This window comes from Pezoporus occidentalis, unplaced genomic scaffold, assembly GCF_034315485.1.
Source record: "Pezoporus occidentalis ecotype Australia unplaced genomic scaffold, CSIRO_AGI_Poc_V1 ctg2, whole genome shotgun sequence".
NCBI lineage: Eukaryota > Metazoa > Chordata > Aves > Psittaciformes > Psittacidae > Pezoporus > Pezoporus occidentalis.
This window is the reverse complement of record NW_026913855.1, coordinates 7,902,082-8,190,439: the sequence shown is the minus strand read 5'-3', so window position 1 is coordinate 8,190,439 and position 288,358 is coordinate 7,902,082. Positions and strand designations below refer to the sequence as shown.

At 40.9% G+C, this 288,358-nt stretch overlaps 3 protein-coding genes and 1 long non-coding RNA gene across 20 annotated transcripts; 2 read left to right on the top strand and 2 right to left on the bottom strand.

Annotated features, from left to right (window-relative positions):
- Positions 1-23,476: 23,476 nt before the first annotated feature.
- TNFRSF11A (TNF receptor superfamily member 11a) lies at positions 23,477-52,787 on the bottom strand. 2 transcript variants are annotated; one of them, XM_062617725.1, is made up of 11 exons: positions 52,591-52,787; positions 51,276-51,485; positions 38,463-38,544; positions 37,876-38,001; positions 37,170-37,313; positions 36,093-36,186; positions 35,632-35,726; positions 34,950-35,057; positions 33,233-33,285; positions 30,743-31,601; positions 23,477-26,552 (listed from the first exon to the last, which is right to left on the bottom strand). In XM_062617725.1, exons 2-11 carry the CDS (start codon positions 51,333-51,335, stop codon positions 26,173-26,175), a joined length of 2,001 nt encoding a protein of 666 aa, XP_062473709.1. In that variant the 5' UTR covers positions 51,336-51,485; positions 52,591-52,787; the 3' UTR covers positions 23,477-26,172. The 2 variants fall into 2 exon arrangements, with proteins under 2 accessions (XP_062473709.1, XP_062473708.1); XM_062617724.1 differs by lacking the exon at positions 52,591-52,787 and having other exon boundaries at positions 51,276-51,605.
- Positions 26,349-34,010, top strand: LOC134163141 (uncharacterized). Its single transcript, XR_009964590.1, has 3 exons — positions 26,349-26,469; positions 32,334-32,479; positions 33,880-34,010. It is a non-coding gene; the product is annotated as an uncharacterized LOC134163141 (long non-coding RNA).
- A 6,765-nt stretch (positions 52,788-59,552) lies between the features above and the next one.
- RELCH (RAB11 binding and LisH domain, coiled-coil and HEAT repeat containing) lies at positions 59,553-134,191 on the bottom strand. 7 transcript variants are annotated; one of them, XM_062617710.1, is made up of 29 exons: positions 133,505-134,190; positions 117,409-117,498; positions 109,817-109,888; positions 109,652-109,707; positions 109,423-109,536; positions 107,373-107,576; positions 107,190-107,281; positions 105,880-106,188; positions 101,762-101,837; positions 101,256-101,351; positions 93,177-93,289; positions 88,873-88,963; positions 84,091-84,162; positions 83,161-83,301; positions 82,351-82,515; positions 81,319-81,466; positions 79,690-79,846; positions 79,009-79,132; positions 77,888-77,936; positions 77,342-77,421; positions 76,429-76,535; positions 75,710-75,809; positions 70,836-70,918; positions 70,573-70,636; positions 68,898-69,036; positions 67,856-67,972; positions 66,762-66,850; positions 64,943-65,013; positions 59,553-61,392 (listed from the first exon to the last, which is right to left on the bottom strand). In XM_062617710.1, the coding sequence occupies exons 1-29, from the start codon at positions 134,004-134,006 to the stop codon at positions 61,272-61,274; spliced, it is 3,642 nt and encodes a 1,213-aa protein (XP_062473694.1). In that variant the 5' UTR covers positions 134,007-134,190; the 3' UTR covers positions 59,553-61,271. The 7 variants fall into 7 exon arrangements, 6 of the variants coding, with proteins under 6 accessions (XP_062473694.1, XP_062473693.1, XP_062473695.1 ...); XM_062617709.1 differs by lacking the exon at positions 70,836-70,918 and adding an exon at positions 71,569-71,651 and having other exon boundaries at positions 133,505-134,189; XM_062617711.1 differs by lacking the exons at positions 70,836-70,918; positions 109,817-109,888 and adding an exon at positions 71,569-71,651 and having other exon boundaries at positions 133,505-134,189.
- A 232-nt stretch (positions 134,192-134,423) lies between these two features.
- On the top strand, positions 134,424-236,006 carry PIGN (phosphatidylinositol glycan anchor biosynthesis class N). 10 transcript variants are annotated; one of them, XM_062617718.1, is made up of 29 exons: positions 134,424-134,446; positions 147,098-147,357; positions 150,642-150,763; positions 151,917-152,015; positions 156,570-156,676; positions 163,200-163,324; positions 167,170-167,300; positions 170,371-170,487; positions 174,035-174,075; positions 175,907-175,966; positions 177,038-177,130; positions 178,970-179,025; positions 193,512-193,590; positions 195,810-195,992; positions 199,279-199,415; positions 200,424-200,523; positions 200,654-200,746; positions 202,187-202,278; positions 205,378-205,489; positions 209,115-209,223; positions 213,026-213,128; positions 216,097-216,199; positions 218,544-218,630; positions 220,856-220,911; positions 221,393-221,468; positions 222,801-222,874; positions 225,834-225,876; positions 227,612-227,664; positions 235,614-236,006. In XM_062617718.1, the coding sequence occupies exons 1-29, from the start codon at positions 134,429-134,431 to the stop codon at positions 235,735-235,737; spliced, it is 2,853 nt and encodes a 950-aa protein (XP_062473702.1). In that variant the 5' UTR covers positions 134,424-134,428; the 3' UTR covers positions 235,738-236,006. The 10 variants fall into 10 exon arrangements, 8 of the variants coding, with proteins under 8 accessions (XP_062473702.1, XP_062473703.1, XP_062473700.1 ...); XM_062617719.1 differs by lacking the exon at positions 134,424-134,446 and adding an exon at positions 142,346-142,367; XM_062617716.1 differs by lacking the exon at positions 134,424-134,446 and adding an exon at positions 146,597-146,799.
- The last annotated feature ends 52,352 nt before the right edge of the window (positions 236,007-288,358 follow it).

The following is a 288,358-nucleotide window of genomic DNA, read 5'->3' as shown; positions in this document are numbered from 1 at the left end:
GGCAATATGGTAAAGCTCAGAACACCTAAGCTAGGTGAGCTTTTTTTTTTCATCTCATGTTGCAGATAGCATCTCTCAGCACCTCCACTTGCCAAGTACTTGGTTTAAAACAAAGGGGCTTGAGCACAACTCAGACCAGTAACTCCCAACTTGGAATTAGCTCAGCCAAATAGAAAGCCTTCCTTCCTGGCATAAGAGCTGGAAGCAGGAAGCAAGAAAAGAAAGCTGCTTTGACAAAATTTTAAGCTTAGCTTGAATTTAAAGTGAGTAGGTAATGGGAATATGAAGAACTGGCTAAGGGGGGGGGGGGGGAACAGTGAAGGAAGGTAGACTCAGAAGAGGTGGTGGGATGAGACTGATGAGATGTTTTTCTACTAGCCATAATGATAAACTGTTCAGCAAAAGGATAAAGGAAACATGGTGCAACTGAAGTGTGTGCATACACAGGCTAGCTCTAATCCTGCTGCACCACGTAATGAGAGAGCAACAAAACCACAGCAGTGCAGATTAACAGAACCAGATAACTGATGGAGACTTGTTGCCTCCCAGTACATCCAGTACTGCTTGGTATCTTGAGGGGATACCACCACAATAGGTCTGGGTTGCAAAGTCAGCTGATGCATAGCTACTGTGTGGGTCTCTGCATGACACTTCATCACATGGCCATGATGTGCTCCAGAAATAGGCCCAGGCATTGATTTGGCTGGAGGAATATTTCACTGGGTCATGCTGATGAGAAAATCCAGACTTGCCAACCAACTATTAAGAGAAATGAGTGGGTTTTTCCTGTCTTTGAGGAAGAGTCCTTGCCTGTCGCTTTTAATTAGCCAAATTATAGCTGTCATTGTGTTCTGCAGCTCATTAAATACCAGGAGTCTACTTCAAATATTATAGGGAAATTAAAGAGACAGTCTTGATGGGATTCCTTCTTTCAACCAGCAAAAAATATGTCTTTTCTTCTATCATGACACTTCACTGAATTAACCTTTGTTTCATCCAAGCTCATTTCTCCCCTGCATTACACCTTTCTAGTAATATCTGAGGTTTTTAATAGACTGGTGCTGTTTTCAGGAAAAAAAAAATAAGAAAAAATTAAAAAGACAATAAAACTGATAGCTGGACATGCCTCTGCTACATGCATGCTGACCTCTCACTCTTACAACCAGATGGTCGAGTACTACATAGCTTTGCATCAAGTCATCTTTCATCAAGTACACAAAACCATGTGTCCTGAACTGGAATTTCCCCTCTCTTGATGGAGTTTATGGAGTTTTGATTATAAATATGTCACACTCAACAGCTGTCATTTTTTCTCTGCATAATGATTTATCTATCTACTGGAGGCAGTTGTGGTACAGGCTCTAGTGCAAATACAGTGTATTCCAGAAAAAGACTACCTTTCCACATGGATCATACCTTTGCTTGCTTTGCTGTTGTTCTAATGAAAATATAGACCCAAACCTATCTAGATTATAAACAGTTCATACTAAAGCATACATTTATATACAAAAGCACAGGAATAACCAGTGAATAAAAGACTTGCATGTTTGAATTGTATATTAAAGTCTTACTCCAGCCATAACAAGAATTGGTAATGCAGATTCAACTCCTTTTCTTAAATATTTAATTACAGAAAGCCTTTGGAATCTTAGTCAAGAGTGTGGACCCTGTTGTACTCAGCACAAATTCAGAACAGAAGGATGGTGCATTTACAGCACAGATGTAAGGCCAGATGCAGTGGACAATAAATGGTGAAACACATGAAACCAATGAAATTATATTGATCTGTGTGCGATGCCCTGGCCTCTGGACCCTGGTGGCTTAACCCTTGTCTTTTTATCAGCACCATAAAAAATCAGGGTGCTTTAAGGGAGCTTAGTGAAAGCAGTTAGTAAAATAGCCTTCTGCGTGCCTTCAGTAAAGTCCATTGAAGTAAGGAAAGTGGCATCAGGGAAAACCTGGTGGTGTTCATTTCGTGAACTGTTCAGAAAGTGGAGATGGCAGTGTCTAGGGGAGACCAGCTCAAGGGGCTGGCCTTTTTGGTGGGGACAGGGATGGTCTTGCTCAGAGCCCAGGCCCAGGAGGAGGCAGAGAGAAGCAAAAGGAGCCCAGGATCAAAATCAGGGAGGAAGGCCAAGTGGGAGCAGTTAGAGAAACGGAAGATGGACAACATATGGCAATAATATTAAAGGGGATGGAAATAAAATGCTGTCCTGTTTAATATAGAAAAACTGTACAGAGGAGAGAAGCTCAACTCTTCCAGTACATTTGAATCTAAAGAAAGGAAGACACACAAGATGATGCCTGCAAGGACAAAGGACACTAATCACGGATGCTTCTACACTGCATGAGATCGTGGGAGCAATGTAGCTATGTCTTCATGGGGCACTCTTGCCTCCTGTATCTCTGAAGCTTTGCCTACATTCCAAGTACATTTCCAGGGCCTGGTATTAAACATACTGCTTATTCTCTTTCCCTTAGAAAATACCAAGTCACCTCAGGAAAACACAGTTAACTTCTACAAAGTTGTTATCATGCTGCTTGGCAACTCTAGTCCCATCTAAGTCCTTCTGTGTGGTTAAAAACAGGGCCATGTGCTTCCTGTTGAAGCAGAACATTGTGTCCCACCTTGAGAGGCACCATGTTCAAGTGTCCGCATTCACTAGTCCGCCAAACTAATAGCTCTGGCAGGGCAGCACATCTGAGACCTATACAACATTAGCCACTCATTTATCAGTCGTGCAAATGTGCAAATAAGATACAGGCTTGTCAATAAAACACATTTCAATTTCATTTTCTCTGAAGCAGAAAAATAAGAGACCCAGACAAAAAAAAAAAGGAAAAAAAAAATTTTTGGTGCCTACATGTCTATCCGTTCATTTTCAAAATCTGTTTTTATTTATCCTCTGGTTTTCATTGATCTCTGGTGATAAATGTGCCAGCTGAGAGAACTTAGTTCTAACAGACAGTTTTTCTTCCCTCTGCCAAAAATGATCAGGTTTCCTCTGTGAGCCGTGCTCAAGAGTCTTCAGACAGCTTGAAATATATCTCAATTCAGTGGATTATAACCAAATTAAATACAGCTTTACTCCAAAAAAATAGTTCTTTTTTTTTTTTTTTTTTTTTTTGGTGGGGGGTGGTGGTGTCTTCATAATGAAGTTTCATTCTTTTGCTCTCTAAAACACCCAGGTTTATTGACAGCACCTGTTGGTCTCTGAAATCCAACATAAGGTTCTTACTGCACATGACTATGAATTCCTCCTCTTCTCTTTCTCAGACAAGCATGTCCCTACCTGCCTGCTCTCTCCTTCCCCTCCCGTTTCCAGACCCAAACTCTCCTCCACCATGCTGCTGGCATGGTCACTCCTACATGTCCCCAAGTGTAGGGCAGGACCGCCCTGAACAAGCCCTTGACGCACTGACCAGTGCCTCACCCCACAGGGGTTTTCAGCTGGACTTTGCAGGCTCCTGGGCCCTCCCCCGGCTTTGCTGCTCAGGGGCCTCCCAGCCCACTGGCAGGAGGGGAAAATCAGCTACTTGCTAATGTCTGCAAATGGAAAGAGGTGGAAAAACTGCTGCTTAAAACCAGTCCACTTTCTCCTTGCTGCTGCTGGCGAGTCCCTTCTCCTGGGCTGTTTGACTCCATTGATTCCCTCCTGAGCCTTTCTGCATGCATTTGAGCATTTGCTGACCACAAGCATCTTGGAGTCAGCTCTGCCCCATCCTGAAAAGCTGAAAATTCCTTTTACAACACAGGAGTTCATTCAGTAGCAAATTGCAAGGAGCAACCAATTTAAACATTCTTTAATTAAGGGAAAAGGCTTCTTTTAGCCTAGATTTGAGGCTTTGAAGCATCCCTACACCCCAAACATACAGTCAGTGGTTGAAATGGCTTGATGTGACACACAATAGCGTGCCACATCTGCAGTGTGAGTACTGCCACTGCTCATGTATTGAGCTGTTCATATAATTTGCATACCAATACTTGTGAGTTTTCATACAGGGACTTCTGGACTTCCCCTGTGACTGATGTATATGCCAGAAAGCAAATACATGTCAAAAACGTATTTCTGCATGTGCCTTCTCCACTTGGTCTCTGTTTGCTCCTCTATGAAGAAACTTTCTAACCCCTTTAAAACAGGAGGGTTGCATTTTAATGGTTCAAATCATCTAACATATAAAGCAATGGGTAAAATGAACATTGTTTGTGGTTCAGTAAATCAGGAGTTACTCAGAGGTAATTCTAAGTCGCTAACTATGACCTAGCCTTTACCACAAAGAAGGTGGTAGTTCAGACCACAGGTGGTAGTCCTCATACCACAGAGGGGATGAGTACTTGTAGAGAACTGGTTGCATTTGCAGCTCTGTTACCATTATCGTCTGATGGTTAATATTATTAGCAGCATTAATCAAATTAATTGCATTTGGTAATGGTGAAATAATGCTCCACACGTTATGCAAAAAATATTTTAAATTTAAAAATGGTCTGACATTTTACCTTTCCTGAAATTAAACTTCCTGCCATTATAGAAATTCAATTTTATCGTACTGGTGAAAACCCAGCAAGAAAATCACTACAATTATTATTATCAGGTCAGTAAAAAAACTCCTACGACACCACCAAACGTTTCACTTTTACGTGGGAAACACGTTCAACTCACAAGTTGACTGTCCGCTTCCGGCTGTTTAACACCAGCAATCTAAATCTCCTTTGATAGGGGCTAATGGGGCTTTTTGTATGCAAATCCCACGGCTCAGGCAAGAAAGTGAAAGTGATTTATGGTACTCGCAGCCAGGCGCACTTGAGCATCACACATCCTTGCAGCGCGTGGAAGCCCGAAGCCCCGGCACCGGCAGAGCGGGTTACGGAAGGGGTGCCTCGGCCCTTGGCTGGCGGGGCCAGCGGGCAGCGCACCCCGATCCCGGCCTCATGGCGAGCTGTGGGAGGGCTGCTGCTCCCGGGGAGGAGGAGGACGTGGGACCAGACGGTGGTTGTTTAGCTTGGCCGTCCTCGCCTCCCGCGGCGGCTGCTCCCTCTGGCAGCGTCCAGTCGTTCCCGCAGTAACCCTGATCTTAGCCTGGGATCCTTGCGTTCAGTTACTACTTTGGATGTAGCTGAAGTTCTCCGAGGAGCTCGGGCCACGGCACTGGAAGCACATATTTCAGTTTGCAGCCTGGGCGAGAGAGGAGCAGATTTCTCTGGTAGGAGGAGTAAGGCTGTTTTGTCTCAGGCCTGTCTCCTGGCTGGATGGCGAGGGGCAGTGGCCAGGGATGTGAGAGAGCGCTATACAGGAACCCACAGGAATCTCCTCATGGAAAGCCTTCTGCTGCCAGAGACACTGGGCTTGAGCCAGGTCTCCTGGAAGTGAAACCAACTACTTAACAATTTCATAGCCTGCTTTATATTTGTTTGTAAAGTTCTTTGAGACAGGTGAGTTAACATTATGCCTGTTCCATGGAAAGCAGGAACAGAGGATGTGTCCAAAAGCACCTAGCAAATTAGTGGCAAAAATGTAAGAGAAACCAGGGCTTCTCACTTAAGAGGCCGTGTTTGGAAAAATAAAATCAATGAAATCCATGGAAGGTAAGAAAAGCACATTTGTCTGTAAAAATGTGTTCATGTTTGAGCTGCGACTCCAGCTGATACGTAATTCTGTGAGCAGACAGCTGCTTTGCAGTGAGCTCCTCCTTCCTTGAAAGACCATTTTGGACAGAAGGCAACATGGCTTGGATGCTGACAACCTGACTTTATTGCTTATTTCAGGGTGACTTAAGCCTTCAGAGGTCTAACCAATTAGCTCATGACTTGTTAATGATGTGGTAAGTCACCACATCTTCATTTTGTTTAAGAAGACAACTTAATGGTCTGCTTTATTGTTCCTTGAAGAAGAAGAAAAGAGTTGCATTTAACAAATGCAGCCTCTTACATAATATTTTATAAATTAAATCATGAGTAGACTTATGTCCTTGGTCGAAGACCCACAACAAACAAGCAGTATATACACACATACACACACCAAAAAGACCCCTGCAAAATGAGGCAGCAACCAATCCAACACACGCTATCATCAGCTATGGCTCTGAATCATCAAGCACAAGGGGAGTGCTTGTCAGAATCATTCCTAGAGCAAGAGTCTGTGGCTGTAGAGTGAACCATGCTTTTATTGTTTGTTGCACAGTTCCCCTGTGAGACTGCTTTATGCAGACACCCTTGTTAATTTACATGTGGAGATACCACATTGCTCCATCTAACTGCACCCCAGCACTATCAAAAACACGCCTGTAGAACAGGAGGAATTATTTCACCAGCTCAGCCAGCAGAGGGAACTGCTAATCAGCACTAACTTCTCACGCAAGCCTAGGGTATAACCTTACCAACTACAGTAAATACCCACCAAGTTACACTACTTTGTTTTTTCTACTTGGTATCAAACTACAAATCACTTGGCTTATTCCCGCACCATGACCTCCCTCCACAACATCCCCAGGCCTCCATCTCCTCTCACCTTGGCCTCTAAAGCAGGTTTTGCACAACGGCATTTTTGTGTCTTTCTGATAGCTAAGTTCAAATACTGGCTAAAACACACGAAGTCTTCTTCCCCTTCATGTCTCTTCTTATTCCCCTCTAGTTCTGCTCATGTCCCAGTTATACCTGACCAAATAGAGGTTGTTCAAAGCAATGGTTAAATCACAGAACGGTTTGTGTTGGAAAGGACCTTAAAAGATCATCCAGTTACAACCTCCCCTGCTGTGGGCAGGGACACCTCCCACTAGATTAGGTTGCTCAAATCAGGCAGCCCATATTTAGCCACAACTCAGCAAAACTAGAGGTGGGTTTGACCCACACTGGCTGGCTTTGGAATTGGTCTGTGAGCTCATACCACAGTGTCACAGCCACAACCAGTGCCCCTGCAGGTACTGGTCCTCTGGAGCCTCCCTTGCAATTCCACCCAGCTTCCCATGGAGGAAGCACATACACAGGATGCAAAATACTCTTTGCTGTGACTGTTAATAAGCAACGCTAACTTCAGAAGCACTGTGGTTATTAACAGCTAGTCAAGGTACAGTTTGTTTGCACCCTGTTCCCTGCCTCACGCCAGGCTGAGCCCAGTACCCTTCACATCTTCCAACATAAAATACTTCCCAGTGACATCAATTTGTTTCCAAGAGGGCAGGGCAAATCAAAGCAATTCCTTATGCCATTTATGGTAACAGTCCAGCTTGTTTCATCCAATGCACATCCTAGTGTTTATTTCCCTGTAACAGGTAAAATAAAAGGTGCTTGGAATACCTCCTCCCTGCTGGCAGCTGTGGCTCCCATTCTGTCAGGAGCAGCCCCACCAGCATGATAGAGAAATGAAGAATACTCCATAATTCTCAGACAGTCCAGAAGGGATCCACCAGCTCGAGATGCACCAGAAACCTCATTGAACAACTTCTGATGATTCCAGATCTTGCAGTTCACCGAGCAATAAGAGAAGATAAAGGCAGCTCCCTTATACTAGTCACCTGCAGGCCAACATCTCTGTCATGGTGAAGGAGCAGCTGGAGTGCCAGCCACACCTCAGTTACAGAGGCCATTTCCTGTCCCCCATCCCCAACCGTAACAGAGGCTGGGGTAGCTGGAGACCTGGCCTGCCACATTCACAGACAGTCAGCAGGGGAGCCTCGTTTGGAGCAGTATAATGAATGAAACTGGAAGAGGTCCAGGATTCAAGTTATGCTAATTATGGGTTTAAAATTAATGTAACACTAAACACCTGCTTCCTTTGCTCCTGAGGAAGCTGCCTTAGAAGGGTGTTACGTCTAATTTGTGCTTTTACAACCTTGAGAGAAAGGTGCTTTTACCATATGAATTAATTGCTTAGGAGCCCTTCCTGGCCCTCACATGGAAACTGGAGCCTTTGGAAAAAGGAAGGAGTGAAAAGACAACAGCTGTAAGATGAAACTCATGAAGGAATAAAGGCAGCACCTTACAGAATTAATTTTACTTTTCCCTCTAATATATCCATGGTTAGTTTCATAGTTTTCCATCTGCTTAACTCTTCTTTTCCCATTACAATTTATTAAAAAAAAAACCAAAACAAACAAACCCAAAACTTCTGCATCCTGGATTATTTTTCTTTTCTGTATTTACAACAAACCCAATTCAGGCACACAAAAAGCTGTCAAAGCTCATAGCCCACGAACCTCAAGAAGCCTGCCCCATCTTGCACTCTTCAGGGCAGTCTCTCTCTTTCAGGGTACCTGTGTGGCACAGTAGCCACCCTCTACCTTCTCCAGGTACCCTCTGGCCAGGCACAGCTGGCATCAGCTAAGCAGCAGCCCTGCATGCTGCCTGGGAGCAGAAGCAGAGCTGCCTGTATAGCACTGCTGCTAGGGGGACATTGTTTAGGGGTCTCCAAAAAGCCCTTTGAGGGTTTCTGGGGACACCTCCAAGCACATCCTGGTGACACAGCTCCCACCCATTGTGTGGCAAAGCCTCTCCTATGTGACCCTATGCGATCCATATGGGATATGGGTGCCCCTCCATCATCGCATGGCCTCATGGCAGGGAGGGGAGGCTTCACATCCCTGCATGCCCATCTTTACAAGTTGTGTGACCCATCTTTAACGCCTGGGAAATCAATTCCCTTTGGGACTGGCTTGTAAACATTACTCACTCAGAGCAGTTATCCCAGAAGTTATTTTGGGACATGTGTACTCACTATCATTCTTATTTCTTGCAGCAGCTTGTGCTTCCCACATTTCTGATGCCTTCCATGTGCTGTACCACACCCATGGGGAGTCTCATCCTGGTCTTCCAACTTTTTTGGCAGCTGCCATTTTGTCAAGGAAAATAATGAAACATAAGAAACATTTTACTTTTCTCTTTGCCAGCTCAGCAGGATCCTTAATCAGGTGGGGACATGGGTTAGTTGCCTGTGTATTTTGAGTTTCACAAACTCACTGCTGAAAACAGCAACACTGTTGATGTCTTAGAAGTTGCCAGGCACTCCATGGCACAGTACTTAAAAAGTAGAAACCATCTGACTGCTTGCAAGTATTTTCTTACTCCGAAAAAAACAGATAAGGAGATAAGTCATTCTCATTCTGTGAGTGGCTTTTTCCCAAACTGAATGAAATTAGGTCATTGCTTCAAGCTTTCTGCTAACTGTAAACAGCCCTTGCTGCATCCTCAATATGTTGTGGCCCCAGAAGTACACCCTTGATAAAAAGGTCAAACAGTCCCACAGCCGTTGCTCCAGGGGAAAGGGAATGGGGAATGGCTTCCTCCCACCCTGGTTGCACCCCCAAAGGCTGAGGGAGGAAGATGGGAACAAGCCAGTAGGTTTGATCAGAGGAGGTGGCAAATTACAGAGCCAAGAGGGAAACAGCCCTGAGTGACTTAACTCAGGCGAAGTAGCTAAAACACTTAATTTTTTGCACTTGTTGATGCTATTTCAGTGCCTCCGTCTGTAACATCTGGTTGCCTTAGATACATGAGGTAACTACGGCAACTAGATATTACAGGGAGAGGGATAAGAAATACATCAACATTACTGAATTTGGCAGGCTCTAAAATAGCTTTTACATAAAGTAGAGGCAGGTGCAGAAGGTACCACAGCATTGCAGGGCAGTGAATGGCAAAGGTGGCCATGGCAGGAGGATGCCCCAGCATTAGGCTGTGTAAGCATCTCGGTGCAGTACAGCTTTACATCTGCTTGTAGCAGGATTACTGGCCAGAGAGTACTAACTGGATGCCCAGGATTTGTATGGGAGCTATTTTTACAGTAACCCATCCCATCGTCTACTCCCTTTCATCCCACCCAAAAAAAAAAAACAAGGAAGGAGTTGGGAGCTGCAATCTAGTTCTTCCCTAGATTTCTAACTAAAGGGGGCATACATGAGGTGGAAAGATTGCGGTGACCGGGATCACTATGAGCCTGAAGACACATCCTAAACATCACCACTTTAATGGCATAAGTGCCACTATGCCTTGGTGATGTAATGTACTGTAGTGCCACAAAAGAGATCAGGAAATGATGCACACTTGTCATTCAGTGGTTATTTAGGTGCTTTACAGAGTAATTAGTTAATCCCTTAGAAGGCAAGCAGCTTTCAGGCTGTGTGTGGTGGGCTGTCTTCCCTGTAGAGTCACTGAAGTGCACTGAAACATCCTGGTGACCTCTTTGCTCCAGACAGCAGGGAGAGTGGGTGTTCCCGGATTTGAAAGTGAACCATCCGAGACTGCCAGAAAGACATATTTATGCCCAAAATGTCTGTCTGACTTTTTTTCTGGCTTGCGGGAAAAGCTCTGTTAATAAATCCACATGAAAAGCTGGATCTGGATGCTATCTGAATAACCTCCACCAGGATTATTTCCCCACAGAAATCTTCTCTACATAGCTATGACAAAGCCTTCATTTCTTGTTTGACTCAAAACTACAGGCATTTACAGGAGAAAGCCAGCTCCATCTGATGTGTGTTGTTAAGAATACCTGGAAGATCAGGGTATTAGAATTGCTAAACCAGCCCCAGTTCTGCAGACGAAAGGCATCATTCATTAATCCCGGCAACATTGTTTTCCTATCCACAAAGGGCACTGCCTTATTCTATTGCTTATATATGAAATCTGAGAGTCTAAAGCAGGTGTCCACCTTTTCACCTCAGCATGCTCCTCCAGTGAAATCTGCACAGAGTTTTGTTTTCCTTAGGACATTCTCCTCATTAAACAAGCTAGTTTGTAAGTAATGCATGGCCATATTTTTCCCAGCAAGTTGCCTTCTTGGAATTCCTTGCTATTTACCTTCAGAGATGTGAACTTGTTTGATGAACAGAAATGAAATTCAGTCTCTGTAAATATAAAGTAATGCACACTGAAGGAGTAGTGAGAGTATTTTCAAGCACTTTAAGGGCTCTAAATTAACTACCTCAATTTTGTAAAGCGACCCAGGTGGCAGTGCACAGCTCAGTGAAAATCATTGCTCAATATGCAATCAAAAATGCTGATGAGATATTAGGAAGTTTAAAGGATGGGCTGCAAAATTAAAAAAAAACAACAACAGAAACAACCCCTCAAAAGAGCACACCCCCCCCCCCCCCCAAGAACCCCAGAAAAGAAAAAAGCCCACAAAAAATCTTCAAAACCCCAAACCCCATATTTTAAGACCATTTTGAATGATCAAGCAGTGAGCACACTCAGGTATAAATATTGGATATTCACTGGTCAGAAGATTTCAGAAAAGGTATCACAAGGGTTTGGAGCAATGTCATAACAAATAGCAAGTAAGAAACATTTCCAAAGAGAGATCTGATGGAGTGAGACTGTATTCTTTAGGAAGCAGAAAACTAAGAGGGGACTTGAGGGCAAGCATGGGAAATGGGAAGTGGTCTGGAGAAGACAGATCAGGAACCTATCCTTTTCCTTCTTTGTGTTACAAATATGGAATATTCAGCAATTTAGAAGATGGGAAGTGCAGAGCATAGAAAAGGACATACTTTTACACAAAGTGTGCAAGATAAATCCCTGGAGATTGCTGCAAAAGCAGGCGGGGAGGTTACTTCCTGGACACCTTTTCTGATTTTGTACCTGCACTGAAGGATCATGTGCTGGCTCCTTGGTTACCCCACATCACTGGCTGAAACCTCAGCTTGAAACCTGAATGGAAGTGGCCATGTAGCAAGATGTATGTGGTCTGGCATCTATGAGCTGGCGTACATACTCCACTCTGCTTCGTTACACGGCTGAAAGCCACCAATAGAGCAGTAGTAAAGGTATGCGACGATAAAGAGCTGCAGCTGCTGGCTCAGTGAATATAGGTCAGAGCTGCAAAACCTTAATCTACAGAGGAAGTATGAATGTCAAAAACATAATCAGATTCAAGCAGCATTGCAAGTTGTGTGGGTAACCAGAGCCCTCAGAGTTCACCTAAATTAACTGATTAGAGAATCAATCTCTTCCTGTGTAGATGCAGATGGGATTAAGCAGCAAGACCTTCTGAAAACACGGTCACCTTTGTTGGATGCTTTAGAAAAATTACAATCTTTTTCCACCTGCTGGGGAACACACATCCAGGACCTTTCAGCAGTGGTGCAGCAAGCTCACCTCCACTGACTGCTGTTCAGACACTATTAGATGGGCAGTGTTTGAAATGAGAGGGCAGGTAAGGAAAGGGGTCACATCACATCCTCTCAGCATAGAAGAGCAAAGTCATTGTTTTTTGGGGACACAATCCACCAGAGCACCGGTGCATCACTGTATGTTAAACAGTGATATACATATGTGAAATATCACTGTGTGTTAAACAGTCGTGTATATGTGTTAAACAGTCGTGTATATGTGTTAAACAGTGAGCATCACTATGTGTTAAACAGAAAACAGAGAAGCAGTCTTAAGCCAGACAGAAATTTCTCAGAAGTCAATCAGCTTTTTACCTGTGAAGAAGTTCCCTTTTGACAATTCAGACCTATCTTCAAGTCTTTTTTCTCTATAAAACTGCTGATGGTGATTCTCTTACCATTACCAAATTACCATATTAATGCTGTAGCCACTGAAGCAGTTACAGAGGACAGGTGAGTGCATGGTTCCTGCCATAGGCCAGAGGGGTAGAAGGGCTGCTAGCAAAGCAGGTGTTTGGTGGAGATGCAACAATTTCAGGTGAGGGAACATTATGACTTTTACTCAGAAAGCAAAATGCAGGCTTCACTTTTGTGAGGCCTTTACAGGAGCATTTTTTTTGACATGTGCCAAAATTCATATATGATCCAGTCACATATACACGTAAGATATTCTGCTAGGTGCAGAATACCTAATGATTTCAGTGCGAGCATTGTATATGGGCTGCTTGCAGAGCGCAGGAGCTCTGGGTTGCACATAACATCTTTGGTACTGTGTCAGGCTTAATAGGGGATAAGGTGCTCTAATCAGACATCCGTTTAGAGAAGGGCAAAGAGAGCCTTCATGTCCTGCTCTTTGCAGACACGTCTTTCTCACTGTTAATCTGAAAAGTGACATTGATTCTTTTATCTGTGGTGGAGCCATGATTACTTCATTTATATCTACTGAGGTCTAGGGTAAATAAAAACTTTAGTGAAAAGGACCATAAATTTTCACAGCCGACTTGAAAACTAGCATGGGGACAGAGAGAAGACCCAAGTCTACTCAAAACTCAGGGAACAAGGTCATATCCTACCGGGATAAGAGTTTAAGCCCTCTGTATGAGCTTTTTCTCAAGAAGCAGCATGAAATAAGGCTATACCCCTGAGATTAGGCGTTTTACCATACACAATAGTTTGAACACTGTACCCACCTTTGGTTATTCCCTGATACTGGGGACATTAAGTGATGCTTTAACCTACAGAGTTGAAAGAGCAGCCTGGGCTGTGTGTGTTGGGACATGGTTTTTATAGAACTGGATCACTGAGACTGGTTTGAACACAAAGAAGCCAACTGATTTATTTATTGTGTTTTTAAACCTACTAGGCATCAGCAAAATAGCTGAAAAAGACCCTTTTTAACCATCTCTTCTTATACAAGAAGTGTGTTGGTCTGTGGTGATAGCGGCATGGGCTCTGAACTCTGTCAGAGGAGGAGCATGGCAGTATCTCAGGCAGAGGCCCATGTGGGCATGCCCCATCCTCCTCTGCCAGAGCAAGGGAGCCCCTAAATACTGCAAGGTTGTAGTGAGTGATTTATATGCAGTTGGTTGGCTTAAAGGTGGCTTGCTGCATAGAAAATAAAACAAAGAGATAGTGTGCTCTGAAAACAAGTGGTGTAACCAGGTTGCACCTTTGTGAATGCTGCCCAGTGTGCTTCTGTCTTGGAGGACACACCTGGAGACCTGCTGCAGGACACAGCCATGCAACTGAGGGGATGTGCTGCTACTGCTCTCTCCAGTGAGGTTTCTTCTTTTTTGGCAGACAGACTCCAGAACTCCTGCTGGTCTTTCTCTAAGAGCACTGATCCTGAGGGGCATGTCAAACAGGGGGCTGAACAACCACCAAAGTCTGTGACAGCTTTGCTGGGATCAGAGAAGCCCTTCTGGCCATCCCCCTGGCTCTCCACCTTCCTGAGCTAGAGACCTCATTGCCTGTTTTGACTATGAGGCATGCTGATACACATAACTTGGTCACCTCATCTGCTGCATTTGGGTTGACTTTCTTCCCTGTTTGCTGCTTTTTGCTCCCAAACACTAATTCCTTGTCCTTTGTAGCTGCTGCTCCTCAGCCATTCATCTCCTCGTCTGTTAGTCACTTCACCTTTTCCTCTGCTTCGCTGGGGGTACCTGATGCCTCTCCTTCTGTCTCAGCACTTCTCCATTTTTGCCAGACTCCTCTGTGACCACTAAGCAACTGAAGCCCACTGGCCTCCTATGAGACACCAAATGCCTCACCCCAGGGTGTCAAGGAGTTAGGAAATGAGAAAATATCCTCATCAAGGAAATATTTCTGTGTCTCTGTCTTGAAATGTATACACATGTAACTTCGAGGAAAACAAAGAAAAAATTGTTTCGGAATGAATGAATTTCCTTTACAGTTTAGTACTGTGTGTTTACTAGATACTATTAATATTACTTATCAGCACTGCATCACAACATCCACTCTTTAACCAACAGTATGTAAAGCCTCTGCTTTGGTAAAAGTTATCACTGGCAAAACCAAGTCCTGTTTGTGTTGTTTTCAGTGAAATTTGAATCTGAACACAACTATTCTACTATTTTTTAACACTGTGTGTACGGCTACACACAGTGCAATGGAAGTCTATCAGGATATTACTAGGCTGCCAATATATTTGCTTTAAAAATGTAACTTTTTATAGTAGGTGTGTTACATTTTCATGCTATTTTTTTGCCTTAACATATAGTCTTTGTTCATAAATCATCAAATTTATATTAATGCTTTCCTTTTAGGGTATATGTTTACTCTTCACACAAGCTAAAATTTGTTCATACATCTGTATGTATTTTACAGAAATGGAAATGGGAAAATACACACAACCATATTCCACCCTTAATACTGTGTCATCATTCGGAGTCAAAAGTATAGAGGTTATAGTAGTTACAAATGGAATAGCTTTCTTCCCGTTGAGTTTATTATACAGAACACAGTTCTCACTTCAGGGAAGTATGTCCAGGTTAGACTTACCCAGCAAAAACTACTTCCATATTGTAATTCTCAGTTCAGTAAATTTCTAGGATTCTTTTTCTCTATTAAGAAAAGGTTGTTGTTTTTTTTTTTTTTTTCCATAATTTTTACTCTCAAAGGCACCTCAGAAATGAAAAGACTTGTAGGAAAGGATTTCAAATGGAGACAGCTCTTGGCCTACTACAAGAGTCAGATAAGAAAGCTTTAATACTAGCACAAAACAGTCTGTGACTTCAAAGGTTTAATTTCTGGCTGGCACAGGACTGATAAACCCCATCATTTCTTCTTTAGATTTTGTTTTCTACTAATTGAATGTCTGTTCTTGTAAAGCGTGTTAGTGAGTGGCACACAGTGCTGGCTGCGGCCCAGCTCGCCCAGCTCCTGAGCTTGCCCGTTTGACAAAGTACATAATTATGCACATTGTGTGCGTGCAGCCTGAAGTCCCACTGGCTTTGACAGCTGATACAGTCTCATTTTATGACCACCAGTGTCTGTGTATAAGCTATCATTCGTCCCATTCCGATTTCAGTTATGTTATTTGTTGCTGCTGTTTGTTCTCATTGGCTAAGGATTCCGAAGCAGCTTCAGGATTTTAGGTATATTTTCCATTTTGTGTCCATAATCTTTACATTGCCCTGAAGAATCCCAGTTACCCTGTTTATAAACCTTTGTTAAGCTTCATGACAGCAACCTCTTGGACTTTTGGTACAAAATTTATACATTTCACTTAAGGATTGGTCAACGGGTGAACCTGATTAGAAGATGTATTTGAAGAGCACAGGAATAATACATTCTCTGTGCATGTAGTTGACAGAAAACAGGAACTGAGCTGTGTCAGGCGTGGCTTGATTTAGATATTAGGAAGAATTATTTAATGCTATAGTGACACGTAGGCCTATGTTGTTCAAGGCCAGGTTGGATGGCACTTGGAGCAACCTGCTCTAGTGGAAGGTGCCCCTGCTCATGGCAGGGGGCTGCAACCAGATGATCTTTAAGGTCCCTTCCAACCTAAACCATTCTATGACTCTATGCTGTCATAGGATGCTGCTGTATTTTCGTGTTCAGGTTATTTGTAGGGGCCGGTGAGGTTATGCACTATTTTATATCTAGCTGGTTGATGTCTCTTTTCCTCAGGAACTCCCTAGTCTGGGGCGCTGCCTTCCCACGGAGCTTGCAGAGACAGCGCTGTCTGGCGGTGAGGTGGTGGCTGCCGAAGGTAGGAGGGGAGGAGGAGGCACAGTTTCAGGGCGGAGGCTGTTGGGGTCAGCTGGGGGGCCTCGCTTCTTCGCTCGCTACACAACGTCAATCTCCCCCTCTTCGCCCGCGTACCCAGGCGATATTGAAAGTGCTGTTCGGAGGCAAGGACAAACGGCTTCGCGTGAGGACGGGGGTCTGTGGGGAGAGGTGCGGGCTACCTTCCCCCCCTTCGTCCCTTCCCCCCTTCCCCAGGCAGCCGCCGTCACCTCAGTGCGCGCCCTGCCCTCTGGCGACACCTAGCGGTGCCGCGCTGCCAAACGGGCAGTGTCCAAGGCCACGTTGGAAGGGGCTTCGAGCAACCTGGTCCAGTGGAAGGGGTCGCAGCCCATGGCAGGGGGTTGGAACTGGGTGAGTTTTAAGGTTTCTTCCAGCCCAAACCAGCCTGCGGTTCTCTGCAGCGCTGTCAGGTTAACAGAATTTTCTTTGATCTCGCACACAGTCCGAAGTCCATCATAGGTGACAGTGGCATGGCTCAGGACAGCCAGCACCCCCTGAGGCGTTTCTCACGCACCATGTGGCTGCACGGTGCGTGAGAAATAACAATACATACCGCACCGGGACTTCTAAGTTTCCCTCTTGATCACATTGCTCAAACATGAGAATGAGTCACCCACTGTACTGAAAACCATGACCTTTGTATTTACACCAAAAAAAGGAATGATAAGCTCGGGAGGGGGAAAGAAAACTAAAGGGGGGAAAAAAAACAACCCCAAACCTGAGCATGTCTTTGCTGTTTGAAACAGCTGCTGTTACTCAGATGCGACCTAAAGAAGCTGTTGCTGTGGCTTGTTTAGTTTATCTGCATGAACTCCAAGGCGCTCGTGTCAGTGGCACTCTAGTCCTTGCAGTGGGCATATTCTGGTCAAAGCAAAGCAGGGCAAAGCTTTGTGTGTCCATCCATCCATCCAGTAAAGGAATCACATGAGATTTTTATTTAGAACTCGACGCAATCTTTAATTTAGGGCATACCTGCCCTTCAGCCATCTTCTGCAAAATCATAATGCTGTGAAAGAACAAAATGGTTGCATGGAAGAGTGCTTACTTGTCAAAGTAACCAAAACATGGTGATCCCAAAGCAAACAAGTCTTCAAGACTTCTAAAAATGGTTAATGGGACAGGATTCTTGAGTCTGTTTTTCCTCATGTTCCATCTCCTCCTAAAGAAGAACAAAAATACTTCACTAATTTCTAGTGGTTTTCATCAACAAAGCACCAGCTGTAGAATTTATGATATAGTGCGATAGACCCAAATGGGACCTGAGAAGGAACATGACTTTGAAGAGAGCAGGCTTAAAGTGCATCAACGTTTGAATACAGTAGGCCAGCCGGACTGAAAAAACCCAGGCATTGAAGTGGATTTATTTTTATGTGCCTCTATTTATCATACTTGGAGCATCCTTTCAGACAAAGGGGACAAAACCCTTGCAATGATTGCTTGTGTAAGTGAACACGATGAAGTGGACAGGCTTCTGACATAGCCACAAACTGTTGCCCACCCAGCAGACAAGCTGGGGTAGGGATAAAAAGACGAGGGGTTGCAGGAAACATTTATAAGCAGCCTGGTGAGATGATCATTAGAACCATGTGCATCCATCCCATTCTCTGATACATTCAAAGGGTGTTCTCAGAAGGAAATCTGGCAGTGCACCAGCAGGCAGCTGCATTTTTAAGTGGACACCCTGTTAAAGAAAAATTTTCTGCGTTGTAGCATGAGCTCTACCATCTGTTGTCTAGCTCATTTATCTCCAGCTAAGCTTACAAAAAACCCAATAAGGAACTTGAAATGATGCAAAAAGAAAATGTCCTTGAGGAAACAGTGTTTTATGTTTCCCACAGGGAGCAAGAACCTCTGTGCTTTAGAAGCACATACAACACTAAAAGAGAGAGAAAAAGAAATGTTAGAACTGATCAAAACCAGAGAGAATGAATAAAATAAGCTGCTTCATAAAAGCTAAGTAAGCAAGATTTGTAATGGCAGGCCTGCATGCTGAAAAACACCTTCTAAATCCTCATTTAAGGTTTTCAAACAATCAAAACTTTGTTTAAATAACCTGCCATTGTAATAACGTGAAGATCATAGGAGCAGCCTATTAGGGCAGCAGTTTTGGCATTTGGTTTGTTCTCATGTATTGCCTATGGCCAATTTCACTTCATTTTCTATACACCGATTTTTTTGAGACACAAACACAGAGGTCTGATTTCACGTGATGGAAACCCTGGATCACTTGCCAGCTGCTTCTTCCCCTGCAGAAGAGGGGGTATCCAGGTCTCACTAGCAAAGTCTCCAGGATGCTGTTGCCCAGCTTGCCTCCACCAGAGGGGCAAGGGTTTTCTCCCTCCACCCCCACAGGGCAGTGGTAAGAGCAGCTCTTTCAGCATTTCCTCCTTGTACCAGCTCCAACCCTTGCCTCTCACCTTCTCCTTCCTACAGGTAAGAAATTTGAAAGCCCATCCTATGCCCAAGATAGAGGTTTCAGACCTATAACCAAAGGCTCAACAGTGGGAACTCACTGAAATGTTGGGGTTTTTCTGTAGTTTTAGAAACCAGCTGAGGAAATAGCTGTTAGAACAAAAGCAACAGCTTCCATGCTTTTGAGGAAAGACAAAATAGGTGGAAGAGGAGGAAGGGTTATGCTCTCTGTAAAAGTGTGATTTGAGGACATGGGCAAGAGGACAGGCCAGCTGAGTACCTTCAGGTCAAAGTCAGAGATGTCACCAATCAGAGGACATGGGAGTGCTTGTGGTGTGGGTGTCTGCTATGGACAACCTGACAGGGAAAGAAAAACAGATGACATTTTCTTCAGACAACTCAAAGACTGAGAATGACATCCTTGGCTGCAGTGCTAAGATCATAGAGTTGAACATCCTAAGGAGTGTGAAGAAGATAAGTAGTAGAATAAAGCCCCAGAACTTTGTAAGAGAAGATTTTATCTTGCTCAGGGAGCTGTTTAAAGGTATCCAAGAAGTCTACTTTGGAAGCTAAAGGTATTCAGTAGTACTGGGAGGCTTTCAGAGACAGCCTTCTTCAAGCACAAGAGCAGTCCATCCACCTAAGCAGGAAAAGCAGCCAGCACAGCAAGATATCAGCCTGTGAGCTACTGAGAGAACTGAGATGCAAAAAAGGAACATGAGAGATAGAAAAGGGAACAAGCTTCCACAGCAAAATATAGAAATACCACTCTGGCATGCAGAGATGAAGAGCAAAAGCCCAGCTAAATATGTCAAGAGTAGTAAGTAAGTACTAATATACTGTATGCATGTTAGCAAGCAGAAGGAAAAAACGTCCACTGCTGAGTGGGGTTGGCCCGTTAGTTACAAATGCCAGAGGAAAACGTGAAGGTTTTCCTTCATGCCTTCTTTGCCTTGATCTTTATAAGTAAGGTCAGCCTCCCAAGTTTCTACAGAAGCAGTAACAAAGCAAACAATGAATTGCTGACAGTGGGACAGGGTTGAGTTAGCTGAGGTGTGTTGGTTTCTCCTAGTTGCATTCTTGTCTTTCATGCCTGGAAATAGCTTTCATGAGGACCTGTTCCGCCATTTTTCAAGGGACTCAAGTAAGGCTGATTCACTGGTAATTTCCCAAATCTTCTTTTTTTTTCCCCTTTTTGTAGATGGGTGTAATATTTGCCCTTTTCCAGTCAGCTGGGACTTCCCCTCAACTCCATGGCCTGTCAAAGACGTTAAAGTGTGGTTTTGCAGTGATGTGGCAGCCTTGGATGCATTCTGCCAAGTCCCATTGTCTTGCATATGTACAGCTTGTCCAAGTGGTCCCCAGTACTCCTGAGCACCTTTTTCCTCCTTGGAAACCTTTCTAACGGTTTTCTAGGAAGTTGAAATCAGGAGCAATTTTGTGTATGATCATCTGTATATAATGTATAGAAATCTGGGACTCCCAATAGCAACATTATGCCACAAATCTGTCAACTTTGATGCAAGTTAAAGTGAGTACAACACCTAAGGACTGATCAAGTGATCAGGCATGTTAAAGAATGAGCCAGAAGGGCTTTGGTTATCCTCAGTCAAAAAAACAAAGAAACCATAGATAGCTAGACAAAAGAAGGAAAAAAGCAGTGTTAAAACACATCCAATCGGACACTGTGGCTTACATTAAAAAAAGAAAAAAACAGCAACCAAAAATCAAACCCAAAACCAAAACCATAACAAGTATATGACAATGCAACAAGAATACTGGAGGACCTGAAGGCAAGAGCAGAGGGCTAGCAAACCTTGCTGCGGGGATGACACAATTACTTGTTGGCCACAAGAAGCTTTGGTGCCTTGTAGAAAGAAAAGGCAGGCAATCACACTTACTGAAGTGAGAGCAATGAGAAATACAAGCTAGGGTCTGTCAAGGGTGAGTCCTCATGGGGACCCCTTAGGGTACAAATACTGGATGACAACAGAGGCCTTTGAAGGTACATGCAAAAACTGCACATTGCCCATCAAGGAGTGCAGCCCTGGTTGCTGGATAGAATGGGTTTGAAGGCCTAACAATGGTTGAAAATAACATATATTCAGCTCAGGAAAATTGTCCCATACTTGGTGAAAGTAGGGAAAGAAATAAGAAGGTATAAAACCCTCTACAAGAACAGGAAAAAAAGAAGGGCAAGGAATTTCTCCTGCACCATCTCCTCAGGTAAAGACACTGTGTGATCAGCAACACCACTTAAACAACAGCAGTTCCTCCTCTGAATTTGGGGCAGGAGAGGGGGGAAATGCTCTTCTTTGCTTGCCCCTTACAACATTTGTTAATGTGGACTTAGCAATCGTATGTAATGTAGTACCTTTTACTATGGAATCAAGTTCAAGAAACTGGGATGTGAAGGAGCTGTTTGCATTTCGTTTTCTGCTTCAGCCTTCCCACTCAACAAGGTGATTGACACTGTAACACAAAGGCACAGTAAAATTTCCTATGGCAGAGCTCTGTGAGAAATCATTTATTGTATAGCAACAATTCACTCTTCATTCTGGAAATAAGGATAATGCCAGGCAAGAAGAGACAATCTTTCTGTCTGAAATAGGACTTGCTTCCATCAACACCTGGAATCACATGTCCCTTGCTTCAGCAGTGATTGTGACTGCTGTAAAATTACCAATTTGGCTTTTTCAGAGATATCATTACAACCCAGCCAAGGTGAATGCCAACTATTGGCATTTAACATTGTGAGGAACAGGGGGTGGGAAACCTCAAAGGTCAAATGCTGCCAGGCAGAGCTTTCTGGTGCCAGCATGTCCCAGCAAGTGTGCTGTAAAGCAGCGCTGTGGGCAGGTTTCCCTACCATGTGCCTTTCAGGTCAACATCAAATTACTCCTGGTAGACTGAAAACAGCAACAGCCATTTGGAAGGAGGTTTGGAAAACTAGCTTATAAAGTTTGGAGTGGTTCAGCATCACAAAGTTCAATGAGGCCAAGTGCAAGGGCCTCCATTTGAGTTGGGGCAACCCCAAGCAAAAAGCCAGACTGGGTGGAAAATGGATTGAGAGCCATCCTGAGGAGAAAGACTTGATGGTGTTGGTTGAGGAGAAACTTAACATAAGCTAGTCAACAGGTCAAGGGAGGTGATCCTGACCCTCTGCTCTGGTGAGACCCCACCTGGAGTACTGTGTCCAGCTCTGGGGTCCCCAACACAAGAAGGACGTGGAACTGTTGGAGCAAGTCCAGAGGAGGCCATGAAGATGATCAGAGGGCTGGAGCACCTCTCCTGTGAAGATAGGCTGAGAGAGTTGGGGTTGTTCACCCTGGAGAACAGAAGGCTCTGTGAGACCTTATAGAAGCCTTCCAGTACCTAAAGAAATCTGGAGAGGGAATTTTTACAACGGTGTGTAGGGATAAGGTAAGATAAGGGGGGAATAGCTTTAAACTGACAAAAGGTAGATTTAGATGAGGTATAAGGAAGAGATTCTTCACTATGAGGGTGGTGAGGCACTGGCACAGGTTGCCCAGAGAAGCTGTGGCTGCCTCATCCCTGGCAGTGTTCAAGGCCAGGTTGGACAGGGCTTTGAGCAACCTGGTATAGTGGGAGGTGTCCCTGCCCATGGCAGGTGGCTTGGAACTAGATTGTCTTGAAGGTCCCTTCCAACCCAAACCAGTCAATGATTCCTTGCAAGAAACCTCAGGCAACTTGATCAAGTACACTGCAAATTTTCAGTGACTATTATTAAGTATCTATTAATAATATATGCTACATATTCCAGAAATAACTTTTTCACATGAAGAGTTTGCAGCCATTTTACCATGTCTAGTATCATGCACTGGCAGAAGTGAATTCTCCAGTTGCTGCAGATGGTTTTTAAGGGTGCTAGTGAGGGTGCACTGCTGCCTAAGTTGAATAGAGGTATCTGATAAAACTACAGCTTTATTAAATACCTGATTAGCACAGACATGCTTCAGCAGAGTTCTGTTTTCTAATAGGCACAGGAGTGTAATTGCTCAGACACCATCAGTATGATAAAATGAAGGGAACTTGAATGAACAAGTAAAAATTATATGACATTTTAGTGATACTACTCCCAGATATGCTGTAAGCCTCTTAAAGTGATTTCCAATCTCTATGTGAACATGTAGCAGAGTACACAGATTAACAGCAGTTACTGCTTATACTGATCTTTGCCATCTTGTTTTCCATGTGGATAAGAATGGCTGTTCCGGTGCCCTTGAGCAATAGATTGCTCCTCATTTTTCCATGGTTATATGCAGAAGTACTGCTGCCCTGCCAGGCCTGAAGTAGCTGAGTTTCAAGAGCACCTAGTATATTCATCATTAATAATGCATGTTGTGGCTTCTCAGACTGAAAGACTTGTAAAAATGCATGCTGTGCAGGAGGACACTTCAGGAATGAGCTGGAATAGGTGACCAGTTCTCAGCAGTAAGGCATTACTACACCAGATCTATGAGAGTTCCTGTTTGGTTCTGTGTATGAGCATGGGTTTCTGTTCTGTTAAAACAATTCTACATGCAAAAGATACTAAAAAGACTTGACTGGGAAAGTTTTTATGTTCACATTAAATTCTTCTTTTTTTTTGGTCAAAATAGGCATATAAAAATGTATTTGCTTTTGTCCATTACTTTAAAGAAAATCTTCACTTTTTCTCAAGTAGATCTTTAAGATTTTTATTATCATTAATTATGTGTATTACAATAGCAGCCAGAAGCCTCCAAATTAGTGCCCAATGCATAGGGCCCCATTGTACAAACAGATGTTAAAAACCAGCCCCAGCTCCAAACTGATGGCAAATGAAATCATGAGGATAAAAAGTCCCTTTGGATCCTTGTCTAAGCAGCCAGACAGAGACCCAGGGAACATGCAGCACAATGATGAGTGTGATATGGTTTCTTCACTTTTGGGTAGACTTTATAGGAAATATGGATCTGTTGGAACATCACGTTTCCCATAAGGAAGTGGACAAAATGCCAAGTTTGTTATGATCCATTTCTTCACGCTTGATGATCTTAGTTTCAGTCCTTGCTCAGGAGGATCCTGAAATTCAGAGGACTGAGGACACCTAGTAAACTTGCCATTGTCTTCTCTGAAATCAGGATTTTGAGCCTGCTTTCTGGTGGCAGATACAAACTAATGGAAGAAAAAAGCTGCAGAGGGAGAAGGAGTAGAAGATGGACTTGCGGCCAGGTAGTTTAGCCAGAGCCAAGCACAAGAATTCTGCCCTGTAAGTGGTGCTGATATCCTGGATTAATGCTTTCCAGGAAAACATGACTGAAAATATGAAGTGGGGAAGTATCTGCACCACCTTGCATCAAGGTGTTGATGGCTCTGTGTCTTTGTCCCTACTCCACCAGTGCCTAGGGTATAGTGAATTAGGCCAGCAGAGGCTAGAAGTAGGTTGTAAAGGATCCAGCAAGAAGGACAAAAGAATACCACAGATAAAAGAGCCTCAGTTACACACCTTCAAAGAGGCAGACCTAGCCATCACTGAATGGGACAACCTACCTGCCTGGCTGAGTCTAGGCTAGGAGGGCCATGCAGAGGTGAGACTGGTTGTTCAGTGCCCTTTTTGACAGCCACCCAAGAGAGACTTGAAATTTTGTACTGAACTTTATATCCCAGATATATAAATAATGCAGAACTGTTCTCCTGAGAGGTGAAGTTGGCTAAGCCCATCCTTTTGTATTATGGGTGACACATCCATTATCATGACACAGTGGTCACCTTGTCAGCTTTATAGGTGCTCTTCACCTGCAGAGAAATACTACTGCAAACAGAGCAGCTACACAGTGAACCCCTCAGCTTTAAAACTTCCTCAGGGAGGAGCCCTCCCTACCAGAGACCTCTTCCATCACACTAGGTAAGAGATCCCTTTACTGTCTGGCAAGAAACACAGCACTGACCCTCCTGAAGGCTCAGACTGAAGATAGCCTCCTGCAGTGCTCACTTGCACAGGAGAATGTCAGAGAATTACCCCTTGTCAGGAAATCATTAAAAATATTATCTTTTCCTCTTGTGAGTTCCTTGAGACTCTGTTCCCTTCACCTTTCTTTCCACAGTGGCTGCTGGAGGAGGCTGCAGGATACAGGACCTGAACCAAAGCCAATCCAGTAGCTAAGACTCCCTTCTAACTACAACTACTATTATTCTTTAAATCTGAACCTTTGGTCCCATTGCTTATCGGCTCTCATCGTGACGGTGGCTACAGTTTGATTTCAGCTCAGGCAGGCTGAGCTCTGGAAATAGCTTCATGCTACCTAAGTAGAGCTGTTTGCTAATGAAAATGTCAGAGGGAATGACAGAAGTATTTGGGCAGATGAAGGCATGTGTGTTTGACCCTGATCAAACTCTCCATTGCTAGGTAATCCCTCCCTCTCCTGTCACTCAGGAAATGACCACAGCTGGTTATCACAGACCCTTCCTCCACCTGCTAGCAGCATTGTGTCTTAAACTTCAGTGACATTATTCATGCAGCAGCATGCCAGGCACTTGTCACTCTCATCTTCAGGGGTGTAGATTCCTCTGGCGAGGTGCAATATGGCAGAGGTGAATCAGGCTCCAAAACTATAAATGATCTTTGCTCAGGATTTATCTAATATGCTTCTAAGGCATACCAGCTGTTTTGCCTGTCACAGTGCTCGTGGGGCAGCATTACACCTATGCTTACCCACACGGTAATAAGAGGCAGGCCAGGATCTTGGCTCTGGCCCTGTTTGGAGACTGGAACATCTGCTTCCTTGGGGACAGATGGGAAAGGATGACAGCGCCTGCCTGATCTCTGCAGGGAGGCAAAGGTTGCCAGTGTCACTACGCTGAGCAGCAGAGGTGGCTGCCACTTCCTTCCACCACAGAGGCATGGAGGAGGCCCAGGACCCAGCAGAATGGGCGCAGCTTAGTTACAAAAAGAAACACCCACGGCAGAGCTCAGGGCCCCTTTCAGTGCATCCTCCACCATGTTATCCTCTTTCTGGGAGTGCCCCACATGCCCGGCCAGCAACGTTTTCCTCCTCACCACGCCCTGGGCTACAAGGATCAACCCTCCTTTGCTGCTTGCTGTGGAGAGGTGCCAGGGAGTGGGGTCCAGTCGGAGCCAACCACCTTGTGAGGGAGAGGAGAAAGCCCTGCTGCTGCTTCTGCAACGAGGGCAGCGTGCCTGCTTCACGTGTGTGCCTTTCCCTACCAGTAACCTCCTCAGCAAGAGCACCACCGCTGGCACTTGTGCCACAAGCGTCCTTTCCAGCTGTAAGACTTCCTGGGATACCCCACGGGCAGCAACAGTCTCCATACCTGTCGCAACACCCGGGATTTCGGCAGCCCCACGGCAGCCCCACCACCCCTTGCCGGTTGGCCTCAGTTCAACACCTTCTCCGAGAAGTGTCCCAGCTTCCCCTCCTCCTGCACCGGCCGCAAGGCCTGGCTGCGGCAGGATGGGCTGTGCTGGGGCAGGGATCCGGCAGGCCACCGTGGCCCCCCGCTCCCCGCCGCCAGGCAGGAGCCCTGCTGCAGCTCCGCACACTTCTCCTTGTAGTGCTGGGCATTGCCGGCAAACGTCTCGCAGCGGCTGAGGTTTTCCTCCTGCACCGGGCTGCCCACGTTCTCCTCGCTGGGCCCCGAGGCCGCTGCGCCCTCCTGGGAGTTCTGGCTAAGGTAGACTACAATGATGTCGCCCTTGAAATTCATTACTTGTCCGCTTGAGATAAAGGTGGAGTTACTGTTTCCAGTCACATTTCCTGGGGAAGGAGGGGGAGAGAAGAAGACATATGTGATTAGTGTTTTCCCCTCACAAGATGGACACTCAGCACTGTGAATTTAATCCGCAGTGGTGGCTTTACTCTTGTTCCACTGTTTTTTCCCCGTGACACAAGGATGCTCTTTTAATCTATGCCTTCCACTGTACCTTCTCATTATTTCCATTTTTGCCTCCTTAGGATGAAGTCAGTCACCCACAGGGATCCTGACTGGAAGGCCTGGAAACATTTTCTCTCTCAGCTGTGCTCTTGGAAGCAAAAGTGAGAGCATCAATCTCATGCCCTCCGTGCTGCCCGATGCACAAGCTGCATCCAAAGTGCCTCTGCCCATGATTTGTGAGGAAATGGTCATTATTTCTAATTATGAGATAATTTTTTTAGAGTCCCAAGCAATACATTGGGGTTCTTTTCCCCTTTGGTAAACAATCAATCGCACCGTATGAGCTAGGTAGCAAGCTTCTTGAATACATACTGAAAGACTTAACGTCAGACCATACAGTCACACAGTGTCCTAATGACAGAGGCAGTTATCTGATATTGTCCTGATCCTCCCTGTAGGTACACTCTGGTACTCATCTAGTGCTCTCATGGATTTTCTTGGATATATGCTGACTCCAGCGAAGAGGCAGTCTATATTATAGCAACATAACATAGTTACTTTTTCAGTCTATCTGCCCGTGGTTAGGGATTTGTCAGTATAAATTCAATCTTTCTACCATTCAGGGACTAAGTTGCTGACACAAGTGACAGTACGACCAGGCTTGGGAATTAATAGACTACCCTCAGAGCAGAAAGAAAATAACTCAGAGCAAACTTTCAACCACAAACTAACAAACTTGTTCAAGTTTCAAAATCAAACCGAAGCAACCAAGTTAAAAAGAGAAAAATCTTCCTAGCCTATGAACACTCTTCCTAAGGAATGTTCTTCCTGCTGTGCTTCACTTAATCATTTCTTGCGGGCTGATCTGACAGCTCTTAGATGTTTTGTGCCTTTCCTCATTATGATCCTCAACACTTGAGACACTCTTTCACTGCAGCTAAGCATGGCCTAGCGCAGAGAAATCCTGTTTTCCTAGCAGTCACAGGTGATGTTTGCACATCAGCATAGGACACTGGGCTCCAGCTGTGTTGAGTTCAGACCCATATGTGCTCATAGCCGAGTCTGAATATCACTCAAATGTCCCTCTAAATAGCCCCCCTCAAGCAATCCTATTTATTTCTGCTAAACCACTGCATTGCTAGCTCTTTGCTTTCTTTCCAAGTGTTGTTGATTAACATGAGGTGTCAATAGGAGTTTTCTCTGCAGGAGTTTTTTCCCTGCCAGTTGCATCCCCTGTGTTCGATTTGTTTCAGCTGTTTGCCATCAACAAAACTATTAGGCATAATGGGAATACAGAAACAACTGTTTGCCTTCATTCAGGTGTCCTATCACTTGCGAAAGGTACTGCAGAGATGTTTTACCAGTGCTCAGTACGAGGTCAAGAATTTAGAAATATATGTGACAGTGGGGATGAGGGGCAGATTAACACATTTATAATGTCTAGCTGAATGTGGCTGCCAAATCTTCATTGCTTTCTGAAGGCACTGTGATGGAACAAAAGGGTATTTGAGGCCCAAAACCACGGAAAATGGACACAAGAGCTTCCTGGACTGTACTAAGACATGTGCTTCCAACCTGAAAAGTATAATGGACGCGTTCAGGGGATAAGTGAAGGCATCGTTCTCTGCAAGGTTTCAGCCTTTTGATCTCTTCATACTACCTGACGATAGTAATTACAATAACAGGTTAATTTTTGCACTAATTATTCACTATGAACTGGAACAATGCAGGTGATTAATTTTCTCTAAGCCATCTGATGGCCTCTGGGTGGTAAGAACTGTTGCTGCCAAACTGGGCTGGTTTGGAATCTGGAAGAGAAAGGCATTCGGAGAAAACCATTCCAAGTTGCAAGTCACCTAAGTCTTCCTGCACCCATGCTTTATATTGTAGCCCTACACATGATTTGGGGTGGTCATGAACTGATGCTTCATGTTCAGACTGCCTTCAGGCTTGGGGGTTTTGAAAGCGCACTTAAAGGCTCACTCCGTCACTGGCAGTGATCCCTCTAAGTGGTACCTGTCTAGAGGTTTACTTTGGTCTTCTAGGATTATTTCACAGAAGGAACAGAGTTTGCAATTTCTATTGTCATTTTGAGTGTTATGAAACTAAAACCAAAACTTCATGGAATTACCCATAGCCTTTTTCTTCCCATTTTTTAAGCCGTCCTCTTTTGAACTGTTCTGTCTTAGCATGACTGTGCGAAGCCTGGTGGCTTCAGTTGCTTTAAGAAGCTTTACAGAAAGTTATTTTGCATGCATGTTTATTCCATCTGGTCACTGCAGAAGGCCCAGCAAAATGACTGATGCCGCTGCAGCTCCACGTGCAGCCCCAGCGTGGCCAGGGTGCTTCAGTGTGGAAACTATAGCTAAGCCCTGTCCCACTCCTTGTGCAACCAGGCATTGCCAGCAGGGCATGGCCGTTCTGCGGACAGAAGAAACCCTTTGCCAGCAAGCCACCTGACCTGCAGATTAACTAACCCACACTCCCATGCTGCCCACAGCTCAGTCAGTACCTTCCAGCATTCATGCCTAAAAAATGGCACATTAGGAAGACAGCATCTGTGCTTGTTTCACCAGATGGCACTGTAGCATCTACATACCTGAAGGCACAGGCACAATAAAAATCCCATAGAAATTATTATGCTGCAGATCCAAGATGGCACTTTCTAGCATGTCACTTAAATCCAAACTCTCTTGTTTGCCCTACTGTTCCTTAATATTTTCTCTTCCTCTTCCTGTCAGATTTAGAAAGAAAAGCAATACTTCTGCAGTGCCAAATATGATGTCACTTTCAGTTGTACCTCAGAGTCACCTTCCAACAACAACAACAAAAGATAATTTTGTGTTCTCTTTACCAGTGCTGAATTTTGTATGGACCAGGCAGTGAAACTGTGTCAGGATTTCAGGAAACTGAAACGGCATAAGGAGTATCTGCTCTCAGAAAGATTGAGACACACATTTTCAGATTCCCACATGGCATGTGCATTGAGAGAAGGGCCTTCCAAAGTGCTGCTTGTGGGCTTTGGCAGACTGACAAGAATGTCTCCGTAAGAAACTTTAAAGCATAACATGGTTTTAAAGAAGAGCAACTGCTTACAACTGTTATGTGTATTACAGTAATCCTTAGACGGCCCAGTCAAAACCAAGGTCTCATTATGCTTGGCAATGTGTTGACATAAATAAAAATAAAGCATTGGACCTTAAGAGATTATAATCTAAAGTGACTGGTAACACATGACAGGCAGATTGCAGACTTTTATAGCAAAAAGAGAGGAAGGTTTCATCCAGAAAAGGCTCATAACTTCCCTTCCACCAGTTTTGCTTCAGTGATATTTCACCTGCTTTCATTTGACAATTTTGATACAGTTACACAATTAGTAAATTGGCAACAGTGTTCCAGTACTGTTTAGGAGACAGAGCATAGAGAAACAATGTCTGCATGAAATTATTTTTAGGTGAATGCTTATATCATCGCAAATTAAAACAGAGAGCTAGAAGCACAAAACCGAGCAGAATCTTTCAGACTCAGTCATGGCCACCACATTAACAGCTCAAGCCTGGAATTTCACTGACCACCACATAAATGTAACTGGACTTAAACCTAATGGCAAAAATGTGAGTGCAGACTGTTGAATGGAAAATTGCCCTTCTGAGTGCTATGCATCCTTTCTTAACTCAGTCTCTAGGATCCTATACTCTCCTCCTTCTCAGTTTTCTCCAATACACACATCTGCTATCACTAAAACAGTTCAGTAACAGAGTTGCCTGGCCTCTGCAGTGACAACCAGAAGATGGGCTCGGCATTGCTGGTTAGATCAGGGCAGGACAATGGTCCCTCACAGTGCTCATACTTGTCGCAGAAATCATTACAAACCAAATGGCTTTACTATTTCAGGATTCAGTTTGTTGTTTTTTTTTTTTTCCGTTTAGCTTCAGGGCAATTAAGTGAAAAGTCATAATTTCATTCTTCTCCCCCCCCCCCCCTTTTCCTAAATCAGACCTCCGAATAATACTGAGCTAGCAGAGAGAATAATCCTATATGACTGTGTACGGGTCAAGCCTAGTGGGCTTACCAGATGCTGGAGGGAGGTCTGAAGTGCTGCTGTTTGTCCCTGAAGTGCTTTTGTTTGTCCCTGAAGTGCTTCTGCTTGTGTTCTGGTACTTCATGTTGGTACTATCTGAAGATGCATCTTCCATACCATGGTCACTTGCTAGTGTGCTCTGACCAGCAGAGAGAAAATTCAAGCCACAGGTGCACTGTGCATAGGATCCAGTTTCTGGGGAGGTGGAGTCACTGTCAGCTGCAGCAAAACAGGATTTGCTCCACTTCCTGGGAGATTCCCTGTACAAAATGCCACACCTCACGCAGATCTTCTCTGAGTCAGAGTTTGTTACACAATGATCTGTGTCTTTGTTGCCAATTTCCTTTGGGCAACTGTGGGCATGTTGGCAAGATTTCTGAAGAAGTTTGTCCGTGTCAGTGTGTGCCCCATCCGTGAAAGGGTGAAAGCCTTGAGAGACTGATATGTCCTCTGTGCTCCCAATCCCTGAAAAGTACTGATTTAAACTGTCATTCTCCCCTGCCTCCATCGGTTCAGAAAATGACGACACGGTTTTACTGGCAGTCCTGCTCGGTAAGGACAAATAATCAGCGGTACTGAGATCCTTATCCGTGTATTCATCTTCTGTGGGAACTGGTGGGAAATGGTCATCATCAGTCTCAGTTACCACAGAAAACCCTTGTAGGCTCCCTCCCACCTCGCACGGTGCCATGCTGGGCCTCCCATTCCTGCAAGGAGAATGTCCGCTGATGCAGCATGAGTTTCCAGGGGCAGGAGAGCCAGCAGGATCCAGGAGGCGCATGCCTTCAGAGGTCTGGGGGACAACAACATTCACGATGTTCATGGTAACAGAGGTATCTCTGGGGGTCTCCTGAAAGAAATTCAAAAGAAAAACTTATTTACAAAACAGACCAGCAGAAGGTTATCTTTCTAGACAGAGGAAAAGGCAAATCTCAGTTCCTTCTCGGTGTGGAGCTGCTGAGGTTTAGGAACACCGCTATATTTGACTCTTCAGGGGTAATTCCATTCTGCTGTGAAACTGTGAGCAGTGGGGCTGGGCTCAGTGGGTGTTCAGAAAAATATCTGGAGGCCTCAGGGGCAATAGCATTTAATTTTGGGAGATGATTATTCCTAGTTCTTAAGAAGGCACTTAGGAGTTAATAAATCTAGAAGAGTCACTGCATTCTGTTGTTCCTTACAGACCATCAATAGGAATTACCTAACAGCTTATAAGGGTTTCGAAACTCCCTCTGTGTTTGAAAGGCTGTTGAACTGTGAGGGCCTTACTGGGAGTAAAATCTTTATTATCAGTAATGATGGAAGAAAGAAACTGAGTTGATTCAGAGGGACCAAGACAAGCTAGAAAAAAAGAAGTCACATGGGTAATGTTCCTTGAACCTAGAAAATGTTAGGACAACAAATGCAAAGCCCCACAATGCCATTCATGTTGCCACTACTTGTCAAAGTACAGCTGTATTTTTGGTTGCAGCCTCCCCAAAAAAGGTTGGGAAATACTTTAAGGATTCCCTTCAGTTCATGGAAGTTGTGCTGTAAAAACTGTTACTTGGAAACTGATAACCTTTCATCTGCAATGTTTGTTCAGATCTTCCAGGATAAAAAGGAAAGTGTAAATGCTGCCAGCTACTAATTGCTGTTGATTCACTCCTTTGTCTCAGAGGATCTGAGAAGCTGCCAAGGCAGGTTGCACAAAAAATTATGGGACAAAAGAGGAACTTCCTGATCAGAAAGGTGGGTTTATTTGGTATGGGGTTCTTTTAGTAATGGAATTTGAGTCTTTCAACAGCTAAACTAGACAGAGCTCCAGACGGGGTGGTGAGAGCATGCACCTGAACACCTCAGTCCACGTCCATGGTGTGAAGCAGGCAGTGCACATGCATTTGAATCTGTGTCCCCATCTGGGTGTTTCAAGCATGGGATCTGTTTTTCTTCCAGAGAAAAACCTCATACTTTTTTCACATCTGAATAGATAAGAAGGATTTCTGCAAGCACTAGAATGCAGGTGTCTCCCAGCCAGTTTCTTTAACTGATGGCTCTTGTGCTTACTGCCTTTCATGTCTGGCATTCTTGCCATTGCTGCAAGTCCAGGTTTCTCTCCTGTGAGCACTTTGGTATATAAAAATGTGCAAACTGAGCTGAAGCTTTTCCTGCTCTTAGGATTTAGAAAGGCTTTCTGCTAGGTAGAAAATCAGGTGTTCAGCAACCGGTGGGCTTAACTTTCTCCTCCTAAATATTTAACCATCACAGAGACTTTTCCAACTGTTCAAACTGTCTGAAATAGGAGAGCAGGTTCAGAAGCTCGTTGAGAATGGTGATTTCATATGCCTCACGTTTACAGAAAACCAGATTGAAAAAACCAAAGGAGGAACCCAAAAACTTGATTTTTAGCCAAATGTTAACGTGGAGTCTGTTTCAGGAGGGGTTTAAGGAATGCTGCAAGGAAAACATAAACCAAAGAGAAAATGCTAGTGGCTTTGACTTTACCTTTGTGCCTTTTATTTGGCTGCACACTTCGCTAGCCCAATTCTGTAGATCTGCTGTAGGGAAAACAAAAAGAGTAGCTGTTACATATAGCAGGCACTGCAGTTAGCCACAAACCAAAACACCCACAGTCATGCACAGTCCACAATATCATATTAAATAAAAGCCAGCAAGACTGTTTTTACTGACTGTTCAAGTGTCCCAGCATCACTCTAGCTGAGGATTCATTGTAACTGGAACAGGGATATATTTCTGTGGAACAAATGTTTCCAAGCTCCTAAAATAGACCACAGTTAAACTGTGTTCCACATCAAATGGGGTTTCTTTCCTGGTCATATGTCACACCAGGCTATGACTGGCCCAATACCGACCCACTTGCAGCCGTATGGTCTATTTCAAGAGAAGTCACATGGATGGCCAAAAGGCCATTCTCAGACAGGAGTGAGGAGCCTGGGGAGAAGAGGGTAAGCCACTGAAACCACAGGATGGCAGGCTCAAATGCAGCCTATTCCTTAATCAGGGTGTACTTAATGAGGAAATTCATTTAATTGGAGCATTTTCCAAGGAAAAGCTTTAAGTTCAACATACTTTATGGTAAAGGCTGCCACTTAATAGAGTTATCAATTCCTGTTTTCTGTTTATACTTTCAGAAGATTTCGTAGGGCTCGAGTCTCATGTACACTTGCTGGTTTTGTATGTCTGAAGATAGATCAGCCATGTATCCGCTGCCAGTTCCCAGCAATGACTCTGTTCTTCTGATGTTGAGCCTGCACATTTACCATCAATTCCCTATCTTGTCAGGCAGGCAGAGCTTCTTCCTGAGCCTACAAGCCTCTGGGGCTCTGGTTAGCAGAACAGACCACTCAAAGGCAATGAAGGACTCTCACTGCAGAAGAGCAGGGCAATAGAAATGTCAAATAAAAAGAACTCCCCCCTAACCTGCTTTGCATCGTATTTGGTTTGCAAGAAGAGTCACCATTTCCTCCAGCCCATCCCAGGAATTCCAGATTTAGCTCAACCCATGTTTAGTGTGGCAGAGGCACCCTATTTCTAAAACACAGGCTGAAATATACTTTACAAGACAGGGTTACTGTTCTTCCCTTCCACTGTTCCCAAAACATTTCATACATTGCTAGGGCTTGGGAAAGGAGACAATGGGAAAACTACACAAGGAAAAACATTCCGTATTTCAGGGGAGAAAATAAAATGTGAATGGAACAATATGGGTATGTCCTTAACTAAGGAGATCCAGGGCTTAACAGAGAGTTGAGTAACTGTTGAAGGTAATTCCACTGAATTAATAATATACTGAGAACCCCAATGTCATTCAGCATGTCTTTGCTGAAATTTTTCTGATTTTCTAATTTTACTGTTTTATTCTATTTCCTTCTAGTATTTCCCCCATACCTCATCAGAACTTCAGCTAAAAACACTGCCTCCATCATGTTTTCAAAAGCACAACAGGCCTTTGTCTTGAAATCCATATTTTAACCTGTCCAGATGTCGGTTTCAGGGGAGGAGGGAGAGTGGGACAAAGGAGACAAGAGGTGGTGAAAGCTCCCTGTGTCTGTGTCTGCTTCCCTTTGGCCAAGGGCTCTTCTGTGCCACGTGGTGCAGAGCAGCATGTAGTTAAACATGGTAATGGTAGTTATCCATGAAATCAGAGTGTACAGAGAGCCATGCAGTTGTCACATGCATGAATATCGTTAGCCACACGTACCTGTCAGCTTTTTCCCCTTATTTTTGTAGTATACAATGAAGATGACAATGCCAATTACTGCCACAAAAAATGAGACGACAATCAACACGTATAAGATTTGGTTTGTTCCTGCAGGATGTAAAAAAGATAGTGCCATCAACACACAGCTTGTACTCAGCTGTATGACAACCCTTGCTCATTTCAACTGCTTTTCCACAAGAGATTTTTTTTCCTTCCTATTTGATTTTCAGTTTCTGTAATAAAGACAACAGCTTAGAACTCATGCAGTTCTGTGACAAGCAGCCTTACTGAAGGTACCATCTCTATAAGAATCCAGAGTCATTGTGTCTCAGAGAGGTGTGACCCAGTCATATTCCTCTGGAAGTCCTCTTTCAAGCTGCCAGCAGCCCACGGGCTGTGCTTTCTCCCCTGGAGGTCATGGGTATAACAGCATTGCTGCTTGCCATGCAGTTTCAGTGGGAGATGTAAAGGTCTGCTTAGCAGTAGACATGGGCCCTAGAGCCAGAAGGCTTCAAGCAATCTTTAATGGTGGGATTTTCCAAGAACACGGTCTTGGCCTACAGCAGCTCCCCCTAAAGTCACCCACAATGGGAATGGAGTTAAGCCAGCCAAAACCGCTAGTAAACACATCCCTCCTCCTGCCTGCCACTTTCTAACAGATAACCTGTACAAGGACACGTACCATCTTCCGATGGCTCTGGCACCTTCCATTCTGCACAAACTGCATCTGACTTCTCAGTCCCAGGCATGTCTTCTGTCATTCCTAGGGCTGTACAGCTGAAAAAGAAAGACAAAGAGCCTAGGTTCTCAAAGAGGAAGCTTGTCACAGCTCCTACATTTATGCAGAGTAGCACTTTCTGTTGTAACATACATTTCTCCTGCATTTCTCCACCCATAAGAACCTCAAATACCATCTTTATTTTCAGCGGCATCAGCTCAGCAGTTCTGTTGTTACTGCTCTCTCTTACTCCAAGAGAGAGAACTCAAGCTTCAGTGTGAGAATGCTTTTACCGCTGCACTACCAACAGAGATGCTCTGTGTGCTCTGCAGACAGCCTGAAAAGCCCCACTGAAATATGCTTTTACCCAAGCTTCTCCCAGTCTCCTGGATGTTGTGGTCCTCTTACAAGATACAGGGACTTACTTGGTCCAGGATTTACACTCGTCAGTAGATGAAGCAACCTTTGAGAAGTAACCTCTGGGACATGGTATACACATTGTGTCCTGGTCTTGTTGCACTGTGTGGAGTAAAGAAAGAAAAACTTCATAGCTGAATTTTCTTTCAGGTGAGGAGAAGGTGATTATGCTCCCCATCCTCCTGCTTCACCCCACCAGCCCCCTTGAAAGCTTCCCTGACAAGAGAAGGATCTTAGATTACATTGGAGCAGCAATCACAGTCACATGTAAACAGAAAAAAATATGTTAGTCTCACCTGAGTACTTCTCTACATGATCAAAATGAGAAATGACCAGGAGCCATTTGTAGTTGTTGTGAAATAACACACAGCTATTATATCCTTCCCCTTCCATTAACTTCCTCATGTCAATGCTATGCCACAGACAGTGACACTAACTGGTTTTGTCACTTCTGTGAAGCCACAGTAAACAAAATGCTGTATCATCAGGACTTGCTAGAGTGGAGAAAAAACAGCACTACTGTGCTCCAGTCCATGCAGCATTTCATCCTCCATGACTCTATTACATACTGCTTTTTTGGGGTTCCTCACATGCTTGGCACAGCTTTTCTCAGTGCTCATTACAACTTTCAGCTTGCTTATAACACTATAAAATGCCAATGCAAAGTCGTTGAAACCTGATTTCAAATCCAACCTCAGGAACAATCCCTGAAGATTGCTTCTCTGAATGGACTGCTGTTCTGAACACTGGAACAATTCATGACCTAGTGACTCACAGTCAGACACCTCAGCAAGCACTAGAAATACACTGAACACCTTGCAACTAGTGCCAGGTCCACATGCTATCTTGTAAAAATCACTTGATACAAGATACTACTTTAACTACAAACATAGAAGCCTTCAAAATGCAAATAGTCCAGGAGGATCATATGCAGTAGTAAAGATAACTCAGATATGCATCTTCTGTTGGCAGTCATCTGAGAGTCCAAAGTGTCCTCTCTAACATCACAACGCACATAATGCTGGCCTTACCTTGTAGGCCAAGGCTGGACATTTCACTCTGTATGTCCCCTTTCTGTATCTTACCAGGATGCTTGACTCCAAATCCTGGAGCACATATGGTATTTCGCTGACAGCAGTCACAGTCTTCATTCCAGTGGTAGCCCACTGTACAAGCACACTGCCTCTGGAAAGTGCTGTTCCCTGGGTTCACTTCTCTCAGGGCTTTCCCTGAAAGAGAAAGCAGATGGGAGTAAAAATGTCTTTGGTAATAAGCCTCAAGTTTATGAACCTCCTGTTCTACCTATTGACTTTGCCTAAATGCAGACGCAAACCCACCCATGTTAGAGGAAATGTTATCTTTGAAGAAGCGTAGCAGACCCTTGATCAGTACAGGGAGCTCTTCACTGATTGCACTCCTGAACAATACTTATTTTCCTTGTTGCTGCTGTGGGAAATAAACCTTTTGCAATGGGGAGATGAATGTGTTAAGAGGAAGTGAATGCACGGTGTGCTGGGCAAAAGGACAGCTTTTAAGATCAACTCACAGGAGGTGAATGGCCCCAGTGAAGATAACAATTATCAGTAGCATGGAGACTGTGGTTGCGGTGCTCAGCACAGAAGCTCTGCTGTCTGGGGACCTCCCTCTCCATCAGGCTCTTCTCCAAGCCCAGCCTCCAGTGCTGGGTACCCAAACAAAGCCACTTCCCTAGATCCACTTTCCCAGATCCACTTTCCCATATTTGTGCTTCATTAATTTGGATTGAAAGGTTCTTCAGTATGAACAGCTCACCTTGATCACATATTTTATGTAGTAAGCATTTATCTTCTTCATTCCAGACATCCATGTACTCATTTGGGCCACATGGCTTGCACACACTATCAGAAGTCTCAGTGCATCTGGCAGACATGTACTTTCCTGTGAATGACAGAAGGACAAGTAGGCTGTTTGCAAGTTGCACACTAGCTGTCTAAGGAGCTTAGGGAAAATAACAGGTTGGGCTAACACTGCTGTGGACAATCATTTCTTCCTGCCACCTTTTCACTTCCTCAGTCTGGCCCCCATCTAGTGTGGCACTGAAACATCCACAAAGCCTATGGCCTGGGAGCAGCCCTACCTACGTTCACAAGAATCAAGTTGCTTTCTATCTCCTGCAGTGGTTAAGTGCTATCCCAACAAAATAACTGCTATGGCTTTTGATGAGGTCAGCAGGGCCACTCCTGCACCAGAAGGCACTTGTAAGCCTAAAATCATGTACCTGCAAGAGTATGTGCCAATAGATTAGCAGAGTCGCAAGACTGAGCTGCCTTACTGACTCACAGAGCTGGTTTTAATGAGCTCTTCAGTTCTGAAGCTGCTACAGCCCAGTGCCCACATACCTGGCTCACACTTTGTGCAGCACCGTCCAGAGTATTCATAGTGTTGTTCGCTTTCACACAGCGGGGTAATTTGTAGTGACAGCTGGAATAAGGAAGGAGAGAGAACACATGAGAACCAATATATTCGAATTGCTTCAGACCTGCCTAGTCACAGTGCTGGCAGAGAAGAGGAAAACATTTCTTTTGTATAACATTTTTGATAGCTAAGCAGTAAAAATTACCTAACATTTATGACTTCAAAGGCGCTTTGTAGACATGCTAAGAATATGTACTTGATACTGTACACACAGGGACTTGTAATACAGCCAGGTGGTAAATAAATAACACAATCTGGCAATTGTCATGAACTTTTGGCCTGCTATGTAACCTTTTCTTACAGTACTCTAATATTTGAAATCTATGACTTTAAAACAATTGTAAAGAAAAGAAAATTGGCACAGAGATACTAATTGGCACAGAGATACTTCTGTAGTCTCTTCCACAGATACGACCTCACACCGAGACCTGAGCAACTGACATTTTTAAGGTATAACATTCAGCAAACAAGTAAGGTGAATGATTTATACTGCTGGAAAAGAAGTTCCCAGCTTCCAACTGGGATATACAACACCCCTGGCTAGCTCCAGGAAACACTGGGCTTTAATTTTGCAGTGTTTTCGAGCTCTCACTGTGTCCTGCAGAGATGATACAATTAAGATAACAGCTTTTTGCTTCTCAAAACTCAAAACCAAACCAGCCCCAAAACACCTGAAACTGTTATGTGAGAGAGCATGGGCAAAGCAGGTAGCAGTGTTGCCTCTAGCTCTTATGGGCCTTCATTTGCCCTCCCTGCTCCCTGGTCCTACACACAGCCGGGCACAAGCTCCTCCTCACTGACCCTGCTTCATCTGCCCAGGAGTCCCCCAGTACCAATCCTTCAAGCAAACTCAACACCTTGCAAACAGTTGATCTTTCAATAGATAAGATGATTCAAAATCTGACACATAGCAAGCAGTCCTTCATTATTAGATACAGTTGTTAAAATCCCACTTACCTTGGGTAAACTGCAATACAGCTTCTGCTGCTGGGTAAAGTAAGCTTTTGCCATCTAATAGCATAAGACAGCCATAACACTAACACTGGTTTCTATTTTTCTACTTAGCATTCTCCTCTTGTTTCCTCTGAGTCTTTACTTCCTTTCTTCTCCTTTTCTAGTTTCAGCAACAGCAATCTCTTTAAACAGAAATTCTTTATCCCTAAGCCTCTTGCCCTCTTCTAATGCTGGGAAGGTCTTGTAACTTACAGATGACCAAAAAGGTTGACGTTTTTCTTTAGAATACCACCTTTTGGCTTGGAGTTTGAGCCATGGATTGGTGCATGACTTGTTTTTATCAAAACTGCACTAGATGTGTCTGGAACAGAATAAGTACCTCAAGTCAGAGGTCTTGAGTTTCTATATTTTTGCAGCTTATGAACAACTTTAAGCCATTTTTCTTTATTATTACAACAATCCCAGGTCAAATTAAAAGCCTAGTCTTATAAGAAACTTTCTGTGGTCTCCCCATTTCCTTGTCTCTTTGCATTCATTACAGTACCCATCTTGTGATTAGGTTATATAAGTTTAGGAACAAACATTGCGTTTTGTGTTTGTGCAGCACCTCCCAGGAGGAGCACAGGATAACGATCAGTGCTGGCAAGGCAGGAGGTGATCTAGGAAATGGAAAGCTGGGCCAACCAGGCAGTGGAACAGTGACACCGCTCAGTGTCCCAGGGGAACCACTGAAAACACTCCTGTCATCGAAGGAGCTTGGTTTCTGTAACGCTGTTCAGGCGGTGTCTGCTAAAGCATTAAGCTGTCCAGCACAGGACTGAGGAAATGCTGAGGGACTGAGCAGCAGAGAGAAGAAGGTCTTGAGCAACTGATTCGCTATTCCCAGTCATCTGAAAAGGCAACAAAAGTGATGAGACCAACAACAGGTCCGGGCACTCACTTTTTGTCACAGAATGTCCTCTCCTTCCTTGTTTGCCCCAGTTTGATAGTTCCTCTTCAGAAGAAAGACTAAATTACTGAAGTGTCAAACAAGGGCAAAGTCATCCTTTTTAAGGAAGGATATACAAATAAAGAGCATTCAGCTAGAAGTTCTGGAATAATTACTGAGAATCACAGCTCAGCCTGAGGAGAAGCAGCAATTCCCTGGTGCCAAGGCTAGTGGAGCAGGCGAATTGCTCAGCCACCTTTTGGAAATCATCTCATACCTCTGTGCTTTACCATATAAAAAGGGCTATTGTTATGGTATAACTCACAGCTGCATAAATCTACATTCTATGTCAACAAGTAGTCTCTTCTGTGACTGTGTCCTTCCCCTTTTTACACAAGCCAATGCATTCACAGAGCTACAGTTCTCCCTCCTTTGATTTACGCCCAGCGCTGTAAAGACAAGGCTCTCAGCATCCATGTGCTAACCTCCATGTGAACACAGCCTCCTCCCAAAGGCAAGGGATTTTGCACTGGTATGGACTGACTGGGCCTGCCAAGCATACAGGATGCAGGGGGAGAGAGGACAGGAAAGGAAACAAAAGCCACCTGGGATCTTCTTAGGGTGGGAGCTGAACTTGGGCCCTTTTGCTAACACAGCCCCATTGAAGATGGATTGTCCCTTGTTTATTCTTCTGCAGGGGACCATGCGTGTCCCATTGTCAAACAGTAAATTGGCTTCCCTTGGCAGCTAAGATGCACTTGTGCACGAGGACCTGATGCTTCACCGTCACCAGCACATTCCCGCTACAGTGTCCCTCTGAGACGGGGAAGTGTAATCTGTTTCGCAGATGAGGAACTTGCACCCAGAGGCCAGCTAGCTTCACAGAGGTGACAGGAAACCAAACCAAGTCTCCCAAGTCTCAAGTTCGCCTCATAACCCCTGGAACATCCTGCCTCTCATCGGGTGCTGGCCTGTGGGTCAGAGTGATTTGGACAATACTGAGAGAGAAGGGGCCTCGATGAATGAGGTGGCATCAACCTCCTCTGAAGTGGTAAGACAAAACCCAACCTGGCTGTTCCTTTAACTGTCTCACTATCAGCGAAGCTGCCCATTAAATCCAACCACCATGTGCAAATGAGTGCTTCAAAGCACTCTAGGTAGGTATCATATGTAAATATAATTTGCCACTTTTAAAGTGTGCAAAGCACACAGGTTTGCACCACTTCCTAACTCCAGTCAGCTTGTCTTCTAATTACCTTCAGGTAATTAACATTACCTCAGAACAAGTATACCTGACAGAGGAAAGACAAACCTCCTCCAGGCCTTGCGGATCCAGTTTGGTAAAGCATGCCAATACCTGCTTACCCTTTGAGCACGTGAGTAGCACCACTGACTTCTCTGGGAAAGCAGGCATGCTCATGTCAAAGTTTGCAGCAGGACTCTGTTTTGGTGTCAAGCTGCAGGCAGACCTTCAGCCCTTTGTTGGTTTTTGTTTATTTGCCTATTTGTTAAAAAGGACGCCAAGCAAGAGTATGTTTGTGCTTGTACGGTTGGAAAGCTGCGATGACTCAGAGCTACAAAGCACCACTCTGTTACTCGGGCCTTGAAAAAACACACACACAGGTGCTTCTGAAGGGGGAACCAGCAGCATTCTGATTCCTGTCCTCAGGCTTAAGGAAATATTTATTCTTTGTGCCGTTGAGCAATCGGATGGCTGCAGAAGCTGTGTGTCATGGATGCTAAAATTACTTTCTCGCTCAGATGAACGTCCAGACAGACATTTCAGAGACGATAGAGTTGCATGGGCCTCTTTCCTTTAAAAGAAAAAATCTGGAAGAACAAGCTCGGGGGTTTCCACAGTCTTTTTCCCATGTCACTTCTGAACAAGACCCTGAGGCCTCAATGAGGATTGCTCATTAGCGATAATCGTAGTTTTACAAAAAACCTGAGATGTAGAGGGACACACCAAGGGGTAACTACCTTGAAATGACACCTTCCTGATCACTGTAGCTGCTGCTGGACACTATTCAAGTCATCTGTCATCATTTCACACGGCAAAGCACATTTTTTTTTTCTCCATTTAGTATTATAGAACCAAAGCACCTATGGGAGAAACAACTACAGTCTGTCCTGTCCTACACAACACTTCTTTGTACTTTGGAGCCTGAGTTTATTCAAACCACTTGCCTTTGAGATCCTTAGACATGCCTGCTGTAGAACTATAATACTTCTGTGGATTTGGGGCTTTATTCACCTTTGTCAAGGGGACTGAGCTTTGACCAGCATTCCTTGGTCCAAAGCAGCTCTGCAACCACAGCACCTTGGTATTCAGCTAGGATGGCCTCTGCAGTTGCCTGCTGCTTTTTCTGCTTCAAATACAAGAAGCAGGTACTGGTTGTGTGCCCGCAGCCTTCCAGCTTCCTACCTGAGGAACTGGGTCTTCAGTATCGCTAAGCAGACCCCAGATTGCTGTGGTTTGTTGCCAGTTTCAGAGGCTTGCATGGAAAATTACTGAAGAATAAAACTAGAATGTAGCTTTCGATGGGTGCTGCTCTGCGGCTGGTGCTCCCTGGCGCTCTGCTGAGGTGCATAACAGAAACATGCACAGTGAATGATGCTGGAAATTTTTACAGTTCTGGGTTTGCAAGGGGAAAGAAGAGTCTTATGTTAAAGGCTTAATCATAATCACATGGACGCTGAATGCAACAGTTCCTTCATAGACAGTCTCCACTGTCTATAAAAACTGGATCAAAGCAGCACAGAAGTCTCAGCTTTGCAATTCCAGTTATTTGCTTGCAGGTCTGTAATTCATCATAAAAATCTTAGATTGTGAATGAGATACCTTTGGTGATGTCAATTTTCCAGTGACCAGTAAACCACATCACAGAAATACCACCATGTGGTAAAATATATCCGGGAAATGGTAACAGCTAAATCCTAAATATTATTTCACTCTTAAAAAATAGGTCCTTGAAACCCTACTAGAGCCTGAATACCTAAAGTGGCCAGAAAGACCACGAGGGATAAAACCAATAGTAAAAGAGGTCAAGAGAAAACAGTAACTTGCAGCCAGAAAGCAGGCAAACGGTGCCCCATCCTGACTATTCCCCTTGCCCCCCTGTTTTAGTGCACAACAAAAAGCAAATACCTGAGCACAGGTGCTGCTCCATCAGCGGGAAGGACCACTCACCAATCTCAAACCCACCAGAGTTATTTCTAGCCAGTAGACTGTGTGAAGGAGAAGTTCTGCACTGACCACTTTTCAAGCAGCACGGTGTGGGTAAGGCAGACAGAAACCTCAGGTGTATCAGACGGGAGATGACAGAAGTGATAAATGGCAAGGGTGAAATGGCTACTGACTGAACCTGTAAATGAGCCAGCTTTCTTCTGTGGGCTGAAAGCTCACTATCACTTGCACAGCATTCATTATTCAGAGAAAATCATCTGCATACAACAGCCAGAAGGGTACACCTTACATTTTCATCAGCTCAGTGGTTGGTAGCAGCTGCACATTGTGCTCTGGTGCAAAACCTCATGTTTTAAACCTACATGTCCTCACTGCCACAGCAATTGAAAGACTAACAGCCACTAGGTAGAATATTTTAAAGACGAATCAGAAAGCACAAACCCAAAGGCTAACAAAACCAAAACATGTAACAAAAAGGCCTGGCAGCAAGACAACGGCCTGTAGCAAACAGAAATAAACCCAGCAGAACAGTGACATTAACAAAGGTAATACCCAGACGTTCTTGAGAAAAGGCCTGCAAAGGCAAATCTCTTCTGGATTAAACAGGTGCAACAGCAGCGCTCAGCAGATTAGTTCTGCAGATTATTTTTCCATGCCTGATTGACTGAAGTTGAATCTTAATGAATAAATGACCATGAGAGATTTCTTGGGTTGGGCTATTTCTGGATGTCAGATTGGAAGTTCAATGGGGACTTTCTATGCTTAAAAATCTGTTTATGTACCTTTCCTTCCAGCCTGCATGTGGGTCAGGGCAATTCCAAGCACAGCTACAGGCTGAGCAGAGATCAAATTGAGAAATGCTCTGCAGAGAAGGACTTGGGGGTGTTGGTTGATGAGAAAATGAACATGAGCCAGCTTCAGTGTGTGCTCGCAGCCCAGAAAGCCAACCGTATCCTGGGGTGCATCAAAAGGAGCATGACCAGGAGGTCGAAGGAGGTGATCCTGCCCCTCGACTCTGCTCTCGTGAGACCCCACCTGGAGTACTGTGTGCAGTTCTGGGACCCCCAACACAAGAGCAAGTTGTTGGAGCAAATCCAGAGAAGGGCCACGAGGATGATCAGGGGACTGGAGCACCTCCTGTATGAAGAGAGGCTGAGGAAGTTGGGGCTGTTCAGCCTGGAGAAGAGAAGGCTGCGTGGAGACCTCATAGCAGCCTTCCAGTATCTGAAGGGAGCCTACAAGGATGCTGGAGAGGGACAGGGGCATGTAGGGATCAGAAAACGGGGAACAGCTTTAAAATGAAAGAGGGTAGGTTTAGATTAGGCAATAGGAAGAAGTTCTTTACAGTGACGGTGGCGAGTCACTTGCACAGGTTTCCCAGGGAAGCTGTGAATGTTCCATCCCTGGTGGTGTTCAAGGTCAGGCTGGACAGGACTTGGAGTAACCTGTCTAGTGGAAGGGGCCCCTGCCCATGGCAGGGGCTGGAACTGGGTGAGCTTTAGGGTCTCTTCCAACCCAAACCAGTCTGTGATTCCATGATTAATCTCTTACACTGTGAGGCAAGATACTGCAATCCTAGCTGAGATGCCAGAGAGAATAAAAAGAGGGGAAGCCTGCTTTCACCACCTGATTCTCTGCTTTGGCATCCTTCTCTTGGATTTTAGCATACCACATGGAACAAATGCTGAATATTTTGCAGGCAGAATTACAAAGAGTAGTGGTAGGGCCATAGCCCTTAGTCTGGACAGTAGCTGTATAATAAGGATACATATAATACCCACAGACCCTTCTGCCTTGGTGTGAATTACAGTAAGTATTGCTTGATCAGATCTGCACCTTCTCCATCGTGAAGGAATTGCTGCCTTTATTAGAGGACTCAGGACTTGGTTCATTTACTCTTCAGGTGTCACCATGGGGACCATGGACCAGTCAAGTAGGTGGAAATACTCCTCCCTGATTTGGATGGGCTCTGGCTCATTTCCGTGAGCAGCCTGGTTTGCTACATGTGGTATTGCAGGGGAGAATATTTCTTCTGTGAGAGCAAATTCAAGGAATCATCACATCCTTGCTCCTGACCAATGAAAGAACATGAAGAAGAACACGGTGCTCATAAGGCAAAGCTATTTGCTGGAGCAAAATAACATGCTGAAAATAGATTCCTTTGCGTGCTACATAAGCAACTTTTAGGACTTTACATGAACCTAGTAGCACATTTTCCCCTATCTGCATCCCAGATTAATGGGTTGCCTAACAAAACTTCACAGTATTTTTTTTTCCATGCGAGATCTTTTCTTTTCCCTCCACTTTGACCACTGACTAAATATATCCTGCACCCATCTGCAGTCACACATGTTGTTCTTTGTCATTCTTGAACAGATCCTACATACTTCTTTTTCTTTTGGAGTAGCCACAAAGTGGTGAGGGTGAATGACCTCATTTTTTTTTCCCTCCTTGGCTTGTCGGCTCTTGCAGAGTGGATTAAACCGGCCAGCTTGGCTCTTCTACACAACACTGCCTTGCCTGGGCTCCTTACTGGGATTTTAAGAGGGAAGAAGCAGCCAGCGAGTTCTGCAGAATTGAGAGATGGCTCTGGGTCTCAGCTCTCTGCCTGCCTACTGAGCTGTGATCCTCTGCAGCAGCCCCTGCTCCAGCCTCTCCTTCGGGAATATTGCAGGGAAGAGGCTGGGAAGCACCACGAACACATTTGGCCAAATGGTGCAGGGTACATGCCTCCACTGCAGGCAGAAGGATACCCAGAGAATAAGGGTGAGGGTTGGTTTGATGCTGCAGCCTGGGTGATGGCAGTCAGCCGGGGGGATGTATCCACTCGCTTCCTGGCTCCGCATGGGCAGAATTCCCTGTGACTTTGGTGGGAAATGGACATGGCTCTATCCTGTGGTGATTAATGATTCCTCAGCTTTGTTTGCAGCCATGACATCCTAAGTGCTGTACAAACACTGAAGAAAGCCCAGCCCTCAGCCCAGGTAACTCACGCCCTGGAAAGGCAAACAGAAAAGGTAAACATGGGAAGCACTGTGAAGAGCAGCTGGGGAAGCTGCATAGGAATGGGACAAAGACCAGGATGTCCCAGAGCACCAGGCCTAAGTCAGTGTTGTTCCTCTGGTGCAGTGCTGAGCCCTCACACAGAATCCCATCACAAATATGACCACATGTTGTGGTGACACATGAACAAATCAGGAAACTTGCATTTGCCCCGAGCTGAAGCATCACACCAAACCCTGCTGCCATGGCGCAGATGCAACAGCAGCCTGCCCTGGGTGCAGTGCAGAGCAGGATTCCCTCCTGCAGCCCACCCAGCTACTCCCAGCCACTGCTGCTTGTGGAGGTCCAGCAACATTCTCTCTTCTGCTATATGAACTTTGGACCGTATTCAAAATCATAAAAAGGAGCAAGCTCTTGCAGGCAGGCTATTGTATCATACACACTGAGGCCTAACCAAGTCCATAGTGCAACCTGCTCAAACAGCCCTTATTATACTGCTTTTATAACATACAAATATTTGCCTTTGTGCTTTCCATCAGTAAGAATGATCCATTCTCAGAGCAGCTGCTTTTCTGTGCAGGCAATGCCAACCTTAAACCAGAGGGTGAGCAGCTGCAGCAGAAGTCAGCAGCAGCCAGCAAGTTTCCTTCCATGGAAAGGAAGGGGATAGCCTATGCAAGAAGCACATTTGCAGCGGAGGGCATGATGAACCATCTGCATTTCCCTCTTCTTCCCTCTGTCTGCCTCCAGTAAGCTAAACCAGCCCCTAAAGCAACCCCCTCCTCCAGGCATCCAGCAACCTTCACACTGCAGAGGAGCCCTGCTGGAAGGAGGTCTGGATTCTGTGGTAACAGGATGTGGTGGCAGGAACCCTCCTGACTCTGGTCACTGCAAACACCTCCTGGAAACCCAGTCATACAGACAGATGCAGGACGAGGACATCCTTGCAACAGGGGTTACCTTTCATTGTGTTTACACCTGTACCTCATAGAGCAGGGTTTTCCACCACAAGGGACTGATGGATAAATGAGGCAGAGTGACTCAAATACGATTCCTCTAAATATCATTAAAGTACAAATGCCAGAGGGCACCAATTTGAGGTTTTGTGATTTTCTAGGCAGCAGTTACGCACACATCCCTTTTACGGTCTGCACTGTCTCTTGCAGAGTGGTCAGATCACATCCCACTTTTCTGAGCTTGAGGGTGCTCGGGATGACATCAACAGGCAATAGAAACAGATCCTTTGGGCCACAGTTAAAGCTCTCTGATTGATCTGCTTTTTCTTGTTCTGTTTTCCTTCTGGCACAGTATGAAGAAAGCCCTGCACCATAAATGATGTCAGTGCCCTAGAGATGGATGATGAGCTTTGAATTCTACTGACTTCTGAAATGTGGTGAAGGTTTGTTTTGGTCCCATTTGTGGGAAAGAAGAAATTACATCAGGAAGGTGATACTTAACATGAACAGAGAAGTGTCAGAGGTTTCTTAAGTGTATATATTGCTTTTATATGAGATTTTTTACATGTGCTGAGGAAAACTGCAAAGCAAGGAAAACTTTCGCATTTTGCTTGCAAGAACCATACAAATTCAAGGGCACTTTGACACTTGAACTGGCTGAATTACAGTAACTTTGAAACCCATGCTGTTAACAACAGAGTAAATACAGGAGTTTAGATTAGATATTGTAGAAGTTCTGCTCTACCAAGTAATTCCTTTGGCCTTGATCAGAGCAGGAATACTGGACCAGGAGAGCCCATGATATAAGACAGCATGGACATTTTTAAACTCTTCACCCCCCTCCCTCATCATAAAGAGTGTGTATTTTAGGAAGTTAAAAGTAATCTTCACTTTGGCTAAATCCTTTCTATCTTACAAAGAATTCCAGATGCTTTGAGTGAGCCAACTTGCCCTATAAAGTAAATATTACGGAGTAGTGGAAGAACCCATCCCATTGCCACAGAGGGGAAGAGGAGTCCTTGTCATTAAACCAGATAACTGGTTTATTGCATATTTGCTAATGCGCACTCCCACAGGCTTGAACTCCCATCTGATAGAAACATTTATGCTCTTCACCAGTGCTAAGCAAGGAAAGGGATGTGACTGCTCTGCACAAAGAAGCTGGGCAGATGGTGCCTCAGGAAGCAAACCCCCGTGTCCTCTGACAGGCACCCAAGACAAACCACTTGGAAAGATCATCTTGTGGCTGAAGCACAAGACAAGGAGGGCTGAGCCCTGCTCCCAGCAGAGCTGCTCCACGCTCAGTGTGTGACCCAGAGCAAGTCACGAATTCTCTGTTCCTGTTTCCTCCTTGGTGATATGACGATGATCATGCCTATTCTCAGCAGAACTGTGAGTATTCATTAACTTACATTTCCAAGAGTTTCTCATTCTTTGCAGGAAATATGTTGCAAATATCACTGCCCTACCACTATGCCACCATCTTATCAACTCTAAACTAACAAGTGCATCATACAAACTTCACCCCTTCCACACTTACTCTCACAATATGCTCCATCAGAAAACAGCACTCACAAGAAAGCACTGTTCAGATCAGTCAAACAAAGGAGAACCTGAAAGGCTGGCTGGGAGTAGCATCTCTCCAGGCTTGCCTTGCAGGTTATTAGAATACAGGATATTAGATCAATGGGTTCTTTGACAAAGTACGACTTATCCCCTACTATTTTGTACTGCTGCTTGTCCAAAGTGTTGGCTATGGAAAGTTGCGTCCTGTGCAACCACTTACAGACTCGGAATTAAGCACATGTTGAACGCAGTGGAAAGTCTTTACAGATCAGCCCCAAATAAATACAAGTTCCCTGTTTTGCATCCTCTGAAAAGCTATGAAACAAGAGGTGAGAAATAATGAGGAGCTCCTCCTGATCTCCTGGGTTCTACCTCAGAGTACCCAAAACATGCTGGGAGCTACAGGATGGAAATCTGAATTTCCAAGGTTTGGTCAAGAGTTGAGTAGGTTCCAGGCAGTAAGGAGATTCCAAAGGGAACAACTGCCCAAACCCGAATGGCTCCAGAAGGAAGCAAATTGCAACAGTTAGTGACCTGAAGAAAAGGTATGAAGAACACTGAGGTCTGCTCATCACACTGCACTGATCACAGCTGTGAACACCAGGGCTGTGTATCAGGAAGACCGATACAGCAGATACTGAGGAACAGGACAAACCACCTGAAAGCTATGATGTAACTTCACTTGTGAATCATGTGGGCTCATTCACATACATATGGAGGGCACCTGGAAAGCAGCAATTGAAGAGAAGCCTAAGGAGGGAAGATGGTCAGAACTAAACATATGTTTTAGAGGGGGAAAAAAGGCCTGTGTGGTTTTAGGCAACATATTTAGGAGCAGGGATCCAGAGGAAGGGCTGTCAGGACTATGCGGTCAGACATCAAATTGTAAGCTATAGACACCAAAGGGTTTTTGTTTTGGTTTGTTTCCTTAACTTGTGTTTTCATGAAGCTGCACCTTGTTCTCAGGGAACGCAGCCATGGCCCAGTTATGGCACTGAGCGAGGGAGGCACTTAAAGTGACACAGCTGATCAAGACTAATGAGGCAGACAGAAATACTAGGTGTTCAAATGAAAGACATGCAAATGGTAGCGAGAGTGCCAAACGTTGATTAATGGAGGAAATAAAGTGTCTGCAGGATTTGCAGACAGTCTGCCAGTCTAGAAGGGTCTAAATAACCTGAAGAGAGAGGAGTCACTTTTAAGATGTACAATTAGAAAGAGCAAAGCAAGATTCTGTTTTCAGAATCTAAACTGCTGGAGGAAACCCAGCGTGTGCCACTCATGAGACTCAGCAAGAGCTGGCTGTAGACAGCAGTCTTTCTGAAGACAGGGGAAGACCAGCCATGGTGCCAACCGTAAAGCACGCTGACCATTAGCCACCTGGCACTGTATGAAGCTGCAAAACAAGCACGCTCTGTTTGCAAACAGCCAAAGAGCCAAACCTTGCTTTGTTCTTTCCCCTCCAGAGGAAAGGGCTGTTCCTGTGGGGCCACTGACCTGGGGCTGGGGCTTGGCTCCCAGCTCTGTCCTGAGCGACACGTGAACCTCCAAGAGGGTTACAGAGCAGATCTGGGCCTCAGTGTTTCGGGGGGTCACAACACAGTCCCTGCTCTTGGGGCTGCACAGGGGTGCCTGCACTGGGAATGGCGGGGTGGTCAGAGCACGAGGGACGCTGGAAAGCTGCAGCGCGGCTCATCCTACATCGGAGGAACAAGAGTGCTCACGCTTTCTTGTATACATCTGTTTGGTAGGGTGGAGTCTGCCTTAGTTTTACTCCACATGCAAATTATATCCCTCAGCGACCTCACTGCAAATACTTTCTGGCTTCTCACACCCTTCCCTGGGCAGGAGCGGGCTGCTTTCCCCGCAGATCCTCCGACTTCCTTTGGAACTTTGGGTTTGGGATATTTCGATTTTAGAGAAGGGAGGGAAGGCTGAGACCGGCCAAGCTGCTGGGGAAAACAAAACCAAAACCCAACCAACCAGGAGAAGCCAGGCGAAGCTGCTGCGCTGACACCGCTCTCGCAGTGCCGGAGGGGCCAGATGCCGCGGGATCCGGCTTCGCCACCTCCTCCGAGCGAAGTAACAAACCCCCCGGGCTGTGATGCGACACCCGCCTCCCCCTGCTCCCGCTCACCCTTACCTGCTTGCCAGCAGCAGCGAGGCACAGGAGAAGGAGCCAGCGGCCTGACGGGACGGGCATGTCTGGGTGTCCGTCTCTGCCTCCTTCTGTGGCTCCTTTTCCTGCCACAGAAGAGAAACTAGATCCTTCCAGCCAAGCCCCGGCGCCCCAGCAGCAGAGCGAGGCACATTTGAGCCAGTTACTTCTCTTTCTTCCTTTCCTTCCTCTCAGCTACACGAGGGGAGAAGAGAGAAGAAGAAGGAGGATAAAAAAAGTGCCTGGCTGCAGTTCCCACAGCATTTCCTCAGCCCTGACATGCAGGCTTCCCCCCCGCCTTCTTGTCCCTCCCTTTCCCTTCTCCACCCCCTTTTACAAGAAGTTTAGTCACCATGCCCATGTCCCTCCTCCCGCTGATGGAGACGGCTTTCCCGGTCCTTCTCAGCAGGGATACCCAGCCACCTACCTCCCACCTGCTGTGCCTTCCCATCCCAGCCTTCCTCTTACCTGGCACCATCCCTCACCCTCCATCTGCCTGCAACCACTGCCTTCTCCCCACCACTTCTGGATATTGCCATACGCTGTCAGAGGACATCCCGGGCCTCGGGCAGCTCCCCACCTCACTCTTCAATCCACCCTGGTGCAACCGCCCTCTTGCTGGCTCCTGCCTCTGGCATGGGGAAAACCTCCTATCCTGTCCCATGCTCTATCCCATCCCTGCTCCCATGCAAGAGCCCTGCAAGTGGCAGCCTTGGCATTCTGGCACAGCTCGAGGCCTCCCTGCATCCTGTGCTTCGGCTGATGGCCAGAGCTGGAGGGTGGGATTGCTTCCAGGGAGAAGAAAAGTGGAAGACGAGCTTTGAGAGCTCTTCTCAAACACTACACATGGATGGGCCCAGTCCCTGCAACACAACGTGGGGCAGTGCAGAGCAGCCTCCTGACCCCCAGAACACATTCATCACCAACACCACTGACCCAGCAGCAGCTGCCTGTGCTGTTCAAGCCTGGGCACAGCACACAATGCCCCTTGTCTCGCAAAGGCAGCGGGAACCCTCTGTGGTAGGGCAGCACCGATCTAATGGGGGCTGAGGATCTGGCAGAGCCAGCCATGGCATTACACCATTACACCACCTTCCCTGCCTCCTGTGCTCACATGCCACTGTGAAATGAGCCAGGAGTGTGCTTGACTTCAACAAAAAAGGAAGCTGTTCTTTCACTTGTGTATTTAGATTTAACCCTTGACCAGGAAAAAAACCAGTTACAAGTTGCTCTACACTTGCAAATAAACAAATAAATGTGAAAGATTAAGAGACTATTAAAAACCAATAAAATCCTTTACCTGTGCTGCTGTGGTGGGATTTCTGCACAGAGGAGTGACCCTCAGAGCCTTGGAGCCATGACCTTCACTTCACCTCTACATGGTTTCCAGGTGCCATAGAGCCAGACCCTTTCAATCTTCCTAAATTTCCTTTCAGTAGCTAACACCTGCAAGCGTTGGGCCCTGCAAGCTGCTGAGACCTGTGCTCAGACAGGTCTCAGTGCCCACATTCCCTCATGGTGGTCCCTACATGGGTTTGATGCTCTACAATGGGCTATGGGGCAAAATGTCTCTGATGTGCTGGCTTAGGGCCAGCACCTACTCCTGCTGCACATTCGCCTCAAGAAGAGCTAGGGCCAGTGACATGCTGGTGGGCTTTAGCAAGCCACAGAGCTTGTGATTGCAGTGTCAGAGCCCTGTTGATGTGCCAGATGAGCTGGTGTTCCACCACTCTTGGGCTGGACAGGCTACAGCTTTAGTACTGAACAGAAACATTGTTGGGAATGAGAGGTGGGAGGGATGACCATGGCACCCAGCTTGCCGGCAGGCAACATGTGCACAGACAGCTTCATTGTGGGCTTTGCGAGGTAAGGGTCATGTATGTGCCTTACTCACGGCAGCAGCGGTATTCCCCATCGGTCCTACAAGCACCTTGGCAAGATGTGGGGCAATGCTGGGTGGAGACTTCTGCCAGAGCCACATTCATCCACTGCTGACAACCCACAGCCCTGTGCTGGCCAGGGTGTTACAGAATGTTCGTATTTAAGGTACAAGGAAATGTTTCTTTTCAAACAGAACAGCCTGTTGAGCCTGTTCCCCTTTTCATGTTCAGCACAATACCAAGGCCATAGGCTATGCTTATTTACCAGCTGCTCATTCTAACCACAGATTTACAGGAGCAAACTCACACTGCCATGAGCAGTTAGATGTGTTATTGGCTCGCTCTAAAGGTGTTGAGTAAAGGCTTTGGAGGTGTTGAGTAAAGCCAAGCCCTGATCAGCCCAGGGGAGCTCCGGACGGTTCAGTATTGCATGCTAGCTCCATCACTGTTGCATTCTCACTCCTGATCCTGCCTACAGTATTTCATGTTTAGGCTGAAATCTCTCTCCTTTTCTACCACTATGTGAAAACAGCCTCTTTCTGAAAGCTCAGACATTTCCCTCTCAGCTGAACTTTATGTTTTGAGCCAAACCAGCAAAAGCCACTACTGGGTGCTTTACATTCTTAATTATGTATCTCAGTAGGCTGTTAGAAACTGAAATGTGAATGCTAGAAAATATGAACTAGGGAACGCATAGGAGAAAGTGCTGTCAATGCTCTTGCATTTATCGCATGTATCATTCTATGCAGCACAAGTAAAACCTAAATTACACCAAAACTGCTTTGTCGGCCTTTTGTATAGAGTAGGTTTTTTCCATAATACTTTTCTTCAGCTGCCTTTGCCAAGCACCTATTTTGAATAAAACCAAAATGCTTGAAATCTGAAAGCTCTAAACTTACAGTGGTGTTCAGGTGCCTCCTGTTTCCGTTCACCACTGCGGCACGCAAAGCCTCAATTGCACTGGCCTTCGGGATGCTGTTTCTAAAGAAGAGACATGGAAAACCACGTGCAGCCTCAGAGGTGCCACGTGATGGAAACAGTTCCCTGGGTAACAGCAGGATCCCTTCCTTGGTGAAGCCTGCCACGGGAAGCAAACTGAGCATGGCTGACTGCTTAGTAGGGCTGTGGTCAGTACGGATGTCTTCTTGCCTCCTTCCTGGAGAGAGAAAAATGGACATTACGGACTAAACATCGTACAAGAAGTACGGCAGTGCAAAACTGCAAGTTCTGGAACTGTCTGAAAATAGAACCACTTTGTGCCTCTCTTCTGGAGCCTGAGTAAACAATGACACACTCCTCCCCTGCCCCTAACCTGCACAAAGCCCCTAACCGCTCATGATGCTCCATTTCCCCAGGAGGGAGAACAGGAGGCTGCCTGTTAATCCTGGGTATTCAAAGGATGTGAAGGAAACCTGGGCAGAGAAGCAAAACTGAAAAGGATGTGGTTGCATCCCAGGATGCCTTCCTTTCACACTGTGCAGGAAGGCTGTGATTGGAGCTCCATCCTCCCACCTCTCACGTCCTGTTGAGGGATGGGGGTGAGAGGAGGGGTTTTATTGAATACAGATCAGTATTTTTCTCCTGTTAGATGCTGTAAAGGTTGGTTAAAGTTTTGGACTCTGAACTAAACACAGGCTTTGTAAATATGAGCACCTGTCTCTCAGCAGGTGAGGGAGAAACCCAATGCAAAGTTAGAGCTGCAGGAGGGAGCCCTCTAAAACAGGGAGATCCCTGGGAGGCAGGTGGGTCACAGCAAAGCTCCTGCAGTAGCAGCAACCCAGGCACAGAGCTCTCTGTGGGGGCAAGGAGAAGGGCTGCCTCCAGCTGCTTCATCACTCGCTGTAGGGAGAGGGACCTACTGTATGACCCAGTATGTGGAGCTTTGGGTTAAAGAGAAAAAAGGTAGAAAAGTATCTGCACACTTTTAGTACAGAGGGCTCTAATTTTATTTCTAGCTATTAAAATAATCCATTAAAAAGACATTAAAATCTATTCTTTACAATAAGAAAATCATACACAAAACCATGGCACCAACCTGAAACTGCTTTCTTCCTGTGAAACCCAAGTTTCCATAGCAGACTATTGCCCAATCTCCCCGAGATTCTCAAGCGCACACATTTTTCATGACAGAGCAACTATAACAAAGCTCCTGTCGCACTGGTGTGGCTTACACACCTTTTACAGTCCCACAGAACTGTACCAGTGCTGAACGCCTGTCAAGACCCTGAAGTTTGCAGCATTCAGAAGGTAAAAGCTCACCACCAGCCACCACTAATGTGTCAAATGTTTGAAGTATGTACAAGCGTGCAGTGAACCTACAGGTTATCGCCCGCCGCTGTGGCAGTAACAATGCCTACATGCTTCTGGAAGGAAGTGCAAAATTGTGGTGAGTTTTTAACTTGGAGTATTTGTTCGTGCTTGTAAGAGAGATCAACCCGATGACCTCCAAGACTTACGTTGTATGTTCATCCTTAGGACAAGAGCCATGCTGGCACAAACTGGGGAGCTTGTGCTGCCCAGGACACACCTCAAGCTCTGTCCTGCCTGGAGATGAGTGTTTTAGGCTGGCAAACATCCACCAACCCCTCACTCAGCAGGATAACTGAGACCATAACTCCTCAAGCGCCATTCAACACCCTGTTTCCAGTTCCACAGAACCAGCCTGTCATTTTATCTACAAGCACACTTAATCTTGAGCGCCTTTGAAAACTCACCAGAGTAATGAGATGACTCATACTTAGATCAATAGAGAGCATTCATCCCTCAGCAAAGGATCTAATCTAAACAAAACCTTATTGCCTATTAAACACTGCAGCTGCTTCTTCCCTATCTGCACTTCCCCATCCCTTTACAGCATATTTAAAGGGAAGGTGAACACACCTGGCAGAACAACACAAAGGATCCTACAAGGCACGTACATATTTGCTGCTGCAACTTCAGCAGATCTCCATTGCAGTGCCTCCACCTCAGCTGTAACTGAGGCTGAAGAGGTTTCTCAGGTTTTGGGGAATGGGAAAAATCTCCATTAAAGCACAGGGCAAACAGCAGCAGCACAAGAGTACAATCACTGGTTTTGGAATGGCAATATTAAAATACACTGCAAACAGCCCTATTTGTATACATGCAGTATTTAAATGGTAGAACGAAAAGGTATCTACCTCCGTGGGATACAAAAGTTGACAGTTTGGGTGCAGACCAGCCTGAAATATGATGAATAAGGGATGTGGTGAGGAGCACATGTGATACCAGTGCTGGGAAAGGAACCAGACTGACCAACCACTGTCACGATGTCAGCCCTTTAAGCCAGCTCCCGAGTCACCTTTTCAAGTCACAGACTTCTACAGTAGAACTGCTCATGCTCCAAGTTTCTAGGAACTAGACATCTTCAGTCCAGGAAGTCTTTCACTACCTTGGAAGTAAGCTGGAAGCTCAAGCTCAGCATATAGTGAAGGTCCCCCAAAGATGCAGGCTGTTTGCCACTGACTTGCCCATTACAAACTCTACAAGCAGAACCACCTTTTCTTACAGCTTACCTGTAAGCATGAAACCTAAAGACAAAACTCTTCAGAAACAGCTTCTCTGGACAATGATTACTCATTCATGGTTACTCATCTAGATTAGTAAACACGATATATTAGCATACGGTACTAACATCGGGGACCCGGTTAGCCTACTTATCCAACAGCCTTTGTTGACCAGTTTTATAGTCTAAACCAAATTAGCTACACATCCAAATCTGTTTGCTAGAACCGTTAGCCACATGCACTCAGCAAACCACCAAACGAGTTCCCTTATTGCCCGGCACCATTCTGCAGTCCTGTAATTAATCAGCATTTGCATCTGATGCAAGAAATCCCGTGATTCTACCCAGGATTAATGCCATGCCAATCAGCTCGCTACATCACCATAATCAATGATTTTCTGCTCCATGCTGGTAGTCTCTGGTTTATTTAAATACCAGCATCAGTAAGTTTCACATGGGAAATTACTTAGAACAGCTTAAAGTCCTGACACCTACCTTCAGGAACTGCAGTAAAATGTAGAGCCGCTTACTCCTGGAACAGGAAAATGCCATTAACGCTGTCACAACAGCGACAGAACAGAAATATTCCACACTTCTGCTTTTTTCTGTACCATTTTGAATCATCATCCATATGTAGCAATGAATTCCCATAATATATTACAAAAATTGTTATTCACAACAGATCTTTTTTTATGGGTATTTGTTCATCTTTCAATCTTAACAGTTTAATTTGCAAACGTGAGCTTCCTCAGTTTCCAAATCTGTTCAAACCCTGCCTTTAGCTCCCCTAACGAGAATATACTTTTATGCATAGTGATAGGAGCATTTTTCCTCCTCTTAGTGCGAAAGCAGAGTGGGAAGAGGCTGACAAGAGAAGAATGTGTGGCTTTTCTTAAGGAGCTCCCTTTATTCACCTCAATTAGAAGACTGGAAAAGAGTAATTTGCCACATTTATGCTTTAGAAAACAATCTCTTTCAGAACAAACCATGTCACATCAGTCATCCTTATCTGCAGAATTAAATCATTAACACTCATTCAGGCAGCTGAAGAGCCATTTAGCCCACTGATCATTTTTGCTTAAGAGTGCAAGAGTCAGTCTTTTAAATAAAGATACTAAGACTCTGAAATTTCACCAAGGGCAGCAGGAGACCTTCAACGTACCCTGTATTTACAGCAAACAAGATGCAGAAGTTCAGGCAGAGCTAATGAAGGGGTCATCCTGTTTTTACAGAATCCTTATTTAGGCAAAGTCATAAGCAACTGAAGATAAGACTTCGGGGGTGATTTGCTTTCCATGCGGGATATCCAGCTGTTGTCCTTTAATGATGCATTTTCTCCCAAAAGGTTCACTTATTTTGTATAATAGAAGGGAAAAAAAAACCACCAAACCCAACACTTTTCTCTCCCAACCTTTTCTTTCCCAATTTCACTCTTTTCTCTCCCAATCCTGAATTGGAACAGTGCCATAGCTAGGAGGAGAAAGAACAAAACACACCCTGAACATTCCAGAAAGCCGCACGGAGCAACTTTTTGCAATCTTCCTGAAAATCTGTCAGTACCTGCTAAGTTAACAAACAGAGACCTGAAATGTAGGAGATAAAACTCCTGAAGACAACCTGCACAATTGTTGCCCACACAGAAATTTTTTCGCATCAGCAGTTGCTGTGCTGGTCTTCCTGGGAATCTCACTCAAATTCCTTCTTGGATCAATTGGTATGAAGTAAAATGCAGACTAGAAAAAGCTAAACTATGCAAGGGCTTGGAGAGATTGGACCTACCTGGGCAAAGACACTACATTTATACTGACAAACCAGAGTCTCATCCCACAATTGCCCATAGCTAAATTGCTGTCACAGTTTTTTGGCTGTGACATTACCAGGTTTCCAGGCCCTGGCTGAGGCTCAGTGTGGACTAGGGAGTCACTCTGAGGCAGCCTGCAAGGCAGCTGCCCTGCTTTGGAAAGTAGAAGTTTAACCATAAAGAAATCATTTTGGTCTCATGACTAGAGAGTTCTCTGGCACTGCAGCTACTGCAACAGACACAGAAGAGAGAAGGAAGAGGGGTGGGGTGGGGGGGAACACAGCACAGGAGAGGAGGAGGCCCTGCGCCCTGCATGAAAATGGCAGTAAAGCCACACGACCAGTCTGCCATCTACTACATAAAGAAATTTCAGCCTAAATAATGCTTGCACATTAGAACTCTCTCCTGTAATAGCTGTTTTGCTGTGACAACCGTATCCTGGGTTGCATCAAAAGGAGCATGACCAGCAGGTCAAAGGAGGTGATCCTGCCCCTCTACTCTGCTCTCGTGAGACCTCACCTGGAGTATTGTGTGCAGTTCTGGTGTCCTCAACATAAAAAGGACATGGAACTGTTGGAACAAGTCCAGAGAAGGGCCACGAGGATGATCAGGGGACTGGAGCACCTCCTGTATGAAGACAGGCTGAGGAAGCTGGGGCTGTTCAGCCTGGAGAAGAGAAGGCTGCGTGGAGACCTCCTAGCAGCCTTCCAGTATCTGAAGGGGGCCTATAGGGATGCTGGAGAGAGACTCCTCATTAGGGACTGTAGTGACAGGTTAAAACTTAAACAGGGGAAGTTTAGATTGGATATAAGGAGGAAATTCTTTCCTGTTAGGGTGGTGAGGCACTGGAATGGGTTGCCCAGGGAAGCTGTGAATGCTCCACCCCTGGCAGTGTTCAAGGCCAGGTCAGACAGAACCTTGGGTAGCATGGTTTAGAGTGAGGTGTCCCTGCCCATGGAAGGCAGGTTGGAAATGGATGATCTGGAGGTCCTTTCCAACCCTAACTATTCTATGATTCTATTATCTTTCTTGGAGAAGACTATAAGTAACAAGACAAGGCAGGTATACAAAACTTTTTATTGACAACAGAACAATAGAGAGGAATGTCACCACATCCCATTCCTCAGGAATGTCTCCATTTCACAGTCAGTCTGCTAAAAGTATACTTTCATGGTAACAAGCAATACGAAGGCATGGAGCTGTCTGTAATCTCAAGAACACGTTTCATCAGTGCAGTGTAAAGAGACTGATAGTGTGCAAGTGTGCCCTGTCACAACACAAACATGGCAGGCAACTGTATATGCAGAGCCAACAGGCACAGACATGAAGCAGTTAGAAGAAGACCCAAGTTACTTGTTATTTTTGTCTAAGGGCAATACCTGAAGTGCTACTCCATCCAATTCTGCTTCAGATGCGAGTACTTTCTTCCCTCATGCCTTTTGCTTCCCCTGTCCTCAAAGATGTCAATGCTTCCAACTGAATGGAACCATGTCAGAGAATGCCTGAGCTTTCATATTTTGCAACCTCACACCAGTTCATGCATGCACTTAAGTTTACTTTCAGAAGCTTACATTGACATAAAGAAGGAGAGAAAAAAAGAAAGTGCTGCATAGAATAGAAGGATTTAGTTATTAATGCTTCCTTGCTAACAAAAGTATTTGGTAGTTGTTGAAGATACTCCTTGCAATGTCATTTGTATAAAGTATGTATGCAGCCTACCTAACATTTTAAAGAAACTGCATGTCAAACTTAACAATTTCAAATACTCTGATGTTAAATTTGAACTGAGATTCAACTTAAATGACAACTAAAAGAAAAATCTTAATTTTAGCTTTCATACTACACAGAACTGCACACTGAATGCAAGATGAAAGCACTCTTTCTCCTACTTCCCTCTGCCTGCAGGACTGTTCTGGGACCCTTAGTCCTTAAGTATATTAGCGTATACATTTATTAACTTGTATTAATTTATCATGTGTTTCCTTTACTTAGTGGATGCGCCTCTGGATGTGTAGACTGGCTGTTAAAGTGCTTTAAAATAAACCAAAAAACCCCAACAAAAGAAAAAATCCCTCAAAAAACCACAACAGATGTGAGAATATTATCTGAAGGACTTTGTACAGCATTTACAATGTCAGCGTAAAGCATCTGAAACATGAGCATTCCCTGCAGACTGATGCCAAGTGCAAACAGCTCATACATTAGCTACTGCAATTCCTCTGGATTCAAGATGCACAATACTTACAAAAACAATCCTAGAAGCACAGACAAATGCTGGTGGCTCTTCCTCTTCTTTTTAGAAACATCATAAAAAAATTTGCATTACTCTGTCATAATTTAAATACATAAGTAATCTCCACTTTTATTACTTCATGACAATGACTTCAAATTTACATTATTTTAAGTACCGTCATAATAGCTCCATGTATAATACAGATACTTGCTGATATCCTGTCAGAAAATAAAATAAAATTAAAAAAAAAAACCCAAAACCCAAACAACCTTCCACTATATAAAAAAAAAATTATTCTGGAAAGACAAGAACACAGAACAGGGACTTGGTACAGACTGATTTCAGTTGTATATCAACCACAGGTAACCCAAAATTAACAGATACACAGCGATATTCAAAAGCAGTGCAAATATCTTTGGAGGTTAGAATAAAATTATACTACAAGAACATAAGACAGAAGAAATTAAAAGGCAAGTACTTCAAGTACAGGAACCAGTCTCTGTGAGGTCCATTTTAGTGTTAGCTGGGGGTTCCTTTTCCCACTTTACTTCTTCCTCTGAAACACATTAGCCAACATTGCACCTGATGTTGTCAGCTGGCCCATCTTGTTCAAAAACTTGGTCTTTGTGTCTTCACTCACAAGGCTCGCTGCAATCGACATTGAGCTAGGAAAGTAAAGATGTTAGTGACATAAGACTACAAAGGAGAAAACAACACTGTGCTGTTATTTAATAAGCAGCTGAATTGTCCTTGCATTCTAGAGGTTTCAACATCACAAAAGACCAGTCCATTAAGAACTGAAAAATCATGAGCACCCAGCCCAAATATACACCGTTATATTGATTATTGTGTTCACATAGTCCTAGTGAAACCTGTAGAATATTTTTGTGCACACTACTTTTCACTGCCTTTGGAAGTCACCACATTAGCACTTGTTAGCTATTGGGCGACTGCCCTAGTGACAAATACCTCTGTGGAAGACTAACTTAATCTCCTCATAAGAAATGTCAATCCTTACACTCAACTAGTATAAGAACAGTGGTACTAGGTCAGAGCAAGGACCTGTCTAGCCCACGTATCTTGCTTCCAACAGTGACCATTAGGAGGTACGTAGGGAACAGTAAATAAAAAGTAAGTACAAAACAGTGACCTCTCTGAATTTGCAACTCTCTTATTTTCCAACTATTTCACCATGAGCAAAGGTTAAAATTGGTGTGGATGGTCAACTAGTAACTTCCAATGAATCTTTATTTAACATTACTTGTTTGGCTTTCTCTCAATCCCCTTGTAAACTTGTAAATCCCACCCTGGAGCACCAAGTCCCACTAGGTCATTAGCCCTTGTTGGGTAAAGAGCCTTATCCTGGCTGGCGTGAATGTGACTCCTACAACCTTTCCTTGCATGTTCTTACTTCATATGCACTAGAGAAAACAATGGAGAGTCCAAAATCTCCGCCAGACACTGGACTAGAAGGAGCAACCCAATAAATGCTGAGCCTGTCAGATTATATACCTTAAACGTTACTAAATTATCCAAATGCTGCAATTTATTTTTTTTTAATTTGAAATGTATGAGTGAGCTGTATTTCATATATATGTAACTTCAGCATAGTAGAAGTAATCTGTCTTAAGACAGAGTGTAACAGGCAAAAATATGAGAGCAGGAGTATTAATAAATATTCCATACTTCCTATATTTGTAGTTAAAATGGCAAACATTTTTCAACATTAGACAAGACCAATTTTACAAAACATTCCCAGTGAAATTCTCCCTTGTGAGTCCAGCATGGACTCTGCATTTCAAAATCATACCTAAGAGCAGATCTGTTTTACTGGCACAGGCCAGCTTCCAGAAACTGACTTTTCAGTCTGCAAGGTTATAAACAGTTCTGCAGACACTTCTGCATCAAGGCAGGTCAAATTAACTCCAAACTGCTTTGATAGAATTTGAATGATTTCTTCAAAGGTAGCAGGGATGCAATCAGTAATTTTTTGCCATTTCATACCAAAAAAAAGGTAATGGATACAGGTTCTTTTTAAACAGAGTACTTGAAAAACCAAAAGGGAAGCTTCTCACTGTCTTATGGATTTACAGGTAACTTAATTGTACCACAAATATATCCCCTCAAATGTATCCCACATCCCTTCTACTTTTTAAGCGGAATTCACTCCCTGTCTTCTGCAGGACCTAGATCTTTGAAGAGGCCTTAGGTTCACACAGCACATCTGAAGAGTATCACAAAGCATACAGTTGTTAACTGCTAAAGAAAACGTTTAACAAAAGCAGCTATCCAAGATCTAAAAAGACAAAGTTTAATCTTTTTTTAAAACCCATTTCTGTGACCCTGTATTATTTGATCAACCTTTTCTAACAGTAAGATGACCAGCAGCATCTTACAACTGCTTTTGCATACAATCTTGGGGCTTTTGTGCATTTATTCTCATGTTGTTAAAAATCAGTAATTTATCTCCTAGTTGTACTTAAATCCTTCATCAAAAATATATTTAATACTGAAATTAGGAGCTGAAATTGGCACGGGCTTAGCAAGGAAAAAAAACCCCACATTCATGTATATGAAAAGGTAATTTCTTCAGTGGCAAAATATTTCATGTTAATGTTGTACAGTAAAATATTGCAACCACAGCCTGGCTTTGAATAAGAAAGGTGAAGGCTAATTAAAGAATGAAGCAATGCATTTCAAATACATCCTTTTCAAATCTTGCAGTTTTCAGCAGCTGCATTCTAAAAGAAAACACACTGAATGTTGAATCATGATTGCATTTATCTGTTTCTGCAAGTGCTTAACAGGACTAACTGCCATTTCAAAATATTTTCATAAGAGGGATTTTAAGTAATACAGACCTCTTAAATTTAGGTTGACACATCTTGCACTGATACAAGCTAAAGCCTAAACCCTGCATAAAAAAAAAAGCTGATCACTCAAACTCTAGCCACACAGAGAACAGCTCTGATGAATTAAATAGGTTAACGCATTTGAGGGGCAAAAGCACGCATCAAAAAAGTTAAAACTCTTGTCCAACTGAAGAACATCACTTGAGAACTAGGAAGAGCTCAGCCAAGGAATTTTGTTTTATAACCTTTGGTTTCACAGTTCAGTTAATACAGGTAAGAAAATTAAACTCCCTTCAGGTTAAGATTAATGGTGCTGTTTGAGGAGACCAGCTTGATACCATGTATATTTGCTGCATTCTGGGAATATGTCTTCTTGAGAAGGAATCAATTTCATATTTTCTAATGATCTCTCCTAAATGGCTGTCAAGTAGTTGCTTAAGAAATGATAAACATTTATCAGACATAAAACTTTTATATATTTAGACAGATATATTGCTTTTATTTTTTTCTTTCCATAGTCAAAGTCTGAGGTGGTGGCTCTTTTATTGCACAAAGAATGAAAACAAAAATCAAAGATAAGTATTAGTTAGTCTGTAGAACTTTGAAAAAGAGTCCATAAAACCCCTACAGGGGAAATATTGACAAAGTAATAGATGCCCACGTAGGCAACTGATCCTAATAAATCAATTTGTTAGGCAAAATGTTAAGTCATTGCTTATGTGGAGGGATGTCCTTGCACAGGTTGGTTGGTGAGTCTACAGCAATTGCTTAGCATCAGATCTGCAAAGAGTCTGACTGTTAATTCTGACCTACCACAACTACCTACTGGGTACCTACTACACCAGGTACATAGTACAGGGAAGACCTTGATGAAACTAGCAGACACTATATGAGGTCACTTTATACACTGTAAGAAACTGTTCTTGTGTACACTAGCCACAAGCAAAACCAGCAGCCTGGAGTATGTTATTACCATGACCAGAACAATTCTTTCAGCCTGCAGGCCACCCCGATGAAAGTGAGTTGCAAGGTGTGTGCCACATCCATTTCTCTAAGCATATAGGTCAAGCATTCCCTGCTGTCTTGGATTCAGGACAGAAATTCAACTATTGCTTTAAATGGATAAACAATTAAGAACTAACGAACATGGGAAAACAAGAGTATCGCTGCAATGACAAAAAAATGTCCTGTGTTTTACACTGGAGACAAACAATCACAAACTGAAGTTCCTAAAATCTGCTTTCAAATACAGAGTATGTCAGTGCTGGATTTCTGGTCACAAGCTTCAGACACCATTACGGAATACACTCTGCAGAACATAACTCTGGAGACATAGAAAAAAAAAAAGAGAAGTTGAACTTACCCCTGTGGCTCTTGGACTGTCTTGTTTTCCACTTTCTGTTCACACTCTTTTATCATGGAGCTTAAAATAACCTAAGACACATAAGAGACACACGTGATTTTCTTTTACATTAACACTTTGTACAAAATCTACTCCACAACTAATTCTAACATTAGCAGAATTATTTAAAGAGACTCTGTTGTTTTCCAAGTGCATTTAAATTCCAGCTATCTCCTAACACCTTATGGCTAGAAACAACAAAACCATTCAGAATAGTTAAAGGAAGAAAATGTTTTTGAAATAGTTATGGGAGTCCAAGACTCCCTCCTGTTTCCCCTGGCTTTTTAAAATAGATCCAAAGCAAACTCACTTCTGAGACACACTTCCTTATCTTCTTTTTTTTCAAAGAATACTTTTACTTATTAGCCATTAACTTCAACACACATTCATCTTCCCTCTATTTTCCTTTTGAGAGTTTTCAAGTACCTTTTAAAATTCGTATCTTTACCAGCATTACACATGAAAGAAAAAGCAAGGAAAGAAACCAGTGTGATGGCACCCTGAGACAAGTTTTTAGTGGAAAGGAAGTGCTAAAACCAACTCGGTATCATTTTGCTGTTGTTTTCAAGGGTTTCTGTGAATTATGGCTTTTTTGCTTTACTTAGGCAACTGCAGTGTTAAAGGTTTCTACAGAATGTTTAAGACTAAAAACACACCCACACTGACATTTTACATTTCCCCAGCATACCAAAAATAAAGGAATGATTCCCAACAGCAGGCTTTGAAAGAAATCATACCATTCATTGGACAGATATATAACTCTGCTAACAACAGTACTGCTTTAACACATTAAAACAAAAGCATTTGAAACACACAAAGCAGTTGCAATGCAGAGTGTGAAACTATAAACATATTTAATGAATGGCAGCTTTCTCTACTCACAGCTCAGGAGAAAGCTAAGCACTTTGAGACACTAACCCTTAAATGTCAAAGCTACAAGCAACTAAAATTAGTAGCGTTTTACCAAAACTTGAATGAATACAATGAAGGAAAAAACAATCTCCAAAATACAGATCAGTCACAAATGGTTACTACCAAGTGATAACTATTTAAAAATGGATTTTTATACATAAAAAAGCTGGTTTCTGTCAAATCCTTGTAAGACAGCTGCATCACAAAATATCCTTTGAAACCATTTATTACACTGGTAAGCTGTGGCCTAGTCTGCAGATCAGTGCCACTTGTCACTATATTTTTCCAGAAGTATTACTCTTGACACTTGAAGCAGTTTGGGCAGCAGCTGTTAACACACCCTTGAATGTTTCAGAAAGCAGCATTCAAACATGTGTATGAGTAACAGGACTACAACTCCTACTGCTGAATTTGCTGCCCTTTATTTGCATAAAATATGCAAGTATTGTACAGAGGTACAAGAGAAATGCATTCATAATTCCAGTGAAAAAGCAAGCTTTTCTTCCTGTATCAAAAGAAAGCCAAGATTTCTCAGTACAGCAGCCATAATTTTTGTTACTTAGCAATTCTACCTGCCTGTTGGAACGCTTCTGCATTTCGTACATCTAAGATGTGTGTTTCTACATGCATTTCTGGCAGTTGACTATTTCTCCACAGAGGTCTTCAGCACAGAAATACATTTTAGAAGTTTTTCTGTTTTTTAAATTGTGTGAGCTATTCCTTACAACATCCCCCCCAACCCCCCCATGCTATGTTTTGATACCACTTATAAGTAAGCTCTCCTTAACTTTTGGTTTTAAATACCATTATGCTTCAAATTTTGCTGCCACCTGCATCTCATACTTGGTTAGCAAACATAGCTGCTCACCTCATGCTCTGGAGAGAGATGTTCCATATCAGTTCGTAAACACTTAAGTCCTGGTAAAAAGTGATTGACCATTAGATCCTCTGAAATAACTAAACCCCAGGTGGTTAAGGCATTATAAGGATTGTCTTCTGAAATTATACATTTATTTTATTTTCTCTGTCTTCTGTTAATGTTCTACTGAACACAAGGACAAGCCACAGCAGCAAAACCCAAGAAAATGACAGCATTTAGCACTTCATGACTAGCAAACAGTAAAAATATCTTAAACATATTTAACTTTACATATTTCATATAGCTGTGCTATTTTATTTTTTTTTTAAATTTACTGTTTAAGATCAAGGGCTTTGGTTTTGTAGGGTTCTTTTTGTGGGTTTTTTTTTGCTTTTTGAAGTATCTAGCAGTTCCACTGTGTTGGGTATGACTGAGATGTAGTGAATTTCCTACAAAACAGCCCTGATAGTGCTGTGCTTAGTAGTGGTAGCTAGAAAGGTGCTGGTAACACCCCAGTGTTTGGCTGCTCCCAGGCAGTGCTTGCACACCATCAAGGCTGTCTCTCCAACATTGCCCCCTTACCTCCAGACTGGGGGTAGGAAAGAGCTGGGAGGACACAGCTGGGAAGGCTGACCCAACTGACCAAAGGGACAGTACCTACCATATGATGTCTGCTCAGCGATAAAAGCTAAGAGAAAGGAATAGGAGCAGGGGCATTCATTATTATGACATTTATCTTCTAGAGCAACCACTACCTGAACTTGAGGCCCTGCTTCCTAGGAGTGAATAAATCTTGTTTTCCTTGGCTTCTATGTGCAGCATTTGCTTTTGCTTTATTAAACTGACTTTATCTTGACCCACAAGACTTTTTCCATCTTCTTTTCTCCCCACCCTGTCCTGCTGAGGAAGGGATCGACAGAGCAGCTTGGTGGGCACCTGGCCTCCAGGCTAACCCAGCACACTCAGCTTCTGTGAAAACCTCTTCTTTACACTGATCAGATAGTGTTTTACATGACATATTCAAAGACAAACTTAGTTATTTCTCAAGTATTAATCTTTTCCCCACACCAAACAATTAACAGCTTTGCCTAAAAAAAGGATACAACAACAAGAAAGAGCACTGTAAGCTTCAAACAGGTGAGTAGCGATATCCAGTCTCTTCGAATCCACAGACTGCTGGTTGTTAACCAAGGCTAACTTGAGCAAGTGTGGAATAACAACTGTAAAAGTAAATACTGGAATAAGTATTTCAAATTGCTTTCTAGAGACTTGCTTTGCATGAAACAGTTCCTAAGTGGGAATCACAGGCATCTGAAGCATCACACATAAGTGTGGAATAAAAACTGCAAATAATGGCTTTGGATGGCACTGTCCTTGGAGATTAACTCATCAGCTCAAACTCAAAACAAAACTGTTATAATACGACCTAAAATAAGAGTACCTCAGAGTACATTTGAAATAGTAACAGTTTACATAAAATATTTTGCAACATAACTACTCTCCTGCTGCTAAAACTGTCCAAAATATGCTTCTATTTTACAAATACAGCTGATAAGCTAGTGACAGCAATATGCATGTCATGACAAATCTTCACTGACTACAGAGGAAGCCTAAGGAGTTTATAGCCTGTTAAACTAGACACCTACAGTTGGGAGGTGTGATAGCTCCTCGTGTTTTGTTTATAAGTCTCTTTAAGACAGCGTAACAATCACTTGGCTCTTCCATGTGCTTCACATTTCAGGGCCATGAAAAAGAAGCTTTTTCATGAATTGGTGCTGTGCTTACATTTAAAGCATGTTGAATACTTGAAATTTATATGCCAGCAGGGGGTGAAGCAATGGGGGGTGGGGGAAAGAAGGAATTTTGCATGTCAAGTAATTAAAACCAGGTAACTTCAAACTTGCTCTGCAGCAGTGACCAGTCCCCTCTGGCTTTGAAATCATTCATCATTCTGTGCCAGTGACACAGCAATGTTAGGTAAAATGAAAATTGTATTAGCATAGTCTTAAATATTGCGACAGATCAAACTCTGGAAACAAGTTTTCATCATGCTTTTTTGTAAGTACAAGCAAACAAATCAATATAATCAGCATACTATTAGCTTTTAGAAAGAGGAAGACTGCATCCTCCATGGATGCAACTTACATTCATCTCTAAATCTGGGCTCAGCATTAGGTCCGACTCTTCCAAATGTTTTTATGATTTCTGTATGTAAAGAATGTTGGTCTTGATATTGAGGGTCCTCCAGGAAAGATGCCAGCTGCATTTTTACTCTTTCCAGAAGCTTAAATGTTCCCAGAGAAATAAAAAGTACACAAAAGAATGAAGATACTAGAAACCAGGATGGTTAGTTCAGAGTACATTTATAATCTTCCTTATTTCAGTTGATACACCTTAGACCTTCTGTTAGTTTACTTTTTCTTTTCTAACAGGATGTTCCAAACTCTTCGAAGCAGCTCTAAGTTTTGAAGGCTATTATCAGTGTTTTAGTCTGAGCTATCTTTAACTACAGACAGGTGCTTCCTTATAGCTGGTCTTTACTTCTGAGGCTTCCTGGTTTTGATACTCACATTTTTTACCTGCTATTAATATTTCACTCTTACTATTAATATCTATGGAGTTTTCCTGTTTAATTAGAACTGAATTCACTTTATTTTTTTGGTAATATCTCAATATGCTGAAAAACGTTCTGCAGAGGACAGAGATGCAAGATAAGCATCATAAAACCAATGGAATGAAAAAGATTTGTTCAACTACAGGCGAGAAAACCTGAAAATACAAATATATCTAAGATGACATAAGAATTTATTTGCATTCAAAGTTGTAAAAATAACATTTTCTAATACATTTTCAGAAGCAGTATCACCTCTGTACTCTAAGGCTTATTATAATCAGTGCAATGGATACAGTAATTTTTGTGTGGTAACAAAACAGTATTCTTCCCAAACTGATTATAGGCATGCATTCCAAGCTACAAAATTGTAACTTATCCATCTTCCAAGTACTTATGAGTCATCACTGACTTCTTATTCACATTTCCTCAAACACATTCTTTTAGAAGATGTTGAAATTACAGGAAGAATGCAAGCTCTGCAAAAAGCTGCAAGGACTTTAAGAAGAAATGCGATTGTACAGTTTTCATATAAAACAAAATACAGTATATCTACTGCTTACAGCAGAATCCTGGGTGCCTTTTTCAGGATTCTGAACTATTAATAAAGAATTGCATACCTATAGTACCCTTAAGGATTACTTCAGTTATGTCACTATGATGTCTTTTAATGCCATCTTGAACACAATGGGCTAAATCAGAAGATGACAGGAACTACTTTAGAAGAGACTTGTGCTCTTCTAAAGTAGTTGGAAGCCAAGCAGGATATCGTAAAGCATCTTGGTAGATGAATCCTATCACATCTTTTGGTTAGAATTTTAATGTAAGACTATTCTATTTGGAAATAATGGGCTTGAATTTCTCAACTCTACTGGAAAATGTTTTTAAAAATAATTTGAGCATGGGACTTCCCATCTTCTAGCATAGGCCTCCCCCTCTACATATTTGGGTTAATTTGTTTATACTTGGTTTGGTATTTAGAGGAAATGTTTTTATTAGTTACAAGAGGGTTGGGTTGTTCCTCTCCTCCACGACCACTGAAAAACTGGAAAGCATTTTGGAAGAGAATATAACAGGAAGAAATAATTTATAAGCTGCATTTTTTTCCTTTCTCCAAGTTCGTTAATATATTACTGGATTTATGGATTTCTAAAAAAATCACCCGCTTCTTATGCTACAAAAACAACAGCCTGAGAACAGGTGGCTTACCTCTCTCTGAGTTACAGTTTCCATGATGGTCCCAAAAGCAGGAATTGTTGCAATCCTTACTGAACTACAACAGAAAAATAGAGTCTTTTAATATGTGTGAAACATTAAAAATAAAATCAATAAAAAATAAAGCCAAATTACAAAATTAGTAATTTTAAGTTACATTAGTTTCTAGCAATGACAAAACAAAAAAAAAAAGAAAAAAAGAAAAAGCAGATCAGGAAAAAGACAGGATTAACTCAAGGTCTCAATCTGAAACTCACAATTCAGGATCACTGGACAAGGTAACAAGGGCCGGAGCAACCCGCTTGTCAACTAATGCTTCACTCATGCCTCGAAGAGTCAGCTGTAAACCAGTCAACATGCAATAAAAAATGGTTTGGTAAACTTGAAGAACTAGGTTAGCTGTGACTGAGGATAGGCAGGCAGAGTCTTGGGGTTTTTCTTGGTTTAGTCACCCACACAAGGCATTAAAATGATTAAAACTCTACTCATGCTGTAGCATTTATTAGTAAACCTGTTAGTGAGGTTAGCAAAGCATCCCTCCATAGCTTGAAAGAAATATCACATCAGAATGTCCAGGAAATTAAGTACTATCGTTGCCTATCAGAAATCAGATTCAGCCGAAACTGTTCTGTAATTTTAGTAATGCAGATGACATTTAATTCTGCAGTAGTAAAGCTGATGGCATTACAGAACACATTACTATCCACCTTTCTCCTAAAAAATGATATAAGCAAATTTCCCAACTGAGAATATGATTAAATATAAGAAACCATAAACACTGAATGACATTAAGTTTTCTATTTAGAGTTTATTCAGCAGTTTTACCCAATATCTAGGCTGCAATAAATATTTTAATTTGTGAATTATTTAAAAGTTACATTTGTTTAAAAATATATTTCTGTTCAGCTAACTTAAGAAGCAGAACTGATGGTTATTTCTTCCTCAGTATTAAGAGGGATGCTAGGTATGTAAGGCAGTCAGAAAACTTACATTTCAGGGTCACTGGAGAGAGTAATGAGAGCAGGAACAACTCTCTGAGCTACCAGAGTTTCATGTACCCCCTTCACCAACAGCTGAATGGTCGGAGCAGGGGGGTATCACAGGTGATGCACACGGAAAGAGTGAGCACAGTATCATGGGAAGAAGAACGGCACGACCAAGAGAGAGAGAAAAAACACAAAAAAGCAAACCAAAATTAGAAGCTAAGCAAATACTGCTACACTAGTGCTTCATATATGCAAAGGCATGAAGAAAGCTGAAGTGGTCTAGCAGTCAGCAGAAACCTAACAAATTACACAACGTGATGATGTTTTCTCTATTTTCAGCTGTTTTAAAACTTGAACTCTCAAAAGTTCTGCAAATAATTATGTATTAAAATACTAATATAATTCTATATTATAATTATGCATCATTAAATACTAAAGTGATGCCAATTTGAGTTTGACAGTTTAATTTAAATGCTGCTACTAACTCAAGAGAATTGTATTTATTATAGTAGGTGGCTTTGACATGAAAATAGATGTCTTTAGGCCAAATGCATGTAGTTTTCCCCATCCTCAGTGATACCTTTCAGACCTTGTATAGTGTGACAAACAGCACCTTCCCAGATGCCATTAAGCCTTCCTTAAAGTCATTCAGGGCTGTTTTAGATTGAACCACCATCCAAGTGGTATGTATGCAAAACTTCCCAAGTTTCCCTTGCTGGTCTATGCAAGTAGAAAATGGATAATCTTGTGATTACCCATGATATGTATTTCAACAAGTCTTTCTGCAAACTAAGGAAGGAGATTTATTTGTTGCAATACATCCCAAATGTTAAAATCTGAGATCACAGTGAAATTTATTATCAATAAATACGTGGAAATTGTTTGAATTTAGATGTTCCCAGGTGATTTTTTTTTGCAGTACTTATACAGCTATACATAAGCACACATTTGCTGCATATGTAGCAGATCCCCTTTAAATGCTTTCAACGTATCAAAACCTACAATTTTTCAAAAATTACAAGTTCCAAACTTTCTTATTTTCAAGAAAACAGGGTGAGTTTTTTGTCTGCGTTAATAAAAAATGGAAAGACTTGATATTTCCATTTTGTATCTCATGTAAGGAAGTCTGCATGTATTTGCCAGTTTTAAGAGATAAACATAAAAAGCTTATCTGTAGTTCCTGTGAGAAATCTGAAATGTCATTTGATTATTTAGCTGTAATCTAATTACTCAATTTACATCATAAACACAAATTAAACTATGCTTTTCACCCCAGCAGTGTAACAAAAGAACACATAAGATCCACAGGACATAGGGAAATCAGTAGCTGCCAGTATAGCGTGCAGTACTGAAAGCAAGCAATATTTTCTCTAACTAGAGAGGGTTTTACATTCTGCTTTACATTTGAGTGTTCCTGCTTACAAACTCTGAAATTAAACCAAAGTAAATTGTGAAAGACTGCAAGGAACCTGACTTTCCAGAAGCGTTCTATACAAAGCAGTCATTTTTATTAAGCAATATTTCTGTGTGCTCGTACGAGCATGCATGCATATGTGCACACATGCAGAAAACATATTGTGGCCTTACAGATAGTAACTGGAGGAGGAAGAATGGGGAGAAAATTGTTAAGCTGTGTAAAAGTACTCGGAGGGGGACAGCTGCAACTTCCTACACTATCTACTCAGAAACTATTAGGGATGCCAGTTCAAGTACTACATTTTAACATCAATATATTTCAGGATTATTTGCAGTGGCAAGAATTTTAAGTGCTGATGTGTTGAGCTTATGGGCTAACTCTTCAAACAGCTGTTAAGGACATAGCTCACTGTTTGACTATGATGAACTTACTCTCATATATAGATTTACCAGTCTTCCCATTGCTTAAAATAGAGTATGCTTACTATTTTTAATTTTGAACAAATAGGGAACTGAGTTTTCTTTACTAATCTTAATTTTGAGAAAAGCCTAAAGGTAATACAGTGCTTTGAAATACAAAATGCTTGGGATTTGTAGAATTAGCAAACAATTCAGAATGATCTCGCTACATAACTATGTGGACTGCCACACTTCTAATTACGGTAAAGCACGGTAAATACCATTGTTCTGTTTTATAGAAAATAAAACATGCTTTATAATTCAAGTGTTATTCTGAAGATAAGTGTCCCTAGCCTTGAACCTAAACAAACCAGTGAAATTTATAACTCAATTATGAGCTTCATGTTCAAACCAGCAGCAATAAAATCCATTTGCATCAACATTCAAATGGGAAACTACTGACTGAAAACATTAACACAGAAGCAACAGAAACAGCTGGATGGGCAAAGCTACGTAGCAGCATGTTAAGGTTACAGTGGGACATACAAAGCAAATTTTTACCCTGCTTTGAATTCTCTAGACCAGTGTGTAATAATTACTTATGCACACTACACCTTAAAAATGGTAGCACATAGCTTCCTGCTCCTGAAGGAGAGAAAGGATAGAATGACTCCAAATCACTTCTGTGTCCTTCTTAACAGGTTTGGTAATGCAATCTGGTAGGCCCAAATCATGGCAGTCTCTGTGCTGCTGTACAGACCGACCACTGTGCTGCTTAGAATCTTTATAGCTCCAAGAGCTGTCCTGCAGGTGACAAGCTATTTATTACATTATCTAATTGCTGGGCTTTGCCATTCAGTAGCCTCTGAGGTGTCAAATTCCTTGAATGAAGGAATCTTCCAAAACTGAGGTGACTTCCCAAATTTACGTACTGCCATATATGCGTACCATGGCTACTAAGTAAATGGCACTATAATACTATTTGCAAAAGAGAAAAGGGTCTTCAGCACAGCTGCCTATGCTTTAGTAAAAATTCACCTATACTAGGCAAGAAGCAATCAAATAGTGTGAAGGTCTGCCTAAAAATAATCAACATAAACTTGAATTTGAAAAGAAGCTGCAATCAGGACAACAAACAGCCTGCTGTAACTGAGGTTTTTCACACATTTGGCTAATGCTTATTAAAAAAATAATCATTAAAAAAGTGTGTTATTACAAATATAAAATATAAACACTTTACTTGTTAAATTAAAGGAAAAAAACAAACAAAAACAACAACAAAAAACCCAAAGCCAAACAACAACTCAGAAACAGTCTAAGGGTAACCATGGGCAGGGACACCTCCCACGAGACCAGGTTGCTTAAAGCCCCTTCCAACCTGGCTTTGAACACTTCCAGGAATGGGGCAGCCACAACTTCTCTAGGAAACCCATTCCTGTCACCATTTTTGTAGTGAAGAATTTCTTCCTTTAATCTAAATCTACCCTCTCTCAATTTAAAGCCATTACCCCTTGGCTTAAAGATTGTTTACTGCTTATCTGCAATGACTTGCAGAGCTACAGCAAAGAACACTAATGGTTAAGTGTTTTTTTTTCTAGGCAAATTTGAGATTTGGTTTTGCAGACAGATACAAGGTTGAAGCTTCAGCTAGAGGTTCACTGCAAAGCTATCCAAATCAGTCAAATGTAGAAGAAACACTGAGAACAGAAGAAAAAATAAATGGACAGTGATAGCGTGATTACAAGTATGTCTAACATGCAAAAAAAGTAATCTTTGTTCAGCAAGTGGAGTATGTCCCAGAGTTTTTGTATATGCCCCTTTTAATTAACACTTGATGAAACAAAGGCGTGATATGGAAATAAAAGCAAACTTATTAGTTAAATGAAACAGTTATCCTGAACAAATGTATAGCTATTAAGGGAAAGATGAAGCTGTCACCTAGTGGCAAGTAAAGTAATCATAAAATATTTTAATTCTCACAAAAAATACAAAATTGATTAAATGTTTTTACCACCATATTTGGCAACAATAGAAACTAGTTTGAATTACCATGCAAGTGTATTGTACAAGTATACACAAAAAGGGCGGAAAACTGCTTATTTGTGAATTAGGCTACTGATGTGTTGAATAGCAAAAGCAACAGTTTATCTACAGATATACAAAAAATGTGCTGTTGATACAGAATACAACTGCACCACAGCTTCGTGCTCCATCACACAGCACACAACTTACAGAAGTAATTTTTAATGCAACAGCATTATCTGAATCACTGTTTTTAAAAATAAACTCTAGTTTTAAAATGGTGTAAAAAACGTTTGGATAACACTTACCTCAAACATTCTAGCAGCTGTACATCGAACAAGAGCAGAAGTATGGACAACTCCATACCATAAGACTGTTAATAGCAGCTCATGATAAGCTGGGTTTGCACTAAAAGAAAACAGTTGAGCAATCAAAAAAACCCACCTCAATCCCAAAGAATGAAGCACAACCAACACCTCCCAAACCCTGAATATGTTCTTTGCCTACAAAATGCAGTCTCTAGAATTCATTACTCAAATCTACTCCAACTCCTTTCTGAAGGATACATAACATTTATCTAATTCTGAAGGACATGCAACATGCTGCTGTCTAGAAAATACGCTGCAATTTGAAGTTCATTAAAAAAAAAAATCAATAACTTTAAAGAATATAATTTTCAATACATTATGACATTGAACTCAGTGCAAATACATATTTAGAATATATCTTACTATTACAGAAAATACAAAATTAATTTCCATTTTATTCTCAATGGGTGATTTTTGCAGGTTTGTTGCCTTTGTTCGGCCTTTTGTTTGGTTGCTTTTTGGTTTAAATTTCTGAATTTTTTACAACTACATTTTTAATTTGGAGATTAAAAGTTTTAATTTTGTGAAACACCTAGGAATAAAAGCAAGTATACTCCTTTTTCACCCAAAGCATCACAGTTATTACAGACAGATTAGCAGGTTTTGATAAAAACTTCTGATGTATTTAGATCTAGTCAACTCCAAGGTATACTCTTTACCCCAGTTCCACAAAGGAAGCTTTCAGGCTATCAAGAGGAGCATGGGATAGTGAAAGCATGGTCATTACATCTTCTAAGAATCCAACTAACAGTTTGCGGTCTTCTTCCTGAAAGAAAAGCATACAATGTTTAATGTAGTAGAGGTATTGCTGTGGTTCTGATGACCTACAGCTACAAGAAAGGCAAACTATGAATGAGAACAAACTAGATTTAGCCTTTAACAACCTTTTCATGAACTTCAAAAATGTGGTTTTAACTACAAGAACCTTTCAAAGCAAACACAAAGCAACACTGTATTTCATCAACTAAGCGCATACTCTTGCATAACTTATTTGGTTTACTAAAGAAACTTTAAAGAAGAGGACTTGAGCACTTTCATGGCTCCTGACAGTTTGTGATTGCTCACAGTCCTCTAAACATCTGTGAGATGAAGAAGTATATACTTTTTTCCTATAAGATATATATATATATATGCCAGTCCATAACTGCTGGTCACTGGAGGATTAGGTAGTATTATTTATGGAGCATTTCTTCTAATACTAGGTAACACTGAAATTTTAAGACTCCAACTATGCTGCCCAAAATCATGATTTACCTACTTATCTGTTTTATGTATTTCAGGAAATTTTTCAAATTCACATTTGCAGGGGTCAGAGTTTAATATCCAAGAACCCATTTACGGAATAACATTAATATTCCTGATAGAGGCACACAGCAGCATATCATCTAAATGTAGTGGACAACCTTACAAGAAAACTTGGCTTTTAAATGTGTTTACAGCTGTCTACTTTACCAGGTATCTTCAAAGCACAAGAACACTGTAAGTTTTCAAAGAAAACAGTAAGTGGGTTTTGGCAGAATATTTTTTTCATATTGTTATACATTTAAGAAAGAAATAGAAAAACAAACCTACCTGAATATAACATGTAAGGACCCCTGTTGCATAGATGGGAACTGTGGCTTTTGTTAGCACTCCGTTACCTGCTGTAGAATCTAATGAAACACAATGAAGAAATCAGCTTTTATATATACATATATGTGTATATGTGTGCTTAATAGATACTATGTATTTTTATATATAGAAGGTAGATGTGTGTATTATAATGTGTGGCAAAATTGTACCAGTATTGTAATAATACATGTGTGTCTTATTATAGTCACCTTTTTATATATACATGAAGAATTTATATACATATATATGCGCATATACAGGCGCATACATGCTAAAATAATGTTTATGTGGTATTTGGATTTGAGATTTTATTTGTACTTTACACACACACACAATCCACAGCTTCAGAGCATTCAATTCAGATTAAGATTAGATTTTCAACATTTCAGGATAACTTTTTCAGACTGCAATTCTCGAATTTGTTATCTGAACAGGAGATTGACATGTTTTCTTTTCCAGTTGTGTTTTAAAATCAATTTTTATTCATTTGAGTGAAAAGCTACTTACCTATGTTTTCCTCAGACAGTCTTAAGATTTCCTGGAACTGTGGTTTTACCTATACAAAGGATGATGAATCCCATGTAAGAAAACCTGTTACCAGTGTCAATAAATTTAAGAGCAAATTAAGAGTAAAAAAAACCCCAATCAACCAAAAAAAAACCAACCCCAAAAAAACAAACCAACAGAAAAAAGACATTTTGAAGGTACAGAAAAAAAAAAAAATCTTTTAGAAGCATAGCCAACTTTTATGAAAATTGAAAGTATTACATGAGAGCATGATAATTTCTACTGAGTACCCTCATTGCGGTAGCAGTATTTAGCACTCCTGATACCAAAAGTTGAAGTCCCTTGGCAATATTCTTAGCTGGGCTTTAGAGTATACGGTTTTACATGGGCGTGTGTGTGGGGTGAAAGATTTTTGCTTTGTATTTTTGCTGTCTAGTAAATACTTTCCTCCGAAACATAGCTGTGATAATCAGTATCAGAACAGTTTTATAGAAGGAAGGGTTTTAAAGATAACTTAAAGAAAGGGCTTTCAAAGACCAGAGACTGGTTTAAATCTCTCTGGAGGCAGAACATAATGCTAACTCTGTTTTGTAATTGTAGCTTTAGGTAATCTTGTGTTTTACAGTTTGAAATGTTTGAATTATATCCAAAAGTTATTTTGTTAAGAAACATGACGTATTTCCTTGACAAAAATATTCAGATATCATCTATGTAAATATTTGGGGCAGGGAAAGCATTAATTTTAAATTTCCAATCAAGTGCAGGCTAGAGTACTTATGTACACCACAAATACTAAACAGTGTATTGTTTTGAAGGAAATTTTTAAATCACTAGAACTAGGATGGATCTCTCCCACTGTCTATGCCATTCACAAAGCAGTATGACAAATACAGTTTTGTTGGGCAAGACAAAAAGGCCATTCCAAAATGGTCAAAACCCAGGGCCTTTGTATCAAAAGGATACAAACAGGGATTTAATAATAGCAGGCTTAAATGTACTTATGGAAAAGTATCAGTGTGTCATGCAAATATAAAGTGCAGGTATTCAAACACACCGCAATTATGGAGACTATATACATTATTAGGTGCCCTTTTTGTAGAATATTTAAGATAATATCTTACCTTAGTGTTTGTAAAAATCTTTCCAAATGTCCTACAAAGTCTCCAGAAAAATCTAGAGAACTCATGGACACAGGCAGTTGATGCTACATTGATCTTGCCAACTATTTCTATAAGCTGTGGTAGCCTAAAAATTAGGAAACAAAACCATATTAAACACTACTCCAATCTTTTGTTTCTATCCACTTATATTTGCATAGATTTACTGTTTATATTGATAAATACATACATATACACACACGGAGCACTGTTGCTTTTTATGAAATTATGTACATGTTCTGTACAATTCCTGGCCCTTGAAGAAAGCAAGGGTTTAAGTGCCAAAAAAGTGTGATCTATATTTTCAAACACAGTATTTTTCATGAGATATTCAGAATACAACAATCTTCACTTCAACAGAGAATTGACTACACACTAGTGCAAAGATGAAATAAAACATTTTCTGGAGCAAGAGGTTATTACAAGTTCTGCTAGATAGCTGGTATTTTCTGAATAAAATCAAAGTCAACTCGGTATAAAAATAACACCATCTAAAAAAAGTCAATTTTTTCCTCTCTAGCAATTCTTAAGCACAATCATACTTAAAATTCTGACATTTAATAATTGCTAAAAATAATCATGCTTAAGAACTATTAATTTTGACATATTTTAAAATAAGAAATCATGAGATACAAATGAACTCACAGCTGATTAACTACCCATAGCAAAGTCTCCCAGCCTGTGGTACCCTCATGTTCTAGCTGATAGTCGTACAGTTGCAACAACACTGCTAATTGTTCACGGCTTCCAATGATGATGGCCACATCCTGAAGAGGTGATACGGGTCGGGGAAATCTAGTGACTGTAACAGCAGGGAACAAGCAATCATGAACAAAAGAAGATGAAAATAACTTAAGAGGTGATGTCAGCAAAGATAGCTAAGTGAGTCCGAACCTCTTTACTGCATTCTGTGTAAGGTTATGCAATTGCTTTTTAAAAATCTGTGAGTTAAATCCATCTCTGAAGAGATAAAATAGCCCTCACTTAAAAAGGGAAAATGTTAGTACAGGGAGATTATGGAACTATCATCACCAGCATAGCTTCACTAAGGGCAAATGTTGCCTGACCAACCTGGTGTTCTATGATGACTAAATCAGCGAACAAGGGAAGAACTACAGATGCCACCTTCACTCAAATAGAGAAATATGCATTTGATGGACAGACTTTTTGTTGGATAAGAAATTGGCTCAATGGTTGCATCAAGAGAGTAGTGGTGAGAGGCTCAGTGTTTAGATGGAGACTGGTGATGAGCAGTGTTCTTCAGGGATCTGTGTTGGGACTGGTAGTTTAGTATCTTCATCAACAACAGAGAGCAAGAGTGACTGCACCCCAGCAACTTTGTAGGCAACACCAAGCTGAGTGGTACGGTTGACACGCTTGAGGGATGCGATGCATTCAGAGGAACCTGGGCAAGCTCAAGAGTTGGGCCCATATGAACCTTGTGAGGTCAAATGCAAGGTCTGGCACTTAGGTCAGGGCAAGCCCTCATAACAATACAGGCTGGGGATGAAGAGATTGAGAGCAGCCCTGAGGAGAAAGACTTGAGGGTGTTGGTTGATGAAACTCAACATGAACCCACAAGTGTGCGCTTGCAACCCAAAAAGCCAACCATATGCTGGGTCGTAAAAGGTAGCCAACCTTATGCAGTACCAAAGATGTTGTTGTTGCATAACTTCTTCGCTGAATAATATTAAGTATACTCTACATGAATTGAGCATAATAAAAACAATGCTAGTATAGCAGAACTTCAATGTCCACATATTTTAATGGTCTCGAATGTTTTTTGGGGTCTTGCTTTTTATTTGTAAATTATTCTCTTCTGACAATTCATTTAATTAATGAGGTGGGGAAGGGAGTGAGGACTGGCAAAATTTACTTCGTATATAAAGGTTGAAGCAGTTAACTGATTAAAGTGCTGAATCTATCAAAAAAAATATTCACAATATGACAGAAATTTAGGGAACCTCTTTCTCTGTACTTGTTATATATGAAAATACAACATAAAGAACAGGTGGATTAGAAAAAAGGCTTTGGGGCATAAACAGTAAGGCACAAGTCCTTATTGTACAGTGTGCTATAAAAAAAACCCCAAACCACATAGATTCTACAACTTATGTTTGTGTAGTAACTTTAAATACACACAAACTTGAAGTAAATCTAGACTATGGACTACTTCCTGAAATTGTTTCTTTAGAGTTGATAGTGGTTTGAGGTTTGTTGTTGAATTATACTTTAATTTATAAGAATGCCACATACCAGAAATTAATAATTTACCTTCTATTTGTGGTACTTCTCCCTGAAGTTTAGCCTTGCTTGTGAAAGGCGCATTCTGTAGCACTAGTGCAAACAGTGAAGGAATCAGTGACTGAAGAGCAGACAGATACATGTGGAGCTTATGTTCATCCAAGCCATGCTCTCCTTCCTGAAAGAAACAGGATAGTTAAAGTTTTCAGTTTGCATAATCTGTTGCTTAGGCATGTATTTCCTGGCAAGAGATCAACAAATCTGTGATGAGTTTCTACACAGACACACTAATTATATAGTAATTTATCCCAACCACAAGCTTACTTTGTGTCACCATCCGAATCTCCTTGTCACCCTTCAGTCACTTCCACTCTAAAGATTCAAGCAATACAGGCTCTAGCATTTAGTAGTTCATATCAGTGAACATACTGATATTCTGAAAGAACATTTTCCAGCACATTTTCAAAAAACGAATCCTTGGTCTCAGAGACCAATGCCTTTTAAAACCTGAATAAACTAGTTGCCTGTATTCTGAAAACAAGCATCTTGGTTAAGCGTGTTAGACTGTTGATACCCTATTTTCCAGGCCTTTCCACCTATCTACCAAATCAAGTATGCAGACAAACTAGCTCATAATTGCAAATGATCTAACTAAACCATTCAATTCTATTTTGTTTAATAAATATTGCACTTTATTAAAAACTACACTATGTGACACTTAAACCAAATTTAAATACAGGGCAAATGCACTCAGAATAACACACCATGTAGTCACAACCGCAAGCAAGCGTTTTCTGAACTGCAGTTTGATCATTAGGTTATAAGGCAAAAACACTCTTAAAGAGGAACACGTTTGGTTTGGGCAATTTTGGTGTTAGGTTTATTTCCCTTCTTCCCAAGGACAAGTAATAGTTACAGAGTTACAACAAGAACCTCCAGAAAATTCCCCCCCCCCGCGCCTTGGGTAGCAATTACTTACCTTTTCTGTATATTTTAAAAAGCCTGCTTATATAATAAAGACACAAAGAAAATTCTCCAATGTAGAAACAGCTGAACACATACCCTGAGCAATTTTTCAATTTTGTTAAGCAGTGTAGGTATAAGATGGAATTGTAAATTTCCCAGTTCTGTTGTCCAGGCAGCATAAGCAGGTAAGAATACCTGATGTGTTGCGCTAACTACACGTTCTGAAGGGTCTCCTAAAGCTGAAAGCAGCAGTTCAAAGCCCTGGCAAAAGACAATAAGGAATGTAATTAATTTCCCAACATTTATATTGAAGTTTCTCACACAAAACATGCATGCTAAAAAAGATTATAATCAATTTTTGAAACTTGACACTAATAAAAATAAAACAAGGTAGTACATGAAGCCTTTGAACATGTATTCTCACCTCATCTACAAAGGTAAACAGTAGGTGGTTCAACGATCCTGATAGTACTTTGCAGTCAACTTACCGGAATCAGTACAAACACATTTTATCACTCTGCCTTCAAAAACTCAAGGACAGGATTCAAAGTTCTTTGTTTTCACACTTATCTGAAACATTATTGGGCAGTAATAAGTTGTATTACAACTTAGCAGGCTTTACTGTAGCAGACAAATCTCTGTTAGCAAGTGATGATATCAACCAGCTAATAGCATGTGTGGGCAATTAAGTGGTATGTTCTTGAAGCAAATTATGAACTATTAGAGAAGCTTCTGTATAATGCTTATACCTTAGGTTGTAATGATACTTGTTAGTATGTGTTTTCTTTTTGTTCTTGGTGATACAATAAAAATCAGCATTCATATACACATCAACATCTACTGAAATATTAGGAAAGATATGAAATATAAGACATTTTCTACATACAAATCAAAATCATATTATACCTGTTGATATTTGTCTGGATCATCAATATATCCCATAATGATGCCAAGGCTTTTGATCACAGCTTCTCGTACCAGATCTGCCTTATCTTCCATTAGCATTTGCTGAAGCATGGAAAGTACTAATGAACTACGAATTTCTTTCTGTTTGTAATCAAGAAACATACTTGTTAAATCCAGTGAAACAAGAAATGTGGGTTTATATCAATTTTTGTAAAATCATTTGCACATCTATTAGTGCTCACAAATAAAATCCCTTCCTCCAGTCATCGATCCCTTTATGAATACTACAGTCACAGTAGCCACATCAGAAGATGAATGAATATAAAATGTCAGTAGACTCATTAGAAAGCCTTTTGTCCTACTAAGCACAGAACTCGGGTCCTTTCATTCATATGGAACCAAAAGTAACTAGGAGCAAAACACTACTACAGGCCTAGACTTAAAACAGAATCTTTAATCACTGCACTGGTAAATTGGAGAAGTGCTTGTTTTTTTTTAAAACGTGGCTTATTTTCCCCTTTCTCTGAAGCTTCCAGCTCACCACTGACTTAATTTTGCTGCTGTTTCTGACTGACAGAAGTATTCATGGAACATTCCATGCTGTCTGAAGAACTCTGCTACTGAATGCCAATTTTTTTTGAGAGATTATTTCCTCTGTTGGTCTTAACTATCTTTAATCTTCACTGAAACAAAGATGATTTTTTCAGAACATCCTGTTTTAAAAGACATTTTATAGCTAGATTGACCTGTATTCCTTTATAGTGACTCAATGTGATTTATTGAATCTCACGTGAGATATAAAGTAGAAGACTGACTGCCTATGCATAACATACACACTTGGAAATATTTAAAATTATAAAGGATGTTTTCATCACACAACATCACCTTGCTTTCACTAGCAAAGCATGTAGAGGGAGTATCGATACTTACTGGTAGGTAAGGTGCTAGAGCTCCACAGGATTCTGCTACCAGTAGCCGTCTCTCTGGGTATTTGTGGTTGATCTGGTAAAGAGAAACAGAATGGTTATTTGCTTTGCAGTAACTAGCATTTAAAATGTGGTTAGAATGAACTGCAACAGAGAAATATGTCTGCACCTTTTTGATAAACACTGACTATGCCTGTAAAAGTTGTATATGGGTACTAAGCAGCCTCAAATTGTTGCATTGAGGCACAAAGGCAAGACTTTGTCTTGTCCTATAAAATAGAGTTTCTAGTAAGAGAAGAATCGGAGAAGCATGGATGTATATGCAGTAAAAAGAATGGCAGAAAGCCGCATATGGGCTGCTTTGCTTTAAAGAATATGCGTAACTTCTGAGCTAGCACATCATGAAGTATTTTGTGTTGCGTAGCCCTTCTGGACCATCACTCCTCTAGGAATCACACAAGTGCCCTCTAGTGTTCTAAGCCAAGCAGTGCAGTGTAGCTGCCTACATCTTGCGCAACTGAGGTCAAAATATGACCCACATACTAAGCCAAGAAGTACTTGCACGCTATTGAGGTTCTGCCCAAGTCCAGCATAAATGCGTCACACCCCTAAAATGTGACTGAAAACAGCTCCTATTCCCAAGAACCTCTTGATCCCATGCTACCTCCCCTTTCCACTCAAAAGCTTTTTGAAAACTCTTACAAATTTAATATTGTCACTTTGGAACCAAGTTTGCATCCCCATGGAGTTAGCTTTAACAGGCAGCATAATGGTTGTACAATGAAACATGTGACATGTTTCAATATATTCTGTAACAAAAAAAAAAAAGAAAACAAAAACAAAAATGGTAAGAGGGAAATGTGAATAGTTTGATCCTGTCAGATAAAATAGGATATGCGTGTTGTGAGATTACTTCTCTCTCTTGCTAAGCAGTGCACAGCCTTGATAAGGCAACCACCTTAACACAGAAAAAACAAAGGTGCTCACTACCTTCTTTGTCTCAGCCTTTACTGGGAAGACTTGTCTTCAGTAGTCCAAGATCCCTAAACCCCATGTGAAAGTCTGGAGCAAGGAAGGCTGACTTTGGCAAAGAATTATCAGATTAGGAAACATCTAAACAAATTGGACGTACACTGATCTGTGGGGCATGATGGAGATGCAACCTTAAGTGCTGAGCAAGCTGGCGGATGTCACTGCAAGACCACTCTTGACAATCAACAAAATGCTGTGGCAATGGGGGAGGTTCCTGAGAACTGGAAAAAAGCAAACATCATTGCTATCTTCAGGAAGGGCAAGACAGGATTCAGAGAAACACAGGCCAGTCTATGGCCATTAGTTGCTAGAAAGGTGCTGGAACAATTAATCCTGGAAAGCATTTTCAAACATACAAAGGACAAGAAGTTGGTTGGGAATAGTCAGCATGAATTTATCTAGAAAAAAACATGCATGACCAACCTGATAGCTTTCCAAGATGACTGGCTCAGTGAACAAACCGTGAGGAGCAAATATTTTTATGCTGACCTCAGCAAGACTTGATACCATTTCCCATAACATCCTCATTTGGAGATTGATGAGGTCTGGACTAGGTAAGGACAGTGAGGGAGACAGAAAACTGGCTGAACTAATCACAGATTCAAACAGTTGCAGGTGGGGGCCAGTCCCCAGTGGTGCACCCCCCCAAGGGTTGATTCTGAAGCCAACAACAAAGATGTGTAACATCTTTATTAATGACCTGGATGACAAGATAGAATGTACCTCAACAGGTATGCCGATGACAAAACTGGAAGAAGTGGATAATATGCCCAGACAGGTGTACTGCCTTTCAGAGGTACCTCAACAAGCTGAAGAAATGGGCAGTCACGACCCTTATGAAATTCAAGAAAGGGAAGTGCAAAGTCCTGAACCTCAACAGAAAAAAAAATTTCTGTGCATCAAGACAGACTGGGGGCCAACTGGCTGGAAAGCAGCTTAGGAGAGAAGGACCTGGAGGGCCTGACAGATACCAAGCAGAGTTAGCAATGCACTCCTTGCAGCAAGGAAGACCAATGGACAGCACCAAGATAAACATCACCAGCAGGTAAGCAAAGTGATTATTCCTCTTTACTCAGCACTGGTGGACCCCATCTGGAGTGCTGTGTACACTTCTGGATTTCCCAGCTACAGAAACACATTTTGGTGCAAGTCCAGCAGACAGACATGAAGATGATTAAGAGACAGTGTATATGACATATGGGGGGTAGGCTGAGAGAGTTAGGGTTGTTTGGTCTTGAGAAAAGAGAACTCAAAAGGGATCTTATTTATATGTATAAAATTAATACCTGTACCTATCTGCAGAGATGTAAAGAACACAGAGGTGCCCAAAGAAAGGACGAGAGGAAATGAAATACAAGAATTTCTATTTTACTGGGAGGCTGGCCAAATGGAACATGTTGCCCAGCGATCTTACGGAGCCTCCATCTTTGGACATACTCAAAACCAGACTGGTCTTGAGCAACCTGCTTTAGTTGACCGTTTTAAGTTGACTTGGACAGCAAGATGTTCAAAGGTCCCTTTCAACCTTAGCCATTCTGTGGTTTGCTCAATTCTACCAGCTTAAGAAAAACTATAGGTGAAGATAGAGTAACAAAACAACTTTGGACAACTTCTTGTCTTGACTTTATTTCCACGGCACAATGAGCAATGGTACCTGACCACTGATGTAGTATTAATGTCTTTAACTTTCTCACTGTTCTGATCTGGAATCACTGAAATCACAAGAGCAAAATGTGGCAAAAATAATTTGAAAGAGACTTAAAAGGCAAAAATCATAAGCCTCAGGACTGAAGTCTCAGGCATTGGAGAACAGTCTTTGAGCCTGTCTATTATCGTTTGCCATTCATCAGTAGGCACTTGCAATACCTTTTTTGGAAGAATGGAGATTTCATAGATGAGAAATATTAAAGGCGCACAACAGGCTGCTTTAATACCTGTAGCATCTTTGACTTATGTGCCATCTTCCCAAATGCAAATTCCCTACTGGTAACAGAGACACACTTTGCCTTTTGGTGCTTTGCTTTCCTGATAGAAAGAGCAAAGACCTGTTTTAACTGGTTGAGGTGGACCGGTAAGACAGTATAAATAACACCTCTGATACTGTGAGGACACACTGACATGCCGGAGTGTCAAGACTCAAGTTTCTTCAAGGCTTGTGTTCAGGGAAGATTATTAGCCTTTGGAAACCTAAACAGAACTAATGTTTATTACCATTTCTCTTCCTTTTGTCGTTAAGAAGCAGTAGTGCAATTTTGGAAGCCAATTAACTGGTCACTAGTTCTGAAGGAACTTTCAGCATTGAGAGAGCCTTGATCTAAACTCGGATGAGCCACCTACCAAATTTTAGCTGCAAAGAGCAGGTAGAAAGATTACAAAGACTAGCCGATAACTCTGAATTCCAGAATGTGTGGATGAAAATGCTCAATCTTCTGAGGGTCCAGACCTTTGCATCTGTAAAAAGATTTTCACTGGAAACTAACTGCATGAACGCTTTCATGATTAAGGCATCTACTCAGAAAAGGTAGAAAATTATGTATATTTGAGTTCCTTCTACAAATTCAGTCTTATGACAATGAGATTCAGCTGGTATTTTGCTGGATAAAATAATGACCTGCAAACAAAGTCTGGCAAACTGCATTAAATAAATGAATGGTGACATATGGCTTGGCAGCCTGATACACTCTATTGTTACAGTTGGACTTGTTTCTCTTTTGCATCAATTAGCAAGAAACTGGTATGGTGAAGATGTGCTCTTACTGAGGTGAGACTGTTCTGTTCTTTTTTAAGCACTGCTCAAATTTCATGAGAAGGCCTAAGAAAAAAGTGATTATTTTGTGTTCAACTGCTATTGACGTGAGGACTTCTTTTAATCTACAGATACACCAGGCACACACATACTAAGTATTTCTATTGTCAGAAAGCATTAATACTATTTAAGTTTGGACTTTATTGAGAAACACAGATGGCTGTGTTATGCAAGAAACAGTAGAGAATTATTAGGCCAGAAAGACTGTACCATCAAAGCAAAACCATATCACTCTGTCATATTCACTGTGTTTTAGGCAATGATGAACTCGCTTTTCTTTCTTATGCTAGGAAAATAACATGCATTTTCACCTCAACTCATGTTGTTCTTTTCTTATGCCTCAGATGAAAGAGTAGCAAGAGCATTTCAGTTTGGTTGGTCAGTTATTCCTATTAACTTAGAATATCTGTGAAAAATGTCACTGTGACTCTAGAAGTCACATGTAAACTTCATTCTGATCTTACAGGTGTAAAATCATGCCCATCTACAGGGGACCTATTTCTGACTACTCTGATCTTTAATTTTGTGTGTAAGAATTTAAACTAGCTGAAATGTGGACAGTGCTCCAGGGACATAATACAATATAAAAATCAGCAAATGAAATCTTCAAATGAAAATAGATTTTCAACAGTCTGGAAATTACAGTACAAACTATAAAGGCACCTACCTGGCAACAGGTTAGGCAACAATGATGAACATGTGCATATCTACATTTCAATACAACAAACATGTGCAGGTAACTAGAATCTTCATACATTTTCTGCTTTTGAGTTAATTTTCATGTTATATAAAAGCATATGTATAATGAGGAGAAATAACGTCCAAATAACTTTCTGTAGAATACTCTGAACTGCCATTTGTTGAAAACCAAAACAAGCCACCCTCAAACAAGTAAAACTCAACTTTTATAACTAAATTTTTAGTGTAAAGCACAAAATAGTCAGTTACCTGTTCCCAACACTGTGGTAAAAGCTCAGCTTCTACACGTGTTGGTCCAACGTGTCGGGCAAATGCCACACACCCAGTCAGTATCATCTGCCTGAAAAAATAAATTTAAAGCTTTAATCTGTTCATGAAGTTCTATAATATAGAATATATTCTGTAAACTAGGAAAAGTAGATGCTGTCAGGCAACAGGTAATTGTCTACAGTCAAAATTTCACACCATACACACTGACTTAAAGGCTAAATCTTGAACTAAAAGCCATGATTGCCCCTGCTCATTGGAAGGGGGTTTGGACTAGATGATCAAGGTCCCTTCCAACCCAAACTATTCTATGATTTTATCTTTCTTTCTACTTAATATACCTTTTCCAGAAACTTGCAGATGCCAAACTCCATGAACTAGACCCTGAGAATCTCAGATTTGGAAATCTGATTTCCTCATGTCTGAGATTGGGAAACTAACTAAATCTATCATTTAATTTTCATTACTGAACATTATGATTCATCATGAAGTAAAAGGATCTAAATTACTTAATACTACCATGCTATCAGTATTTTAGTCAAGTACACATACTGCTTTTATTTAGAAGCATTCGTGAGATTTAATAAAGTGTTCAAAACAAGGAAATTTTTTATGACATGGTTTTATAACATTCTAACGTGTAAGTTACTGTCATTTCTCCCAAAATACCGAACTCCACTCTCATCAGAAACCTTCTGAAGCCCATTATGAAGAGGAAGAAATTAATCACAATAGTATCTACAATCACACAAGTTATCTGTATTTATATTCTTGCATTTTTTAACTTTCCTCAAAGTTTGCAAGAAATCACTGTTGTTCCATTTATTTCACAGGCACCATTTTTTTTTATTTTTTTAATAAAATTGTACTTAACTGTAATTTGTGGTATTTTAACTTTTACTTAAGTTTTTACTTCTACTTCTGTTAATGGGATTGGAATGATCTTGACTTCGCATGCAATGCACCAGTTCTATTTACTTTCAGTGTGTACACAAATACTTAATTAGCCAGTTCCAAACAATACCACATGGACATAAGACACTCTTTTATCACCTCCACAGTAAGACTAGGACACCACTGAGAACTTCTTCATTATTCCTTTGTGGAAAGTAAGATAGGATTTGCATCTGGTTTAGTGTCATGTCTAAGCTCCTAAATATCTACTGCAGCTAACAGTGTGCTCTTAAGGTTGAAAGGCAAAGATTCTGCTGGTTGTTAGACAGTTATATAATACCCATTAAAAAAACAACAACAAAAAAAAACTCAATCACTTTCAGAACCTTTTCAAAGAGCAACAGTCAATTAAAAACAGATTCATTTTTTCCAGCATTCTTTAGGCAAACAGTCAGAGCAATCTCTTTGGTGTTGTGTTTGTTGCTCACCCCCCCACCTCTCCACCACATGCAAAGAACTAGACTTTTGATCAAGGTAAAAAGGTTGGGGGAAACAAGAATGCAGTGACTAGATATGACTCAAGAAATCAACAGCTGATGCATGATAGCAGTATGGAGACAAAAGCTTGTGGTAATTTCAAGTTCTGCAACAAACAAAATAGTTACCCAAATGCCTGCCTTTGATTCTACACCCTGCACCTAATCGCAGAACTGGGCAACTGTAACCATCTTGAAAGTATACGGCAACAGCTGGTATTTCAGAGGAAGGGAAGGCTGTAAGGATCTCAACACAGGTCACTGAAACAAAACACATTTAACACTAAGCTGTTGCAAAAATTGCAGTCTAGGCTGGACAAGGGAAAAATATTTTTGTCTTTACTGCCATAATGACCTCGTTTGTTAACAAGATGCTAGGAATGCTTTTCTCAAAAAGCTCTCACCAGGATATGCATTTATGATCACCTAGGCAAGAACATAAAGTAAATCAGTATGATTTAGCAGAATAGTTTGCTTCATCACTACAGAAACTGAAGCAAAATCAAGACTCAGACTACAGGAAGAAGGCAGAAGTCAGAGTAGAACAGATATAATTTAACACTCCTAAACTCTAGAGGTTTTAGAAATTAACTGCAGGCAATTCAGATCTTCCATTACACAGTTCAAGATTCTTTTGCCACCCCTAAAGATTAAATTAAAAACTTACTAGAGTTTTCCTTAAGTCAGCAAGTTATGAGTGTTCTAAAGGAGGCGACATCATACGACTGATGAAAACTCATACTAGATACACTAAGCTGAACACGTTTTAGCTTCTTTTCATCAAGAGTGCTGCTTCAGGGTACATTACTTGGAAATGTTGAAGATTATTCAACAAACAGAACTACGTTTTAACCTTGTCCTAAAAGACTTTTAACATTAATTGGACTGTTTCATAGCTTCTTAGTGTCCAAACCCAACATAATTGTTCCAAAAGATGTTTAAGTAAAGCTAACATGTATTTGTTCCTTTGCTGTATCTGCGTGCATCAAAAAGCCTCCCATGGGCAAGAACTATAATATAGGCTTTCCACATAATTGTTCATATAGTTTACAAAGTTATATATTTAAAGTAAAATACTTACTTTAATGGGTTCATTATTAGAATTGCAATGTCATATTTCAGTCTCTCACATTTAACAAATTAAAAAAGTCAACCTGTTATCCACTGCTACTTTAATGTATCACATAGGCCTGTACAGTATAGCAGAAGGTAAACAAATAACATATGCAATAATTAATACCGTTATTCTGGTGACTGAAGCTGAATGTCTCTGCTTACTTCATATCACACAAGGCTGCTAAAATATTATTTAAACTTATTTAGATAAAAAGCAATCATGCATAATAGACTTCCGTGAAAATATATAAAAAACCCAACTGAAATTCTGAATACGTATTTTCTGTCTAACTTTGTATTCAAGATCCATTTTACTTGATGGAATTTTACTTATTCTTCAGTTAGGTGTTATGTCACCTTTAAAACACATTTTGATTTCTATGTGTGTAAATGGTCGTCCTGCAAAATCTCCTATCCCGGAGATTTTGGCAGAATATTCTTCTCAAATTTCTGATGACAATGAGTTATTTTTAGATATAAATCTAGGTCACGACAAAGCAAGAAGAAGGAAACTTCAAGATAAAATAAGCTTGGCTTTTCTCCTTCATTAGCTGCTGGAAAAGACACACCTAACTGCAGCTAAACAGGGATATGAAAAGTACTTGAAAGGCCACCAATACTGTGACAAATTAACTACAAGAGGCTACAAGGACAGATGTAACTTCCTCCTCCCCTCAACCACAAAATAATTGTAGCTTCTCAATCTGCATGGGACATTTAAAACATTTTAGATAATAGTAGATGCTTCAGAAGCAGATTTCTAATGAGTATGAAGTAAAACGAGGACTATTATCTTTCTGTAATTCCAGTATACATGGCGCCACTGTGCTAACAAGCTGTCTTTATCTATGCATTTTTTTGTCTCCAGAGCCATGTCTTTCAATTGTACCTCATCTCTAAACTTTACAATGGGAACACAATTGATGGATGTAGATACAATAGAATGACACCAGAACACTTCAGAAAATCTTCAAAAGAAATGCTTCCAACCTCTTCCACAATGATTGTTCTGTCTGAAGACAGAACAGAGCAACAATAGATACAGATGCTTGCAAAACACCTCTAATGAAAATAATGGAAGAACCTTAGATCAAATATGAAAAATCCTTCCATAGTTAGAGAAGGAAACATACCAGCTAGGGTACTTACTGTCTTTCAACCTTAAGGATACACTTATCAAGTCAGTACAAAGATGTTAGATTTCCTGAGTACTAAGGAGGAACTATATTTATAAAACAAAAAATATACTTTGTTTCAAAGTCTTAACTAAAACAAAACAAAGCTCTTAACACTTGTCAGAACTAAACCACTGCTTCAGCCTTCTGATTTTTTATTGCCAGCATAGCAGTGAACCACAAGACGAAAGAATACTACTTTCTCATGCTATTTCCCCCAACTGAATATCATAGTTAAGAGAAGCTGTTTTGATTTCTATATCAACCATTGCTAAAACTTATGATCTTAAAGCTCATTTTAACAAAGCATTTCAGTTTAAACAAAAAAAGGAACTGAAATGTTACACTGCAGCTTAGCAAGAGCATTCTTACATTTCGGTAACAGGTCATAGAAATGGTAAGTCCTGAAGTCCACATAAATTTGTCAACACTGTACCAGCAAAATATCAGCTTAAGTGAAACTTGGTTAAAATTGCCCAATAATATCCAGTTCCTATTAGTTCTGCTCCTTTGACAAAGAAAAACAAGTTCCTTCTTATCCCGCAACACACAAACGCAAACACACCTTTGCTCATCATCTGGTCGTTTGATCAAATTGAACAGTATGTGTAGAAGCTGATCTCTCTCTTTGGGTTCAGGATGGAGGCAGGCTGTACACAGTATGAGTGGGATCAATTCCTAAAAAATTGTGGGTAGGGGAGAACCAAACAAAGTAAAAACGCTTTGGGCATATATTCATTAATGGCAAAAGAAACTAAGAAGATAAATGTAGACACATAGTATCAGAACATTAAGAGAAGGTGTTTTTAGAGTCTTGATCTCTTATTAAGTGACCTGAAAAAAGTGAAGGTCTACAAAAGTTAGAATTATTTTCCTGCTAGGAAAGACGAGGGGAGAACCAGCACATAAAAGAAAAGCTCTGCAAAGATCACAATTAACAAATGCAGGTCACCTGTAACCAGAATTAGAGAATAATCATGGTTTAAATTGTCTTCACTACCTACTGAACTAAAGCAAGCTTCACATATATCTATGGAATAAAGTTCCTATGGAAAAAGCTACTTGTGATAGCATGGAGTTAAAGATTAAAATTTCTAATTAAGCATGTACACAGTTTTGTGCACAAGTTTGAATAAGCACTGAGAAACATACACTGGTAAAGGTGGCATTAAATATCCTCTATTTTATGTTGACTCAGAACAATGTGATTTTATTTAAAGATCTGCTGTTGTTGGTTTTGTGCCTTTTTTTTTTTTTTAGAGCAATTCAATTCCCTGAAGGAACAAACTACCAGGAAACTACTATGTAAAACATTAACTGAAAGAAAATACGAGGCTGTTCACAATGATGAAGACCTCCTCTCCTTTCTAAACACACCTTCAAAGCTCATGGTATTCATTCCCAGCAGAAACAAATGTTTCTGGAACATTAACTGGAAGTCCCTTTCCTCAACTTTTTTTGAGGTGAGCCTTTGCTTAGAAATTGTGTAGTTTCCGAATTCAGTTAAATATTTTAGGGACAGAAATGTCACACTGGGAGGTTAGGAGGAAAGAACAAGACAAATCTAGGTGTCTGCAAACAAAACATGGGCAAGTAATTCGGAGACTTCCTCTCCCACCTGCACATGTGGCAAGCTTTTTGTGAATTAATAAACTGTGACAATCAAGTAGATGAAAGTGGGAAACACTCCTGAAGTTACTAGGAAAGATCATATGGAACCTGGAAAAACCTGTAATTATTTGTAATAACTTTGCAGGGAGGTGACAATTTCTTCTTGCAGGTATTCAAAGTGACCTATTCATGATGTTCTTGACAGTAGGCCTATGAAACGAGGTGGACATGTGAAAACAGCATTAAAGACACCCTCACTGCTCAACCTGTAATTTCCTAAACAGCAAGTGCTATTTATGTTAAATATAGAACAACACTCTATTTTAGAGCAGTGCCTAAGCTAGCCAACTCCTGATAAGCTTTATGTTTTCATTTTACAAGGATTCTACTCAGCACACTATTTTTCTCCCCTGTACATCCTAATGTGCATTTTAACATTCTGGGAGATATCTTGGCAATATTTAACCCAATTATGATACAGATTAGGAATTTATGATGAGATGGAGGAATGAATGTGGAAAAACCCTAACTACCACTTAAAAAATCTGAAAGTACAGAAGGAAAAATAATCAATAAATTTCAACAGTTTGGATTTATCTATTTCTCAGTATTTTGAGATCTATCTTTCTGAAATCTCCATTAAGTTTGCATTATCCAACTGCTCTTGCAATTATTCTTACAAAGAGCTTAAAATAAAAAAGAATTACCCCATGAAATTGGACATGTCTATTTTTTATGGTCTGGGTTTTTTGTTTCATCTGTTGAAACCATCACACTGACTTCATTTTCCCAGTATGCTTGAGTACCTAGTCAGAAATCATAACAGCTTACTCAGAATTACTACTAGATTTTTGAAACAGTGCCTTTCAAATTGAAGGAAGTTAAAGTTGTCTTTTCCCAGCTGAGTCTTAATGAAAGGAAAACACCTCTGAATATTCACCTCAGTACTACTGCCTTGTGTGTGAAAGGCTAATGAATAACCTAACACAATTGACAGGGGGCATATACAAGGCTGGTTCTTTACCTTGCAGAAAGCTGGTTATTATAGCTGATGGAATTAGCTGTATTTTCTTCTCCATTGGTCACATTCTTTCATGCATACTATGGGAGAAGTGAATGTTCTCTGCATCGCTGCATCAGTGCTTCTACAGTTCCTTCTATTAAGGGGAGTGGAGAAACAGTGAGAAGTCTTAACAGTGTTTTATGCACTCCCTATAGACTTAATGGACAGGAAGGTAAAAGTGGAGGGAAAAGGGACTTTCTGTGGGACAAGAACGATTATACTGATCTCAGAGATGGAGAAAACAAGTCAACTGAAGTCTCTTAAAGGTGTAAAAGCGGACAGACTTTTCTTGGGATGTTCAGGATTATTAAGAACCAAAAAAAACAACCTACAGGCAGGTTCGAGCTCATTCTTTCCTCTTACCATGCCTTAGGTGTAACTTGTTCAATAAACCTCAGATTTTTTTCAATTCTCAAAACCAGCAGAAAAGTGCTGTAGGAAGTGGTAGTTTTCCAATAAGACACAATAATATTAGCATTTGGCTATTTAAATTCAAGAGGAAAGTAAATAACATTGTTATGGAGACTGTATGTAATTATTAATTATCAAGAAGAGAACTTCCAGTGATATTTGAAACACTGCCTTCCTTGGGAAGGAATACCACTTCTGCTGACAATCGTAAAGCAAGAATGCTAAGTTTTTAAAAAGCCAACAACCCTCCATTTAATTTGAATCCTTCCTAAACGTTCTGTACCACTTTTCCCCTTTTGTTTCTTACTTAGGAAAACTGATTAGTTCATGCTGATGTTAGTCGACACTACCAGGAGGAGTGACTTTCAGAACTGCAACACTGTTTTCCCACTAGATGCCAACCAGACTGCCACTGTAACCTCATTTGCATTTGCAACTTGATTAAATAAAGCACTGTGTGTCAGAGGTCTCACCTCTGCCACTGATAAGGCAAATTAGTATCTAAGGTAGTTTATATCTGTGAGCTGCCCAGATGTAGAACTGGGAGAAGAAATTTGTTTATACTGTGACATAAGCTACATAGAGGTGAGCAATGGACAATCATAGAATCAACTAGGCTGGAAAAGACCTTTAAGATCACCAAGTCCAACCATTACCCCAGGATTGCAAAGTCCACCACTAAACCATATCACTGAAGGCCTCATCTACATGGTTTCTGAACACTTCCAGGGATGGTAATACTACCACTTCCCTCAGAAAACTGATACTACAAAGCTGACCTAATGTATTGCATAGAACTTAAATGGCCCATCTGTTCTACTTCTGTGCAAATGTCCACCTATGTCTCTCCAAAAGAGACAATTTTTTTTCCACCATAGTACCTTTGAACAACTTCTCCCTAACTTAAAAAAAAAAAAAAAACATGTTCTGTTACCTTTGAAAAGGATTCATTATTTGAGTTGATTCAATTCTCAATAAAGACAGTATTTACATGGGCATATGTAAATGAGCAGCTATTCATTATGGTCAAAAGGTGGCTTTGTAATGGTTACTTCAATAGCTTAAGATAGCCATCTTTATCATTATTTCAAATATTAATCTTTATTTCAAATATGGCAAATGGGTGACAATTTAATATATAAACTAGGACACAGTTATGATTGATTTTGTAAACGCATGCCCTTTTAATGTTCTCCATGTAAAAATTATTCTGTAACATAGCTTCTGACAACAAGTAAATTAAATAAATAATCTGCAGCAACTGAAATAGCTGCAGGTATTAACACATTACTGATATGGAGTATCTTGTGCGAGAATGTATCTGAAGTTTAGAATTCATCCTTTTAATTCTAAAATGAAAAAAGTATTTAATCGCAAGATTAACATGACTCAGAACTTTGTGCTACTCAATCATATTAAGATTACAACTCTAATTACATTTCATAGGATCAGCCTACTATTCCAGGATCCAATTAAGCCTTTCATTGATCCCCAAAGGCGTGATTTTACATAAGAATCAATGTAGATATTGGTGCGGAAAAAAAACCTGTACTTCTTTGTTTGTATCTACTATTTATTTGGAAAGCTCCCTATAACAGCACTGTGATAAAACTAGTAACAATTGGCAATACAATTTAAACATTAAACTCCTTGCATCTATAAATCATATTATGCTTAAAGACATGGTGTCGAAGTCAGCTTTCAGGCTAGAAATGGAAAGGATACTCTATGAAGTTAAGCTATTTCATTCTAAGAAAATTACATTAGCCCCTCACATCCAGAGAAGGGAACTAAAGGACCTAAATTAAAAAATGGTTATGCCATTGTTTTGTGTGCCTGGGGCACCTCTACCCCTCCTCCCCCCCAGAAAAAAAGCCCCCTGAGCCAAAACCAACAACCCAACTACATGAGAAAGAGAACCAGCAAACCTGCTGTGGTCAACACTATCCCTGTTTTTCAGAAACACAATCTACAGAAGCCTACCACAACCTAAGTTTTACAGAGCAACACAAAGTATTTTAATTGTTCATTTAAGTTTTTCCATTCTCTCCTATTCTGTGAAATAGAAACAGTCATTTAGAAGATACTGATGGCTGACAATTTTCATGCCCAGAAACTCAAACTTGTAGACCTTTATCCATACACAACCAGAATGACATCTGCTTGACACAGCCACTGGAAACAGCCAATGCCAAGCTCTGATGCAGCATTCTTCTACATTTTTTAACAAAGCCAGTATTTTATGGCTTTTAAAGTATAAGACCGAGATGAAAATCTGCAGTTAGATATTCAGCTGTACCATGCTTTAAGAAATAGCTACCTATGAAAAATGTCAGAGAACAAAAGTGCCTCAGTGATGTCTATGTATAAATAGTACACGTTAACATGAACAAGTTTAAATCTACAGCATTGCTTGCTGTCAAGAATGCCACCCATTCAGAGTTTGTAGATTCAGCATTCTTTGCTTCAGCTTTAAATAGAAATAAAAGCAAACCTCTATTCTTAACATTTTGAGCTCTATGTAAGTTACAGTTTCTCAGTGTGTGTGTGTATATATATATATATATAAATCAGTGGTGTAATTTAGTAAACCATTACTGTTGTGATTTTGCTAAGTTTGCATAACACAAATGAAAGTTACAGAAACTAACTTTGGAATAAAAGGTGGGATGAAAGGCAAGGAAAAGTGTTTCTTGATAAAGAGTAACAAAAACTTGATATTAAACCAGCAAGTTCACTCTAGCCCAAACTCTGCTAAAAGACTACATACTGCAGAGTGTGGAAATTGTACATACAAACATTACTTTGTTACCTGCCAAAAAAGATATTAGTTTTTTACATCTTATACAAGGTGAGAAATCAGTATTGCTAAAATTTTAAAAGACTGATTTCCTCTAATTAGAGTTTAGTTTTAAAGGAATCATTTTATGGTATACATCTTGAGAAATGGAAGGTGGCTGATTTTATTTTTTAAATCTTAAATGTGTTTTAAGTGGTAAAAACACAAATGAGGATCCAGATTCCAATGTAGAAGAAATTCTATGATCAAGCTGCTCATATGCAGGAAGTGTTATCACAGACTGCACACACAACCAAATGGGTGTTGGTTTGTTTTTCTTTTTGAAGAGTCATAGTAAGTTTTTAGCATTTTCTTACTGTTCATTCCAGTTGCTATTTGGCTTGCAGTATCTCCTTTGTTTGCGAGTATATTCACATACCAATCTAAACACTGACACACACATTCTCAAGCAGTTAGAATAATCCAGACACTTAGACAAAACCAAAATTCTATTTATATGTTGATAACTGGAATTTGAATGACTACAAATTGCTTTCAGGCAATTATCCTATATTAGGCATTATCGATTTGACCCAATTGAACTGCCCTGCCAGAAACTACTAAAATGATCTCCTCAGCTGCCCTATTCAATACTGTGGTTTTCCTTCTTTGTTATCTTCCACTGGAACCTAAACTACAGACACTGAAGTACAATGAAAGCTGCAGCAATACATAAAAATAACGGAGAATTTCAGAGATGCATTAGTAATTCTGACAGTAACCGAATCACTCAGGTATCAACTGTAATATTTACCAGACCACTTATAATCAAATCAGGCAGGCTGTTATTAACCTTAAGCAGGTTAAAAGCATTGCTGAAATGGCTTCTGAATCTCTGGTAAAAGACAATACCTACTGAGAGAGCGTCAACCTCCACAAGCCCAGTTTCTCCAAATTGAAAATGTATAGCACAAGTATAGATTTCAGCTTAAGATTTTGCAACTAATTTCAACACAATGAATACTTAAAGAACAAAGACAGGTACTTCAGGGAGTCATCACAAAACTGTGTTTAATTCTCATGTCTAACACTGACAGTGTACAATCTTAAATACTACCACAGTATCTTTTCAGAGCAGATGGGCTATCACTTTGCATTATACAGTGAACCTGTTAGGTATCTTTCTCAAGTCAGTGATCGTTTGTTGTATTTTTACATAACTTCTCTGCAAAATTGTGCCAAGACTCTTTCACAATAAGGTTGGTTTTGGAAGAGACAAGCTCTTAGGCTAGCTTTTGTAATAAGGATATTAATAAATATTAACAGATGGTTTACCCGAGTTTTCCTTCAAATTCCACAACTACATCTGAAAGAACATTACGATAGTTATAGCAATGGATGGGTAACTGAGAAAGTTATTTTTAAAGCAAATTTCAATTCTCAAAACATTAAAAGCATCCCATGAAATCCAGTTACACAATTCTCACTTGTGGCTTTTTCAGTCAAATTGAAACAGATGATTCGTTTAAGGCAAAAATACATGTAATCAAACGCAACTTCAACTGTAAAATAAATTAAGTAGGAAATACTTTTGGTAGCCTAAAAGGTCACAAAAATACTAAATGCATTATATATATTATGCTACAAAGCTGTGAAAAGAAGCCAAAATACCACATCCTGTCAAGCAGAGGGAAAGGAATAAAACAGAAATTAAGCACTGATCCAGAAACATTTACAGAATTATTCTGAGAGACTATTAACAGAATCACTTCCAGAACACCCAGTTCATACTCCCAGCCCCTCAGAAAAATTCCACCTTTTTATAAAGTTTGAGATTTTCAAAATGTGGTACATGTTGAACTCACCATAACGATAATTACTTGCATGCTATAAAATTTTAAATTATTGGATCAGTACAAATTTCTTGAGGATTTTTCAAAGCCTTCAAATGAATTTATGCAAAACACAGTACTAAGTCTACCATACTGTAGGTCCCTTCAACAAGGACTAAAACTTACTCAACAAGCTATGCCACTTCAAACCTTTTATTTCAGTGTCAACTATGAGGCTGCTGAATTTTTGATTGATACATTTTCTAATTTTTAATTTTTACACAGTTGCTAATGTGCAATATTGACAACAAAGCAACACAGAATCAGTCTTTCTTTTTTCCCCCATCTTCAGTCACAGTCTTCCCTTTCTACAGTACATAGTACGAATACACCATCTTCATTTATATCAGAATATACATTTTCATAATTTTACTTAGCTTTGTTACAAATTTAAGGAAAATGTGTAAGCAAGATGGCTAATTTTCTTATGAAGGGGTGTTTTTGATGAATGTGGGGCTTCTAGAAACAGATGGTAAAATAATTTTTTTGTTGAAGTGCCTAGTGCTGCAAAAGAACCTGTAAATTAATCCTTCTTAAAACAAAATTTAATGTTTAAACTTATATTCTCTGCTCTTCGTAACACACATTAACCATGGCTGTCTCTAACAAAATCTCTTGTGCAACCACAAAAAGATGGACCTACAGTAACAGGCTTGCTGAATGCTAATGGGTGCCTTAAGCAAAGGAAGAAAATATTAGGATACCATGCAGGTTTAACTGAACTCACCTGACAGAGATGTAAAACCATTCTCTAGGAGCAGAGATGCATGCACAAAAGTAAGAATATGATTGCAAGTAACAGAGTTCATGAAATTAGACACAAGATCTTCAAAATGAATGAGAAAACATATGGGTAAAAACAAGAAGTAAAATTTCAGGGTTCCTCACCTCTCGCTTTGCAAGCAGCACATTAGGAACAATATGAGGCAGGCAGCGTCCCAACATTAACATGACACTTTTTTCACTGTCTGCAATCCGAGATACCTAGAAAACCAAGTTGTTTTTTGTGTTGTTTTAAATGAAGCACAGGAATAGAAAAACAACATTTCAAAAGAGTAATAGGAATTGCAGCAGGCTGATCACTTACAAGAAAATACTTATTTTACACACATTAAGCCACAAGTTTGACCTGGCAGTACCAACAAAAGCATGAAACCACTCATACATACTCAAAGCTTCCCAGTAATTACACATCACTAGGTTTCATGTTTAATCTAAAATCCAAAAACATATCCTTATTTCTTAAGTTTCATGCACATAAACTAATCTCTCCATCTATGTTAATAGATCTCTCCATCTATGTTAACAGATCCTGTTTCAAAGCAATTACTGCTTAACTATTGCTGCCATGCAGAACAATGCATCTTCCAGTTTATGTCAACTGGGAAATTTACCTCTGATCCCAAACGACTGTCTGCTGACATCCGACAAAACGACAGTAGTGCCTGATGGAAAGCTGGTGACAATTTCCTAAAATATTGTCAAAAAGGGAGGGGAAATCATAAATCAGAGAGGTGATTGAACAACTCCTTTCACTCTGGTTTAACCAGCTAGGTTAAATGACATTCAGAAAACATTTTAAGTGAAGCACACCACAGAAGTTTTTCTTGAAAATTATCTTTAACTTTTAGGATGTTTAGTTTGTAGCAACGAAAGAAGTGGATATCCCAATTAAGAAGTTACTTTCAGTTCCGAAAAATTTAACATCTTTCAAGCCACTGCACAGACATAAATAGGACTAAAGCATGAAGAAGAGGAAGCTTTAGCAGTACAAGAGGAAGTATACAATTATGCAAACAGAGAAGGGGTAGGCAGAAATCACAAGAAACCGTATTCTTGCTTAACGCTCCAATTCCGAACATTGCATAAAACCATCTGAGTAGTCAGTCACTTACAAGCCTCAGGATTAAATAGTGATTGCTCAACTGCCACTCTGGGATATAAATGTTGGATTCAAATATATAGTGATAACCTCAAAACTAAATTGCTACCTGATCCCTGATGTCAATGTGTATCTACGGAACTACTGCCTCACAGCCATGCACAGCACCAGCCAGCACAGCCAAGCTACTCAAAGCCTTAAAGCATACACATAAAACCCTAATAAGTGTTTCAAAACAACCTTGTCACAGGAGGATAACTTGGCAGAAACATACCTCAGAAAGCAATTACTGGATTGACTATTACATAAAACAGGCAAGCAGCAGCACCAGCAGCATTCTATTCTTCCCAGTAATGACAACTCCCTGCGCCTTATCTGAGGCCTGTATATACATGCTAATCTAACACTGTCTCATCCACTATGCTTGAAGAGGAAAAAGAACATGTGTCTTCCAAAACATTCACAGAAAGCATCTAACCCTGTATCATCATGTACTGTTTGAGTCCTCTAATGACACTTTATGAGTTTGAGGACAGGAATAGGCAATTCCTATTTCTCAGGTGTAAAGTGGTTAGCACTTTTCAACTCTTAAAAATGCTATTTTGTACATGTGAGCACACAAAATCCTACACCCATGCAATTATGCATATGGACACATTTTTTATCTAACACACTGTTTATTAGAAATACATCATCATTCACTCTTTTCTAGAAAAAAAAAAGGCAGATTAAGAATCCGTGTTCCTACTTAAAACTGTTTAAACGAATCCACATGGACACAGATACATACAAAGTAATTTTTGTCTTTTATTTACAAAATCTGATATATAAGAATTTATTACTTCCATTCAAGTTTCTTTCTTGACAATACAGGGTTTTAAAACATGTTTTAAATTTTAATGAGTTTGTTTTAATTCCAATCAGATTGGTCTTTTGCTAGGGCTCACTTTTAAAAAGTTACTAAATGACTTAGATGGCAACAAATTGTAGAGGACCTCTGTTTAAGAATGCCCTAGACCTTATTCTGTAACAGTATTCTTGAACGACAGATTTACAGTCTCTATTCAAGGCTTTTAGGTTTATCTACACTGGGAGAACAGGAGCAAGTGCTGCAAAGCAGCAACTTGATGTTAAGAGAGTGGCAAGGCATTGGCCAGTCTTTTGTCGGGGCTCTCCTTCACCTTGGTGTTTGTTCTGCCGAACCTCAGATCCTTCCCCACTTGAAATTTTAATTACATCCTACACAAGCGCAAAGTTCTATCCCCATTTTGCAGAGACTGAAAACTATGACGGTATGTTGCTGTATTTCACTTGGGGCTCATTAACAGCAAGCTCTGGGCAGGATGGATCCCATTCAGTTGCTGGCTATATTTAGAATCAAGAAAGCTTCTCCTCAAAGAAGTCTAGTAAAATCCTTGAGGGCTACACTGGACAGAAATTATGATAAACTCAGGTCTCCTGCACACAAGCCAGGGGAGAGTCTTTTCAAAGGCTAATAGATGCCACTAGTGAAGATTTTAAAGTATAAGAAAATCTGATGAATATGAAATGCAAGCACACTATTCTGTGTAACACTAGAACAAAAGACTCCATTTACTGAAAAAGGTAAAAGTGACTGCTATATACAGAAAACACCTTGTTATTGGTGCAAACCACCAAACACCTTAGATGAGCTGAATAAATACATGTGGTATGGTCTACTTAAACTCCTGCTAGTGCTTCCTACTGCAATCTGTTAGATGGCATTTTTCCAATGATGGCCACATCCTCATTCATGGGCATGCACACACAGCTGCTGAGCGCAGGCACACAAAGCAGGCACACTTGCTCTTCTATCCTCTCCTCCCATCTGGGCAAAATTTCTGCCAAGAATCCACTCCCCAGCTACAGTAGCAACAATCTTGCCTTTTAGATAGAGTCTTAGCTTTTAATGCCTCTCAATACTTTCTGAATAAATTATAGTAATTGTCTTCTATAAATAACCACCCTTGGACTGATATAAATATCCAGCACTTCCAACATGCTACTTCTCCCACAGATCTCAAAATACTTAGACAGCTCTTACTGCAAAAAATGACCACATTGTTAAAAACCAAGTGCATAATTCCAGAAGAAAATGTAGCGATATCTATCTATAAAACACTGTATCAAGTATAGTTTCCATTGACCCTTCACTAACATGTTAAGCCCAAAACTCAGTACAAAAATAGCTACGCATGCATTAATTTATTTCTGAAGTGAACTGCATTTGAGGGGACTTCTGAAGTTAACCCAGTCGTGACTCAAGGATTTATTCGACCACTTTTAAAATAAATCCATGTGCAGTTATATTTGTGAGTGACAAAACAAATTCTGTTTTTCTAGACTACTGTGTTAAATCCCACCAGAGATACTCACAGTTCCTTCCTCACTCAAGTGATCTCATCCTATTTTGATACTCATCCTCACTATCTCTAAACCATCAATCTAACATTCATGTATTTAATGCCTCCCAGAATTCCCAAATACTCTGAGCAAAAAGAAACTTGCTGCAAGCCACAGACGAAAGTAGGCAGACAAGTTTATTTTGCAAGAAAAGTAAATTACTAGCAGGGGTAAGCAATTACTTTGTTTCTTATCCCCCATCTTGCCACTTCTATTGATTTTCCATCTGCACAGAATATCACACAGATTTCTACTCGGTATTTTCAGATAGAAGGTAACTCTAGAAACATATTACTGTACCAACACCTGTAAAAGAACACCAAGGTTAACTGGCAAAATACAAAGCAGAATGGGTACCTGCTCCCCAGGGAACAGCAAAAGACCGACCATGAGGTGAGCTACTTGGGCAACTCTGTCTGCAACAGTAATTTTCGAAGTTCTACATACCCTCACTAGGTTTCTGCTTTGTATTACTCCTGATGGCTATACAATGGTCTATCTATGATTCTACCTATTATTAAATGAACATGTGTCATGGTTCCCCTCTTCACTATAATGCTTGAAAAGACTGTGTAGATTGGAGAGGCTTTCTCAAGAACACTCGAACACACAAACCCAGTCTCCATGTAATAACATGAATACCCTATTTTAACTAAAAGAATCATAGCAGTCCAATGAAGACTTGCCCCAAATTCAAAACTCAGAAAGCAGAATTATTAAAAAAAATACATAATTTTAATAATCTGATTATTAAGAAGTCAAACCATACAGGTCTTCGAGTACCCAAAGAGTTATACAAATCAACATAGGAAAAATAGAAAAAAAAATCCCAACCACTCTTCATGCAGAAAAGAAGAGGTTTCATTATGAAATTAACAGTTAAAAGAGAATGGAGATACCCTGTCTTTCCATTCACCATCTTGAATTTAGGTTTTCTTTTTTGTTGTTGCAAGATACAGGACTGGTTTTAGAAACAAGCAGGAGGTGAAAAGAAACCCTTTAACTTAAAAATACAGGTCTATCAAAGGTACTGCCTCCTAAAAAGATTAGGAATAATATTAAAATATTAGCACTGTACCCTAACAGTAAGTCTTTTACTTTGAAACACAAATGGTCTAAAAATTCTGCAGAATTTTTCTCTCAGAAAAATATCTACTTTACAAGAACTTTTAATTAAAGCATTCCAGTTTAAAACTTATCACTAACCTATTAGGTTTATCAAAGTGGACTGCAGCTTTTGTTGATGAAGCACAAGAGGACAGTTTCTCTGTTTCTTTACAGGGCACAGAATTTAGTGTTTCATCTTTAGAAGTCCTTGAATCCACTGCAGCTGATAAAGAAAGGCTTGTGTCCTCAGTGTTTCCATGCTTACTGTCATTCTCAGAGCTCCTGATATCCAAGTACCGTCCATTGTCCTCTGAGACTGTGAGAGGCACTTGTTTTAAAGAAGGATGGGGAGCTACACCATAAACTGTTGACACCGCATAGTTTTCATTCTTGAGAAAATCTATTTCGCTAAAGAAAGGAAAAGCAAAAAATTAAATGGTTGTGTAGCTTTCACAAGAAGGTTGATAAATCACAAGACTGAAGCACAGAAATCAGGCCAACATAGGGAAGAGCTCTCTCTTCAATTCCATTAAGCTCAGAAATTCCTTTGATACAAATGTTATTATCACACAAGCTGTTCAAATTAGCACCTATTCAACCGAGTTCTTTGGTCAATAATTAGTAGAAGGAATAATGTTGCCCTCTGAGTGGATCAATGAACTAAGCAAATAACAATAGTGTTACCTGCTTCTGACTGAAATCTGAGCACTAAGATACAAGCTGTCACAAGACAGAACTTTGTCTTGGATATAAAACTTAAAATACTACAGTGGTGAATTATCCCACCTGACTTTGATACAAGTCAATAAAGGCACTTAAAAATTATACACTTGCCCACGTGTTGTACTGGTGCATCTCATAAGAGGAATGGTATTTTATAGCTTAGAATCCTATGTTTTGACCAAACTTTTAAAGTCTATTTTGTTGCTGTTAAAGACACTTTCATTGCTACCTTCTTGCTCTGTATGAAGAAAAACTGTGTTGAAAATAAGTCATTAAAACAATACTACAGTGTGTACAGCTCACTAACACTAAGGAGTGAAATAAAGCTAACTTAAGAGTTAAGTGACACAAAACACAACAGAACTGATTCTGTTTTCAAGGAAATCAAGAAGTTGCACTGAAAGAACAAAACTGATTACAAAATTAAATAATGTAGCTAATAAAAGGGAAATAAGTCAGTCTGAAATCTCTTTTTCTAAATCAAATCCCATGTATTTGGAAGAAATATCCCATGTATTTGGAAAAATTTGGAAGAAGGAAAGACTGCCCTGCTTCGAAGAACTCCTAGTAATTTTTTAAGTGTAAATTGTAAGTGTAAATTGTAAGTTTTCATATATGTGCTAGAAAAAAGACCGAGAAGTTATTCCAACATTTTACAGCAGCCGAGCTTATTTATAAATACATACCTCTCAAGTCTTTGGATTTGTTCCATCAAAGACCATTTCTCACTGTTTAACACACTAATTTGATCTTCTAATTTTTGCACTATTAAACATTGCTAAATACAAGATAGAAACAAAAGAGTTTAGTCCAATGAAGCTTAGCAGTACTGCACACAGCTGAAAAATTTCTTCTGTACAATCTCTTACTTCTATGGACTGAGGTGTTGTTTCAAACACAGGGATGCTCCCAAGTACAGGAGTAGCAGCCTCTAACTCATCATCTTCTACACCAACTGATACATCCACCACATCTTTCGCAGTAATATGATGGTTTCCAAAGTCACGATAAAGTTGTAACAGGTCTGGAGGTTTTGGAATGTTCAATCCTACATCATCCCAAAGTTCAAAATCCTTCAAAGGAATAAAAGAAACTAAAGTATACCATACACTTCCTTTTATTTTTGTTTCTTTTCCTCATCACAGTGCAGGTCACACAACAGCAAAATAGTCACTCTGAGATTGCACTGTAGTAAAGCAGATGAAAGCTTAAATCAGACATCAAGTAACAAAAGTAGAAAAAGGAGCCATTTCATGACCCAAGGCAATTTCATCCTAAAGGCAGCTCTAGCCAATGTACTAACGACAGGACCTCTCAAAAACACATAGCTCACAATCTTTTTTTTTTTTTTTTTAATCTAGGATATGAACACTTTTTACAATCAGATATAACATCACCAAATTCTAGCAAAAGCCGGTGCAGCTGTTAAAAGGCTTTCTACAGATAGCAGCATAGTTTTGTTCCCTGTATCATTCACAAGTATAGGTGTATTTTTCCAGAAGCAGACAGTCAAACCACTCTGTAAATAGGGTACATATTCTCAGTGTAATTTAGACATAACTATTAATTGTGTAGAGGTGTAAACAATACTAGGGCCTCCTGTCTCAGACTAGCATTGTATGTCCTTTCTTTTCTCACTGACATGTTACCATCTCATTACTACATGATTATTCCATATCTATTAATAAATAAGCATATGCACTATTATACAGGAGTTACGATGGTCTCTAATGACATTAAATTTCAATTACTTTTTTTTATAACTTTTTCCCTACTGTTTGTAGTTTTCATAGTATTTTTCCATAGACCTATTTGAAGAAAGGTTATTTTCCTGACAGAATTATGTGAATAATCTAGGAAAAAATGTGCATTCTGTATGTTAAGTATGTTTAATATGTAGCTTTCCTAGGTTTTTTCTTGATTTTCTCCCAACATAAACCAGTTTCATCAAGTTTCATTTATCCTTACATAAAAAGGATAAATGATTGATCTTTTATCTTCTTGGGGCTGTATCCTCACAAGTATCTGTGTGAAACCTAGCAGTGTCAAACTCAAATCTTAAGTGGGTGGTCCAGAAATCTTATTTAACAACCCAGTGTCCTTATGGATTAGGATATGAATTGTAGGAAAAATACAGGAGGACCAGTTATATATAGAACTGGTTGAAATTTAGTATTATTGAGTTCAACATTTAATTCTTCTGGCAATATTCCAGTTTTGTGCTGAATATATATTGGGTGTTGATGCTACTGGGTGTTTTGTTCACTCAGTAACAGTCAAGATGTGATCAGAAACTTCCAAACACTTGAAGAATTTCTTCCCCATGAAATGCAAATCAAAGAAGACACATAAAACTCATCATCTTAAGAAAAGCTCATCAAAGCACAGCTATGTTTGGAAATATCTAATATAAAACCTTATTACTGAGAGCTTCCCCAAGATTGTATTCAAAGCCACAGTATGACTAAGTATACACATGCGCATATGTATGCCCAGGAGACAACAATAAGTGAGTATATCGTATATCCTGCACAACTGAGAAAGATTTGAGGAAAAGATTATGTTTAAAATTTTACTACACCCAGATCCCTGAGTTTAACTGAAAGGAAGTCCCCATCAGAATCCAGGAAAGCGTGTAAGTAGCTATAACTCACAGTATTTTTCTTCATGTTTTTCTTCCTTTAAAGAATACATGTATTCTGCCTCCCTCCTATTTGAGAAAATACTCCTCCAAGTTCTGTGTTTTCAAACCAGGCTTCCTACATGAAAATGCTAACTAACTTATTTGAACTTTTTTCATACTTGCATGAATGAAAGGAACTTACATGCACAAGACATATTATTTAACTTCACCTGAGTTTATGGCAAGATCAGAATACGGAAAGCATGCATGTAAAAACACCACAAGAAAATCCTTACCTGGTCATGATTTTCATCTGAAAATGTTATTGATGTAAGCTTGTAACTATTCTTCAATAAAAATTCATTAACTAGGAAGTTTAGAGCTCTTTTCTCAAGAGGTCTGATTGGCTCCTGGAAAAAAACAACAAAACAATACACTACATACTTGGCTCATCTTTCTCCCAACTACATAAGTGTATCTGTCTTGTAAAGTCCATGCAAAGCTCAGTTATCACCAGCCACCTACCTGAATTTCAGGACTTGATTTATAATTTTTTCGTTCCTGCAAAGGAACTTCATTTTCTGGGGAAGAAAAAAAAAGTAACTAGATTTTACTCTTTCACACAGGATAAGCTCAGCTACTTCTACGTTGTTCGAAGTAGAGACTTAAGAAAAGGTTTATGTACACCACCTGCAGCCTGAGTCAGGTTGGCTCGGAGGGCCTGTATGGTCTCCTTGGCTTTCCGCAGTTCAAACTCCAGGACTGGACAGGGATTTGGATTAAACACACACAGGCATCCAACCAAGGCAAGGGAAACAAAAATAAAATATAAAAAGCAAGGATGGGTGTGAAAAAAAATATACAGTTTGTATTAACAGAAAGCATGCAATCTTCATGGAACTTATGAACACATGCAGCAGAGTTGGTCTGAAAGCAAACTGGTGAACATTTTCCATAGTTTCATTGGACTTAAGTTAGCTAGATCAAAATTTCAAGCTGTCTGACAAGGACTCGCTGTAAGGTTTTGGGGTCTTCCCCCCTCTCCCTCCACCCCCCCACCCCCCACTTTTGCATTTTCTTTTGCTGGCTTTTCACTGCTTATTCTGGGAAATAGTTGTTACTCCTTTCCCATTCTTACAATCAGCTGATACTTCCAAACGTTTTGACTTCTAGGGACAAGAGGAGTATGAGGGCAAACAGAGGACAGATATAAACGAAGCAAATACATGCTGGCAGCAGAGAAAGCTGTCTCCATGTAGCAAAGCTTAAAACATAAAGTGAATGTACTCTCCCATTAAGACTACGTTTTTTTTTATTTGAAAATGAAATTACACACAGAAATTTTAGTAGTTTAAATGGCAGAACTGGAAACATACTTTATTTTACTACTAAGAATAACTTTGTTTTAAGCATAAACCTAAAAATAGTGGAGTTTTAGGAATAACCTAGAGTTGATTAAGATTTTGAATTTAATTGAATACATTAAGCACAAGACAAAACAAAAAAAAAAGGCAAAATATGCAGCTTTCCTACAGTACTTGGAGAAGCTTGAAACAAAACATGCTTTGCTCCATTATTCTTAAAAGTTTCTAGTGATTCTAGACTATACAACATTTTCAGTGATCTAGAGTCAACTTTAGAGATTCAAAAATATGTAATTCTAGTTGCTGTTATTACCTGCTCCACCTCCCAATCCCCTTGGCCACTGCTCTATTTTTCTCATATTCTAACATTTCCTCCAAAAAAGGGCCAGTAGTGGCTTGTTTGCACTGAAACTTCTCATGTTTTGATGTTGAGGTAATATGCATACTGCAGCTTTAAATTTTAAAACCCTGTACCTTTGCAAGACATAAGGTAAATGTTCTTTTTATACCCATTTAAGGTTAGAGCATCTAACGGAACCTATATAAGGATCTATCAGATAATTACATGCATTTCATTAATGCTCAGATTACTCACACTTAAACTAGAATTACCAGAAAGGATTCTCGCACTTAACTAGGAGAGATGAGCAGAGAACAGCTACCATACTGAAGTGTTAAACTAAAAATGTTGTAGCTGCTTTTAATAAGAAAATATTAATGAGATTTTTAATCACTGCCTGCAAATGAATTAACATGCCATTCTGACATATTTATACAGAGGACAATGCATGGCAGAAGCACTGCATTGGCTCTTGCTTATAAGAAACGCTACTGAAGACTGCCAATAGAACTGTTTCCTCTTTTGAACACCTGCTAAGAATCTTTTGATAATTAGCACACATGGAAAAAAAGATTCACTCAGTTTGCATTTACCCATAAAAACTGAAGGAATAACTACCGTACACCACATTTGCTACATGAAAGTAACTTGTTTGATGCACAGAATTTTACTGCAGCAATACAAAAGCACAACTGAGGATACGATGAATAAAATATGTAAAAAAAGCTCTCTAGTATTCAGCAATGCTGATCTGCAAATACTTCTGTGCAACAAAGTTAGAAAATGCTCTTGAAGTAAAGTATCTAATAATTTTAGCACTTCCTTGCATTTGAGTTACTAATTCACAGTTATGATTCTAAGTTGTAAGCTACTAATTTGTTAGCTTTTGAAAATTGTGAAGAATTCAATTTAAGCAAATGTTCTGATGGAAATGGCTACATGTAATCATCTTGTTCTTTGAAAATATTTTCACAGACCAGAAGAGTTGCAGATCAGGAGTGCCCTGCACTAGAATGATATAAATAATGAAGGAAAAAAAAAAAATAGAAACAACACCAAAAACTAGAAAAACTCAGGAATCCCATTAAGGAAAATAGGAATAAGACATGCCTGAAGGTGTAGAAAGCCAAAAAACTCATGTCAGACAAACCCATGTCAGACGGCAAGAATTAATTTTTAGTGAATTGTCATGATGTTGAAAATTCTTAGAAACCATTAGGACTTTACCCTTTCAACCTTAAGAGTAGATTACTCTGCTGCATGTTTCTCTGTATACAGTGGAAGATTCTGGGTACAATATATTTGAGAAGCTGTCACTTTGCAGCATGTCACAATAGCTACACAATTTATTACAACACAGCATTGTTTCAGTCATACCTCATCTCCTGGTCATACTAATGCCACCATCACGATCACCATAATAAAAACCTTGATGCATCTAAGTCAGTCACAAATTTAGTTCTTATTTGAAGGATTTTTTTTTTGTTAATATATGCATAAATATTTGTAAATATGCACAATATAATTCTAATCAATTTTTAAAGGACGATTAAAAGCTTTTTATTTTAGAAGCTATACTGAAATGTAATCTCCTGCCAAAATACTAGTAATTTTTAACTCAACATGTGTATTAATGAAAACAACCCTGGAAATCCACATTTTTTTATGATATAACATTCTCTTCAATTAAAAAAGCCACCTCTAACCCCTTTCTTTGAAACTACTATCAAGTACTGACTTTGAAAATAATGACCTGATCTCTCTCTCCCCCTCTCCTTCTGTTGTAAAGCTTTTGTACCTTTGAGAAGTTAAGCCTTCAAAACCATTGATAAAGCCAGCTAAAGTTTAACTTCATGTTGACTGAACTGGTAACATGCATAACTCATAGTACTAGATAAAAGGTGCTGACACTCCTTAAGAATGCTACACAGAAGAATTTTGTTGCAGACAAACTAGGAAAGGAGAGAACCAAATTAATTCTCCTCTCTATCAGAAAAACAGAGAACAGAAATTTAGAGCTCTGAGGTTGGTTAATCTTCCTACAAAAAAAGGGTATTTCTGAAGAATCTGTTTTGCCTCAGGGGAGAAAACTATTCCAAATTGAAGTGGCTCTTTTTCTTTTTGTGAAGAACTCAAATCATTACAACTACCATTCTGAAAAAAGAAAAAAAATTACTCAGACTTACTTAAAAGAGCTGATACTTTCAAGCAAGCAACTAAGTATCAGACCAAGATTTTCAGATTAGTGATTTTTAAATGTTTCCATTTTCATGCAGCTAATCTAATAACCTTAAAAGAGAAGTGTGTATCAGGAGTGGGTAGCTTGTCAGCTCAGCTCTGAAATTTAAAAATGAAGCTTTCTCAAGGATCATATTCTATTCACTCACATTTATTAATGACCTCGTAAGTTACTAAACCATAAATTGCAGTAGTTAGCCATAGAGAACAACCTGTGAATCGAGATATTAAAACAAGTTGAAATCAACATGAACAGTGGTCTTGTTTGTCCAAGGCCAAAAAGTTGAAAAAATAACAGCACTTGTAAAAGTTTTCAGTACTTGCTTTTGCATAAGCAATATTTTTTTCCAATTATACTAGAAGTTTACATTCTACGTATGAATTATCTTGTCAGACTTTTGATACTTCACTATGAAATATTTCAGAGAACTGTAGAAAGGTAGTTTTGTGCTGTGAAGCCACTATATGGCATTCTGGAATTTTCTTTTAAAATCAGTTCTCCTCTGAAGTATTAAGGGCCCTGTGCTTACCTGGCTTTCCCCAAATTTGGAGCTACAAGTTACAGTTACAAGTTTAGTTGTTTGTTTCTTAACTGAAATTTCAAGTTCTTCCTCCTTGTAAAGTAAATGTAGAACTCTAGGTGTCCTAAACTACATCCTCTAAAACATATATGACATCCCATTACTTTTGATAGATTGGCACATACATTTTGAGTCAATCAGAAGAAATTTAAACTCACTGACTACAGTCAGCAATGAAGACACTATTACCGCATACTTCAAGACCTGAGGTTTCCTAATTCCCACTTTCCTGGTATAACTGTTATGAAGAAGTGACCATATTTAGAGTTGGTAAGAACTTAGATTCAAATCCCGATAGGGACAGTATTTTATGCAGCTAATCAGAGATACATAGTCTAGCTGGAAATCCATGCTAATGCAGGAAGATCTGAGAACACAAATGCTTGAAATGAAGTCTGACTATGAGAATTTTATCATCATTGAAAACACAGCATTATGTTTTTAAAAATTATCAGATTCTCAGAATAGTAGATGTCAAAGGCGGGTTAGCAATTCTAAATGTTTTCAGTTATGGAAAGCAGGTGGTTGTGTACACAGTCAATTTAAGATGTGGCAGAAGATTCAGTTCCTTAGATCGAATGTCAGATGACCTATTTTCACCAAATGCTGTGGGTATTTGACTTCAAGTTAAGCGTACTCTTACTCCACAGGAATGGAACAGGTTTTTCTATTCTCTGGTTGTTTTGTGGCAATGAATATTTGGAGGAGGTTTACTATGCCAAATAAATCCTTCAGTACTATGTTAGCACGAACTGTTTCAGCACCTAATATGTGGATTTATATTCAAGACTTTTTAGTCTTAGAGAACAAGTTGTTCCCATCTAGTAAATTGCCAGCTCTAGGGATGCGTCTATTTTTTGAAACTTTGTGGATTGCAAACGTGTTACTTAATTTGTTACACAGTTGTCTATGTTAAGATCAGGTACACAAGGAAGACAACCGATGCCTTCTAAACTGCCGTTCCTTTCATCATGCTCATCCACATTCTGATGCGGTTTTGTGACTTCTGTCTTTTCAGTCAAGCTGATACTATTACAGAAGAGATTAATTTAGCTTCCCTTGATCAGATTTCCCAAGTGAGAAGTTCACATCAACTCACGTTTGCTTCTAGCCCAAATCTTGATTCTAACACCAGATGGAATGAATTGGGTTAACAGATTTGAAATACCAAAACCCATTTCCAGGAATTTTTTGGTTGGTAAAATAAAAAATATGGCAACTGAATTTAACACCATTTATAATGTCAAAATACAAATGTGATGGCTTTCAATGGTATACCTGCATAAGTTTTTGATTTGTGCTTTCAAACACTGTCATGGTATTAAAGTATTTGCAACTTGATACATTTTAATTTCAGTTTTAAAGTCCTTCTGACTGGGGACCAGTTTCTTTTGACGGACGATGTACGTTTATTTCCTACCCTTTATCTGACATTCGACTAGGGAATTGATGTGGAAATCATGGGTTCTGTTCGAACAGTATAAAACAAAGATAACAGCATAAGAAAAACATTTACAAAGAGAAACTATTCGAACCTCCCTCTGAGAACTATCAAAAGAAAAATATGCCTATCAGATCGTGGCTTCAAGCTTCCACAACAGATTACGATTTTATCTCCTAAGATCAAACCTCTTTCCTGAGAAGAAAGAACAGGAGAAGAAATAAGCAGGGTGGGTTTCCAGTTATGTTTCAAAGTGCAACTGCAGCTCTGAACTACTTCAAAAGCAGAAGTTAAACCAGTTTGTTCAAAGAAGGAACTGAATATGAAAAGTTTGAAACCTCTACCGATATAATTTATTTACATGCAAATTAAGTACTTACCATTTTTCTGAAGTTTATTGCTCAGGTTTTAAACAATACTGAGGCAGAAGACTTTAAGCACTTATAATTGAATCAGAAATTTAAGCAGAAATAGGATATTTTGGAGAACTGAGTCTTCACAAACACTCAGAAATAACATCCAGGCTTATTTTGTTCAAGTTCTTATGTTACTTTTTAACAACTCTTAGGAACTTTTTTAACAACTCTTTAAAGGAACACAGAAACAATGTAAATATCCTGACATATACTTTGCTTGCCTATTACATATGACAATGGCCAACTAATACATTGCAATCTTCAAAACAACCTATTTGCGATTTACTTTATTTTAGGATATATTCTTTTTATACTGGAATTAATCAACTTTTTGGCACTAATGTTCCATCAGAACATCAATGGCTCTAACTGGATGTCAATTTTGACTGATCTTCACTTTCTATAAGCATCACTAATCCAATTCAGTTACTAAAGACAGCTCCATGCAAAGATGAAACTAGCTCTCCCAGTAATACTATGCTGAGAAATACTGACTAAGATGATGAAAAAATTAAATTTTTTCTAATTTGCTTGTTTCTGTCTTATATTCCTGGACACAATTTAGAAATACTTGGGTTCCTTAAACACATTTTATTTAGAAAATTACCTGCATATTTACAACTCTTGCCTCCCTTGAAACTGACTATGCATATAGAAAAAGACAGTAATTAGAAGGTAATAAGAATGTGGAAACTTACATATAAATCAAAGAACAGCAAGTACCTAAAGTTCAAGACCAGAGCATTAAAATACCTGAATCTGCTTTATGCTCATGAATTTAATCTAGTCCTTTACCTCAGAAACACTAACTGTGTAAGAAAATGAGGCCTTTCCAACACTTACACATCTTCTCTCTCGGTCAATACTGGTTGCCATTTCAGACTGACCGGGAGAAAAAATTTCAAAAACAAGATCCTTAACAGAACTATGTTTCACCAGCCTTTTCTTTGCTTAAGAACATGAAAGTATTTCTGCTAGGATGAATCATGGTGGTTCAGAAGTGTGGAAGAGAGACATAGCAGCTTGCAATTTCAGGTTTCATAAAGCTGAACTGTGTGAATAAAGGTCACAGCACGGACAATCTTCAGGCGCTCATGATATTAAACAGTCTTAACTGACAAGAAAGAAAGCGTTCTGTAGCAGTTTCTGAAAAGCTTTTATGGGTTTCTCTATAGAAGCTGTGCATAACAATATCTGAAATTTATTAAAAAGCCTGGATTAGAGAAATGTCTCATATGCAAATGAGATTATTATAATAATTTCAAATGTAAGTGAAAATCAGTCTCTGCCTTTGCAGAGATAATCATAAATCTTCAAATTAAAAATGCCACAGGCTCTTTAAGTTCAGAACAACTGCAAGAGGCAAAAAAACTCTGTCACTTCCTTAAAGACTTACACAATCAAGGAATCAAATGGGAGATGAAAAAAGCACTACAATTAAGATTTGTAGCAAAGAAGGTTTACAGAACTGAGTAAATCCCCAAACTTCTCTAGGTTTGATAATGCTCATTTGATCTACACAGAAGCTGTATTTAAGAGGCTTGTTACAGACCTATGCAGTAGTCACAGACTACTATGTAGAATATTTTAGCATAAGTTTCAGCTGAACAGTAGTAGTCAGTAGGCAGTATCAAGATACTATTCTACTGCCAAAAGCTGGGCAGTTTTCAAGTATCTGGCTGCTTCTATCCTGGTTACATATGGAATCATACAGAAGTACACTTGCCTGAATATTTACAGTAAATAGAAGTGACTGAAACACAATTCTATCATTAAGCAATCAGCTAAATCACCACAGTGAAGTCTTGTCATCTTCAGGAATGTTCATTTAAACACATTCAAGAAACATCAAGTCAAATAATGTTAGCATTCTATGATTTCTAAATCACATAAAAAACTTACCTGCTACTCTTTCATCCGTTTCCCTATTGCCGTCATCAGAGTATCTTGCAAAATCTAAGGAATCAAGAGTACTGATGCTTCCAGCGCGATCTTAAAGGGGGGAGAAATAAAAAAGGTATCAAAAAATCCTGAAGAGTTTACTGGCTTTGACAGATAAAGTCACAACATCTTTTAATTTCAAAAACTATAATCAAAAGGCTAAGTGTTCTGCAACACCAAAATTTTACTGCATTACAGCAAGTTTAGTGAGTTCAGTTGGACATACAGGTTCACAAGAAACCAAACATATAAAGTTCTGCAATAACTTTCAAGCAACTCTGCTCCCATTCCACAGAAACCTATAACTGCTGCAAAAACACTACTTCATTTTCCCTTTTCTGGTATTTTAAGGCCTGTTAAGGTGACCAAATACTTTTTTACATCTCTCTTGAATCTAGCCATTAACTTCAGCACCTTCCTACTTAATAGAACATTTACTAAGGAATTTATTACCTAGCCAAATCAAAGCAAAGCAACTACAGATCATGCTACTGCAGGTATAATATTCAGAGTCTAGAATTAAATTATGAAGAAAAAAAAAATCATTAAATTCAGTAACCAGCACAAGGCTTTGATTTGACCTTGACAGCTTTCATTTTGGGTAGAAAGTGGTATGTTTAATTAAAAAGCAATTTTGATAATTTCAAGTCTTTAAAATACACATTCGCCTTTTTATTAGAAAAATGCGCAATTACTTGATGACAGAACCCAAAATAAATAGAACACATCCCTAGCACAATTGAACATCAAAAATCGTATTAACTAACTTAGTATCTTTCCCCTCCTTTTGAAATTAATTTCTATGTAGCACTTCAGAAATAATTTTAATTATGTTAGAGCTGTTGTCACATTCACAAAGAACTAATCTGATCAGGCTGTCAAAAACCCTTATAACTGTCAGTGGAAATAGAAGCAATTTCATCACTTGTCAAATTCTGGCGTGACTACCATCATAAAAAGTATTTAAATCCCCCCCACCTGCTCCCAGTTCTGCATTATGTTAAAAACACAAATATCTATTAATGAGTTTCTTTTTGTTATATTTAAGCCTCGTTGTCCCTTAAGGCTTTGTGGCAGCCTCCCTACATATAGGCCAGCACTAGACTAAAATAAAAACACCTGGACTGAGACTGATTAAAGCATCTACACTCACCTAAAAAAGCGATAGAGAATACTAAAGTTGCCAACTCTTGCACTGTTACACAGTACCAAACCTGAAGTGCCTGGCAACCCTAATTTGTCTGTTTCATGAGCATGAAGTATATGATATCATAGAGCTTATGCTTAACCACTGTTTTCCCCCCCCCGGACTATACTTTGTCATTCAGTCAATGAAACAGACTGTATGCTCTTCAATGAGTCTCTAATAAGTATTTATTTTTAAAACTCACTGTTTGCAGGTTTTGGTCTTATCTACCCCATTTTTTCCAGATATTAATGTGATTTAATAATTCTCTCTAGGCGGTTCCATAGTGCATCATAGTACAAACTCTCTCAGCAGCATCTCTGCAAAATGGATTGTTGTGAAAATAAACCAGATTTTATACACAGAGAAAAATCTTCAGAATGCTTAAGTTCAAAAGTGAATATGAATTTTGCATGCACAGCATGAAAATCTTCAGAGCTTTTTTTCAAAACTGCTAACAGCTTGTTCAGTAAGTACTGCTCAATTTATTTAACTGGAGCTGCAAGATCATTTTTTTTTTTTAAATCAACTTAAAGACTCAAGTTAAAGAAACACACAATATTCAAACAGAGATCGCAATTAAAATCTGATGTTTAAGAAAAGTGACCCAGCTATGCCAAAAATAGAAATACAACTCTGTTTCCTCCTGCAATTTTGCCATGTTCATAGATTAATTTTCTGTTTCTGTTATGAAGCCAGTAGCATCAGAGAAACAACACTCAAATTTTCAGGTGAAGTCAACCACATCATAATTATTTAAGCACCCAAAGCTATAAGCAACAAAACCTTCTTCATATGACTAGTGGCACATTTGAGAGGCAAAGGCTCTCCCCCTTACAATTGATGAAACAAAACCAGTCATAAGCCAAAAACTTATTTGCCAAAACAGCAAAAAACTTCCTGGAAAAAAATAAGCAAACACACACAAAACCCCCACAGTTGCCCAGAAAAAAAAAGCATGGGGTAATCAAAGTCCATCAAAGGATGTACACAACAGAACACATTTAAAATCATAAGCAGTTGTATAATCTTAATTCACAAAATCAATTTCACAACCTTAACAGTCCTTCTAGAAACTAAACACAACCAAAGGGTTTCATTATTTGAATCCCTAGAAACTGCCTTAAGCACCACATCTACACAAACTGCAGCATTTCTCCTCATCAGTGTTCATGATAACAGCAAACATCTGACACACTCTTTTTAACAGGTTAGCATTGCACAGATGCAAATATCTGGATTCATACTGATTAAACCAAGCAATGATGTGCTAAGGAACACCAGCTTTATGGCCTGTTACCTGCTACCAGCACTTCTCTTTCCCAGTAATGCTGATCCTCCTTCCCAGTACAAAATTACCTGCCCACATAACATCATTACCCAAGCATGCTGTCATTAGTAAACCAAGCTAATCTGGGCGCTAGATGTCATTATGTCCACAGTGTTCAATCCAAAGATAAGGTGCAAAATCAAAACTTATTTTACACAGCACATTGGTGGAACATGAATCTACACAGTGAACTGCGCACAGCTATCCAAATGAAGGTAGAAGGAAATGAAACAGTAACAGACAACTGTATTGATACATACTGCAGAACTCAACTTGGGAGATTGTAACTTCCATAACACCAGTCAAACTAAATTGTTACTTTGCTACAGGATACTGCCTCTTAAAATACATGGTGTGGCTACAGAACTGCTTCTTGCTACTAAGGTAAGAGGCCATCTGTGTTGAAGCACTTCAGCTGAGGTATTTCCAGGCCAAACTGGCTCCACAGGCATCAATGAATCATCAGTGCTAAGGTACATCCTGCCAAGTCCCAGCTATGGGGAAAGCCCAACCACAGCTGCCACAGCTCCCACTGAAACAAGTGTTGCAAGCAGCAGGAAAAGCAGCCATGCGGAAGCTGCTTCCTTTGCCTTCAGTGCTCGTGCAGGTACTCTGCTACCCACATGGAAAGACAGACTTCCACCACAGCCAGGCGGGGTGAAGTCCAAATGGCCACTCCACCCTTTGCACTCATACTGCAAAGCTTGTGAGGCCACATGGCCCTTGCCTGCCTTGGCTACACTGCAGTCTCTGCCCCCGGGCACAGCTGCTGTGGAAGCAAGGCTGAAGGGACAGCAAGCAGCAAAGGGTGCTGCTGCTCCTATCAAAAGCCACAGCAGCACTAGTGAAAAGGACCCTGCCCCACTGGGAGTAGGCAAAACGAATTTTGGAGCTATCATTGCATATCATGTGGAAGCTTCTCAAGAAACAGAGCCAAGCACCACATGTGGACTTACGCAGTGGGTTTAAACAGCAAAGACGGATTTCTGATAGAGCCTACTAAAGTACCAGGCATGGGATAACACAGTGAGAAGAAAAGCTAAATGAGACAGTTAACTGAACATACTACCTGGAAGGTAATGGCTGGAAGGCTCTGCCAGATCCATCATCGACAGCAGAGTCATGGCACAGACACTGCTGCCTGGCAGAGCTCTGCTGAAGGCTGCCCAAAGCTGAACAGCAGCAGTTCTGCCCTGTAACTTCACCTACCCAAATTGTCACCACCATGGGGGTAACTGCACCTGTTGCCTCACTCTTTACCACTGCCTTTGTAGGCAGTCGTCTGTGGAGATTTCTCTCCTGAGACCAATGCCATCATCCAGGGAAATACAAAATAACATAACATCAAATCTTATGCTTCTATTAAGGATTTACCTCTCAACAAAGGATCAGAGGGTGAACATAGAATCATAGAATAGTTTGGGTTGGAAAGGACCTTAAGATCATCTAGTTCCAACCCCCCTGCCATGGGCAGGGACACCTCACACTAAAACATATCACCCAAGGCTCTGTCCAACCCAGCCTTGAACACTGCCAGGGATGGAGCATTCACAACCTCCCTGGGCAACCTATTCCAGTGCCTCACCACCCTAACAGGAAAGAATTTCCTCCTTATATCCAATCTAAACTTCCCCTGCTTAAGTTTTAACCCATTACCCCTTGTCCTATCACTACAGTCCCTAATGAAGAGTCCCTCCCCAGCATCCCTATAGGCCCCCTTCAGATATTGGAAGGCTGCTATGAGGTCTCCATGCAGTCTTCTCTTCTCCAGGCTGAACAGACCCAACTTTCTCGCCTGTCTTCATACAGGAGGTGCTCCAGCCTCCTGATCATCCTCGTGGCCCTTCTCTGGACTTGTTCCAACAGTTCCATGTCCTTTTTATGTTGAGGACACCAGAACTGTACACAATACTCCAGGTGAGGTCTCACAAGAGCAAAGCAGAGGGGCAGGATCATCTCCTTCAACCTGCTAGTCACGCTCCTTTTGATGCAGCCCGGGATATAGTTGGCTTTCTGGGCTGCAAGTGCACACTGAAGCCGGCTCATGTTGAGTCTCTCATTGATCAACACCCCCAAGTCCTTCTCCACAGGGCTGCTCTCAATCTCTTCTCTGCCCAACCTGTAGCTGTGCCTGGGATTGCTCCGACCCAGGTGTAGGACCTTGCACTTGGCATGGTTAAACTTCATGAGGTTGGCATCAGCCCACCTCACAAGCGTGTCAAGGTCCCTCTGGATGGCATTCCTTCCCTCCAGCCTATCAACTGAACCACACAGCTTGGTGTCATCGGCAAACTTGCTGAGGGCGCACTCAATCCCACTGTCCATGTCAGCAACAAAGATGTTAAACAAGACCGATCCCAACAGCGATCCCTGAGAGACACCACTCGTTACTGGTCTCCAGTCGGACACTGAGCCACTGACCACACCTCTTTGCGTGTGGCCATCCAGCCAGTTCTTTATCCACCGAGTGGTCCACCTATCAAATTGATGTTGCTCCAATTTAGAGACAAGGATGTCGTGTGGGACAGTGTCGAATGCTTTGCACAAGTCCAGGTAAATGACCTCAACTGCTCTACTCCTGTCCATCAGTTCCGTAGCCCCATCATAGAAGGCCACCAAATTGGTCAGGCAGGATTTCCCCTTAGTGAAGCCATGCTGGCTGTCACCAACCACCTTGTTGTTTTTCCTGTACCTTAGCATGCCTTCCAGGAGAATCTGCTCCAAGATTTTGCCAGGCACAGAGGTGAGACTGACTGGTCTAACATGGTACCTCCCTGCTGGCAACCAAACTGCCTCATTCACCAGCAAAATGAGCAGACCTTTGAAGGAGAGGAATCAGCAAGGGAAGGGCTGTGCTCAGTCACATAGCTCCCCTGAAGAATGCGAAACTTCACCATTTTTCTGAAGTACAAATAGTTGTACTCCAGTACACTGAACCCTTAGATATAAGTTACTTGGCAAGAGCATCAAGGCAGAATCTTGCCGGGGGAAACTGCTGAAAAGGAGAAGTACGCTTTGGGTGCATTCTGTTTCTTTTCTAGGAAAAAAAACCCAATGCAACACAGCAGCATGAAGCCATTGTGCTGTCATGGTGCGCACATTCTTACCAACAATCTTCTGTATCTGGATTTTATACTTCTTTTTGTAGTATCCTGAGTTAGAACACTTTATCAACAACTTATTTTTGCTAAAGGCTTTCCTAGTAAACACTGAAAAAATAACTGCTGTCAGTTTGTTTCAGAAACAATAAAGCAACATAAAAACTGTTTTGACAACTAGGTATAAACAACTCCAGAAAGCACATTACTGCAATATGGAACAAAAGTCTGCCACAGAGGTGCATAGAAAACACATGAAAAAGGCTTAGGCCTCTCATCGCTCATACTGGTGAAATACCAGGAGAGAGACTGGAAAAGTTACAGAGAGCATGTGTATAGTTCTTGTCTTTTACCTCTAACACTGAAAAAGGATTAACAAAAATCAGAAAGCTAAGATACATATTAGATACTCAAAGCTAAAAAGTTCTTTTAACCCATTTGCTAAAAAATGCAATTTTTTTAATGTCTTTTGTGAAGTTAAAAATCAGGTTCACTGCCATGTTTCACTTTTAAACTTGTACTGCTTCAGCGATTGCTTCATTCCAGAGGAAGAGAATTTAACTCCTTTCTTATTCCCAGAACTGCTACCTGTATGACATACAGATTTCTGCTGACAGCTTATGTTCCCGAGGCATATTCAGCTCTTTCACTGAAACCTGAACTTAACTATATGAAGAGGAAAATGTAAAAAAAAAACAAACTAAAATGGTAGTTTAAAGTTCAAATCCCTTTCAAATGACATATGCAAGATGAAAAAGGTTAAGTTTCGTTCACTCTGATGGTACAACCAATTTATTTTTACCAGCTTACCTAAAGGGACAGCAAGAGGGATCGTATTAACCATAGTTTCACAGTACATGAATTATGCAGAAATCAGTTGCAGTCTTCCATAAAAATGGATTATTGAATAATCTTTACATAAGCACATTATAAATCAGCTAAAACCACTGACAAACAAAACAATTACTTCTTGGCAGAAAGGCAGAAGAAAAAAAAATTAAGAATTAAATCTTTCAGAAGCTATCTGGATGAGACCTAAATTGATTTTTAAAATTACTAGTTGGTAAAGCAGCCAATAAGTTGTTACATTTCTCTGAGTTCACAGGAAAACACATTGTCACACACTAACAATTAACCAAATGGAGCATACGAAGACGAAGAACTCTGTATTTTTCCTTGAAGTTCAAGAAGTAATAATAGTAGTACACTTGTACAAGACATTCACTTTGCATGCTTTTACTTTTTCATTTTTTCTCTCTGTGGTACAGGTACAATAAAAGAAATGCTGAAGTTCAGTCCTAAGGAAATGCAAGTGTATAAGTATGTATTTTAGATGTTTCTGATAGCTAAAGAGAAGTCAGTAAACCAGGTATTTTACCTACTTTAAACATTCCAGACCCAGATTAAACCAGCTCTTATGGCCGTACAAGAGATGGCTTGCTCTCCCGTAGAGATACTTGTCCGGAAAAGCATGTCCTTGAATAATTTGCATTTTCAGCTGTCCTGCACAATATCAAAGGCACAAACCAGCAGAAACCAGGGAAACTGGGGACAGAGACTATCTGGGAGAAAAAAAAATAGCTTCCTATTATATATACTTGCAGTTGCTTAAGCCCTGTATTAGTACTGAACTGCACATATGTATATGTGAAGAAACCATCTGGCAAGATGGACAGCACTCACAGAAGATGTGGGATAGTGCAAAAACCTGAAAAACTCTAATGGAGTCCTTCCTACATTAAATCAAAGGATCAGACATCATTAACAATTTCACAAGTGATCTACAGTTCAGTTTGTATCTGTGTCTGCATTATGTAGCAACTGAAATAGGTATGTTGTGCAATACATATGAATAAATGAAACTAGTTCTCCATAAATAACACCAAAAATTTCTTTAAGCCTTCCCAAATTTCACAAGACAACTCTGAAGCACTATTACTTTGACAAGTCTTATATGGCTGCTGCATTTAAAATGTCTGGCTTGTTTCAACTTGTTCCAAGCTTACCAATACTACATCAGCCAGCAAAGAAAACTTGATCTGTGGCAGCAGATACCTGGTATAGCATAACACCTTTATGGTACTAACAGACTTATGTGTCAGTTTTTTAAACCAATTTGAACTTGCAGAGTAAATTTTACCAGATCAACATGTTCCACATCTTTAAGATAACTCTAAGATGGAACTTGTACTGTCTACTCTTTTATATGGGTCTGAATCATGGGTTATCTACTGCCATCACCTGCGACTCCTTGAACACTTTCATCAGTGCTGCCTCTGTACAATTCTAAACATTCACTGGACTGACTATGTGTCAAATGTTACTGTCCTTGAACAGGCAGGGGTCACCAGTATCGAGGCCATATTGTTGAAATTGCAGCTGCGCTGGGCAGGGCACGTTCTTTAGGATGAAGGATCACCGCCCCCCTAAGTTCATGTTTTATGGTGAACTTGCCACCGGTTGCCACAAGAGAAGTGCCCCAAAAAAGAGATATAAGGACTCACTGAAACAATATCTTAGCCTTGGCCATATTGACTACCATCAGTGGTCCACCTTGGCCTCCAATTGGGAGACTTGGAGACTCACCATACATAACGCCATTGTCTCCTTTGAGAACTCACGCAGAACTAGTCTCGAGGAGAAAAGACAACATAGAAAGAATCGTGGCCCGCCTATACCACCCAAGGAGACTTTTCACTGTGCTTTTTGCAACTGAATTTGCCTACCTCACATTGGCCTTTTTAGTCATCAGCGCACTTGCAGTAAGCATGGGTAAAGCCCTTCCCACATCTTTGTTTGCGAAGTCATAGAATAGTTAGGGCTGGAAAGAACCTTAAGATCATCTAGTTCCAACCCCCCTGCCATGGGCAGGGACACCTCACACTAAACCATATCACCCAAGGCCTCGTCCAACCTGGTCTTGAACACTGCCAGGGATGGAGCATTCACAACCTCCCTGGGCAACCTATTCCAGTGCCTCACCACCCTAACAGGAAAGAATTTCTTCCTTATATCCCATCTAAACTTCCCCTGTTTTAACCCATTACTCCTTGTCCTATCAATACAGTCCCTAATGAAGAGTCCCTCCCCAGCATTCCTATAGGCCCCCTTCAGATACTGGAAGGCTGCTATGAGGTCTTCATGCAGCCTTCTCTTCTCCAGGCTGAACAGACCCAACTTTGTCAGCCTATCCTCATACGGGAGGTGCTCCAGTCCCCTGATCATCCTCGTGGCCCTTCTCTGGACTTGTTCCACCAACAGTTGGAACAGTTCCATGTCCCAGGCGATGATGATGATGATGATGATGAAGAAGATGGAACTAAGAGCTTTAAAGCCATTCACTGCAGCAGACACTGAACTGTAAACACGTATCAACCTTGTTTTGCAGTTGCTTCTTTTGTTCTTCCAGATGTTCTTACTCAATGAGACCTGAATTTTCAAGGTTGGTATGTTCTGAAAAGAAGTCCTCATATCATCATTAAACTAAAAGGAAACAGAGTTAAATAAAGCAACTAGAATAAAACTAACTTTCAAAATGCCAGAGCAATCCACTAACAAATTACTAGAACAGGCATTCTGGATGATCACAGTAGTAGTCCATGCTGGGCAAGCCACAACAGATTGACCAAACAGATGGTCATTGTGTTAACCTATTTCATATTACTAACAAATATGAAAATTCATAGAAAGTATATGAGGGTAAAAACCTTAAAGCTACTTGGAGAAAACTAACCTATGCTTGCTAATCAAGAACAGCAGGAAAAAAAAAACAACAAAAAACCCCAAAAGTAAAAACCTCATAATCACTAAAACAAATCACTACAACCAAAAAACAATCACTAGATAGGTAAAACAAATACTCTGCAGATACACTGCAGTAAAAAGACAACCTTCACTCCTATGACAGGGACACAGCATAAGCTCATGAGGAAAAATGCACCAAGCCATTTGAATGTTGCTGCAGTGAACACTGAGTTCCAGGGGCATCCGACATTGGGGAAAACATTAAACCCAGCCTGGCTCTGTACATAAGTGCTGTAGCATGCTTGAGCTACTAGAGCTTCCCAAAGCAAAAAAGCTAGGGGACAGAGCATGGCACAGAGGTGCTTCTTCCAACTCAAGACCCCAGGTGGCTTCAGAAGAAATCAGAAAGCATAAAAAGCATAAAAATCAACTCCATATGGTTGATGTTGCAGCACTGCATTTCCCAAAATGTATCAATTAACTTGCATTACAAGTTATTTTTCCATTCTCTGCAGTAACCCAGCTTTCCGTTATACTCTCTGACATCAAGCAAAATTGTATCAATCTACTCCTTAAATGGCTGCCTTTGCTGAGGGACTATTTAAAGTGTATAGATAATATTAATCTTAATTTTCAGGCATTCCATTCTCTCAGTTTTCTTTTTATTCCAATTCTAGTATGATCCCCCTTTTCCTGATTTCTATATTTATCTCAGGACAGTAGTATATGTTCCAGTTAAGTTTTAGCAGTGTGTGTCCAGGTGGATTCTATAAACAATTGAAAAATATATAAAAAAAACCCTCAAAATCTAGCAACTAGAGACTGAAGCATCTCTCCTATGAAGAGAGGCTAAGAGAACTGGGGCTGTTCACCCTGGAGAAAAGCAGGCTTAGGGGGGAATCTCAGTGTGTATAAATACCTGAAAAGAGGGTGCAAAGAGGATGGAGCCAGGCTCATCTCAGCAGTGCTCAGTGACAGGACCAGAGTCAATGAGCACAAACTGAAACACAAGAGATTCCCTCTGAACATCATTAAACACTTTCTATTGTTCAGGTGACAGCACTGACACAGGTTGCACACGGAGATTGTGGGGTCTCCATCCTTGGACATACTCAAAAGCCACCTGGACACGGTCCTGGGCAACTGGCTCCAGGTGACCCTGCTTGGACCTCAAGGTCTCGGACAACGTCAACCATCCTGTGGATTCTGTGACTATTTCTACCATAATTTCTCTTACTCCAACAGCTTCATAAATGACAGGACAACTGTTGTATCTCTCTCCCCTCCAACATCAAACCAAGATTAAAAAGCACTTTTTACATAAATACGAAATTCTTAGTCTCTGAGTTTTTTACATAACAGTATTTCCTTCAATTCAGCAACAAAGTAATCAGTTGCATCACCATCATGCAGTGTTATATTGCAGGAAGGGAGAAAGTAAATTGCATCTCCCCTGTGGTGCACCAGGGGAAAGACTTCAGTATTTCTCAGTCTTTCCCAGTTTGGTCTGTCTTAAAGAAAGCAGGGGGATCAAGGGGAAGTAGAAAATCTTTACTTCCGCCCCCAATCTTTTTGATTAACAAACTCACTATAGTCTGGGCCATGCTTCAGGCACATGCATCATAAATGAAAAATACAAGGCCTATGATCTTTGCTAAATGTCTCAAAGTTTTTACGTATCCTAGAGAAGAATTCAACTCAGTTTCTCAACTCCGCATCTTTAGAAAAGCCACAGTAAAAAACCAAATGTAAGTAATACATTGACAATAAAGAGTTATAACTTTGAACACAAAACAACGTGTTTATGACTTATCTTTATATACCGATAGGAAAAAGATTTCTGATGCTATAAATAATTCCATACATATATATATGAATTACCTAATTTAGAATTTGTGGCAGATCTTAGTTCTAAAGCATGAGAAGTTCTGAAAAAGATTTTTCCATATTTTCATTGATTATGAATTTATAAAATAAGGAAGCTTTACAATTTTTAAATTAACAGAGATGATGAACTACACACAGATCAGCTTCCAACAAAGCTGAGATCAACACCTACTTGATCATGACTTGCTTGCAAATACTGGATAAATCTTTTTATACCAGATAACAATGAAATTTCCAGCAAGCATTCTCTCAGCTGAACAGAATGCACAAATCACATCTTCAGTCAAGAAAAAGATAATTCTCAAAGGAAGAAAAGTTACAGGAAACTTGATGTAACTTATGCAGAATTCACATTATGTACAGGGAAGTTTAAAGAAGTTTTCAATGGTTAGTTCTGAAACACAAAATTCTAGATAATCTTTTTGCTGTTCCCTTTCTCTCCACCCAGCCCCCCACCAAAATCTCTCCTTTCTCCATCAGCAAAACTGCCAGAAGGAAATCTGTGCTGCTTCAGCACAAAGCCTACTTTGCTGAAGCTTTCAACCAAGGCATGGTTAAACTCACAAATAACTGAACTAGCTACAGTGCCTATATAGAGGTTCACTTCTGCCTTCTCCAGCAGAGGAAAGTAGCAGTGACTCTGGCAAAGGGACAGAACAGAAAGTCAGGACCACAGCAGCTAAATTCCCTTAACATATCTATAAACATCCTAAGGGAACAAGAACAGGCAAATAAATTACTACAAGGTAAAATATAATATGGTTACATGGTACCCTTGCTACTCAGTGATAATTCTGTAAACAACTTTATTTTGGAAATAACTAGAAGCAAATCGCATCCTGAAAAAAACATCTATGTAAATAATGTTTAAACCCCTTCTTTATGATTTTCATAAAGCCATTTTAAATGTTGAGAATGTTAAGCTTTTGTAGACATGAAGACAAAATAAAGGACTGATTTTAAGACTAAAGCTAGTTCTAACAGTGTCCCTGAATCCCTTCAGGAAAGGGCATTTGCCAAGCATAGCAATCAAAGACCACCATAGCAATCATATGAAAATATATATATATATATATATACACACATATATATAAAAATAAAAAAAAGTTTCTTCACCCAGAAAGCTCAAGCTTGAGTTACTGTCATCTGTATATACGGGAGAACATTCCTGGATCGGCAATAGGGATGAGACAGGTGACAGTTTTATTTTTTTATTTTTAAATTTCAAGTATCTCAGTCTGTACTGTATACAAATTTAATATGTGGGTGCTAACTAAAGCCTTGTAAAATATCTGGAATACTGTATGAAGAAGGAAATTCCACCATACCACTCACAGAGGCAGCATTAGAAAAGTGGTTACCAAAAGGGTCTAGCAGATATAGAGCTACTGTTATTGAAACAAATGGAAGAAGCTGTCATAGAAGTTCGGAAAGGTCTATCAGAGATACAGGACATGAAGAAATGACTATACACAAGTACTGTGCATCTAAAAGAACAGTACTGACTCCTTCACAGAGAAGAGCAAAATTGCTAGACACAATCCACATTTCCATATTTTTCATTACAATATATCTTACTCTCTTTGCAGCTGCGACATTATCGCTGCTGGAGAATGGAAGGGTGTTTTTGCAAAAAACCTAGGAAATCCAAGTCATCTGACTATCTCTGCTTTTGTAACTAAGCATTCTGAAGCACGGTTCAAAGACAAAACAGTGTTTAAGTCACTAGCTTACCACATGATGCTAGTTGTTTAAATCCTATGATACTTCATCAAAATCTCTTTATAGCAGTATATGAACAGAAAGATGGGGGAGGGAGGGAGGAAGATTAAAAAAATATAGCCTGCACTCATAGTTCAGCTTGCCTAAAAGGATTCTGAGAAGTGCCAATCAACACTTGCACCGAAATTCTCCTATTCTGTACAGGAACACACAGTATGAAAGGTTTCCATTGCTCAGTGGAAATCCTCAGGCAGCATTCCAAACATACTTCACATTCAAGAAGAATTGCCAGTCATACTTTTTCTCCATCCACTCAAATTATCAAAAAACTCAGCGTAAACCCACAGAAATTCATCTAATTTGGGGGGCATGGAGGAGTAAGTACAAAGCTAGTGCTGAGAAGAAATTCTGACTTTAGGTATCAACAGAAACAAATAACTTTTTTATCTGATCACATTAAGAATTTTTCTTTACTAAAGCATTAAATCCAAGTGACCTTGAAATGACAATCATGCCAAACTCTGCTACTTTCTGCATCAACAGTTTCTGTGAGGAAAGCTATTGGTTTATTCTCAAATACCTTTTGGCATGCTACAGCAAAAGAAGGTACCTGCACTACTCTCAAATACACCCTCTGCAAGTCTCCATGTGAGGATCCACAAGTATAAGCACAACAGACAGGATCTCCCCCCAAAAACCTAAACTTTTTAACTAACTTAGGAACTATTTAGACTTACTACTGGATTTGACCTGTGGCTTATCCTCTATGTAAATACAGTAATAACAGATGTTTAACAAGAAAGTGAAAAGAACTCCTAGAAAGACCATACAATTTTCCATTTTTTAATATTGGAAACTGGTATAAATTCAGAGGCATAAGGCTATCAGCTCCTGCTGACACTAACCACAATCAGGATGAACAGCACTGTCACAATTGCTAGCTCAATGCTAGACTCCAAAGTGCAAGAAAGTCTGAAGGCAGTAAGTACAAAAATCTACTTGAGCTATACAAAAATACATTTTTTTCCATTGCTCTGGATCTGTCACCTTTCAGTGTCACTCAATATAAACTGCCCTTTGAATCATTGTTGAGAAAAAAAAAAATAAAAATCCTTGGAGAACCACACTCCAAGCTGTAGATACCAGAATCCACAACACTGACATTTAACCTTTAACATAAGCTCTAGCATGTTAATTTCAGCACACCTCAGTATTATTAAACTGCTCCAAAATAAATTTTAATGTCCCATCCTTTCCCTCCCTTTTTTAATAGTTATGTCCCATCCTCATCTATCATTCAGCAGGTTAACATAATATAATCATTAAGATGTCCTCACATAAGTGTACATTGTTCTAGGAGTATAAGAGATCATTTTTTTTTAATGTATTACACCACAGTTACACAGGCTGGTGTTTTTCTGACTCTACTGGAATATGCATATTATCAATAACTGGAAACAGTATGTCAACAAAGAAAAACAGAAAGTTTAATCAAGCAGTTGAATTGACTGGAATCCCCAAGGATGCTGCTTTTAATAAAACGAAAATATATATTGGTTTGAAGCCTTAAAGCACAAGTTTTTCCAACATTCACCTATCTTAGTATGAAGACCACCACACTGAAGCTCTTAGACAAAGCCAAGTATGAAATCCTAAGTACTCACAAACACAATAACCAAAATATAAACAACACATCATGAAAAAAAAATCCATACCATTTTAAGATATTGAAAAACAGTAACAAATTTAAAGCTCAGATGTCCATTATCCAGCCATATAGATACTATCAGTTATTTCTAAATTTTAAGTCTAACTGCATGTCTTTGCAACATTAGAAACGTATTTTTTAAAAAAAAACAAAAGTATGGTTAGATATAAGGAGGAAGTTCTTTATTGTGAAGGTGGTGAGGCACTGGAACAAGCTGCTTAAACAAGTGGCAAATGCTCCATCCTTGGCAGTGTTCAAGGCCAGGTTGGACAGAGCTTACGGCAGAGGGGTTGGAACTAGATGATCTTAAAGTCATTTCCAGCCCTAACCGTTCTAGGATTCTATGGGACTATTTACAAAATGCTAGGGGCTATTTTCAAAATTTAGGTGTTTTAGAATGCACATACACATAAACAAGTCTTTAAAGCGATAACCACAACTCCTTTCACTTCAATACTTTTCCTGTGAGTTCATTAAGTCTTCATGAGTGCTGTGTCTGGGCATCTTCTCTCTCTCAAAGCCACTTCCACAAGCCACTTCCTTATTAGAATTCTGTTTCTTGACAGTAACATTGATAAAATACACAACTGATTCTTTTCTAGGCCATCTGCTCTACTACTAAAACTCAAGAACTTGCAAGGCCAGCTATGCGATGATAGTCCAAATACCTGCACTGCTTTTTCTCATTAAAGATATGGTAACTCAATAAATTTACTGCTCTCTAACTCCAGATCCCAGAAAGGTTACTCAACGGCTGCAGACACTTGGTAAACACTCCAGCATTAATTATAGGAAACATTGTATTAATTGTGCATGACCTGTGAAATTCAGATCTATCGTTGCATGACCTTGTCATTCCAATGCATCAGCAGAAATAACATGCTAGCTCCTGACACCCCATTTTTGACAAAAGGCAGCCATGGCTTAAACCCCAACTTTCTCCTAGCTACCTATAGTTTGTCTCTTGACAGCAGTCACTAAAGACGGCAAACGAAACCCCAAGGCAGTTAAAAATTAAGCCTACACCACGAGACTACTGAAAATTCAAGCTAAAATCTCCGTCACTCACACTTCTTCCGCGTTTGGCACACGCATGATCTTCATGGAAACACTGAAGCTCGATCAAGTCCGTGAGAAGGACCAGAGTAACACCAGTCCTGACACCCCATCTCCTCAGCCCCCGAATGACTCCTTCGGCCTCCCCCAGCTCCACACACGCGGGTTGCAGAAAACACAAAGCAATACAAACCGACCTCCCTGGCCGCCCAGCTTCCCTGGAGACACTCACCAGGCAAAGTGCCGCGCCATGAATTATCCCCGGCCAGCCCCGATTCCTCTCCCGTACAACCCGCCGCACCCTTCCCCGAGCCAGGGTCACTTACTGAGCTGCCCGGTCCCGGGCTCCCTGCCGCCAGCTCCCCCAAGCACGCTGCCGCCCAGCCCGCTCAGGGCCCCGCCGGCGGGCGGCGTGCCACTCTGCCGCTCGAAGTTCCCCGGGTTGGAGAAGAAATCGCGGAGTCGGGGCAGCTCCCGGCCGCTCTCCAGCAGCTCCGTGTGTAGCTCCAGCGCCGTCAGCAAGAACTGGTCCCGCAGAAGCTGCGCCGCTATCGCGTCCATCGGCACCCGCGCCGGCTCCCCTGCGCAGGTCCCGCCGCCCGCCCCCACCCCGCCGCCAGCATCGCCCGGTGCCGCCGCACGCAAACCCGGCAACTCATCGGGGCTCCCCGCGGCCACTACCGCCTCCTGCTGCTGCTGCGGGTACACCGGCCCCCCGGGCTCGTTGCTGCTACTGCTGCCGCCGCCGGGCCTGGACTCCTCAGGCTCGTCCTCCTCGGAGTCGCTGAGGAAGGGGTTCACGCTGCTGCCCCCGCCCGCCGCCGCCATCTTACAGCCCAACACGGCGCGACCACTACCAAGGCGTTACCCCGGCAAAGCCTGAGCGGAGCCGCCACCGCCGCAGCCACTTCTAGGAAGGCCGGGGCAACTGCCAGCCCGCTTCACTGTTGCGGACGCTGCCGCCAGCGGCGGCAATGACGGCTCCCTCCTCCTCCTCCTCCTACCACCACCTCAGCCACCTCCCACGAACACCACTGCCACTTCCGGATCACAACTCTCGCGAGAGCTTCCAGGACCAACCGCGAGCAGCGCTCGGAAACCCAGAGCCCCTCTCCTGCCGGCCGCACGCCCGCCCCCTCCGCCGCGGGAGCCGGGGCGCAACGGAGGGCGGGGCCGGAGGGTGGAGTCTGTGCGGGGGCGCGGGAGCAGGCAGGCGGAAGCGGAAGCGGCCGGGGCTCACTGCGAGGGAGATGAGTGAGTGCTGGCGCGTGCGCAGTGGGCGCTTCCTTCGGGGGCTTGGGGGTGGTGGGCCCCTGGTCCTGGTTGTGGGGCGGGTTCTGGCCTGCACTTCCCGGCTCCCGGAGGGCTCTGGGCGCTCTGGGCGGCTGCACAGCCTGCGGTATAGGGGTGTTGCTGGGGCGGAGGGTTTGGAGCTCGTCTTCAGGACCCGGGCCCCATGAGACCCGCCGGCCTTCCCGCGTAATCTCCTAGGTTGTGTTGGCTCCGGCCTGAAATCAGGGGGAGGGGCAGTGTAAGCACATCTGGTGATAACTTGTGTGTCTGGGAGTGTGATGTGGAGGTGTAACCTGGCAAGAAACAGCCAGAGTGTAGCAACAGCTGGTGTTTGCTCCTGAGTGGAAGTTCAGCTCGCTAAAAATGGTACAGAATGGGGTCAGCTCTGGTATCTTCTGTTTTTGAAAATCATGTCCCGTTCCCACTATACTTGCCAGATTTGTGTTTGCGTAAAGCTGATTCAGTAGGAATTACTTGCTTTACTGAAAGCAAAGTTGGGATCAAAATACTGATAAGAATTTGCATTGATCCTGACATGTTTCAGTCTTTGCAAATAATTAAAAACTGTTGAATCAAGATTATAAGTACAACCTTTAAAATTTACTGGGCCTTATTAAGATTTCTAGATCTAGAAGCTGTATTCAGTACTGTGACAGCAAACCCTTGCCATATCATGCGAATTTTCTACAAAAGACTACTCAGCCTGGAGAAGAGAAGGCTGTGTGGAGACTCACAGCAGCCTTCCAGTATCTGAAGGGGACTTACAAGGTTGCTGGAGAGGGACTCTTCCTGAGGGACTGTAGTGATAGAACAAGGGGCAATGGGCTCAAACTTAAACAGAGGGAGTTCAAGTTAGATATAAGGAGTTCTTTACTGTTAGGTTGGTGAGGCACTGGAACAGGTTGTCCAAAGTGGTAAATGCTCCGTTGCTGGCAGTATTTAAGGCCAGGTTGGACAGAGCCTTAGGCAACATGGTCTAGTGTGAGGAGTCCCTGCCCGTGGCAGGGGGGTTGGAACATGATGATCTTAAGGTCTTTTCCAACCCAAACCATTCTGGCTGGCACTTCCCTTGTGTTTTTAATTTGCATGAATTTTTGTAAGCAGTGTAATCAATTTTCCACTGTGCTGTAATAAACTTTGACTTTTTTTGCTATATTACTGTTTTGCGTTGTCGATACTATGCAAAAAGTAAGTAGTGGAATGTGAACTGGTTGTTGCATGGGGTAAAATGGTGGTGTATTGAAAATGCTTTAAAATTTGACTCGGACCACAATAAAAATAAGAACAAAAACATTTCAGTGTTGCTGCGCCGGTAGAAATAGGAACCCTTAAGGAAATCTTACGCTTTTCCTTTCTGCAGTGTTAAAACATATTAATTATCAACTTGATAATAGTTGATACGCGGGTGGTGGGGTGCCTCCTCCTTGAAATGGAGGGGAAAAACTGATGTCCTGTAGCAGCCTCTAGTGGCGATCGGTCGTGTTTGCATGTGTCTTGGAGTTGTTAAATGTAGCTCGGACACTACATTCTACCTTTTAGGGGTCTGATTTCTGCCGACTCGTGTGCTGCTACAGTAAGGACCAATCTTTTTCACCATCCCTCCCCTAAAATAATGTAAAACTGGAAGTACTTGAGATGGAAAATAAGTAGAGAAATTTAAGTCTTTGCTTTTACTGTGTTGATTTTGGTGGGGGTGCTAAATCTTGAGCTGATGAAGTTCAATGACCTTAAATATATGACCAGTTTTGGGTTCTCTCTATTCCTGTGCTGCTCTGGTGCAGTGTCAGTTGCTCTCAGAGTGACTGCGCACTGCAAGTCAAGTTACAAGGGGGTTTGTGTTTCAATTGCTACATAATTCCATTAGGTCCATATTGAGGTTTTCTGTTCTGGACACTTGAAATGTATAAATTAATGTATTCTAGTGAGTGAAGTAGGGTAGGCTTTTTCCATCTGATTGGAATCCCAATCAAGACACAGGGAACAGAATGAGGAAAATCTGAGCCAATCTGATATTTGCTTTAAAACAGTGCAGATCTGTGAGTTCCATGAACTCTTACTTACATTTTCTTCTAACATGGAGCTACCTGAATCTTTATCTATATATGTTTAAGACTTTCACCTCCTTTTAGAATAAACTTTTCAGAAGTTAACAGTCTTTATGGTTATTTTAATACCTTAAAAAATTGAATTTTAGTGCTTTGTCAACACTTTAACTTCAAAAATATTTTTGTATGCTGCAGGAGCAGAATAGTGCAGGTGTTAAGACTCATAATGGTGGTGGTTTGTGGTTAAAGACTTCTGTCATTTCTCTGAAACTGTATCTGTCCCTTCCAGTTTTAAGGGTATGTTATTTTAAGGAGGATGGCTTATATCGCAGGTTAATAGTTACCTGTGTGTCAAGTACAGTTGCAGCTTTACTTGGAGAAGCTGACTTTAGAAAGTGCTTGTTAAATTGGGGTTTGAAGTCGAAGTAGTACAGCAGTATGAAGGGGCTCTTGGAAATATTGTCTGCCTCACCAAAAATGTTATCTCCCATGATGTCTGATAAGGACCAGAATTAAACAAAACAAAACAAAACCCCCTAAATCCCTTTGAATCAAAGTTTGTGTAAGTTTGTGTTTGTTTTTCCATCTCTAAAACTGTTGTTTTGAAGCATTACTATGAACAGTGGATTTTTGGAAGCCTACCATCAAAAATACAGTAAGTAAACACACTCAGAGACTGAGGAGTGCTACAGAGAACTTGTTCATGCTTCATAATGTGTGTATTATGTTTTTGTGAGAATGAATAGATGGGGAAAACTCACTCAACTGTTACAGTTGAGTAAGGAGACATAATTTGGGAACAAAAGATAGGACCTTTTTTAAAAAAAAAAAGATAGGTCCTTTTAAGACACCACAAACACTTCAATTGCTTGGGCTTCACTCACTGTAGTCTGGAAGATGGTGTGTATTGCCTGGAAATGCTGGCTGCACAGAAAGCAGTTGTATAAGTTAGCTCTAAGATGGTGTGCTATGCCATAGTGAAGGATCATGTGGATGGAGAAAGGAAACAATGTGCTGAAGTATGAAAACCGTAATTGTAAAGTGATTCTTGAGTTCTGAGGTCTAAAGATACTTCTATTCAAATGAAAAGCTGTTTTGCCTGAATTTAAGGTGTCTTTCATTGAAGCTTTGTGGAGGCCTAGGCAACTGAGGCTTGACATTGAAAAGGTCAGCAGCCAAAAAGTAAAGGTGTCTTCCAGAAATGAAAAGTGGCCTGGCTTTGTTTAAAAAAAACAATAAGTTCACAGGGTTTCAACAGAGGGTGTTTACAAGTTGATATATCAAGAATGATAATGAATGCTGCTTACCATGGCAATAGAGATTGCTGAGGAGCAAAAAGAACTTAATTCTAAACTAAGTATTTCAGGCTGCAGTAACTTATAGTTTGGATGGGTAGTGGATAGCTTTGTGCACAGCCTTATGCACACTTAGGAATACTCTATTTATGTGAATACGTTGTAAGTATGGCCACTAGTTGAAGAGGAGGTAACTCCTTTGCATATGGATTTCTTACTAGACCTCCAAGTATCGTTGGACAAATACTGTATATACTTACACTACTAGTTGAGAACTTGAGTGCTTTCTTGAAGGTGATATGAACCAGCCTCTTTATCTTGTTCTGCATTTCACAACTTGGCTATTGCAATTTCTATAGAATAGTTTGTTTCATGTGGTGATTGAAGGAATTGAAAACATGCCCCATACTCTCCCCTCCCTTTGTGCTTATTTCTTTATGATGAAGCAGTGATTTCTGACAGTGTGTTTTCAGAATGGGGTTACCTAGGGACTTGGGTCTGTTCTGGTCCTGAAAACTTGGTTGTACCGATGAGCACCATTGGCTTTGTGGGGGCTGGTAGGGGTGCGGGACCCATAGAGTGCCTGCCTGCTGCAGGTGGGGGCTATATGTCCATGTCCCGGGTGAGCACTGGCCATCACCGTGCTCGCAGGTTGCTCTTCAGAGCTGTGCTTATCAATGAATTGTGTTGTACAATGTGTCTCTGATTTGGATTGCTTTCCTCAGGCTTTAAATGAGTTTCTGTTCTCGGTGGGAAATTTAACTTACCTCAGTCTGTGTCAGCTTTGCTGTGAACTGAAGTTTGGTAGGGAAAGATAAATAAAATAACAATTATGCTAGCCAGTTGAATAGCATTCAGTAATGCATTATATTCAACTGGCTAGGATAATTAAGTAGGACTTTTGAATTCAAAAGTTCTAAAGGTCTTGTTTTGGCTTTGTTTTTTTGTGTTTTTTTTTTTTTAAAAAAAAAACTTTGAAAGCAAGGGAACCTACAAATTGATTATTTGACTTCCTTATTCCTTTCATTGAGAGTACTACTGAATGCTTGGAAGGTTGTCTTTTAGTCCTTTTTTTTTCCTTTTGGTATTGGCAAATTAGCATTCACAGGCTTGTGTGCAAGATTCAACAGATGTGGCTTGTTACTATTTGAGGTAATTCTTGTTTATTTGTAATGGTTGATATTGATAAGAAAATGTGACTTTAATAAAGACAAACAACTTCTGTCAGCTCTTTAAAGTCTTCCTTAGTCCCACTAGCTTCTGTGGAACATACTTTAAGCACTGTTTGTTTTATTTTGAAAGGGTGTTTCCTTTGTGTGTATACAGAATATATTTGCAAGCTGCTTTTGCCAAGCTCATTGCACCTAAAAATTGTTCTTTTTCCAATATTTTCCCTGTGTGCTCTATGTTAATATTTGTTGTATGACTTTAAAGAGTTTGATCCTTGTCCCTTTTATTGCTAAGGGGAGGAACTGTACTGCTTGTATTGGTGCATATACTTTATTGCTTTTGTCTTTAGTTTTGAAAGTCGCTTTAAAAATATCTCGGGAGGCTTTCCTTCAGCCTTGATTTGCCATGGAGGGCTGCAGTGAGACAGCAAGACTGATATAGCAAGCTGTCTTCCTGTGCTTGTGTTTTTCTTAAGTGCCACTTGTCCCTTGACCCTAACAGCTGTGGTGGTTGGTGGACTGGGTTCTGTTAGACACTCTCAGGCTGACCTTCCTTTACCAAAAGTATATCTCAAAGCTTGTAATACTAAAAATCTGATTACAAGATCTCCAAGAAAAAAAAATGATAAAAAAAAAAAATCCTAGTTTTTTGCAATAATGGAGAAATCTGAGTAATGCAAGCCTTTTGGTGTTCTTGGAAGCACAAAAGGAATTAAACAGTCCATCTTAAGTTGAAAATATGACATGAAGCTGTAAAACAGTGATGCTTGAAGAAGACTTGTTGATAAGAGTATTGCTGAAATACCCAGAAGTCAAGAAATACAGAAGAAGATTTGCAAATACCTCTTGAAAATAGATATAGCCCTCCACCCCTCCACCACATCCCCTCCATCAAATTCTGTTGTCCAGTGAAATAGATGATTCACAGCAAAACCACCGAGGGTTTGTTGTTGTTGTGTTTTCCTTTTTCCGAGTTCTGAATTTGTAGCTGCCTGCATACCGAGCAGATGTAAAGCTGAATTTCTATTCTTTGGGGGTTTTTCTCCACTTGGCTGAAGTGCTGCCAAAGGGTGATGCTCTTTTTAATCTTTCATGCCTCAAAGCAGTCATCATTTCTTACAGAAGTACCCATGTACACTTTATCAATGATGTCCTGTTGTCAGTATCGGTTTTAAGTATGTTTTTGTGCCTGGGAGACTTGTGGGTACAATTTTCCATGTTTACAGAATAATTCAGAGAAAATTATGTAGGTTGACATTGGGCTAAGTGATTTGCAGTACATTCAAGTATTAGAACACTTGATGTTTTATTGGCGCCTTGCAGGCCATAGTCAAATTTCTCCTTGAAAGGTTTTGGCATGGCAGGCAGAGTAATTTTGATTATCAAGTAATGTTAAAAAGAAAATTAAATATTCTTTGAGGTTTTTGCCTCAGGTTTGGATGTGCTTTTCTGAACCACATTTAAAATTTAAAACAGATGTCTTTTGTTATTATAATCCCTAAAATGCTCAGTGAAGATGTTGAACAAAAATAATTTTAAACAGATGGTTTGAATTACAAAAGCCACTTCAGTGCCAGAGCAAGTGGAAGTACTGTAGTTGCAGTTTCATTGTCTGTCAGAGCATGTTATGCCTCAATATAGAAAGAAAATGAAGTTTTGGAAAGGAGGAAAAGTGACTTCATTGTAATCCCACTTTTCTTCATAGTATGGTTTTACAATGAAGTCAAAATGAGGATTTTGGGTTTCCTATGTTTAGGTACTGTGTAAAGATATGAGAGAATTATTCTGAGACTGACTGCTAAGTCTGTTGTATAATTTGTGCAGTCAATAGGTGTATGTGCTGTTACAGCAGGAATGACTTGATAGCATTTCTTGACTAATATAACTCCTTTAAAATCTCAGTTAGTAAAAGAATATGGTAGGGGCTGCTACAGCATCTTAGATGATGTGTAACTGCCGTGGCATGCAAAATATTGTCAGTTAGACCACACAACTTTCACTTTGCTCACCAACCCTAAGCAAAAGCATATTTTTTTTATGTACGGACAAATTGTACAGTCACCACTTTGACAGTTTAAATTACAGAATACACAACACTGTTTAGTTGAAAAATGTATCAGTCATCCAGAAGCATAGCAAACATTTGTGCCTGTTTCTTTTTCTGTAAAAGATACTTGCTAAGGCCACTGATGCTTATTGAAAATGCATTTCCAATGGTTTTTATTCATCTTAATCAACAGACTTGGCAGTATTAGTGAAGCATGGTCCCTCTAAAAGAAATGACTAATGTATCTTGAGCTTCCTTTCCTGACATTTTATTATCCTTAAAAAAATATTCCTGCCAATGGGGCATATTCCATGTAGTATTTTGTGCATGTTTTATTGCATATTTGAAGAAAGAAAAATATAAAAGGGAAATGTTACATTTCTCACAAAGAACTATATTGTATTGCGGTACAAGTATGGTTTTCTTTGCCTTATAAATAATGCTGAGAGATTATAACTTCAGAGGGAATATAGCTTAGATGTAGATTACTTTGGGAAAATTAGAGCTGCACTTAATTACATCAGCTTTCCTGTTAAGCACTGAGGAACCTGGCCCAGCTTGAGGCTGTGGATGTAGCTTCTGTAGCATGAGTCAAAAAAAGGAAGGAAAAAAAAGTCTTGTCAGCAAGTTATGGATCAACTTGAAAAGAGGGAAAAGCTCATGGGGAATAAACTGCCTGCTTCTTGCCTCTGATGTTTGGGCTTAGGTGGCTCACTGCTTATGTCTTGTTCTCCTGCTGCTGTCACAGTCTGGGTATTTTAGTCCTTGCACTGACATGACTGTTGGTGAGGCACTTACAGCTAATATCCAGATTTTTTGGTATTGTTTTGATAGGTGTGAGTACGAAGAAATACAGGGTCTTTTCATCCCATCTGCCACCAGCAGGAAGCTGAGCTTTCTGAGGATTCTGGGGAAAAGAAACAAAACAAGCAAACCAAAACAAGCAACCAAGGAAACCAACCAACAAAAGCACACCACCACCAAAACAATATCGCCACCAAAAAAAACCCCAACCAAACAAAAAAAAAAAAAACAACCAAAATTCCTTTCTCTAATCTGTGTACATTGCTTTATTCTAGAAAAATAACTATTTCTGGTCAGGAGGTACTTGCTGCTTTTCTTTCTTCAATCTCCTGGAGTTTAAGAAAAGCATCCGCTCCTTCTGCCTTCTTGCTTTTCCAAAGGATTGCTCCCCTCTGTCTGCTCACTCTGTTCTCTACTTATGTACAATATCCGAAAAAGTAAGAAGCTTTGAAGTCTGCTGAAGCCCCCAGCATAGCCAGGTCAGTGCTGATTTTCTGCTTGCTCTGTTCATATGGACAGCTCACATTTAACTGGCAGTGAGTAGCTTGGTGGATCTTTAATACTCTCCAGGTAAGGATCTGAAAAGGGGCTTGAAAAATCCACACCAGCTTTGTGTTGTTCGCTCCAAATTGTTTGAACAAAAAATACCTTATTGGGATAGTCTACATTCTGACATCTTGGAGGTTGGACAGTATCATGATTTGCTCTGTGTATAGTTTAGGAGGTTGGAACAGCAGCAAAAAAGTATAGAAAGAAAAGAATACATCTGAGTCTGATACATAGTTTACTAGCTGGGCTGAGTCTATAGAGGAGGTGAATTGGCCGTCTGAACTGCATTGTAAGAAATTCTATGTTTGGATGAACAGTAAAAATTGTCATGTGGCAGATAGGTTGCAACATGGTCCTCTATTATCTAGAAGACTAGAAGCTTCTTTCCTCTTGGTTTGACAGGCAGTGGCTTAACAGAATTAAGTAGAATAATGCAGTCAGGATTGGGGCAAAGCTTGTGTTTTGCTTTGAAAATAAGGACTGTGGGATGTAGTGCACTAAGTCATTTGCAAAGGGATTGTTTGGGAAAGTATCAGAGAACACAAGAATGTTGAGATATCCTTGGCTTAAGATTCCTTGACAGAAAGATGTAAGATATATTTTCAAGTGACAGTTTGTTTGCCCACTTTTTGGATGGCCAGGCACCTGAAGGCAGACATTTTGCACTAGTAATAAATATTTAGACCTGGCTCCTTATCCTCCAAAGTATGTGTTTAATATACTTATATTTTTCTTCTCTTGACAGGCTGTGGCTTTTGATTTTTCTTACAAGCTAGTGCTTAATCCACTTTTTGCCTTGTTATTTCTTTGTTTTAGCATGCTTTGCAATGTTTCTGCCTTTAACAATCAATCATTAGGCTTGACAGAGAGATTTGCTCATGGTGACCTCTGTAATGGAAGGGAGAAAAAACTAAGGGACTCTTCCTTTGTGTGATATCCTATAGAAACTGGATTTCATTGCTGTATCTCATGTGATATACGGAGAAATAGTATATAGATAAGCATGTTTCCTGCTAGGCATATGCATACACAGTGCTAGCTGTGCTTTCTCTGTGCCTGGAAGGCATGAGAGTTGGCACTGTAGGTCTGAGCACTCAGATTTTATTGGGTGTCCTGGTTTTGGCTGGGTTAGCTGCACGCTCTTTTTCCGAGCCAGAAAAGTATGCCAGAAAGCAGCTGGGCATGAAGGAGTTTAATATTGATGCTTCCATTTGCAGCTCCTCCTGATGCCGATAGGCCTGTCAGAACATCTACGAGATCCTGATCAGCCTGGGGTTCCCACACTAGACCTGCAGGTTGAGACTTAGTTTTTAATGACCCTGTCAAAAGGTGATGCAAAAGCACAAAGGGTGAAGAAAAGAGGAGGGAAAGAGATCTTTGTATGGCAGAGGACTCAGATGAATGAAGAACTGTGCATTTTCAAATTTAGAGGTGCCATCAACTAGTTCCAGCTGTTCCTGTACTGGTTGTGTGGAGGTTGTATTGACTGCTAAGCAACATCCTGCCTTGGAGTTGCATTGAATCTCTGAGAACACAGATAAACTGATGATACCACCCTTCTTGGAAATGGGGGTGGGGGGAAGGTGTAATGCTAGAGCTTATCATAAGCAGAAAATACCTCAGGTGTCCCAAGAGATCTATGCTGAGGTTTTTCCACAAATCTCATTTTCCCCAAATCTCTTTTTTTTCTGGCTCATGAAGATTATTTCCAGATCTTGTAAGGAAAAGGATACTTTCAAGATAAATATTTGACTTTTCCTCTCCATATTGATGGTCCCTCATTTGCAAGAGTGCAAAGGAGGGGAGATGACTGCATTTATACTTGAAGTGAGACAAATTCATTTTTTCATGACACAAACACTTGTAGCTGCAATTACACAGCACAAACATTAATGATGTGATGGTGTCACAAATGTGTGGCATTAATCATCCTTTTCTATGGAGGTCCATTCACAAATTCCAGAGGTCCATCTGTCTTTTACCTTTGCTTTTTTCCTTGATGGTTTACCTTCTGTGGTTCAGTGATCCATAGTAAATCAGCTTTTAATAGTAGCTTCCCAGGGCATGGCTGACTGTTCCAATAAGAGATATTTTTCTCTGTTGCCTTGGCATCCACTGAACTAATGACTCTTCATATCAAGTAGCTAGAAATGCATGGATGAAATTATCTTGCTCCACAGCAGAATGAAAGGTGGTAGTCCATCCTAGATTTAAGAAGCTTAAATACCTGCAAATGTGACTTTAGTATTCCTGATTAGGGAAGAGGGTTGTCCTTCGATTTGCAGGACATATATCTAACACATTGAAATCCAAAAGTTTACATTTAAATATTGATAGTGAAAGGCTGGTGGTCTGGCCTTGTCAACTCTGTTGGCCTTGGATTGTTGCTTGAGTGCCTCTCTTCTAGAAAGAGAGGTAAAGCATTCTTGTTTTTCTTACCAGGGTTGGTGTAAACTGAAGGGGACTTCTGAGTGGTATCTTTGCTCTTTTTTTTTTTCTTTGACTTCTTATCTTACTGGCTTTTTTTTTCCCAAAGAAAAGAACTGTGTGAAGTATCATTTGGTAGCAATTCAGCCAAGAAATGAACCAGTATGAGCCAAGACCTGTTTTTGCACAGCAATAGATCACTTAGACAAGCTATTTCTCAAAATGCAAACTGTTTTTTGTATGGGAAAGGGCCATTTCAGCCTATTGTTTTGTTGCCGGGGGGGGGGGGGGTAATTCTTTTTAAAGATTTTTTTTTTTATTAATTCTGTAGATCACTGTAGTCTAAGCATTGAATTTGAATTGTGTTGATTGCAGTCTTTGCTGCAAGCAAGGGCTCAGACCTGGGAAGAGTTAAAGAGAAATAGTGCTGAAAGCGGATTAGGTTACTAATACTTTAATTAGAAGAATTTAGAATATGTTAAGTTATAGAATTGTAGTGCTGGGAGTATACAACAGCAAGTATCTGATTGAGGTAACTGCTTCATTTAGTAGAGCGTTTAGTCTCATCAGGCATGAATAGCTTGGATTCTCTTACCAAGCACAACTACATGAAAAGAGAAAGCCCTATGGAAAATAAAACTGCTTGAATAAAATGAGGTCCAGCATTGAATTTAATGGTTTGCTGTGTCTATGGTTTCATGTATTTAAATTCACCCTGGAACCCTGAATACTTAAAAAAGTAAACAAATTGATATTTACAAATATACCCAGTCTCTTGGAATCTCAGTTGTAGATGTAGAAGCATATAAGCTCCTGATTAATGAAAAATCTCTGTTTGATCACTTAAGCGTGACTACTGCGACTCTCTTTGAAACATTGTATTTAGTTATCTTAATCTTGTTATGTGGTTTTCTCTCCAAATCTCTAAAATGAGGAATTACTACGTTAGTGTTTCTGATTCAGGTTGTAGTTGTTGCGTCTGCATTTCAGAAGGGAAAATGGGTGGTATTGGAAGTTATAGTTAAGTTGCGTACAGATTTGAGTTTTTTTTTTTTTGATTAATAAGTAATGAATATATATATAAACTTTAAAATCTTTTTTCCTTTGTTTTTTCTGGCCCTTTAAAATTTTTATGTTAAAAAAAAACAACAACATCTTGCAGAGTTTTGATCAGAGTTACGGTTGTGTGGTACTGAAATCCTTTATTTGATAAAAGTGGTGTCTGTCTGTGCCTGTCCAGCTACTGGAATTCTGTAAGTAACAAAATAAATGTATATATTGTCATTTAGAAGCACCAACTAGATCCTGAAACAAAGAGTTTCTTTTATAGAGCAGTATGTATTTACATCCAGGCTGTTAGGTACATCTGTTTCTAAATTGGTGAGTGGAGGTGGTATTTTTATGCAGGTTGATAATTAGCTAATATTTAAGTAACTAACCAGCCTGGACAGCACTAATAGAACTTTGCCAGAGCTAAGTCTCATACAGGCTCAGATCCCACACTTACCTGAGTCAGTACACACTTGCATTGCTTTCAGTAGACATCATATGAACGCCCTGGTGCACGTGGCAGACACGTACATTTCCAGTGTACCTGTTATTGAGTATATTTTTGTCCCTAAGCTAACTTCAGAGGATGACGGAGCAGAAAAAACGTTTGAAAAGGGAATATATCCATGAAACATAATCCTTCAGCTGTTGTGCTTTTGTCACATGTTTTAGAAGAGGAATAATATTCTGCACTCAGCATTTCATTTTTTTTTCCTTTAAAAGAAATTTTTCCATTTCTATGCAGAATAAAATGAGCCCAGAATTGGTAGTAAACATAGAAAAAGCAACTTTGAGTGGATGTTTGTTATACGATGGCTTTCCTTAGCTGTCTTTGGCTTGTGTTTACCTGAACAGACCTTAACAGTGTCATGCAGTCAGCTGGTAAAGGGTAGTATGTTCACGGTGGCATTGTGTTGCCTGAGTATTCACTTACTGGTGCAGGTAACAAAAGACTGCTGGATTTCGGGCAAACTGGCTTGATTCAATAATCTTTTGAAGCCATCTGATACCTCACTGAGCACCATAGATGCTGAGATGTAATGACTATCTGAAAGTCTGAATTAGCCATGTAGTGACTTTTGACCAAAACTCCTGGGGAAAAGTTTGTCGAAAGCAGAGATTGGTTGTGGGTCCTGGGCAATGGCTGTGGTTGTGGTACTCCCATTTTATAATAAATGAAATAATTACTGATTCTGATAAATCTCACCTGCCTAACTTTATTTTTCTCACTCCCTCTCAGTGTTGGACTTTGCTTTGCCAGCCTGCTGTTGCCATGGGTATATCGGTCTTCATACTCGCTGGTCTCCTTGTGCATTGTGTGTTCTTGGTCTCCATTTTTGACATCTACTTCAGCTCTCCCCTGGTTCATGGTATGACTCCTCAGCAGACTCCGCTACCACCTCCAGCAAAACGTCTTGTGCTCTTTGTGGCTGATGGTCTGCGGGCAGATTCACTGTACGAATTGAACAGCAACAGTACACCTCGAGCACCTTACATGCGGTAAGTCCATCTGAAAATGCTACTCATCCAGAAGATATTGCTTCTGGAAGCAGGTCTGTGATATTGAGAAGGTAACAAGAGGAATGGTGGCAGCTTCGCTGATGGCTTGGGTACTGCCTTCCTTCTGCCTTTGAAGTAACAAGCTTCGTGGAGTTACACCTTGCAGAAGTGCATGCGTTTGCGCTGGTGTCCCTTGTTGCCCCGAAAGCTGCTAAGCCATGAACAGAGTAGATTGAGTCAATATTGACCTCTGAAAACTGCGGCTAGCCAGTAACTGAGGAGGGTGTGAACTTTCTTCATTCACATCAGCATGGTATCACTTGTGAAGCCTAACAGAGTCATTAATTTAAACTGCTTCTTGGATGTTCATTTTAGGAGTAGTAGTTCATTAATGTGCTTGTCTTCTAAGCTATGGTTGAAGCTTTTTAAGGAGTGATTAAAAAAGATGGCTTGAATGGATCTAACAGCAGGCTGCCACTTCCTATTTGTTCCACCCTTCCTGCATGTGTGACCCTGCTGCCTCTCTTGTGCTCTCCAGTGTGTGTCTGATTGCTTAATGGAATGATTTGGTTTAAGATTGTAGAAAACCTAATCCTGCCAAAAGGAGTATTGCAAGTCATATCCTTGAGTGCTTAAAACTGATTTTCAACAACCTTCCCTGTTTCCTTGTATCAAGATAATTACCTGATTTTAAGACAAACAATTTCTTAGACTGAGGGGGGAAAAAGTAGACAGTACTGATAAAACTAGTGTTATAGCCCTGGCCTGGCTTGAATATCAGAGCAAACCCAAATAATCAATCATCTGAAGCTGTTTCAGTGTTTGCAGTCTTGCTACAGGAATCTGAGGAGCACTTGTTAACAGCACTTGTCAGTTTATATGGGATTACTTGTATCAGCTTCTCCTGTTGTTAGTGCTTTTGTAAAGTGTTGTCTGCCACTGGCAGATGTCTGCCACATCAGTGTGAGTTTTCCTTCTTTTTTAGCAGTGTATTACATGCTTCCTCCAGAGCAGTTTCTTCTATTAGCAGTAAAACTGTTGGTCTTTTTCAGCATCAGCAAGGTGTGAATACTGTAATGGCCCCATCACTAGAAGCAGTGGAGGGTAGTGGCTAGGAAAGAGCTATAATAGATATTTTTGCCATTAAGTGGTTTGAGTTTTTCAGATTGAACTATTCAGCATTATCATACCTTTCTAGAAATAAAAAGTTAACCCATGTATTAGCCTGTCCGATAGGCTTGAGACATATTCCTGGCTGCTGTATGCCAAGTACCTGGTCTTTTCTCTCACAAATATTCTTGAAAAAGTCTATTTTTAGCAGTGTTGTGATAGCTGTGAAGGACCACAGGTGGTCTGAATTGCTGTAGTGATGATTTTGGGAAAGGTGCTTTTTTTCCTTGCCTGCCTTGTTTCAGACTTAGTACTATATCATATTCATCATTGTTACTGTGGGTAGATGATGTTAATACTGTCAAGGAATATTTTTTTTTTTTAACGATTTTTCTAGGTGAAAGGATTTGAAATAATTCAAAATACTTAAATTAATTTTGAACAGGTAAATGAAAATACCTTTTATTTTCTACCTGGTATGTGTTATTGTTGACTTCAGATCCTGTGATAAAGCCCCCCAAAAGAAAACAGAAGTGTTTACTTTCCAACTCAATAGAAATCAAAATCTAATTTAAATAATTTCCTACCTGTTGTGACAATGAAGTGTGAGGAGGGTTGTGTTTTATTTGTGTCTTAAATCTCCCACTTATGCTAGTGTGATACATGTTCATCTCGTCTTCAGTGAGAATAAATTAGAAACCATTTTAATACTTAAATCCTTTTTTCAAATTAGTGCTTTTTTTCAGCACAACTTGTCTTAAAGCCTAGGTGATGTATGAGTTAGGAATAACGTGTCAGAGTGCTATATCACCATTCGCATTTTTCAGTGTAATATTTAAGCTATTCAGAATAGATCCTGTGAACTTTCAAGGAGGCCTGAGAATATGAGATCTTAAGATGAATTAAAACAAAAAAACAGCCACCAGACTCTGAATCCTGCAATCTTAGAGTGGAGCCTGAAATTTTAGGCTATGATGTAATTTGCGCTTCATTACTGAGAGATCTATTTAGAGCTGAGTGTACAGATCTTACAGTTAACAGTTGTATAATATCTCTGTTAAAAGTAAAGTTACAAATCCTGAACTTAGAATCTACTTTGGCTAAAACACATCTGATAAAAATATAGCAAACTTTGTAGTATATATAATGAGAAACAAAAATACCATATCCCAGTAATTTGACTCTTAAAAACAGCTTAGAATTTGTTCTGAAGATTCTGCTGCTTTTTTGCTAAACATTTATATAAGGTATGTCCTAGTGTGTTTTGTTTTCTTTCTTTCTCCCCTTGCTCTGACAGTGGGCAGTGATTCTTTCTCCCAGAAGGTGGAGACATGAAAACAGCATATTGTTATGCTCACTGCTTGCTGTATAACAGGCTCCAGCTGTTAGTATCTTCAGCAGACAAGAGTAGTTTGAGGCTTTCCTGTACTTGGGCTTTGTCTTCTATTTTCTTTGCTTTTTATCGGTATATATACATATATATATAATATATATATTATGTGCATAATCCCTAGACAAGTCATGTATTTCTGGATATGTGGTGAGACGATATTCTCCATTTCAGTGTAATTGCAAAAGGTACAAGGTTTACTTAAATTTTCTGTGTGTTCCTCAAGTGATTTGCATGTTAGATTACATGGGTTTTAAATTCTTTTGATGCTGGCTTCCAGTATTCAGCGCAGATAGAGACAGACATGGTCACAAGAGCTAATTATAATGGAGCATATTTAATGAGGAGACTGAACTAGGCGCTTTCAAGCTAAATGGAGAGAACAAAGAAAAGAAGCATCAGGCAGAAACAGTCTCTTAGGGAGGGGGGAAAGCAAGCTATAGCAGAAAGCAGCAGAAAAAATATGTTAATTCTAAGTGTATTAGGACGCTGGCTAAACTTATCTGTTTGCAGTACTGATAGGTGACACTGGAAATGTTCTCTGTGGGGTGTTATAATATAGAACTACTTGCAGGTTAATGTTCTGCTTGTTTTGCTGCACAGCTGGCAGTAGTGAAAATCTGTTTCAGCCTTTTTTGTTTGTTTGTTTTGGTTTGTTTGTTGTTTTTCTTTTTTTTTTTTGCATTTCCTGCATCACATCTGTCTATCTGCCACTCTTTTTGTCTGCAATTCATTGTAATTTCAAGAAGGTGTAAGCATTAACTGCCTCCTATCCTGTTTTCAGAAGTATTCTAGAGAACAATGGCAGCTGGGGAATCTCTCACACAAGGGTCCCAACAGAATCCAGGCCAGGGCATGTTGCACTTATAGCTGGATTTTATGAAGATGTCAGTGCAGTTGCTAAAGGTATGTTGGTCCTGAAGTTTTGAAAACTGTCCTCCAAAAAAAGGTATTTCAGTGATGTGCTGGGCTTCTAGATAATTAAGTACCTGCATAGTGTTTTGTATACCAAGGTTGTATGGAAAAGAATGATTTTTGAATGGATTTCTCACTTTTAATATTGATAGTTATGAAAATAGCTTACCTAAGTTAACATTTTGTAACATGGTAAAATTCAGCACCCTGAGTCTAAAAGCAAAAGTGTCTTACGGAGTGACCTCTTCATGTAACAGAGTTTTTAATTATCATATGTTATGCAATGGAAGATGGCTAAGAAGATGTTGCAAACAAGAAGTGAACTGCAGTGTCTTAGCTGAATCATTGCTAGGCTGAGTTGGAGAACGAGTAGCAAAACAGGGTGAAAACCTCAGCTATGTGTTTTGTCCAGAGCTAGTTGTTACTGCATGCTTGGTGGTAAATAATGTGGAACAAACCTTTGCATTACTGATTTGGTCTTTTGTGTGGTCCTCTGCCTTCCCCCAGGCTTCCAGGCCTGAACGCTTGCAATGTTATGTATTGGCTTTGGCCAGGGGAGGTAAGAGGAATTACTTGGTCTTGTCCATGCTTCTAATCAAAAGATTCTTCCTCCTGACATCTGCTACAAATGCAGGTTTGGCAGGAATTGCCGTCAAGAGCATCTCTATTTGTTAGCTGCCTTGTCATGGAAACTGAAGATCTTGAAGGTTTTACTGTTTTTATTTTATATCGTGACTGCTGGAAATACGACAGAGGAGTGTGTAAATTATTGCCTAAAATGCCAAAAACTGAGTTCAGACAACAGGGGATTCAGAATCAAGGAGAATTTTAGCTGTCTAGAAGGTAAACCAGCTGTGTGTTTTGTCTGTTTGAATCCTTGGCATAATGAGATTGGCTTAGGTTTTCAGCTCACTTCTTCGTAAATGGGGGACTAATTGCAAATAGAGGTTGAAATGGAAGTAAAACCAGGACTTGAAAAGTGAATGCGTTGTAGAGTAATACAAGGAAAACTTAAAAGAAAGCCCAAACAAACAAAAAACCCAAGCATTTTGCTTAGACTGTCAGTCTTAGCAGTCAATGAGATCTTCTGGCAATGCCATTTAAATAAAGGTTTGGTTTGGTTTTGTTTTTTGTTTTTTATCAGGATGGAAGGAGAATCCAGTGGAATTTGACTCTGTTTTCAATGAAAGTAAATATACCTGGAGCTGGGGAAGCCCAGATATTTTGCCAATGTTTGCAAAAGGTAAGGTTTAAATTTTGTGAATCTCTAAAGCATGGTTATCAGGTAGTAAAATAGAGACACAGCTTTTGAGTTAAAAAAGGTGAAGTATTTCTGCTATGTACATTTGTGTATACCTGATTTCTAATTTGTGAATTCAAGACTGGGTAGAGAAAAAGAAGCAAGCTTTTAAAGAGGATATACATGTTTATTATTCGTCCATTTAAATAGGCCTAAGTGAATTCCATCAGCTTACTAAAGAAGGTACACCCTTAGGTAAAAGGACCTAATGTTTTTTCTTTGGTTGAGGTTTAAAGCTCTTGTTTGCAAGCCTGCAACTGGAATTTTTCTTCCTCTGCATGCTGCTCTCAGAGAGTTGGATGATAGAACTGCAGCTGTGATTTTGAGTGTCTGAGCTGGAAAAGTAGCTTATTGTGGGTTCTAGCCCAGAACAGTTATGTGTAAAGGGAAGCACTACATACAAGTATGAATTCTGGTACTATTTCTGAAGCTGAAGTCTTTTCCCCTTTGTGTGCACTGCTGTGAAGTGAGTTAAGGTCTTGTGAACCTAGTGCAATTGGTCTTTGAGCGTGCAGAGATTGCTGAGCAGCACTTCAAACATTTAAGGAGTCTCCGAGTTTAATTTCTTTTGTTCTTGGAAGAATGTGGCCTTATACACCCTTTCTCAAAATCTCAGAATAAAACAGACTGAAGTAAAAAGGGAACAAGCTAGGGGCATATGCTGCTGTTCTAAGCACTGCCATTGCCAAATCAGAAAATGTGATAGGCAGGATAGAAGTGGAATCTAATATTGGTTTAGAAAAACTGTGCATTGTATTTCTCATTCTGATTCTTGAACTTTCTCTGAACTCCAGGTTCTTCCTTCTCTCATCCTGATATTCCCTGCACACATATCTCTTTTCTGTTCTTTGCTTAATTTTCATAAGTTTATGGTAAGATGTAAAAATATCCCCTGATAATTTCCCATGACCTCAGATTGCATCTTGTATTTGGAAATATTGTGATGGCGACTGGGGCAAGCGGAAAGGTAGTACGCTGCCCTTGCACATTATTTGAGATATGTTCTTGGGAAAATATTTGGGAAATTCAGTAATTCAGTCCTGTCCTTCTACTAGTTTTGAGTAAAAAGATTAGCAGAGGACTTAGAAGCACCTTTGATGTTATCTGGAGGGATATGCAAGGGTAATACCATACTGTTTGGCTTGTTCTGAATGGCACCAACAATGGAGCTTTCTTTTGAAGGGGGAGGGAAATCCTCCAAAATTTAGAAAGTAGATGCGATATAGGACAATGAATCATAGTTTCTTGTGACAGAAAGGTAGATTAACTTCTATTAGTTAAAAAAAAAAAAAAAAGGTATTTTCCCTTCTTCCCAAGAGAGGTTTTATAATGCAGAAAGGATTTTATAATACAGTTTCCAAAGAGAAGTTTTATAATACAGAATTGAATGGAGTTAAGTGTTTCTTCTTTAATTTTACTGTTACAAAAAAGTCAAAAAGGAGATAGGGGAGCATAGCTTAATTTCTCTCTCTCTTCCTATATTTCAAATTAGTGAAGTCACAGGACTCCTCTTGTCTGTATTTTATCATACCAAAATATTCAGAGTTTTAATAACTCACCACCTTCATTGGATGATGCATAAAGAGTATTTAACACCTCTTGGGTTTTGGGAAGGAGAGGAAAATCCTTTTTGTTCTGTCATTGTCTATATTCTTCAGGTCTTTTTCCTGTTATAAAATAAATATTGTAAATGAAATGGTTGAGGATTCTATAAAGAACATAAATATAAAGATTTCTTTAAATATAAATTAGATATGCGTGAAATCTAAATTTGTCTAAGTCTCAATGACTGCATGATTAGTGTTTTAGTCTGAAAAAATGTCTAAAGTACCTTTAGAACTGGTATGTAATTTACTTACATGTTAAGCAGGATTAAAAGGTGTTTGTTTCTAACAAAGTTAAGCTAAATTCAGTGGGCTGATTTTCACCTAATTTTCAATGGTACTTTTTAGATTATTACTTTGAAATGATCTGAAAATAATGTACTTAGAAAATGCCTGTTTCATTTCTCCAATGCTCCTTAAAATTCTGAGTTTTACTCTAGGCTTGCCAGAATTTTGGGTTTGACATGAACAGTCTGGTCCTGTACTGTTTTGTCATGGGCCTAGGAGTGCAATTCAGAGTATTAAATGACACGCTGAAAAAGGAGCTGAGTCTGTTGCTTCTGTTAAGGAAAGATATTGCAGATAGGAAGAAGATATCTTTTGTACCCAGATTGCCATTTGTTCCACAGGCTTCCTTCTTGGAAACTAGGCAGCAAGGCTAGGGTGATTGTTCAGCTTGAATATGTTCAGTGTTCAGCTTGAAGAAGGGTATTATCAAGAGCAATGCAGATAAACATAACAAACATTTGTCAGGGTTGTTCTGGACACACAGACCTCTTGGTCTCCTCTTCTAGTTCCTTGTTCCTATAGCACAGCAAGAAAAATGCAGAATTTCTCACATTCCTCCCTGGTTGTGGTTGATGACAACTTTCTGGTGCCCATGCTCTGTTGGCTCAGTGCCTGACTGTCCTTGTACCTTCAGTCTTTTTTCCCCCTTGTTTGTGCCTGCAAAATTTGGTAACAAAAGTCCCCTGTTTTGTTTGTTTGTTTTCTCATGTCGAAATTAGAAATGTGTAAGTAGTAGATGTGCTGCTTTTCCTGGCCTGCAGACTGCATGCTTTCGTTTGGCTTCTTTAGTGTGGCACCTCTTAAAGACAGGTGGTCTTGTGTTTGCTGTGACAGTGTGGAAAAATAGTACAGCACTTTATCATGTACCATCAGTCATCCTGACAGTGATGGCCAAGGCTTATTTCTTTTTTTGAACTCATTTATTCACCAATTGGAAATCCTGAATTCACTTTTTAATGCCTGGGAGTATTTTCTTCCTTTTTGTTTCAGACTGTGAGCACTGCAGTGACTGTTCTGGGATATAAGCAGTAGTATCATCTCCTGGGAGGCAGGGGGGAGGTGCACCAGAAAATCTGTGCCACTTTTCATCTTCTTGGCCTGAAATACCTGCATCCCTTGTGCAGGTTTGGACATAATCTTTGTTAAACAGCTCCCTTATACTGGGATATTAATTCATTCACAAGTCTGGAAGCTCACAAAACTGCATTATGTATTTGTGACATCCAGGAAATTGATTATATTCTCTCTGGCCATCAACTGATTGGAGAACATTTTCCTCTCTGGGAGTTTATGTAGTCATGGTAGAAATAGCATCCCCCAGCTGTAACAGCTCAGCCGTTGACAGAATTATTTCATGAAACCCCACCTGAATTCTGATCTTTCCAGGACTTCAGAAGTTTACTTTCTTCTAGGTCTTCATCTCTCCTCAACTCCCACCTCCCTCTTTGCTTTGCTCTCATGACTGTGAGTACAGAATGAAATTGTCGTGTCCAGATGATGTGTTTTCACATCAGTGGCCCTCATGTACATTATGCCTGAACACAGTCCAGTAGTTCTTTCTTTTATGTTTTGGATTGATGATTTAAAGATGCAGGCTTTGAATACTGTCTTTCTGAGGCTGCCTGCTTGGCTTTTGGTACTCTGGTGCCTCCTAGAATTGATGTGTAGTAACTGAGTTACAGTGTGCCTGTTACCTTCCTTACATGTAATATAATGTTTTCCTGTGTAAAAGATCTCACTGAAAGAACACAGTCTTGTATGATTCAGTTTAAAAACCAAAGCTAAGTACATTTCCTTAACACCCCTTTTCACACCCCCAAAATACTTGTGTTCAGAAAAGGCTCTTAATCATAGCATCATAGAATGGTTTGGGTTGGAAAGGACATCTACTTCCAACCCCCTGCCATGGGCAGGGACACCTCACACTAAACCATGTCACGCAAGGCTCTGTCCAGCCTGGGCTTGATCACTGCCAGGGATGTAACATTTACCACTTCCTTGGGCAGCCTGTTCCAGTGCCTCACCACCCTCACAGCAAAGAACTTCCTTATATCCAACCTGAACTTCCCCTGATTAAGTTTGAGCCCATTACTCCTTGTCCTATCACTACAGTCCCTAATGAAGAGTCCCTTCCCAGCATCCCTATAGGCCCCCTTCAGATACTGGAAGGCTACTATGAGGTCTCCACACAGCCTTCTCTTCTCCAGGCTGAACAGCCCCAACTTTCTCAGTCTTGTTAGAACTTTCTCAGTGATACTTCTTGTTTCAAAACTAAATAATGTTTAATTTGCTTTATCTGGGATTTGTTCTACTCCTATATGCTTTACCATGCTTTATTTTGTCTTCTGGGCATACTGGATAACATTGTTTCTCATTCCTCTGAGGTGCTGATAAGCTAATGAATTCAAATAGTATCCAGGCCTCAAAACCCCATAATTTATGGTAAAGTTTTTAAAATAAGAGGAAAACTTCTTTGACTTTGCTCAGGATTCTAATTTGGGATAGGTTTCTAATCCTATGTATTGATATTCATGTATTTTTTTTGCTATGAGAAGAGGAAGAAAACTTTTCTCTGTCCATTGTTCCAGCTATATTGTTTTTGCAGGTGCTACTGGAGATCATGTTTATACATTTTGTTACACAGCAGAAAGTGAAGATTTTGGAGCACAAGATGCAGCCGAGCTAGACATGTGGGTTTTTGATCATGTTAAGGTGAGCAGAGAATCTTTCTGTGCTACCTGTGTATAAAAAGTAGACCTGGATATTAACTTCCTCATAGAACATGCTAACTTAATTAAACTTGAAAATAAGAACTTTTGAAAGACCTATCACTTGAGGTCATAAGTAACAATTGCTCAAATCGACTGTCATGACTATTGTCGTGGAAGCTTAGAGGAAGTATCTGTCATTCAATGACAGTAAAAACCCTAACACTAATAAAAGTACCCTTCAAAAACATTCTTGGCTTTTCTTGTCTTACATTTAATTTAAACCCCATCTTAGAGTACTACGGACTATTTAGGATCTTGAATGTGATTAGTCAAGGATTTTATAACAATTATTATGGCATTGCAGAAGTGGTAAGTTCATTATGAGAAAGTAATGGACAATATTATTGACTTAATTATTGTCAAGCTTCTTCCCACTGTAATTATACAGTGTGGCTTGTTCTGATGCACGTGGCTGGCACCTGATTATCTACTGTGGTTCATGCTATGCTGTGGCTGCCAGAGGACTCAGGGTTAGTTTGGGGGGCGAGGCAGCATAGGCCCTGAAGCAGTGTAACTTGACGTGGTGAACTGCTCAGCTGACTTGGGTCAGTGCTGTTTCGTGACTGTTGTTTTCTGTGATGCCGTTACTGTAAGCATTAATAGCCCGAGGCACATAGAATCATCAAATGGTTAGGATTGGAAAGGACCTAAGGATCATCTAGCTCCAGCTCCCCTGCCATGTGCAAGGGTGCCTCACACTAGACCATGTTGCCCAAGTCTCTGTCCAACCTGGCCTTGAGCACTGCCAGGGATGGAGCATTCACTGCTTTCCTGGGCACCCCATTTCAGTGCCTCACCACCCTCACAGTAAAGAACTTGTTCTTCCCCTGTTTAAGTTTAACCCCTTTACTCCTTGTCCTATCACTACAGTCCCTGATTTCATTAATTCCTATATTCATGTTGTTCCATGTCCATGAATTCATTAGTTCATATATTCAGGTTATTCCATGCTACCTCACTTGTCCTGGATTATGAAATGCTGATCATAGAATCATAGAATGATTTGGGTTGGAAGGGACCTTAAGATCATCTAATTCCAGGACCCCTGCCACAGGCAGGGACACCTTCCACTAGACCAGGTTGCTCCAAGCCCTATCCAACCTGTCCTTGAACACTTCCAGGGGTGGGGCAGCCACAACTTCCTTAAGCAACCTGTTCCAGTGCCTCACAACACTCATAGTAAAGAATTTAGTCCTAATACCTGATCTAAATCTACCCTCTTTCAACTTAAAGCCATTCCCTCTTGTCTTGTCAATACATGCTCTTGTAAAAAGTCCACCTTCAGATTTCTTGTACGCCCCTTTCGGTACTGGAAAGGATAGTGGGTATTGGTGTATAAATACCTGTATCAGTGGAACAATCAGGAGAGTTACTTTTTGGATCTCATAACAATGTTAATGGAGTTTAAGACTTAATAAAATTTCTCCCACAAAATCTCTGAGCTGTATGCATTAACATTAGCTAACCATCAGAAATCAAAGCAAATTAAACCAAATAAATCAGTAAACCAAATCAGCATCTATATTAGGAAGCCAAGGCTGGGTCTTTAAACAGTGATGCAGGGTAGCAAAGTTCATTATAGTTTACTAATTTCAAAGGAAGTGATTTTCTGAGCTCACAGTGAAAATATATTTTTTCTAACTGCGATGAATGTGCACTTGTACCAGGTTGTGTGATGTAAGGCGTATGAATAATACAAATCAAATTAGGCTGTCACACTTGAATAGCTGTTGTCTTAAAGTTGTACCCTGCTGCACAGGTATGTGAGGGTGGTGCTTCATTTTGTTTCAAAACACCTTTTTAAATTATAATGATATGTTTAATATTTTTGTCATTAGTGATGACTTTTTCCTTGGAACTAGCACCATTAATTTAAATACTAACTTTAAAGCCTTGTTTTGCCCATCTAACTTTCACACTGTGAATGGATAGGACTTGATTGACTGTTGTAAAACACTCATTCCATTAATCATCTCTTCAGTTACACATCAGTGATTGCTTCAGAAGTGTGAAACTCAAGGCTGACTAAAACTGAGGTCGCTCAGTTATAACCTGGGCAACTCTCAGGTATGATGGTGGGATTATATGTAAGTAACAGTGACAGTTTGCTGAGATCTAAATTCCACTTTGCTTGCTTCCCCCCCCGGCGTTTTGAATTTTATGTCAAATACTTAACAACATCTTATTTAACTCTACGTTATGCAAGGTAATCCCTGGGTTTCTGCCTCTTTAGGAACTAAAAGATGCTTATGCGTACTCCCTCTCTACTGTGTAGTCAGCAGATCGTGAGCATCATGAGGGCCACCTGTGGCTTCCTCTTCCCCAAGAAAGATGGGGAGAAAATGGGGAATGGATACTTAACGTTTGAGCTACTAGTAATAGCACCCTGAAATTGCTTGTTCATTTAAATAGTGCCAACTAGTGATAACACCATTGGTCAGGAGGTGTGAAAGTCTGGCTAGTTTTCATTTGTATGGGTCAGAAGCAGATTGCTTCAATCATGAGTGGAGGAAAAAATGTATGATACTTGATAGTTCCTGTCACATCCACTTATGGTATAAGGTGATCCTAGCCCTTTCTTGGGACGGAAAAAATTGAGTAAGACTAGGGTTTTTATCTGCAGCTATGTTAAAACTCAGAAATTTTAATGTGCGGTAATAGCCTGAGAGTGGCTTAGAGATCCAGATAGGTACAGAGTTGATTGATTGCAGGTTTTTTTTCTGTTTGTTTTTTGTTTGGTTGAGAGGGTTTCTTAGAAGCTTTCAAAACAATTAAGGAACTGATTGTAATTTAGTGCAATGTAGCTCAATGATTCTCAGTTAAATAACCTTTATGTCGATCATGTTTGAATCTGTAGTAAAGAAAAATTAGGCAGCAAAGTACTGGGAGTCTAGGTTAACTAACAGGGAGAAAAGTGGTCTTTTTAATGCATTTCTGATTTTTATAAGTATTTTGTGGAAAACAGTTTTGTAAGATTGAATTCTCTTTTTCGGGTAAAATGAATAAAATTGCAGGAACTCAATTCCTGCAAGTCATGGAGATGAGCCCAATAATGGTCTAACCACAATTTATTATGACCACAGGTGGGATATGCTTGAGATATTCATTTGATGTCTTTTAAATGGGCATGTAGGTGCAGATGGCACATACTTATTTTTCCTTTTTATTTTTTTTCTTTTCTCATTTTTGAGCATACTACTTCATTCTTCCTTTGGCTCCTTTCTGCCAGACCAAGCCTTCTGCCTCTCTTGTCTGTTCAGGGTAGGGGCTAGAGTCCAGAACTGAATTATGTTAAACTTTGAAGATCTGCAGGCAGTCCATGGCCTTCTGTTGATTTCTGTCAGTGTATTTCAGTACAGATAGCTCTGCTGTAACTAGCAGTACAATGGTTGAATGTTTTATTTATGTGTAAGAGTTTTGTGCATGAGCATGCTCAACTGACATAAACCTGCCATATATATGTTGATCCTGCCTTTGTACATTTATTTTACACTTAAACACTGGCATAACTAAACTCTCACATCAGCACAGATCAGTGTGCACAGCTTTAATTAACCAATTTAAGTTGGTTCTAGTTTTATGTATGAAGAGGCTTTGTGGAAAGAGAAGGATTGATCTCTTTCTCCCTGTACATCCATCTGTACATCCATGCGGTCAGCAAGAGTTTATCAGCTGTGTTGAAAGATTATGGTTCCATGGAGGGCTCTGTGGAGAAACAAATGGTCCCCAGCACCTTACGTTAAACATCTATGGAGTCCATATGTTTTTCAGAGATCAATGAATCATGTATTTGCTAGGCCTTCTAGGTAGGTTTTTTTTCTTCTTTGCTTTCTCCATCTAGGGAGGGGAGATAATACTAAAAGATTTCATATATTTGTTACCAAACTCCTCTTGTAGTATTTTAACTAGTATTGCATTGTAATTAACTTTACATTTTGCTGTGAATATTTTAATGGAAAACTTATCAATGACCTACTAAATTGTGTATCAGTTGTCGCCAGGGAATTGTTTGATTTTAGTTGCCAGAAAATTGTAGAAAGGTTTCCAGAATCGTAGAAAAAGAAAGTTGGAAGAAAGCTGTAGTGGTCATTGAGTCCAACTTCCTGCATGAAGGAGGTGCAGTTAGAGGAGGCTAATTGGGCCTGGAATTTCCCACATTTCAAATTGCGTTTCCCCTTGTCCCATCACTAAGGCCCTCTGAGCCATCTGTCTCAATCTTCTCTTTACCCAGTAGGCGGTTCTACAACAGAAATGAAATCGCTCCTTAGCTGCCTTTTCTTAAGACTCAGGAAACTGAGTTCTCTCAGCCTCTTGTTCTTTACTTCCATCCCTGAAACCTCATGGTGGCATTTTGGATTAAATATATGAAGGAATTAGTATTACTGAATGAAGCAAATAAAAGGGAAACAAAACAATTGAGACAGAAAGATACAGTTAACATGTAATGGTGACTCGGAAACTGGTGCTGAGTGGTGATAGGTCTCGTGTTTTGAGAATACTGAGTACCAAAAAGAAGAGGCTTTTAGCAGGCTACGAGATGATATGAGGATAGTGCTTGACAACAGTTCAGCAACCTCCAGAGAAAGGTGGTTTTTTGCCCCTCCTGTTTGGTTTACTGCTTACCAATTCAACACCGTTAGCAGTCTAATGTAACTCCTTGTGGTGAACTTCCTATTTCTTTTTTTCAATAAACTATTAAAAAAAAAATATTCTGTGGGGTAAAGTTTGGTATTTGCTCTGGGAAAAGATGCCTCATCTTAGGTTACACTCATCTTCCTTTTGTTATCTCATTCTTAATTAGCCAGAGATTGGGCAAGGTCTGCTGCTGCTGCTCTGGCTCACAAGACGGCTGGGGCAGTGGAGTGATTTTGGTATGTCCTAGAGACTTTTCTGGTGGGAGAGGAGAAGATCAGGCCTTGTCTTCCTTGCAACAGTTTCTTTTGCTTAGTCATTCTCTGATAGAATGATATCATCTATCTATGATAGAAAAATACCTGCCTTCCAATATTGATCTGCATTTTAGGATTTAATTTGGGGAGTTTCCTGTTTGACTGTTTTGATATATTGCTTCCTTTAATTAAAAATAAAAAAACAGAATTATACTGTATCCTGCAAATTACTGGTGTGCTCTGGAAGGCTTCTTTGGTCTGCCATCAAATATATGCAGGTAGGAAATGGAAATTTTCATGAGAATAATTATATTGCTATTGAATGTGATCAGATTCTGTTCTGCATCTTTATTTAAAATTTCTTTGGACTTTGGTCGTGATTTTATTTGGACAAGAGCTGAAGTTGAGAGCATGCAAATATTAGTCCATGCATTCTGTATATATTCAGGGATAAAACAGAAAAGGTGTAATAACGCATTGCCATGGTTTCCTGACGCAGCCTTCTAAATACTCCTGCTGCCAGTTTGATCTTCCTCTGTGTACAGTGACTTTCATTTACACAAGGTGTGAGCTTTAGTTTTTAAGAATTCCATCAGAATCACAGGTGTGTGTGGTGGACTGCTCTGTCCTTTGGTGGCAGAAATGGTTCACTGCCTCTACCAGCATTTTCCATAGACTCTTGTATGAAATTCAAAGACACTTTCCTTTATGCTAGTATACTGAAAGGTTCTCTGGTGTTCTTTGAGCTAAAATCCTGCCTAACTTTGTTTCCTTGGGCAATGCTGTTACTAAGGAGATCATTTTGGAATAGCTGTCTGCCTGCATTTTGCACTGTGGTGATATGACTGGTCTAACACAGAATAGCCATGTCAAGACTTCCCCATGGCATCTGCCTCAGGGATGCTTAAGTAGGACATGTGCATGGCAGATGTATGTTCTGTAGTTCATATATTTGCAAAGCATGTCTTGTTTTATTCAGTTTTAATTTAGTTTCTGCAAACAAGCTATAGCATGGTATCTCAGTCCTGCAGAACCTGCTTCCAAAGCAAGTATTTGAGACCTTTGCTTCCAGTTTGAAACTGATAAATCATTGGAAGTTAAAGCCATAAGTGGTACTCAGGAATGGTTCATCACTGTGATTATATAGGAGGCAAAGAAGAAATAATATTCAGTTATCTGGGATTTCTCAGGAAACTCAAAAAAAAAACCAAACCAACCAAACAAACAAAAAACCAAACAAAAACCAACAAACAAAAATAACAAACGAAAAAACAAAAAAAAAACAGACCACAAAAAAAAGGGAAAACAAAACACCCCAAAGCCCAAACCAACCCGTCCCCAAGAAAGCAAAAACTTGAGGAGTGTTGTCTTAGATAAGCTGAAACTTTGAATGACTATACTGATGGTAGACATCCTCCAAGAAGTAAACTGGGAAGTAATTAATTCTTCTCTTTTGTAATTCTAACAGCTACTAGTATTTTGATATGAAAACAACTGTGGTTTAGTTTTAATAGGCTGCCTTTTGTCTTTTTCCATTGTACTCAGATTAATATCTTAATGGTTTATTCTATACAGAGCTTCTTTAATTCTTCTAGAAGTAATCAAACATTGTTCTCTGCACTGAATGAAGAGAAAGTGATTCTGTTCCTGCATTTGCTAGGCATAGACACGAATGGACATGCTCATCGACCAAACTCAAGGTAACTGAGAGATTAAACATATCTTGCTTACTAGCTTTAAATGCATATGGTTACTTTTTTAACAGTGCTATTAATCAAGCCTGAAACAAGGCTTGTAGTCTTGAGGGTTTCTACAATAGGTTGTATGTGTCACCATGATTACTTTATGTTCTGAATTGTCTAGGTTTTGGTTGTATTTTTTTGTTTTGTTTTAAGGTCTTCTCTGTAGAAATGGCAGATTTTTGCTATATACAGTGTTCCTGGTTATACTTCTATACTCGAATATGATTTTTAGCAGTTTGTCTTATAGTCAACACATAATATAATGTAGGAAATTGCTGTTTTAAATATAAAATGGAAGCAGTTCTTGGATTCCCCATGGCTGAAATGATATAGTTGAATTTATAGACTACAGTAACTTCAAGAATAATGGCTGCAAAATCCAGCATTATGTTTTAGCTTTCCTTAAGACACTTGAACAAAGAGAAGAGTTTAGATTAACACTACTCATCACCAATTCATTTTAAACTGTGTTATTTGAGAACTTTCTTTTTATTTCCTCACATGCTTTGAATGTAGGATATTATGTCTTTACCCTTGCATACTTTCAAAATCCTTGCTCTGATTTTCTGCATCATTACGAAGTTTATACTTCCTGAATGAATCTTTTTGTTAGGATTTTTTAAAGATAGACTTTTAAAACTGACTTTAGCAATAGTAACAAATAGAAAAGTAGTTGGCTGGAAGTTAATCATGGTCATGTTTCTACAAATATATGACTCTCTGGCTTAGACTCTATTAACTAAGCTCTGGGGTCTGTGCTGGTCTGTGAATCTTCTCAGAACAGACCCTGAATGGTGAGATCTCTGCTATTTAGTTACTAGCTTAAGGTAATTTTTGAAACTTACAATTTAAGGTGTTTTGAATTTTTCAGAATTCCTTAGTTCTGGTGTTAGAACCATAGAATCATACAATAGTTAGGGTTGGAAAGGACCTTAAGGTCATCTAGTTCCAACCCCCCTGCTGTGGGCAGGGACACCTTATGCTAAACCATATCACCCAAGGCCTCGTCCAACCTGGTCTTGAACACTGCCAGGGATGGAGCATTCACAACCTCCCTGGGCAACCCATTCCAGTGCCTCACCACCCTAACAGGAAAGAATTTCCTTCTTATATCCAGTCTAAACTTTAAGTTACCCCTTGTCCTATCACTACAGTCTCTAATGAAGAATCCCTCTCCAGCATCCCTATAGGCCCCCTTCAGATACTGGAAGGCTGCTAGGAGGTCTCCATGCAGTATTCTCTTCTCCAGGCTGAACAGACCCAACTTCCTCAGCCTGTCTTCATACAGGAGGTGCTCCAGTCCCCTGATCATCCTCGTGGCCCTTCTCTGGACTTGTTCCACCAGTTCCATGTCCTTTTTATGTTGAGGACACCAGAACTGCACACAATACTCCAGGTGAGGTCTCACAAGAGCAGAGTAGAGGGGCAGGATCACCTCCTTTAACCTGCTGGTCACACTCCTTTTGACACAGCCCAGGATACAGTTGGCTTTCTGGGCTGCAAGCACACACTGCCAGCTCATGTTCATTTTCTCATCAACCAACACCCCCAAGTCCTTCTCCACAGGGCTGCTCTGAATCTCTTCTCTGCCCAACCTGTAGCTGTGCCTGGGATTGCTCCGACCCAGGTGTAGGACCTTGCACTTGGCATGGTTAAACTTCATGAGGTTGGCATCAGCCCACCTCACAAGTGTGTCAAGGTCCCTCTGGATGGCATTCCTTCCCTCCAGGGTATCAACCAAACCACACAGCTTGGTGTCATCGGCAACCTTGCTGAGGGCGCACTCAATCCCACTGTCCATGACACTGACAAAAGTGTTGAACAAGACCGGTCCCAACACCGATCCCTGAGGGACACCACTCATTACTGGTCTCCAGCCGGACATTGAGCCATTGACCCCAACTCTTTGTGTGCGGCCATCCAGCCAGTTCTTTATCCACCGAGTGGTCCATCCATCAAATTGATGTCTCTCCAATTTAGAGACAAGGATGTCATGCGGGACAGTGTCGAATGCTTTGCACAAGTCCAGGTAGATGACCTCAACTGCTCTACCCCTGTCCATCAGTTCCGTAGCCCCATCATAGAAGGCCACCAAATTGGTCAGGCAGGATTTCCCCTTAGTGAAGCCATGCTGGCTGTCACCAAGCACCTTGTTGTTTTTCCTGTGCCTTAGCATGCCTTCCAGGAGAATCTGCTCCAAGATTTTGGCAGGCACAGAGGTGAGACTGACTGGTCTGTAATTCCCCGGGTCATCCATTTTCCCCTTCTTGAAAATGGGGGTTATATTTCCCTGTTTCCAGTTGTCGGGAACTTCACCTGACTGCCATGATTTCTCAAATATGATGGCCAGTGGCTTCGCAACTTCATTTGCCAGCTCCTTCAGGACCCACGGATGGATCTCATCGGGACCCATGGACTTGTGCACATTCAGATTTTTAAGATGGTCTCGAACCAGTTCCTCTCCTACAGTGGTCTCAAGGTCTTCATTCTCACAGTCCCTGCGCCTGTCTTCCAAGACTTGGGTGGTGTGGTCAGAGCCTTTGCCAGTGAAGGCCGAGGCAAAGAAGTCATTCAGAACCTCAGCCTTTTCCAAATCCTGTGTAGCCAGTTCTCCCGAGAGCTTCCTGAGAGGGCCTACATTCTCCCTAGTCTGTTTTTTATTTCCTATGTACTTATAGAATCCCTTCCTGTTATCTTTAATACCTCTAGCTGAGTTTAATTCTAACTGGGCCTTAGCTTTCCTAACCTGGTCCCTAGCTTCCCGGACAACATCCCTGTACTCTTCCCATGCTACCTGTCCTTGCTTCCACTTATTATAAGCCTCTTTTTTCATTTGAATTTTCCTCAGGAGCTCCTTATCCATCCAAGGAGATCTCCTGGCCCTCCTGCTGCACTTCTTTCTGGTTGGGATGCAACACTCCTGAGCTTGTAGCAGGTGATCCTTGAATATCAACCACCGTGATCCTTGAATATCTTGGGCCACCCTGCCCTCTAGGGCTGTATCCCATGGAACCTTACTAAGCAGGTTCCTGAAGAGGCCAAAGTCTGCTCTTTTGAAGTCCAGGGTAGTGAGCTTGCTGCACGCTCTTCTCACTGTCCTGAGGATCTCAAATTCGACCATCTCATGATCGCTGCATCCAAGGCTGCCCTGGAGTGTCACATTTCCAACGAGCCCTTCCCTGTTGGTGAGCACGAGGTCAAGCATGGCACCTCTCCTTGTCGGCTCCTCTATTACTTGCAGAAAGAAGTTGTCTTCTACGCAATCGAGAAACCTCCTGGATTGCTTGTGCCGGGCCATACCATGCTTCCAACATATGTCAGGGTGGTTGAAGTCGCCCATGAGAACAGTGGCCTGCGAGCGTGAGGCTTTTCCTATCTGTCTGTAGAGTGCTTCATCCACATGTTCTCCTTGATCAGGCAGTCTGTAACAGATCCCCACAGTAATGTCTCCCATAGCTGTATTCCCTTTAACCCTGTTCTCCTTAACTTGCCTGATAGCTGTGGGTGATTACGTTATAGTCTTCAATCAAGGACAGGTCAGATTTGAAATACAAATAAACTTCTATTTAAGATGGTAATTTCTTCAGGAACCTTCAAACTGTGCTGTGGCAATTTAGTATGTTTAATAAGACTTAGAGGAGGAGAGATTTTACATCTAGGAAGCCTTTTGTAAGCTTGAGGTTCTGTAGAGGATAAAACTGTCTATAATCAAAGGACTGGACATTCTGACTATGAGAAACTTGCTTTATACCAAGTGTGAGAGCCATCTTGAATCTAACAACATTTTTTTCTTATTTTTCCAGGGAATACAAGGAGAATATTAAAAAAGTTGATGAGGGTGTAAAAGAAATTGCTTCGATGATTGACAATTTCTATGGAAATGATGGAAAAACTGCATTTATTTTAACTTCTGACCATGGAATGACAGATTGGGGTGAGTCTTTTCAAATGTTGAGTCAGCTGAGTTTATGGGTGAGTGTTTTAAGTGTGATTAGAGCTCTGTTCTGTTAGAAGCTTTGTTGCCCCTGTTTTGAATTGAATCATCTGAATCACCTGGAAAAGATGGCAGATGTGTCCAGAAGCTGGTGAAAAAGTTGGGGAGAAGGGGGCCCTATTGATCTTCACTGATTTCTGTTCCATTACAGTAAATATAACTTGTTTTCCATGGCGTGGAAAGGAAAGGTGACAGGGCATGCCTATGGAGGATATTTATTTATGTAATTATTATCTGCTCATTTGCAAAATGGTTTGGTTTGAATATTATTTACTGGTGAGCTGGCTGCCACTTGCAATATATTTTAATTCTTTCAAGTAATACTTTCATAATTTTTTTATAAAAGAGATGTGTATATGTATATTTTTAGACTATATACGATCATAGCAACCTCAGGAGCTCAAGCTACCTACTCAAAGCAGGATTAGCTTTGGGATCAGACACAGTTGCTTGGGCTTAATCCAGCAAGGTCTTCAAAACCTGAAAGAGTGGAGCCCATGTGATCCCTTTGGGCAGCCGGCTCTGCTGCTTAGTTGCCCTCATGGAGGGAAAAATGTTTTCTTTATCTGCAGTCTTGAGCCTCCTTTGTTCTTATGCCTATTCTCTTTTGTCCTCCCACCACTGTGTTTCAGTGAGACTCTGCCTCCATCCTCTCAGACCCCCTTGAAGTGGGGTACAGGCAGTATGCTGTTATGTCCTCCCCAAATCCATTTCTTCAGGCTGAACAAATCTCAATCCCTCAGCCTCTCCAGACCAATTTGGGGGCTCCCCACTAAGATCATTCTAGATGGTTGATGTCTTTCTTGTACTGAAGGGGCCCAAAACTGGATCCAGTGTCTAAAGGCTGTTTCACAGGTAGAGGAGGATAATCCCTTTCCTGGACCATCCTGCTGTTAACACAGCCCAGGGTGCTGTTGGCCTTCCTTGCTGCCAGAGTGTGCTCCTGCGGTTTTCTCATTATGCACTGGATCCTTTGAAGGAGGAATAAAAGGTGATAGGAGTAACTCTTCAGGCTTTGAGAACTGCTGGGCTGTCATAGTTTTCTGTCATCTCTTTCTGTCTTGAAGTAAAGGTTGATCTGCCGGAAGTGTTAATAACTTTAATGTTGACTTTAGTCAATCCAAGATCAAATGATGCTCAGCTCACCTATAGCTGGTGGGCTGAAGGCTAGTTCAGTAGCTTTTGATCTGAGCTTGTAATATCAGCAACTGCTGCACTCTTTCAACCATTATCTGCAGAATGGGACGTGCACCAATTTTAAAACAAATATTAGGAGGGCAGGGAGGACCTATTAAGGAAGAGAACATGTTCTGAACTTGACATGATCAAAGAAACTGTGGTTATTGGCAAAGACCAGTAAAATCACTTGCTTTCTCAGCCTGACTCTGTGGTATTGCTTAAGCTGCTCTCAAATGGAACTGTTGACTGAGATAGGTGGTCCCACAACCACTCTCACCTTGGCCACTTGTTCCTTTTACCAGCCTGGCACAAGTACTCTTCCATGTTACACATGAAACAGAGAAAAGAAAAACTGAACAACAGCAGCCTTTCCCTCCCTTTCACTTGAAAAAGTGTGTTTGGAGGGTGCTGAGGGGTGGAACAGGGAACTAACCCAGCTGAAAATCGGGGGTTTGCCCCTTCTTATAATTCAGATAAGCCTGTTTTACAATAGGGGGAGGGTATATACAGCTTCCTCTCTCAGTTATATCTGCCTTGAAGTATCGGTAGAGGCAGAGTCTCAGTAAAATTCTGATAGAGTTGGTGGCTTGGCTAAAAAGAAAGCGAAAAATTCCACTTCTGCAACAGAAAGAAATAACTGATGCCTGGAAGATGGAGGAAGCATGGTCTCAACCTGTTCTTTTCCCAAGCTCTGAGAAGAAGAGCAGTCGTTGCTGCTTTTGAAACCAGAGCGTCCCTTCCATGGGATTTCTGAACATTGGAAATCTTATTCCCAGACCTGTGTGTTCTTAAGCATAGTTCTGTCTAAAGAATGCAAAGCTGGCTCTGCAGCTCTGCCATAATGTTTGCTGTTCAGCCTCAATGCTATTACCAATTTCATACCCAATTCTGTTTTGTAAAGAAAAAAACAAAAAGACAGATGTTATTATCTGTCCTTCAGAATTATTAAGAATATATATACACACAGAGAGGGAATAGTGTGCTTCTATGCAAATACAAGGAAAATGGATAATCTTGTAGACCATGCAGTGAACAACACAGAGTTTGTATAACAATGTAATTCCTTTTGATTCTGGGTTATCGCACTGCTGTGGTACCTCATCCACTGAGTTCAATGACCACTGTTTCTTTCAAGCTTGTGTGACTCCTGCTTCAGTGCACCTGCTGTTGAGATGCCATAGTTCTAAAGCTCCCTCTTTTTGGCAGCTGATAGGTTAATTGTAATCTGGAGGGAATTAATTTCCCTGGGGAAGGAAGTCATGTTTTATCAGTTTTTAAGGAGTGTGCTACCAGGCTTTAAAACCTGAAAAATGAAATTATATTGATGGGGAAGAGATGATAGGTGCAATGCATATTGTGTCCTGGTTTTGAAATGAAAGTCTAATCCTTATTCGGGGACCAGAGATCAGTTCTGTATGATATTTTGGGCATGTGCCTTATTCTATTCAAATGAACCATTCCTGGTTTCCATGGGGTGCTCAGGATAAACACATGCATATGTTTTGATCAGGTAACTCTGCTACGCCTTGAGGCTTTCAATTACTTTGGCTTTAGTTTCTCTATGTTAACAGTGGGATTTTTTTATGCACAAATCTATAACTTTATGGTCTTGACTTGAGTAGTACCAATTTCCTAACTTGGATATTGAATTTAGCCTCTTTTGTTAGTAGCAGAAAAATAAGCTACGAAGCTGGGATAGGTTGTCTGTAATAGGATTTTAGTATGTATACTGTAACAAGAATTTAGTGTATGTGTGCATATGTATAGATTTTGTTTGGGTTTACACCATGTATCTTAAAGTTTATGTTTTTTTTGGTTTGGTGTATCTTAGGAACCCATGGAGCTGGTCATCCCTCAGAAACTTTAACACCACTGATTGTTTGGGGTGCTGGGGTGAATTATCCACAGAGAGTCACATCCCAAAAATTTGAAGACAATTTTTTGAAAGGTAGGTAAAATATAAAACTCAAGTGCAAAATTTTGGTGGAAAGGGAGGTGTTTCACCATTATGCCTGTTGAACTTCACTATAAACATGAACTATAAACATGACCTTCACAATAAACATGACTTGTTTTGTGGAATGTAGGAAGAAAAGGTGATGGGGCATGCCTATGGAGGAAACTGCAAAATTGGGTAGATGTCAGAGTCAGGGTTTTTTTCTAATTATGGAATTGGAGGCTTTCTCTCTTTGAGTGCAGAGGTACAAGAGGCTGTTATTCACACTCCCAAAACTTAGTTCCAGAGGAGACTTAATTCTTAGGAAGACTCTCAGAGACTAAAAGCTATTTGTACAGAAACTTGTTAAGCTGACATGTCCGAAGACTCTTTTCTAGCTTCAGAGTACAACCCTGGGGACTTTGAGGGCTGTTTTGTCTTACTTGCATCCTTGTGGCTGTTGTGGAAATGTAAACAGTCTTTCTTAATGAAAAACCGTGACTCTTTACTGTTATTTTCCCCCTTTTGTAATTTTATTTTCACAAAGTTAATATAAGAAAGAAAAATGCTTAAAAGATGTCTCTTGAAAGGCTCTTTGAATTTGGTTTTCCTGCTTCATATAAATGCAGCTGAGACTGTGTGTAGGAGAGGAGAGTGTTTTCAAGACTACTTCATCACTGATGTATGCAGGTGTCCAACTTTTATTTGCAAATGCACATACCAGTGGTCAAGTTCTTGTGTCTGTTGACAGTCCTTCCTAATTTCTCAGTTAAAAGTTTATGGAAACAGCAGAATATTTCCAATGCTGACAAGCTTCACTTGTTCAGTTCAAGCAGGCTGTAGGCAGCTCAGTGGGTTGTCTCTCTTCTCATCATTGCCTTCAAGGGTTGATACCCCAAAGATGGCACCAACAGGCAGGACTTTGTCCAGTTTGTTGTGGAAAAATTAATATGCACCTTGATTAGCTGAAAGGACACTGTCTGCTTCGAGATGACAGCCTTCTCACCAGTCTTTCACCTGTGCTCTGCCTTTCTTTATGCAATCATCTTGGAAAGATTTATGATGGGAGCCCTGCTTCCTGCAACTAAGTGTATTATTACCTATTTGGTTGTTGGCTTGGCCCTTCTTCAGAAAGAAAGAGAATACAGATCTGTTCTCTGGCTCCTCAGTGCAGGCCCCACAGGGGTGGCCTTTGGGGCACAAGTCCAGAGAAGCTTGTGAGTGAAGGCACAGCCTTCTTCAGCAGAAGGAGGTGGAATGGTTTTCATCTGTACACATCCTGTTCTGGAGGGGGCTCAGCCTGCTCTGCTGCAGCTGAGGAAGCTCAGTATTCACTGTTTTTACTTCTATGAGGTTTTATGTGAGATTTTCTTTGGTTCACGTAGCCTCAGCCTCTGCCTCTTGAGCTGGCGCTCTGCTGTTTCCCCTGGACTGTTCGCATCTGAGTGCCCAGCAGCGTGCAGTAAAAGCAGGGCAGGGTAAAGAAAAGAAAAGAAAACCTATCAGATGGGTGGGAAACTGTGCTGAGCACTGTACAGGAAACCTGGACAGTAAGCTGGAATTGTAAACTGGCACGGGCAGCATGTATAACCACTCCTGGGTGTACAGCCTCCACTGGCAAGCCTGCAGATGTGTCCTGGTCCTATGGCTCCTGGTCCAAGGCAGATATCTTCAACTCTTTGTTGTGGGAATATCTGAGTAGGGGAAGCAGAAATGTAAAAGCTTTTGATAAAGCTAGAGATATTCTCCAAGCAGATCTATGGTTTCTTCCTACCTTAAGCACATTGGGTGCATGGAGACAATTTTTCAACATTTTTCATGGGAAAATGTTATTTAAAGTAAAATAGACAATGCATTTATATGATAGAAATATGAGTGAGAATCTATATCTGTAGAAATATAAACCCATTTCCATTTCTGGGAAGCAAAAGCAAGCAAACTTGTTTTCATTTTGTTGTGAGTTTAACACAATTCATGATTAATGTTGATAATGCTTCCCCTGCGTTGCCATGGGAACTTGCTGTAACTGTATGACTTGCTGCTGTTAAGGTACATGGTTGGGTTTTCGGCACCCTTGGGACCATACAGCAGTGGGCCTGTACTCAGATCTCCAAAGCTAGCATTAGTATGAATTAATTGCTGAAAATAAGCTTGGTACTTACAATACTGCAAATGTGGATGTTGCCTGGCTCAGTCTGTTTTCAGCCAAAACAGCTTTGGGTCTGGCAGAGATGGAGAAAGGGTAGTGTGGTCTAGGAATTAGATGCCTGATTGGAGAATATAAATGAGGTTGAGGCAGACCTTTGAGTGATGGTTTACAGGTATTTTTCATAAAGCCTGTTTCTGGTACATTTAAACTTAGACTTCACATAAAGCCAAAGGGTACTTTTGGGCAGCATGGCTACACCATCACTGGTTGAGTGCTGCTTCTGTCTATGCTGTTTCTGCAGTGTCATTTCAGCAAGTGGAATAGTGAGTGCCCCATTTATCTATCTTTGGGTGCTCAGGAAGGTGGCTGTGCCCCTGTTGCTAGCAGTAAGTCTGCTTCCCAAGCTTAGTGCAGGTGCCCCCAGCATCTTTACTTGAGATTTGCTGTAGGGTAGGTAACTGACAGTATTTTAAGTACTGTATCAGCAAGTCTGTTTCAGCCCCTATCATGTTTTCCTGTGTATTTGATGCTTTTTAAAGCTTGAATAATAAAAAAGAAAGTGATGTGTCATCTTTTGGGGGGGTGGGGTTGTTGTTTTTTCCATGCTCATATTATTGCTGTGGGTTGTTGTGGGGCAGCAAACTTAAACATTAGGAGGAGAAGATATGAAAAAAACCAAACCACCAATCCCTGCTAAACTGGTTTTAAATAACCCCCCCTCTGCCCCCTCTCCCCCAGCCCCCCCCACCCCAAGAAAACAGGCAATTTGCTCTTTATTTCCTAAAAGGCTAATGGGGAGCAGGAAAATACAGTTTTGAAACAGCTTTTTGTATGATGCCCCACAGCTTTAGGGGCTTGTATGTTTGGCTTTGTCTCTGCCTTCATTGTAGTTGTTCTGACTGCTAAATCTTTGAACTTTTTCCCTTGAGCTTGCTCTCAGCTGGTATGGCTTATGGCAGACATGAAGTATGTTTGTACCACTCTGTACCAGTACATCTGGGACCTTGGGTTAACCTTTTTTAAAAACTACTGGAGAGATTTAACAGCCCTTCTCCTAAACCTGAGTTTGAACCTTCTAGTTGGCACAAGAGGTAATACATCACTTTCTGTACTGTGCTGAAAAAAAACAAAAACCTTGGACTTTGTTCAGCTGATACTGGTCACAGTTGCAAGCAGCAATTTGTCCTGATGGATAAAAGAAAACATGAACTGAAATGAAAGCATTTTGTTGTTTCTGCCTGTTGAGTTCCATCTGTAACCCCTCTTGAGCTAGCATCCTAAAGCCAAATTATAATTTTCTTTAGCAACAACACTTTATAGAAAATGGCAACAAGACATTAACTGTCAACTGAATTACCCCTTTCAAGTCTGTGTAGATTAGCTGTTCATGTGCTCTGTTATGTTTTGCAGAGTGGAAACTGGAGAATTTGAAGAGGCTGGATGTCAATCAGGTATCAATGGAATTTCAGTGATCAAACTGATGTAGCATTTCCCTGGAATGTGTTACTTAAAAGTTAAGGGTTGCAGGAACTGCACCCATACCAAACCTAATATGAAAAAGTTTAAATAGCTTGTTAACACATGTGCAGCTATGTACAGCTTCTCCTGAAGATGCATTATCACATCATTTATAGTTAAGTGATTATATACCATTGTAGAAAGTCTGGTACAATATATCAGGTACTTCTCAAATTTTGTGCCAGTTACCTAAAAGTAACTTGAATAGCATCTAACACATTTTCAGAGTGGGATTTGGTTTTGCAAACCTTTAAAATTAACTTGTGATGCTTTTCCCTTTGCTTTCTACTTTGAACATGTTCTGGAGCTGAGCTTAAACCTTTTTGGTATCTCCTATAAAGGTGCCCAGCGAAACACAAAAGAAGCATGGTCTCACGACCATGATTCCCAAGTTTGTGAACATCTGTTTTATGCTTTTTGCTACACTTAAGTTTTCCATATGTATGTTTAGTTTAGTTTTTCAGAGCTATCTATTTCAATGTCTGTATTTTGTCACTTTTGATTCAAAGCCAGTTCTTGTTATACTGTTAAATTTGTTTTTTTTTTGTCAGCGGGGTCTGTGATTATGGCCCAGCCACTTAGTAATTTAGACAATTTGTACTGTAAATGAAGAAAAAAGTGGATGACAACCCTTGATACTAAATTAGCCAAGCTTTTTTAAATCACGATGATAACACATATACATGTATGCACCTGAAGCTTGTTTGCTTTTTAATTCCTATTATCCTACAAAACCCAATATATGAATAACAAGCTACAAACCTGCTCAAACAAGGGAAATAATCTTGTGCTAGAAGGTTGAACCTGGGAATGTTCTGGACCATCTGCTTTCAGCAAAGCTCTCATGCAGAATTAGAGACCACTTTTCCTCTCAAGGTGGGCAGGAGTTATGGGAATGTTATTTTGGGATTGTATAGAAGAGTCTAGAGTGTTGCTTTGTTCCAGGTAATGGAGTCCCCAAAGACAGAGCTTTCGTCCTGTAGTACATGTGAGACTGTAAAAATAGCAAACTAGACTTCTGGTTGCTATTACAGTTACATGTATATTGTCCTTTACAAATAATGGTTTGGAGTCTGCTTCTGCACAGTAGATCTGAGGCTGGAGCAGTGCTTGCGGTTTCGGTGTATTTTCTCCAGTTTATGTTAGTGAAACAAAGGATTTTCATGTAGTTTTATATTAAAAGAAAATATAAACCTGGTGAGAGGCAGTGTTTATCATCGCTAGTAAAAGGTATGCCTATGGGATGCCTTAGCATAAATTGAAGGGCCTTTTTGAGGATCGACTGGACACAAATAAAAGTGCAGAATTCCTCTCTGAAGGGGAGAAAGTAAGTAGTCGGCATGCTGGAAACACAGGATAAGGAGTGCTGTGAAAAGCAGTATATTCAATGTACTTACAGCTTAAAACTGTAAATATGAAATTCTTTCTGTGGTATAAATAGTCATAAAAGGTGGTATGCCTCTCTGAGTGCCTTGAAGGAGGTACTGAATTACTGTGAATAAGTACTGTGGGGCTTCAGATTTACTTTTTAAACTAAATGTATTTTTTAAGCTTTATCAGTAGTGGAGCCTCACATTTTGAATCTAATCATGCAGTGATGACTACTGGAAACTAAAAAAAAAAAAAGTAAAGGAGAATTGTGTGTTATAACTTCCAGTATTATACCATTTACTTTTGCAAATGCAGATATGTTAAAATTAAACTGAATTTATTAGCCCTGGCAGCTGGAATCATTTTAAAATGGGAATGCTTCTGTTTGCACAGGCTGATGTAGCACCACTGATGGCTTCCCTTATTGGTGTGCCTTTTCCCCTGAATTCTGTGGTAAGTAGTACAATGTTTTTCTGTATTACAGAAATCTGCTCACCATAGAGGAGGAGGTGCTGGGGACAAGACTTGAGGCATATGAGGGAGCAGACTGTATATTTGGAAAGGTGGAGACTGCTTGTAGTTTTAGCTTTATGTCTATGTGTCTTCAGTTTAAAGTATAAACTCAATCATTTTATATATTGTATATTACTTTCAATTGAAAAGGCAGCTGATCTCTTATAATCTGCAACTTTATACTCCCGAGCTACATAAAAGTTTTTTGTTACTTTGTTTTTTAGGGATGGAAAAAATGCGGTATGGTTTGAATAACACTTGATTTTGATCATGAAAGCTGAGCCTGGAAACAGGCTGGTTCCTGCAATTTAATGTTTAATTATTTCTTGTTTAAACTAGTGTACTTTCTTCAGATGGTATCTTGTGCCTCAATTTAGTGAACAGTGACTTCCCTCACTGTGAGATGTTTTTTTCTTTGAATTCCTTTTGTATATTATTACACAGTGCAAAGGTTGTCTCATAAATACCTAATTCACAGTTAGCATTACATTTGTATGCTTTCATGCTGCTTTACAGCACATATTTTGAAATATTTCTTCTGGACACTGTCCCATATTCTGTCCTCCTGTCTTGCACTCACTGCAGGTCATGTGAGGAGAGCTGCTCAACACAGGGCAGCACGGCAACTGTTCTCTTTCCCATCACAAGTATTGGGTTAGTCAGGCCCAGGCAAGGCACTGGATGGAAGATGTCTAGGTATTTAAAAAATGGCTTCTGATGAGAGGTTGAAGTTGTATTTCTATGTAGTATGTAGCTTAATAAAAACTTAATAAAATTACTTACCTTTTTTGCATTCCTGGAATATTATAAACAGTACCTGTGATGTTGAGAAATGATGTGAGAAGAGTATTTTCAAAGGAGTTACAGTAGTTCTTTCAGCAGTAATTGGAAGTATTCTTACTGCTTATTTGGCCTGCAATTCAGAATTCAGTTACAGAAATTCCTGTTTCTACTTCTTCTTCATTTTTTTTTTTTTTTTTTTTAATCTATATATGTATTTTTCTTCCCCAGGGAACTCTGCCTCTGGAATATCTGAACAATAGTGCTCATTTCAAAGCAGAGAGCATGTTTACCAACGCTGTTCAGATCGTTGAGCAATTTAAGGTAACTAAACATACGGTAAAGAAAAAATATTTCTTTGAATAATAGTTGTTGCTGTGTTTAAAATGATTATGCGAGGACACATGCTGTATATAGCATGCTGTAATTCAAAAGATTAAAATTGAATGTGCATACTGGGTGATGTTGATTGACTAGCTGCAAGACATTTCTTAAGGCATTGGAAAGATTTTAATAAAACCTGTTTTTTTTAAGGAGAGTGAGTAACTTTTTTTCTGGAGTCTTAACATAAATGCTGATGTATACTGATGTTAGTATAAACCTATTGCAGTATGTAGGGAGAGCCTGAGTGCTGATACCTGAAAAGGGAAATAATGCCTTTGCAACAGGGGCTGGCAGACAAAGCTCTAAAGATCAGTACACAAACAGGTCATAAAGGTAACAGGCACCTGCCTATTAAATAAATGAAATTAGTGGCCTAACTTTAGCTAAATGCTGTTGTATCTGTTGTTTTGCTTTGCAAGGATTCATCTGTGGCTTCTCTGTCTTGATTCATCTAATATTGGATATCACTGTATTAGGAGAACACATACATGGTCCAAACAGAAAAAAAGTTCTCTTTCACTAGATGGTAGAATAAGAAACAGTCAAAAATCCAAAAATCACAGTTTTTGCAAGATGTAGAAATGCTCTGAGGGAAAACTGTCCTTTCACAGACAGGAAGCTGAGCCACATGAAAACTGTTGCCCTGTCAGGAATAGTGAAGCAATGAAATAGCGTGAGATCACCTGCAAGACACTAGCAACTTCTGTCCCTTGAATGACAGGTTCCCAAAGGCATGGATACCATATTGCAGTGTCAGCACCAGGGTTGCTTCCAAATCTGTCCTGGAAAGCTGGCAAGTAGCAGCAGGGGAAGTGACTGGTGGTCTGGATGTGAAGCTGAAGCATGCTGATATACCCTTCATAGATGGAATGCTTCTGCTGTAAGAATTAAGGATGTGATTCAGGACTTTTTCAGTTAAATTGGTCTCTTGGGGATTATTTGGGAAAAAAAAAAAAGCCCAGAACATTTTCTGTCTTCTTTCATTTAAGTTTATTTTATTCTTTCATTTTTGTAGTGCTAAATTATCTCTTTTCTTGTTGACTGGCTTGTTTCTAGCGTTGTTTTGGAATGATCGTGTGTGTGTTTAGTTTGTACTTCTCTCCTGAAGCAGAAGTAGCACACTGGCTTAGACATGCCAAGTGGGTTTTCACTTTTCCTGTGGTGGACTGACCTGACCACAGTTTGTAACTCCCCAGAGAGGCTGTTGCCTTGGATAGATAGGATGAAATGTGCAGGTTGCTACTTCAAGCTGCCAGGTTTTGGGAGCAGCGAGCTTAGAAAGTTCCTGTCTGCACTTTATGCTGACAGTCACGCACAAGTCAGGCTGCTGCAGGAGGCCTTAAAGATGTTTTGAAGAGCCTTGGGCAAAGTGGCTCTGATGGCATCAAAACCTATTTTTATCCACTGGTTAATCGGTCCAACAGCACTGCTTCAGCAGTGATGCCAGATGGGAACTAGTACACTGCAGCAAAAGTAATACATTGAGGGAGGCTATCACTGAAGTCTGGTAGCACTTCTAACCATATCTTCCTTTTATTCTGCAAACTGTAAAAGTTCTGTGAAAATCAGTGGCTAGGAAGTGGTTTATTTTACCTACTATAGGGCAGATCTGGTTTTCCAGGAACTCAGAGGAGCTACACATTGACAGTGTGATTTCATAACTTTTCCAAAGTCTTAGAACTCTTCCGTGATTTTTTTTTTTTTTAGTTTAATTCCTGATAGAATTTTAAGTCTTGTTGCAACTTGCATATAATGGTTTAATGCTTTTTTTTTATGCAGGTTAAGATGAGTCAGAAAAGGGAAACTACTCTGTCATTTCTATTCACACCATTCAAGTAAGTGTCTGTAAAAACTGTATGCATTTTAGTTGATTATTTGTCTTACTGTTTTGGTATTTCAGTGAGATGCAACAAGAGAAATGAGTCTCTTTAGCCATTTTTTAAATGATAGTGCTTATCTGGCTATGAAGCTGTGCACTAGAACTCTATGCAATTAACTTCTATTGAAAAATTCTGGTTAGAAGTAGATCTATTCCTTATATTTGGTTTTCCATTAAGGGTTTTTTGCCTAAGCTTTTTCACAATATAGCTATGTGCACAGTATATACACAATAATTTTCACTGACTTTTTTTTTGTTGTTCTTGTTTTTGCTATGTTCTTTTAGCATTTCTTGGGAGATAGAAGTCCCTGTAGGATCAGGAAATACAATCTGGTCTTGTTTTCCTATATATAAAGGTTTAAATAAGAATGGTTTTCCCTGTGATATAAATTCTAATGAAAACCAACCAGAAAGCAAGCTCAAAATTGTGAGAATTTGTGCTGCCTAGTGTTGGTGTTTCCAGGGCTCTGAAGGAGTCTCTGCAGTGATTTGTGTATCTACAAGCTCTGTGTTCTAGTGTATGGAGCAGTAACTGACCTGCTCACCCTTCAGTCTTATCCAATTGAAGCTGCTTTTTCATTTTTCTTTTCCCCCTAAAGGTTTTTGAAAGCTTTGCTCTGGGTGCATGTGATACTGTTGAATTCTGCTTTCAGTTTGTGGAGTGCTCCAGAAATGCTTTGTTACTGAGAGCAGCTGTTATCCTTTGGGAAATAAAACTGATGTTAATTAAGATCTTTAAATCATACCAGCAGTAAAAAGTACTTGAATCTCTTCCTTTGAAGCATATTTGGTTGCTAAAATAGATTGCTGTCTTTCTGAACAGAGATTTACTGTGTATACTACTAACTTCTTGAAAGGGAGTCGTTCAAGACAATATCTGAGACACAAGCAGAGTTGATCTTGGGCACATAATGAATGTTTTAGATCAAATTCCGATTAACAATGACAGGTGCATTATCAAAGAATTTACCGATTGTGGAGCAAAGATGCTGTATGGAAAGGATGGCCATCTGTGATTCTTCGGAAAGACCATTAATCTGATTTCACAGCTCTTGTTTGAATTTTACCTTTCCCAAGAAATAAGACTGATTCTGTAAAATAGGATGTGTTTTTATTAATTCTAAATTTATCTTTAAAGGAACTGTTATTGGTTGCCTTATGGACAATTGTATTTTTGTATTATATATTAGATTGCTTTAAGTAGAGATGCCTGAGACATCACTTTTGAAAATATGACTAAAACTTGGTATGAATATGTTGTTACTTTGGTATAGTCCATTGCAAGAATAAATTTAATTTACTTTCTTTAGATATTCTTAAAACTTTTCTGAATCAGAATTTGGGTTAATGGTCCTCCCATATAAAGTTTTTGTATGAGACCAAAAAAATTCTTTGGATATGTGAATTACCTTACAAAAGGTGCTCCTGTTTGCATGTTGTATGGGTGAAGACTTTCTTCGGTTTCTCAAGATGATATTTGTTATTTTCACTCTAGAAAAACAGATTGTCAGACGTTAATGCAAATACTTATCCATGGGGGGGGGGGAGGGCAGGAATTTAGCCAAATTCTAATGTCTCATTCATCTTCACAACTTTCCTTGACTTTCAAATCTTGGAACATGTCTGGGAAGCTACTAAAGGCATTGTCCAACCAATTACTAATAGTTGGGGTAAGGTGGTTGAGCACCAATTTATTTTTAAGCAGACAAGTAACTTCCTAGTGCTCCAGCTTGCAGGGGCTGAATGAAAACCTGAGGTAATTTTAGACACGATCTGTCTACAGATCTATCCCCTCCTTCACAAGGAAGTGTCTGACTGTGAGCAGTGAGCACAAGCCTGCACTTCAGCTGCCGGTCATGATCTGTGTCATTACTGTAACAGAACCCTCATCAGTTCTTCAAACAAATTTTGCTTGAATCCGAGTGAGATACTGAAAGAAGGGCATCTATCCCGCTTTTGCTGCCTTCACTGTGACACTGGGTTGGTGTTTTTTGTGGTAGATAAAAGCATGTAGAAGAGTACAGTTACTCTCCCTATTTCAGGAGAAATTAAAAAGACAAATCTGGGGATAACTTACTTCTGTGTCTGGAGCAAGAGATTTCTTGGTATAGTGTGCTGTATTTCAGAATGATTGGGAATAGTATGGAGATTGCATTTCTACACAGCCATATGCTATTTGGACTTTGCAGCCCAGGTTTAATGACAGGTTTGCCCCCTGATTTGTGTTACACTGTGGCTGGCTTTGTCTGCTGCTGCAGCTGAGCACAGTTCTGTGCTGTGTTTCTGCTAGGCGCTGTTCATTCAGACATGGATAGCTTCTTCCACCATTTTTCATTGATTTCAGTTGTTGTACAAAATAGCTATATCCTTTATTAATCCTTCTGGTGCCTGAAATCTGTCACTTGAAGCTCAGAAAGTGTGTGCTCTGGCATAATGCTTTATTTCTTCCAAGCTTATTTGAGGTTAGTGAAGTGTAATTCTTATCTGAAGTGCTTTGGGACCATTAATGGAGAAATTGATAATGTAAATATTTTTTAAAATATGATACATTTTATGTACATTCAGCATCTCGATAACCTGGAAATGAGCAAAGATATCTCTAAGAACTGCCTTTCTTAAGTTACTTAAATGGTGTCATTGAATAAAGTCTGTATAACAAAAATACATACAAATAGATAAGAGTTTCAGAAGAAACCTGAATCTAAACTTTTAGATAGAGACATTCTGGTTTCAGAGAAGTTGATAAAGTTACTGTTGAAAATGTATTTCCAAAAGGAGAGGGGAGGGAGAATATGTTCACAAATAATGTGTTCTGTAGAAACTACAACTTAACAAAAACTTCAAGTTAATTTTTCAGTCAGAAATAGCATTTTAAAAAGTTGGTTTTAATATTCTGAGGGGGAAATCTTGCTTCTGAGCTTGAGTTCTTGAATTTTACATGTTTTATTACCAAGTGACTAGAAAATTGTTCATGACCTTCAGATGCAGTGACTTTAAAACTAGTGTTTGAGTTGCATGTTGCATATATTGCACCAAAAGCATTGAGCTAGTTCATATATATATATCTATGTATACACAGCCTATTTTTACTCCTTATTAACGCAGTGTTGGAAACAGATAAAGTATCTGGAATTGATATAAGGATTCTGATTTCTGTAGGGAATCTCATCCCTCATAGAAGTGTGCTTGGCACATTAGACAGGCAAAGAAGGAGGCCATATGCCCCTTCCTACTTGGATCTAAATTGCATCTCTCTCTGAAAACCATCTGTCAAGTGTGTAATGAGGAGGAGGAAGATGGAGCTGATCATTGTGTTCTGTGATAGAAACTTGAATAGTGTCTACTTGACCAGGTTTGAGGCAGAATTTGGATAGCTGTATATATTAAGATGTGTCTGTCTGCCACTAATGCCACTTTCATTTTTGTCAAAGTGCCTTCATCAAGGAACAGATCTGTGTAAAAGTGTATCTTGAGGCTACCTGTGAAACTGTTGAGAATATATGGCAGAAAGATCAGCTGCAAGTGTATGAACACCTGGCCTTGCAGAATTGGCAGCCTGCTCACAGGGAAGTGAATATGCAGGAGCAGAACAGTGTCCCTTGCTGTTATTGAAATACCTGTTTAGAATGCTTATCTGCAGTTCAGTTGGATACCTGAATAGATTTACTGTCTGAAAATAGTTTCCTTCCCACTTCCTTCCACTCCCTACCTTTTTTTTCTACCAGCTGTGAAAGACATGTTTTAAAAAATGGTGTGCTTAGCAAAATCAGAGGCTTTTCTTATCACGATTCTGAGACAGAGGCACAGTACTTTGACGTTGATGTGTAAGAAAAGCAGGTACTAAAAGATGCCAGATGCTTTGAGGTGAGGACAAATCTGAAGATTGCTGACATAGGCAAACTGATGTCCAGGATAGTGAACTATCTTACTAGCTTTCTGACCATTTGTGTACCTTACGACGACTGCCGAGCTGGCACAGTTCAAAGAGGAGTATGGCAAAGGGCCACATGCTACTGTTGCAAAAGCATTCCCAAAGCTGGCATCTCTGGGCTGTGAAAGTAATCCTATGAGGAGTAGCAGGAGGATAGTGTAGTGAGGTGAGTAGGTGAGACATCAGTGTTTGACTAAAATACTCTTAACCAATTAATACAATTTGATTATCCCAACAGGTAAGAGAGATTTCATATATGAAATTACACAAAAGCACAGGAGTCCTGTTTTATATGCCTGGTGTATACAGTGCTTTCAGGGAAGATTGTGCTTCCAGCTGTTCAGGTTCTGGTACCTCACAGGAAGATGGGAAGAGCAGTAGTTTAAGCACCACCATATATGAAAAAAAAAACAAGAAATAAGCAGCCGAATTTATAATCAGTGCTTGCTTTCCACTGGCTGTGCTTTTTTGTTGAATGTCTTGAAGTTAACATCAGTAAGGGTTTGGGGGGGGGGCAGGGGGGCTATAAGGAATCAGCTTAAGTATCTTGTTTAAAGTCAAACTTGTGTTTTCTCATATGTGAAAAATTCCATACCATCTTGATGCTGCATTTTTCAAGTAACTTAACTGTTTGAATACTACATTTTAATCATCACAAATGCTTACTTCTGTGTGTATAATCAAGTTAGAACTTGCATAGTGATATAGAAAGTCACTGCATTTTTAATGTGCGGTGTGCAGCTACTAAATAAAAATGTGCCTCTCCCTTGCTGTACGAAAATATAACTCTTTCTCTCTCTTCTACCCTCCAATATGAACTGAGATATAACTCACTTCAACATTTGCATGGATTTGTTGCAAGGAAGTATCAATCATGTATTTGTCATGGTGTTAGAAAAGAAAATAGTTCTTTCATAATGTAGAGTGTCTTTGAAGATGTACAGCAACTTCAAAGAAATGGCATAGTCACAAATACCTTGTCTTCCTTTCTCTGATAACTGGAGATATAGCACTACATTACTGTCTGGCCTTTCAAAACAAATAATGGATATTTCCACAAAATTGACATTTGGAGCAAAGTGAAGAAAGTGATTTCTCCTCTGCTCTTAAGTGGGGCAAAGTTCCTTAAGATGTCAGTAAACAGTACATCCTTTGAAGCATACTGGTCTTGCTTTGTTTAAATCAATGGTATTTATTGTCGTGGTTTAAAACCAAGCAGAGGGCTCGTTCACTCACTCCCCCCCCCCCTTCTTGCTCTCCCCCTACTCCTGGAGGGACAGAGAGGAGAATCAAAAAGAATGCAACTCCCATGGGTTGAGATAAGAACAGTTTAGTAACTAAGGTATAACACAGATCACTACTGCTACCACCAGTAATAACAATGATAAAGGAAATAACAAGGGAAGAGAATACAGCATCTCACCACCACCTGACAGATAACTCACCCCTCCCAGCCTGACCAAGCTCTGACCAATACCTCCTCCAACCCTGCAGTCCCAGCCCTTCCGGGTAACTCCCGGTTACATCCTGGGCATGACGTGCTGTGGCATGGAATACCTCTTTGGTCAGTTTGGGTCAGGTGTCCTGTCTCTGCTTCCTCCCGGCTTCCCCTCCTCCCTGGCAGAGCATGAGGCTCACAAAGTCCTTCGCCAAACCAAAACATCATTGTTATCAGCTCTGTTCCCAGGCCAAAAGTCAAAACACAGCACTGCACCAGCTACCAAGAAGGAGAAAAATGACTGCTACTGCTGAACCCAGGACATTTATTTAAATAAATGGTAGTATATGAGATATTTGTGATACATGTGGCGAGGCATTGCAAGAGGAAACATTAAAGACTGAATGTCAGGAGGCTATTGTGGTAGGGAAGGGTATTTCTAACAGCAGTTACCCTCCCTATCCATTTGTCTGAATACTTACAGGCTCCACAGGAACTTTGATTTAGCAGAGGCACAGACTTATCTGGGAAGGCATTTCAGCCCCTTTGTCCTGTGGGCAACAATGAGGGATGGCACTTCTGACAATTTCTAGTGAACCCTGGAAAGGCTTTTTCCTTTCTTGACTTTGTCCCCACTGTGTTACCAAGTGGGAATCTAGGCATCAGCCTGCTTCTAGGGCAGCTGATACAAGAAATTGCAGTGCTGTAGACACAAAAGTGCTCATATTATGGCTTCATATTATTTAAAAGAGAAAAAAAGTAAAAAAGATTTAATGGAGGATGTATTATCTCTTTAGCGAGAAATCAATGCCTGTGCTATAAAATGTGTGTTCTTTGGCGAAAATATCAGCTTCTCTTTCGCTGAATGGGCAGCGTCAGAAGCACTCTGTTAAACTGCTGTTCAGGGAGGATGCAATCCTCTTAGAAAGCAGACATCCTGCTGGTCTCCAGTTTCAGCAGCGTGCTCAGGAGCTTTTAGTTTGTACATGAAAAGCTTACTAGCAGTGGCTTCTGTGCAGGAGGACCACGCATAACTGGATTTGCTATCAAGTAGAAAGTAGCTAAAGTCTTTAGAAGAAGCTAAGAGGCCAATGTATAAGATAAAATATCGCAAGATTTCTGTACATTTCTCTGTTCCCTTGTATAAATCCCTTTGGCCTTTTCTTGGAACTTGTGAGGCTGAGGGAGGGTGTAGAGGCAGGTGGTGGGATGGAATGGGCAGGGGATGTTCTGCAGTGGGACATCTAGAAGAAGAGAGGGATTGAGGGGCTCTTTCTGGATCACAGTAAGAAAGGCCCAATAACAAATGGCATGATAAAATACCTGTTTTAATAAGTTAAAATAAAAAGATAGCAAGAAATCACACATCCCTTCAGATGCTGCATACCCTGCATTTGTGCAGCATCATGTGAAGCTCAGATGGATTTTCCCATGGTGCTGCACAGATCCTGGCTCTGGAGAGGTTACCTCTTTCTGGTCATTCAAGCTATTATATCATTTTCTTGCAATAAGTCAACTCTAGTAATTATTTCTGCTGTCAAATAAAATGGAGGTTTATGTGAGAACTTCTTACCTCACTTCTAGGTAAATATTGAGGACAGGCAGGTGGCATAACTGCCAGTATGGAGTGGGAGCTGCCTGCAGGCTTCTGTGTTACTAAAAACTGTCTGGGTTTGTCCTGCGGCCAAGGTATTTGTGCAGCACAGCCTGAAGCCATGCTAGATGTGCAGCACAGGCCTGGACTTACTCAGGTTAACTCTCATGTGGATCACAGACTCCTTGATGTATGATGGTAGTCTGGTCAGGATGAATATGGGGGACCTACCCAAACATGTTTTGTTGGACATGGGGCACCGCTACTAGGTACCTGCCTGTTCTGGGTGCAGCTGGCTGGAAACTTGTTGCTGTGGTTTAGGCTTGGCATGTAAGATTGTGGAGCAGAAGACAGCTTGTGGTACAACACTACATAGCCGCAACACTGCAGGTAGCTAGATCCAGGTCAATGAATGACATAAATAATCATGTGTTTTGCAGAGGTAAGGGCTGACTTAACAGCAAAGGTAGGGCATTGTTATTTAGTCAGCACATGTCCCCTGCAGAACTAAAATAGAAGAGACTTGAAAAATAATGTATTTCCTTTCCTTCAAGGATCTTCATCTTCCCTATTAAGCAGTTTCCCTTTCCAAGGCTGTTGCATCATGTCCTGCTGGCTCTTCAGGCTGAACCTTGCCCTGGCTAGATCCATGCATCCAGCTTTTCAGTGCCATTGTGAGTGGGCTGGAGGGAAGGCATCAGAGCGTGGCCTCTTTCCTCCTGGCCTCTGTTGTCAAAGCTCTTGCTGTAGTAGTTTGCATGCAAAATCTGCTGTGTGCAGCCCAGTTATCTGAACTGTTTCTCTGTTCAGTGAATTGTCACCTGACAGTTAGCTTGCCTGCTCCTTTTCCTCTCACTCTGCTATCTAAAGGATTTACATAAATATCCTAAGGCACTTTGCTGTTCAATATGTGAATATGCTGTGTCAGGGACACTGACTTGTGGAAATTAAAAGGCTATTTTAATTCCTCCAACTTGACAGTCCAGAACGAGACCATTAGCAGTCAGATCACTTCCTGTGGTTTCACTGATGTATGACTTGCTCTTTCCTCCTTTGCATGTTTGTGAATCTGAATACAAAAAGCATACATGTACTGGTAGGTTTTTGTGATGTGTCAGTAAAGTTCCTTTTTTGCTGTCTTGGATGCATGGAAGTGTGTGTCCTTTCATTTCATTATGGTTTAAAGAACAAAAATCCCAGAGCTTAAATCAGGAGCCTCATACTGACTTTCTTATTCCTTTCTTTTGTAGTGTCTGATGCACGCAGTGATGCTTATTAATGCTTCTTAAAAGGAAAAAAAGTAGCAAAGATAACTGAGTGCAGCCCTACAGCTAGAGTGGCTGATTTACAATCTAACATATTAGTCAGAATTCCCAGAAACAGAAAAACCTAATTGAAATGTAGACACTCCAAAACTGAAACTCCTGGCAGTAAAACAGCAGGACAAAAGTAGCTCAAGCTGAGAGAGGGAATACTGTGGGTCCTGGGCTTTAGGAAGCTGAAGAACTACCTTTTAGTGTAGGTTTATGTGGCGTACCTTTTCTTTCAAAAAGCACAGCTTTAGCACACTAAACACATTGCTGTATATTTTATCTGTAGGCTAAATTCATCTTGCTTCTGAATTATGAAAATCAGGTTTCATATGGCTTGCCTGTTTAAACAGCTTCCCTGAAAATATTTTAGAAAACAAAATTCCAGCTATCTAAACAAATTAAGGACCACTGAATTTACCCACCAAATCATTTAATCTTTGACCCTTCACTGACCAAAACTAAAACATATGCAAAGGACTGTCTGTGTATCTCATAGTATGTGCTTTCAGTCTGTCTTTAGCAGGTAGAGTGAAACAATTATTTCTTTGGAATGGGCACATGTAAAGAACATTTTGAAAACTGGAAGAGTCAGCTTCTGGCAATTAAAATTCATGTAAATATGACTTCTTTTTTTTTTTTTCCTGATCACTGCCTTTATGAGCCTCATGTACTCTATTACAAAGGAAGATCAACAGAAAGTAAACACCATGGTTCCAGACTTTGATTTTTGAAATACCTACTTGATTGATTTTTCCATGTTTTGCTAAGTGAACTCATGACTTCGCATCACTTGCCATCACTTTTTCTGATGATTCTTTGCTGTCAGTGGAGAAGTGGGAAGTTTTTATATTGTGCATCTCATCCTGCTCCTAGAAGGCTGTGCACCATACCTTCAAAAGAAATCATAGAATGATGAAGTTAGGATAGTCTATGATTGCACTATCATTAATAGCAACCCATGAGTGCAGAGACTTGGTAACTTAGGTGAATTTGATGTGGAGCAAAAAAAAGCATGCAGTCATGTTTTGCTAAGTTAATGGTGTTCAGTGCAAGATCTGTGCCTATGCTTTCTCCTTACTCATGTGATGCTTCTGAGGTGCCATCTCTGTTGTGCGCCGGGAATGTCTGAAGACAGCTCTCATGGGAGACTGACTTTGATTCTGAAGCCTGTTGCTGCTTTGAAAGAGGCTTTGAAAAAAGTGTTGCTCAATTACTTGTATTAACTTTTGAATAACAGCCCTGCAAAAACATCAGGCCAGTCTTACAGCTGCACTTTCAAGATGACATTTTGCCAGCAGTGGTGGTGTGGATCAAAGCTGTAATAGTGTAATACTGTAAGTAGTACTCTGCCTGATTGCAGAATTGCTGGACTGAAAGGCATCTTTTATCCTTGGTATGGCCTTCTCAGAGAGGGATGGGTGGCAACAGTTTGAACATGGTCACCTGCCCCTCTCAGAGTGCCAGTGATGGGAGGACAGGGGTGACTGGCAGAGGCCTAGGCTGCTTCTATGGGATGGTGCCAATGGAAGAGCTTTGTGGCGAGTGGGGCAATATTAACCTGGGTGACTTCTTTTGGGCTGCAAGTTACTAAGATACCAGGATCTTCTTTCTGAAGAAGAGGACAAGAACCTGCGATTGCTCTGCCTTTTGGCAGAAGAGGTTGCTGGGATTGTTTGGACAGTGGCAGTCTGATTCCTGTTTCACTGCTAACAATTTTGGACTTGGGAATTTTGTAGCAAAGCAAGTGAGAAGGTTTGCCTTACATGGCTGTCGTGGTTTAAACCCAGTCAGGTAACTCGTTCGCTCACTTCCCCCCCTTTTCTTGCCCTCCCCCTGCTCTCGGAGGGACGGAGAGGAGAATCAAAAAGAATTCAGGAGAAGGTAACCCATGCAAAAACCTAGCAGGCTTTATTCAGATGGCCTTGCTCCATCTGGGGGCTGTCATGAGGTTCAAGGAATATATATCCTTATCCTCCAGCTCTTTTAGTTTTGCATCAGCAGCAGGTCCTTTTCTCCCCATCCCCTAAACAGCCAATATGCAAAGTTAGAAGACTGAAGTCTGCTGAGCAGCTACTTCTGATTTACTGCTAGATATGAGTTATAGAAATGTAATCACTGTCTACTGCAAATCTTGCCACTCTGAAAGGGTTGTAGGATGCCCAGGGTTTTTTTGGGGGTGGGAGAAGGGGTTGGGGTGCATGGGTTGTTTTTCTTTTCTGATGGGAAGAATGAAAAAGCGGTAACAGAAGTGTGTAGATGTGTGTGAGCTGACACTAGTCATGTACTTGGAGTTTGTGTGCGTGGAGTGAAGCAGCTGAGATAAATTTGTTTCCTTCTGACAGCAAGCTAGGCAAAGATTTCAGCCTTTCTGTTTGTACATTGCATCTGTAGGTCTGTGATGCTTCCTTGACTTTCATTATAAAACCTTCAGCATTGTAGGTGCTAAACTACTACAGATCCTGAAGAATTAGCAGAATTCTGGGAAAATTTCTGTACAGTAAAATAATTATAAATCATTACCCAAATAGCCAGACATAATAAAAATAGCAAACTAGCAGTGGTGGAAACATATGTATTTGCCAGATACCTCTTTCTGTTCCAAGATTTTTATTTCATAGTTTGACTGCAGCATGCTACCTGTGCTGTTGAGGATGGTAATTTCTGTAGTGTGATGATAAACATGACTCACTGGACAAAGAGAGGTCCCCTTAATATTGCTCTGGTGAATGTACTTCATCACAGTCTTGTTCTTAGTGCTGTCAAATAGTTTAGATGAAGCATGAATGGTGTGATGGAAAGATTAATTTTGTCAGGTATACTTACAGCAAGGGTAGCTAACATCTCAGAAGGGGTAGTTTGCAAGCACTTGCATGATTAGCCCAACTGTTTTGCTTCATAATTAATTCATGAATGAAGCTGTGATTCCTGTCTGGAACTAGAAAGTTAATCTCTGATAGTCATCATGAAAAAACAAAATTACTCTTCTAGGACCTGTATCATCAAAGAATGTAATCTTCTGTCTTCAGAATCCTGATGATATTGTGACTGCATGTGTTCATAATATATGTGACCATAGAGTCCTTGGTTTTTCAAGTTAAACCTTAGAGTAACTATACTATACTTTATAGTGCATGTGTACTTTCAAGAGTAGGAGGACTGAGTTGAGTCCACTGACTGAATTCTCTTTGTGTGTGTTTGTTAATTAACAGGACAGGTATTTTTCTGTTATACAAGAAGACTTACTGATTTTGCTCGTCAAAACTATTGACTGTGAATTTGATAGAATTCTGTTTTGGTGATGGGTAGCTAATGGTGAGCATATGTATACATACATAGCTCAGTTTTCTCTATAGAGTTCAGAATCTTTCTAATAATGATCATTAAATTCACTTCATCACTTAATACTAATTGCATGGATGTGTGTGTTAAGTGACCTTGAGAATACATTGTCATACTAGTAGTACCTCTGGCACTACACATGGAAGTAACTGATCAGTTTATTCTTTTGTAACAATAACTGCCTCTTATTCAAAACCTTTTAAATAGTTTAAGTAAAAATTTAGTGGTGCTAAGAATAGTTCAAGCTTTAACATTGCAGATTTAGATTTTCCTTTTGGTTTTGTTGTTTGGTGAGCCTTCTAAATTTTATAGAATCACCATATCTAAAGTTCCAGTTCCTGGCTTCTTTCAACTGGCAACTTTCTTTTTCTGTTCATGGCTGAGCTTTGTCTCTTCATGCTTTCTGCTGCATCTGGCAAAGGTTCCTTGTAAATCTTCCATCAACTTTATCAGCTTTAGGAAGTGAACCAGGGTCCTCAACGGATGATAAACTGCTTAGGTGAACTATACCCATTCTTTAATTGAGAGATAGGCTGAGAAAGTTGGGGCTGTTCAGCCTGGAGAAGGCTGCGTGGAGACCTCATAGCAGCCTTCCAGTATCTGAAGGGGGGCTATAGGGATGCTGGGGATGGACTCTTCATTAGGGACTGTAGTGACAGGACAAGGGGTAACAGATTAAAACTTAAACAGGGGAAGTTTAGATTGGATATAAGGGAGAAATTCTTTCCTGTTAGGGTGGTGAGGCACTGGAATGGGTTGCCCAGGGAAGTTGTGAATGCTTCATCCCTGGCAGTGTTCAAGGCCAGGTTGGACAGAGCCTTGGGTTGCATGGTTTAGTGTGAGGTGTCCCTGCTCATGGCAGAGGGTTGGAACTAGATGATCTTAAGGTCCTTTCCAACCCTAACTATTCTTTGATTCTATAACCAGCATATTTGGTGACTCTTCTTTCTAGCCTGGTGTGATATGCACCAATTCTTTAACCACTTTGAGGTTTTTGTTTAATACAGAGGCAAAAAGTATCTGAAGATGACAATCAACCTTTGCATTCAGGATGAAACTTGTATTTTGATACAGTTATATATGAACAGTCCTTAGTTTCTGGTGGAATTCAAACTTTACAAAAACAATTGTAAATTCAGCATCTTGAAAAGCACACATATGGAAGTAAGGTAAAATGTGTGGTATGTTAGCTATTGAAAATTAACAATGCACCTGCTAATGGTAACCCTATTTGACAAAATAATTGCCTTCTGCATTTGTCTTACTGAAGCTGTACTGTTTAAAAACCCTATTTATTCTGTTACACCATTCATGCACAGAGATTCCAGATGCTGTCATCTAAGAAGGAATAGGTGAAGATGATTGTTCATTAATAATAAAATGATTCATTGAGAGTAAAACAATAATTAAGGGGTTTATAGCTAAATGACTGAAGATATTAAGTGCGAGATAATTTTAGCATATTAGAAATTTGTGTTGAATATGACAAGGATAAAATCAATGGAAAACAGTATGTGTAAAACAATAAAAAATGAGACAGTGAACACAGGAACATCTTGGATGTATTTAAGTCCTAAATAAAGCTGCTTAATATTTATTCCAGATTTTTAATATCCTTACCTAAAAGCAAAGATACCTTTTTTCCCTTCTGTTAATCTCCATACATGGTGGAAGCTCCCACCTTGGTTTTGTGTTTTTCTCTCTTTCCCCTGCCAAAAAAAAAATAGCAAAACTTGGGGGTTACATATTCCTTGAGGCAGTATGTGGGGCTGATTTGCCTACTTGAAGAATTGGTTCTAACTTCAGTCACTATCAGCTTTGGTGAACACTTGCTGGCTACATGCTAGTAAGCCTCAGCATATAGAGCTGTAAGGTTGGCTTTCATAAGGACATGTCCTGAAGGTGCAGGAGCAACCAACATTCACTCTCCTATTTTTCAACTCCTTTGTTCTGTCTCCCAGAGTTATGGTGATCAAACACTTACCAACACCTTGTCATCATGTTTTCCTCCCTTTTTCCACAAGATCTCTCTCTTCCTGCTTGTTTATAACTACCATCTTTTGATTCTTTTTTAGATTGAAAAGAGTAAAAACAGTTCTTAATACAGTTATTTCATTTACTCTTTTTTACTTTGTTCAGTGAGGGTTGGTTGACTGCCTTGTTTCTCATGTTGCTGGTTTCTGTAAGGGAAGAATTGTAGTAAGTATTTAGGTTGATGATCAAATTTATTAAAATCAGATATTTTTATTACTGGCCTCAGTGTAGCCAGGTAACTGTGTTAACCCCTGCTCTGGGGACTGTGCTGATAGTTCCCTGTGTAAGAGGAAAGAAGCTCTTGTTTTTCGAAGAGAAGATTGTTGAGTATCATCTGCTCTTAGTGTGGAATCTGAACAATTTGTCCTATGCTGACAGGTTTATGAACTGCTTACAATCATCTATCAAATCAGTTAAATTGGTTAATTCTTGTATGTGCCAGAGCAATGGTGAATAATAACACACAAGGGATAAAATTTTCAGCAGTATTAGATAGAAACACCTACATTAAAAAAAAAAATTGATAATGAAAAGATCTTGGGATATGTTAGCAGCAGTGTTGACGTAAGTGTGAATATGAATGTAGAGGAATGGATTAGTTCCAATTACCTAATTCTCTTTCATGAAGTCCAGAATATTTGTATATGTTTCATTCTGGAGTAATTTTTTTTGTAAGGAAATTTTTACTTTTTTTGTAAAGTAAATTTTACTTTTTTGTAAAGTAAATTTTCACTGCCTCTTCCTTTGCTCATGAAAAGGAGAAACATTAATATCTCTTTATATTGTTGTACAGACCACTTTCTGACTCTGAACAGATCAACTATTTAAAGAAAGCAAGACTATATATTCAGCAGCAGAAGTACGATGAAGCGGTAAGTCTGCTTTTGCTATATGCTTTCTTACAGGAATTTCTATTATATATAAATATTTAGATTTGTTTAACTTGAAACTGGGAAATAAAACATTTTTTCCTTCCTTATGATGTACATCTCATTAACATAAATAAAATCCCACTGTAAGTCTCCAAAATTTTGCTTTTTGACATCAGTTCTAATGAATAATACTGGCTTCTGTATTTCTTCTCATACTTATTAAATTGTTTGTTACCATTTCATAGTATACTAACCCACAGTGTATGTTTTCATTTCTCACTGTAGAAAAGGGTGAATTGAGAGAGTAACCGAGGAATGTAGTTTATGTTCACACTTCTTAGGCTTATACATATATAAAGAAAATAATCTTATATAAAGGAAATAAAGTATAATGTCTTGCTTCATTAGATCCTGCTTTGTTTTGTTCTTTTAGTTGAACCAGCTGTTCTTGTTTTTAGTTTCACATTTCAGTTTATCAGAGACTGGGAGCCATATGTGGAGTCAATCTGTGCTTCTCACTTCCGGTATTACTTTCCTAAGCATTTGCTACCATTCACTGTGCAACAGGGTACTTCATGGGTGCAGTTCACCAGTGCTTGCATTCTTGCATTCACAGAAATAATTTGTAGAACTAAATGATACAAAGAACTCTTTAACAGGTTTAGTTTGGTCGCTGACTTTTGTGTTAGAAAGTACATGAAAAAGTTGAGTATGCAATGTTACATTTAACCTGCCAGATGCATGGAAGAATAACTCCATTATGTGTTAGGGTTCAGCTCTTCTTTTTCCCTAATATGCTTCTTGGGGTAATAAATTACTGGTTTATGCCCAGAACAGATAAATCTGTTTTATAACTCGTCCCTTTTTATTTACCTTATTGTAAGTGGGAAATCGCTCAGTTTAAATCAGTGGATCTATTTTGCTGTGAAAGCAGGTTTTCTTTTTGGTTTCCTAGTACTACTACTTGCCTTGCACACATTTACTTATAGGAGACATTTTATACATTTCAGCAGTAGAACCTGTGAGTTTGTGTTGTTGGCTATGTATAAATTTTATCCCTCATTCACTTGAGTGCCCCATGTGTTCAAGTTCACTCTTGATCACTAACACACCAGGCTTGTGCCTGTGCCCAGGTTGTCCTCAGCTTCCTACAGTACGATGCAGAAAGGTTGGTGCATTACCAGCTGCTGGGATTTAGATGACTCTTTGCCTCCTCTACTCTGCAGCTCTTTGCATTGCAGATATGCATTCATAATTGCATCTTCAGGAATGATTTGATTTTGGGTGAGTTTGACTATTGGCAGACTTATAATCTCTTCAGGAGTTGACATACCTTTTTCTGTTGATTGTTGCTGTTAAGTCAACCTGGACATGTAAAGAAGCACCATCATGTATCTCGTCTTCTTATTACAATCTTCCTGACAGATCTTTTAATCACAGAGAACCCTCTGTGACCACAAATTACACAGCTGAGCTTCCCATCTTTGGGTAAATCACAGGAGTCAGTACACTTTTGTGTAACAAATGGCATGGTGAGGGGAAAAAACAGTGTCTTTATCATGGTGTCTCCCAGGTGGAAGGTACTGAGTAAGTTGACCTGTGATTAGACTGGGTACAATCCTTCTTGTGTCCAAGTGATCTGTGTCCTGAGAGCCCCAAGAAGCTGCTTTGTGAATGAAACTGAGGTTCCAGTTGTCTCTCTGAGTTTAGGCAAAGCACTGGGTATATCAGGTGCTACTGAAGTGGAGGACATCAGACCCCAGCTAGGGGTGACCAAGTTTTGGCTGCATCCATAATCCTTCTTCTATGTAAGTGTTGTGCCTTCAGAAGTACACAATGTTTTTTTTGTGGGGTTACTTATACTGGAATATGTATGATTGAATTCTATGATTCTATTATTCTATGAATATTAATGGAGAAGAAAAGCAGCATGCTTGGTAGTAGGTGGGGTTCAAGATGTGCTCTCTCTGTGGCTTTCACCTGTTGTGGCCAAGGATGATGGTGAAGGAGCCAAATAATGGTTGACTTTATGTCCAGCAGGAGTCCAAAGCAGTGTGTACTCCAGCAGTTTGTGCTCGCCAAAACACTACACCTCAGTATGGAGAGGACACATATTCCAACAGTAATGGAGGTTCTTGAGCTCCACTTGTGCTCAGTTACACTGATCTGTAAAATGGAACTTACTCTAAACTGTTGCTTCTATGTTTTATCTGCCTTAGATATCTCTGTGCAAAAAGCTGATTACCCTTGCTTTGGAAGGCTTGTCTTATTACCATACTTACGACAGATTATTCCTGGGTTTAAGTATTGCAATGAGTTTTGTGGGCTGGACGACTTACGTGATTTTGGTGATTATCAAGACCCATACTAATTTGACCAAGGCTGTCCAGACTAATAATAAGGTAGGTTGGAAACATGCAGTGATTTTTTTCTAACAGTTTTCAGCATTATACGTATGCTCAGTCTCTCTTCTTTTGATTACATGTGGAAACTGGCAAACTGTAGAATTTTCTAGTTACAGTAATCCTCCATAGTGGTACCATTTGGTTACAAACATGTTTGGTCCATTTATTAGGATCCATATTCCTAAACTGTGTAAGAGTGAGTATGCAGTACAATGCTTTCTTGGTTTCTTCCTTCTTACAGCTGTGCATTTTACTAGAAGCTAATGCAAGTGTAAGCAAATGTACTGATTTAAAACTCTTACAGAGTCTGTCTTTAACCAGAAGCCAGTTTTCAGTGTTAATTGTAGCGAAGTCAGCACTCTATTGTAATAATACTTGTTTGCAAGTACTCAGACTTTAGGCTTCCATTTTGATTTTTGGCTGTAAGGATAAAAAAAAAATAGCATGTAAATTATTTTATTCCTGTTCTCTCTGGCAATGTGAAATCAGTTTTCAGAAGCTGTGCGGTCCAGTCGTGGCATTTTTAAAATGTATCACCTGTTTCAATAAAAAGGTGAACCATGGTTTCACAAATGGGCTTCCTCTCGTACTCTGTGATTTGCAAGGGTGCAACAGAAGACATCAAAGATGAAGGAAGCTTTTTGACAATATTATTATGGTTTGATTTTTTGACAAAGCACAAAATTCTACGTATATACTTTCAGCCATTCATAAGGAACCGAAATATATTGAAAAAGTGAATAAGCAAAGAGCTACCATTTCAATAGGGAAGGATTAAAGCCTTGGTGGGGGAGGGTATCCCAAACTCAAAAATTTGTTTCGAAATAAAGGGAATTGTTTCATTTGATAATGTAACTGAGAATGAGCACTCGTGTAACATCTTTACTGCCTTCAGTATACTACTCTGAGAAAATTCCTATCATGCTATCTTGAGGTTTTTTAGTACTGGTTGAAATGAGATAGTCTTAGCCTTTAATGAAAGTGATCAAGCAAAATTGAAATGGGAAATATTCATAAGTGCTGTAATGCATGATTTAAGTTTTTTTCATCAAATAACTGAGAAGAAATAATCCAAGATGCATGTTATGTCAGATATGAGCAAAATAATTACAGTAAATAGAGTGAGTATCAGGCATGTTAGTAACTGCATTAAGCAAAAACTTCACATTTTTAGTTGGCATCAGATTTTAATTTGGTATATTGATTTTACTTGTTGAAGGCAAATTTTATACTAGTGACAGTGGGAGAAAAAAAACACTAGGTTTCTTAGTTCTTTGTTTATATAATTTTTCTTTACTCAGTTTTAGTAAGAGGTCTTTTTCTGTAGAAACCTTTTTTAGTGTTCCTAAATACTTATGGAATCATAGTGTGAAGCTAATCCTTCATATATGGAAGTTATTTCATTTATAGCTAATATTGGAGCTACTTAAAGAATTTTGCTGAGAAACTAATCTACCATTGACAAATGGTCTTCTACAAAGCACTGCCTTATAAGATCTGAAAGGAGCCTCTGAATAATGAAACTGCACATCCTGTACATATAATCTTCAAAAGTTTTTGGTTTCTTATGAAGCATATGAAAGAACTTCTGCTTTTAGAGCAGTGTGTTGTTTTGCTTCGCAGAAGCCTAACCTTTTAATCTATTTTTTAAACATCCTAGGAAATACAAGTCTGATTCCATTTTCAATGCATGACCAACTATATTGAACTCTGTAACATTTATATCTCTATATGGAATAAAATGTTGATTGTATGTGTTTAATTATTTGATGATAAATCATTGTGTGCCTGTCATTCCTATACATATTCATTCTGTCTATATGTCAGCAAATGTAAGATTTAAAACTACGAAACAAAATTGCATTAGGTCAGCTTTCTATATAACATATTTTTTACTTTCTTTAATGGCAGATCTTATTAGAAATTCTATTTTAAAAATCATTTAGAACTTGCATTTAGTGTTAGTTTAGATCAAGGCAGTTGTAAGTCACTTACAGGAAGGCAGAAAAAGTTAACCCGTATATGTGAACTGCTAACTGAATATCTTTTCTCCTCAGCATATTTAACATAGTCATGTATTTGTCTGCATAACTCATTCAAAGAAACTGGTATTCATGTAGAAGAAAAGTGTCGTCAGTCATTACCTATACTATGTACTAAAGACTGCTCAGTCACTACAGCTGCCTTTGCTATGTCAGGTTGCCTTACAGGAAGATAAAATTGTTTATTTAAAGCATAATCTTCCCTTGCCTCTAATTCTTGTAGTATCTGAATGTCCCTAAATAGGGAAGAATAGTTCAATAACCAGGTAAAATACAGATTCACAGTGACTGTTTAATGCTTCTTTTTGCATGAAAAAGAGATTACTGTTACCTGATGATTAAGGACTGATTTACCTGACTGAGATTATCCATTTTAAAAATTTCCTTTCTCTTTGATGTGCCTCCTTCCAGCTCTGTTAGTCCAAGAACATGTTTCTTTGAGTACATTTCATGCCTTAATCCTTTTATTTGTTTTTAGAAAGCACAAAGCTGGTGATGTATTATATACAGGATTAAGTATATTGACATCTCTAGCTATGATAGGAATCTTTTAGTACCATGCGACTGTAGTAGTCTGTTGTATCTTGAAATTGCAGATTCTTTTGAGTAAGGCTGTCTTTCCTGTGAGAGGTTGGTTGCAAGCCTCCGTCAGTAGTTGTCACTAGATCCTGAGGAGCTGGTATTTTCCAGTAGGAGTTAATGCCTTATATTTTAATTTAATTACTTCTCTTTCAAATGTCTCAGTCAGGAGGAGGAAACGTGTGCTAATGGAATTTTCATTAAATGTTTTGACCTTAATGCTACAAACTTGAACTCAAAAGGTTATATGCTAAGTGAAGTCTGGTTTTTGAATCCAAATTTAAGAGAGTTATTTTTTCCAAGACCCTTAGCGTCTCAGACTTCCAATGGATTTTATGTATTCACTGAACATAAATAATACTGCGTACACTGGGCTTCCAAACTGTACAAGTGTGCTTTGCCTGTGCAGATTTTACTGCAGGACCTTGTGCAGGGAGATATTTAGAATTAAATCTTCAAATCCGGTGGTTGGTTTGCCTTTTGGTTTTTTTTCATCTGCCTGGAAACAGTGTCCAAAGTTGTGCACAGAGACATAAGGCAGTTTGAGTGGCTGTGTTAAAGTAACATTTGCTTTACTGTGTAACTAACAAATGGAAAACAGTGTGGAGTTTAAAACATTTTACTGATGTCTCAGGAATGTTTGTCCAACATTTGTTTTACAGGAATCTACTGTTCTCTTCTACAGTTTTGCCTTTGTTGGAATGATAATAGCTTTTTTCCTGTTGATTCAAACATGTCCTTGGACATACTACATATACTGTCTCTTGCCAGTACCAGTGTGGTATGCAGTTGTGAAAGAGTGAGTAAAGAATACATTTTACAAAGAATGCTTTATAAAACTGGGTCTGTGCTTCCTGTTTGTTGACAAATAATTTTTTCCCATAAATTTGGGAAAAAAAGGTTAAATATAAATTTATTAAACTGCCTGAAGTGTTCCTGAGACGTCCCAGAGGACTGTAGTTTATATTTCACTTGACATATAGGGTAGTTTCCAAACTGACTGATATAGCTGCCAATTCTAGAAGTTACCTTTCCTATTAGCAAAATTTCCAAGACAAAATGGTCTTAGTACTCTTGTAACTGTAACAAAAGGGGGCTAAATTCTTGAGCAAATACCTGTAGCAGCTGACTTCCTTTGTAAAATGGGACAGGCTGTTTTTTTCCAGTAATTTTGGAATAGTCTGATCCTGCAAAGTGTGCTGAACTCCATCTGCTTTTGGAGAAGATGTACTAGTCCTGTTGAAGACTGTGCTCTGATATTAAAACAAACTTGTCTTGTCTGGGTCTCCTTTCACTCTTAAATCCAAAAATACCTATCATATTATGATTTCTATTACCTAATATACTGGCAATTCTGTAGATACTAACTCAGTATTATTCAGAGAAAATAAGACCAACTGCAGTTAGATAATGAGCTGCTTCATAAAACACTGGAAAAGCTAACTGGGGATTTTTTTCCACTCTCTCTAAAGCTTCTGAATGTTTCATCAGTTATGATGGACATTAAGCGCAGCCTAACTAAAACTGTTCATTAAGTCAGAGTTGATTTAGGTGTCTGAAGCTTGTCCAAATACTGGTGAATATGATCCAGAAATGGGAGGGGGAAAAGCTGGAGGGTGTTATTGTGGATCCTATATCAAGTAAAACTGGGCAGAAGGAGCCTGAGGCCATCACCCATTCTGTTTCTAAATCGGCAATATCTGAAATGTTTTTGGGGCTCTGACTCCTCTCCTTTCCCTTGAAAGATAAAATCCTTTGATCTGTTTGGTTTTTTTAAATAATTATCTTGTTCCATCATTTTGAACAGACTTCCTGTTATTCAAGACCTTGCCACAAATCTCTTGTCACATAATATGGTTCAGTCTATAGGATTCATCTTCATTTGTATACTGGGAATTGAAATACTAGTAAGTATTTTATCCATCTGTATCAACAGGTTATCTCACAGCTAGCATTCTACCTCTTTGAGGAATTGTAAGTTTTATTAATGTGCTTGGTTTTTAGTCTTCTGTTGGATTTTCTTTTCTTTTTAATTAGGTCTTCAGCTTTTTCTACCGCTCTACACTTACTCTTGGTCTTCTTGTCTTCGCTGGCTGGCCAGTGATCACACAACTGTGGACTCAAGCAAAGGTACTGTATTGCTTGGCTTCGAAAGAACATTTTAAATGGCTAATACTTGATTACATCTCAGGATATTGGGACTGGTCTCTTTGGAATGCTGCTTTAGGTCTTTGTTCAGTTATGCTTTTATTCTGATCTCCATCATGAGCAGCATATAGCAAGGCAGAGGAGTTTAATATGGTCTGGATAGATTTCATACAATATAAGTAAATAAGACTGCTTAAGAATTTTGCAGTAGCTATGAGTTAGCTATCAGTTTTCTGTTGTTAATGATAACTAAAAAATGCTTGACTGAGTGGTATGAAATGCCCATCACTTACCAAATTGTCACAGTAACAAAAGAGTTGACATGCACGATTGGTAGAAGTGCCACCCTTTGAGTAATATGATCATTTATTGAAAAAAAAACCAACAAACGCAAAAGAAAGAGAAGATAACTGAGAAATGCTTGTTCAATTCGTTACTGTCTGCAATCAGCTGGCGCACATTGTTCCTCCGAGGCAGCTTTCTGTACCATTTTTCCCAGGAAAAAAACTCCACTTCTGTAGATATGGGTGTGAAGTAAATCAACGTTTAATATAAGAGACATTTCTTCCATTAGTTTATTCAAACATCTCTTATTTCACAGAATATCTAAAACCTAGAGTTCTGGAGTAGCATTAGCATTTTAATTAAACAACAGAAAAACTGGAATTGAATTGCTAAGTCCTACTCTGCAAGAACTGTCAGGAATGGAGGCTTGTATTTGTTTGTTTACATTTTTTTTATTGTATTTGAGTAATTAAGTAACTTGTCTTAAAGCTGGGTATACAGAGAAGATGTTTTATAGTGCTGAAAATTTCTTTTAGGGAATTTGAATCTGCCTTGAGGTTGATTCTGCCTATAGCTTTTAATGTTTTTATTTGGAGTGAAATACCTGGGATCAGGTTGGGTTTTTTTCCTCCTAGCAAAGAATGTAGATAACTACTTAGATGATTATGGTAGTTAAATCAAATGGAATTCAGATTCAAAGACTGGAAAATGTTGCCATATTGCCAGAGAATAAGTGATTGGTGAGCTGCTGCAGACTTCTGATGAGATTAGTTTTATTCCTCTCTTCCATAAGGTTACTCATCAGCTTTCTAGTGACTGCAATGTGTGTAAAGGCCACACTTGGAGAAGGTGCTTTTAAGTGTAATCTTAGCTCTGATTCTCATTGTCTTTGATAGGATTTTGACAGCCTTGTAAATGAGATTCTTTTCTAAATGAAATTGAAGTACTGTAACACTGTAACACCAATGATCCTGTGCTCTATTTTCAGTTAAGTTTACTCTTGATAAGGGGGGGTGGGGGGGTGTTGCTTTGGGAGATGCTAGTAGCCATTAGTAGTTCACTGAGGTATTTTTTTGTGATAAGACAATTCTCCACTTGACCTCCAAAATAATCCTTTTATATATTTATTTCCTTTAGACAAGCGCATCAATCTGGACTTTTCTATGTGTGCTCCTGGCAATATTTCCTTTAATGCCTGTTGTAGGAAGAGAAGCAAACATTCCTCTGGTGTAAGACTCTCATTTAGTTCTTTAAACTTTTTATTTCCCTCTTTGATATTCATAATTTAGGCTGCCTTTTGAGGTACATGAGGAATTGTATTATTGAAAGCTGGCTGAGACAGGTATTAAAATTCAGAATTTAAATTATTATAGGAAACATGATTATAAAGACCTCAGTTACTCACTAATGTGAATGAGGATAAGCTTTTAATTCTTTTGCCTCATCTATTTGCTATTTACATTATTCTATAGTTTCTTGGCAAGGGAAGCATTTCTCACAATACAAAAGTTTGCAAACTTTACATAAAATAAAGGTCATCATTAAAGAAGGAGCTTCACTGGGGTGCAAATGTGGTAAATAGTACTGGCACGTACGAATGTTTCTTCAAAAGCAATTTACTCTGACAGCATCTTTCTGAATTCCTCCATCTAATTTTGAATAATCTGTCTTTGAATAGCACTCTGTGCCTAATGAGATAATCAGGGAAATAGAATAAATAGGATAGGCAAAGCCCTCTTCTTCCTCGCTGTCTCCTTTGTCTTTTCTTTTTCCACCTTCACTGGCTCTCTGTTCTGTGTTTTTCTTTCTGGTGTTGCTTGTCTGATTTTTCTACAGTTGTTGATTTGCATCTTTTTTTTGCATTTAGTGCATTTTTGTCATCTGTTCCTCTCCTCTTGTGAGCCACTCTTTCATCATGCCAGCATTCTGTCATATCTGGATGCAGTCCAGGTGGTTGCCCTGAGGGCCTTAGGCTTGTGGTGTTATTGCAGAGAAAGACTTGAATTGACCTACACTGCAATGGTTCCTTCTGCTGTCTGGCAGAAGATACTGTGCCCCATCAGAGCAGGGTGCCTGATCCTCAGTAAAATATGGGATTGGAGCATTAGCGTATGATTGCAGATAGAATTATAAGCCCAGATATTTCCAGAATTATTGACATTCTGCCTTTATATTTTCATCGTGACTTAAATGTATCTACTGAAAACTCTTAGTCTTGATGCTCGGGCATGTTAGAAATATTCAGGACAGATTTTCTTTGGCTGTGTTACAGCCTCTCAGCTGTATATACATTTATGTATTTCTGCTGATCCAAACTGAGGGGGTTTTATTCTTTAAAACTTTTGAGCACAGCTTAGAAATCAAAATGGAACTAAATTACCTTTAGATCTTCCTCCCTGACACTTCTTTACATTCACCTTACCCAGGCTGTACATCTTCCTATTTATTCTTCTAATGCAGCATTGTACCTCTGAAATGGTTTGTGCCTGTCTGAATCCTGTCAAGTGAGTTTTGAAGCTGAAAAGGCTTGAAGCAACAATTAAAAATATGTGTATGTGTGGCACCTCAGGATGTTGAAGTTAAGGAGATGCTGGGAGAAAATATATGGGAGGGAGAAATTAGAGTGTCAGAGTGCGTTTATTAGATCTGGTTTTGAGCAGTGACACTATATATTGGGACAGGGCTTCTTGAGTACATTAATAAAACTTGTATGGTACAAACAGGGAGCTCCTAACTCAGACATAAAAAGGAAGCATACAGGAGGTGAAAGCCGGGTCAGATGGTCCAGGAGGAACATAGATATGCTGTCTGAATATGCAGGATAGGTTAGGAAAACCAAAGCTTTCCTGAAGTTGAATCTGGTGTGGGATGTGCAGTGCAACAAGAGAGTATACAGCAGCAAAAGGAAGACTAGGAAAAATGTGGCCCTGCAGCTGATTGGGATGGAGACCTGGAGATAAAAGAACGTTGAAGTCTGAGGCCTTCTTTTACCTCCTTTACTGGTAAGACTGGCCATCAGGAGCCCAGGCTTCAGACTGCTGAGACCTGTTTGAAAGTCTGGGGCAAGGACTAGAATGTGCCTCTTGCAGGAAAGTCCAGTGGTATCCTTGGCATCACCAGGATGGTGGGCAGGAGGAAGGTGATTATTTGTCCTTACTCATCCCTGCCAAGACTCATCTGAAATTGCTGCATCCAGTCCTTGGCCCTCTGGAAAGAGTAATGTGGATATACTAGGCCTGGTCCAGAGAATGGTCATTAAGATGAATAAGGGATTAGAGAATCTGTCACAGGAGAGTGAGCAAGAGCTGGGGCTGCTTATTCTGGAGGAGAGATGAGAGAGCTGGAACTGGTTATTCTGGAGAAGACTCAAAGATCTTATCAATGTATATAAATACCTGTCTGGGGGAGAAGAGTAAAGATGACAGATTTTTCTCGGTGTCTAGTGAAGAGACAGGAAATGGGCAAAAATTCAAATGCAGGAAATTCCATTTAAATGTATGAACAAACACACTTATTTTACACTGAGGAGGGTCAATCACTGGAACAGGTTCCCTAGACAGGTTGTGGAGTCTCCATCAGTGGAAGTATTCAACACCTACCTAGGTATGGCCCTGAGCAGCCAAAGCCCTACTCACTGCTTTGAGTAGGGAATTAGACTGGCCTGATCTCCAGGGATACCTTCCAGCCTTCAGCCTGCGAGTAGCCTGCAACTATGTTCCTCTATTCATTAGATCATTACTTGGAAACTGCTATTGAAATATATATGCCTGCGTGGCCTGATTTTACTGAATGTGAGGTATTTCTACATAACTATGTATGTGTTAGTTATTGTGGTATAAATACCCTGATAGATGGTTGGACAAACATTGAAGACCTAACTTCAGATCACCAATCACTGTTACTATTTTGTTCAAAATATTATTTGGAGGTAATCAAAAGTACCTAAAAATAATGAGTGATAGAGCATTCACGTGGCCAAAATGGAGGGTTTCTTTTGCCACTGCCATGAAAAAAAAATAATTGTATTTGTGGATGGCAAGCTTGTATTAAAAAAAAATCCCATAACACCAAGCCCAAACACACCCACCCCCACCCCAAAAAACCCTCAAGCTGACCACTACATTAAAAAATAAACCCAAACCAACCAAACCACACTTGATTCTGGATTGGATTTTGTTTTTCTAAAGCTGGATGTTGATGTTTCCTCAATGTATTAAGTCTTGATACTGTAATGAATTATTTGATCTTAGTGAAGAGCACTTCTGTAAAAGTTTCCTGAAAGTTTTGATGATGCTTCCTGGGATTTTATTGTTCTTTTGTTTTTACAGAATAGCAACTGGTTTGCTGACTCTCCTGATCTCTTGCCTCTCACTGGCATCTCTTTGTAAAAACAAAAATAAATACAGATATAATGAAGATCTGAAAGTGTATTTTTATCAGGTCAGTTGCTATTTTCCAGTAATTCTCAATGTTGAAGGGGTTTTGTGTGCAAATGTTTACATACTTTTCTAAGAACGTGTTCCTACCAAGGCCATCCCTTTGAAGAAGGAAATGGTTGTTCATTAGAGTTTTCCCCTTGACCATTTTAAGAGGACCATGTGCTTATGGTAATATGCATGTTTAAATATCATAATGCTGTGTTCTCAAAGCTCATGTTGTGCGTATTTGTGTATATAGATAGAGTGATGTACTTACACACTTGATGCTCTACTTGGAGAGTTTGAGAGTTTGTCCTGCCGTCAGTCTGTCTATGTAACTTCCAGTGACCTTTGTGGGAATTGCACATGAACACTAAGGACAGGCTTGCTGGTTCAGGGCATTCTTTCCTGTTTCTAGCTGTTGAGTAACAATGTGAGGCTAATACTGAGCTGACTTTCTGTTGGCTAAATCTTGTTTCAGATGAAAGATTAGTGTTTTTTATTCTTTATAGCTTCATGAAATAGGTAGATCTTTTCATAGTAGGTGCTAATTAAGTTCTAGAGAGCTTTTCAGATTTTAATAATACCTTGCATGTCTGCTGTCCTCCTTTCTTTTTTTTTTTTAACTTCTTAGAAGATAATGGTTTTATCTCAGGACCAGCTTTATTAGCTATAACTTATGGGCTGGAGTTTCTTACTGAGCTAAGCAATGCATTCATTACACCAGTGGTATAGGTATGGAGCTCAAATTGGTTATTTTCATAATTTGAGCTCAAAAGAAGGAGGGGAAAGAATGATGAATGGCTAAAATACATACCTGTATGGACGTGAGAGGTCATTTATAGGCTACTCATTTATTCACTGTTTTTTGTAGCTACACACTATGAATTTCCAGCATGGGTATTAGCCTTAAAGAAATAAAAAAGTCCCAGAGAACCAAACAGCACAATCAAAAAGATTTTTCAGCAAAAATGTGCAAATAAAGAAATGTTAGAAAGTACAAATATAATCCTGAGTAACTTCATATGGATATGTTTGCATTTCTGTTACAAAAAAAAATATGTTTAGATCTAATTTTGAAGTTTTGATACATGTCACTGTTTGCTTGAGGCGGAAGAATCTAATTGTACCCTCACAGTTTCAGAAAATTGCCAGCAGTTTCTCAGGTTTCCTCTTGATATCACTAAAGCAGGAATGGAGGATTGTCTTTTGATTAATGCTACTCCTCTCTTCCAGTGAGGTGGGGATAGGTTTATTTTTCCAAGTGACAGGACAAGAGGAAACAGTCTCACGACATACCAAGGTAGGGTTAGTTTGGGTATTAGGAAGTACTTCTTGTCCAAAAGGGTTGTTGAGCATTGGAACAGGCTGCCCAGGGAAGTAGTGGAATTACAATCCCTGGAGCTGTTTAAAAGATATGTAGACATGATGTTTAGGGACATGGTTTAGTGGCGGACTTTGATGGACTTGGCAGAGTTAACAGTTGGACTTGGTGACCGTAAAGGTCTTTTGCAACCTAAATGATTCTATGATGTTTGAGAAGTCATTGAGGCCTCTGGAATGGTGAAAAGAGGAGTGAGTTATTTATAATCCATCAGGTAGACTGCTGTGGTGCTTACTGTACAACTTAATATTTTTTGCTGCAGAGAACATCAGTTACTCTTTGTCAGCAGTTCCATAGGTAAAGTCCAGTTTTTGCTGCACCGCTGAAAACACTGCTGGTTCCATTGTTTGGTAATGTTGGGCCAGGCTGTTATTCCTGGGAGGCTTGAACTTCATGTGTGTCCAAGGGGGTCAGTTTATTTGTATTCTCTAAATTAGGAGAAATGAGCAGTAGGGATCCGTGCTGTGTTGGTGGAACTAGGGATCAGGAGGACTGTTTTCAACAAGCCTTGTACAGCATCCAGCTGATGATGCTGGTTCTCCTACCATTCTCTCTATGGGTTATCATGTTAGTTGCTTAGGAGACCTTCTGGCAAAGATGTGTTGGACTGCAGATGTCACCCTTGGTTTCCTCTTTCTAGCTGTAACCTACAGATGAGTGTTTCTCAGAGGCCTGCTCTTAAACTGTGCAAGAATAATCTCTTCATTCTGGAGAAGGTTGTGGAGGATGAAAGAAGACATATTTTTAGCAAGAGACCTCATTTTGCATCGCCATATACCTTCTGTGTCGTTCTAGTTCTGATGTTGGTGAAAGCAGAGAGCAATTTGAACATTACTTAAACTGTGAAAACAGGAGTCTCAAAAGTGGGTGCTGATCCATTCCCTGGACACTGGCATAGATCTAGCAGCACTAAATTTGGTGTAATAATGTGCCCAGGTCATCACAAGTCTTTCAAGGCATGAGATGTATTATGGGAGATGACACAAAGTGAGTGCAGAGTGACTTCACCAGTGACTAGGGAATAGCAGAGGGATTACCAGAGCTCATGACGCTAAAAGTTGAAAAGATACATCAAAGGGGAAGCACCTGGCCTGAATACAGCAAAAGGATCCCAAATAAACATCAGAGGTCTAAAGGGGACAATTCCCTGAGCTTTTGGAGGCTTAATGCTTTGACCTAGCTTCTTGATGTCACACAGAAATACAGGTTACATGTTGTTGTGGCCTGAAATTAAATAGAAGCAACAGATAAAAAGCACTTGTGAAACCAGAACAAAAAAGGATGCTGACTGCTAAGTGTATCCTCTGAGCAGGTACCACTAAGTATCACTGTGTCTGTCAGGGGAATGGTAGCGATTCATATGGTAAAAAGTGATGAATGTGAAGACTGTGTATATGCTTTGCACTAAAAAAAAAGCCACAACAGCAATTATATCTTGTAATGCAGTTTTAAAGTGTCTGCAAAGTACTGCTTGATTTGTCTTTTAGTGGAACTGCAGAGTTATGAATAAATGGCAATAATTGAAAACTTGGGTCAAGTATTTTCTTGGATAATTGTAATCTTTCAGAAATAACTGACTCATGGGGTAATTTTCCTCAGGGTTTTTGCACCTACTTGATGACTGAGTGGTGTCTCTACAATTAGTCAAGGGAAAAAGGAAAGAACAATCTCCAGCGTCACTGCTTCTACAAAGCAGAGGGCTTTGCTTGAGGTGGTGCAGACAATTTCATTTTAACAGTCTGCCAAGATTGCAGCAGCTTTTTACTTCTTAAAATCCACCTCCAATCTGCTCTGCTGCTGCTGTCTTTTCTTAGAGGAGCTGTGCTGCCCATGCATAGTTCTTGCTTCAACTACCCTTGCCCTTCACCCTATACCCAATGCTGCAGCAAAGCCAGAGAGGTTCTGCTAGTTCATGGTTGCTGTTCGAGGACAAGTGCTCCTTAAAGAACTTGGGGCATATGTTTTCTGTGGTTTACATGAGTGTTTAAGTGACAAGGAGTGTATCATGTCAAATCAGTGATCCAGGGTTCTTCTTTAAATCAAAAAATAGCACAAATAGTAATGATAAACTAGAAGAAAGTTTTTAAAAGGAATTTTTTTGTTAAATCTATAAATACGCAACACTACATATAAGACTTCCTGCTCTTATATTGATTCAGATGAGGGATTTATGCAAATCTGAAGCATATTTACATATTTGGGTTGGGATGACAGAGATCCATGCATTTATTATGCCTTTCTTTGTCTGATTTCTGCTTTGTAGATGTTGAGTATTGCACTTTCGACATATGTTGTGAGCAGTACCCATGACAGTCTTAAGAACAAACAGGGATTGCCTCTATTGAATCAAATTATCAGCTGGATGACTCTAGGTAAGAGCAACTTCTTTCCCAAACTTGTATGTTACTAGTTTATGGGGCTTGGGGTTGGGGCAGTGACATTTCTTTATTGACATCTTACTGTTACACATATTCCTTTATTTGACTCCTGATAGTTCTTCCATTATTTCCTAAGTAAGGTTTTTGGAGAAATATGTTAGAAAGTCTTCTAAAATATTACTCTTTTGTAGGCTTGTAATAAAATGCAAACAACTTTGATTTACAGGTAGCTTTGTCTTTTGAATATTCTTAATATCTTGAAGACCCCTTTTAGAAATATAATGGCTTAAATTTGCTTTTTGTTTCACTTGGAGTCAGATAAGGGTGATCTGAGATGTTCTACAAGCAATCCAGTTAAGCATAAGAAAGTGAGGAAAGGTTGTTGCTGTATTTCAATAGAAACTTGAAGTTGCAGCTGATGGCAGAGACCCTTGGGGTATGAAAGTGCTTTTCAGAGATAATTTGTAAAATACCTGTGAACTAAAGTTGCTAATGTATGTTTGATATGTTAGAACCTGATAATTAAAGAAAAAGAACAATTTACAAGTCTGTGGCTTTTTCACAACTCTAAAATTAAATTCTTAAGATGATTAAACAGTACAAATGTAATTATCACTGGGGTTATGGAATACAGTAAAGCAACACCTTTCATGTTTTAGCTATAAAACAATTTCTAATTTTCATTAGAAAATATTTAGCATTGTTTATCCCTGAGTGATCTGGAATGCAGATTTGTTTTAGAGCTAAACGTACACCGTGCAAAGTTTGGTAGCAGCTCTTTGCTAGAAGTCAAGACCAGGAATTGAAGCATAACTTAATGGAAGAATTCTGACTCTTGTTATCTTGTTGCTGGATGCGTTGTACTGGTGACATTGTTTTAACTTGAGCAGGTCCTGTCAGTTTTAGCAAACCTGCTTCAGTTTGAGCAAATGGATTCAAGATTAATACAAGTGATTGTGATCAGTGTCTGTATGTGAGCAGTGCTCCCTTTGTAATGTAGTTTTCTTTGAAGTATTTTCCTTTCCATCATGCTTTTCTAAGTCTCTGTAGCCTGCTAAGCTAAGTGGGTATCTCTGTGTGGATGAATTCCTTGCAGCTGTGAAGTCAATGAAATCAATGATGTCCTGCTTGGCTTACTGGAGCAGGAATTGAGGGTAAAGTTTATCTTTCTCTTCTGTGTGAGGGTGAGAGAAAAACATTTTTCATCTGAGAGATGGTTTGGGAAGTCAAGAGGTCTGAAGTTATGAGGAAAAAGTATATTAGACATCTTTGCTGTGGGTGATGTTTCTATGATAAATAAAGCTAACAGTGAAGTAGACTGCATGTATGTTTCCAAAAAGTCTACTTAATGCCACAGTAGTATTGAATATTTTAACAGTGTCTTTCAGACTGGAAGTAATTATTTTAAGTTAATAGGATATACAAGGTAGAAGCTTGCTGAAGTAGCTCTACATAATTAAACACAGAACTAAGCAGGTAAAATACTAAGGCATCCAGCAACATATCCTCAATACTCCTGGTGGAGGGAAATGATGTGTCAGTACCATAGCCACAACTAGCATCTATCTTGTCACTACTGAGTACAAGAACAGTGGCATCATACTAATTAAGGTACTGTAGCTTTTCCAGGGTTGGTGGCATTACAGGTGATCAAACTCCCTTTCATGTGTTTGTTTAGTTGTAGAATAGCACTGTTTCTTACTGAACTCTCATTTTGATCCTCTGTATGTACTTATATAACCAGAAACACAGAGTTATCAGTATTTATTCATAAAAATACTGATTGTTATTATCATGTCAGTATGATAATAAGACTTCTGAAGTTACCTAGCAAATTGTTCTCCCTTCCCAGCTACTCATTTGTTTGTTATGAAGCCTACCTTACTTAAAGGTTTCATTTAGGCCTAAAATTTCTTTCTGAAGAAAGACATGGAGAACAATACAAATGAATTAGTGATGGGTGGGTTACTGCAGGCCTGTGTCTAGCTGTCTTTAGCTGTTACACCATATGGTTTTTGCAGTGTATGTTATCCACAAACAGAGGTAAAACCGGGAGGCGTAAAGTTAATCCAGCTGCTTTCCATGTTCTTCAGAACCATCTTTATGTTAGCAGATACGTCTAAATGAATGTGCATTATGTTGTAAAGGTTTCACCAGTGGAAATCTATCATAGCAATTTGCCAAATATTGAGGAATTTGTTGTAACTGCTGAACGTGGGGGACACATACAGAGATTTGTATAGGTTAGCCAGAAACCTGCGGGTCTTTTGATGGTTAGTATCAGATGTGTCACATCAGGTGTGGAAAGGAAAGGCTAATTATCACCTACCAGCCACTCATCTGTTTTCATCTATGATTGCACTAAGGGAGCTTATACATGTCTGTTGCATTGAGTGTCATTCACAGAGGCTGAATTTCTTTCCAGCAGTTCTGACTTGCAGTGAAGTTACTCCTTGGGTTGGGCCTTCTTTAAATACAGAAAGCTACAAGTGATGCTGAAAGGCTGGAGCATCCTTGAAATGAAGTCATTGATTCTGTAACTAGCAGTGGCCAAGGCTGAAAGCCAGGAAATAAAAGATACTGACCCACAGGTTTTAGAAATGGCCTCATTTCTCTTTTGTTGATACATTTACTACATATGCAAATGTATACTATTACAGTGAGCACAAGCAAGCACTTTCTGTGTATTATAGTTTTGTTTCTGTTGCATAATAGAGCGATTATTGTGACACACTGTTGATGCAGTCTTTGAATGATTCAGTAATGTGAGGCACTATACCACAGTGAAGAATCACACCAATGTTATTTTTCTGTGCACTTCTTCATAAACACATAAAATTTAAATATATAAAAAAAACCCAAACACAAATCAGGAAAAAAAAAAAGGAAAAACAACCAAAACCCAAAAAAACTCAACAGAAACCAAGTTTAAAGGTTAAATCACAGCAGTGCTTTTCCTTCTTCCTTTCCTTGCTTCAAACACTGGCCAATTTTCATTGGCTTTTCTTTGTTTTTACTCACTTTTCCAGTAGCCCATTTCCTCTCTTCCCAATTTTCCTCACCACCTACAACTGTTGGGCCCCATCTTCACCTCCAGAAGTTTCCCAGCGAGAAGAGTCACTTTAGAGACAGCATGGATTCTGCTAAACAGGGCTGAATGGTCAGCTGACCAATGGATTACACCAAGGAGTGAAATGCAGCTCTTAAGGTCCCTCACTTGCATTAGAGAAGTGTATTACAAGTTGAAGGCAAGAGGCATAAATCATGATGGATAGGTCCCTTGTAGTTCCTTAAATATTCTTGCCTTAAAACTTTTGAGTAAAGAGGCTTATAAGTTGATAGTTTCTGTATCTTTACTACCACTATTTTCGGTTGCACCTCAAAATGTAGCAGGTTTCCTAATCTAATACAATGGAGCAGAGGCTGTCTTTTAGCTGTCAGAGATCCTCAGGGCAATGGTAAGTGGCTCTCAAATTAGTATTAAACAGTCGAGTTTCACTGTTTTTTGGGGTAGTACTTCTGCATCATCTGAAGGACTTACTAACATCAGTTCATGAGAAATTCTAAAGGCTGTGAGGTAGAAAGCCAGGGAATTAAAATGGTAGAGAACTAAAAGTACTTTTGATTATCAAAGCATTATATTAAGCATTCCAAACACTGGGTTTTCTTTAGCAAAAGTGACTTCTGAAAATAGAAGGGCATATAGGACCAGTATTGAATATCTGTACAGTTATCTTGTTACTGAGGGTGAAATGTTTTGCATGTAGTGACTGATGCATCTTTTATCTGTTTGCAGTTTCTTCCTCTGTGTTGCCATTACTGAGCTCCACATTCCTCTTCCAGCGACTGTTCAGCATATTGCTCTCCCTGATGTCTACCTACCTGCTCCTCAGCACAGGGTATTTCTTTCTTACTCTGTCTGGATTGGATTTACATATGAAAATCAAGGGCAAAATGTGAAACTGCTGAATCCCATGAACATTTCTGTTCAAGGTGTAATGTGTGCTTCCAGCAGTGATCTCACCATTTATCTCCTTGTTTAGTTTCCTAAATAAAATTTCAGGGGAGCTTCCCCATTCCTCTTTGTGTTATAAACACTGTTTTGTTGACATTCCTTTCAGCTAGACCAAGCAGTGGCTGGAAGGGTATGTATTCAAACAATCTTGCACCAAAATAAGAAAGTCTGATTTAATTTGTCTTTTGTTATTTTGGCATATGCTTTTGTGCTCACAAACAAGAGGAAATTACTTCTCTTGCAGCTGCTTAGCACTGGTATCTAGTTATGGCTTAAATGACATGTGACAGGAAGCAGGAAGCCCTAAAATGAAGGAAAATTTTATTCAGAGAGATTTTCGTGGAAGTAATATTTTTTTTAGAGGGATTCTGGTTCCCATAAAGAGCAGCGCTTGCTTCTTTTTGGATAAAGACAAATCCTCAGAGCTTTTAAATGAAGAAAACACTGTGTCAGCCAACCCTTTTTCTTTTTTCTAGACTCAGTAGCTTTTAAGAGCATAATTAATGGGGAGTATAGGAACCATTCTTTCCGCCTTCCCTCCCACTTGTCTCCTGGATTTAATTACACTGGAAAATTAAGTGGAATAAAACATCTTGCAGCAGACATTTTGCAATAGCTGCCTCTTGTGGATACTCTTGTTTTAGATGAAGTATCTCAGCTTTTTTAATCTCCCACCTCCCCTTCTTCCCACTTCCCCATTAAGATTTTGATCTTAATCTGACTCCTGTCCTTACACACACTCTTTTGCTCAACCTTCTTAGCCTGTCCTGGCTACTGGATTAAGCATTAATGTTGTTCTCTCTTTGGCTGGCAACCTTCCTCTTTGTATTTGGCCCTGCACCAGACCACTTAAACGCTGATAGCTCTCTGCTGTCTCCCTGCAATGATCAAATAGACCAACAATTTGGAACAATTCTTAAACAAAAAAAAAACAAAAACAAAACAAAACAAAACAAAAAAAAAAACAAGCAAAACCCTGAAAATGAAAACCAAACCAACCAAACAAAAAAAAAAAGCAACACAAAAGGTCCCCCCAGCCAACTACTCATAGCAAACCCAAGGCACTCAATGCCAAGAATATCAACTGTTTTGATAACCCAGTGCATTGCCCAGATGATTGCAGCACCTCTCTAGGTGTGCAGTTAAGTGAAACCAGCTGAGGAGCAACTGGTTGTCACTGACTCAGTTAAAAACATTCATTTTGTAGGCAGGTGTACACCACTGTGAGGATTAGAGATCCTTTTGTTACTGATAACCATTGTTGTTTTCGTGTTTGATTGCTTGTCATTCTGATAATTAAAGCAGAATTTGTCTATTCAAATTTTTTGTTCAGTTTGAAACTGCTTTGTGGCTACACTAGGGGGTAGGCACAGCAGAAATAATATCAAGATTAACTGCAATAATTTTCTTACTTTTGGACAAATAAGTTCTATGTCCAAGGTGGAAAAAATAAAAAGAACCCCATACAGTCTTGTCAGCGTAGGATCACAGTCAGTGTCAGTATTATAATTTTATCCTTAAAAAAAATAACCAACCCCAAAACCGAGAGGCACCATGCAGTATAATTGGAATGTAGAGGGCAAGGAGAAACTAATATTATTATCCAATGACAATCTACACCCTCAAGTTATCTGGGGCTTTTAGCGTCTCACATATGTACACTCATAGTTTGTGTTAAAGGAAATTCTTTATCCTAGGTTTCCCACACCAAAGTCTTAGCTGTCCAATTCTTAGAAAATTAGTAATTGAGCGGTACAGGAATAGCAGCAGCTCCAGCTGGATGCCTCTGGGGTGGCACCCACAATAAAGAAATTCCTGGAGTTTTATACCCTTATGTTCTGTGCACCCAACCATCACACGCTGTTCATGTGCTTTGCACATGCCTCTTGGTCCAGTAATGAATTCTGGTGTGGTGTCTCTTCATTCCTCATCAAGGTATTTCATTGTCTTGAGGTGGGTGTCAATTTCTTCATATGTCTGCTTGTTGCTCCTTACTAGGATGCAACTCCTTTATCTTCCAGTTTGCACTGGTCTCAAGGCCTTCATTTATATAACTAAGCACAGATTAAGTTCAGCTTTATCTAGGTAGGAGTTAGAGCTTGTGGCCTAAGGCTCCAGTGACTTCAGTTTTCCCATGCTAAGTGACTACTCATGCTAAGCAAAATCACCCAGTCAAAAGAACTCAGTGAAGGGAATCCAGCTACCTAAATATAATTCACATCATCTGCTATGTTTGAGTGCTCCTAGGAGCCGGAAGTACTCCTCTAAGATCGGGGGTGTAGCTAGAACAGTTTAGTGACATGACTTGGTGCTGCAATTGCAACGGATTGTTACATAGTGAAGACAAGGACATTTCACTTCAGTGAAATGTAATGCTCTTTTTATTATACAGATGCTTCTGTCCTTGGAACTAGACTGAGATTACCAGAATAAATTTATGTGATTAGGTCCTAAAGACACAATCTCTAGTTGCTGTCTAGATTGGACTGTAACCTCAGTCCCAGTTCTCATTACAAAATTTTCCATTTTGCAGAAAATAGGAGCCAGATGTATTTTTTCTCCTGTTTCTGTTTAATTTTATTCCAGTGACACAAAGGGCACTCACCCAATGTTGTGGCAGCCATCAAATGAGGACATGGGTGCAAAACATGGCAAGGCTGAGGCAGCCTCTTTCTCCTACTTTTGCCATTTAATTACTGCATAGGTTTAAACTTCAGAAATGAGGAAAGAAGGGGGAAGAATGCCACTAGGTTTTTGATATATCACTTGTGTGATGAAAAAAGAAATATGCCTGTATTTGATGTTAAATTGTTGTTAGTGACTGTACTTATTATGATTATGTTACTCTTCAGGTATGAAGCTCTGTTTCCACTGGTGCTATCTGGTTTGATGTTTGTGTGGATAAATATGGAACAAGAAGCACTGCAGCACTATGGTCTTTCACTTAAACCAAAGGTAACTGCTCCAGATACATGTATCAGGTTAATTGTCTGGGGTTTTCTTTTCTTTTTCCTTGATGATATAATAAAGATTTTGAGTGATTTTCAGAGAGCAACAGTTTGCATTTCTTTAAGTTTGGGAAGCCCATATCAGCTGTTTTATGAAATAGGAATGTGACCTTGTAAGAGAGATTTATAGTTTATGTCATTGAAAATGTTCCATATCAGAGCCATTTCTTGGAATGCAGGAAATCAGTTTGACTTAGTGGTATGTTCTGTAGGCTACAAAGCTCTGTTTGAGTGTAGTGCTAGTTCAGCATAAGGTACAGTAACTCTTCAGAGTAAGTCAATGTACACTGTACAATGTCACTGTACTTTTTCATTCTGATGGCAGAATCATGAGTGAGTGGCTGAAAAGAAATAATTTTATTTCAGAAATGACCCATAGAAAATAGCAGAAATCTTAGTTTGATTTTGTCCTTCCACTCGTTCTTCAAGGACAGAGTTTTATTTCTGGTTAGATGGACAAGGAGGTGGAGACTAATTTGGAAGTAGCACCTACTTGGAGTTGCCTGGAGAAGGAGTTTTGTAATCAATGCAACTTCTAACTTCTTTCACCTTAAGTTGCTGACAGTATATTTCTCAATTTCTCAAACCCCGTGCTGCTTGCGCTGTTATTTAGCTTTTAGATTAGGTCAACGGTTTAACAAACTGTGGCTATGCATTGGTTCAGTTAGATGCGAAGTGCTGGTTATAGAGTCACAGTATCACAGTATGCTAGATATTGGAAGGGACCTCAAAGGATCATCTAGTCCAATCCCCCTGCCGGAGCAGGAACACCTAGATAATGTTACACAGGAATGTGTCCAGGCGGGTTTTGAATGTCTCCAGGGAAGGAGACTCCACAACCTCCCTGGGCAGCCTGTTCCATTGTTCCGTCACCCTCACTGAGAAGTTTCTTCTCACGTTTAAGTGGAACCTCTTGTGTTCCAGTTTGTACCCATTACCCCTTGTCCTATCATTGTTTGCCACTGAGTAGAGCCTGGCTCCATCCTCGTGACACTCCCCCTTTATATATTTATAGACACTAATAAGGTCACCCCTCAGTCTCCTCTTCTCCAAACTATAGAGACCCAGCTCCCTCAGTCTTTCCTCATAAGGGAGATGCTCCACTCCCTTAATCATCTTTGTTGCCCTGTGCTGGACTCTCTCCAGCAGCTCCCTGTCCTTCTTGAACTGAGGGGCCCAGAACTAGACACAATATTCCAGATGGGGTCTCACCAGGGCAGAGTAGAGGGGAAGGAGGACTTCTCTCAACCTACTAACCACCCCCCTTCTGATACACCCCAGGATGCCATTGGCCTTCTTAGCCACAAGGGCACAGTGTTGGCTCATGGTCATCCTGTCGTCCACTAGGACCCCCAGGTCCCTCTCCCCGACACTGCTCTCTAACAGGTCGTTCCCCAACCTATACTGGAACCTGGGGTTGTTCCTGCCCAGATGCAGGACTCTATACACTTTCCCTTGTTATATTTCATCAAGTTACTCCCTGCCCAACTCTCCAGCCTGTCCAGGTCTCGCTGGATGGCAGCACAGCCTTCTGGCGTGTCAGCCACTCCTCCCAGCTTAGTGTCATCAGCAAACTTGCTGATAGAGTCAGAGCCAGGCGGATGTGCACCACAGCTCTCCCTGGCTTCTCCCACATGTGCTGTCCTTGGTGGAGTTGGCAGAAAACCTACCACAAAATAAATCATATATTAGAGAATCCAGCTCAGGCCTCTGATAATATGTGATTATTTTTAATTAAAATGTTGTCAATGTTGAGTGTCTGTTATTTGAGTTTTTCCTTTTCCCAAGTGAAAAGGAGTTTGTTGACCTCTTAAATTCCATGAAGGCTATTTCTCTTCAGGTCAAGTGATATTGTGCTGAGAACTGAGTGAAGAAGATGGAGAATATTTTAGTGTCATTCACAACTTAAATCAACTGAGGATAATCGCAGTCTTTTATTTCTGTGGGTCTTTATCCACATGCTTGTGAGCAGTGGAAGTGTGTGCATGTGAAGAATATTTATGATGAAAAAAAGATGATAAATCTACAGCATTAAAATTCATTTCTAGTGTAGATAACAGCAGAAGCTCCGCTAATCATTTGATCGTCTCACTTGTACAATCTTTCTGGCAGATTCATTAAAGTATGATGAAAATATGGGAAAGGTTTGCACTCTTCATTGTAATACTGCTCTAATAGCAGCTGATAGGGAAGTAGGTTTATTTCTCATTCTTTTAAGTAAAAATACGGTGGTTCTGTCAAAGTTGATATTAGTTGATATTTGGTATTGATTTCTTCTGCTGTCTTTCCAGCTTGCTGTTTTCAACTTCGCCTATGCTACTGATATAGCTCAGTTTCGACAGCTCCACCTAGATGATGTCCGCAGGTCTTTCTTCTTTGTATCCTTTTGCTGGTTGTTGTGTTCCAGGGAAAAGATGGGTTTGTTGCAAAAGGACCTACAATCGAAAGTTACGGTAACCACTAGAAACAGAAGCTGGTAAAGATTATTTGACTCGTGTTGCTCAATAGACAATGGTCTTGTACATTATGTATTTTGATTTATTTAATCAGTATGAACTGCACTGTTTTGGAATCTGGTTCCTCGGCCGCTTTGAAAAGGATGGTGACCATTTAAGACCATTACAGTTGAGGTAAACTTTCTTCTTGAGGAGTCCTGGTTTTAGTTCAGTTTTGACATTTTGACTTGAGAAAACTTACTCAGCCTTCACAGATCAGTTGGAAAGGGTAATATTAATTTTTTTCTCATTTTCTCATGTTTAGAGTGTGGTAGCATGTTAGGAAGAAAACATTAAGGGCCAGGCAATGAACATGGCCAGGCAGATGAAATGAGGGAAAGTTCTTGCAGCCTTTGTGAAACTAATGTGGGACAAAGGGAACCTGCAGCAGAGGAAGTATGGTATATTCCTTGTTGAGAAGGTGGTTCAGTGCTAAGGAAGGAGGCAAAACACTTTGCTAGGTGTTGAGCTTTTGTGTATGCTTTGGAGTATACCTGAAAAGCAGCAGTAAATTTATTGATTTCTTTTGCTATTTTAACAAAAAAAGAAGCTAACTTTTAATAAAGCTGCTGCTGTCTGTCAGATGCTAAAAGTTAGCCAAAGCAAAAATCAGTCCAGTGGTATTTTTTTAAATCCAGCATAGCACTACTGTAATCTAACACCTGAATATAGGACTACTTTAATCTTATCTTAATCTAAAACACTTGAATGTATTTTGTCCAGATCCTGAAAAAATTCAGTTTGCAGGTCTCCTTTGCAGAGACCAGGTATGATACACACCTGCTTGAAAAATGTTGTGGCTTTTTTGATTTAGATGCTGTTTAATATTTAGAAATAGTGGTACATCTTTTCTACTAGAGCAGTCACATTGCCATGATGACCCTGTGAGCTGCATATCTTAAGATTGTCCCACGGTTCCTATGTAGGGCCCAAAAGTCAGAATGTGCAGAAAGGCTTTATAGCCTGGTCTTCCAGAAGATTCAGATTGCTTACACTTACCATTTTGATTAGACATATGTGCTGCTGTCTTTTTGTTTTATTGCAAAACTGTTGTTCTTGTAAATCTTTAACTGGCAGAACTGTGCTATGCTGTTAGACTGCTGTGTTACTAAACTTGAAATGATGTGGTACTCAGGGGAAGCATCATTTCTTTAGTTATGCTGACCTCATCCTTGCGAAATATTGCAAGAATCCCAACAATTCTGCTGAGCAGTTGGCAGCAAACTGTTTATGCAGGGACTTAAATGGTCCAGTGCAGGAGCTATAACAGGAGTGGAAGGACTGGAGGGAGCTCTGGCAACAATAGCCATTGTCAGAGACTAACCTCTGCCAGATGCAAAAAAGCAGTTAAAACCCATTCTTCTGCTGAAGAGGTATGAGCTAAAATGGGCCCCAATGAGCTCAGGAGGTAGAAAGGTATCTTTAATGGGCTCATATGGCAGCAAGTGTTGTACCTAGATGAAAAAGGTAGGGTTTATTAAAAAAACTTCCAGCTATACAGATACTGCCAGAGTTGTCCTCCCTTCCTTAAGGAAGGAAAAAACTGAGAGTCCCATGTTGCAATGGGTAGACTTTGTATAACATTTGGACAACAAACCTGTGGGAGGAATAACATAAGAACCTTTAGTCTTGTTTCATAGTCAGCTACCTCTTCCAGTCAGTTCCTCTGTAAAGCCATCTCTTTTGGTGTGCAGTGTACATGCGTATGTCATTACTTTCTGCAAAAGCACGTGTGTTTAAAAGCACAGCTGGGATTGTGGTCCCGTATGTGTTCCTATATTGCTAAGTAGGAGCCCAGAAAAGACAAGCTGCTGTTCTCTTGCAGGTAGGTCAAGATAGGCTCTAAAGCCTTACCCAGTCTTACCAGTCTTACCCTGTCTTCTTACTCTGTCTCCTAAATCTACACAGTCATGTATGAAATCTTGGGTAGAGCTAGACAATACTTTGGGTTTCTTAATGCAGTGTAAAGCTGTAATAGTGGGTTAGCGTCTTATAGTTTCATGATAGGATTTTGAAAGTGAATTGAAATGAAGTGGGAGAAAGGCTGGAATGCTGGGTCTGTTTTACTGCAGCCATTTCTGTGGTGTACTTTCCTTAAATACGTTTAGGTTTTCTTCATAGTCACAGCCTTTTTTGGCACTGGAAACATAGCTTCTGTTAACAGGTATGTTTTATTCATTGATTTGAAACACAGAATACAAAAAATTTCTTTGTGCAGTTGGCAGACTAAATATAAATTTGGTTAGCAAAATCAGGGCAGCAGAATTAAAACAATAGTGGAATAATGATAACAATTTGTTTCATTTCTGCTCTCTGTAACATGTTCCCTAAGAGCCTGAGATTGTTGGTTATGAGGTTGTCTCAATTTCCATTAGAAGTTACTGGCAGTATAAGCAGCAAGAGCTCGGCTGCTCACCATCAGCATGACACCTTGAGAGACAAAAGCAGAGAAAAATTATAGACAAAGAAAAGTGAGGTTGGTAGTCCCTGCTAATTTAATATTTGTGTAAGAGAAGAGAGCATTGGAAGCCTTGTTTAAAAATGTACACACAGTGTGTTACAGAGATAAATAAATGCACTTTTTTTTTTTAATTTAAAATGCTATTTTAAAGATAGGTTATAATGTCTTTTTAATGTTTCTCTAGTTTTGATCCTGCTTCTGTCTATTGTTTCTTGACTGTGTTCAGTCCCTTCATGATGGGAAGCTTGCTTTTGCTGAAGGTTAGTAATCTTACCTTAGTGAAATTCTCTCAAAAGATCTGTTTAATAAATACCATATACACAGCTGTTAATTTGCATTCCACAAAAACATATATATGTATTTGAGCTTCATTAGCCTTCTTAACATGTGTGAAGCTTTAAGTCTTTGTAGTGTATCTAGAGATAGATCCTTCTGTTCCCCAGAAGAGAGAAGCTAAAGTGCACAGAAGTACAATTTAACTGCATTAGACTGGTTTATTAAATTAAAATGGAAATTCTAAATGTTGAAAAGACAAGTTATTTAAAATATTATAAGCTTTCCTGTAGTATCATATCTACACAATACCGTGGAGGTGTGTGTGTATATATATATATATATATATATATATATGACTAACTTTATCTACATTTCATTAAGTACAGGTTTTGAATGCTCTACTGATTTGGCTGCCACTTTACAATAAATAGTATTTCTTAGATTTTTTACTGGTCTGTCAAAGATTGGATTGCACTTTCTGTTTGCAGGCAAGATGTGAGAGCTCTTTCCTAATATTTGAGTAAAGGATCTGCCAGAGAGGTAAAGAGGCAGGTGAGAAGATGTGGAATTTAGGGTTATTTCTAAAATAAGCAGTATTTCCTGCCTCTGCCTTTCTGCTGCTTCTGTCCTAGAGAAATCACTTAAGTTACAGGTATACTGCGTGTTATACTGCAGGACATATGTTAATAATGCAAACCTCCAGGATGTGGGAGAACAGGTTTTAGCAATGCATTTACACTATTAACTTCAGGATTACAAGTCAGTTTTGGAAAGAGAAGAAGGCAACATTCATATTTCTAACGTGTTTGTTTTGTTCTTAATTCACTGAAGTATTTACATTTGCTTGGTTTGGTTTTGGAGGGGCAGTGTGATCCTTGCCTTCCTGAAACATTTATATATTCAGGGTTTTTTTTGTGGTTGAGATGAAATTGTCCTATTCCACTGGGAGCTCTGCCGTCTGTCACATGAGCTGTTGGATGAGAATAGTTCTGTCTTCTAGCCTCATTGAAATGTTTATCACTAGTGCTAAAATGGATAAATGAAGTGAGGATCATTAATGTGTTTTAATTAACGTTATCCATATTGCCTCATGGCTTATTTCACTGCAGTTCAGCTGTGACCATAGAAGGGGTTTTTTTACTCATTTGCTAAACACGCTTCCTGCAAAATTATTTTCGACTCATTCTTGCCACTATTTTATTTTTGCAACATGCACATTCTGTGATAATTTCAAAAGCAGGAAAATGTTTCCACACCCTGACAAGTTGTTTTGTAAATATGGCTATAAACCAAAATGTAGCTTGTATTTTAAACAGGTTGCCGTCCCGTTTGTTCTGGTATCATGTGCTTTTGAAGCTATTCAAGTCACAACACAACTGTCTTCCAAGAGGTATAGTAAGTGCTATATTTCTGCATCAGTAAGGGTTTCAAATCCATTTTGCAAGAATTCAGAATTGTCAAGTCTCAATCTCAATTTAAAAACCAAAACCAACCAACCAAAAAACTCAACCCAAACAAAACCCAGTAGATCACATTGTTACTTTTATTTATTATTACGGTTTTGGGTTTTATTCAATGATTTTTGCAATTCAGCAATTCTTTTCTTACTGTTAAATGAGTATAAATGGAAGTGTTGGCCCTGTCTGAAACAATCAGATACTTAATATCCTTTGTTGACAACACAAAGGAGCACTTTTCCCCCCCATAATGTAGAAAAATTATCAGAATTTAAAGTCTGATTTCTGTTTTAAATTGCATCTGTGCCTACAGTATTCTATTTTTAATGTAACCTATTTATAATGTAACCAATTTGCAGCTTTGCAGCACTGACCTCACCACAAATAGCCTTTAAAAAAAAAGAAAAAAACAAAAAAGCTGGATGCCTTTCCATTGCATTTCAGTGCTTCCCAGATGTGTTTGTATTACATATTTTTTGCAGTAGGACTAGATAGCTGGCAGTCCTTTCTTCACCTATAAAGATATTTCAGAGAGAATGTGAGACAGGTGCCCAGACTATGCAGAGTGCTGTATCCAGACTTGAAATACTTTTCCTTCAAGACCTTTGTTTTAAATGTTAGACTTCCCTCCGCCTTTCAGTGGATGTGACTGAATCCTCTGCTCATCATGTGCGATTACAGATGGTGCTGAGACAGAGGAGACCCCTGTCAGCCACAGGATTTTGCGTTTGTCACTGTGTGATGTTGTGGGGTTGACCGAAAATCTCACTGTCAGTGGCAGGACCACTGCAGAGACTCTGTCCTGAATATGCTTAGCTGAGCAGGAGGAAGCTGCCTTTGCTCAGTGTGATGCCCTCTGACTTTGTTTTCATCCTGCCTGTGCCCTGCTGTTTGTCTCCTTACACAACATCAGTCAGTACTAACAAGGAACAGGGCAGCTTGAAATCTGACTTCTTGTTGAAGGACAGCACAAGGTTCACCATCCCTCTTACCTTCGCTGCCTTAGCTGTGTGTGCAGTGTAGTTGGGCTGTTCTTGGACCCCCAGTGGGTCAGCCCCAGGGTCTTTTACTCCTCACTAAGGCTTATACAAGTGCAGGGCTGCACTGAGAAATTGGGATTGCTCAAAAGACCAGCTTGCGATTTCTATTGCTAGGGCTCAGGCATCATAAAGGTCAGCATTTCCTAACTTGTGAATGCTTGCCTTGGCAGTGCTGGTGATGTTTCAAACTTCTATGTAATGTGCATCTGAGTGTGTGAGAAGGGAAACAATACCAGCTTCTTAAAGGAGGGGATATGAGCACATCTGTGTCACTTTGAGGCTGTGGTTGCAGCTCCAGCTGGTATTTGTGCGGGCTTCATTTAGCTGTGCCTAGGTACCAGGAGCAGTGACACTGCCACAGCATCAGCCTGGGAACAAGGCAGAAACCACAAGATGTGCCCAGGATCCCTGGAGAGGTTGTACTCTGATTATCAGCATGTCCTGAAGTCTGTGTTGCACTCTTTATTGCTTTTGCTACCCCTGCAAGATAAATTGAGCCATCACAGGGGACAGTCTTGCCTTTGCAGTGCATAAACATGCTCTGAAATCAGTGTTGTACTTCTGTTGTGAAAAGCTTCCTGCAGTTCAGAAAGGCAAAAAGTAGACTTTTGTGATTTGGCCAAATTGCTCCTAAACTCCCTGTTTAGAGATTAAAGGGAGTTTCTGGGTTTTTGTCTGTTTGTTTGGGTTGTTTTGCTGTTCATGGGTAATGTTCTGTCAGAATATGTTCTTGAAGCTTGCATGTGAAAACAACCCTCTAGTTGAGTACTTGCTAGGCTCTACAAGATTGCAACATCCTATCTGAATCATTAGGAAGTAGGAAGAGGCCATTCAGTGTGTCTGAGGTACAGTTGGTTTGTTGCATCCTTATTTACTAATGAAGCATAGCTGATGTAGGAAATACCAGAAACTTCCTAATCAGGAGGCATTGATATGTATGGGTGTCCCTCCAGCACATGTTTGAGCAATACTGCAGCGGGACATTTTCCCCAAAAAAGCTTTATGGATTTGTGATGGTAGTACTGACAAATTAACTCTATTCTAGTTAAAGACTTCTCTGTTAATGGGTCAGCTGTTTGCAACATTGCTTCAATGTCATTAACTTAGAAACTAGTTTTAACCAGTTATAGCAATTGCTTTCCTGTAATGTAGGATTTACATAGTTTAATGAAAATAAGATTAGGTTAATGGGGGGAAAAATAATTCTGCGTGCTCCCTTCTGGTTCCTTTTACTGGCTGCAGCCTACTTTGCAGAAGTAACCTGTCACCTGACAGAAAGGCTCATGGGTTTGGGAGCATGCCACCAAAATGCTGGGTGTTTGCAGAGCAGCTTAAAGGCACTCAGAGATCTGAAAGGGGGGGGGGGGGGGAACACCTTCCTTAGCAGCCTCCTACCCCATGGGGTGCTTGTCAGAATAGGACCAATCAGCTCGGGTATCTGTCTGCCTATGCCACACAGCTTTGCTCACTCTTGAGTCCATCTTGAAGCTTCTAAATCAGCTTTATTTGGTCTGACTGGTGTGTGAGCTCCTTGCTCAGGAATGGGCAGGTGCTGTTTGTAAGATGCTTTTGTTCTCCAAAAAATTACTTGTGTTAGGTTTCTCTGTTGCAAAACTGAAACTCTGTTCATGTGAAATGTCTTTTTCAAGCAGGGTGCCGTTCCAAGTGCCCAGTGTCCTACTATGGCATTTGTAGGACAATACCAGAGATCAAACTGCTTTGAGTGATTGAAAGCCAACTGCAACCAATCATATTTTAATTTCTTCATGGGGGTTTTAATAATCTTTGTAACATCTATGGCCATAAATAAAGGTTGATGGTCTGTTTGGTTTGTTTTGTTTTTTCTTTGCAGCCTTTTACTCCTTGTTCTTGTGATTTCAGACATCATGGCTTTGGTAAGTTGTTGCACACTCTCTTCAAATAAGATCAAGAAGCTGAGAGCTCTCCTAATTCCGTCAAGAGAGATCTGAATTAGTTTCAGACTTCAAAGTTTTTGTAACTAGGGCAGTGAATTGGATTTAAATCCTGGCATAATTTAGAGATAAAACTCCTCCAATTGAGGAGGAGTTTGTGCTTTGAATTTCATGTAATTAATGCTTCTGAGGAAGCAATATTCTCATACTAACAAGAGACCAAAATTAAGTAGTAAGTTATCATTTTGAGTTTTCCCTGTGCTTTCCAATCAAATCCTTAGGAAGACTTGCAACAAAATATTGGTTGTAGCTGTATGCAAAGTTTAGTTAATTTTTCAGGAATTTTGAACTTTTTACTCACCCCACCTGCTCTTGGAAAAAAGAAGAAAAAAAGAAATGCATTACCCACCAGCTCTGTTAGGAGTTGCTAGACTCCAAGAGACCAGCAACATCTGAAAAGATATTTAGTGCCCTGTTAGGAAATGGTATCTTCAGAAAGCTTGTGTCCAAAACTGAGGCTAGCTAACACAACACAAGGCTGAACTGTACCCCAACATAATTTTTACAGATTAAAAGTATGTTTTCATTGTCCCCTCAAACTGTCTTCAGCACAGCAAGCAGTGCCACTGGGTATCACAAGGTAAACAGAAACCTGGTAGAGCTGGTGTTCTCAGCTAGCAGATGCTTGGTGTAGCATCGTTCCTCTGGAGTAAGCGTTCCTGATGTGATTTCCTTATACAGTGTGATCTGTCAATCTCACCTGATAGGAAAATCAGTGAGTAAAAAGCAAGTAATGACTAGTTTGTCTGTAGAGTGAGAAATGGAGAAGGTACCGTTTTGTGTAGCTTCAAATAAATATTTGTGACTAATCTGATTTTTTTATAACTTCCACAGGAAAAGGATTTAACTACCAATAAACCAGACTTTTAGCATTTTATAGTGAAATCAGTCTAACTAGATGAAGAGTGCAGGCATGTACTGGTGGTGTATAGCAAGCCCCAGTATATCCAATATGTCTGATACCTCATGCATTCTCCTATTCTGATTTAAACATTTTAAAACAGAAAATATGTGCTTGGTCTACAAAACAAAGTATTACCAAATAGACTTGATGTGCAGCAGCTGTGTGTATATCAAGAAATGAGAAAGTTGGCAGGAAAGAAAAAGAGAACTGGTTTGTGGTCTTGGATCAATGTAGCCACCAGCTAGAATTTGGGGGATTCACTAACACACGTGTGCTGTCTTCTCCCAACATTATTCCCATTTTACAGGTGGGGAACTGCCAGAATTGCCCAAACACACTTGTGGTGGAAAACAATATACAGCTTTCTCTTTGGCACTATGTGTTATTTGTGAACCCATTATTTCAAACAATGAGATGGCTCGGCTTTTCTTATTGATAAAGTTCTCTAGTTTTCTTACTGATAAAGTTCTCTCTCCAGTAATTTTCTGCTTCTTGCAAGCCCAGCTTGACAGAACTTAGTCCATCTTTATCTGTTTGTGTTTACATGTGTAACGTGTAAACTATGTTAAATCTATTTCTGGCTCCTAGACTATTCTTTACTTTGGTCCAAATGAGCACTCCTTGAAAGATCTTGCCCTTGTTCTACTTGAAAAATTAGAAACTTGGAATAAACAGCCTGAAAACATGGTTTTTAAATGTATATTTCAAACTGTGCAGTGTTTATGTACTAATCAAAGTTGTTTTATTTCCTAGCATTTTTTCTTTTTAGTTAAAGATTATGGAAGCTGGCTGGATATTGGAACAAGGTACAGTATTTTTTTGCCTCCATTGCATTTTTGACAGGCTCATAGGTTAATATTGTTGTTTACTTACTCAGAACTCTTGTAATTTTTTCCAATTACTCTCCTTAATCAGGTGCTTCAGTTATGTTCCCCGTACTTAAAAAACATATGCATGCATGTGTGCACACAGGTATACATATATATGTATATATCCCAAGCTAAAACTTGGGTCTTAAAATCTGTGCTAGAGCAACATGGAGTAAGTGACAAATCTGGCATGGCAAGAAATAGTTGGTAGGATTTGTTTGATTTCTAAAGAACAGTGATTACACAAAAAATATTTTTATTGTTGCTTTGCATTTTAATTAGTTTTAATCACTGCTAAAATAACAAAACTGTTTATTGTCTTGAATCTAGTTATGCTGTTACATACAATCTCCTGCAAATTAATGAACCATGCGCAATTATGTTGGTGGCTACCAAGACCCCTGCATTTATCTTTCCCCTAGTTAGAGAAGAGTAAATCTGTAGCATTTAAACATAGAAATCACAGCTTAAATGAGAGAATTTGTTTTGCATTATGAGTCGTACTAGCCTCCACAGCACGCATCGTGGGGTAGGTTTTCAACTGTTCAGTCTGTCCTGGGTTACTTGTGAATAGTCCAGAAATAACAAATACAAGGAATACACATTTCAGATTTACCTTCCCTGGGTTGTGGAAATAGATAATATGCTGTAATAAGATTAGTAGGAAATGTGTTGTTAGTAATCCAGCCAATCTGGTCACTTGACACTGTTACTTAAACAGAAGTTGAATAGTGACCCATTGTTAATGTTCTGTTTAGTCTACATTTACTCTGTGCTTTGCTGAGCCCCAGTGTTCCCTGCAGTGCATGCACGTGTGTGTGCACACGTATTCTGCCCGTTTTCTTTGGAGGTTCAAATTCCTGCTTGTAGCTACCTTTTGAAGGTTCCTAATGGGAGGAGACACAGATCAATGAGTGGAAACTGTGCTTTAACATCACACTTCCTTGCTATGATCGGTTTATGGTAAATCATACAGCCTCATCTTTTGGTTTGAATTCCTATGCAGACTAATAATGGTAGTAAAGACCTCAGAGAAGTTCTGTTCTGCTGGGCAAGAAGCTTTCTAATTGGGAGTTAGCAAGCAAAAATATAAATTGTTGCAAGTATTCAAAACCTTGCTCTCTGATATACAGTCTTCATAGTGTAGAGATTTACAACGCTGATGAATTGTTGGATCCATTTCAGCTGGAAGTTTGCCTTATCCTGAAGAGTTTAGGGGAGCTCATTATGCACAATTGTAATTCTGCCTCCGTGTGTGTACGCTTTGAGCGCTGAAGAAAGCACTGAAAAAGCCCTTTTAAAAGAGTAATTTGTAATTAATTTTTAACATGGTAACGCATAATGCTCAGGCAGCCTTAAATTTGTCATTACTTCACTTTTGAGTGCTTGACTTTACTACTACCTGTGTTAGTTTATTGTAGTCCCTTTATACATGTTTTGTGTGTGCATGTGTATATGCACAAAAGGTAATAATGATGAGGTTGCATAAGAAAGAAGTGAAGCCATAGGTGCAGAGCTGAAGTGGTCCTTCTATTCAGCATGAGCAATACTTTGGCTGCTGAACCTTCTTCTCTGTGAGCATATTTCTAATGTGTGATTCTCAAGCCTGGCGAAATTAGTAGGCAACAGCAGATTTTTATTTATTCCTGAAAGGGAAGATGAGCTTCATGGGGTTTTGGGCAATTCCCAAAACCAGTGGGAGAGAGATACTAACGTGGCTCTTTCCTGTCCTCCTGTTGCAACTGCAGTGACAGCTCTGTGGCATTCCCATTGCAGTGTCATCTGCTGTTGCTTTGACAGCAAGGTCTGAAAATATCCTGTCTCAGCTGGCATTTTAGGCGTTGCCAAAATTTTACCGGGAAGGCTGAGTCAGTTAAGGAAATGATAGTTCTTTTTCTTCCAACTGTTTGTATCTCAGCAAAACCTGTGTAGATTTCATGGAACAAAGAATAGAAGCACCCTTAGGGACAGCTGCGCTCGTTTTTCTTTTTTTCCTTTTTTTTTCTCTCTCTCTTTTTTCTTTTCTTCTGTTTTTTTCCTTACCCCCCTCCCCCACACATTTTTTCCTTTTTTTTTTTTTTTTGTGGCACTGATAGGAAATGTGTGTGTGCACGCACACAGTTAGCAAGGTTCATTTGACGTTACTAGTTACTACATCATTGAAGTCACAGGTGGAAAAGCAGGAATTTAATTGCCCAGCAAAGATTGGTTCCTCTGAAGTCTGTCAGAGTTCAGTGGTATATGTGCCGCATTTGCAAGGTTGGTGATGTAGATTTCCATACTCATTCTGCTTTGTGGTGATAGCTTTCTACGGATTTTCTAATTACCACGCTTCAGAACTTTTGTCCGTCCTCTCTCTTACTGAGAATGTGCAAGTTCAGTAGGAAACTCTCTTTAGGCAATACTTGTGTTTTCCAATACCAGTGCTCTGAAGTGTCATGTGTAAGTAGAGCTGGTTTTAAATCCCTTATGATAAAAAGACAACCTTCACTGCTTTTTTATGGTGATGTTTTATTTCGTAGTGGATCTCTCACATTGTTTGGAAGTAGGGTTTGTTTACTAACATATTTACTCTTTTCTTTAAATTTCACCACTGTTTCCTGGCTTTTACATCTCATTCTACCATGCCTTAACATGCCATTTTACCATGCCCCACATCTGCCTTAACAATGTGATGCCTTTATTCTTCTGGTTGAATTTACCATGCCACTTAAATACTGTCTTTGAATGTAAAGAGATTTCTACCTTTCCCACTCTTCCAGATCATTAATGAAATGCTGAGCCACAACAGATCCAACGTGCAGTCCTGCATTACCACATTCTGCAAATTATCAACGCACCATTGATTCCCTCTTTTCAGTAAATTATCAATTACTATAAATATTTATGGTGTCTTAGAAAGTTTTAAAGCTCCTTTGCTTAATGGTCATGCCAAAATCAATGTGAACTTGTGTTTCAGGGAGTGTTTTTTATTGTTTTGATGTAATAACAGGATGATAGTCTTGCAGTGAATGCAAAACTCATAGCACTGACTTACGCAAGCTTGTAAAGTCTGCTAATCTTAGCCTCTACTACATATCTTGAGGTCACCCTAAACTGGATCATATGCCCTAGTAGAAGACACCATTACATTTCATAAAATAATAATGCTGTTTTCCTAGTATTTTAAATATCAGTGTGTAGTATGTAGCTCATGAGAAGCTTGTTCTGACAGTCTTTTGTTTTTGAAGAACAAACAAATTGAATAGCTAGCTTTTCCTCTTGTCACTAAAATAATTTCTCTGTAGCTTTAAAGGTATGTTTACCTCTACAGATAAAGAGATATCTATATAGTGCATGCAATTTGTAAATAGCTATATATTCAAATAGTCAAGATAAATTCTAAAGCTTCTTTATATAACAGTATTATATAGTTTTATATAGACACATTGTACTATCCCCTTGCTCTTTTTGTAACAGTGGCTGGAAGATAAAGATACAATCTTAACTGTCTTCTGCAGTTTCAAAGTTCAGGGGGCATAGATAAAGCACAACAGACTGTTTGTTTTAGGATAGCAGAACTGATGTTAGGTTTGGGATGTTGGGGCTTCTATGTCTGACCATTAAACTAGAGGTCTTGTAACTAGAAAGAAGGCAGTGTTTACCAATGATTTCTAAAACAGGAGTGATGCCATTTGTGGTTTGTTTTGTGTGAAAGAGATGGTATGAGATCCTGACTGGAAATGCAGGAGACCAGGAGACTTAAAATCCAGAATCTGAATCTGCGGTCTCAGTGTGTGCTTGGGGACAATCTTGCAGTTTAGAATAGCATGTCATGAAGAAATAAGGTCTTTGGACTCTTGTGGAGAGTGTTCTTCCAAGTCCTTGCATGAATTGGTTTTGGTTTACTTGCTTTATTTCTAGGGTTTTTAATTGCCATGATAACTTACTCCATCTTCCTGTCTTCCCAGCTTCTATCAGGTCTGCCATCTTAGGAATTAGTTTCTCTTGGGAGAAAGCCATGTTTTGGAGCAAGATTGATTCTCCCCCCCACCCCCCAATCTTTGATTCTGATTGTCTTTCCATATATCTTGCTGATGTACACTGTCACAAAGCCAGGAGATGGTAGTACCTCATATGGTCTCCTCTTTGCCCTTAACACCAAAACAGTGTCTTCCTCCCTCATAAAAAAATTTCCTAGCAGCAGCTTTACCTGTTCAATTCATACCTAGGGCACTCACCTTTCCATTGAACAGACCTGCCTTGCCTTAGCTCATCTGTGATCCCCTCCACCAGCTACCTTTTTTCTACCATTCTGTCCCTGCTCATCTCATCATTTATAAGCATTGCCCCACTGTGCCCCACTACACCATTCTCTTGTATCTGTTTAATGTCTCTTCTCTTTCCACTTCCTGGAGCCTAAAATCTCACTCCTTTTTCTTATTAGCTCAGGTTTGACTTATGATGGAGGAAGCTTGTTTTAAGAATTACCTTGCTTCACTGTATCTGCAGATCCAGTCAAGGGTGAAGTTCTGACCAAGATTTTGCCACAGGTGTTGTAGCATATACGTGTGTCTTGCTTTATTTATTTAAGCACTCCATTACCCCAGCCTGAGAACTAATCTACCAAGCAGAGCTGCCTACAGGCACTTCACCACCAGTTGCTGGTAGCCCCAGAGATGCTGGCTGTTTGTAATCATGTGACAAGTAGACTGAAATTAGTTTTAATTGTGCTCTATGGCATAATATATGTATTTCTTTATTCTGAACTTCTGATATTTTAATGAAGGCATATAACTATTCAGCCTTTTGCAATATAGCAAGGGAGAAGTGTGTTTATCACTCTCTTTACTAAAGTATGGAGGACACAGTCCCTTGAATGACAGGTAGCAAAGCAGAGTTTGTGTAGATGTTTTTCCTTTGAGAAAGCCCTCTGTGTCTCCCAGAATCATTGATTAGCACCTACATCTGGAAAAGCTCCTTTTAGGGTGGACAAGAACTCAGATGTCTATGTAGGAACCATGCTGATGGCAGCAAGTTGACAATTCTCTGGTTACTGTCTCAGAGTGTCTGTGGGAATAAAGGCAGGATCTTCATTTGGCTTCTGATTTTCAGATTTCTCATTCAAGCTTTCTTTGAAAGCTAGAAGGAAAGTGGTGTTTCTACTTCTATGAAAAAATGCAATTCTGGTGCTAGGTGAGGAGATGAGGTGTTACCAGCAATGCACGAGATGTTAAGCCATCCAGCTGTTTGCTGGAATGGCTGTTCTTTTAAAAGCCGTGCAAACTTCTGTACCTGTAGTGCTTGTACTTGGTGTAATGTGCCCTTAGTGCTTGCCCAAGGGCACCATTACACCATGAAGATAAGTGCAGGGAGGCTTTGACTTTCAGTTGGCAACATATGCTTTCCCATGGAGAACTGAGATCAAACCTGTAACACACCCAGGTGGACTTCCAAAGGCAGCTCTTGAGGGAGTTGTGTTATCTTTCTTACTTGTAAATATGCTGTGAGCTACGAAGTCCAAAGTGCACTGAGCAGGTGAGAGTAGGCTTTGTGCCTGACTTCATGCTCTCCTTCTGTCATCTTACACCTTGCCACAGAAGCAGGGCAGGATATGGCTCTTGTAGATGTACTGCTCTGCTTAGCTAAAGCTGGAGGAGGGAGATGCTTATGGGAAATGCATATAAGAAAGATGGTTCCTGATATTTTAAACCTTGAGTTGTTCACATTATTTGCTCCTTACGGGTGGGAGTTTATGTGGGTGCAAAGTGCAGGCTGTTGGGGTAGGCTGTTGCTTCTTGAGGTCTGGGCCCATTTATGCTGATAGATTTTTGTAATTGATTTCTTAAAATTATGTATTTTGAGCAAGGTGTTTGTAAGAAGGTTTAGTCAGACTTAACAGAAACAGAAAAATCTTGTACCGTGAGTCAAGTTCCCTTCAGTGTTCTCCATCCTCTTTGGTCAGACCTTGGCAACTTTAGTTGCTGGTACTCTGGCTGTGGAAGAGCTTCTGCTCATTAGTGAACTTACTGGATTACTTTTATTCTCTCACACTGATTAGCAGCCCAGCTTTAAGAGCTGGTGCTTCTCCACTTCACAGAGCTAAATTGCACTAGGCTAGTGCCAGGGTTGTCACTGGGTCGTGAGGATTGATAGTGTTGGCATTATGAGCTTTACTGCTCTTCCGTGGCTAAACTCTCAAACTGAATGGGTCCTCTGGCAGAAATTCCAGGTCATTAAACCAGCAAGTGCTCCTTGCAATCCTTTTTGTGGCTAAACTCAGACTTCATTGAGTCTGATGCTACCCTGCTCATCCTAAAGAGCCATCTGCTTTGAAATAGTGGGTATGGGTGCATCAGGAGGTTTGTGTACCTTTCATATTAGAAGGCCATTATCTTCAATAGTGCCAGGAGAAAAACAAACAGCTGCACTGGATGAACAATGGACATGGGTGCAGCACTCTTTTGTCTGCAACTTTAACCTGAAATGTCACTGGATTTGGAAAAATTCTAATTTCTTAATGGCTTGTGGTTTATGTTAACAGCAGCCTGCTTCAGACATTGAACACAGGATGCTGGCTATACTAGGTCGTCTCTCAGTCTGACCCTAAATGCCCACCTGTAACACTAGTGAATATCAGGTACCAGAATTTGAGCAAGAGAACAGTTCTCTACATGCTATCCTTTTAAATCATTAGTGACTGTCCTGGGTTCAGCAGTAGGAGTCATTTTTCTCCTTCTTAGTAGCTGATGCAGTGCTGTGGTTTTGACTTTTGGGCTGGGAACAGCACTGATAACACCGATGTTTTCAGTTGTTGCTAAGTGATGTTTACCCTGACCAAGGACTTTCTGAGCATCATGCTCTGCCAGGGAGGAGGGGAAGCCAGGAGGAAGCAGGGACAGGGCACCTGACCCAAACTAGCCAAAGAGGTATTCCATACCACAGCACGTCATGCCCAGCATATAAACTGGGGGCAGTTACCCGAAAGGGTGAGATCACTGCTGGGGTGGGGCTGGGTATTGGTCAGCGAGTGGTGAGCGGTTGTATTCTCTTGCTTTGTTATTTTCTCTTACCATTGTTGTTGTTGGTGGTAGCGGTGGTGATTTGTGTTGTACATTGGTTACTGGACTGTTCTTGTCTCAACCCGTGGGAGTTACATTCTTTCGATTCTTCTCCCCATCCCTCCAGGAGCGAAGGGAGGAAGAGGGGGGAGTGAGCCAGTTGCTGCATGGTACTTAGTTACCAGCTGGGCTTAAACCACGACAGTGACTTAAGCACTTCCTAACCCAGAAGCTGTATCTTTGTATTGTGTTTATTAGCCAGTCTTGAATTCATTTCTTTAATCTCTTTGAAACCATTTTTCACCACAGCAGAGAAATACAAAAATTTTAGAAACGTTGAGTGAAAAAGTAGTGTTTGTTTGGTTTTTCTTTAAAGCTGCTCATCACTGGAATAGTTTTCTCTAGAAAATTTGCACTTCAGCTGACAGAAATATCTAAATATCTGAGTTGCCTTACTAGCAAGGACTGTATATCTGATAGCAAGCTCTCCCTAGATTTTGTGTTATCAATTCACAGCAAACAGAAGTTTTGCAATGTTTTCAGCCACATATGTTGAATTACCCACTTGAATGAACTACACCCAGTACCACTTATTCACTTGGGTATATGCTCAGCTGTGTTTTCTATCGTGCCCACCATTTTATTTTGTCACAGACTTTGTTTTTTACACAATAGTGCTGCTAAGACTTTTGTCTTCTAGGAGCAGCATATATAAAATCACATGCTGGGCCAGCAATTAGGCCTAGTTAGAAAAGCAAATATTTGGAGGTTGTTTATGTCAGGGGTTTTTTTACTCTGTAAATTTGCTTTTTTCTCTCACCTCTTTTATCTGTTTCCTCCTTGCAGCATTAGCCACTATGTGCTGGTGATGTCACTGACCATATTTATGATGCTGATGAATGGGCTGGCCCAGCTGCTGACTACACAGAGACTTCAACTTTACAGAGGGACTAAGCATCATTCTACATGATGAAGTGATACGTGTTCCTGCCTTGTTCCCATCCTCAGGCTTCCTCTGAACCAAACTCCACCTCTGGAATGTAAATACAAGTTGATGGACTGGAGTGCCAAAATCCCATCCAGGGATCAGAGTGCTCTGCTGATACAAATTAAGTGCTGCCTGTGACTGAAATTTGCATTTGGAGGTTGCCATTTAGGCATCAGTGGGGCTCAAAAAGCCTCCGCTTTCTCCTCCAAGTGTACGTATTTCTTGAAAATAAAACCAGAAAAAAATCTTTTTAGAAGAAATAGGCAACCATCTTTTGGGTCGGGTATTTGTTCTGGTTGTTATAACTTGTCTGCCAGCTATTTGTCTCACACATGCTCACTCTCAGTAGGAGTCTGCAAAGTCCTAGATTTGTTTCATGTCTTGCATAAGCATCTCACAGACTAAAGCATAAATGAAATCAGTCTGGGCAGATCACTGATTTTTATGTGCCCAATGTGGCATGCACATTTGAATATCTCTGAAACTGGCAATACTTTTTGCAAGCTGTGTCAACATGCATGTGAGAATATGTTGAGGCAGGTTAAGACTGGTGCTATGTGAGGCCGCTGCTGCGAGACATCACCTTTTAGCTAACCTTGCTGTGAACTGCTGCCGTTGACCGTGCTCTGCTGCTGCCTCCTGTGCTCTGGCAGGCCGAGCAGCATGACAGCTCAGGTAATTGATCCAAATGAAAAGGAACCTGATGAAAGAACTGTAAAATCACATTCAAATTCCCTGCTCCAGCTCGTGCCAGGGCAGGCAGGAAGGCTAGGGCTGGTTGTTGCAGTGGCAGCCCAGAGTTAAATCAGCATAAAGAGGTCATGAAACTGCAGCTGGAGGTGGTGGTTTGCATAGCATGATGCCATATGGAGGCTTTTCCCTTTGTTTCCTTGCTTTCATTTCTTTTTATGTTCTAATTACAAGCAGCCTGGGTAGTGGCTGCGCCATGAATCAAACACAGACACAAATTCCCTGGTTGTATGCTGATTACAAGTGAGAGCAAAGAGCCAGGGTGCTTAGAGGCTCTGCTGTGGCAGGTGCATCTGGGGACCCAGTAACGGTAAATCCATTGCAGCAGGCTTTGAGGTAGACTTGTAACTCTGTAGGCCTTCCAAGAGCAAACACTAGCTTCCCTACCACTACCCCACAGTTGAATAAGTAGCACAGACCTACACCTCGCTGCTTCATCATTCCCTGAAGTCAGCTGTTGGGAGAATTACACAAAAATTGTATCTCCTGAAGCAAAAAATGTATCTCCTGCTCAGCAGGAGGCTGCACAGAGCTGGGCGTCCTGCCTTTGAAATGGGTTTTTCCATTTACACCATCAGTAAAAGGGCCTTTGAAGCAGCTCCCTTTGCACAGCAGAGGAAGCAAGTGAAAGGGAAAAAATTTCTTCTTTCTGTCCCATTATATGATGGCATCGCTAAAAGTTGTGCTATGCAATATCTCTATGGTACACCCCCAACTTGCAGCCAGGCCTTCCTACCTGGCAGCTGATGCATATGGTACATGATGCTGGCAGCCAAGGCAAGACATTCGTCATGAGGGTTGCTCCAGTGCTCTTTCTGGCCATCTGGCATTTGGCCATGGTCACACGTCTGTTTAACGCTCTGGAAACTAGTCATCCCTCTGCAGGAAGTTTGGCTGGGAGAAACTAGTCACAAACCTCCATCTGCTTCTTGAGTGTTACAGAAAATATCCTATCATGGGCCTGCAGTCATCTGTGCAGCTTTGGGCTGCCTCTTTACAGTGTCTGAGCACTAGAGTGGGAGTAATTTGTCCACTAGGTAGTGGTACAGTGAAAGTAGAATCATAGAATGGTTTGGGTTGGAAAGGACCTTAAAGCTCACCCAGTTCCAACCCCCCCTGCCACAGGCAGGGACACCTCCCACTAGACCAGGTTGCTGAAAGCCCTGTCCAACCTGGCTTTGAACACTGCCAGGGATGGGGCAGCCACAGCTTCTCTGGGCAACCTGTGCCAGTGCCTCACCACCTTCATGGTAAAGAGCTTCCTAACATCTAATATACATGCATCTTCTTTCAGTTTAAAGTCATTCGCCTTTGTCGTGTCACTGCTTGCTCTTATAAGTCCCTCTCCAGCTTTCTTGTAAGGCCCCTTTAGGTACTGGAAAGCTGCTCAAAGTTCTCCCAGATCTTTCTCTTCTCCAGGCTGTCTCCATAGGGGAGGTGCTGCAGTCCTCTGATCATCATCATCACCCTCCTCCGGACTTGCTCCAACAGCTCCATGTCCTTATGTTGGGGGCCCCAGAGCTGAACACAGTACTCCAGAGCAGCGTAGAAGGGGAGACCTCTCTCGACCTGCTGGTCATGCTTTTTTCCTACTAGGAATGTGCTAGCACAACAGTCACAGAAGGTATTTCACATCTGTTACAGGCTATACCCACAGATTTCCATGTGGGAAGGTGGACATATGCCTGCTGCTGGTAGTTGACCATAAAGAAAAGGCAAGGAGCAACCATGGGCAGGTGGAAAATTGCTGCTAGCGCAAAACCTGTGTGTAGGCATGGGAATCTGCCACGCTTGTTCTCCTTAAATCCAGTGAGTCTCTGCTATGGAGAGCTGTCCCCACCTCAGCCCCAGCCTCCAGCTGTCTACAGTGTACTGTATCATTGCAGGGTACTGCGTCATCAGCTTTGTGGGACCTTCCTCATGCCTTAAGACCTCTATTTGCAGTGCCATCATTTCAGTACACACAGCTACAGGCAGCTGTACCACTTAGCATCCCAGTCTACATTGCTGGAGCAATTTTTTTGCAAAACTACTGTTTGTAGAGCAAATTCACTGATAGGAGCAGCTGAATAGCTGGCATTGGTGTGATGTGAAGGAATTGACTGAAAAAGTGGGAATGTGAGACCCACAGGCTGTCACTCTGAAAGCACATCTTCTGCAAGCCTGTCAAAACTGTGTGTTATTTATGACAAGACCAAGTGGATATTCTACCCTCTAAGTGAAAACACTGGAGGTAGATACTGTCTGGTGCTGCAGGCTCCTGGGACAGTGCACAGGAGCTCAGGCCTGATGTCTTTTCTTACCACAGGGCTGGTAATAAAACAGCATCTCACCCCACTGCATCTGCTGCTGCTCATCTGTGCTAGTAGGAATAATCCATATGCTCTGCTATGCAGGCAAGTGGAAATGGCTGTCCAAAGTATAACCTGCATCAATTACTCTTTCTGCTTATGGTCTCTTTCCACAAGGTGGGTTTTGATTATTACATCCATTCTTGTACTAGCTGAAAGCTATTGGTGAGCATGGGAAAAAGTTTGCAACACGTGCACTGGTTTTCCCCTGTGCTCCTCTGCAGGGGTCTGCTCTTGTTTGCCATTTGCTCTGAATGGGCCGTAGTGGTAGCAGCCTTAGCTGACCTTTCTCTTTCCCAGCACTGGTCCTTTGCATCTCTGCCGTTCATGGATTCAGTTTGTAGCTGAGGCTGCGGGAGCGCTGGAGCACAGCTCAGGTGGAGAGGCAGGATTGGCTGTGCTATTCCTGTGTCTCCCCAGGGAAGGCTCTTGCCAGAGTCTTGGCCTGCACTTTTGGGTTTATTTCAGCACAGGACAGTGTCAGAAATTCTCCCACTCAGCTAATTTGCACAGCCCCGTGGGGTGTGTTTGTGACAGTGTCAGCTCTTCCCTCCCATGGATGTGTGCTCCTCTCCTTTCCAGAAGCAAATGTCATCAGCAATAAAAAGTCCTCCCCAGCCCTGGGAGCTAAGGTAGGGGAAAAAAATTGTACTCAGCTGAGTTTAAGCTTTCTTTGTCTCTGATGTGGGTCTTTGAGCATCATCCCTCTTCGTGGAGTCCAGAAAGGGCTTGGGCCACAGAAGGGGGTCTCTGAGCCTGTAGTGCCTTGCAGGCCACTGCAGGTATCACCCAGCCCCTGTGTTTTCTGCTGAGGGCAAGAAGGCAGAATTATCCCGAGCCCTCCCGCCTGCCTTATTTCACCTGCAGCAGAATTGCAGGCTCTCTGACTGCTAGAGCAGGTGAGGCTCCAGACAGTGCAAACCTCCGGCAGGGACAGATGGGTAGATTGATGCTGTTATCTATGCCTGGGGCTGCACAGCTATTTTTTTAACTATGCTGATATTATATAAACCTCTGCAAAGCCTGTATCTTCTTGATTTCAGAGCCATGAGCCCATGAAGAGCTAACCATAAGCCTGGAGTGCCCATCAGGTGATGTAATGTGAGAAAAACTGTACTGAAAAGCAGCTGATACAAAGATCTTGTACTCTTCCGTGCTAAGAGCTGTTCTCTGCTATTGTGTTATTAAGGCTATACACTGCAGCCTTTTGATATCCGTCCAGGGAGTGAGCTGTTTCTTCAGAGATGATGAAGCTTAGATTGTATCAAGACCTCTTATGACTCAAACTAAATGACTTCCCCTTCCCCCTCACAGGGTATATCAGATTTTACAAGCTTTGGCAATTGCAATGCATGCCATGGCTGTTAGTTGTAAAGCTGCTACAGCCTTCACATTCTTGAATGAGAATATATGAATGAACGTTTGTGGTCTTACCCAAACCTTGCTTTCTAGCATCACCCTTGAACCCTTGAGGTTTCTGGTTTGGCTACAGCATGAAATGTCATTTCAGTTCCTACTACCCCAGCTAATCTGTAAGGGTCTGGTGCTCATTGCTTTTCAAATCCTTTCTGATTTGCTTTCAAATCCCTTTTCCTGTGTCCCTGGGGTGTTGAGGGTACTTCTCTCAGATGCCTTTGGCAAAGTGGATGAGAGCATGGAGGGTGCCATGCTTGCTGCTGCATCCTGGTAGATGTGGGGTGCTGTGAGTAGGAGCCAGCTAGAAGGAATGTTCTGGGGAGCTACAGCTGTGGTGGAGAAGGGGTGACATCTCTGTCTTGTACCTGCTGTGGGTATGCTCTGCATCACAGTGGTGGGGCAGCTCCAGGTGCCCCTTCTCCATCTTCACATGGCTTCATCCAGCCCAAAGGCAAGAAGCTTTGTCTTCTCCTGTGTGTTGTCTTTGGGCAGCTGCTTTGTGAGCTGCCGTGTCTGGGGAAGGTTTGGGAACCTACCTTGCATTGCTGTCATGTATAGGACAGCTCTGGTCATTCTTGAGGCAGGGCTTGTGGTGAGCTGTAACTGACTGTCACAGCGCTGGTGGTCACCAACTCTCTCCTCAACTAGTCTCTCCTGGACTGTTTATGTTAATAAGGATGAGCAGGGTTGAATCCAGTTAATCAGCTGAAAGAGGCTCTGGATTCAGTTGCTTTCTGCAAGAGCTCCTTTCTCATCATGAGGCAGGAAACAGCTTTTTGGCTTTTGAGGAGATCTGAAAAGGGGAAGGAGAAGGCTGAAATTATGGCACTCGCATCCTTCCTGTGACCTTTGAAATCCAGTTTGTCGATATTTTCTTTACTTGTTTATCTATTGACTTATGCTTGGCAGTGAGCTTCATAACTTTCTGACTTTGAAGGAGGGTAACATCAAGTGGAAATAGAGGAAAACGCAACTTTTTTGTTTATGTTTGATTTTCTATGTGAGTTGTAGGAGCAGATGCCTTTTTTTATCCTTTTTTTTCCTTTAATGTTACATAAGATGAAGCTGACATACCGGTTTACCTTTCACTCAGGTGACTCTGCTGACAAACCTGTTAATGGTTGGAAATCATCCAGTGAATTCTCTGAGAGGGGGAGAGAGAAAGCGCCGCACTAACACACACACACCAAGATCCCCAGCCAAATGTGCTTGCAATGGGAAATGACCAGTGATGGAGCCCACTTCTCCTCTGAATTTCTTGCCGGCAGTAGCCCTGCTTCTCTGGGTCAGGAGGTTCTTCCTGACCTGAATCGTCCTGTGATGCAGTGCACAGGCTGCCACCGTTTTTGCTTGCAGCAAGCTGGGAGGAGAAATATGTCATTAGCATGACTCTGCTGTTCCTGCCACCTCCTTGGAGTGTTTGTAGTGTTGCTTCAGCAGTACCTATCCAAGCCCAACCCCAAGCTTCAGCAACCGCAAGCTGATCCGAAGGGCATGGGTACAGTAACAAACATTGCAAAATTAAACCACTGGCATTTAGGGTTAGGGAAATCTCTAACCAAGGCCTAAACTCCTCTAATTAAACTTAGCTTATCACTCTTGCAGAAATGCGAAAGGACAAGGCATTCTGAGTGCAGTTCTGTTATTGACTTTCTGTGGAATAACCTTTATATATCTCAATAGACATGGCCTTTTGTGATGGACGTCATTATTCCGTCTTCTTGGCATATGAGACTGTCCGAGACAAAAACTGCAGAGTAATTTCAGCAGAAGCTGGAATTTGGTGGTGTGAGTCCCGTGAGCACACAAGCAGAGACCGGCTATGAAAATACTGTTGTTTTATTTTTGTAGCTATTTCCATATTAAGTTAAGAGGCACTAGAACTTACTGTTCAAAGCACTACTATCCAGAGCTATATTTAGCTGCTGAGATGTTTGTGTCTCCATCTCACTGTATCTCCAGAAATGAGTAGATATTTTCCACCATGGGCTTTGCAGAGGAAGCTTGTTATATCTGACCTATTGTGAAAGGAAAATATCTGTTTCACTGCCATGCACTTGGTACAAGCAGTATCCTTGTGCATCTCTTCTAACCCACACTGACACATTGTAATTTGTTTAAAATGCTTCAGACTTGCTTGATGTACTTTAAGCTGGCAATTGGCTGGTGTTTAAAGCCAAAAGTAGAAAGGAAAATGCATGTGTGATTTTTCAAGAATTACGCAGTGAAGGAAAACCTCCCAGTGTTTGGTATGATGGCCAAATCTTCATCTGGGACCTGAACAGAATCAAACCTTCCAAAACATTGTCCCAGGCTCCTCCATTTCCTGGGACTTTATTTCCCTGACAGTCACGCAGAGAACCCTGCCTAGGATTTCTTCCCTGAGTGTGGCTATCAGCAAGTCCCTCCTGCCCCTGCTCCTCCACCTATGTCTGGGTGCCCAGAACCCCACCTCCAGCCTGGCTCTGTGGCAGAAGCATTTGCAGAGTCAGCACCCAGGCCTAGGACAGTTCAGGGGACGAGCTCTGTCCTGTTTGGTAGGTCATGATGAGAACCTGTCTTTCATGGGGGAGCCTGTTCACTTGATTTGCTGCTTTTGTTTGTTTGCTTACGACTTTTTTTAACGATGCTTACAGCTTGGAGTTTGTTTTTTTTCAGTTAATGATTGGGAGCCCAGCTGTCAGCATTAATTCATTTTAATATGATTCAATCTGAGAAGTGCTCAGGCTTCCTCTCAGGAAAAGTGGCTGACTGCATTTTTTTATTTTCCAGGCAATTTTCTTGACAGCAAAAAAATTTCTACCAAAATTGCTCTACAGAGCAAGGGAACAGACTCCATCATTTCCCCTTCCCAGTACTCATTTCTTGCAAAAGTACCTGATGTCTGGGGAAAAGCAGTCTTTTCATTAGTGGATGCACGGAAGGCCTCACGGGCACGAGTGTGGAGCAACTGGCTCTGCAATTTACAGGACTACAGCTAATTGTATTTTAAGTCTCTATTTCAGTGAGGCACCACTGCCGCCTATCATTCCAATACAATGTATTGGAACAGAATGGCAGTAACTATATTTGCTCTCCTCTTGGCAATTTTAATTCTTTGTGAAAAAAGGAGCTGTGAGCTTTTGGAATACAAAGCAGCAGGGCACAGGTAAGTGGAGGTGACATTCCCTTGTAGTTCACAGCAGTTAACCTCAGTGAGGGAAAGAAAAATCAAAATGGTCATTTGTTTTTGGGAGAATTACCTTGTGATCCATTGCAAATATCCTCCTTGTAGGCTTATTTAACTTGATCTGTGTCACAGTTATGCAAAGGTGCTTATCATGCCTTTGACAGCTTGCTCCCTTTCTCGCTCAGAGGGGCTGTGTGTGTAAGATGGATCGATGTACGCACTCCTAAAGGCAAAACGTGTGACACTTGTCAGGTTAGAGCTAAATGGCGTTATTTATTTGTTGATTTTGCAAGTCTGTGAATGCACCTCATTATTAAGAAGAGGAACGTGGTAATGATTCTGTCTAATTAACGGAGAAGTAACTTTCTTGCCAGTTCTAAGTGCTGTTTGATCTATCTCGGCTGTCACAGGACTGGAGAACTCCTGTAAAGGGCTGAGAAAGCATTATTTGTGCTTGTTGTGCGGAGCTTTATGAAAGCAATTTACATATTTGCACACTCAAGCATAACTACCAGCACATAAGCAGAGTGGTAAATGATAAACTATGAAAGATTGACAGTTTGGGCAAAAATCCAGCATAGCACTTAAGCATGTGCTTAACTTCAAACAACCTGGCTCTGCTGACTGTGGTGGGGCAGTGTCAGGTCCTCTCTTAAGTTCAAGAAACTGCTAGTGCACTTCTGTTAAACATGCGCTGAAGTGACCTGGAGTGCCACAGTCTGCCTAAGAGAGCTTATAGAAGAAAGCTTTCTCATATAACATTTAAATCAGGATGGCAGCAGTAAGCAGGACTGTAAACAGGCCAGAGCTTGTCATGGATGGAGCATCCTCAGCTCCTGTTGATGAAGTGGGAGTTGCCCAGCATTTCTCAGACTTAGGGAAAAAATAGAGGTATTCCAGCAAAAGACTAGTCTGCCCATTTCAGAACAATGTTTTGTTCTGTGTGTTTTGTTCTGTTTTATTTCGAACTTTTGGGAACATAAACATTCTGAATATTTTATTGTTGTTCTGTGAAAATCTCATTCTGCTTTGGCCAAATATTGCTTTCACTAAATGGATTAATTTGAAAAGGAACTGGGCCAAAACCAGCCAAAACCCCCAACCTCCCAACAAGCAGTGTTTTTGTTTTCCAGTAACTCGAAACTCTTCTCCAGCATTCATCTGGCACTGGCCTCACATTACCCACCAGGGATCCTGTTAGTAACTTTGCTTCATCACAAGCCACTTTATTACAGTACGTTTGGAAGCTCCTGAAGCTGGAGGTGGAAAAAGCTGCTCTGAACCACAAGTGTTGAGCAAAAGTTGAAGGTCTGAATCGAGGCCATTCAATGAAGTTGGTTGGGACTCCATGTAACAATGCAGGAATGTTTTTATGTGCTTCTTGAGTTACCTTTTCCACCTCCACCAGATACCTGAAAGCAATGGCTGCTCTACATTCATCAGGCATTCACTCAAGCGCTCAATCTTCAGAAACATCCCGGTGGGCTTTTCCATTACCACAGAGCAGTACACACTATTGTTGCATGTTCTTTGCTTTTTGGGAAGCATTTTGACTCCATAATTTATTTTATTTTCTTTATTTTACCTCTGCTAATAATATCACTCTTCAAATATGTCTGAAGTTCATGGTGGTTTGGAGAGGCTTAATTAAAGCACGTCAGTGTGATGGCATCTTTCATTCAGGAGACATGCAGGAAGACAAAGATCTCCCTTTAAAGACGTGGATTCAGTGCCCAAAACATAGGCTCTGGATAAATAACAAGAAACAGAAAAGGATGGTGAAAAGGTTATTCTCGGGCCCAGTTTCAGATCTAATCAATAAGATACTGTTACTGGAGCACATATTTTCCAGAACCAGGAAACAAGCAACAAAAATTATGTGGAAAGTCCCAGAGACAGAAATAAGTTGGAAATATGATCCAGAGAGAATGGCTGAAAAATCTCTTTACAGGTTTCAGAGCAGGCTAGAAAATGATAAATTATCTCTGACTTATTTCAGGCTATCTTCAAGGCTTTTGTATTTCTTTTTTTCTATTTTTTTTCCAAAATCAACAAGATTGCATAAAAATACCTGAATCCCTCAGCAATTTCTCTTCCTAATGGGAATAGCTTGAAAGACACTGAACAATGATCAAACAGCATGACATACAACTACTGTGAAAGTAGCCAGGCTTTTGTAGTCAGAGGGGAGGGAGGGTTGGAGCTTTCTCCATACCTTTTTAAAGCACCAAAATAGACTTCATGCTTCTGTAATGCATGAATCTTGGATATAAGCCAACAACTGCCAAAATTAGCAGGAACTTCCCAAAGCCTGTGGAATACAATGGATCAAAATGTTGATTGTACAGAGATCAATAGTCAAACTGCTCTCTCAATAGCATAACTTAAAGGCTGGTTGTTGCAAAAATCAAGTGCTTAAATTTTTTGTGAGTCTGTCATCATTCCATATTTGATATACTGGACTTACTTACATGCAAGTCCAAGTGGCTTCCTGGTATATGCTATTACAAGTGCCACAATTCTGCAACTTTTCCAAGTAATGGTTCTGGTTGGGGGGATAAGCTGATTGTCATCTCCTATCCAACTGACTGCACTCCCTCCAGGCAAATTGTTCAGCTCCCTTGGTCTCAGATTTGAAATCCCCACCTTTACTCAGAAATCTTTTTATATTGGTCAGCTCACAGAATCCCAGAATCATAGGCTGGTTTGGGTTGGGAAGGACCTTAAGGTCATCTAGTTCCAGCCCCCCTGCCATGGGCAAGGACTTCTAACACTAGACCACATCACCCAAAGCTCACTGAGTGTGGGCTGGAGCAGCACCTGATCGGCTGTGAAGATGGAAAAATCACTAGTGTTCATTTTCATAATCAGCCCTGGTTCCTTGAGAGAAGGTACATTGGGGTAGATTTTATTGCCAAAAAATTAACTTGACAATGTGTGAGGGATGTGGAAGAGGAGCTCACAACTCCTTTACTACCATTATGGAATGGTTTGGGTTTGCTTCTTTTACCAGAGGAAACTATACAGATAGTCTTTGTTGTTGTTGCTCTTTTCCTCTGGACTCGGAAATCAGTAAATCACATAAATACACTATCAGGAAAGGCAAGTTTATGGTTTTGTTTTAAACCAATTCTTCTGAGTTTTGTCTTGTCTGCAAAATCCTTCCTGCTTCTCAAATGCAAGATAATGCGGGCAGGCAGATATAAACTTTTAATATAAACCAGAAAAGAGAGAATGATAAATGTTTAACTGCAGTTTTCCATTCCACATGTTGACAGTAAGAAATGGGGGGAAAAATAGACATATTAATGGTGTTCTATCATCATCATATTCTATTGAGCTAACATGGAAGGAGGAAGCATAATTACCTGGACAGAAACTAAGTATTCACTGTCCCACACAACATCCTTGTCTCTAAATTGGAGCAACATCAATTTGATGGATGGACCACTCAGTGGATAAAGAACTGGCTGGATGGCCGCACACAGAGTTGTGGTCAATGGCTCAATGTCCGGCTGGAGACCAGTAACGAGTGGTGTCCCTCAGGGATCGGTGTTGGGACCGGTCTTGTTTAACATCTTCATCGCTGACGTGGACAGTGGGATTGAGTGCACCCTCAGCAAGTTTGCCAATGACACCAAGCTGTGTGGTTTGGTTGATACCCTGGAGGGAAGGAATGCCATCCAGAGGGACCTCGACACGCTTGTGAGGTGGGCTGATGCCAACCCTATGAAGTTTAACCATGCCAAGTGCAAGGTCCTACACCTGGGTCGGAGCAATCCCAGGCACAGCTACAGGTTGGGCAGAGAAGAGATTCAGAGCAGCCCTGCCGAGAAGGACTTGGGGGTGTTGGTTGATGAGAAAATGAACATGGGCTGGCTGCAGTGTGCACTCACAGCCCAGAAAGCCAACCGTATCCTGGGCTGCATCAAAAGGAGCGTGACCAGCAGGTTGAAGGAGATGATCCTGCCCCTCTACTCTGCTCTTGTGAGACCTCACCTGGAGTATTGTGTGCAGCTCTGGTGTCCTCAACATAAAAAGGACATGGAACTGTTGGAACAAGTCCAGAGAAGGACCACGAGGATGATCAGGGAACTGGAGCACCTCCCGTATGAAGACAGGCCGAGGAAGTTGGGGCCTATAGGGATGCTGGGGAGGGACTCTTCATTAGGGACTGTAGTGACAGGACAAGGGGTAACGGGTTAAAACTTAAACAGGGTAAGTTTAGATTGGATATAAGGAGGAAATTCTTTCCTGTTAGGGTGGTGAGGCACTGGAATGGGTTGCCCAGGGAGGTTGTGGATGCTCCATCCCTGGCAGTGTTCAAGACCAGGCTGGACGAGGCCTTGGGTGGCATGGTTTAGTGTGAGGTGTCCCTGCCCATGGCAGGGGGGTTGGAACTAGATGATCTTAAGGTCCTTTCCAACCCTAACTATTCTATGATTCTATGATTCTATGATTCTAAGTATACTGACTTCAGTTATTCTTCAGCTGGAGCTGTTTTTCAGTGTGAGAGCACAAAAAGCTCTAAGTAATAATACATAAAAATGCTATTATCTTTAGAAAAAGCAATATTCGGCTGACTTGGCCATTATGTAGGTGAAAGCATGATGGGTACCAAGACTGCCAAGTACATTTCCATGAGATTAGTTAAATCATCTAAGCAGAATGTCCCCCTAGTCTGTCCCCCTATGCAGAATGTCCCACTAGCAGAATGTCCCCCCTATGCTCAGCTGGTGGGGAACTTGGAAGCAAAACTAGCAGTGAAGGTGCAACATTGCATGAGAAATTCCATCTTTTTTTCTGATAGAAGAGGCACAAAAAGGTGGAAAGAGACTGACTAGTGCAAGTGGGGAAATCGGTAGCTCTGGGTTCTGTGGCAAAGACCTCAGGCAACTTGATGAAGTGTCTGGAATCACTCTTTTGCACTTGATTAATTTTGAACAAAAGGCATGACACCAGAATTCCACTGAGATCCACAGCATTTGGTAGGAGACACAGCTGACATCAATTCCCATGTGAAATGGGAATTGTTTGAAAGGATGGCCCACCCTTTGCCCCTTCTCTGAAATGTTAATAGCCCACCTGGGCATGAGAGGCAATTTCCTATTGCTGCCTTTGTACTGTGTGTAGCAGGAATCTGATCTTGGTTGACATCTCTGGGAACCACCATCAGGCAAGTAATACCTCCCTCCCAGCATTGGCTGAACACCATTTCACAGGTTTTGATTCCCTGGTGCCAATACAATCCAGTGATAACTCGCTGCAGCCAAGACAGATGCTCACCTTTCCAGCATACCACTAGATGTGATTGCCAGGATGGATGGGGTCTTTTTGTGGGCTGGTTTTGTCCTGTTCCAAAACCCTCACAGGCAATTTAGAGAATATGTCCCCAGGATATTGTGCTTTGGAAAACAGGCATAGGGATTGGGGCATGTTAGCTCAGCTGTGGTTTTATTTGCAATATGGGACATGAAATAACACAAAGTTTTCATCTGGCCATAGAAATGACTAAATAGAAGTACTTTGCAACTTCGGGAGTGTTACATTCGTGTCATGTTACAACTTTTGCAGACACAACAGATGAAGCAAATTAAATTATGCATGCAGTAAAGGAAGGCATTGTTAGTCACAGACTTTGTTAATTTGCCTTTAAAGAAGTAAATACAAATAACTAGAAGATGTATCCTGAACATTTGGTAGGTTGAGGGGTTTTCTTGCCTTGTGCTTGTACATGTATGTGTATGTATCTGTAGGTGACCTGTAAGCCGTACCTGCTGCCCTTGTTACGTGGTAGGTCTTACAGTATAGGAGGAGACACATGGGTGCACATCGCTCATTTTCACTCCAGTTGTATACAGCTTTAGCAATTTGTTTATGCAACTGACTGTATGTAATCATTAATAACACAGTCTGCAGTAAGTCCCAATTAACGTTGCTGTAGGAATCTTCCTTCATGTTTGTGCTGGCTTCTGTAGTTTTAAATGCTCAACCTTAATGATGCTTTAATGTTGTTTTCCTTTTTTTTTTAATGCTGTGTTTGCTGTATAAAGTCCACAATTTATTTTATTTTCTTTGCCCAACAGGGATATTTTTTCCACTGACTCTTTAATAAGAAACCTTCATGAGTACAAGAACCATTTATCTTTATTAGTTGTATATTTTGCTCATCACCTCGCTTACATTTAGGAATTAAGTATTTATTGATCTTTCTCATGAAGAAGAATGCCCCACTGCTCAGTAAGAACAATTACCAACAGCTTTGCACAGAGAATTGTAAGCAAAACAAACTTGCATTACTTCTGTAAGTCATGTCAGAAGTGGTAGGAACTGAATCCGTCTTTTAATAGAGATCCTTGTGGAGTTATTAGGGATTTTTTAAAGAAATCTGTAAAATGAGCTGAGAAAGAGGGGCTTGCATCTCTCTGCTTTGTTTAATTTTCTTTTCTTGCTTTGTGATACACAAGCAAAGGTGAAGGAATGTTTATTCTCTTCCCTACTTTCGATTATAATCTCACGCATAGGCTAAGAACTGGTGAGTGTTTGCTCTATCTTGCATCATGTGGAACCTGTTCAGTGGTAACTGAAAGTGATTAGCTTACTCTCATTTTGTTATGAATGAATTTTAAGGCTGAAATGACCAGTGTGGTTGGCTACCAGGTATTACTGCATCAAGCCTACAGCTCTAACTGTAAGTTGCTGAAGACAGATGTACAACCCTGAGCAGAACTTTGTGTTCATATTAGCATACATGGCAAATCCCCATCACCTCAGAAAACATGGAGCTTGTTTTAACATAACTTCAAACGGCAGCCACGCAATTTGTTGCTCAGTCTGTACCTGCAGCACGGAACCCCCCCGCTGAGGAAATCAGTCACTGAAAATAACTCTAAAACCTCTTTCCACTCCCCGCTGACACCCTGTGTTTTCTGAAGTTGCATCCAGTGAGCAGAAGACTCTGCAGAGCCTGGACAAGGCTGTGCCTGTGTCCCTGACCCATGGGTGCCCAGGCAGGGGACAGCTCAGCAAGTGATGTTTGCTGACCCAGTCTTGACCGCATACTATTCCCTGCAATCTCTTATTCTCCCAGACTGCTGTGTCTCATCAGCCTTGTAGAAATTCAATTATTTTGGAGACTTATACCTCTGAGACTCCATTGAATTCAGCTGAAATTGGCTGAGAGAGAGAGACAAAGAGAGGGATGCAGGAAGCCTTCTCTCCTGAGGACACAGGCTATTAACTGTGGGCTCCTGTGTGCATCCTTCCCCTCCCTTATCCCTTGGCAGTTGGAGATTAAAGCCAACTTGTGCCCTCTGGTAGAAATCATCTAGGTAGATCACCCTTCTTTTGGAGCATACTGCTTCTGGGGAGTCAGCCCTCTGCACCTTGTGGTCCAAATAGGTGGTCCAAATAGGCCAAAACTAAGCTCGTCCCACTGTTTTCTACCAACCCTCTTGAAGTCGGCAGGGTGCCCCCAGGACCTGAACTGTGATGCTTTATTCAGGATTGATGAAGTTTGGGAAGGAAAGGGAGCTTCTGTCCCCCACGGGCTTGATGTGTGCAAGAGGCTCCCCTGCCAGGCTGGGCCTGCAGCTGGGGCTCAGCCCCTCACTGGCCTCTCCTGAATGCACAAGCCACTATAATTGCTGTGTTTTTCCTGCTTTTTTCAGCTGGGCTGGCACTACCCCTTAGGTGGGATCACCCTAAGGAAGGACACACATGAAAACGTGGGAAAAAGCCCTTTTGCCCAAAGCTCTTCACTGAAGGACGCACGGGGTTTAACACTAGTGGAGCCAGCAAGCTCAAATGGCTTCACGCTGGACGTATGTTTCAGTGGTGTCCCATAAGAAACAAAACACTTTTTGCCAGCACTTCAGGGTTTGCTATTTTTATTTTAAAGGAATAGAAACACAGAGAGGAAAAAGCCTTTCCTCAGCAGCACTGCTGACCCACTCACAGCATTCATCTGCCGCACTTTTCCTCCATGGCGGCAATAATGTCACCTCCCTCCCGCTCCTTTGGGCTCTTCTGACACATCAGTCAAATGCCCACAGCAAGATTGCCACAAAATGTCTGTTGACAGGAAGGGCCTACAGCTGTGAGAGCTGCTACATTCAGCATGAGCACAGCACAGGGGGCAAGCACCGAGGTGGTGTCAGGCATCGGGTCTTGTGCCATGTTCTGCAGAGCACTCTTCTGTGCAGCTTCTCCCACTTCACTTCTGATGGATTAATTCCTCCCTGGGGCCGCATCCCTCTGTTTGCTGTTATCTCTGCAGTGAAACACCTCTGTAATGATATATTTGAGCTCTACTGATATTGCGTCTTCATTTTATTGTTTCTATGGCAGGTAAGTCCTTTGTTTGCAAGATGCTTTCCTCTAGCTAGGGGTATGTGGCCCTCCATGGAGGTGACCATGGTGCTGCGATAAATACCTCCGAGGTCCAGGAACCGCAGTGGCAGGAGGTCCAACTGGAAGTGAGGCTGCCCTTTGGTGTTAACAACCCTGGCTTTTATGTTAAGGTGAGCAATGTACATTCAAATGTGCACATCTCATCTATCTGTCTTCCCCACTACTCCTTCTAGTGTAAGATGTTGCAATGGGAGAACCACATCCCTTGGCTGCCAGGGTGCTCTCAGGTGTGCAGAAGAAGGTCAGCTCCATATCCTTTGCTGCTACACACTCTCCGAGGCAAAAACAGGTTTCTCCATGGGCAGGGTTTGGACCCAAGGGGACTGTGCCCACCCAGAAGAGCCCAGGGCTTTCCAGCAGGTTTGTTGCTGCCAGTCAGAATTGGCCCCGATCAGCCTGACAGTGAGTGATATATTATCTGGTGGCATTAATCCACTTGCAGCTTCATCCACATCAGGTTTGCGATGAAAACTACCCTCCTTTGCTACATCCTCCTCCTCCTCCCCAGGACTGATTCTTTGAAAACCACGGCTGGCTTTCAAAAGGTGGCAGTTGAAAGAGATAAGCAATGTGCCTGCCCATGAAAGCTAACCGTCCTGAATGAGCTCATGGGAAAATCTGATCTAACCTGCCTGTCTGAACAGTGTTTATAAACACTGCTACCCCAGGATTAGGCAGCCCAGCCTGGCTGCACTGCTGTGCTCAGTAAAAGCAGCTGTTTGCATTTCAAACCTTCTGATGTAGCAGGGTTTTATAAAAAAGTCACAAGGTCACACTTGTTTTTTACTTTTTTTCTCCCCCCCCCATAAAGCCTCTAAAGGAACAAGCAGTGCTTCAAAACATTGCTGCCTCCATTATGTAAACATTTCAGGATGCTGATGTCACGTCCCCATCCGAAGCCTCAGCAAACATCAAGATTTATTTGTCTTTGGATCTATAAAGGAAACTCAGATTCATTCTACAGACCAGTGCCTCACTGGATGTAAATACCTACAGGTGGACACACTGAGCTGATCTGCTCCAGCTGATGAGCTTTAACTGGGATGGGAGGTCACTACTTTTGGTCCACTTGCATGCGGCCATGGGGAGCCCAGCTCTGCTGTCAGTGCTCTGCCAAGGCAGCCCACTGACATGCACACAGCACTCAGTGCGTGCTGCCAGCGCTCTGCTGCATGTGGGCATGGGATCTTCAATCAGGTCTGGCCACAATGCATCTGCTGCCCCCCTCCTGGGTTGTGAGCCACTCAGAGGGGGTGCCCTCCGGGCTGTAAGTTTCAGGTGGCCTGGGGTTGGGGGATTATGGGAAGTAGCTGGGGGGTGAGGATCTGCTTGCTGAGCCCAAGAAGTGGGATTGCTGGGGGCTTTTTGGTTATGGTTGCCCAGGGAGGTTGTGAATGCTCCATCCCTGGCAGTGTTCAAGACCAGGCTGGACGAGGCCTTGGGTGATATGGTTTAGTGTGAGGTGTCCCTGCCCACGGCAGGGGGGTTGGAACTAGATGATCTTAAGGTCCTTTCCAACCCTAATTATTCTATGATTCTATGTTCTTTCTGATGGCTCCAGTGTTTCTCCTCCTACCCTGGGCTTTTTCAGGTACATGTCTTGGGCTCTTGCTGTATGGGGTGTTTGGTATGTGGCGTTTGTTTCTAAGGCTTTCAAAGCTGCTAGTGTAGCTGCTCTGGATACCCGTGCTGTGTTTTGCTCAGTGTCCTTCTACTCTCTTGCTGCACATCAGAGAGGCTCCCATGGCCAGCTGCTGTTGAAGAGGATTTCCCCCTCTCTGCCCTAGCAGCTAAGTGACGTTCTATGCTGCTGCTTTTGTGGTACCACAGGAATATGTTTTTCAGCTGCTGTTTATTGTAAAAGCATGCTGATTCTCTGATTACACCCTTGTAGGAATGGAAAGCCTGGCTGGTTTACGTTACTTGCCTGTCAGCATTTTCACTAGATGAGATTGAAGGTTAAAGGATGTTCACTTAGGACCACAGGTGTAGGATACTATAATAAAGTTAATCAAAAAAAAAGTTAATAATATTGCACTTTGCTTTAAGTATTTGTTTTGGGGTGTTTTTTTTTTTTTTACTATTTCTGCAACCCAGCTTTGTTTTTGGGGTGGTTCATTAGCTCCTGCCACTGGGGCTGGCATGTTCTGCTGCCTCTTCCTCTGACTCTAAAGGTGGCTGCTAGAGAAACTGTTCTGTTTGCCATGTTCCTTTACGGCAAGGCTTTCTTTTCTTCCTGCCTCATTGCTTCTTGCTGCTTGAGACTTACCCCTGGGACCAGGCTCTGTAAGGACTTGCATATTTTCTGTCTTCCCTTACCCCTTTTTCAGGTTGCAGAATTTACAGTTCTATTGAACGAGCAATTACCTCATTCATGGCTTCAGGCTGCCGTTTTACATAGGAAAATACTGTGGTGCCACTCTATAAATGGTATATTATGAGAAATGTACAAACTCCCTTCATGATTTAGAATTGATAGCTCCCCACAAACTTTGCATACAGCCTAAATGCATAAATACAACCGAAGAGTGATATGAGGACATGGTTCCCAATTCAATGCGACATTTTCTTCCCATTTTAGTAGGTTTTCTGGGATTCCACCCCATGTAGCCACAGAAGAGGTGCTGGGTTCCCATAGCCGATGATGGGCAAACCATCCCACTGCCTATATATATATATCCCCCAAGAAAATCCATCAAAAAGCCTTGCTCTTCCCCAAAAGCTCAACTCTTTCAGAGTTCACGTTATGATCTTTGACAAAGTAGATTGGAAAACCACTCTTAACTGAAAGGCAAGTCTAAAGAGGAAATGTTTTGCTGAAAAATGATCTCTATCTCAAAATCTACCTCTCCTGTGCCTAGTTTCTATATTTAAAATGTTATCAGAGAGAAAAAGCTATTTTGCAGCAAGGTTTCTATGCAGAAATGTTGATTGGTTCAGTGCAGAAGTCAGAGTTGCAACAGAGGGTAACTCTTCACTGAGCCATCTTCACAGAGTATTCCAAAAAACAAGCCTCTGATTAATTTTCTTTTTACTGAATAATACTCTCTGTCACTTGCTGAGCCGTGTCTGGCGAATTTCAGGCTAACAGTTCTGTATGGCAAAGCTCGGCTGGCACTGAAATAGGGCTTTACATTGAAAAGCAACTGTGACCTTCTGTCCCTTTTCTATTGAATCTTTATGATGGATGTAAATCCATGAGACTAATTGTCAAAATGGGTCTGAAGGGATCATTTGTCATAACCCTATACGCATGTATGTTTGCTGTTCTTAAGTAGGGATAACGTTCATAATTTGCAGCCAAGATTCATAGATGATAAAGCAGCAATGAAATGTGTAAGCTTGCTTGATGTAACCCTCCTAAAAATAATTCCCAGGATTAAAAATCTCTGTCAGAAAGCCAGCTAAATGGTAAAGCTAATAACCTCTGCCAGGGCCTCAGGCATAGGTTGCCACCCAACAAACGGTTGAGTTTGTGGACTTTTAAGAGCAAACATCTACAGCACAGCTCATGGATTAGTAATGCTATGATGCAACTTAGTGACATTTTAGAAGCACTGGGGGGAAAGTCAATGCATGTATCTTGCAGTTATTATCTACTTTAAAACAAGAGCACTGAGTATAGTTTTACAGGCCTTAAGGTTTTGACTGTTAAAACAGAAGAGCAGTAGTCTTTGTAACAGTTACATGCTAATGCTTTCCTTCGTGAGGGTAATACTATTTTATAATTAATTTCCGTTAAAAATCATACCACTCTCCTTCTCCATAATCTCACAACACATTTACAATGATAAAGGCAGAAAATGAGCTTCATTCTGCTTATTACTGAGGGGTCTGTGCATGCTGGAGCATGGAGAGGGGCCTGTCCTGCGCAGGGGGTTCCTCAGCAGTGGGCAACCCCTTTCTCGATCACTGAAGTTTGAAAGGGCTCAAGAGCTGTGAGAAGGCACAGAGCTCCCTGTGAGAATGGGATCAAGGTATACGATGGGCTGTAAAGACTCTGTAGAGTCTCTGCTCCACTGTGGGGTGCAAACAGGACCAAGGGTACTGGTGGTCCTGATGCCCTGCTGCAAGAGAGTGAGCCTGGGCAGGTGGGTGATAACCGCAGTCAGGTTTTGTATTTGATTGCCTGGGTCCAGAATAGACGTGTTCATCCTGCAAAATGTTCAGAAAGGGAATGTTCTTGTTCTCTCTCTTGATCAAAGAGTTTATTTCCTTGATCCTCCTGCTGGATGACAGCATCAGGATGAAACTGTCACCCCTTTCATCCTCATGGGTCGGTCTTTTAAAATCTAACTGAAATGGCTACCTGGTAGGGAAGCATGTTTTAGTATAGTAGTTCTTAAAAGTGTGTTCAGAAACATCAGCCTAATGGATATCCACCTATGTGAGTTTTTAGATATTTTTAAAATCAAAAAAGCCGGGACAAACTAGTCTAAAATCAGCTCTAAGCTCAGAATAAAAAATGAAAATTGGAAAATGCATTCAAAGCTTTCATAATTGAACATTTCTTGATTCCTGGTATTAAGAAAAGAAATGGATCTCCCAGTTTTTTGGTCCTGCAATCTGGGGGGGGGGGGGGGGGGGGGGGGGGGGATCTCCAAGAAAAGCTGGGAGCAGAGATCTTAAAGAAGTTTTTGCTTTTAGCATTTCACCCATTGCTCACCTTAGCATGAGGTCTGCAGTTGAGGAAGCCATGCAGTTTGTAATCTTCTGGTCTGTTGGTTTAGATGGGGCTGGGTTTTTTGTTTCTTGATTGTTTGGGGTTTTTTATTTTGGGAAAACAGTTTTAATGAAGGGCCAAATTAACTACAGCACTTGAATGCAACAAATAGTCACTGCCTTGTAATGCTCCATCTTGATAGAAACATGAGGACACAAAGGCTTTGGGGGCTGGAATTGACTGTTCTGCACTATTTTTCTCTCTCCTCCTCTCCCCCTCTTCCCTTCCAGAATCACTGATGCATCTCTAATAGGAAAAATGCAAAGTGTGCAAGTTGTCTTGGCACCATGGCTCAACATCTTCTCATGTTGCAGTATTACGTTGACTCTTCTACACAGGGAGAGTGCATGAAAAACTCCCAGAATCACTGTTCTGGTTCAGGCAGCCACAAAAGCAATTCCCCTTTTTGTTGGCTGTGGGGAAAGATTGTCTACAGAGACAGGCATCTTGGAGCTGATCAACTGGTTTGACTAAAATTGCTGTATGGAGGAAAACCAGCAGCACATTGCAGACCTAACTGTGCTCAGACATCGCTATTGTTTTAATTGCCCACTTTTTTGGATGCAGAAAGAAAAGAGAAGGAGCTGAAGAATTCTGCTTCCAAAACCTGACTGTGTTCATTGGTCATAATTACCTTATAAAACGGGAGGGCATGAAATAGGGAAACTTAACTCAATTGTTTTCAAGACTTCTGAGGCATGAATTCCATTATTTGGGTATTTTGTGGTTATGCCCACTGAAGTATGAAGTCCTTCAGCTACATGTGTCTTTCCATATGTTTTTATTTTAAGGTATTTATAGAGCTTCACTACTGTGGCAGCTGTGCCTTTCACAATCTATAGTTCAGCACATTGCTCTGAACTAATATTGGTGATGGCCCCACTCTTTGCACAAAGGGAACTGAGACAAAGCATACACATTTGGGGAACTTGTGAGAGGGTTCTTTCTCATTTAAAAAAGTGTATGTGTTTCAGTATATGTTTTATTATCATGTTTAACCTATTTGTCAGGTCTTGAAGAGCTTCAGCACAATGATTCGGAAACATTAAACCTTATCCCAGATGATGAAGCCGATGCTGTAGTGCTTATAGCTCCCACCTGCCTCATATCACATGCATCCTGTAACATAGACTTAGTGCAGTCTGCTGCGGGTAAGAAATGGGACCCAGTCCTTTCCAGAAGCAAAGAGTCCTTGGCAAAAGCAGATAAAAAAGCTCAGCAACGAAGCAAAGACCTTCATGCCCCCTTTTCCACTTGGTTGCAGAAAGATTCATAGCAGACCTAAGGCTAAATTCTTTGATCAGAGAAAAAACTTCCTAACTTTTTCTCATTGGCTGTGGTTTTTGTAGCGGTGTTTCATGAAAAACAAGGGTGCTCTCTGTTCTACTTAACAAAAGCAGCAGCAAAACACCAGGCTGTTAAATTGCTGGTTGCTGGTTTGCTTATACAATGTGTACCCGCTGAAAATGCTACCTTAGGTCAAAATGAAACTGAATAGTAGAGCCATTTGACTGCTAAAGAACAGAAAAGGCAGGAAGAATAATGCAGTGGCATATTTGAAAACACTTGTTAGAGGTTTGGTTGGAAAAGTGTTGAAGTTAATAATGATATCTTTGGCGGGTTTGGATCAGGCTTTCACAGAAAAGCATTTGAGCTCATTCTATGGTTAGTTTATATATGAAAGATCTGTGGTTTGATTATTGCAACAGAGGATGCCTCAAGGGGCTTTACAAAAGTCACTTGCATATGAGCAGCAGCCTGGTCACACTCTGTTGGAGCAGGGGCCTGGGATGATGCTCCTGGGGGTCATTCCCTACTCCCTGCTCTCAAACCTTGCTTCAGCGATTCTGACACTACGGTGATTAGAGTCCCTTAGAAATTTGCATGGTTACAGTTGTTCCAAGCTGTGATGTTGACACACTAGCTTTGCTATTAAAGTTTACACATGAGCAGTCAGTCCTCTTTTATCGGAAAGGTATGCCAGACAGAAAAGGCCTCTGAAGCTATTTTTGGCTAGTCTTGCTATTTTTGCTGTGGTGCAAGCCATTTGGGTTCAGGCATGTTAGTGCTGTCTCACAGGAGGTCTTTGGACTTCTCAGGCCTGGTTGTTTATCAGAGGTGAATCCTTATCCCCAGAGCCCTGCAGTAGCATCCATTGTGTGGTTCAACTTGGGAGCTGGATGCTTTAGGCGAGACTCTGGATCACAGCTCAGCATCCCATACTGCAATCCTAGAGATCTGCTGTGCCAGGGAGCATGGTATGCAGGCACCGCAGCATCTCTGCTGAAGTGACCATGGGTCCAGCCAGACCTGTCAGGCTGTTGGGCACTGGCTGGCCCAGAGTACCTGGGGAACCTTGTTGTGTCAGTGTCTGGAAGGGGCTGAGGGACAAACCCATCTGTCTCTGCCAAGCTGCCTGGCTAGTTCAGGGTCCCTGCTACACAAAAATGGGGTACCTCCTCCTGCAGCTGAGCTGCTTTGGAGCTAGCCTTTGGCAGGTCACTGTGTTGGGGCAGAGCAGTCTCCCAAAGCTTGAGCTCACTTTTCATAGAGCTAGTTTCAACTCACACAGTGGGTTGCTGTGCTAGTCTGCAGCCACAATAAGTCATATAGCTGAAAGTTGTCTCTCTATAGTTTATTCCCTGCTATAACAATACATGTTTTAATACTGGTGTCAGTGTGTACACATAAGCATGCACTTGTTGCACTGTTGGTTTATCAGTACCTAACCCACGACCTTCTCTCCTTGTCTATTGCCTGTGATACAAGAAAGGTAGGGCAGATGGTCAGTGAGGAAAAAATATGAGGTACCTTCACTGTATTGTTAGCTGAGGTCACCTTGCTTTTGTTAGGGTCACATCAAGATATTTGTCTTAAGGTAGCATGGTGCTTCTGCAGGGAAGACAGAAGACCTGCAGGATTTCAGGCCATTAGACCAGAGCGGTTCGTAATACCTCTCTGCCCTGCTCTCACTTTGTAAAGGGAAATTTTCTGGTCTGGTATTAATCTGGTAGCTCTCCCCCTGAAATATTTAATTCCTAATGAGTAAAGCTTTAGAAAGGGCCATAAACCCCAGATAACACAGCTTTTGGGATGCTGAGGTGATGCTGTGGCTGGCTCACACTGTGAGTGTGGATTATACCCTGGTGTTGGCAAAGCATTTAGAAACTCTACAAGGAGAGCACCCTAAATTCATAAGTCATGTGGTATAAGGCCAGAAGGGACTACTGGATTGTCCAGCCTGACCTGTATAATGCAGGTCATAGCATTTTGGTGAATAATTTCTGCTCCAGTCCTGTAACTTCTGTTTGAGCCACGGTGTACCTTAGAAAAGAACATGTAGTTTTAACTAAATGAATCCAGAAATCAAGTTTAGGGCTTTTTTATTCAGCAGTAATTTGGTTTAGCAGCTAATTGCTCTTGATGTTATGTGATGAAAAAAATGAACTGTATCTTGTTTCTAAGCTAAGTTTCCAGACCTGAGATCTCGTTATGCTTTTGCCTCCTACAATAAAAAGCCATCTACTATCAAAAATATCTTTTAAACAAGAAAGCTTTAGCTATGAATTACAAAATTCTGGAGCTCAAGATCCTGATCGCTTCAACTGGACACAATGAAGAGAATGCTTCTATTCCTTAGATCTCACTTCTTTTTCTGTACATTCATTATGCCTGCAGAACGGACTTGGTATTTGTGGAAATTAATAAAATATCGTCTAATACATTAGCAAACATGGTTCAAATCCTGTTCTTCAGTCAGGTGGAGGAATTGCCTCCTGCCTTGGTTGAAAAAAACCATCAGCTGAAACAAAAAATGATATTAGAGCAATGCAAAGCATTTCGTCAGACCTCAGAAACAGCTGAACTTAGCCTTGGGCCAGAAACAGAGAGAGCTTGTGAACCTCAGCTCATGCTGGCAAAAATTCACATGAGAGAAACGCTGCTGCTCCTCCTCCTATGACAACTTGCACCTTCTACCAAGCTCCCCAGAGCCACTCACTCAAGGAAGATGTGGAGGGAGACAAAAGCAGACGGAAGCAGTTTACACTGCCTGTCACCACTCACTTTCCCTGGGGAAGGATTTGGTTTTCCTTCCCCGCTTTTCCCTTAGTGCGTGGGGATGCAGGATGGCATGAGAGTGTCTGAGACATCCTTTATGTAAACTGCCTTGCGTTGTCCTTGAAGGACTTTTGGGGTTGTTGGATACTAAGGCTGCCAAGAGGAAAAGTAAATAAGCAAAATAACTTGCATCTCATCTGATAATGTTTGTTGGAATGGGGAGGAGTGTCATACTTTTGCTAGAGCAAGACATCTCCATTGGAAGCTCTCTGCTGGTAAAGTGCTCCTGACACAGAAGCAGTTTACAAGAGTCCCCTAAACTAAATATATAGTGACTGCAAAATCATGTTATTGCAACTCACAACTTCTGTTCTTAAGTCATAAAATGGAGGTGCTTGCTGCAGCTATGCTAAAACCATTAAGTGTGGGCCTGACTCAATCCAAGAGAATCTCTGTTGAGGTGGTTGGTGCATCTGGTTCATCACCACAGTGAGAAGTCAACTGTGAGGAACAGCTGCATGATTAGCAAGTTTTTTTTGTTTGTTTTAGTACAGAAAGCAAATTCACAAAGAGTAAGGGTTACAGACAGGGTTACCACATAACTGTCATCTCTGATAGCTACGCAACAGATGCTACATACCTACATAACTGCTTTGATGTTTAGGTCTCCTCCAATAGGTGGTTACAGATATTCTCATCTTCCTATTTCAGCAACCTACCCTAATTTCTCTTTTACTTTGCAAGTTCTTCAGCTATGCCTACACTGGAGAAATGTGCTCTTATGGATTGGGTTCTGCAGTGTGTTGTACAACAAGAAGCTGGTCAGGAGTGAAGCACCTATGTGTTGTTGGGTTAGCACCAATACTTGGCCAGCTACATGAGGGTTTCCATCAGCAAGCCAGACACCATTGCATCTTCAGCCCTCCATGCCATACTGTTCCTATGCCATGGGCTGAGGAGGAAGCAAGAGATCTGTTAAAAGCATCCCCTCCATTTAGCATGTGCCCATTCTAGAGTAGAGAAGTCCTTGGTGGCTCTTTCGGATGTAGTCATCATTCTCTCAGCTTTGATAGCAGGTTAGTCCCCACCGGCAGCTTTTTAACATCCAAGTTGCTCTTCATTTGTTCTGGCTTAGCCTCTGCTTGTTGGTATATAGCCCTTCTGAAAGAAACCAAACCAAATGAGAGTTGGAGAGAAAAGAAAGTACATACAAGCGATACCATAATTCATAGGTGTGATGAAAGGTACAGGGGAAAGTGAACACCAAGCTTGATTGGAAAGCTCTTGCCATACTTTTGTGAAGACCCAGCATAAAGGAAAAATCCCTCTTTTTCTTGGCTGCTTGTTCCTGCCTCCTTTGTTTGGCACAAAAGATGATGTAGCTGGGGATTGGAGTACTGAACTAGCTGAAAATAAACGTGAACCAACAGTCTGCTAAGTTGCTGGCTGCAAGTTGTGAGCAATCTGTGCAGAGCTTGCTAAATAGGTGCAAAACCTGATGTCAGATCTTCCTGTGAAAAGCAGTCATTATCTATCCCCCAGCCACGCTGCTTTCCCTGGTAACTACACTCAGGAAAGCAAACCAAGGCAGGAGTCCATAACTGTTTTGATAAACCAGACTGATCGCTTGCGAAGTCATCTGCTGTTACTTAGCTTTATCTTCACATTTCTTTTACAGCCAGTTTCTATTGTACACCTAATGAAACAGTAGTGCTGCTGTCTGCTTTGGTAATTGTCTTTGCATTGACTGGCATGTTGGCAGATGATTGATGGCCTCAAGCTGCTGTGTAGAAGACCCAACAGTAGCAGTGTTTGCAGGGCTGTAGCAGGTGCTTTGATGTTGCTAACCTGGAGTGCTGCATTAACATTAGACTGTAACACATGCAGACGTAAGTGCCATTAATTTCATTGAGATGGCTACCCTGTAGTCATCACTCGTATCGGAATGCTTCATAATATTACATTAGGCATTTCTCTTATCCCACTTTCTTTCCAATGAAAAGGCCCATCTAGCACTTGCAAAAGTGTGGTTTATGTGGATATTTGTTTTCTATAAGTATATAAAGAGATATCCATCTAGATGTATAATAAACACCTCATAAAGCAGCTTGACTCTACATGGAGATTTGCAGCTGTGTTTACATAGCCTGACACTGCAATATCCATACATCATCCCTTCCTCAAGGAAGTTTTGCTTCTCTTTTATCTCTTCTTGCTGTTTAGAGGCTCTGAGTTAGAATTTACTTTGCTCCCACATGACCAAAGCTTACCATCACCCCATTGCATCTGCTTCTCAGCAGATGTTGTGGAAACATGACAGCATAATAAAGTGTTGTGCTAACTTGATCCAAAAGCAGTTGTAAGAGGTGTACTTGGAAGAGGTGTGCTTCAACTTCAGCATCGCTGGTGGGAATGTGACTTGAAATAATGAATATCTAGGTCAGGTTTTCCTCATGCCAGCAGGTTGTGAGTCTCTCATCTTCTTGACTAGAGCCATGCTTATGTGAGACCATTAACATGCTTTTCCCCGAACCTCTCCAAAGATGCTAACAAATTAGCAGAAGTGCTGCTCCTTTTCTGCTCTGCTGGTATACTTTTTTATCAAGAAATGGGTTCTGCAAAATTCATCAGTGGAAAGCAATTCCTTGTCTCTGTGGGCGGCATGGTGCTGCGGGCACTGAGCTCAGACCTTTCAAAGGAATTCATACCTCCGGGTTTGATTAGCAATGCTTTGACTTGCTGGGGTTTTCTGAACTTGCTCCAGGAGCTCAGTTAGGCAGAACTGCGCTGTTACTTGGTCCTGCTCTCTTGTATGTTGTCTAAGTAGGAATTAATTTGTTCCTTTGTTCTAAATCATGCAGGGCCAATGGAGCCTGTGACTGTACACATCCTAAGGGTACCTAAATAACATAATTAGACTACATATGCATGTGTACGTATGCAGAAACACACACTTCTCTACTACTAGAAGTTTCTTGCAGGTGGTAGGAAACTCCACAGCTTACACTTACTGCTCATGATTACAATATGCATTGCAGTTGCAGTAGGTAGAAACTCCTGTCCGCTTGTGCTGGGCATCTTCTATGCATGGTGGCTAAAACTGTTCCTCTGCAAAGAGCTGGTATGGGGTTTCCTCCACATGGTGTCTGTGGAAGGTCGTGCCTCCTCTGCTTTGCTGCTGCCGGTTTCCCTGGCTGCAGAGAGGCAGAGGAGGTGTGCAGATGGAGGGCAGGAGCTCTAGGAGAGGCTGCTGTACTGCAGCCCTGATCATCCCTTCTGGCAGCTGTTCTCCAGCATGATGGCAGTCATGTGGAGATCTCTCTGGGTGGCTTCTGGGGAAGGGCAACATGAGCCACAGCTGAGGCTAAAGCTCTGCCTGGTTTGGGCAGTGGTGATTTGCAGCAGATCTAAGTGGAGCATAAAAGCAGACTGTCTACTCTTCTTCTCAGCCACCACCCCCTGAGCTATACAAAACCCTGGGTCATGCACACCCTGGGGGTCCTTGGGCTGAAGGATAAAAAAGCAATTGAGCTTGGTGTGCCTGATTTTGCTACCCTTTGTACTGCACATGAAAACTCAATGTACAGGCCTGAGGCTTTGAGTGAGGTGGATAGAAAAGCTGTGTTTGTTTGCGGGCAATTCTCTGGTACAGAATTACACTCTAGGCTTCCTCTGGAGATCACAGAATATTTCACAAGTCTTCTAGCCTCATTTTCGCAGACAGAGATGCTGTGATGAAGGGAGGGGATGCTTCCCCACAGGTGGGTAAGACAAACTTGGCAGGTTGTCCCAAGGGAGAGGGCTGTTTGCTGAGATTTAAATCCACAGCAATGTTATACAGATTGAAAGAATAAACTTGCCATTAGCCTAATGTAAATAGCTCTTCCATATGTTTGGTCTACTCATCAAGCATGTTTTCAGTTATGCCTGTTACTCTCTTAATGCTCAGCAATGTCTGTAGAAAAAGCTCAGAAGGAAAACAGTGCTTCTCTCCTTGCCCAGGCCTGGGATGTTTCTTTCATGTTCCCCAGAACTGCTTATCAGTCTCTAGGAATTTAACTGATTCTTTGTCCTGTTCAGGAAATTCCCTGTCAGAAAGAATTGTTCATCCAAGGGTTTATGTCTCACAGTACAGATTACAGGGGTCAATTCTGAAATTGCCTTATTCCAGATGCTCATACTTGATTGTCCATATTTCTAGAACTGATAAATCCATGTTTTGTAGTAGTTCCTCGTGTGTCCTGCAGGTGAAGGTGAGAATTTCTGAGTCAACACTAAAGCAGCACTATGAAAAGGGAGCACATTGGAGAAGCAGCTTCCACCACAGCCACTGTAGGCTGTCCTTGCCTGGCACCGTGGGCTTGCTTTCATAGTGGCAAGGTTCTGGACAGTGATATTTTACAGTGTGGGCAGGATGCCTCAGTTGTTCAGGGTAATGAATTTTGGCTGCTCTCAAATCTCTGTATGACTGTGTCTGAGAGCGTGACTGCTGCTCAGGTTTCATGGGCTTTCTCATCCTTGCTGAGGCATTGTATGATGGTTGCCCTCACTTTTCCCGCAGAGCATCCTCTAAAAGACAATAGGGCAACGTGTAAGTCACAAGAAACGTTGCAGAAAATTTTCACCAAGATTTCCAGCAAAACCCTTCTCCCGTGCTTCCTCTCTATTTTAAAGCTGTTTGAGGTTTTTCTGCTTTTGTTGTTTTAATGGTTTTGCAGTCCTCATTTTAAGCCAGATGCTGTTGTGACCATTCACACACACATGTGGCAGACAGGACCATGTGGTTGAGTACTTGCATATGCCTGCATGCTCCTTTCTGTAACAGTAAAGTGTTTTCTGTACATTGATCAGATGGGGATTCTCTCTTCACTCCTTTCTGGTGTGCTCTTCCTCCCTGCTCTTCTGTCACCTACTCAGCAGAGCTGTGTGATCTCCCCGCTTGGGTGCACACTATAGTGACCTGCCAGCTAATCTCTCTGAACATACTCACGCTGCTGCAGCCATCTTTGCTCGAGGAACGGCAGGCTGGCAGCCCTCCAGTCTGCCTGCTGGATCTGGGCCAGCTATTTATTACAAAACTTCTGCTTCTCTTGGACTTTGCAGCAATTTTCATCCCCCTGGGTGATTTGCCTAGTACCAGGTAGAGAAATCCAATAAAAGGCCCTGGGAATTCGCTCTGTGCTCAGCAACACATAGTTGCTACTGACTCAAATCCTGTTTCTTCTACAGCAATATACAGGGACTGTAAAACCAATAAAAGGTACTTTAACTTGTGACTGCTGTTTTGGTGGGACTGTGTGGCAGGGAAAAAAGTTACTTACGATGGGAATGGAGCTGGGGTCTACATGCCAGAATCAGTAAGATTCATAGAATAGTTAGGGTTGGAAAGGACCATAAGATAAAGTTCCAACCCCCTGCTATGGGCAGAGACACCTCACACTAAACCATCTCACCCAAGGCCTCGTCCAACCTGGTCTTGAACACTACCAGGGATGGAGCATTCACAGCCTCCCTGGGCAACCATAACCTATTCCAGTGCCTCACCACCCTAACAGGAGAGAATTTCCTCCTTATATCCAATCTAAACTTCCCCTGTTTAAGTTTTAACCCATTACCCCTCATCCTATCACTACAGTCCCTAATGAAGAGTCCCTCCCCAGCATCCCTATAGGCCCCCTTCAGATACTGGAAGGCTGCTATGAGGTCTCCACACAGCCTTCTCTTCTCCAGGCTGAACAGCCCCAACTTCCTCAGCCTGTCTTCATACGGGAGGTGCTCCAGTCCCCTGATCATCCTCGTGGCCCTTCTCTGGACTTGTTCCACCAGTTCCATGTCCTTTTTATGTTGAGGACACCAGAACTGCACACAATACTCCAGGTGAGGTCTCACAAGAGCTGAGTAATCATTGTAGAAGAGCAATAGTTTTACCCCTCGCTTCACTTTCAGACCAAGACTTAATTTATTTCTTTCTTGTGCATCATAAAGACTTCTTTCCTTTACTTATATTTGTTAAAACAAACCAAACAAGCTGCGTTTTTCTGGTTTTCACTCTAGCCTCTGCTGCTGCACCCTATGCAAACGTGCCCACAAAATGGGGCTCTTTGCCTACGCTTGATGTTAGTGCAAATAGCTTCAGAGGGGCTCCTCACCAAATAATCCCCACAGCAATGGCAGCCAGTACTTTTGATGTATGTCAGTTAACTAAGTACCTGTACACCAGGTTGCAGAAGTGTTGTTTTCTTTGCACAGGAAAGAAACATCTCCTGTGAGTTCCTCTGACAGAAGAAGGAAGTGTACATACAAACTGTTCCTCAGCATGAAAACTGCTGATTGCTGATCTGTGTTACCCTGCACACAAGCCGCTGCTTGTTCATATATTTTAATGTGGAATGTGGGAAATCAGTATGAGACTGAGGTAAAATGCAAACCTCTGAAGGCAGCAGGGCAGCTGGAAAAACACCTTTATCCTACATTCCCCAGTGGCATGTAAAAAGGTGACCCATAGCCAGGAAGGCAGATGGCCTAACAACTTCAGTGCATTAACCTTTCCCTTTTGCAAATGTGCATTAGGTTGAAGGTGAGGATCCACTCGATTCTCCTCACAGCTTTCTGTATCCAGCCCCTGTGGCCAAACAGCTGAGCAGTTTTTGGGGACTAATGGGGCTGTGTGGTCTTCTTCTTAATAGAGACAAAAGGCCAGTGCTAAGGCTGGCCACAAAGCTGCCGTGTCCCCATCCTGAGCCAGGGGCTTGCTAAGAGCCTTCAGACATGATCCCCAGCTGCCCCTCTGCCTCATGGGCTCTAGGTCAGGTCTGCAGAAAGCTTTGCTGTCTGCCATGGCACAGGGGTGCAGCACTCTCTTGGTGCACTGGCTTCTCCTGCAAGCACCAGGATGGAACGTTTTTAGGGTGTCCTTGGGCACCTCAGTCCCACTCAGGTTCACAGTGTTTTGGTACCTTCTACTGCAGCTGTGTTCCCAGTCTTGCCCTAAAAAATGCTTGCAGAGAAGACTGTTGGCACACCTCTGATGCTTCTCTTCCTGAGCTGTAGTGGTGGGGTCTCCTAAGGGGCACCGACACATAAGGAGAGGAGCTGGGAATCATTGCAGTGTTGTCCTTCTTGATCATATCTTGTCATGATCTTGGACCTTGTAAATGAAAAGTAGCAATTACCCCTTCCATTGCCCTTGATAATGGTTTATTAGTAATTGCTGTGATTATCTATAATTGCCTGTGTTAATAGTGTGCATTTATTGGCAAGGTTCAGCTTGAGGTTGATTTCTGCTTTGGTGGGAAGGAAATGGCTAGTTTGTCACTGCTGTCTTCCGTAATAATGTGTTTCAAGTCAACTAAAGCTACAGCTTAGGACGAAGCAGTCGTATTTAGGATGCTGGACTAAATCTGGCTTTCCAAATTAAGCTTAATGTCTCTCTCAAGCCAATTGTAGACTACAAAGGACTTCCAAAAGTACTGAGAACCCCCAGGGAGTACGTGCTGCGTTATTCAGCCATGCTTTGAAGAAGTGAATTGTGTTCAAGAACATGCCCATCACTGTGAGCTGAATTAAATAACATCCAAGTACCAAGTACCCTGCATAGGGAAGGAGCTGGTTCTTTGGTTTGATGTTTTTTATAGAACCAGCCCCAACGTCATCCTAATCTAAGAATTTCTACTTCAGAAAACCTAGACAGAGAAAGAGGTAGGGCAACTGTACAAGAGAAGGACTGGCTATTTCTCCCCATTGCAGGATAGAAGAAATCCTGTCCCAGAAGAGGGCTCCATGGATTGGTTTCCTGCCAGAAAACAGTGTGCCTGCTTGTCCCCCAAACAATATGCGAACTGAAAGAATTGCTACTCAGGTATTTACCAGAGATGGTTCTGGATCAAAACCCTGCTAGAGCTTGTGGTCAGGGAGTTTCAGGTTTAGATCTTGATTCTCACCCTCACATTTGTCCACTGTGCTGAACCTGCTTCTTCAAAAGTGCTAGATTTTTGCATGGGTTACAAGGAGGTGTTTCTCGGGGTAAGGTAAAGGCTGTACAGAAAGAAGTGTGAAAAACTGCATGAATGCAGATGATACACTTTATCACATGCTTCTACATCCATCTTTTCAGTCCACATCAGTTCCCTTGCATAGATACAAATTTAGGACTTAAACCTGCAGCAATTTGGCGTGTACGATGTGTGCATACCTAATGTCCTTTCATAAGGTCTGATGGGTACTTCTGCTGTATGCAAACCCATATACCTTTCAAAGTTCCTTCCCAGGTTACTGGAACAAGGTGACCCTCTGTGGTTACTAATCAGGGGTGGGTGACCTGCTTTGCTTATGGGATTGAGCAGGACCCAGCAAACTGATGACTACTGGAGTGGGACCTGGGAGCAACTAGTTTAAAGCCATTTAAGTTCGCTTTTGTTTTCTGCCTGAGATGACCCAGAGAACTGGGGACAATTTCAACCAGCTGTCTGTAGCCCGGTGCATCCTGACTGTAACACGCTATATCCTGTCCTGCTGGGGATGGGAGACAGCTCAAAGCTGTTCCCTCAGGAAACAGCCCCGCGCAGCCATGATGTAAACAACACAATGCACATTACTTTTGAGCAGGCGCCACTGGCTGAAAAGACTCTTTAGAAATATTTTCCCGGTGTTTATAGTAACAACACGACATTGAGAATGGAGGAGATGGAAGAGTTGAACTTAACATGTATGTATTTGACAGTCTTTTTGCATGTTTGCTTTCAGTTCATTAGGGGGTTATGCAGTGAAATTTGGCTTCCCTTTCTACCCATTCGTTTTACTTTCAGGGCCACGGACAAAAGGCAAATTTAAAAATATTTTCTTTTATAGCATTTCTTGGGTTTGAAGAAAGAACCACAAGCATTAAGGCTCTTTTTGCTTTTATGTATATTTGTGTTCACATTGTTGTTTGTATAGCATTTGTATTTTCAACTAAGTTTGTCTTCCTAGTGCCTCTTTCATCCTATTCAGTCAACACTGTTTTTTTTCTGGATTCTTCTTGTGGTTGTACAGATGTGTGTGGTCTCATAGTTGAAAAAAAGAGTCCTTTAGCTGGACATGTGTACTAGGATTTTACAGGGCCATGGCTAGTTCTGCATTGACGGACTAGTGTCAAAGACCCTGTCCATCTCTGACACTGTAAAAGAGGCTTGAGCAATTTCAGGAAGTGCTGAGGATTCTCCCTTTGAAAAGCCAACCCTTTATTTAAAGATGGGTCAGAGCAGATGCTTGGGAGCTAATTAATCCCTTGCACTGCACATCTCAAAATCCCCAGCTTTCCATACATGACATGTGGTTGTCACTAACAACAGACAGATAAACCCCAAGCTAATGGTGTAAGAGACAATATATTGCAGATATGTACACTTTATTTAGATAATAGTAGGAGATGCAATATGCTCACTAAGAAATGTGAAGACAACTTAGATTTACAGCCATGCCTTATACTCATGTAAAGAAAGATTTGGAGGTATGGTGTTTAATTTCCTGAGAACAACCACGTGTGTTGGAAGCTGAACATTAGAGTTCAATGGAGGATCTCAAAAGGGAAAATAAATGCTCTGAGGAATAAATATTCTGTATGTACCTTCTTTCCTTTCTTTTACTTCTCCTTTTTTTTCAGTGAAGCTTTTATTTAAGCCTTGCTTTGGAACATAGCTTCTTCACTCAACAACTCCAAAGTGGATTTTAAAATTATACTCTTTTATAAAACTTTCTAGCTTAATTTTGCTCAGAGCAATTTAAGATAAAATATCCTGACATCCTTTGATGTGTAAAACACCAGACTTTTAGGTAATGTTTCTCCCTTAGAGCAACAGAAAAGTGCAAGGGCCTTTAGACGAATACTCTATAGGAAACCCTGCATCACCAAGGTGTTCAGCTAGCACACAGTGGCCCCTGAGAGCACCTTAACCCAGCCTTGCCGAAGGATCACTAATAAAAGCAAACCTTGTCCCACTGCCCCACCCAGGGGATTTTTTCCCATGCACCAGCTTCCCAGAAAGAATACATTTGGAATGCTGGTTCTCCTGGAGCCTGTTGGCTCATAGTGCTGAGTGTAGCTGAATGCTGCCTCACATGGATACCAGCCTGTGACCACTGCTCTCCCCAGACATTCCTCCTTGCTATTCTCTGTGGTACCTCACTGCTCCTCCCCTCCTCTGAGGCATTAGTGCTGTTAGTGAGGCGTGTTAGGTGATGACAACATTACTCGTGACTTTCATGCTCTTGCATCTCGGGCTAGAGGTGAATTACTGCTATCATCCTGATAGCCAGCATACGAAGGGCTGGCAGGAGGAAAGGGTGCACTGGGGGCAGCCCTGCTGGCACAGCTGAGCAGGCTCCCTTCCCAGAGGACTGACCCTGCTGCAGCAGAAAGGTACATCTATTCCCAATTGACGCAGCTTACCCCTGGAAAGCCATATTATTGGTATCAGAGATACCATTTATCACCACAGAGCAAGATATGGCTATTATTACATACTTTACCTGCCATAAAGAAAAAGCTGTTTATCAAAGTTTAGAAGCTAATGGTGCTGTTGTTGGTTGCTGCTGGTGCTTTGCTCCTTGCAAGTCACTTGCATGGCCTGGGAGGCACATGCTAAGGATGGGGCCAATGGACTCCAAAAGTCATGTGCATTCACATGACTCAGGAAGACACCCGAGTCTGGATGTGTTTCAGTATGACATGTACTGTGCCTTTCCTTGTATGTACATTTTGTGCTCTGGGACTCCTGCAGGAAAAGGCAGTCAGCTGGGCCATCACACTAGCTTTGGGGAAGCTGATAAACCCTATGGTGTCCATCACATCTGGGAACATGTTTACTGCTAGCCTAAGGCAGGGATTACACAGATGACTACTGTGTGGGGGTTGGAGAGATGGGAAACAGTCCTTTACCCTACAAGTAAATTCATAGTCGGGTATGCAGCAAGCTTTAGTGATGTCTCACTTTTTCTCATGAGGTATGAGCAAGCCAGGCCAAACAGTAATAACAAAAAGCATCAAGAATGATTTTTGTTTTCCCTCTGAAAAACAAAGCAGGAGGACATTCCTTTCTCACTAAACAGGCAGATGGGACAGTGAGCTGGACCTTTTTGTAGTACAGTCTAAGCTAGACAAAATTGCTATGTATATTTTCCTAATGATCTTAACAAGGCCCTGAGATAATGCTGTCTCTTCTGGCAAGAATAATAATAGTTTTATTATTGCTGGGCATTTTATCATCTCTTCAACAAGCTCTGACTTTTAAAGACACAATAATAGGGGTTTAGTTTTTTTCAAAGCTTTCTTTTACCAGTTATTCAGACCATGGGTTCGGAGTATTCCAGAAAGAACTATGCACAGAAAACAGGACCAAGTAACAGTGGAAATGCTGTCTCTTCATGCAGAATTTGTGGGTAAAGACACAAGACCGTGTCATTGGGACAAAGTGTTAGGAGCCCGGGACTCATAAATATGAGGCCTTGGGCAAGTGATTTAGCTTTTTTTGGCTCCTCTAGTGATAGTCTCACTTCCTTCACAGGCCTTAGTGTGAGCTCATTACTTAGTGTGAAATACCTGGTAGATGAAAACTGCAATTAACAGCAGAGGCCAGATTCTCTTCTCATTTATACCAGCCCAGCTCCTGTTAAAGTGAATTGAGGCTGGGCAGGGAAACCTGGAGGAAGGTTTGGCTGCATGTTTAAAGTACCATGACTGATCTGTGTGTGCAGAGCTCCCTTGAGGCAGCTCCTCCAGCAAGCTCTCTGGCCTCTGCTTGCACAGAGCCCCCATGCTTATTTTGTTTTGTTGCTGCTTCTTTTTTACATTGGCTACCAAGGACCTGGTACTGCTCTTGCTGAAGCCAGTGGGCTTTGGCTTGGTTTGGCTGGGTGATTTGCCATCAGAGGCAGCTCCCCAGGTTCTGCAGTGCAGCAGGCATCCCCTTGGGGCAGGAGATGGAAAAGTGGCTGGGAGCCATCTGCATCTAACCCAAACTCCTCTGATGAACCAACACCAGCATGTGGAAACAAGCCCTGGAGAAGCCCTGTGAGGCTGGAGCAACCTGAGTGGCCTGCTGTAGTTATCATCCGGTAATGGTCCCCCGTGTGAATTGAGGTACAGGCAGGCAGGGCATGACAGCCAGTGCCATCCCCACAAGGAAGATAAAAAAAATGGGAAGCACTGTCAGCAGGATGAGGAGGCTTACCTTAGAGGCTATCCTCCCTCTGGTTTTGGGAATGGTGGCACTGGGTCAGCAGGGTGAGGGGAAGATGGCCCCTGCACCAGCCAGCCACATGGCTCTGCAGAGACCCATCAGCAATACACAGCCAGGTCTCTCCTCCACTTCTGGGGTACTTTGATTGTAGTGAAAGGCTGCAAGAGCTAGGGAAAGGAAAAGCCTGCTCTATGCTAAATTGATGTTTGAATTGTGAAATGCTTCTAATAACTTGCATCTCAGGGAGGGGCTTTATCTGACCAGTGTTCAGATGAGTCTGATACTGAATGAGGTGGTACCTTATAATACACCACATCTGAGCACAGGCTACTCTGAAGCAGCATTATTTCATGGCTATATGTATCCATGGTTTATTGAAGTTGGAAGGGTGGAACCCAGATGTTTTCTGATGCTAGAGCACCTGTGTTCTTTAACTTCTTTTACTCCCACTCCAAATCCAGCCGGATGCTTCATGTAACATCTTCCTTAATTGCAAGCAAGGGCTTGAAACTTGCTCATGATCAAAGGCTGCATTTTGACAGTTCAGGTGCAATTAAACATAAGTGCCAGCAGTTTAATATTAAATATATGATCAAGTGGGAACATAAAACTAGAGCCACAGCACCTTCTTGCAGATCACGTAGTTAGATATCTAAATGGGTGCATTTGCAGACATAAAATTGGAGACAAATCATTGGAGACTTGGGTAAAGGCAAGCTAACCCTGAATAGCCAGCCACTCCTATAACAATGTTTTTCTTTGGACATAAGTCTCTTAACTTGCTAAAAGGGAGCAAGGGGCAAGTATTCAACGAAAAAAAAGGTCTTTAATCATGGACTAGATATAAGAAAGCCAGACAGCTGCTGGATTAAAGTGGTTTTGAATTAAGAACATTTGCAGTATCCTTGGTATTTACACTCAAAGGCTTCTCTCGGAATTAGTATCTGCCTGAGCACGGAAATGCAAGATCACATTTGCCTCTAAAATTTGTGCTCTGGTGGATTAGAAACAGAAATGTTTAATTCACTCTTTAAAAAAAAATAAAAAAAATAGAGGAACTCCATTTAAGTGACATGTCCAGTGGGATCCAGACAGGATGAATACCAGAAACCTTCTCAAGTGTTTGTTAAGGTAGATGAGAATAGCAGCTGTTCTCTAATTTCCCCAGCTCCTGAAAAAAGCACTCTCAGCTTCTGTTCCTCTACTATAAGGGATCATTGGACTGCAAAAGAGAATTGATGAAAATACCATTAACCCAAGTCATTATTTCTATGAGGTTTGTAAGACATGCTTGGACACTGGAGTGACAGGTAAGGTTCCCACGGAAGAAATACGTAATCTGCTCCATGGCTGCCCTAGCCACTGTTGTTCCTCCTTGTTTCCCTTTGGAAAATAATAATTTGTACTCTCTTGTGAAACTAATGCAAGTATTTCCTCTTTTGCTGCCATCTCTTTTCCTGCTGGATTGATGAGTATTGCGGACACTCTTGATGTTTTGTCTGAGGCTGGAAGTCAATAACAAGCTCAAATCAGGTTTAAGGAAATGAATCAATAAGCAGAACAGGAAGGAAACACACCAATTTAAGCCTAGAAAACCACATACCGTAGTATAGGGGCTTAATACCTTTATTTTTACTGTGAAACTGGGGACATGAACTTTCAGGTGTCTCAGCATATTAATTACAAAAAAATCAAATTGGCACAAGGCAATTACTCTTAATGAGGTAAGACATGGTAAAACACCACTGAAAGGAAGACAGGTGAAAGCTGTCCTGAAAGGCCAGAGAAGACAGGTGAAGGGAAGATGAAATCAAGAGTGTGAAATGCCAACCCCACACAGAGACCATTTGGCTGGAGGAACACAGGAAAGGTGGAAGGAGTTTAGCCCCACACTGGAAGTTTCCACCAGAAGTTATAAAAATGGGGACAGTGTATCCTGGAAGGTTTTAAATACAGATTCCTGCTCAGACCATTGCCCAAGTGGTGCAGTGCTACCTGCAAATATTGAAACATCAATTGCCTGAAACGGTTGGCTGAAATGCTGCTGCCTGAGTACTGTGAGCAATGTGTTTGTCAACATTATTGCAGGGGAAAGCAAGCCAAACGAATGACAACTGCCAAAAAAGTAGAGCAAAAAAGGTATACATCCCCTTATGTGTTAGAAACTGACTCTGTGCCAGGCTCTGTCAGGACGTGAAGGGAAATGTGCCCAAAGGCAGCAGAGTCCCCCAGCAGGCCTTTGTTTCCTGCTTTTAGTACTGTACCATGTTTATATTTGGCCAAGCATAGGGGGATGGTGATAAGGATAGATCCATTCTTTTGAGGACCAAGGAGGAAGACAGGACTGCTGGAAACATCTGTTATTTCAGATTTTGGGGCTGAAGGTCTCTTCAATCTTCTCATGGTCCCAGAACCAGCCACGGGAGCTGAGGAAAACCTCACCGTGCTTCACGCTCCAGCAGTACCCTCTACACATGGGTTAAAGAAAACTTAGAAAGCTATAAACAAGTTTTCAAATGCACCAGGAGATAGCTTTTATCCTCTCTGGTTTGCACACTGTGAAACTGAAGCACTGAAAAGTTGGTTTTCACAGTTTCCTAGTGCTTGACACATGCATGAAAGGTTGAGGTTTCAGAAGCACTTCAAGTGTTCAGGAGGAAGCAAGGGCAACTGCTCTTTCTCAAAGCTTTGAATAGCAGTCACTTCTTTGCTAAATTTGCTAGTATGCAAATGCTGGCAAAAGTCAGCACTGAAGCTGACTACACTAGAGTTTTGAATCAGTTCTCTCAGCGCTAGATAATGCCTCTCATTATCATTGTGGCTTTCCCCTCCCCAGTGACTAACTGCACTGGGAATAAATCAGTGACATGCTAACTGGCACGCTTTTTGGCAGGCACAGTCACCCATGAAATTTGCATTATTTCCCTCCTTCTGCCTAGCCTGCCCACTTAGCAGCATTCCTCTTCCCCTTGGAAGCAGGTCCTTAATTGGGAGAGTCATCTACAGTACTGGCAAATGTCTCAAAAGAAGCGTTATGGACAGAGATGTCTCAAAAGACCAGTTTCATCCCCTGGTCTGTGAATAGAAGACTTTGTTGCTTAGATTGGCTTGATGGCTTTGGGCAGGGAAGAAGCAGTGATTTCTTTGACCTGTGATCATGCTATAATCATCTCAGGTATAAGTGAAGAGCTGGAGCCACAGTCACCGAAAAGGAGTACCTGACAGGAAATTTCACCTGATGTATCTGGTAATACTTTTGAACCACTGACCCAGAGTCAAGCACACAAACTGCTATGTACTCAGTGCATAAACATGTGTAGGGCTCTCTAGACTTTGGACAGTTGCAATACAATGTATACTGTTGCTGTATCTTTGACAGTCTTAGCTCAGTGAAATTACTCATTGCACTTCAAGTGTCGAAAATAATACAGCCATATGTGTAACTGCTGTGTGTACTTCATAAATGAAATGGTGCCACCATAAACTGTGAAAATAATGCAGCTGTGTAAAATCAGAGTGATGAATGTGTGCTGGCCTGCAGTTCTACTAGTGCAAGCCAATGCTGATACCAAACCGTTCCCTCAAATATACGGGTGTTGAAACCTACTTTATAGGGAGGCAATTGTTCAGTGTGCCCTTTGTTTACGGACAGAATACAACACTTCGGTTGGTTGGTTTGGTTTTTTTCTTTTTATCCGAATTCTAGGATTTTGGTGGAGGTGGGACTGTTAACTACTGACATTTCTATTATGATGGTGGCCCTCCAAGGTAGGTGGGCTTGGCTTCAGTTTTGGGGAAAATCACCCATCCTGGCCCATAGCCAGCTGCTGTGGTTAGGAGATCACAAGTGTGAAATGGGGCACAGCAGAGCATGGCAGTGGGGGGTGTCTGTCTCTGCCGCATTGGTCCCCACTTCTAAAGCCAGAGAAAGCCCTCAGTTTAGCGGGTCGTCACCACCACAGCGCATCTGCATGCAGCTCCTCAGGGATTCTGTCTGGGCAGGCAAAGGACAAGCTGAAACAGGGGACTGGACAAAGACCTAGGCCATTAAAAGTTGATAGCGGAAAGACAAGGAATAGGATTACAGTCGAATGACACCCAAATAAGGAGACAAAAGACAGGGAGTGAATCCTAATGAATTATAGAGGAGGGGGAGGACGGAGAGACAAAGACCGTGATTGCTATCAGCTCCTAGAAGGAACCTCCCAGCCACATCTCAGGCTATCACATGGTTGCCCTGAGGGAAGGGGCTTTCCTAGCATCCTTTCCTAGGATACTGAGGACTAGGTACTGAGTGAAACGTGTTCACATGTTGGTCACAGGGAAACCTGGCACACCTCCTGGAGAAGACAATGGTGATGATGACAGCAAATTATTTTTTATTTTTTAAGTAAAATAATCTGCATCTGCTACAGTGTTGCAACATTAAAGATGAAGGTTTAGAAGCAATTAAATCTCTGGCCAGGGTGACTACACTGCTGAATGTTTCCTGAAAGAGGCACACTTGGGATAAGGGTAGTTAAGCCATCAGCAGATAAACAGAGATTTGTTAGCTTCCACATCCTGAGCAATCTCTGCAGGCATAGATGCATCACTGGGGAGTGACTGACTCTTTATCGATCTTGATAACGATACAAAAACCTTTGTGGGTGAATAGCAGCCCTGGCTCTTATCACCAGTGCCATAAACTGAGATACTACTCAACAACCTCACCCTCCATCCCAGAAGTGGTTAGCAGTGTGAGATACCTGAAACAATACTGGTGGATCCATATGGAAAGCCGTATGCCATTGCACGCTTTTCTTACCTAATAAGTTACAAGTGGCTGAATGAAACGAAGTGGTGCGCTACATGTACTCAGCAGAAAAAGATCACACCTCATGGACAGCCAGAATAACCTTGCTTTTTAAATATTCACTATTTTTAATTCCATTTCTTATTCTGTAGCAACTCCATTGTACTCCTCCATGCCTTAAAACAGTGTCAACAAGAACCAGCCAGCTGGTGAGGCTGTGATGGTACTTCAGCTGCAGACATGACTACATAGCATCAGCTCCAGAGAGAGGTTTGTCATGCTGCCATCAGCACTTTCTTGTCATACGGGATGTCTGGACAGGTAGGAGAAATACTAGGCTCTGGCAAGCAGCAACTTGCAACTGCAGCTGTTTTCACAGTTCAAAAATAATCCAATGTGAGGCAAGGACTGGCTGCACTGAAAGCAGTAGGAGCAAGGGATCAGAGGCCAACTCCCTGCTCACCTCAGATTTACAGCTTGGTCCTCCTGGCTCATTTGAGCTTTTCCCCAAAGCCACCTGGCATTCTCCTGGAGCCACTGTCGCATGTCAGAGAAGTTTTCCTCATAAAATAGAAGGTACAGCAAGCCAGCTGGCTAGAGCAGGATGCTGTATTTATAACACGTCAAAGATGAGGGAGGCGGTTACAAGAGTTCAAGCCAAATAATATAATTCATAGCAGCAGGGAAGGAATTATGGGGCATGAGGTGAAAAGAAAAAAAATGAAATCCTATCTCTGAGAATGATGCTGCTTTTTCTAACTTTGGTAAAGCCACAGTGAACAAGATCGGAGCAACCTGGGTCAGTAAGTTCTCCATACAGAACAGCCCAATTTAAGACAGCTATGACAGGGTGCGAAAGGTGAAATCCAAAGGAGGGCAAGTTGGTCTCTCTCTCATGATTAAGTTTGGGCATTTGCCTAAAAGATGCTGATCTTGAGTTCAGAGCCTGCAGGCCACTGGATTTTTCCACACCTGCTATAGTCTTGTCACGTGGAGTAGAAAACCTGCTTTCTGTCATCTGTCACTAGCAGCACAAGAATAAATGTAAAAACATATTCAGAGAAAGCAAAACCCTTTTGACTTTAAGATGCAGTTGAACTCTGCCACGCGTAAGTGAATCCTGCTTTGGAACGCTCTGCCTATAAATATTTTCTTCATGTTCATTTGCCACACTTTTTTCTTTAGGCAGAAGCATCATGTAATTTGAAAGAGCTATACTCTGCAGCTTTCAGCCAAACTCATAGTCATTTAGCAATGAATTTCCTAGTGTGTTCACTGCAATAGCTGTAACTTACTTACCCAGGAATATCCTTATTGATTATCAGGTTTAGGCACATGTTATCTAAGTATGGATATATGTTGCTGTCACTTCTCCCACAGAGGACTTCTCCCTGTGTAGATCCATGTCTCCTTAGCTGGGTTCCTGGCCTTGGGTCAGTGGCAAGCAGATGGGTAGGGACTTCCAGAAGAAGGTAGTTGCTCCCACACCATTTAACATAAGCAATGGTTTGAAGACAAAGGTTAGGAAGATGCTGATGAAAGAAAACATTTGCAGAGAAAAGAATAAGATAAAAGAGGTTTGGAGGTTTGGGAAGCACTGTGGAGCTATATCAGAATGGTTTTAAAAGTAGTCTGAAAGAGAGAAATGAGTAGAAAATTAAGAAATAGAGGGAAAGACATGCAGGTAAGATAAAAGTAGCAGAATAGGATTTAAAGGGAGAGGGACAAGGAGAGAACAACCTATGAGAAAAACTAAAAGTTGGACAAAGTAATGCATTATATGGGGATTACATGTCAAGACATTATAGCAAAGAGAGAAGAAGAGGGCAGAGGATGCTGCTTTCCAAGGAAAGAATGAGGAAAGAAATGCAAAGAAAGAAAATAATAAAAGCAACAAGGAAAATAAGAGGTGGAGACTGGAAGAGAAACAGAAAACGGTTGGAAGGGAATTAAAACGTTAGAGGAAGAGCATGAAGAAAGCTGTGTAATATTAGGACTAGCAAAACGTGTTTTATTTATTCATGTTCCTTCTGGATTATTTTTTCCCTGGCAGCTGCTGAGGGTCCCATTGCTGTGCACTCCCCTCCCTCTGTGGAGGGCAGCCAAGCACTTCTCTTTGAGGATGATGAATGCACAAAGCAGTCTTGAACGCTTCAACTTTAAACAAAGAGCTCTCCAAAGACCCTTCTGCCTTGGGCAGCTTCTCTTCAGCCTCCCGGGTGGAAACCTTGCAGCTTTGTTACAGCCCACATGTAGGCTCCCATGAGCTCCTTTCACAGGTTGGACCATTCTTAATGCTGAAATATGGATATTGGGATGAAATAAGTGAGAATCAAGCTAACCTTCCTTAGAGAGATAATCTGCTCTCTCCTGCACATCTCTCCTTGCAGACAGGTGGGCTGGGATGTCAGCTGTAACAGAAATCAATGTCCTTATGAGACCCTCCAAGTCCTGTTGTAGCCAATGCAAACTCCTCTACTCATTTTAACCGGTGTGCCCCTGCAAGGCTCGCACCCCTGAAACTGACACCCACCTCTACCCTTTGGCCTCTTCAGAGATTTTGATTTGCTGAGCCATTTATCCAGTGGGAAATCTGGGAAGTTGAGAAAGGTGAGATAAAAGGATTTTAATCCTTTTCTTTCTTCCCCTGAGTAAGGGGAGGCCCTTTCCAAGAATAAAAAGGTGTTTAAAAGAAAAGCCTTTCTTCTCACAGGTAATTTTCATCAGTTCAGATAGTGACATGGTAACTTTTCCAAAAGCTTCCTAGTGATTTAAGGGTGTAAATCCCATCTGACTTCAGAAATAAGGCTGGGGTAATATTTTGCCCTTCATCCTCATTTTCGTGCTCTTCAGCCAGATCTCTAAGGAGGTCTGTGCTCCTAATGGAGATGCGAATAATGGTTTCAAACAACTCTTTAATCAGAGGCATGTATAGAAGAATGTCACAGGACTGACAGACACATGGATCGGGCAAGTGTCACAGGCCGAGGGTCTGAGCTAGGAACCTCTGTACATATGTTCTGGCAGCAATAGTAAACGTGATATAAGTGGGGCTGTGCTGGAAAACATGAACACACTTGACAAGAGCTCTAGGAGAGTGAGTGTTAATGGGATGGATCTATGAGTTTAATAAGAATCTTACTCCCTCTTGGACCATAAGCGGGTCATTTGGAAAAATGCATACTAACTGAGGGAGGCTGGGAAAAGGCAGAGTGTTTTAGAGAGCTCTCCCACCACTGTGGTAGAACAGATAGAGCTCTGCCACATTAGTGGTAGGACCCCTCCCAGCAACGAGTGTCTGTACCGCTGCAGCCACAAGGGTTTTTCAGCTGGTAGGTCCAAAATGCACTCAGCACTATCTTGTTTCCAGCAGAGGAGTGGAAAGCCCAGGACATACAGCAGCAATTGCAATCCACTGGACTCTGTACATGCTGACATAGTTTTAAATGCCCCTGCCTTGGAGGATCTGGCCTTTAGACCTTTGCTTGCATGTAGAGTCTCCAAAGCAGGCACCACTGAAATCCCCAAGCTTCTTCCAGGGGTGTGAGAACTGCAGGATGAGGCCCTGAATGAAAGACTGCCATGCAAGGATAGCCTCAACCAGGGCAGTCTGATCAGGCATCTCTTGTAGGGACAGCACTGGTTTTGATTACTTCCCAGCCACCAGCAATGCCATCCCTGTTGCTGAGGGTGCTCTCATTTTCAGATGTCCCAGTAAAAAAACAGATTTACTTCATACTGATGTACTTAACTAGCCATATTGTCTATCTCAGGAAATCCATGGGATTTCCTCAATCACTTTGTTACTTCATTTGAAATGGTGATGAATCTGCAGATGTAGTGTTAATTCTAAATTATGTAATTTTCAGGAAGTGTCAGGATAAAGCACATTTACTGCCATGCTAATGATGAGCACATAAACATCCCAGCATGCTTGTTTTGCCACGTGTGTTTCAGGTTTGACACTGAAATTCCAGCCGTCAGTCCTAATGCTGTTAACACTTAACTATGCGAGTAAAGTTACTCAGCTGAGGATGCTTCATGTAGCTTCTCATGCAAGTAAGGGCTGGCAAGATCAGCCACTGGCTTGCAAATGTGTAGTATAAACAAGCCAAGTAAATAAGTCTGCATAAACATAGAGAATTCTACACCTTGCTTTATTTTCTCTGATAAAGTACATGCATGGCAGGTCTTGTCTTGATGATCACTGGACTTTCGTTGTTGGGCACAGGCTGGGAGTTCTGCCACTACAGGTTTTATAACACCAGTCAAAGGGCTGTAAAACACCCTGAACCTGCTGGGTTCTTTGGTCCTAATGAACTGTGTTTAGAGTGTTTACACAGCACAATTTCATCTTCTCAAGGCCTGTAGCATGAACTGTGGACTCATACTACCCTAAAGGTAATACATGTGGTACTTGTGCTAAACTAGAGAAAATAACCTTTCTCCTACTCTGTTCACTTTAATTAATGCCACAGTTGACTTGTACCATTTTTCTTTTGCGTATTCTCTAACTTGTTGAAACCTTAATTTTTTTGGCTAATATTTTCTGTGCCAGATGACTACCTCAGTCTGATTCTGGATGGATGTTTCTGGCTGTTCAGCTCTTTATAGTTTGTTGTTTTTTTTTCCAGAACAGCTTCTTGTAGAAACCATTCTGTTCTGGAAAAGGAAACCACCATCATGCAGTGATGACATTATGTGTGAAATCTAGTTTCATGCATGTGTCTTTTGTATGGAATATATTGAATCTGTAATACCCAGATTCAGCCAAGTTATAAACCCTTGGAAAACTGCAGTTTGCACACACCTGGTAGAGGCTTGTAAATTTGGCTGCTGATCTCTTTGATGTTTCAGTCTGTGGAGATGGTGCTCTGGTCTATGGCTGCAGGGACTGAGCAGGCAGGTTTCTGGCAACGTTCTTGGTGCCTTCAGGCACAGCCACAGAGACTTGTGCTCTGTGTCGTTCACCTCCTGGGCCCCAAACAGTGAGGAGGAAGGGTCTTGGCCTTTATTTGCAGAGGTGGCATAAATAAATAGGTCAACTAAAGCAACCAAGAGAGAAAGATTGAGGCTGGGGACTTGGAGTGGAGAAGATACTTGGGCCCCACTGCAAGAAATCTGATCTGGGAATTGGGGTGGGAAACGGGCTGCAAAATATTGGGGTGAAATTTGGGCAACAGCCTGTCAGTGAAACCTGGGGAGATGATTGTGCTGCAGAGTGGAAAGTGGCCAGCCAGGGCTGGAAACCAGGGGTAAGGGCGTAGGGAGCCCGGGACATGCAACTGAGGTGGTGGCACAGGGGGACATAATGATGGAGATCAGCAGTGGGGAGAGCAGGATGATGGGGTTGTGATGCCAAGATCTCTGCAACTGAAGAGGAATGAGCCCAGGATGCTGTGAAAAGCAGCATGCATTCATGTAATTGAAGAGTATGATTATGTCTGGAGGGACTTGCACAGGCAGCTTTAATTTGGGTGTTTTCTGATTTTGAACGCTTGCAATTGGAATCTCAGCTTTCTCTTTGACAGAGCTTTTTGTCAGTGATAGTACTATCGGTAGTTATTCTGAAGTGGGTGGGTGCCAAAGGGCCATCATGATGCTCTAGTATGCAGGTCCTGAACAGTGAAGTAGTTGTTGCACTTAGTAAATTATGATGAAATATGTCCATGTCATTTATTTGTGTTGTGTTTGTATATGAGGACTGTAATTTTCTTAAATCTCGGCTACTTCAGAGGATGAGAGTGAATTACCATGGATGAATGTGGGGCTGTCTAGCTAATGGACTTCCAATATATTTAATGCCCAGAAGTAAATAAAATGTTGCTTTGTGTAACAGAAGAGTTTCTTTCTTTTTTTTAAAAAAAAAAAAAAAATCAAGTTTTGGTAAATGAAATCCAATGATGTGAGAATATTTTTCACATGGATGTTTATCCTTTTGTTTAATAGACAGTGAACTATTAACTGTTGAGAAGATACAGGTCCTACATCTATCCTGATGTACAGTAAAAAACAGGATCAGGATTTGATTCATGTCTGTATTTTTCTAAACCTCACCTTGTAATGGGGTAAGGGGAGATAAAAGTGCATCTCGGCAGATAATTACCAGAGCTCATAAACACTTCTTCTCCCTCTTTCATTTCTTGACAGCTGCAGCAGCAGAGACAATATCCAGGACTGTACAGGGAGTAACTGCTGTGGTAGCACCCCTGGTGTGTTTATCCACCACTCTCGGCACTGGCCACAAATGTTCAAAACCCAGCAGGAGACAGCCCCGAGCGCTCTCCTGCCTCTGCCCCTGCTTTGAGCAGGGGCTTGGACAGGAGGATCTCCAGAGGTCCCTTCCTGCACAGCTCAGGCACATCCTCACAGCCTGCTCAGAGGCTGGTGGTGAGGCAGTGCTGCAGGTGGGACTTTGGTTGGTGAAACACAGGGTTGGGGGCTCCTCCAAATCAGCACCCTGAGACTGGTGTAGGCCTGGCCACTACTCTGAGGGAGGCAAAGGGATGCATCAGCAGGCCCAAGTGCTCTCCTGGATTGAGAGCCTCAAGGGGGCTATTTGTGCTGCTTATCTTTGGGCACTAAACTTCAGCACAGGAAGCTTTTCCCCCTATCTTGTCCATGGAGGGAGATTAGCCCAGGCAGAAGGTGACTCAGAGTATCCAAGCTGCCTGAATCATCTCCTGGAACATCTCCCCTTTGATTGCAAAGGCACAGCTGATACTAAAAGAAAAGCTTTCCTACGTTTTGTATCTAAAGATGTCAATTCACCTTCATTTTTCAAGTTATAGTTAATAGATTAGCATTTACAAACTACCACAGGAGAGAATTATTGGTCAATTTTCTGTACCCAACCTAAGAACAAAAAGTGGGCTGAATGGCATACAAGTGACTACAGAATCTGTTGTTCTTCTATGGTAAACACATTGACCATCTTCTCCTGCTTGAAGCCTCTAATATTAGCACAGGAGTGAAGGCTCTTCTCCTAACTAGAGTTCTGGAGTTTTTTGAAAGACACTGGGCCTTTAAAGTAATTTGTTAAACTGAGTTAATGCAAATATGTGGCCTTTTTACATGCCCATTTTCAGGTTAGCAATCTGTAAAAATACTCACTCTGCTGAATATTTTAAAGCACACAATAAAACAGTGTTTTATGGAAGAGAACGAGGGAATGTGTACGAACCTGTCAGATTTCAATAAGCCAAAATATTCATCACGATTTTATCCCAGGGTATCAATATGAGGAGTGATAATTGCCTGTGGTCAGAAGGACTTGAACCTGTTTCAAACAATAGATGCCTTTTTAATCTCTAAGGGCTGTACTTTTGCCTTTTGGTTTTAAGCAACTGCTTCCTGTGAAGCTTTTGTGGAAGATATAAGGTTTGACAGGACCTGATTCAGTAACAATTTTAATGGTTAATGTAATTTTTTTCCCATTAGTCCCTGAGGTCTGAGACCATAGAAGTCTTCATTTTTCCCCACTGAAAGATGTTATTTGAGCATAGGATATTATGAAGTTTGGTTAGGGCCTGCTGTCTCACGCATGCGTGCTTGCTGGCTGATGGACAGAATGGAGAAGTACTAAGCTCTCCTTGCCTCTTGCTTGGTGGGTGTGTGTGGAAGAAGTTTTTTTCCTCTGCCCCATTAACAGTTTAAAAAAGAAAAACAGTAGGGACATTACTGTCCCTGATTTCCTCTGACAGCTTGGCCAAAGGTTTCAAAAGCAGCTGAAGGAAAACAGGAAGACAGGAAGATACACAGACATCATGATGACATAAACTTTGTTTCTCTGGAAAACTAGGCTTGACAAAGTGCCTAGGCCTCTTAGTAACAGGATAAATCTTGGGAATATGATTTAAGTCTCCACCTTGGGCTCAGAAAAGGAAAGGAATGGATCCCCCATGTGCTGATTGTTTTTAAAATGCTCACAAGCTCCAATTAGTTTCCATGATTATTTGGTGACTCGCTCCTGGAGCTGAAGTTTAACACTGAAGTCTTATAAATATATTACCTATTAGAGTTCCCTTGGTGATTATAATGGAGAAACCAGGAGTTAGTTACTTGTGTAATGGTATCCCAGTGCTATCCCAGAACTTGTAGGGATTACTCCTCCCCAGGCATGATGAGGGACCCCACCTCCCCAGTATGAGCTGTGCTTGACTGAACATGTCCGAGAGCAGTTTGCTGTAATTGGCTGTTAGGTGTGATGTGCTTAGCAAAACTGTCAGAAAAACCAAGGTGGAAAAAAACACCCTCCCGTGTTCCAACCAAACCGATGAGAAAGTAGCAAAGGGCAGGAGAACACAGGTGCCTTTACAGGACAGAGCATAAGGCTGTCCTTCTGTCTGTCCTTCCACACCCCTGGCACTGGATGAGCCCTTTTACACCTTTTTTTTTAATCGGGAAAAAGGGTAGTGCCAAAGAACTTGCTGCTTTTTACAAATCTGCATCCTTGTGAAAAGAGTTTTATTAGAATGAACTGTGAGGAGCAATCTGGAGCTGAAATCCATTTCCCTTTCTTTATTTCAAATCTATTGCCAGGAACTTTTCAAGATATCTTCCTTAGAGGTTTAAAGACTCTTCTTCTCATAACAGGTACAGCCTGGGGCCTGACAGCAGCAGTGAACAAATCCTCCTGGGAGTAATTACTTTCCCCTTCCCTTGTCCACTGCATCTATCTGGTAGCACTTCTGCCAGGAGCTGTGTGCATAAGTTAACTTCAATCCATTCTGTAGAGGGAGTCAGATGCTAAAACCCAAGTGTCTGTGCGCTAGCCCCTCCAGGATCAGGACCTTGTATCTGCATGTGGGAGCAGAAGTGCTTCTTTGCTGTCCACTTAACCCAGCTGGGGGTGTGCGTGGGTGCCTTTCTCTCATCAGAGCTGTCTAAACTGCTGTAATGATAAAACCACAGCAGCAACAATAGCAATATAATTAACAAAGTCATTGTGCCAAAGCTCTTCAGCACTGCCTTGTGGGATCCTTGTCTCAGCTAGTGGGTTATCTGTCTCTACATCTCTGTTGTCCCTGGCCTCTCTGCTGTACACTATTTGAGGCAGTGCTAGCCAGTGCGTAGATGAAGGGGTGATGCTTGTTTCCATTTGGTAATGAATTTTCCTCTCTGGTGTCCATGGAGATCTGGTCCTGTAGCACTGCTTGTGGGCATTAGCTGTCACTTAATTTTCTAAGGAGCAAAGGGGGAACAGATCTAGGGAGTAGATGAGCTTTGGCATGCAAAGGCATGTAAGGAGTTGTGCTTCCCAAGCTTGGTGTGTCTCTTCAAAACTGGAATGTTACATAAATACCCAGTGTAAATTTGGTGTAAGGATTACCTGGAACTGTAAAAACAACTGTGCACTCCCCCCCCCCCAGCATCCCAAAGGCCTCTTCTGAACAAAACCTGGGGAACCTTGGGTGGCCGTGGTGGGAAGATGTGGGGCCAAGGCAGGTGCTATGGCTTGTGGCCTGCCCCCAAGAGCAGAAGAGGGGTGGTCGGTGGCCTCTCACCCTGCTCAGCTAAGGGAAGCCTGGGGAGAAGCAACTTGGCCATTTGCTCCTTGGATTAGTCAGTGGGTGGCATGAGAGGAGACACAATATCTTTTGCATGGTCCTTCTAGCTGAGAAGTGGAAGTCAGGTGCGTGTGCTAAAATTATACCTGTGGTGTAAAATATGTGGTGAGAGGTCAGGGATGATGGTGACTAATACTTTGGAGGCAGACATGAATGGGGAACCAGACTCAAAGTGGTGGCTCAAATTTGGCCTGTTTGCTTCTGGTTTATTTCAATTATTTGATTAGGAAGGTTTGAACCAAGAAACACTGTGGGAAGCAAAAATCTGCTTTAAGAGTTCATTCTGGGAGCGGTAATTGAGTTTTAAATGTTTATGGCAGAAACTGGAGTTGTACTAGTGAATGCATTATAGACTCTTCCCAGTGGTAAGCCCAGCATGACGGAGACCCTGCTCTGCAAATAGCCCCATTGTAGAGGACAAGGGGAAGAAGGGGAGGAAACCAAGTAGGCTTTAGTGAAAATTATTTATTTATTTTGCCCATTATAGTGTTCTTACTCCTACCTAGGCTAATGCTTTTGGCATGGAGCTGCAGGACCTGGGGAGGAGAGGGTTCTTCTAACTAAAACCGGCACCTGGATAACCTGCAGGTCTGCTTTCACACCACTTGCAATTGTTTGCCTCGAAACAATACTGGCTCTGCAGGAGAAGCCAGTGAGGAGTGAAAGACACTTGTCTGCCCTTGCCATTTGTAGCTCTTGCTGCTTGTCTTTACCGGTCCTGTGTGAGACACCAGGAGGTACAGATGCATTTTTTCTTTTACTGTTGATGTAAGTAGGATTGTTTTCTCTGCAGGCAGTGCACAAACGAGTCTGTGGTCCTGTGCTCAGTAGCAGGCATAGGCCTTGGTGCAGTGAATAAAAAGATCTTATTGCCCAGCCCAGCCCAGCCCTAGGTCCGCTATGGTAAGAACATGCCACCTGTACCTATTAATTAATGTGCAGAAAATAACGCAGCTGGGTCTGAAGCCCTGCTGTCTTCAAGGCTCAGGGCATCAGTTACTCGAGCTTGAGAACCTGCCTTGTGCTGCGTCTTTCTCAACCCCCCACCTCGGGGAGGCAGCTGGGGTGGGTGCGCAGGACACGCTGCGCCGAGGAGGACTCAGGTGCGACCATCCCTGCCCTGTGCTGAGAGGCAGGACGAGCT

Coding starts and splice junctions, on each gene's coding strand:
- TNFRSF11A (XM_062617725.1), bottom strand. CDS start 51,335: ATGCCCGTCCCGTCAGGCCGCTGGCTCCTTCTCCTGTGCCTCGCTGCT. Junction 38,545..51,275: donor TCGCTGCTGCTGGCAAGCAG/GTAAGGGTGAGC, acceptor TCCTTATTCCAG/CTGTCACTACAAATTACCCC. Junction 31,602..33,232: donor GCCAAATAAAAGGCACAAAG/GTAAAGTCAAAG, acceptor AATTTCTTTCAG/GAGACCCCCAGAGATACCTC.
- PIGN (XM_062617716.1), top strand. CDS start 146,656: ATGTTTGTTATACGATGGCTTTCCTTAGCTGTCTTTGGCTTGTGTTTA. Junction 200,524..200,653: donor TACTGGGAATTGAAATACTA/GTAAGTATTTTA, acceptor CTTTTTAATTAG/GTCTTCAGCTTTTTCTACCG. Junction 227,665..235,613: donor TGGCTGGATATTGGAACAAG/GTACAGTATTTT, acceptor TCCTCCTTGCAG/CATTAGCCACTATGTGCTGG.
- RELCH (XM_062617710.1), bottom strand. CDS start 134,006: ATGGCGGCGGCGGGCGGGGGCAGCAGCGTGAACCCCTTCCTCAGCGAC. Junction 101,352..101,761: donor ACAGTCGTTTGGGATCAGAG/GTAAATTTCCCA, acceptor TTGGTTTTCTAG/GTATCTCGGATTGCAGACAG. Junction 82,516..83,160: donor ATCCAGACAAATATCAACAG/GTATAATATGAT, acceptor GTCTTTTGCCAG/GGCTTTGAACTGCTGCTTTC.